Source organism: Salvelinus fontinalis, chromosome 40 (genome assembly GCF_029448725.1).
Source record: "Salvelinus fontinalis isolate EN_2023a chromosome 40, ASM2944872v1, whole genome shotgun sequence".
Taxonomy (NCBI): Eukaryota; Metazoa; Chordata; class Actinopteri; order Salmoniformes; family Salmonidae; genus Salvelinus; species Salvelinus fontinalis.
In genome coordinates, this window is record NC_074704.1 from 24,327,363 (window position 1) to 24,605,897 (window position 278,535).

The 278,535-nt window shown below is 44.0% G+C and overlaps 4 protein-coding genes, 3 long non-coding RNA genes and 2 pseudogenes across 10 annotated transcripts; 5 read left to right on the top strand and 4 right to left on the bottom strand.

The window, feature by feature from the left end:
• The first annotated feature begins 24,160 nt into the window (after positions 1–24,160).
• Positions 24,161–29,883, top strand: LOC129839488 (cytochrome P450 2B4-like). Of its 2 annotated transcripts, none has more exons than XM_055906973.1 (9): positions 24,161–24,455; positions 25,992–26,154; positions 26,391–26,570; positions 26,910–27,070; positions 27,394–27,567; positions 28,337–28,475; positions 28,668–28,855; positions 29,029–29,170; positions 29,317–29,883. In XM_055906973.1, the coding sequence occupies exons 1-9, from the start codon at positions 24,294–24,296 to the stop codon at positions 29,532–29,534; spliced, it is 1,527 nt and encodes a 508-aa protein (XP_055762948.1). In that variant the 5' UTR covers positions 24,161–24,293; the 3' UTR covers positions 29,535–29,883. The 2 variants fall into 2 exon arrangements, with proteins under 2 accessions (XP_055762948.1, XP_055762949.1); XM_055906974.1 differs by having other exon boundaries at positions 24,162–24,455; positions 26,391–26,543.
• Positions 29,884–35,446: 5,563 nt separating this feature from the next.
• LOC129839362 (nidogen-1-like) lies at positions 35,447–106,966 on the top strand. Its single transcript, XM_055906754.1, has 20 exons — positions 35,447–35,758; positions 54,807–55,109; positions 55,535–55,767; positions 56,058–56,581; positions 62,843–62,983; positions 63,216–63,467; positions 64,958–65,158; positions 66,790–67,023; positions 75,179–75,316; positions 79,426–79,554; positions 79,897–80,040; positions 85,081–85,209; positions 87,822–88,058; positions 88,502–88,668; positions 89,632–89,758; positions 93,775–93,946; positions 94,217–94,374; positions 95,193–95,316; positions 98,242–98,354; positions 104,497–106,966. The coding sequence occupies exons 1-20, from the start codon at positions 35,555–35,557 to the stop codon at positions 104,613–104,615; spliced, it is 3,849 nt and encodes a 1,282-aa protein (XP_055762729.1). The 5' UTR covers positions 35,447–35,554; the 3' UTR covers positions 104,616–106,966.
• A 983-nt stretch (positions 106,967–107,949) lies between these two features.
• Positions 107,950–147,873, bottom strand: LOC129839361 (complement C3-like). 2 transcript variants are annotated; one of them, XM_055906752.1, is made up of 41 exons: positions 147,768–147,873; positions 142,671–142,866; positions 140,044–140,209; positions 139,455–139,525; positions 139,183–139,271; positions 139,011–139,093; positions 136,024–136,111; positions 135,755–135,857; positions 135,468–135,588; positions 135,254–135,369; positions 134,918–135,070; positions 134,577–134,786; positions 134,039–134,233; positions 133,641–133,796; positions 131,980–132,109; positions 129,869–129,937; positions 129,364–129,558; positions 129,074–129,182; positions 128,887–128,966; positions 128,666–128,805; positions 128,278–128,490; positions 126,833–126,893; positions 126,077–126,163; positions 125,457–125,660; positions 124,905–124,980; positions 124,158–124,317; positions 123,776–123,874; positions 123,439–123,589; positions 117,812–117,975; positions 117,377–117,535; positions 116,983–117,042; positions 116,561–116,651; positions 116,299–116,347; positions 116,038–116,125; positions 112,274–112,363; positions 112,037–112,142; positions 111,621–111,710; positions 111,038–111,121; positions 110,781–110,864; positions 109,649–109,784; positions 107,950–108,272 (listed from the first exon to the last, which is right to left on the bottom strand). In XM_055906752.1, the coding sequence occupies exons 1-41, from the start codon at positions 147,836–147,838 to the stop codon at positions 108,128–108,130; spliced, it is 4,938 nt and encodes a 1,645-aa protein (XP_055762727.1). In that variant the 5' UTR covers positions 147,839–147,873; the 3' UTR covers positions 107,950–108,127. The 2 variants fall into 2 exon arrangements, with proteins under 2 accessions (XP_055762727.1, XP_055762728.1); XM_055906753.1 differs by having other exon boundaries at positions 135,254–135,365; positions 135,464–135,588.
• A 19,597-nt stretch (positions 147,874–167,470) lies between these two features.
• Positions 167,471–169,871, top strand: LOC129839646 (uncharacterized). 2 transcript variants are annotated; one of them, XR_008757051.1, is made up of 4 exons: positions 167,471–168,560; positions 169,070–169,240; positions 169,355–169,434; positions 169,566–169,871. It is a non-coding gene; the product is annotated as an uncharacterized LOC129839646 (long non-coding RNA). The 2 variants fall into 2 exon arrangements; XR_008757050.1 differs by having other exon boundaries at positions 167,471–169,240.
• Positions 169,872–170,928: 1,057 nt separating this feature from the next.
• On the bottom strand, positions 170,929–183,737 carry LOC129839768 (tubulin-specific chaperone E-like; annotated as a pseudogene).
• LOC129839769 (uncharacterized) lies at positions 174,341–178,899 on the top strand. Its single transcript, XR_008757069.1, has 2 exons — positions 174,341–175,761; positions 176,271–178,899. It is a non-coding gene; the product is annotated as an uncharacterized LOC129839769 (long non-coding RNA).
• A 1,336-nt stretch (positions 183,738–185,073) lies between the features above and the next one.
• On the top strand, positions 185,074–192,312 carry LOC129839766 (RNA-binding protein 34-like; annotated as a pseudogene).
• LOC129839767 (mitochondrial import receptor subunit TOM20 homolog) lies at positions 192,308–197,986 on the bottom strand. The gene is made up of 5 exons (XM_055907407.1): positions 197,741–197,986; positions 196,477–196,523; positions 195,761–195,842; positions 195,320–195,462; positions 192,308–193,196 (listed from the first exon to the last, which is right to left on the bottom strand). The coding sequence occupies exons 1-5, from the start codon at positions 197,862–197,864 to the stop codon at positions 193,149–193,151; spliced, it is 444 nt and encodes a 147-aa protein (XP_055763382.1). The 5' UTR covers positions 197,865–197,986; the 3' UTR covers positions 192,308–193,148.
• Positions 197,987–242,654: 44,668 nt separating this feature from the next.
• Positions 242,655–251,404, bottom strand: LOC129839371 (uncharacterized). Its single transcript, XR_008757010.1, has 3 exons — positions 248,712–251,404; positions 248,216–248,362; positions 242,655–248,092 (listed from the first exon to the last, which is right to left on the bottom strand). It is a non-coding gene; the product is annotated as an uncharacterized LOC129839371 (long non-coding RNA).
• Positions 251,405–278,535: the final 27,131 nt, after the last annotated feature.

Here is a 278,535-nt window from a genome sequence, read left to right on the forward strand (position 1 = left end):
GGACAGCGGCACGCTGCCAGGGGTTCCTGCTGCAGCTGGACCTGTATCTGGGGACCGTCCACCCGGCTCCTTCGGGACGTGAGAGGGTGTCCGCCCTCGTCTCATGCCTCTCGGGGAAAGTGGGCTAACGCCGTGTCAGTAGAAGGAGATGCGGCGCTGGACCACTTCGAGGAGTTCACCCGCCGCTTCCGGGCAGTCTTCGACCACCCGCCCGAGGGTAGAGCGGCGGGTGAACGTCTCTTCAACCTGAGGCAGGGGACGAGGAGCGCCCAGGAGTTCGCCCTGGACTTAAGGACCCTGGGCGCCGGAGCGGGATGAAACGACAGGGCCCTGATCAACCACTATCGCTGCAGCTTGCACGAGGATGTCCGTCGGGAGATGGCCTGCAGGGACAACACCCTCACCTTTGACGAGCTGGTGGACCTGTCCATCCGGCTGGATAACCTGCTGGTCACCTGCGGACGTTCAGACTCTGGCGTCATCCCAGGTGAGCTTGCACCATTCTCACCCAGAGCCCTCAGTTGCCCACCTGTTTTTGTAAGCCAACTTTCCTGAGTTTTCCCCGCATTCCCAGCATAAGGCACTCGTTGATTCAGGCGCGGCTGGGAATTTTATCGACAGAGCATTCGCCCATAGTTTAGGGATCCCCATTGTTCCGGTGGTTAGGCCCTTTCCAGTTCACACGTTGGACAGTCGACCATTAGGGTCCGGCTTTATCAGAGAGGCCACCACTCCTTTGGTCATGGTGACACAGGGGGGTATGGAGACATATGTCTCCGAATCAATGCTTCAGGGGTACATTCGGTCCTCCACTTCACCCGCCTCCTCAAGTTTCTTTTTTGTGAAGAAGAAGGAAGGAGGCCTGTGCCCGTGTATTGACTATCAAGCCCTTAACCAGATCACTGTGAAGTACAGTTACCCGCTACCTCTCATAGCCACAGCGATTGAGTCAATACACGGGGCGCGCTACTTCACTAAACTAGATCTCAGGAGCGCTTACAACCTGGTGCGTATCTGGGAGGGAGACGAGTGGAAGACAGCGTTCAGTACCACCTCAGGGCATTATTGCCAGCAGTGGTATGCAGGGTGGTATGCTGCTGGCAATTCCCTTTCTTCTGAAGCTAAGCAGGGTTGGTCCTGGTCAGTCCCTGGATGGGAGATCAGATGCTGCTGCAAGTGGTGTTGGAGGTCCAGTAGGAGGCACTCTTTCCACTGGTCTAAAAAATATAGTCTTCCAAGCCTTTGTGGACGGGATTTTCAGGGACCTGCACGGGCAGGGTGTAGTGGTGTATATCGAGGACATTCTGATATACTCCGATGCACGCGCCGAGCATGTGTCCTTAGTGTGCAGGCTGCTTGGTCGACTGATGGAGCATGACCTGTATGTCAAGGCTGAGAAATGCCTGTTCTTCCAGCAGTCGTCTCCTTCCTAGGATACCGCATTTCCATCTCAGGGGTGTAGATGGAGAGTGACCCTATTTCAGCCGTGCGTAATTGGCCGACTCCCACCACGGTAAAGGAGGTGCAGCGTTTTTTAGGGTTTGCCAATTACTACCGGAGGTTTATCCGGGGTTTTGGTCAGGTAGCGGCTCCCATTACCTCACTGCTGAAGTGGGACCCAGTGCGTTTGCAGTGGTTGGCTGAGACGGACAGGGCTTTTGGTCGCCTAAGGTTCCCAGAATGTTACGGCAGACGCACTGTTCCGGCTGTATGACCATGGATCCTACCTTCATACTCCCGGCCTCCTGCCTGGTGGCGCCAGTAGTATGGGAGCTGGACGTGGACATTGAGTGGGCGTTACGTGCAGAGCCCGCTCCCCTCCAGTGTCCCGCTGGGCGTCTGTACGTTCCGTCTGCTGTCTGTGACCGGTTGATCTATTGGGCCCACACGTCACCCTCCTCTGATCACCCAGGCATCGGTCGGACGGTGCGCTGTCTGAGTGGGAAGTACTGGTGGCCCACCTTGGCAAAGGACGTGAGGGTTTATGTTTCCTCCTGCTCGGTGTGCGCCCAGTGTAAGGTTCCTAAGCACCTGCCCAGAGGTAAGCTACACCCCTTACCCGTTCCACAACAGCCTTGGTCGCATCTGTCGGTAGATTTCCTCACCGATCTTCCTCCCTCACAGGGGAACACCACGATCCTGGTTGTTGTGGACCGTTTTTCCAAGTCCTGCCGTCTCCTCCCTCTGCCAGGTCTCCCTACGGCCCTACAGACTGCGGAGGCCTTGTTTACACACGTCTTCCGGCACTACGGGTTGCCTGAGGATATAGTGTCTGATCGGGGTCCCCAGTTCACTTTGAGGGTCTGGAGGGCGTTCATGGAACGTCGGGGCTCTCGATCAGCCTTACCTCGGGTTTTCACCCCGAGAGTAATGGGCAGGTGGAGAGAGTGAACCAGGATGTGGGTAGGTTTCTGCGGTCTTATTGTCAGGACCGGCCGGGGGAGTGGGCGGCGTTCGTGCCCTGGGCCGAGATGGCTCAGAACTCAGAACGCCAGCTGGTTCTGGCGCCTTGGCATCAGAGTCAGGCCGAGGCTCCTGCGGTGGACGACTGGTTCAGGCGCGCGGAGGAGACCTGGGCCGCCGCCCATGTTCACCTCCAGAGGGCCGTGCACCGCGTGCACCAAGGACGTTTTGGACCCTTCTATGCTGTGGGAGTTCCACCATCTTTGTCCGGATCGCCCGGAGGCCCGTGTCGGCGTGCTGCGCGTCAGGGGGGGGTACTGTCACGACTTCCACCGAAGTTGGTCCCTCTCCTTGTTCGGGCGACGTTCGGTGGTCGACGTCACCGGTCTTCCAGCCATCGCCGCTCCACCTTTCATTGTTTTACCGCACACCCTCCCTCATCAGACTAAATGTATATTACCATCTGTTTCCCCCATGTCTGTGTGTGGAATTGTTCTTTGTGTAGGGTGTTACGCTACAGGCTGGCTTGCGCTAAACCTAGGTTTGTTTGTTTTGTTTAATCCGGTTCATGTTACCGTGGTTGTGCTTTGTGCTGCCTCGCCTGTTTCTTTGGGCCAGGGTGTATATTAAAGTTCTCCTGAAATCACCCATCTCTGCTCTCCTGCGCCTGACTTCCCGGCAACCAGTCACTCACCCCGTTACAAGGATCCCCATTAGCTGTTGCAACAGCAGCAGCTACTCTTCCTGGGGTCCACACAAAACATGACATAATACAGAACATCAATAGACAAGAAAAGCTCAAGGACAGAACTACATACAATGGACAATGTGAGTTGTTTTTTCTTCTTTTTTGTTAATTTACTGTCGTGCAGTGACTTAAAATGTTAGTCAAAAAGTGGACTGCTTTGGCCTGTAGGCCTATGAAAGCCGTTCAACCTTTTTTTTTAAAGTCTTCCAATTTTTTTTCAAATAAAGATAAGATAAAATCAAATCAAATTTTATTGTCACATGTGCCGAAAACAACAGGTGTAGACCTTACAGTGAAATGCTTACTTACAAGCCCTTAACTAACAATTTTTTAAGAAGTTTAAGAAAGTGTTAAATAAAAATATAGATAATATAAAAAAAATATTAAAAAAGTAACAAATAATTAAACAGCATCAGTGAAACAACAATAGAGAGGCTATATACAGGGGGTACCGGTACAGAGTCAATGTGCGGGGGCACCGGTTAGTCGAGGTAATTGAGGTAATATGTACATGTACAGTTGAAGTCGGAAGTTTACATACACCTTTGCCAAATACATTTAAACTCAGTTTTTCCACAATTCCTGACATTTAATCCTCGTAAAAATGTCCTTGTCTTAGGTCAGTTAGGATCACCACTTTATTTTAAGAATGTGAAATGTCAGAATAATAGGAGAGAGAATGATTTATTTCAGCTTTTATTTCTTTCATCACATTCCCATTGGTTCAGAAGTTTACATACACTCAATTAGTATTTGGTAGAGTTGCCTTTAAATTGTTTAACTTGGGTCAAACGTTTCGGGTAGCCTTCCACAAACTGCCCACAATAAGTTGGGTGAATGTTGTCCTATTCCTTCTGAAGGAGCTGATGTAACTGAGTCAGGTTTGTAGGCATCCTTGCTCGCACACGCTTTTTCAGTTCTACCCACACAATTTCTTTAGGATTGCGGTCAGGGCTTTGTGATGGCCACTCCAATACCTTGACTTTGTTATCCTTAAGCCATTTTGCCACAACTTTGGAAGTATGCCTGGGGTCTTTGTCCAGTTGAAAGACCCATTTGCGACCAAGCTTTTACTTCCTGACTGATATCTTGAGATGTTGCTTCAATATATCCACATAATTTTCCGTCCTCATGATGCCATCTAATTTGTGAAGTGCACCAGTCCCTCCTGCAGCAAAGCACCCCCACCCGTGCTTCACGGTTGGGATGGTGTTCTTCGGCGTGCAAGCCTCCCCCTTTTTCCTTCAAACATAACGATGGTCATTATGGCCAAACAGTTATATTTTTGTTTCATCAGACCAGAGAACATTTCTCCAAAAAGTACAATCTTTGTCCCCATGTGCAGTTGCAAATGGTAGTCTGGCTTTTTTTTGGCAGTTTTGGAGCAGTGGCTTCTTCCTTGCTGAGCGGCCTTTCAGGTTATGTCGATATAGGACTCGGTTTACTGTGGATATAGATACATTTGTACCCGTTTCCTCCAGCATCTTCACAAGGTCCTTTGCTGTTGTTCTGGGATTGATTTGCACTTTTCGCAACAAAGTACGTTCATCTCTAGGATACAGAACGTGTCTCCTTCCTGAGCGGTATGACAGCTGTGTGGTCCCATGGTGTTTATACTTGCATACTATTGTTTGCACAGATGAACGTGGTACATTCAGGCATCTGGAAATTCCTCTGACACCGCCTGGTATAGAGGTCCTGGATGGCAGGAAGCTTGGCCCCAGTGATGTACTCGGCCATATGCACTACCCTCTGTAGTGCCTTGCGGTCGGAGGCTGAGCAGCTGCCATACCAGGCAGTGATGCAACCAGTCAGGATGCTCTCGATGGTACAGCTGTAGAACCTTTTGAGGATCTGAGGACCCATGCCGAATCCTTTCTGTCTCCTGTCGTGCCCTCTTCACGACTGTCTTGGTGTGTTTGGACCATGATAGTTTGTTGGTGATGTAGACACCAAGGAACTTGAAGTACTCAACCTGCTCCACTACAGCCCTGTCGATGAGAATGGGGGTGTGCTCGGTCCTCCTTTTCCTGTAGTCCACAATCATCTCCTTTGTCTTGATCTCGTTGAGGGAGACGTTGTTGTCCAGGCACCACACGGCCAGGTATCTGACCTCCTCCCTATTGGCTGTCTCATCAGTGTCGGTGATCAGGAGTACATTGTTGTGTCATCTGCAAACTTGATGATGGTGTTGGAGTCGTGCCTGGCCATGCAGTCATGAGTGAACAGGGAGTACAGGAGGAGACTGAGCACGCACCCCTGAGGGGCCCCCGTGTTGAGGATCAGTGTGGCGGATGTGTTGTTACCTACCCTTACCACCTGGGTATGGGTATATCTTCATGAATTTAGAAATAGTGTACATTCAACTAGCTTGTAAACTCAATTATATCTCTTCTTCAGGTATCCATTCAAAGACAAATATTTTTTTTATGGATGAGGGTGCAGAGGCAATCATAGATTCGATTTGATTTATTAGGATCCCCATTAGCCGATGCCAATGACAACAGCTAGTCTTACTGGGGTCCGACACATATCGAAAAATACATTACAGACAAAATACTTTACAATTTACATACAAACATGAACAAGTAGTGTGTGTCCATCTATCAGTTACACATACATGTCATTACATACTATTTCAGGGGTTGTATGGTGGATGGTCGGTATGTGCCTGCGAGGTTTCTGTGTTTTCTGGCTGCCAGGACCACGGACAGCAATGGACACGGACAGTATTCCCCAGGGAGAGGACCATGGACAGCTCAGGGGAAACTGCCAGACTACAGCAGAACAGCCACACCTGTCTCCAGTTGTATTTAGAGGCTGAACGGCAGACAGGTGAAACCAATCGGGGCCTCTACTTAACTGCGCCCTGTGTATGTGTAACAGTATAACTTTAAACCGTCCCCTCGCCCCGACACGGGCGCGAACCAGGGACCTTCTGCACACATCAACAACGGTCGCCCACGAAGCATCGTTACCCATTGCGCACCAAAGGCCGCGGCCCTTGCAGAGCAAGGGGCAACACTACATCTAGGTTACAGAGCAAGTGACGTAACTGATTGAAACGCTACTAGCGCGTACCCGCTAACTAGCTAGCCATTTCACATCTGTTACATATGCTTTCTTTTTCTTTCCTTTAATCCCAGCAGGTGAACGAGGAGGAGGCTATTGGAGAGACTGCGCATAAGGAGGTGAAGATTTTAGCAAGGAATGAACCCCAAGGAGTGGAGGACCTTCCACTGATGAAGACGGATTTACTTTGTTTGTTTGAGTTGCCGGTACCCGATTAAAAAAAGAAACCGTATTAACCCTTCCCGTGGACTGACTGGCAGTGTGTGTTTGTGTAAACCCTGCCTTACCAAGATCATGTCGCCGAAACTGCCACAATACATACAACAACTAGGTCACATGGGGGAGAGGCATTGTGCCATGAGATGTTGCTTTATTTGTTTTTTTAAACCAGGTTTGTTGTTCACTTGCACTATATAAGATGTAAGGGAGTTCCATGCACTCATGGTTCTGTATAATACTATATGTTTCCTTGTATTTGCTTTGGACCTGGAGACTGAAAAGACCCCTGCGGGGTGTGTGTGTCAGTGCTGTGTGTAAGTTGACTATGCAAACCATTTGTAATTTCCAACACGTTCATGTTTCTTATAAAAACAAGTGAAGCAGTCAGTCTTTCCTTAACTCTCCGCCAAGAGAGACTGGCATGCATAGTATTAGTATTAGCCCTTTGATTACATTGAAGAGCAAGATGTGCCACTTTTCTTTGCAACACTTGGCCATATGACTGGACAATAATCGAGATAAGCTAAAATTAGTTCCTGCAGGACCTGCTTTGTGTGGTGTCGAAAAATCAGAGCATCTCTTTATGACAGACCTCTCCCCATTTTTGCAACCATTGAATCTATATGTTTTGACCATGACAGTTTACAATCTAAGGTAACACCAACTAATTTAGTCTCCTCAACTTGTTCAACAACCACACCATCCATTACCAGATTCAGCTGAGCTCTAGAACTTGATTTGTACCAAATACAATGCTCTTAGTTTTAGAGATGCTCAGGATCAGTTTACTACTGGCCACCCATTCCAAAACAGACTGGAACTCTTAAGGGTTTTGGTGACTTCATTAGCTGTGGTATCTGATGCGTATATGATTGAATCATCAGAAGACATGGACACACATGCTTTGTCTAATGCCAGTGGCAAATCATTGGTACAAATAGTAAGGAGTAGAGGGCCTAGAGAACTGCACTGCAGTACATAGGATTCAACTCTGAGGAGAACCCCAGTTTTCATAGTGACAGTGGCCTACAGGTCAAGTTTTTGGTCTCCAACAGCCTGACCACAGACCCAATCTCTTGGCTCCAAAGTCAGAGCCGCTGACCGGTGCAGGGCCAAAGTCCTCTGGGAGTGCATCCTGTGTGCCGACCCCAGAAACCCCTCTGCAATCAGGATGATCCTGAAGAAGGTTGGTTGTCCAGGCTCATCTCAGAAGGCTGTGTCAGGCCCCAAGATGACCAAGCAGGCCGTGCGGTGTCCAGACCTGTCCCAGAGGGCTGTGGAGGCCAATGCCAGTCAGGTGTCTGGGTACCTTTGCTGCCCCCTGACATGGGAGCGGATAGTCATTCCGTCAATCAGGAAGTGAGCCAGCTCAAGAGACCTCAACTGTCATCCCCCGAGCTAAATATATGCAGCATGTGGAGGCCGGTGTCTGCGTACCTTTCCTGGAAGTAGCTGAGGGATGTTCTCAATCAGGAACTGAGAAAGCCCAAGAGGCCTAAACTGAAGCAGCAGCTAGAGGCCTGCTGGTATGTCAGCAGGGGCTGCAAAGAGCATATAGCCAGAGTGAAGGAGACCCCAGATCGCAAGAAAGAGGAGGGAGCATAGTCACTGATATTCACTCATTCATATGCACACATCAGGGTTGGGGTCAATTCCATTTCAATTCAGTCAAATCAGAAAGTATGCTGAAATCCCAGTTTCCATTAAAACAAATTCTTAAAATGAGGCATTGAGGAATATTGGAACGTGAAGTAGAAAGTCAGTTTACTTCCTAAATTGAGAGAATTGAAAAGGAATTGACTCCAACCCTGGCACACTCCAACCCAAAAAAAGGTCGAACGGCTTTCATAGGCCTACAGGCCAAAGCAGTCCACTTTTTGACTAACATTTTAAGTCACTGCACGACAGTAAATTAACAAAAAAGAAGAAAAAACAACTCACATTGTCCATTGTATGTAGTTCTGTCCTTGAGCTTTTCTTGTCTATTGATGTTCTGTATTATGTCATGTTTTGTGTGGACCCCAGGAAGAGTAGCTGCTGCTGTTGCAACAGCTAATGGGGATCCTTGTAACGGGGTGAGTGACTGGTTGCCGGGAAGTCAGGCGCAGGAGAGCAGAGATGGGTGATTTCAGGAGAACTTTAATATACACCCTGGCCCAAAGAAACAGGCGAGGCAGCACAAAGCACAACCACGGTAACATGAACCGGATTAAACAAAACAAACAAACCTAGGTTTAGCGCAAGCCAGCCTGTAGCGTAACACCCTACACAAAGAACAATTCCACACACAGACATGGGGGAAACAGATGGTAATATACATTTAGTCTGATGAGGGAGGGTGTGCGGGAAAATAATGAAAGGTGGAGCGGCGATGGCTGGAAGACCGGTGACGTCGACCACCGAACGCCGCCCGAACAAGGAGAAGGACAGACTTCGGTGGAAGTCGTGACAGTACCCCCCCCCCCTGACGCGCGGCTCCAGCAGCACGCCGACACCGGCCTCCGGGCGATCCGGACAAAGATGGTGGAACTCCCACAGCATAGAAGGGTCCAAAACGTCCTCGGTGCACGCGGTGCACGGCCCTCTGGAGGTGAACATGGGCGGCGGCCCAGGTCTCCTCCGCGCGCCTGAACCAGTCGTCCACCGCAGGAGCCTCGGCCTGACTCTGATGCCAAGGCGCCAGAACCGGCTGACGTTCTGAGTTCTGAGCCATCTCGGCCCAGGGCACGAACGCCGCCCACTCCCCCGGCCGGTCCTGACAATAAGACCGCAGAAACCTACCCACATCCTGGTTCACTCTCTCCACCTGCCCATTACTCTCGGGGTGAAAACCCGAGGTAAGGCTGATCGAGAGCCCCGACGTTCCATGAACGCCCTCCAGACCCTCAAAGTGAACTGGGGACACCGATCAGACACTATATCCTCAGGCAACCCGTAGTGCCGGAAGACGTGTGTAAACAAGGCCTCCGCAGTCTGTAGGGCCGTAGGGAGACCTGGCAGAGGGAGGAGACGGCAGGACTTGGAAAAACGGTCCACAACAACCAGGATCGTGGTGTTACCCTGTGAGGGAGGAAGATCGGTGAGGAAATCTACCGACAGATGCGACCAAGGCTGTTGTGGAACGGGTAAGGGGTGTAGCTTACCTCTGGGCAGGTGCTTAGGAACCTTACACTGGGCGCACACCGAGCAGGAGGAAACATAAACCCTCACGTCCTTTGCCAAGGTGGGCCACCAGTACTTCCCACTCAGACAGCGCACCGTCTGACCAATGCCTGGGTGATCAGAGGAGGGTGACGTGTGGGCCCAATAGATCAACCGGTCACAGACAGCAGACGGAACGTACAGACGCCCAGCGGGACACTGGAGGGGAGCGGGCTCTGCACGTAATGCCCACTCAATGTCCACGTCCAGCTCCCATACTACTGGCGCCACCAGGCAGGAGGCCGGGAGTATGAAGGTATGATCCATGGTCATACAGCCGGGACAGTGCGTCTGCCTTAACATTCTGGGAACCTTAGGCGACCAAAAGCCCTGTCCGTCTCAGCCAACCACTGCAAACGCACTGGGTCCCACTTCAGCAGTGAGGTAATGGGAGCCGCTACCTGACCAAAACCCCGAATAAACCGGTAGTAATTGGCAAACCCTAAAAAACGCTGCACCTCCTTTACCGTGGTGGGGGTCGGCCAATTACGCACGGCTGAAATGCGGCCACTCTCCATCTACACCCCTGAGGTGGAAATGCGGTACCCTAGGAAGGAGACGACTGCTGGAAGAACAGGCATTTCTCACACTTGACATACAGGTCATGCTCCAACAGTCGACCAAGCACCCTGCGCACCAAGGACACATGCTCAGCGCGTGCATCGGAGTATATCAGAATGTCATCGATATACACCACTACACCCTGCCCGTGCAGGTCCCTGAAAATCCCGTCCACAAAGGCTTGGAAGACTGACGGAGCATTCATCAACCCGTACGGCATGACGAGGTACTCATAATTTATTTTATTTTATTTATTTATTTGTTATTTTACCAGGTAAGTTGACTGAGAACACATTCTCATTTACAGCAATGACCTGGGGAATAGTTACAGGGGAGAGGAGGGGGGATGAATGAGCCAATTGTAAGCTGGGGATGATTAGGTAGCCATGATGGTTTTTAGGGACAGATTGGGAATTTAACCAGGACACCGGGGTTATCGTTGGATCCAAGATGGCATAGCAGTCGGACGTGTGTTTGTCTTGTCCCGCGTAAATAGTCCTCGTATTTTTCGTATACATTCCGTATATATTTTAATTTCACTTTCCATCTAGGAACTGAATATACATTCCTGCAACCCGCCTCACCCAATGTGGTACGGATCTGCTATTTTTTATACTTTAGAACCGTAACCCCAATCAGAAGCTAGCCAGATAACTAGCTACTAGCTAGTAGTCAGTTAGCCACTGCTGCGGTCTTCACCCTTAACTCGGACACCAGCCAGCTTCAGCTCGGGCCAATACCTGCCAGTCTGCAGGCGCGATATCAACCCAGTGCATATAGGACTGCTTTTTCTCTACCACATCACCGGATTCCTGACGCAAGCTCTGGACAATTACACCGGATCATCGCAGCTAGCTAGCTGCAACCGAGTGGCTACTACTGGCTAACACCTCTGTCCCGAAACAAGCACCAGTTAGCCTTGAGCTAGCCTCGAGCTAGGCCCATCTGCCGGCTAGCCGAAGAGGTCTACCAGCGAATTCTTGGGCTACAATACCTCTTTTGCCAATTGGACTGGACCCTTTATTGCCGACACGGAGCCCCGCCGATCCATCACGACTGGTCTGCCGACGTAATTGTCCGAGGTGGTTTCAACAGGCTTTTCCGTTGCGATGTTTCCGAAGACCCGTCTGCTAATCATTAGCTGTCTTATCGGCTGCTATCTGAATAAGTATATCGGACATTTTTTTTTTCTTGGGTCACTATATCTATTTTGCCAATTGGATCGATCCCCTCTACCACACGGAACCCCACTAATCTACCAACGGAAACGCACGAGGTGACTAAAAATAGACCTCCATCCTATGTTATTGTAACGGATGTGAAATGGCTAGCTAGTTAGCGGGTACGCGCGAGTAGCATTTCAATCAGTTACGTCACTTGCTCTGAGACATTAAGTAGGGTTGCCCCTTGCTCTGCAAGGGCCGTGGCCTTTGTGGAGCGATGGGTAACGACGCTTCGTGGGTGTCAGTTGTTGATGTGTGCAGAGGTTCCCTGGTTCGCGCCCGTGTCGGGGCGAGGGGACGGTTTAAAGTTATACTGTTACATTGATGCTGTTGACCCGGATCACTGGTTGCTGCGGAAAAGGAGGAGGTTGAAAGGGGGGTGAGTGTAACGGATGTGAAATGGCTAGCTAGTTAGCGGGTACGCGCTAGTAGCATTTCAATCAGTTACGTCACTTGCTCTGAGACATTAAGTAGGGTTGCCCCTTGCTTTGCAAGGGCCGCTGCTTCGTGGGTGACTGTTGTTGATGTGTGCAGAGGGTTCCTGGTTCGCGCGAGGGGACGTAAAGTTATACTGTTACATTATCTTGCCCGGCCAGCTGTCTGGATCGCCGTGACCCCAACCAACCTCTACTCACTGGACCCTTATTGATCACTCGATTAAGCATGCCTCTCCTTAATGTAAATATGCCTTGTCCATTGCTGTTCTGGTTAGTGTTTATTGGCTTATTTCACTGTAGAGCCTCTAGCCCTGCTCACTATACCATATCCAACCTTTCAGTTCCACCACCCACATGACATCACCTGGTTTCAATGATGTTTCTAGAGACAATATCTCTCTCATCATCACTCAATACCAAGGTTTACCTCCACTGTATTCACATCCTACCATACCTTTGTCTGTACATTATTCCTTGAAGCTATTTTATCGCCCCCAGAAACTTCCTTTTACTCTCTGTTCTAGACGTTCTAGACGACCAATTATCATAGCTTTTAGCCGTACCCTTATCCGACTCCTCCTCTGTTCCTCTGGTGATGTAGAGGTGAATCCAGGCCCTGCAGTACCTGGCTCCACTCCTATTCCCCAGGCGCTCTCTTTTGATGACTTCTGTAACCGTAATAGCCTTGGTTTCATGCATGTTAACATTAGAAGCCTCCACCCTAAGTTTGTTTTGTTCACTGCTTTTGCACACTCTGCCAACCCAGATGTTTTAGCCGTGTCTGAATCCTGGCTTAGGAAGACCACCAAAAATTCTGACATTTTCATCCCTAACTACAAGATTTTCAGACAAGATTGAACGGCCAAAGGGGGCGGTGTTGCAATCTACTGCAAAGATTGTCTGCAGAGTTCTGTTTTACTTTCCAGGTCTGTTCCCAAACAATTTGAACTTCTACTTTTAAAAATCCACCTCTCTAAAAACAAGTCTCTCACCGTTTCCGCCTGCTATAGACCACCCTCTGCCCCCAGCTGTGCTCTGGACACCATATGTGAACTGATTGCCCCCCATCTATCTTCAGAGCTCGTGCTGCTAGACAACCTAAATTGGAACATGCTTAACACCCCAGCCATCCTACAATCTAAGCTTGATGCCCTCAATCTCACACAAATTATCAATGAACCTACCAGGTACCACCCCAATTCCGTAAACACGGGTACCCTCATAGATATCATCCTAACCAAATTGCCCTCAAAATACACCTCTGCTGTTTTCAACCAAGATCTCAGCGATCACTGCCTCATTGCCTGCATCCGTAATGGGTCAGCGGTCAAACGACCTCCACTCATCACTGTCAAACACTCCCTGAAACACTTCAGCGAGCAGGCCTTTCTAATCGACCTGGCCGAGGTATCCTGGAAGGATATTGATCTCATCCCGTCAGTAGAGGATGCCTGGATATTTTTTTTAAATGCCTTCCTCACCATCTTGAATAAGCATGCCCCATTCAAGAAATTTAGAACCAGGAACAGATATAGCCCTTGGTTCTCTCCTGACCTGACTGCCCTTAACCAACAGAAAAACATCCTATGGCGTTCTGCATTAGCATCGAACAGCCCCCGTGATATGCAACTTTTCAGGGAAGCTAGAAACCAATATACACAGGCAGTTAGAAAAGCCAAGGCTAGCTTTTTCAAGCAGAAATTTGCTTCCTGCAACACAAACTCAAAAAAGTTCTGGGACACTGTAAAGTCCATGGAGAATAAGAACACCTCCACCCAGCTTCCAACTGCACTGAAGATAGGAAACACTGTCACCACCGACAAATCCACTATAATTGAGAATTTCAATAAGCATTTTTCTACGGCTAACCATGCTTTCCACCTGGCTACCCCTACCCCGGTCAACAGCACTGCCCTCCCCTCTGCTACTCGCCCACGCCTTCCCCATTTCTCTTTCTCCCAAATACAGTCAGCTGATGTTCTGAAAGAGCTGCAAAATCTGGACCCTTACAAATCAGCCGGGCTAGATAATCTGGACCCTTTCTTTCTAAAACTATCTGCTGAAATTGTTGCCACCCCTATTACCAGCCTTTTTATCCTCTCTTTCGTGTCGTCTGAGATTCCCAAAGATTAGAAAGCAGCTGCGGTTATCCCCCTCTTCAAAGGGGGGGACACTCTTGACCCAAACAGCTACAGACCTATATCTATCCTACCCTGCCTTTCTAAGGTCTTCGAAAGCCAAGTCAACAAACAGATTACCGACCATTTCGAATCCCACCATACCTTCTCTGCTATACAATCTGGTTTCAGAGCTGGTCATGGGTGCACCTCAGCCACGCTCAAGGTCATAAACGATATCTTAACCGCCATCGATAGGAAACAATACTGTGCAGCCATATTCATTGACCTGGCCAAGGCTTTTGACTCTGTCAATCACCACATCCTCATCGGCAGACTCGACAGCCTTGGTTTCTCTAATGATTGCCTCGTCTGGTTCACCAACTACTTCTCTGATCGAGTTCAGTGTGTCAAATCGGAGGGTCTGTTGTCCGGACCTCTGGCAGTCTCTATTGGGGTGCCACAGGGTTCAATTCTTGGACCGACTCTCTTCTCTGTATACATCTGTTACGTTCCCCAGTTTCTGTGTTCTGTTTTGTATTTGAGTGTGTGTTTCAGGAGATGGCTTCCTGAAGTACTCCCCAACCAGCTGATTGGTCAACCCCAGGCTAATTGGTGATTGGAGCTGACCCCGCCCCCTCGTCAAGAAGCAGCTGACTCTAATCACCATTGCCACCTGAAGATAAAAGCCAGTGTTCTGCCCAAGAGAGAAGAGATTGAGAGAGGAGAGAGGAGAGAGATGAGATTTGGAGTAGAGATTTGGAGATTGAGAGAGAAAAATTAGATTGTGATATAGTGTTGGTTGTGTATCAGAAAGTGTGATATGTACTGTTGTTGTTGGTAGCAGTTTTTCTATGTCCTGTGTTTGTGAGTGTTTGTGAAATCATTAATAATTACTCTGTTCCATTTGTTCCCAGGGGGGAAGGAGAAGGCACTTTGGGAGTGCTTAGGCAAGAGGCCCGCGGGCATACATATACCCGTAGTATATTTACTGTCTAGGCACACTAGGTAAGACCTGGGCGGACCACCCCCTGTATTTTGGTTAGGGCACCAGACGGTGCTAAGTTAGGTAAGTTAAGTGGGTAGGCAGGTTAGATAGGAGAGGGGGAACTTTGATATTTACTTTCTTTGCTTTGGTTCCGTCCAGCCCCTTTTCCCCATATTACCGTGTAAGAAAATAAATCCAAGTAAACGGTAAAATCTGCTTTTGTGTCATCCTTGCTCGCACCTACGGTCCATACCTCTTGCACTTCAGAGAGTTGAGTTGTAGCAGGGAGTTGCGTTCCCTCTTCTCAGAGGCGTGCGTAACATAATGGGGGCTCATCCGGGATTCCATTAAACCCACCGGACCCTGCTGCACTGAGCTCTCTGTGGTTAGTGATTGAGGTGTGATGGTAGGTTGTGAGTTTGGATGACTTGTTTAGTTTGTGTTTTCAGTAGATTGTTGTGTACAAGATGGCTGCCTCAGCCATCTCCGAGTTCATTGATGCGCCCTCTATTGATTGTTTGGTGAGGTTTCGAAAAGTAGACCTTATAGCTATAGCTGACCATTATGGATTTGTTATCCCTGAGAAAGCCCTAAAGGCTGAGCTTTTGGTGCTAGTCAGGGAGGGTTTAGTGAGAGAAAGAATTCTCTCATTGCAAGGAGAGGAGACGGGTAGACCTTCTGATGCCAAGTCGGAGGACAGGGCGGAGGAAGGGGTTGCTCGTACCCCCTTTACATTGCCTCGATTCGATCCTTTATCTTCTGCTTCAGGTCGTTCAGACGGGACCGCTAGGCTAAAGGTGAGGCTGGCTCGGTTAGAAATGGAGCAAAAAGATAGAGAGACAAATGCATTTCGATCTTGAAATTAGGAAAATAGAAGCCGACAAGGAGGTGAGGATCCGACAACTGGAGATAGAAGCTGGCTCCGGTACGACTCCAAAAGCTGCTCATCATCAAGCCCACTTTGATGTAAGTAAAAATATCGCTTTAGTCCCACCATTCCGAGAGTCGGAAGTTGATTCCTATTTCTCTGCGTTTGAGCGTGTGGCCGCTGCGCTGCATTGGCCACTCGAGGTTTGGCCTCTCCTGTTGCAATGTAAATTGTCTGGGAAAGCCCAGGAAGTAGTAGCTGCTCTCTCCCTGGAAGACAGTTTACACTATGATACAGTTAAAACTACCGTGTTGCGGGCTTATGAGTTGGTGCCTGAAGCTTATAGACAGCGCTTCAGGAACCACAAGAAACCCTCTCACCGTACTTTTGTTGAGTTTGCTAGGGACAAAGAGTCTCTGTTTAATCGATGGTGTTCAGCCAGCAAAGCTAAAACCTTTGCTGATATTCGGGAGTTGATGCTGTTGGAGGATTTTAAAAGCAACCTCCCTGATAGAATTGTAGTTCATTTAAATGAACAGAAAGTGGTGACATTGGCCCAGGCAGCAGTGTTGGCAGATGAGTACGCTTTGACACACAAGACTGTCTTTGGTGCACCTCGTTTTGAAGGTAGACTGATTACGTCATCAGTGCCTCATTCAGGTCGCTTTTCCTCTGACAAGCCTTTTCATGAGATCCGTGAATGTTTTTACTGTCACCAAAAGGGTCACGTGATTGCGGACTGCCCAGTTTTGAAAAATAAACCGAAACAGTCCCAGTCACCGTCCCCAAAAAGGAAAAGTTTGGGTTTAGTCAAGTCTTTGGCTCGTCCGTTGGTCCGAGGTATTGATTCAGCATTTGAGAAACCGGATCCTGTTTATGCTCCGTTTATCTCTACCGGTTGTGTTTCCTTAACTGGAGAACAAGCTGATCAAAAGCCAATTAAAATCTTACGAGACACTGGGGCGGCGCAGTCAGTAATCATTACTGATGCTTTACCCTGGTCTCCTGAAACGTATTGTGGCTCACATGTTATATTACAGGGGATAGAGACAAAAACAGTACCTGTACCATTACACTGGGTCCACTTAGTGTCAGACTTGGTATCAGGACGTTTCCGTGTTGGTGTAGTGTCTACACTGCCAGTAAAAGGAGTCACATTGCTATTAGGGAATGTTATTGCTGGTGGTAACGTTACTCCTGTGTTAGAGGTAGTAGACAACCCAGAAATCAAAATTGCAGATGAGAAATTGGTTCAAGCATTTCCACATGTTTTTCCTGCTTGTGTCTTAACGAGGGCACAATCTCGCAAGCTTGGAGATGTGGTGGATTTGGCTAGTTCCATTTTTGAGAATATTGAAGTAGAAGACAATGCACCGAGTATTCCTTCTGCAAGTCCGACAGTTTTTACTCCTGTAAAAACTAAGGCAGGGGACTGCGAAATCGCACCCCAATTACATGACATTGTTTTGTCTGTCACCCCTGAGAAGGTGATTGAATGTCAAAAAGGAGACACCAGTCTTCGTAAGTGTTTTGCTTCGGTAATTTCCATTGAGGAAGCTAAAACTAGAGAGACTGCCTACTTTATGGAAGCAGGAGTTTTGATGCGTAAATGGGCAGCTCATGACACCGTTAATGACTGGAGTGAAGTGTGTCAAGTGGTTGTTCCTACACCGTTCCGACAGCAGGTGCTGTCACTCGCCCATGACCAGGCGTGGTCTGGACATGTGGGGATCACAAAGACTTATAACCGGGTCCTTCGTCATTTTTTCTGGCCAGGTTTGAAGTCTGACGTGGTCCAATTTTGTAAAACATGTCACGTATGTCAACTCACTGGGAAAGCGAATCAAACAGTTCCTAGAGCACCGCTCTACCCGATTCCTGTGGTGGGGGAACCGTTTGAAAGAGTGATAGTTGATTGTGTAGGTCCATTGCCGAAAACCAGTTTAGGTAACCAGTTCCTATTAACAATAATGTGCAGTGCTACTCGATACCCAGAGGCTATTCCTCTCCGTACTATTATGGCTAAGACTGTGGTGAAGGCACTGGTGAAGTTCTTCTCTATGTTTGGACTCCCTAAAGTAATCCAAACAGATCAGGGATCCAACTTTATGTCCAAAATGTTTTCAAATGTGTTAAAGACGCTGTGTATTTCCCATCAGGTCTCAAGTCCGTATCATCCAGAGAGTCAAGGGGCTCTCGAACGCTGGCATCAGACGCTGAAGGCAATGCTACGCAAGTATTGTATGGATACCAGTACCGATTGGGATGAGGGGGTGCCCTTTGTCCTATTTGCTATTAGGGAAACGATACAAGAGTCCTTAGGGTTCAGCCCTGCTGACCTTGTGTTTGGACATACCCCAAGGGGTCTGCTGAAAGTGTTGAAGGAGCATATCTTATCTCCTACACCCAGTAGCGCTCCTAAAAATGTGTTGGATTATGTCAGTAAGATGCGGGAGAGACTGCACGCCGCATGTGCGTTGGCCCAAAAGTCTCTTTCCTCTTCGCAAAAACGCATGAAGGTGCATTATGACAAAAAGGCTGTTGGCCGTTCTTTTGCACCAGGGGATCAAGTTTTAGTTTTGTTGCCAATTCCTGGCTCATCTCTGTCAGCACGTTTTTCTGGACCATATCTGGTGGAAAAGAAACTCAGTGACACAAACTATGTGATAAAGACCCCAGATCGAAGGCGTTCTTCCCGTGTGTGTCATGTTAACATGCTAAAAGAATATTATGTTCGCGACTCTCCAGACAGCTCCTCAAGTAAGCCGGTCCAGCCCGCCGTCTCCAGTGTGGCTGCGGTGGTGCTGAAGCCTGGCTGGGACCTAGAAGATGATAAGGAGGATGGTTTGGAGTTACGCCATACGTTACAGCAGTGTGAACGCCTATGTAATTCAGAGATGCTGAAGAAGTTACCCTCTCAAATGGAACATTTGGATAACGTTCAAACTAAGGACCTTATCCTATTGATAAACAGTTCTCTCAGTGTGTTTCAGGACGTTCCAAGTCGCACGTCCATCTTGGAAGATGACGTGGATGTAGGGAATGCTGCTCCTATACGTCAGCATCCGTACCGGGTTAATGCAAAGAGAAGGGAGGTAGCTTATTTATTACAGAATGACATGGCAAAACCCAGTAACAGCTCCTGGAGTTCCCCATGTATTCTTGTTCCTAAGCCTGACGGTACGTCCCGCTTATGCACGGACTATCGTCGCGTAAATGCAGTTACAAAGTCTGATTCTTTTCCTCTACCTCGATTAGATGACTGCATTGATAGAATTGGCTCTGCTGCTTACGTTAGTAAGTTAGATTTGTTAAAAGGTTATTGGCAGGTGCTTCTGACCTCTCGAGCTTCTGACATATCGGCTTTTGTTACGCCTGATAACTTTGTACAATACACTGTGATGCCCTTTGGCATGTGTAATGCACCTGCTCCTTTTCAGCGTCTAGTTAACATTGTGTTTGCAGATGTGCCAAATTGTACTGCATACCTTGATGATGTGGTGATACATTCGTCTACTTGGTCTGATCATCTCGCCACTTTGAAAAGTGTATTTCAGCGGTTGGAGAATGCTTCTTTAGCGGTTGGAGAATGCTCCAGGTCATCTACAAAACCCTGCTAGGTAAAGTCCCCCCTTATCTCAGCTCGCTGGTCACCATAGCAGCACCTACCTGTAGCACGCGCTCCAGCAGGTATATCTCTCTGGTCACCCCCAAAACCAATTCTTCCTTTGGCCGCCTCTCCTTCCAGTTCTCTGCTGCCAATGACTGGAACGAACTACAAAAATCTCAAACTGGAAACACTTATCTCCCTCACTAGCTTTAAGCACCAGCTGTCAGAGCAGCTCATAGATTACTGCACCTGTACATAGCCCATCTATAATTTAGCCCAAACAACTACCTCTTTACCTACTGTATTTATTTATTTTGCTCCTTTGCACCCCATTATTTCTATCTCTACTTTTTTCTATCTCTACTATCTCTACTTTTTTTTACTTTTTTTTACTTGCTATATTGTATTTACTTCGCCACCATGGCCTTTTTTTATTTATATATATATTTTATTTGCCTTCACCTCCCTTATCTCACCTCACTTGCTCACATTGTATAAAGACTTTTTTTTCACTGTATTATTGACTGTATGTTTGTTTTACTCCATGTGTAACTATGTGTTGTAGTATGTGTCGAACTGCTTTGCTTTATCTTGGCCAGGTCGCAATTGTAAATGAGAACGTGTTCTCAATTTGCCTACCTGGTTAAATAAAGGTGAAATAAAAAATAAATAAATAAATAAAATAAACACCCCTAATCTTACGATAAGTGCCATGGGCTCTTTAATGACCTCAGAGAGTCAGGACACCCGTTTAACGTCCCATCCGAAAGACGGCACCCTACACAGGGCAATGTCCCCAATCTCTGCCCTGGGACATTGGGATATTTTTTAGACCAGAGGAAAGAGTGCCTCCTACTGGCCCTCCAACACCACTTCCAGCAGCATCTGATCTCCCATCCAGGGACTGACCAGGACCAACCCTGCTTAGCTTCAGAAGAAAAGGAATTGCCAGCAGCATACCACCCTGCATACCACTGCTGGCAATAATGCCCTGAGGTTGTACTGAACGCTGTCTTCCACTCGTCTCCCTCCCAGATACACACCAGGTTGTAAGCGCTCCTGAGATCTAGTTTAGTGAAGAAGCGCACCCCGTGTATTGACTCAATCGCTGTGGCTATGAGAGGTAGCGGGTAACTGTACTTCACAGTGATCTGGTTAAGGGCTTGATAGTCAATACACGGGCACAGGCCTCCCTCCTTCTTCACAAAAAAGAAATTTGAGGAGGCGGATGAAGTGGAGGACCGAATGTACCCCTGACACAGAGATTCTGAGACATATGTCTCAATAGCCGCCGTCTCCGCCTGTGACAGGGGATACACATGACTCCTGGGAAGTGCAACGTCTACCTGAAGGTTTATCGCACAATCCCCCCAACGATGGGGTGGTAATTGAGTCAAATCAGAAATATTAGGGGGGAATGCGCACGGTGGAGACCTGGTCTGGACTTTCCACCGTAGTAGCACCAATGGAAACCCCCAAACACCTCCCCGCGCACTCTCGCGACCACCCCGTGAGAGCCCTCCATTGCCATGAAACAGTGGGGTCATGACAGGCTAACCAGAGAAGGCCTAGCACCACGGGAAACGCAGGAGAGTCAATGAGGAAGATACTTATTCTCTCCCTATGACCCCCCTGTGTCACCATGACCAAAGGAGTGGTGGCCTCCCTGATAAAGCCGGACCCTAATGGTCGACTGTCCAATGCGTGAACTGGAAAGGGCCTAACCACTGGAACAATGGGGATCCCTAAACTATGGGCGAATGCTCTGTCGATAAAATTCCCAGCCGCGCCTGAATCAACGAGTGCCTTATGCTGGGAATGCGGGGAAAACTCAGGAAAGTTGGCTTGCAAAAACAGGTGGGCAACAGAGGGCTCTGGGTGAGAATGGTGCAAGCTCACCTGGGATGACGCCAGAGTCTGAACGTCGCGGGTGACCAGCAGGTTATCCAGCCGGATGGACAGGTCCACCAGCTCGTCAAAGGTGAGGGTGTTGTCCCTGCAGGCCATCTCCCGCCGGACATCCTTGTGCAAGCTGCAGCGATAGTGGTTGATCAGGGCCCTGTCGTTCCATCCCGCTCTGGCGTCCAGGGTCCGATAGTCCAGGGCGAACTCCTGGGCGCTCCTCGTCCCCTGCCTCAGGTTGAAGAGACGTTCACCCGCCGCTCTACCCTCGGGCGGGTGGTCGAAGACTGCCCGGAAGCGGCGGGTGAACTCCTCGAAGTTGTCCAGCGCCGCATCTCCTTCTACCCACACGGCGTTAGCCCACTCCAGGGCTTTCCCCGAGAGGCATGAGATGAGGGCGGCCCCCCTTTCACGTCCCGAAGGAGCCGGGTGGACGGTCCCCAGATACAGGTCCAGCTGCAGCAGGAACCCCTGGCAGCGTGCCGCTGTCCCATCAAACTCCCTTGGAAGGACGAGACGAATCCCACTGGGACCGGGTGAAGGGGAGGTGAGTAGTGGAGTCCCCTGTTGTGCTGGTGTGGGCGCTGGAGGGACTCCCTGTCTCTCCCATAGGTCCATAGTCTGGACGACGCGTTCCATGACAGCGCCGAGATGGTGAAGCATTGCCACGTGCTCCTGGACGCGCTCCTCTACCCCCACAACAGGGGTACCCTCTCCTGCTGACTCCATTGATAGGTGTGGAATTCTGTAACAGGGTGAGTGACTGGTTGCCGGGAAGTCAGGCGCAGGAGAGCAGAGATGGGTGATAACAGGAGAACTTTAATATACACCCTGGCCCAAAGGCACAAGCGAGGCAACACAAAGCACAACCACAGTAACATGAACCGGATTAAACAAAACAAACAAACCTAGGTGTGAAACAAACCTAGCGCAAACCAGCCTGTAGCGTAACACCCTACACAAAGAACAATTCCACACACAGACATGGGGGAAACAGAGGGTAATATACATTTAGTCTGATGAGGGAATGTGAACCAGGTGTGCGGGGAAAACAAGACAAAACAAATGGAAAATGAAAGGTGGAGCGGCGATGGCTAGAAGACCAGTGACGTCGACCGCCGAACGCCGCCCGGACAAGGAGAGGGACCGACTTCGGCGGATGTCGTGACAATCCTAATAAATTACCAAATACCAAATACCTTTGTTGAAAGGTTTGGATAAATCTTCTATTTGTGTTTGAATCTTTGCAAAAAAAAGCTATTGTCTTGGTAATTGTTATAATTCTTAATTTTGGCGATTATCAAAATATTCTGGAAAGGAATGTCATAATAAATTAGAGCATGGAATATTGTTGTTGCATCCATTTCCAAAGTATTGCACAAAGAAACGTCACAATGCATTCTGTGAACCGAGGTAAAACCAGTTTCAGGTTGGATATTCAACGGATATTCGCCTGTAGTTTTCCTTATGTCCACCAAAAGCAGTTAGGAACCGTCAACATAGTGACAAATCAAATTTTTCTAATTTCAACAGCTCTTTAACCATTACTTCTAAAACTTTCCAAACTTGTTGTAGCTAACTCGATGGCATAGACACACATTACACATACTTTTTTTGTTGATTTACATCTGGCATTATTTGAAATTATTTATAACATTTTTGAATTTCAATAGCTCTTTGGTCATTTAACCTACTGACTTCAAACAAGGTTTAGAATGTCCACTGACTATCCTTCTATATTGCACACTCTTTAGTTTGTCCATTTATCTCACACATATTTACATTAATTTTTAAAAATGTCAAACTTCAATAGCTCCTTGGTCATGTGACCTAATGACTTCAAACAAGGTTCATAGTGTCCAATTAGTGGGCCTACACATTGCACACCCCTTAGTTTGTCCATTTTCATCTCACAAGCTTCCACATGAATTTTTCAACATTTAAAATTTCAATAGCTCCTTGGTCAATGACTTCAAACAAGGTTTAGAATGTCCACTGACTACCCTTCTATATTGCACACCCCTTAGTTTGTCCATTTTCATCTCACAAGATTTTGTAAAATTTCAATAGCTCCTTGGTCATGACTTCAAACAATTGAAATTTTACATTTTGAAAAATTTGTGTAAAAACATGTGACATGAAAATTGACAAACTAAAGGGTGTGCAATCTGTAGGCCCACTGAGTGGACATTCTGAAACTTGTTTGAAGTCAGTAGGTCACATGACTAAGGAGCTATTGAAATGTTTAAGTTTGAAAAATTCATGTAAAAACGTGTGACATGAAAATGGACAAACTAAAGGGTTGCAATATAGAAGGGTAGTCAGTGTACATTCTGAACCTTGTTTGAGTCAAGTAGGTCACATGACCAAGGAGCTATTGACATTCGAATGTAAAAAAAAGTTTGTACTTTGTTTACGCTCCATAACTAATTCAACTAGGAATACAAAATGCTGCTCACATTTCCACATTTATTAGCTTTGGAAAGAGAATTAATGTACAAATCGTGAAAATAAGACCTGTGCAATGTTGTGTGCAATTTTTCCAATATCATGAAACTTATTTGGAGCCTGTGGCTCAAGTGGTTTGAAAGCTGTTGAGGTTTGAAAGCGCAAATATCCGTTGAATGTCCCATTTGAAACTGTCGTTACCTCGTATTGGGCAGCAAATAAATCCCCAGTTCCAATACCAAATCAAACAAAAAATATTACCAAGTACTGAATCAAGGCTGTAAACCTACTAGTCTCCCATAGGCAGACAGGTTACCTCCCACATTAACTGTTGCCATAGATCTGTGAACTTAGTCAGCAAATATCTCTCTCAAAAACCCTTGTTGACTAGTGTTCAAAACAAAGTCCACCATTTGTGTGGGTGGCAACAGGCGTCTTTAAATCAGCCAGCTTTAAATCGTGAAGTAGCCTACACAATTCCTGAAGCCCAGTCGGGATGCTTGGGTCGGTGGTGTTGTTGTGGCTCTTTATCCTCCTTCTATTCTTCTTCATCAGGGTCCGCCGACCTAAAAACTTCCCACCAGGACCCCGTCCCCTGCCCATCCTCGGCAATCTGCTACAGCTGGATCCTGTCAACCCCCTCAAAGACCTGGAAAGGGTAAAGTGGGCTATACTTTGTAGGCTAGAGTTAGACCAACTCTCGAGACCTGCTACGATAACGCTGCTGGGAGAAAAAAAAATTGTGACGCTAATATTTGCATATAGTTTTCTTCAAGCAACTTGTAATATAGGACAACGAATTCCTATTATTCTGTATAATAAATCCAAGTCACTCCATTTAGTATGTATGATATGTTAAGTTTCGTATAGTGTGTATTATGGATGTCCATCACCCATTTCGTATGATATGTTACGAATTATAATTTGTATTATATGTTATGAATTTGCAAAAATGAACAATATGTTATGAATTTGCTGGGCCCTCCCTGCGCGCCCGCACCACGTCTACATATATCGGCACAGCACTGTTCATGACAAAAAATTGTTCACACCCCTCTTGTTGGTGGAAAGGATTTTGCAGGTTTTAAGCTTATTTCCTGAAATTCTACACATTTGTCATGGGGTGCAAAGAAAATGTTGCCGTTTTAAAGCTACATTTCTTGCAATTCTATACAGTTTCCCATGTCTAATGTGTATTCATGTGATATTTGAGTGACAAAAAAATTACAACAAAATCTATGGGACTGTAACAACCTTCAAGAGTCAATTTAATTCTGGACAGGGTTCTTAAAAATGAAACAAGTTTTGGAACCACTGCCTTAAGTAACCATCTGTCTTATGTAACCATACCAGAGGTAACATATCATACTAATTTGAGAGTCCCGGATCTACATTTACTATGTTACGTCTAGTCTATGACACCAGTCTGACTGAATGGGTATTAAGTGTGGCTAAAGTTTTAGGACAACGGATACAGTAGTTGATTCATGCCACAATTGGACAAAAACATCATAACACAATTTCAACAAAAGACAATGATTAATTCATTTTACAATAAACAGAAATAATAAGTGGCGCAGCAGTCTAAGGCACTGCATCTCAGTGCAAGAGGTGTCACTGCAGTCCCTGATTCGAATCCAGTCTGCATCACATTCATTCTGATTGGGAGTCCCTTAGGGTGGCGCACAATTGGCCCAGTGTCACCCGGGTTTGGCTGGGGTAGGCCGTCATTGTAAATAAGAATTTGTTCTTAACTGACTTACCTAGTAAAATCATTAGTGAAAATTGTGGATAAAAACCATGCTTTCTGTTATTTCTAAACCGTAACATTCTATGGGATTTATAAACAAGGAAAAAATATTGAATTTTTAAAAAAAAGGGGAAAACTTTATTATCCTGGGTAGAAATTGTGTAATTACAGACTAACAACACTGTATAGATATGTTCTGAATAAGGTTGAGCTATTTTGTTATTACACATAAGAAAAGAAACCAGGGACTCAATGTTTAATATCAGAGTGCTACACAACTTGTAAAGGGACAAATAATAGTAGTCAGCCAAGAGTTACTCTAAAACGCAAGACTGAAAGCTTATCCATCAACCCTTGTGTGCTTGAATAACATTTCAAAAGAAAAGTTCCACATTATATTCTCACAATAAATACTCCCCCTGTCCCTCTCCTTCTGTGCTTCAGCTGAAGAGGCGCTATGGTAACGTGTTCAGTCTGTACATCGGCTCACGGCCTGCAGTGGTTCTGAATGGCCTGGAGGTGGTTCGTGAGGCACTGGTGACACGCGCAACGGAATATGCTGGACGACCAACCCACATGATGGGCAGCCACCTCTTCAAAGGCAAAGGTAGAACTTTCTTGACCCCTTTTATAATATGTATTATAATAAGGGCACTATGAATGTGTCACCGGCGGTATCTGAGCCCTGGTCTCACACAGGAAAAACCAACGTCTTAAGAATTAGCCCAATAGGAAATCACCCCTTGGGCTGAGGGTGACACTGATTTTAAAGTAGCAGGCATGAGACCGTGATTCCGACCCACTTACGCTCCGTGTGTGTTTGTATGTGTGTGTGCCGATCAGGGATCGTCATGGCCGATTATGGCTCCAGCTGGAGGGCCCACCGGCGCTTTGCTCTGACCACGCTGAGAAACTTTGGTGTGGGCAAACGCTCCATGGAAGAGCGCATCCTGGAGGAGGTGTCCCACATCTGCACTGAGCTGGAGAGCAGTGCTGGTGCAGTCTCACACACACAACGTCCTAGTAATCACAGTCATCACTGTGCATATTCATGTCATTATCAGAACTTAGTTTCCACCCCAAAGCTCCTCCAAATACTGTATCAAACCATTACACTATTAACCCCTGTTGTTGTAACAAACTTCCATAAACCACACAAACTTCACAGAAATAAGATACTCTCAGTAATACTCCCAGTATGACGATATTTACTATGCTTGTTTTAACATTAGGTATAAAGACTGTGGGGATTGTTACTTTATCTATCCTGTCAGTGTGTTCAATTCAGTAGCTCTGTGATCGTTGTTCTTACCTTGTCCGTGTGTATTGCATCGTGTGGTGATCGTTGCTGTGCCCTGGTAGGCGGGTCGATAGATCCTCAGCACCTGTTCCATCTGGCTGCATCTAACATCATCTGCTCACTGATTTTTGGAGAGAGGTTTGAATATGACGACCCGGTCATCCTCACCCTCATCCAGAGGTTAGAGGCGTTTACCAAGGAAGCTCTCGGACCCTGGGCCATGGTACAGTCTAAGCCCTGTACCACTCCATGCTTACTAAAAAAGGGTTCCAAAATAGTTATTAGACTGTCCCCAGGTATAACCCTTTTGGATTCAGGGTAGAACCTTCTGTGGAAAGGGTTCTACACTGAACCCAAAAGTGTTCTTCAAAGGGGTTCTTCAAAGTGTTCTCCAATGGGGACAGCCAAATACTCCTTTTAGATTCTAGATGGAACCTTTTTTTGTAAGAGTTACATGATCATCACTGACCTCTCTGTGCTAGACATGACACACTGATCCACATTCCCCTTTGTTTTACCTCCATTTCCTCCCATCTACCTTTGTAGCTCTATGAAATCATGCCGGTCTTGAGGCCCCTCCCTTTGCCATTCAGGAACGTTTTCCACAAATTTGATCAAGTGAAAGAACATATCAAGAAGGTTGTGACCAAGCACAAAAGTTCAAGGGTCGCAGGAGACCCCAGAGACCTCCTTGACTGCTACCTGGACCAGATTGACAAGGTAGGAGAACAATAGAAGTATGGTTGTAGAAGTAAAATAAAGATGTAACGATCTTCGTCTTCATCGGATGAGGAGTAGGAAGGATCGGACCAAAATGCAGTGCTGTAAGTGTCCATGATAATTTATTAAATCAGAACACGAAAAATACAAAATAACAAAGTGAATGAAAGAAATGAAAATCGAAACAGTTCTGTATAGTGAAAACACAAACACAGAAAACAACCACCCACAAACAAAAGTGGGAAAACAAGTTACCTAAGTACGGTTCTCAATCAGAGACAACGATTGACAGCTGCCTCTGATTGGGAACCATACCAGGCCTAAACATAGAAATACAACACCCAGACATACAACATAGAATACCCACCCACATCACACCCTGACCAAACAAAAAATAGAAACATACAAAGCAATCTACGGTCAGGGCGTGACAAAAGAAGATAAGATATCAAGTAAGTAGCCTTGTACAAGTAAGCCTGAATGGTCCATAGGGCAGGAGCCTATCTCCTGTTTCTGTAGCATTAAGAAGCTTGATGTAGAAGTACCTGGATAGGACACTAGTCTGTCGCAGGGCTTTACCCTGAATCAATTTGCCAATCAGAGAGGCATCGGGTCCCATTTTAGAGTCTTTGGAATGACTTCTGTGAACGGGGCAAACATTTTCATTGGGCTGGTAGAAGAGGAGGAAGTACTTTACAGGATGGAGCAGGGTGGAATGCAGAATTTAATGTCGATGCCTTTGGTGTCTGTGTGTTTGTGTGCGTTTCAGACAGCTGATGGAGGCTCCACATTTAATGACACTCAAATGGTGTCTCTACTACTTGACCTGTTCCTTGCTGGGACAGACACGACTTCCAACACCCTCCGCTCTGCCATGCTATACCTGATGACCAACCAGCATGTACAGGGTGAGGAAATATACACACAACACACACACGGGCAGACATTTCATTCAATTCGATGGCGCTTGTAGACAATGGTTCCGCATTCACGGTAAACGATGCATATGTCGGCTAAATAGGAAATGAGCTTTAAATATTAAACATTCTACAAAACTTGGTTGGATTGAAACCCGGCCAACGAGTGTGTGTTTGTCCCAGATCGCTGTCACCGAGAGATCGCCGAGGTTCTTGAGGGACGTGCAGACGCTTCGTTTGAGGACAGACATGCCATGCCGTATGTTCAAGCCACGATCCATGAGGCACAGCGCATGAGCGACACCGTTCCTCTTAGCGTGTTCCATACTACCTGCAGCGACACACAAGTACACAGCTACCAGCTGCCCCAGGTGAGCATTACCATGACGACTGATATGCTGCCTGTTGTTGACCTTAGAGCTATAAAGGTCTCCTGGGCTACAGTGAGTGATTTCATGATTGGTGCTGTCTCAGTCTTTAGTGTACCTCTTCACCTCTCCTTCTCCTTCTCACCCTTAATCCCTCTCTCCCTCATCTGTTCCAGGGCACAACGGTGATTCCTAACCTGTCTTCAGTGCTGCATGAAGAGGGCCAGTGGAAATTCCCTCACGAGTTCAACCCTGAGAACTTCCTCAACGAGGTCGGAGAGTTTGTGAAACCAGAAGCCTTTCTTCCATTCTCTGCAGGTGCCATTTTGTAAAAGTGTCAATATCTATGGCTTCTAAATGATACTAAGACAGGAGAATATGTTGACATAAAATGCCAGGCTGCATGCATATGAAGGTATGAGTGAAATGTTGTTCTCATTGATAGCCGTGTGTGTGTTCCCTAGGATCTCGTGTGTGTCTGGGGGAGGGGTTAGCACGTATGGAGCTCTTCCTGGTTCTAGTGACATTGCTTCGGCGTTACCGATTCGTCTGGCCTGAGGATGGAGGTGTCCCAGATTTCAGCCTCATCTTTGGTGGGACACAGTCTCCAAAGCCCTACCGCCTTGGAGTGCGCCTGAGGAGCAGCGAGGAGCTACCCACAGTCTCCACAAGAGAACTCTAGTTCTGTCAGACAGCTATAGATCTTATTCTGTAATAATTCAACTTCATTTTAGTAAGTCATCAGATGAGTCGTTTTTCAACAATGTGTAACCCACCATTCAATGCCTTATCTGTGTCAGCTTCTGTAAGGATCAGATATTGGAATGATCATTCACAAACTAGATCTTTCAGTATGCTTGCATGTATTTTGTAATCCATACCATTGTTAAAACTATTGGTATTGTGTTTATGTTAATTACAACGAATTGTATTTTCTTTTCAAGTTTTCATAAGTAAAATAATCATTACTAAAACCATGTGACTTGGATTAAAAATGTGGACCTCTGATTTTATGTCCTCCCATCCCCTTACCTGCATCTGTAACTCTTGTGTTTCAGGTCGAATCTCCAGAACCCCCCAAAAAATATTGATGAAGTTCTATATGAGCTGCAATGCTTAACCTAGTATTGCAGACGAACGTTTCGTGCAGATAGCAAATTCCGTCTGTAGCAGATGCACCACCCCCGAATTCAATACTCAACTTGTCTGCAGTAGAATACGGCAACAGGCCAGCAGCATGAACCTCCTTTCACAGCCTGCGCAAAAAACGAAGCAGAGCTCATGACTTTCAAGCGACTTTTTTCAAATCATCCTTACATGCTGACCAGACCGGACACGTCGCGTGCGCAAGCGTCACAAAATAAATGTAGAAATCCATGTTATTCAATTATTGCACCCACACTGCTCGCGCTGCCAACGAGTGTCTGCGATGCTAAGGGCTAAAATAGAAGTCGTTCCTATTTCTGACGCAGATCGCGCTGAAAGTCATCTCCTCATTGGTATATAGAAGCAGGTACCCACGTGCCATCTCCTCAATGGTTATAACCACGTGGGTGACTGAAAGACAACTTTGTTGCCGGTTGTCGTGGTAATACAATGAACGTTTAGATGGATCACCATATAAGTTCAAAGATGAAAAAGCCTGGAAGGAGGAGAGATGACTAGAAACAATTCGTTTGGCGTTTTATGTGTGGCATAATTGTCGGAGTAGAGGTCCTTGTGCATTTCAGGTAAAATAACAACTCAATGTTTATATCCCAGGATAAATTAGCTAGCAACAGCAAGCTAGCTAAATAGGACAAATTAACGTAAGCTAGCAAGTGCAAGCTAGCTAGCTAAATTACCATACATGTTTAATGCTTTTCGACCTGTCCCCAAATTAATGTCATTGGCTCAGAGTTTGTTTTAATATTTTAACCTGCGTGTCGTGATCGTGTTTGGTGTGGGGGGGCAAAATAAATGTATCCACGATAGCGGACGATGGCGCACGCACGCAGCAGGTTTGGGTTCCGTATTAGAGTGGCATCATGCAGCGTTACAATGTATTAAACATCAAAACATATAGCCCAACATTTGTAGAGCAACTAAAGTTAAATTAATAACTCTAAATTAAGCATATAGGAGAACCTATTTCTTTGTTAACCGCTCAACATAGAATAGCCGCATGTGCGCACCCTCAATGTTTGGAGAAAATATAATTTTTCATTTTATTCAGCTTTGTTCAATTGTATTCTTCATAATATAAAATAATGCCACGGAATTCTGAACAAATCTTGTCTGCTAAATGAACTAGTGTAGACCACAGCCATATGGCATAGCCAGATCAGGACCTAACATATGGACAACTCAGACAACGCTATTCTGTTCTTCTGAAATAATCTACATTTTCTTCATATTATTTGTCTCTTTAGACCCGTCTAAAATAAATACTGGATTTATTGTAAAGGTGTAGGCTATATTACATGGATTTGTTCAACTTTTTAAAATGTAGATGTTCCAAAGGTCTGCATCAGTGGCTTGTAGTCTGAGTGTGGAAGCCAGAAGATGCTAAATGTTTTTATGTTAATTAACAGTTAACGTTCAATTACCGTGAGACCGACAATTATTTGCTTGACAATCACCGACTGATGAAATTTCATGACCACCACAGCCCGATAAGAGATCAAAACAGTTGAACTGTAGAGCCCTGACAGATGAGCTGCTAATCAACACTAAATAGCTATGTTGTGCAAATATGGGTCAATTAATAAATATTGATCAATCAATGAACTGTTAAAGAAGATTGTAGTCTAATCCACACACACCATTATTCTTACCTGATGACATCGAATCTGAATCTCCCTTTTCAACTCCTTCCCTCGCAGTTCCGCAAAATGATTACCACAGAATTGCTCTCCAAGGACGGTGTTTTTGACGGTGACAACCTGCTGAAGTCCTGCTGCTTCAGAGGACCGAAAAGACTGGAAAGAGAACACTATTTCTTTACCATATACAGTTGAAGTCGGAAGTTTACATACACTTAGGTTGGAGTCATTAAAGGCACAGTCAACTTAGTGCATGTAAACTTCTGACCCACTGGAATTGTGATACAGTGAATTCTAAGTTAAATAATCTGTCTGTAAACAATTGTTGGAAAAAATGACTTGTGTCATGCACAAAGTAGATGTCCTAACCGACTTGCCAAAACTATAGTTTGTTAACAAGAAGTTTGTGGAGTGGTTGAAAAACTAGTCTTAAAACTTCTTATGGCTGCAAGCCCGACGTCGGTACACTTATGACAACAGCCAGCTCAAGTGCAGGGCGCGAAATTCAAAATATATATTTTTTAAATATTTAACTTTCACATATTAACAAGTCCAATACAGCAAATGAAAGGTACACATCTTGTGAATCCAGCCAACATGTCCGATTTTTAAAATGTTTTACAGCGAAAACACCACGTATATTTATGTTAGCTCACCACCAAATACAAAAAAAGGACAGACATTTTTCACAGCACAGGTAGCATGCACAAAGCCAACCTAACTAACCAAGAACCAACCAAACTAACCAAGAAACAACTTCATCAGATGACAGTCTTATAACATGTTATACAATAAATCTATGTTTTGTTCAAAAAATGTGCATATTTCAGGTATAAATCATAGTTTACATTGCAGCTACAATCAGAAATTGCATCGAAAGCAGCCATAATAATTACAGACACCAACGTCAAATACCTAATTACTCATCATAAAACATTTCTGAAAAATACATAGTGTACAGCAAATGAAAGACAGGCATCTTGTGATTCCAGCCAATAATTCCGATTTATTAAGTGTTTTACAGCGAAAACACAATATAGCGTTATGTTAGCTTACCACAATAGCCAGAAAGACAAGCCATTTCCCAGCAGTAAAATGTAGCGATCGTAACAAACCAGTAAAAGATATATAATTTTTGACTAACCTTGATATTCTTTATCAGATGACAGTCCTATAACATCAGGTTATACATACACTTATGTTTTGTTCGAAAATGTGCATATTTAGAGCTGAAATCAGTGGTTATACATGTTGCTATCGTAGCTACTTTTTCCACAACGTCTAAACAGCAACGATATTTTTCTGTCACTTTTTCTGACACACATATTCTGACCAAATAGCTATTCATAAACATAACTAGAAAATACATGTTGTATAGGAAATGATAGATCCATTAGTTCTTACTGAAATCGCAGTGTTAGAATTCTAAAAAATAACTTCATTACGACATCCAGCTTCGGTATAGCTAGAGTACCCCAAAGTTGGGCGCCGGCGACTAGTTCACATGTACGACAGATATATGAAATAGCATCATAAAATGTTTCTTACTTTTGCTGATCTTCCATCAGAATGTTGGACAAGGTGTCCTTTGTCAAGAACAATCGTTGTTTGGATTTAGAACGTCCATTTTCCCTCTTGAATTAGCAAGCACACTAGCCAAGTGGCACGACGCTCTCCATGTCAACAAACGGAAGTGAACGGAACACGGCAAAACTCTCGAAAAATTTTCAATAATCTGATGAAACTATATTGAAAAAACATACTTTACGATGATATGGTCACATGTATCAAATAAAATCAAAGCCGGAGATATTAGTCGCCTATAACGGCAGCTAAACAGAAGGCAAATCCAAGTCCCTCTTCGCGCTCTCCAGAAAACAAGAAATGGGGGACACGTCATACAAAGAGCTTGTATTCCACTTCAGACCAAGATAACCACTACATTTCTTCTCTCACCGCCTCTTGACATCCAGGGGAAGGTCTATGAAGTGCACGTATACTAATACGTATCATGCCCATTTATAGGCAGGAAGTAGAACTGAGCCTCGATTTCAGACTTTCCACTTCCTGGTCAGGAAGTTTGTGCCAAATGAGTTCTGTTTGACTCACAGATATAATTCAAACGGTTTTAGAAACTAGAGAGTGTTTTCTATCCAATAGTAATAACAATATGCATATTGTACGAGCAAGAATTGAGTACGAGGCCGTTTGAAATGGGCACCTTTTATCTGGCTACTCAATACTGTCCCTGCAGCCCAAACAGCTTGGAAAATTCCAGAAAATTATGTCATGGCTTTAGAAGCTTCCGATAGGCTAATTGACAAAATTTTAACATCATTGGAAAATCAAAAGAAATCAGCAAAAAAACATTGTAGACCTCCACAAGTCTGGTTCATCTTTGGGAACACGTTCCAATCGCCTGAAGGTACCACATTCATCTGTACAAACAATAGTACGCAAGTATAAACACCATGTTGCTCTCCATAATCAAACATGTCGCGTTTGCTCAAACTGTTCACTGATAACGCAATGGCAAAAAGAGTTGCCCATCCTAACCAACCTCGTTGATGAAGATCCATGTTTAAATACGTCTATGCCAAGAACTCTTATCTGTTTTGACCTATAGGCTTGCCTACCCAGTTTTGCCAAAGCGGTTCTGATGCGGTGCACACCTCAGGGCGCACAACAGCGGAATGAATCCGTGGTAGTAAAAGCCCATATAAAGGGAGGGTGGAGTTGGAGAAGGCGGAGAAATATGCATGGGACACTTGCGCGGGATTGCCTGCATCACATATCGCTTTCCAGTCTTTGCAATCATGCATCTGCCCGGACGGTTTAACCTTCTCTCTTCTAGATATGCTAGATAAAATAAACATGAAACAGTAGATTTAAGTCCCTTTGCCTTTACTCGCAGTCTTTCACCAAACAAACTGAACCTTGTTTTTTCATGAATTGATAAACACATATTTAAGCAATTTATGAGTGATGATTTTGGGTGCAGAATTACAGATCATTCTATATAAGAAATCATTCTGTAATGTTTGTCCGACAACATACTGGTGGTTAAAAAGTTTTAAATGTGTAATTTACCAAGCTACAGAAACTACAGCGGCAGCAACTACTCGCGTTGGGCCACAATCTGTTACTTAATTTGGAACAAAATGTGGGTTGAAGGTGAACATAGGCAACACGTTGCAGCTGTTAAATATATTGGCATGACGCTCTACTCAACAGTGTTTGTTTACATTTCAATATTCAGCAGACTCTCTTATCCAGAGCGATTTACAGGAGCAATTAGGGTTAAAATGGCTCCGGGATTCGAAGCAGCAATCTTTAGGTTACCTGCCCAACGCGAGTAGTTGCTGCCGCTGTAGTTTCTGTAGCTTGGTAAATTACACATTTAAAACTTTTTAACCACCAGTATGTTGTCGGACAAACATTACAGAATGATTTCTTATATAGAATGATCTGTAATTCTGCACCCAAAATCATCACTCATAAATTGCTTAAATATGTGTTTATCAATTCATGAAAAAACAAGGTTCAGTTTGTTTGGTGAAAGACTGCGAGTAAAGGCAAAGGGACTTAAATCTACTGTTTCATGTTTATTTTATCTAGCATATCTAGAAGAGAGAAGGTTAAACCGTCCGGGCAGATGCACGATTGCAAAGACTGGAAAGCGATATGTGATGCAGGCAATCCCGCGCAAGTGTCCCATGCATATTTCTCCGCCTTCTCCAACTCCACCCTCCCTTTATATGGGCTTTTACTACCACGGATTCATTCCGCTGTTGTGCGCCCTGAGGTGTGCACCGCATCGGAACCGCTTTGGCAAAACTGGGTAGGCAAGCCTATAGGTCAAAACAGATAAGAGTTCCTGGCATAGACGTATTTAAACATGGATCTTCATCAACGAGGTTGGTTAGGATGGGCAACTCTTTTTGCCATTGCGTTATCAGTGAACAGTTTGAGCAAACGCGACATGTTTGATTATGGAGAGCAAGCTGGAGACCAACTGTTGGAGCAGGGGACCGACCGGACTCAAGAATTTATTTTGAACCAGTCAATGTTCTTCTTCGATGGCGCATATGACACTGTTTATGTGAGTATAATTATGTTTTATGCACATGCGCAAATAGTAGCTTAATTATGCACGAGAATAGCTGCAAAATATATCAATGGGAAAAATGCACAGCCATCAATTATGATATTCACATGCACGTTGACTGCTGAGAACCCCTTCCCATGGATTCATTGTGATAGCTATCTTTCATGGATAAAATCGCATAACAAAACAATTACATTCTATGTTCTCAAATAGTTTACCACCTCATGCATTTGCCACATATCACATCATTCCAAATCTGTTCAAACATTAAAGTACTCATTGATGATAATCAAATTAGCATAAATTGCTCAAATGCCATTGAATTGGAGTGATGAAAGGCCATGTGGAATGTTGTTGGGAGGGTTTGGAATGTCAGTCAATTCGTTATGTGACTGATAAGGCTATCAACGCCCACCTTCATAAACACTGGCTTGGCTCTGTGCCTCCTTATACTGTAGAATATCACATACCAACAAATCATGTGATGATGAACGATACATTCATTGATCCACATCTGTATGTAGTTTAGAATGTTTCAGATCATCCCAAGCGCCTGAAAGTTGCCCAAAATGTCACATTGGCAATGGTTACCCCTGTTATCCTCAAATGTCCATCTCTCTCTCTCTCTCTCTCTCCCTCCCTCCCTCTGTCTCTCTCTCTCTCATCTTTGTATGATGTATCTACTGCATTATAAATGAAATCCCCCTTTAGCTATGGATCCCAGGCGGTGTAGTGTAAGGCTTAATTAACCCTAACAATGACTCGTCTGTTCATTAAAAAGCGCTGAGCCCCATTGTTGTAAATTGACAAAACATTAACCCCAGAAGGCCCAGGTAAGCTCATCCCTGTGCCCCATAAGAAAGCTTTGTCTGTGACGTGACCCGCCTTTTGTTGGATCAAAAGACAGACGGCACAGAGAACTGATGAGGTCCCCACACAGCAGGTCTATTGTGTGATTTTTATCTCCAAAGAGGCAGTCAATCTCTTTTGTGTTCACACAGCAGAGACCTTGGCAGGCGGCAGCGACTCAGCCCTGCTAAAATACTCCAAACCAGAAGGTGGCAGTAGCGTTGTTTGGCAATGCATATCCGTGTGTATTGCTTATGGCCTAGATTCGAAGCTACTGTATCTGCGCTAATGTTGCTATTTTGTAGAAAGTCCTTGTTGATACTATGTTCTTGTCTAATACTGTTCTGTACATTGTCATGTATTTATACGTTTTATGTGGACCCCAGGAAGAGTAGCTGCTGCATTTGCAGTAGCTAATGGGGATCCTAATTAACTAAACTAAATACTAGTCAGGTGGGACAGCTAGATAACTACAGTACCTAGCAAGATGACGAAGAAGCTATGTAATTCACTCTCCATAATTCCATACTGCCGGTGCCAGTCCATAGCAAAATGTTTAGGTGGCTAGCTAACGTTAGCATATACGCTAGCTAGTACAACATAGCTAGCTAGCTACGGACACTGCACTCACTTGGCAGCTAACACAGGCAGCTGTTTCATGGAAACGAGCTAATCCATTGTGATTTAATTATAATGTCAATGCTAGCTACAGTGGTTAGCTAGCTTGCAGGAAGTATTTAGTGTTGTGTGCATTGCGTCTATGCGTCTATGCGCTTAGCTAGCAACCATCCCATAGCTTACATTGCATATGAAGTGTGACTGGCTCATCCCTGGATGTACTGAGAAAATGCCCTATTTTTTTTTCTTTTTTTGTTGGCTCGCCCACGTGGGGGTTCGTGCTCTTTGATTGGCTCAAAGTCAAGTTGTTGGCCACTGACGAGCATTGCGATTCCACAAGTATAATCTGTAGGTTCATCGCTACCGGGTCGGCATGCAGCAGCCACCGCTTTTGTTCTAGCAAGGGAAGGAACGACCTCCCACTTTGATAAGTAGACCTACCTATCGGCAGTCTATCGGCAGTGAGATTCTCAGTGTGTTTCATGCTGTATGCGAACTCAACTCCAATTGATAGCCAATCCTGATGCTTATCATATTGACTTGACTTGATTCGAATGAAGATGATTTTTCTTTACCCTAAATCATTTTTGTGTGTGCAGTGTTTGTCATTGTTTAGGGATATTAGCAGGGAATTTGTCTCTGCATTTCAAGTTTTTGGGGTCATTACATAGCTAAGTCAGTGTAACAGTATAACTTTAAACCGTCCCCTCGCCCCGACCCGGGCGCGAACCAGGGACCCTCTGCACACATCGACAACAGTCACCCACGAAGCAGCGTTACCCATCGCTCCACAAAAGCCACGGCCCTTGCAAAGCAAGGGGCAACACTACTTAAGTCTCAGAGCAAGTGACGTAACTGATTGAAATGCTACTAGCGCGCACCCGCTAACTAGCTAGCCATTTCACATCCGTTACACTCACCCCCCTTTCAACCTCCTCCTTTTCCGCAGCAACCAGTGATCCGGGTCACGGCACCAATGTAACAGTATAACTTTAAACCGTCCCCTCGCCCCGACCCGGGCGCGAACCAGGGACCCTCTGCACACATCGACAACAGTCACCCACGAAGCAGCGTTACCCATCGCTCCACAAAAGCCACGGCCCTTGCAAAGCAAGGGGCAACACTACTTAAGTCTCAGAGCAAGTGACGTAACTGATTGAAATGCTACTAGCGCGCACCCGCTAACTAGCTAGCCATTTCACATCCGTTACACTCACCCCCCTTTCAACCTCCTCCTTTTCCGCAGCAACCAGTGATCCGGGTCACGGCACCAATGTAACAGTATAACTTTAAACCGTCCCCTCGCCCCGACCCGGGCGCGAACCAGGGACCCTCTGCACACATCGACAACAGTCACCCACGAAGCAGCGTTACCCATCGCTCCACAAAAGCCACGGCCCTTGCAAAGCAAGGGGCAACACTACTTAAGTCTCAGAGCAAGTGACGTAACTGATTGAAATGCTACTAGCGCGCACCCGCTAACTAGCTAGCCATTTCACATCCGTTACATCAGTTAACATTCTGTCATGCGGGACCATTCAACTGCTCAGATTGTTCTTCTTTAGACATAGAGGTGTGCTATGCAAATATCCTCTTTTCCAAACGAAGAGATTCCAACACGCTTCTGGTTGTTCTCACTTCTCACCACATCTATCGCTTTTCTTTTTGTTGACTTAAACTCCCCTAAAACGACATATTCCATACAAACTACAAGTTTCCTGAAAAAAGGCTGCATTTATGTCCAGAACAGCTTCCTCCCCTCCCAATGAGTGACATCCTGGAATTGAGTAATATTCCCAGTGCTACTTGAAACCCTTCCAACCAGATTAGCCAGATAATATACCACCCACTAATTGCAGAACGACACCAAGGGCTGGATGCAACCAGAGCAACATTGTACTTAAATGGAATTGCGGAAGGGAAAAATCACATTGATCACATTTTTCATTAAGTCTTACTGTTCATTTTACATTTACATTTTGAGTCTTTAAAAAAAATGTATTTATAGATTTTCAAATATGAGAACAAGAACAGTACAACCCCAACCCCTCATTCTCCAGTCAGTCAGTCAGTCAGTCAGTCAGTCAGTCAGTCAGTCAGTCAGACTCACTCACTCACTCACTCACTCACTCACTCACTCACTCACTCACTCACTCACTCACTCACCCACCCACCAAGGCATCATACAAGGATATACTATTAAAGTAAATGAAATAGGACAGAAAAAACAGTAATAGAAATAAAAACAATGGAAAAAGTTAAATAAAAATTCTTATTAGCACAAATGCCCACTAGAACAGACATGACTGCTGACCAAAATATGCAAGTTACACTAGGTAAAAAACAAGCTCTCCACGTATTGTATTAATGGGGACCAGGTTAAGTCAAACTTTTGTCGGGACCCAAGCACAGTGTACCTAACCTTCTTCAGAGGCAGAGATGGCATCACCTCCTTAACCCACTGCATAAAGGAGGGCGCCTTTGCAGACTTCCAGTGAAAGAGGACAAGGCGACGAGCTAGCAGCGAGGCAAATGCTATCACATTCACCTGATGCATGGTAGCATTCTGGTCTAGGGAAAGTACCCCAAAAATGGCAGTGAACTGGTTGGGACTAACAGTTGGATTACTCAAATGTGAGAATGCCTCAAATGGGGTCCCAGAAGCCACTTAAAGATTGGCATGACCTGGACTCTGGTGGCATCTCACCAGAGATGTACTTGGTGTTCACATTTGGGTATATTTTTGCCAATCTGTATTTTTGCCAGGAGTGTTTTTGAAGTTAGGTTTAAACAGAGCCTTAAATGAGCAAGTGACCTTTATCCCCAAATAAGTAAAGACCTGATGCTCCACCCAAAATGGGAAGTTGGCACACCCAATTCCTTCTGCTAACTGATAAATGGGGAGGAGGACACTTTTTGTTAGATTTAACTTATAACCAGAGAATGCCACAAAACCGTGTAGCATGTCCAAGAGATAGGGTATAGACTCCCCATGACCAGAGATGTATAAAATAAGATTGTCTAAATATAAAGACACCTTGTGAGTTATGTTGCCCCTTAGTATTCCCCTAATCCTATCCTCCGCCCGCAGGGCGATAGCAAGAGGCTCAATAGCCATATCAAATAGGAAAGGGGATAAACAGCAACCCTGCCTGGCCCCCCTGTGGAGAAGGAAGTAGCTAGAGGTAACATTGTTGGTGCGAACAGAAGCCACTGGGGACGAGTACAAAATCTTAATCCAGGAAAGGAATGACGGGCCAAAGCCAAATCTCTCTAGTACCGTAAATAGATATTCCCACTCAACCCGGTCAAAAGCCTTTTACAGCATCAAGAGAGATGACAACCTCTGTACTGTTGAGTTGAGTGAGCAGAATAAAGCCTGCGCATATTATAGAAAGATTGCCTACCTGAGATAAATCCGGTTTGGTCAGAGTTAATTAGGCATCACTGTCTCTAAACGGCGCGAGAGGACCTTAGTGAGAATTTTATAATCGCAGCACAAAAGCTTATAGGGTGGTATGAGCCACAGTCTAGGGGATTCTTGTCCTTTTTAAGCAAAACCGAAATAGTTGCCTGGGTAAGTGTCGGTGGCAGTTTCTGACTAGAAAGGATTTCATTGTACATTGAGCTGAGGATAGGGGATAATTTATATATTTATAAAATTCAATAGGGAAGCCATCAGGCCCAGGGGCTTTACGGCTCTGCATGGACCGGATTGCCAGAGTAGCTTCATCATCGCTTATTGAGGCATCCATGTTGGTTTGTTCATCTGAATTAAGACAGGGGATGTCCAGATTGTCTAGAAATGCATGCATACGACATGTGCAGGAAGAGCCTCTGACGAGTAAAGAGCAGAGTAGAATTTTTGATTTGATTGTTGAAGACTCCAGCCACCCTAGTCATAGACGGGACGCGGTACCGGAGCGCCAAGTCTAGGTCCAAGAGGCTTCTAAACAGCTTGAACATCTAGTCAAATAGCTACCCAAGACTATTTGCAGTGCCCCCCCACCCCCTCTTTACACCACTGCTACTCTCTGTTGTAGAATTTTTGATTTGATTGTTGAAGACTCCAGCCACCCTAGTCATAGACGGGACGCGGTACCGGAGCGCCAAGTCTAGGTCCAAGAGGCTTCTAAACAGCTTGAACATCTAGTCAAATAGCTACCCAAGACTATTTGCAGTGCCCCCCCACCCCCCCTTTACACCACTGCTACTCTCTGTTGTCATCTATGCATAGTCACTTTAATAACTCTACCTACATGTACATACTACTTCAACTAACCGGTGCCCCCATACATTGACTCTGTATCGGTACCCCCCTGTATGTGGCCTCGCTATTGTTATTTTACTGCTGCTCTTTAAGGAGTCGGAGAAGAGACATATCTGTTGTCCACATCTAGAATGTGTTGAGATAGCTCCGATAGGCGTTTAGTGCACTGTTTTTTGTCATACGATGTATGAAATAATCTGGCCACTTAGATATGCTTTTAATGACTCCCACACAGTAGAGTGCGACACGTCAGGTGTGCAGTTGATTTTTTATTTCACCTTTATTTAACCAGGTAGGCTAGTTGAGAACATGTTCTCATTTACAACTGCGACCTGGCCAAGATAAAGCAAAGCAGTTCGACACATACAACAACACAGAGTTACACATGGAATAAACAAACATAGTCAATAATGCAGTAGAAAAAGTCTATATACAGTGTGTGCAAATGAGGTAAGGGAGGTAAGGCAACAAATAGGCCATAGTGGGGAAGTAGTTACAATATAGCAATTAAACACTGGAGTGATAGATGTTCAGAAGATGAACGTGCAAGTAGAGATAATGGGGTGCAAAGGAGCAAAATAACGAAATAAATACAGTATGGGGATGAGGTAGTTGGATGGGCTATTTACAGATGGGCTATGTACAGGTGCAGTGATCTGTGAGCTGCTCTGACAGCTGGTGCTTAAAGTTAGTGAGGGAGATATGAGTCTCCAGCTGAGGGTTTTTTGCAGTTCGTTCCAGTCATTGGCAGCAGAGAACTGTAAGGAATTGGCTTTGGGGGTGACCAGTGAAATATACCTGCTGGAGCGCGTGCTACGTTTGGGGGCTGTTATGGTGACCAGTGAGCTGAGATAAGGTGGGGCTTTACCTAGCAAAGACTTGTAGATGACCTGTAACCAGTGGGTTTGGCGATGAGTATGAAGAGAGGTCCAGCCAACGAGAGCATACAGGTTGCAGTGGTGTGTGGTGCTTTAGTGACAAAACAGATGGCACTGTGATAGACTGCATCCAGTTTGCAGAGTAGAGTGTTGGAGGTTATTTTGTAGATGACATCGCCGAAGTCGAGAATCTGTAGGATAGTCAGTTTTACGAGGGTATGTTTGGCGGCGTGAGTGAAGGTGGCTTTGTTGCGAAATACAAAGCCGATTCTAGATTTAATTTTGTATTTCTGTGTTTGGCCTGGTATGGTTCCCAATCAGAGGCAGCTGTCAATTGTTGTCTCTGATTGAGAACCATACTTAGGTAGCCTGTTCCCACCTGTGTTTGTGGGTAGTTGTTTCCTGTTTTGTGTTGTGTCACCTGATAGGACTGTTTCGTTTTTTCACCTTTGTTATTTTGTATTTCAGTGTTCAGTTTAATAAATTTAACATGGACACGTACCACGCTGCATTTTGGTCCGATCTTTCATATTCCTCATCAGACGAGGACGAGAATCGTTACACAGAGTGTCGTTTTCCTGCTGCCCTTCACCGTCGCGTTGTGTTGCGGGTCATCTGTAAGCTTAAGCAACGAGTTCTGAAGCCTGCTTTCCTCCCACCAAACTCTGCTCCCACACCCCTTGTGCATGTGGGATTTCCCCTTCACTCTCAATCACGCTCTGTAGAGCTTCAGCAGATGCCGAGAGCCACCCCTACCTCCATACTTCGCTCCCTGTCTCCCTCTGTTTCTTCCCTCTTCCCCACTCCCCCTCCTCTGATGTGCAGGTCAAGGCTGTGTTTCGCTCTAGTCAGTGCCTTTCCAGCAGTCCCAGCAGCTGTCTTTGAAATTGCCCCCGACACACTCACATACACACACCTCCGGGAGGGAATGTTTAGAGGTTGACTGAAGGGTCGAGGGTGGATGTGTGTGTGTGAGTTGGGGGTCAGGGAGTTTAATTCTTTCAGTGCTCTATAGGAGTGGGAGAAGAATGTGTTTGTCCATTTGTGTGTTTGTTCTGGAAGAAAAATGTATATTTTGGTATTTTGCGACTTATTCTGGGTGTTAAAGTGCATTGAGATGGTCAATGTTGATTCTCTAACTCAGTGAACTTCTGACAAACTATATCATGTTATCTTTAGAAAAAATGTACAGTTCTGTAACATACAGTTTATACTGTACACTGAGTGTACAAAACATTAAGAACACCTTCCTAATATTGAGTTGCAACCCGCCCCTTTTGCCCTCAGAACAGCCTCAATTCATCGGGGCATGGACTCTATAAGGTGTCGTAAGCGTTCCACGGGGATGCTGGCCCATGTTGACGCCAATGATTCCCACTGTGTATATACATGGGAAACTATTGAGCATGAAAAATCCAGCAGCGTTGCAGTTCTTGACACAAACTGGTGCGCCTGGCACCTACTACCATACCAAGTTCAAAGGCATTTACATTTTTTGTGTTGCCGATTCACCCTCTGAATGGCACACATACACAATCCATGTCTCGATTGTCTCAAGGCTTAACCTGTCTCCTCCCCTTCATCTACATTGATTTAAGTGGGTTTACATTTGAAGTCGGAAGTTTACATACATTTAGGTTGGAGACATTAAAACTCGTTTTTCAACCACTCCACAAATTTCAGGTTTGAAAATTCCAGAAAATGATTTTGGCTTTAGAAGCTTCTGATAGGCTAATTGACATAATTTGAGTCAATTGGAGGTGTACCTGTGGATGTATTTCGAGGCCTACCTTCAAACTCAGAGCCTCTTTGCTTGACATCATGGGAAAATCAAAAGAAATCAGCCAAGACCTCCGATAAACTGTAGACCTCCACAAGTCTGGTTCATCCTCGGGAGCAATTTCCAAACGCCGAAAGCACCACGTTCATCTGTACAAACAATAGTACGCAAGTACAAACACCATGGGACCACGCAGCCATCATACTGCTGAGGAAGGAGACGCGTTCTGTCTCCTAGAGATGAATGTACTTTGGTGCGAAAAGTGCAAATCAATCTCAGAACAACAGCAAAGGACCTTGTGAAGATGCTGGAGGAAACTGGTACAAAAGTATCTATATCCACAGTAAAACGAGTCCTATATCAATATAACATGAAAGGCCGCTCAGCAAGGAAGAAGCCACTGCTCCAAACTGCCCTAAAAAAGCCAGACTACTGTTTGCAACTGCACATGGGGACAAAGATCGTAATATTTGGAGAAATGTCCCCTGGGCTGATGAAACAAAAATAGAACTGTTTGGCCATAATGACCATCGTTATGTTTGGAGGAAAAAGTAGGAGGCTTGCAAGCCGAAGAACACCATCCCAACCATGAAGCACAGGGGTGGCAGCATCATGTTTTGTGCTTTGCTGCAGGAGGGACTGGTGCACTTCACAAACTAGATGGCATCATGAGGAAGAAAAATTCAAGGTATTGGAGTGGCCATCACAAAGCCCTGACCTCAATCCTATAGAGAATTTGTGGACAGAACTGTAAAAGTGTGTGCGAGCAAGGAGGCCTACAAACCTGACTCCGTTACACCAGCTCTGTTAGGAGGAATGGGACAAAATTCACCCAACTTATTGTGGGAATCTTGTGGAAGGCTACCCGAAACGTTTGACCCAAATTAAGCAATTTAAAGGCAATGCTACCAAATACTAATTGAGTGTATGTAAACTTCTGACCCACTGGGAATGTGATGAAAGAAATAAAAGCTGAAATAAATCATTCTCTCTACTATTATTCTGACATTTCACAATTTTTTTTATAAAGTGGTGATCCTAACTGACCTAAGACAGGGAATTTTTACCAGGATTAAATGTCAGGAATTGTGAAAAAACAAGTTAAAATGTATTTGGCTCAGGTGTAGGTAAACTTCTGACTTCAACTGTAACAAGTGACATCAATAAGGGATCATAGCATTCACCTGGATTCACCTGCTCAGTCTATGTCATGGAAAGAGGAGGTGTTCTTAATGTTTTTACACTCGGTGTATGTTAAAGTGCGCCTTATTTAATATAACAGGCTTTTAAAATGCAATGTTGGTGCACAATTTCTACTTAAAATATCAAAGGCACTCTTTTTGTGGAATGACCCAGGTAAGCATTTTTCAGTAGGAATCTTAAGGATGTATCCACGAACAATGCCATTATTAGACAAACACATCTGGAAAGTTGGACCGGAGGCAAGACTGCTTGTTTCGTCTTCTCACTTTCTCTCTCTCGCTCCTCTATCTAAAAAACAAGTGCTTGGTTCGTCTTCTCACTTCCTCCTCTTTCTCTCTTTCTCTCTCTCTCTCTCTCTCTCTCTCTGCTTGTCTTTCCCCTCAACTAATCATTTTGATCCCAGGCGTCTGTATGATGTAACCATTATGTTGTTCCTGTTCGTACCTCTCAGGAAAGCGTTCTCAAAGATAACTTTACAACCTTTACAGTATTCTTTGCATAACTTTACAGTCTTGAACTTCACAGGACCGCTTTTCCAGACCCAGAGTAAACCTATATTCCTGGACTAAAAAGCAATTTTTTAAAGCCCACCTATCCAGATTAAGACCGTCAGATTCTCCGTTGAGCAGGCTTTCAAAATCCAGGAGTGGCTTGATTTTGGTTCGTGGAAAGGGTCTCCTAAAATGATATTGGTAATGCCTACGTGTTGCTTTGGCTTTCGAAGGGCGTCTTTTCAACCCCTGGAGGACTTTAAGACAAATTCTGATAGCCCCTGTCTTGTCACATTGCAGCCAAGCGACTCCTGCACTACAGGTGTTTTCTTCTTCAAGTCAAATACCTGCTGCGGCTATTCACCCAGATGCTTTTGTCATTCAAGCCTTCCTTTGGATGAGTTGTCGTTTAGAGACGAGGGCTGAGTGTGAGAGCCTGAACCAGATGTAGTGCTGTAGTCTAGATTCTCCTTTGGTCCAAACCAAAGTCTATTGCCAGCTAATATTAATAAAATAATAACATATAGTATTTAGCCGATGCTTTTGTTCAAAGCGTCATTCAGTCATGTGTGCATACACGTCTCATGTATTTAAATCAACAGTGTTTAGTCTAAAGACAAATATTTTAAACATAATTTGAAATCTTTCTAATAGTTTAGCCAGCTAAATCCCTCCGGCTTTTCAAATTCATTCAACCGGATGGGAGAATGGATTTAACATTGGTTTAGATCTGCTCTTTCTGCTTGTGCCGTAGGTACCTGTTGTCCGCCTTTTTCTTCTGGTAGTTCCACTCAGATAAAAACAAACACTTTTTTCCCCTAGAGAAAGCAAGCTAATTTCACAAGTAATTCCAGCTAGAACTGGGATCAAGTATTCAAAATCTGTCAAGAACTATGTGTGTTTGCTTGCGCCTGCCATGTGCTCTTTTGAGACATCAATTGGTTCCATTGTGCCAGGCAAGCTCAGCCAAGCACAGATAAAGGATTTGAAAGATTTTTAAAGGACTGCTAAACTATTTGAAAGATTTCAAATGCTATTTGAACTATTTGTCTTTAGGCCTAACACAGTTGATTTAAATACATGAGACTTGTCAGATGTGAATTTGGTCGCATTGCTTCTTCCATTGTAACAAACGCACATGAGGCTTATTGCTTTGTTGGCTGGTAGCTAGTCTAAAGTATAGACCATATATTGTGTTTCCTACAGGTTATTGGAAAGAGCAGAAGCTCTGAACTCTCCGTTCAGAACCCAGTCTTACCTACAGGTTATGGGAATTGTGCTCGATTAGTATTTCTCCAGTAGGTTTCCTGAAGGAGAAAGCCTCCACTTCTATGTCAAAGATAATTAAAAAAAAGACTGTGCCCTCAGAAAGTATTCACACCCATTGACTTTTTCCAAATTTTGTTGTGTTACAAGGTGGAATTAAAACGATCTACACAAAATACTCCGTAATGTCAAAGTAGAAGAAAAATTCAAACTTTTGTAAAAAAAATAAATTGAAAAAAAGATATATATTGCTGGGTAAGTCTCTAAGAGCATTGCACACCTGGATTGTACAATATTTGCTGCACATTATTTTTCAAAATTCTTCAAGCTCCGTCAAGTTGGTTGTTGAAAATGGCTGTCTAGCAATGATCAAGTCTTACCATATATTTTCAAACTGATTTTAGTCAAAACTGTAACTAGGCCTCTCAGGAACATTCAATGTCATCTTGGTAAGCAGCTCCAGTGTAGATTTGGCCTTGTGTTTTAGGTTATTGCCCTGCTGAAAGGAGGATTTGTCTCGCAAAGTCTGTTGGAAAGCAGACTGAACCAGGTTTTCCTCTAGGATTTTGCCTTTGCTTTTCTCTATTCTGTTTATTTTTTATCCCAAAACAAATCCCTAGTCAGGCAGATGACAAGCGTACCCGTAACATGATGCAGCCACCACCATTCTTGAAAATATGAAGAATGGTACTCAGTGATGTGTTGTATTGGATTTGCCCCAAACATAATGCTTCGTAATTCAGGATATAAAGATATAAACGTTTTTGCCGTCTTACTGCAAAAGACTTGCCTTATTGGAAACAGGATGCACGTTTTGGAATATTTTGATTGTGTACAGACTTCCTTCTTTTCACTCTGTCATTTAGGTTAGTATTGTGGAACAACTACAGTACAATGGTGTTGGTCCATTCTGTCACGTCCTGACCATAGTTCTTATGTGTTTTGCTTGTTTTAGTCTTGGTCAGGGCGTGAGCTGGGTGGGCATGCTATGTTGTTGTGTCTAGTTTGTCTGTTTCTGTGTTCAGCCTAATATGGTTCTCAATCAGAGGCAACTGTCAATCGTTGTCCCTGATTGAGAATCATATATAGGTGGCTTGTTTTGTGTTGGGGATTGTGGGTGGTTGTTTTCTGTGTCAGTGTTTGTGCCACACGGGACTGTGACGGTTAGTTCTTTTGTTTTTGTATCTTGTCTCGTTTTCGTGTTATTAAATCATGGAAACTTACCTTGCGGCACATTGGTCCTCCGATCCTTCTCGCCTCTCCTCGTCCGATGAGGAGGACGACTTAGACTGCCGTTACAGAACCACCCACCATACCCGGACCAAGCAGCGTGGCTACAGACAGCAGCAGCGGCCAACAACACAGGACTCCTGGACATTGGAGGAAATTTTGGAGGGAAAAGGACACTGGGCCCACATTGGAGAATATCGCCGCTCTCGGGAAGAGATGGAGGCAGCTAAAGCCCAGGAGCGGTGGTATGAGGAGGCCGCACGGAAGCGTGGCTGGAAGCCTGAGAGGCTCCCCCAGAATTTTCTTGGGGGGAGGAGGGGGGGGGTGGCTAAAGGAGAGTGTGGCGCCAACTTCCCGGGCTTACCGTGGAGTGAGAGGGCGTCGTACTGGTCAGGCACCGTGTTATGCGGTGGAGCGCATGGTGTCCCCAGTACGCGTGCTTAGCCCAGTGCGGGCTATTCCACCTCGCCGCACTGGCCGGGCTAGGTTGGGCATCGAGCCGGGTGCCATGAAGCCGGCTCAACGCATCTGGTCTCCAGTGCGTCTCCCCGGGCCGGTGTACATGGCACCAGCCTTACGTATGGTGTCCCCGGTTCGCCAGCATAGCCCATTGCGGGCTATTCCACCTCGCCGCACTGGTAGGGCTACGGGGAACACTCAACCAGGTAAGGTTGGGCAGGCTCGGTGCTCACGAGCTCGTGTACTCCTTCACGGTCCGGTATATCCGGCGCCACCTTCCCGCCCCAGCCCAGTACCATCAGTGCCTACACCACGCACCAGGCTTCCAGCGCGTCTCCAGAGCCCTGTTCCTCCTCCTCGCACTCTCCCTGTGGTGCGTGTCTCCAGCCCAGTACCTCCAGTTCCGGCACCACGCACCAAGCCTCCTGTGCGTCTCCAGAGCCCTGTACGCACTGTTCCTTCTCCCCGCACTCGCCCTGAGGTACGTGCCCTCAGCCCGGTACCACCAGTGCCGGCACCACGCACCAGGCCTATAGTGCGCCTCGAGAGTCCAGTGTGCCCTGTTCCTGCTCCCCGCACTATCTTTGAGATGCGTGTCTCCAGCCCAGTACCACCAGTTCCGGCACCACGCACCAGGCTTACTGTGCGCCTCAGCAGGTCAGAGTCGGCCGTCTGCCCAACGCCGCCTGCACTGCTCGTCTGCCCAGCCCCGTCTGAGCTGCCTGCCTTCCCAGCGCCGTCTGAGCCATCCGTCTGCCCAGCGCCGTCTGAGCCATCCGTCTGCCCAGCGCCGTCTGAGCCGCCCGTCTGTCCCGAGCCGCCAGAGCCGCCCGTCTGTCCCGAGCCGCCAGAGCCGCCCGTCTGTCCCGAGCCGCCCGTCTGTCCCGAGCCGCCCGTCTGTCCCGAGCCGCCCGTCTGTCCCGAGCCGCCAGAGCCGCCCGTCTGTCCCGAGCCGCCAGAGCCGCCCGTCTGTCCCGAGCCGCCAGAGCCGCCCGTCTGTCCCGAGCCGCCAGAGCCGCCCGTCTGTCCCGAGCCGCCAGAGCCGCCCGTCTGTCCCGAGCCGCCCGTCTGTCCCGAGCCGCCCGTCTGTCCCGAGCCGCCCGTCTGTCCCGAGCCGCCAGAGCCGCCCGTCTGTCCAGAGCCGCCCGTCTGTCCAGAGCCGCCCGTCTGTCCCGAGCCGCCAGAGCCGCCCGTCTGTCCCGAGCCGCCAGAGCCGCCCGTCTGTCCCGAGCCGCCAGAGCCGCCCGTCTGTCCCGAGACGCCAGAGCCGCCCGTCTGTCCCGAGCCGCCAGAGCCGCCCGTCTGTCCCGAGCCGCCAGAGCCGCCCGTCTGTCCCGAGCCGCCAGAGCCGCCCGTCTGTCCCGAGCCGCCAGAGCCGCCCGTCTGTCCCGAGCCGCCAGAGCCGCACCTCTGTCCCGAGCCGCCAGAGCCGCACCTCTGTCCCGAGCCGCCAGAGCCGCCCGCCAGTCCCGAGCCGCCAGAGCCGCCAGCCAGTCCCGAGCCGCCAGAGCCGCCAGCCAGTCCCGAGCCGCCAGAGCCGCCAGCCAGTCCCGAGCCGCCAGAGCCGCCAGCCAGTCCCGAGCCGCCAGAGCCGCCAGCCAGTCCCGAGCCGCCAGAGCCGCCAGCCAGTCCCGAGCCGCCAGAGCCGCCAGCCAGCCCCGAGCCGCCAGAGCCGCCAGCCAGTCCCCAGCCGCCAGCTAGTCCCGAGCCGCCAGCCAGTCCCGAGCCGCCAGCCAGTCAGGAGCCGCCAGAGCCGCCAGCCAGTCAGGAGCCGCCTGCCAGTCAGGAGCTGCCCTTCAGTCATGAGCTGCATTTCAGTCCTGAGCTACCTCTCTGTCCTGAGCTACCTCTCTGTCCTGAGCTGTCTCCTCAATGTAGTGGGGACCTTGGTGAGGATTCCTAGGCCAAGGTCGGGGGCAAGGGTCGCCACTCAAAGGACGCCAAGGAGGGGGACAAAGACAATGGTGGAGTGGTGGCCTCGTCCTGCGCCGGAGCCGCCACCGCGGACAGATGCCCACCCAGACCCTCCCCTTGAGTTTTAGGGGTGCGTTTGGAGTCCGCACCTCAGGAGGGGGGTACTGTCACGTCCTGACCATAGTTCTTATGTGTTTTAGTGTTGGTCAGGACGTGAGCTGGGTGGGAATTCTATATTGTGTGTCTAGTTTGTCTGTTTCTGTGTTCAGCATAATATGGTTCTCAGAGGCAGCTGTCAATTGTTGTCCCTGATTGAGAATCATATATAGGTGGCTTGTTTTGTGTTGGGGATTGTGGGTGGTTGTTTTCTGTGTCAGTGTTTGTGCCACACGGGACTGTGACGGTTAGTTCTTTTGTTTTTGTATCTTGTCTCGTTTTCGTGTTATTAAATCATGGAAACTTACCTTGCGGCACATTGGTCCTCCGATCCTTCTCGCCTCTCCTCGTCCGATGAGGAGGACGACTTAGACTGCCGTTACACATTCTCAGTTTTCTCCTATCACAGCCATTAAACTCTAACTGTTTTAAAGTCAACATATGGTGAAATCCCTGAGCAGTTTGCTTCGTCACCGGCAACTGAGTTAAGAAGAACGCCTGTATCTTTGTTATGACTGGGTGTATTGATACACCAGCCAAAGTGTAATTAATAACTTCACCATGCTTCAAGGGATATTCAGTGTTTGCTTTTTTTTTTACCCATCTACCAACAGGTCCCTTCTTTGCAAGGCATAGGAAAACATCCTTGGTCTTTGTGGTTGAATCTGTGTTTGAAATTCACTGCTCGACTGAGGGACCATACAGATAATTGTATGTGTGGGGTACAGAGATAAGGTAGTCTTTCAAAAATCATGTTAAACAGTATTATTTTACACAGTGAGTCAATGCAACTTATTATGTGACTTGTTACGTTCATTTTTACTCCTGAACTTATTTAGGTTTGCTATAACAAAGGGGTTGAATACTTATTGACTCAAGATATTTTAGGTATCATTTTTAATGAATTTGTAAAAATCGATTAAAACAGAATTCCACTTTGACATTATGGAGTATTGTGGGTAGGCCAGTAACACAAAATCTATTTTAAACACAGGTCGTAACACAACTGTAAAAAGTCAAGGGTTGTGAATATTTTCTGAAGGCACTGTATTACAGTAATTTCCGCAAAAACACAACAGTAAATACTACTGTATACTACAGTCCGTAAAAACACTTCAGTAAATACTACAGTATAGTACAGTCCGCAAAAACACAACATTAATTACTATAGTATATAAAAAATATAAATATTAAAGTATACGACAAATACTACACTATTTACTGTAGTGTTTTTGCACTACAAATCAATAGGAAGAAGGTGTTCCTAATGTTTGGTATACTCAGTGTATCACAATACAATATAGGTCAACGACTCATATCCATATTTCACAGTATAGGAGGAAATTCCCAAGCACTGACCTTAGACCAGTTTTTCTTCTCTGTTCTTTGTTATGATTTGACTACACTACAGTGCGTTCAGAACGTATTTAGACCCCTTGAATTTTCCACATTTTGTTTCATTACAGCCTTATTCTAAAATGAATTAAATAGTTTTTACCCCTCATCAATTTATCAACAATACCCCACAATGACAAAACAAAAAGTTTTTATAAAAACATTTTAAAAAATGTATAAAAAAACAACTAAAATATCACATTTACTTAAGTATTCAGACCCTTTACTCAGTACTTTGTTGAAGTACCTTTGGCAGCGATTACAGCCTTGAGTCTTCTTGGGTATGTTGCTACAAGCTTGGCACACCTGAATTTGGGGAGACCTTATATAGACAGGTGTGTGCCTTTCCAAATCACGTTCAATTAATTGAACTTGATTGGAGGTGGACTCCAATCAAGTTGTAGAAACATCTCAAGGTTGATCAATGGAAACAGGATGCACCTGAGCTCAATTTTGAGTCTCATAGCAAAGGGTCTGAATCCTTTTGTAAATAAGGTATTTCTGTTCTACGTTTTTTTTATACGTTCGCAAAAATTTCAAAAAATCTGTTTTCGCTTCATCATTAAGGGGTATTGTTTGTAGATTGATGAGGAAATGTTTTTATTCAATATATTTTAGAATAAGGCTGTAACGTATCAAAACGTGGAAAAAAAGTATGTGGACAACTCTTCAAATTAGAAGATTTGGCTATTTCAGCCACACCCATTGCTGACAGGTGTATAAAATCGAGCACAGAGCAATGCAATCTCCATAGACAAACATCGGCAGTAGAATGTCCTTACTGAAGAGCTCAGTGACTTTCAACGTGGCACAAGTCAGTTCGTAAAATTTCTGCCAGAGCTGACCCGGTCAACTGTAAGTGCTGTTATTGTGAAGTGGAAATGAAGTGATAGGCCACACAAGCTCACAGAGCGGGACTGTCGAGTGATGAAGCGCGTAAAAATCGATTGTCTTCGGTTGCAACACTCCCTACCAACTTCCAAACTGCCTCTGGAAGCAACGTCAGCACAATAACTGTTAGTTGGACACTTCATGAAATGGGTTTCCATGGTCGAGCAGCCTCACACAAGCCTTAGATCACCATGCGCAATGACAAGCTTTGGCTGGAGTGGTGTAAAGCCCGCCGCCATTGGGAGTCTGGACCAGTGGAGATGCGTTTTCTGGAGTAATGAATCATGCTTCACCATCTGGCAGTCCAATGGACGAATCTGAGTTTGGTGGATGCCAGAAGAACGCTACCTGCCCGAGGGCACCAAAATGTAAAGTTTGGTGGAGGAGGAATAATGGTCTGGGGCTGTTTTTCATGGATCGGGCTAGGCCCCGTTCCAGTGAAGGCATACTTTAGAATGTCACAGCATACAATGACATACTAAACGATTCTGTGCTTCCAACTTTGTGGTAACACTTTTCTGTTTCAGCATGACAATGCTCTCGTGCACAAAGCAAGGTCCATACAGAAATGGTTTGTCGAGATCGGTGTGGAAGAACTTGACTGGCCTGCAACGAGACCTGACCTCAACCCCATCGAACACCTTTGAGATGAATTGGAATGCCGACTGTGAGCCAGGCTTAATCGCCCAATATCAGTACCCGACCTCACTAATGCTCTTGTGACTGACTGGAAACTGCAGCAATGTTCCAACATCTAGTAGTAAGCCTTCCCATAAGAGTGGATGCTGTTATAGCAGCAAAGGGGGGACCAACTCCATATTAATGCCTATGATTTTGGAATGAGATATTCAACAATCAGGTGTCCACATACTTTTGGTCATGTAGTGTATAAATAAAGCAGTCAGGCCTTGTCCAGTTTGAACTGTTCCTAGATCAGTAGGGGGAACCTCAGACATTTTTCACAATAGGGGGAGCAAGATACCCCATGTTCCCTGCGGGGAGGGGACGAGGCCTTAACTAATGTGAAGGAGGGGTCATGGCATGTTAAGATTTACAACTATTTTAACGAGGACCCTGACCGTGCTGTAAATCTGGATATTTACTAAACTGAGTTTGCAGCAGAAGAGGGTTCTCTTGAGCATGTTTGCATAGCTACAATCGCTTACCATTGTCAAAATTCTTGAGATTTCAATTCTAGTTGAAGTCCTCATGATAAAAGGAACTTTCTGAACCCCACAGCCGGTCATTCCCAGCAGTTTTGGGGTAAAACATTTACATTTTTACATTTAAGTCATTTAGCAGACGCTCTTATCCAGAGCGACTTACAAGTACATACATTCATTATTTTTTGTACTGGCCCCCCGTGGGAATCGAACCCACAACCCTGGCGTTGCAAGCGCCATGCTCTACCAACTGAGCCACACGGGACTGTAAAAAGTAACAGGATCTCCAATTGTATCATGGACATTGACAATTGTGACCTCAACCACAAAAACATCATTATCCAAAAAACCTATTTGAACTCTAGGCTATATTTAACTTTGGCGTTATGAGAAAAATTTGAAGTTGCAGAAAACTCTGCCGAGAAATTTGCATCCATGTCTTTGCTGATGATAACACATCTGCGATAATCCAATCCCAGATCAACACCAATGGCTTTCTGGCAGTAGAAGAACCTAAGGTGGAGTCTGAGTACCTGGGAAAGATGCCTGCCAGCTTCGGAATGATAGCGGCTTTCCTCGGAGATCTGGACAACAGCGACGGAGTGGGGAAGGTGTACTACCGACAGGACAGCAGGCCCTCCGTGCTTCTCCGGACCACTGACCACATCAGCCAGGCATTCCCTCAGGACGACGAGATCAATCCCACCCATGCCTTAATCATCACATGGGAGAACGTGGCGGCCCACGGAGTGCCTGGTCGAGGAGATGGGCTGGACAGAAAGGTAAGGAGGACCCTCATCGCATGGCCTAGATAGGGTCATATTTATTTTGTGTCTTTTAAAATATGTCATTGGCTATATTGAACAGTTGATAAACTTGTTTTAATGCCACGTTGATATGGATAGCACTTGAAATTATAATTTGACACCATATTTTCTATCCACCTAATATGAAGTTGCCTAAAACCCATACATTGCACAATGTAGTTACAGGTATGGAGGTACAGTATAATTAGAGTGATGTTACTCATGGTTACATAATCCTTCCAACTGTGTTACCTGTTTGCAGTTTTTGTGGTGGGCTACATAGTTTTCTTTGTTACATATTTAGTTCACTCTACCAAGCCAAACTCAAAGTTAGTGCACTAAGAAGTAATAGGGTGCCAGGACTCAGTTTCCCTCTTCTATCGTTTCTTTTTACCATGTAGAGAAACACCTTCCAGCTGGTGGTGGCGTCCATGGCGTCCGCCTCCTACGCCATCTTGTTCTACCCTAGGGAGGGGCTGCAGTACATCTCCACGCCTGTGGCGGGCCAGAGCGAGCCAGTCCACACCGGCTTCAGCCAGGGCCTGGTCCAGGCCTGGTTCAGCTGGAGCAGCAGCCAGGGGCCCTACTACCGCATTGCCACCGACGACGAGGCGTCCGTCAGACAGCTCTCCGAGTAAGTTGATTGGTTGGTGGGTGGGCTGGTTGGTGGGTTCGTTGGGTTGGTTGATTGGTTGGTTGATTGATTGGATTTCTATAATGGGCTTCCAGATGCTCCAAGAACTTAGGCTTAGTAAGTGTTGTTCATAGAAAACTTGGTTAGGTTTCTGTCATTATGTTTTGACCTGGTATTTGCATAGTTACATTGCATTATGGTAATTATGTAATGATTTCAATAACCTGACATATGCACAAAGCTTCTTCATAGAGGTAGGTCTCATGATGATCCATTCTGTCTTCCGCTAGGGAGACCAACTCAGGCAGGCGTGGTGTGTGGGTGTACGAGATCGGCACCTCCCCGATCTTCTCCTCCATCACCCCAGGCCAGGTCACCAACCTGTCCCCAGAGGAGGACGTAGCAAGTGGGCAGATGGAGTCCGTGCCAGAGTTTCCACCCAGAAACACTGGAGAACAACAGGAGATTGAATTCCCTCCCTACGAGCACGAGGAGGAAGAGGAGACACCTGAACCGGAGCTGCCCCCAACTGTCCACCCGGTCCAGTACCAGCCCAGATACCCTGTTGTCCCTGAGCCGACCCAGCCCAGTTACCCTGAGCCGACCCAGCCCAGCTACCCTGAGCCGACCCAGCCCAGCTACCCTGAGCCGACCCAGCCCAGCTACCTTGACCCGATCGAGCCCAGATACCCTGAGCCGGTCCAGCCCAGATACCTTGAGCCTGTCCAGCCGGCCCAGCCGCAGCCACCACGCTACGAGCCTCAAACCCCACAGGTGGTGGTCGTGGACGAAGATGATGACCTTGATGTTGACGGTAAGCCATGAAAGAAACAAAAATTGAATCTGTGTCTGAAAATTGTGACCGGGAAAAGAATCGTAGTCAAGATTGCCATGACAGAAACATTAGTTTAGTTTAGTTTTTTAGGATCCCCATTAGCTACTGCACATGCTGCAGCTACTCTTCCTGGGGTCCACATAAAACATACAAATACATGACAAAGTACGGAACAGTTATAGACAAGAACAACATAAGATTACATTCAATAAAATTTAAAAAATGTATCTTAAAAAAAGAAGAAGTTATATATAGGAAAGACACAAAGAGACAACAAAAATACTATTTACACACTATTCATATTCATACAGTAAAGTTAAATTATATGTTTAGAAAGAGGAGAGGCACTGTGATAAAATATATATATATTTTTTAAAGCTAAACTTGCTTTTTTCCTGAGTAACCTCTGGAGGCAGAGACCGATGCATTAAATCTGTTTTTGGTTTGGGTACCGTGAAGAAACCCATAGTGGCGTGTCTGGTGGGGTATGTACAGTGCATTCGGAAAGTATTCAGACCCCTTGACTTTTTGCATATTTTGCCTTGTTCTAAAATGTATTGAATAATTTTTGTTCCCTCATCAATCACACACAATACCCCATAATGACTAAGCAAAAACAGGTTTATAGAAATTTTTGCACATTTATTTAGAATAAAACACGGAAATATCACGTTTACATGAGTATTCAGAACCTTTCCTCAGTACTTTGTTGAAGCACCTTTGACAGCGATTACAGACTCAACTCTTCTTGGGTATGATGCTACAAACTTGGCACACCTGTATTTGGGGAGTTTCTCCCATTCTTCTCTGCAGATCCTCTCAAGCTCTGTCAGGTTGGATGGGGAGCGTCTCTGCACAGCTATTTTCCGGTCTCTCCAGAGATGTTCATTCAAGGACATTCAGAGACTTGTCAAGAAGCCACTCCTGCATTGTCTTGGCTGTGTGCTTAGGGTCATTGTCCTGTTGGAAGGTGAACCTTCGTCCCAGTCTGAGTTCCTGAACACTCTGGAGCAGGTTTTCATCAAGGATCTTTCTGTACTTTTCTCCGTTCATCTTTCCCTCGATCCTGACTAGTCTCCCAGTCCCTGCCACTAAAAAACATCCCCACAGCATGATGCTGCCACCACCATGCTTCGTAGTAGGGATGGTGCCAGGTTTCCTTCAGACGTGACACTTGGCATTCAGGCCAAAGAGTTCAATCTTGGTTTCATCAGACCAGAGAATCTTGTTTTGCATGGTCTGAAAGTCCTTTAGGTGTCTTTTGGCAAACTCCAAGTGGTCTGTCATGTATCTTTTACTGAGGAGTGGTTGCCTTTTTACTAAAGGCCTGATTGGTGGAGTGCTGCAGAGATGGGAGAACCTTCCAGAATGGCAACCATCTCCACAGAGGAACTCTGGAGCTCTGTCAGAGTGACTATCGGGTTCTTGGTCACCTCCCTTACCAAGGCCTTACAATCAACCCTTATCCCAGTCTGCTGTTCCCACATGCTTCAAGAGGGCCACCATTGTTCCTGTTCCCAAGAAACCTAAGGTAACTGAGCTAAACGACTACCACTCCGTAGCACTCACTTCCGTCATCATGAAGTGCTTTGAGAGACTAGTCAAGGACCATATCACCTCCACCCTACCTGACACCCTAGACCCACTCCAATTTGCTTATAGCTCCAATAGGTCCACAGACGACGCAATCGCAACCACACTGCACACTTCCCTAACCCATCTGGACAAGAGGAATACCTATGTGAGACTGCTGTTCATCGACTACAGCTCAGCATTTAACACCGTAGTACCCTCCAAACTCGTCATCAAGCTCGAGACCCTGGGTCTCGACACCGCCCTGTGCAACTGGGTACTGGACTTCTTGACGGGCCGCCCCCAGGTGGTGAGGGTAGGTAACAACATCTCCACCCCGCTGATCGTCAACACTGGGGCCCCACAAGGGTGCGTTCTGAGCCCTCTCCTGTACTCCCTGTTCACCCACGACTGCGTGGCCATACATGCCTCCAACTCAATCATCAAGTTTGCAGACAACACTACAGTGGTAGGCTTGATTACCAACAACGACGAGACTGCCTACAGGGAGGAGGTGAGGGCCCTCAGAGTGTGATGTCAGGAAAATAACCTCAAACTCAACGTCAACAAAAGGAGATGATCATAGACTTCAGGAAACAGCAGAGGGAGCACCCCCCTATCCACATCGACGGAACAGTAGTGGAGAGAGTAGTACGTTTTAAGTTCCTCGGCGTACACATCACGGACAAACTGAATTGGTCCACCCACACAGGCAGCGTGGTGAAGAAGGCGCAGCAGCGCCTTTTCAACCTCAGGAGGCTGAAGAAATTTGGTTTGTCACCAAAAGCACTCACAAACTTTTACAGATGCACAATCGAGAGCATCCTGTCGGGCTGTATCACCGCCTGGTACGGCAACTGCTCCGCCCACAACCGTAAGGCTCTCCAGAGGGTAGTGAGGTCTGCACAACGCATCACCGGGGGCAAACTACCTGCCCTCCAGGACACCTACACCACCCGATGTCACAGGAAGGCCATAAAGATCATCAAGGACAAGCACCCGAGCCACTGCCTGTTCACCCCACTATCATCCAGAAGGCAAGGTCAGTACAGGTGCATCAAAGCAGGGACCGAGAGACTGAAAAACAGCTTCTATCTCAAGGCCATCAGGGACAACATACTGACTCAACTCCAGCCACTTTAATAATGGAAAAATTGATGTAAAAAATGTATCACTAGCCACTTTAAACAATGCCACTAAATATAATGTTTACATACCCTTCATTACTCATCTCATATGTATATACTGTACTCGATACCATCTACTGCATCTTGCCTATGCTGTTCTGTACCATCTCATTCATATATCTTTATGTACATATTCTTCATCCCTTTACACTTGTGTGTATAAGGTAGTTGTTGTGAAATTGTTAGGTTAGATTACTTTCGCTACACTCGCATTAACATCTGCTAACCATGTGTATGTGACAAATAAAATTTTATTTGATTTCTTGGAGCTCTACGGACAATTCCATCGACCTCGTGGCTTGGTTTTTGCTCTTGACATGCACTGTCAACTGTGGGACCTTATATAGACAGGTGTGTGCCTTTCCAAATCATGTACATTCAATTCAATTTACCACAGGTGGACTCCAACCAAGTTGTAGAAACATATCAAGGATGATCAACAGAAACAGGATGCACCTGAGCTCAATTTCGAGTCTCATAGCAAAGGGTCTGAATACTTGTGTAAATAAGGTATTTCCGTTTGAAGTGTATGTACACAATTAGTTCGGCATTTTCAACACACAGGTTTCTTAAGACTAGAAGAGAAGAAGCCAATTTCTCCTCAACCAAATCAAATAAAACTTTATTTGTCACATGCGCCAAATACAACAAGTGTAGACCTTACCGTGAAATGCTTACTTACAAGCCCTTAACCAACAGTGCAGTTCAAGAAGAGTTAAAATATTTACCAAATAAACTAAAGTAAAAAATAATTAAAAGTAACACAATAACATAACAATAACGATGCTATATACAGGGGGTACCGGTACAGAGTCAGTGTGCTGGGGTACAGGTTAGTTGAGGTAATTTGTACATGTAGGTAGGTAGGGGTGAAGTGACTATGCATAGATAATGAACAGCGAGTAGCAGCAGTGTACAAAACAAATGGAGGGGGGGTCAATGTAAATAGTCCAGTAGCCATTTGATTAATTGTTCAGCAGTCTTTATGGCTTGGGGGTAGAAGCTGTTAAGGAGACTTTTGGTCCTAGACTTGGCACTCCGGTACCGCTTGCCGTGCGGTAGCAGATAAAACAGTATGACTTTGGTAACTGGAGTCTCTGACAATTTTATAGGCTTTCCTCTGACACCACCTATTATATACACTTCCGTTCAAAAGTTTGGGGTCACTTAGAAATGTCCTTGTTTTTGAAAGAGAAGCAATTTTTTTGTACATTCAAATAACATTAAATTGATCAGAAATACAGTGTAGACATTGTTAATGTTGTAAATTACTATTGTAGCTGGAAACGGCAGATTTGTTATGGAATCTCTACATAGGCGTACATTGGCCACTTATAAGCAAACATCACTCTGTGTTTCAATGGCATGTTGTGTTAGCTAATCCAAGTTTATCCTTTTAAAAGGCTAATTGATCATTGATCAGAAAACCCTTTTGCAATTATGTTAGCACAGCTGAAAACAGTTGTTCTGATTTAAAGAAGCATTAAAACTGGCCTTCTTTAGACTAGTTGAGTATCTGGAGCATGTTGACCTGTTTTAAAGGTCTTACTCACATCGGCTGCGGAGAGCGTGATCACAGTCGTCCGGAACAGCTGATGCTCTCATGCATGTTTCAGTGATACTTGCTTCAAAGCGAGCATAGCTGTCTATTTAGCTCGTCTGGTAGGCTCCTGTCACTGGTTAGCTCTCAGCTGTGCTTCCTTTGTAGTCTGTAATAGTTTGCAAGCCCTGCCACATCCGACGAGGGTTGGAGCCGGTGTAGTACGATTCGATCTTAGTCCTGTATTTACTCTTTGCCTGTTTGATGGTTCGTCGGAGGGCATAGCGGGATCTTTTATAAGCTTCCGGGTTAGAGTCCCACTCCTTGAAAGCGGCAGCTCTACCCTTTAGCTCAGTGCTGATGTTGCCTGTAATCCATGGCATCTGGTTGGGGTATGTATGTACAGCCACTGTGGGGATGATGTCATCGATGCACTTATTGATGAAGCCAGTGACTGATGTGGTGCACTCCTCAATGCCATCGGAAGAATCCCGGAACATATTCCAGTCTGTGCTAGCAAAACAGTCCTGTATGCGTAGCATCCACGTCATCTGACCACTTCCGCATTGCGCGAGTCACTGGTACTTCCTGCTTTAGTTATTGCTTGTAAGCAGGAATCAGGAGGATAGAATTATGGTTAGATTTGCCAAATGGAGGGTGGGGGAGAGCTTTGTATGCATCTCTGTGTGTGGAGTAAAGGTGGTCTAGAGTTTTTTTCCCCTCTGGTTGCACATGTGACATGCTGGTAGAAATTTGGTAAAACTGATTTAAGTTTGCCTGCATTAAAGTCCCCGGCCACTAGGAGCGCTGCTTCTGGGTGAGCATTTTCTTCTTTGCTTATGGCCTTATAGAGTTGGTTGAGTGGGGTCTTAGTGCCAGCTTCGGTCTGTGGTGGTAAATAGACAGCTACGAATAATATAGTTGAGAACTCTCTTGATAGATAGTGTGGTCTACAGCTTATCATAAGGTACTCTACCTCATGCCAGCAATACCTTGAGACTTCTTTAATATTAGACATCGCGCACAAGCTGTTATTGACAAAAAGACACACACTCCCACCCCTCGTCTTACCAGACGTAGCTTCTCTGTTCTGCCAGTGATTTGAAAATCCCTCCAGCTCTATATTATTCGTGTTGTCGTTCCGCCACGACTCGGTGAAACAGAAGATGTTACAGTTCTTAATGTCCCGTTGGTCGGACAATCGTAATCGTAGGTCATCAATTTTATTTTCCAATTATTGCATGTTAGCAAGTAGAATTGATGGCAGCGGGAGTTTACTCGCTCACCTACGGATTCTCAAAAGGCAGCCCGATCTGCTTCCTCTTTTCCTCCGTTTTTTTCTACACGCAAATGACGGGGATCTGGGCCTGTTCCCAGGAGAGCAGTATATCTTTCTCGTCTGACTTGTTAAAGGATAAAGCTTCTTCCAGTTCGTGGTGAGTAATCCCAGTTCTGATGTCCAGAAGTTATTTTCGGTCATAAGAGACGGTAGCAACAACATTATGTACAAAATAAGCTAAAAAATAAGTTACAAACATCGCATAAAAACAAACGGAATGTGGTTTTGTCTTCTTTTTGCGTACAAACGTGAAAGACTATCATGCATGTTGTTGATGTTAGTTAATGCGTGTGCAGTTAGGGCAAGGCGTGCTGGTTTGTTTTGAGCTTCTTTGTTTTGAGCCATGCTGCTTTGTTTAACCGGCCAATGAAATTACACTCTTAGAAAAAAAGGGTTCTTTGACTGTCCCCATTGGATAATCGTTATTGATTCTAGATAGAACTCTTTTTGGTTCCCAGTAGAACCCTTTTGGGTTCGATGTAGGGTTCTTCAAAGGTTTCTCTTATGGGGACAGCCGGTTAACCCATTTATGTTCTAGATAGCAGCTTTTTTTTCTAAAATTGTATTTTTTCTAAGAATGTGGTTTGTCTTCTTTTTGGCAGTGTTTGCGTACAATTCGGAGACATGCGCCCGTAACAGGCAGAAGTGCTCGTCCTTCGCTGACTGTAAGGACTACACCAATGGCTACTGCTGCCACTGTAGGCCTGGTTTCTATGGCAATGGCAAGAACTGTGTGGCTGAAGGTAGGAGTAACCCCATACCCAAAGTACATACAGTATTTGTGTAATAAGGGTTAGGGCTAGCCTGCTACCTTCATTATAATGAAATATGTCATATAAAGTATAAGAATGATTCAATATTTTATAACGAAATTGAAAACCTGATCATGCTTGACACACAGTCACACATCAGTTACATTTAAAGTTACTTTAATTAAAATCGAATTAAGTTAGTTTCCTCACATTCCACACGCAGGAAAGCCCCAGAGGATGAACGGCAAAGTGAACGGCCGGGTGTTTGTGGGCAACTCGCCCTCGCCGCTGGATTTTTCCAACAACGACCTGCACTCGTACGTGGTGGCCAACGATGGGCGCGCCTACGTGGCCATCAGTACCATTCCGGCCGGCCTGGGACCCTCCCTGCAGCCCCTGTCTTCCCTGGGAGGGGTCATCGGCTGGGCCTTCGCTCTGGAGCAGCCCGGCTATGAGAACGGCTTCAGCATCATCGGTAAGAGCTGTTTGACGATTATCTTGCACATTGTGTCAATCTTGCACATTGTTGTGTCATTAAGAGTTGTTTTAAGGTAAGAGCTGACATTGGGTGAATCACAAAAGTGATTCATCGCTTCCTTGATTCATAACGAATCGAGGAAAAACAGTTGAGAAAGTGCCATAGTGTCATTAAAAAGGCAGCAGTTGATTTGAATACATTAGGCTTTTCTCATGTGTGTTGGGTAGCATTTGGTTTAGCTTCTCCCTCCATTGTAGCAAAGGTACCTGGGGCTTGGGGCTTTGTTGTGATCTAATGAGATGTCTTTCAAAGACAGGTGTGAATGACCGCTGTGGGATTGCTGCTTAGGTCAACATTTATTCAAGTTCACTTTGATTAGCTTGATTTATTTGCTCTCTTTGAATGACAGATTTTTTTTTATAGTCAGAGGCTATGTCCAAAATCTGTCTCACCTACTACTTACCTAAATGGCATACTGTGTACTGTAAGAATGTACTGTTTAGTAAAAACAAATGCAGTAAACAACAAATATTAGCATACCTGGCTCATTCATACTGAGAATGTGTCATCTAATGCACAATTGCGTTGATTCCCGCCATTCGCTCATTTTGGTACGGCGCGTCTCCTCGGTTGATTATCAGCTGTTGTCAAACACACGTTGGTCTCGATAGACGATTCTATTCCTCAATAGTATGCAGCGAATTCTACTAGATTAAAAGCAGAAATGAGTATGACATCCTGGCATTTAAAGCATACAGCATTTTGGACATTTCACATATGTACTATAAAACAATTTTTGTTGCATACCCAAAATGCCTACTATTTAGAACCCAAGTAAGGGTATTCGGACACTGCCAATCTCTTTGCTCAGGGAAAGTAGATTCTCTACTGGGCTTTTGAGTGGTATACGTGGACGTTTGAGTGAATTGTGCCAAGTGATCAGGACTATCTTCCTCTTTTTGATACTTTCCTCAACAAGTTGAACTCCGCTTTAGTCTTCCACTTGGACATGATTTGTAGGTAGAACGATGATGGGGAAAATGATGGGGAATTTGTTCTGTGTTCCTGTTTTTGGTCAATCTTTCTACTTTTCGGCCTCAAAATTTTGCTCAAGCTCATTGCTTCCAGCTGGCATCACTTCTTTCAAAATATTCCCCTTTGATGTGTAATGTTATTGGCTCCAGGGAGAACTAAAAGTAGGGGGATACATTCAAGGGTATGGGTGGGGATGCAGAATAAAGTTGCCCCTAAATGCTGATCTTAGGTACGGCTAGGTTTTGTTTTTCATCACATAATGGTTGAGGTTAACTTTTGGGCAAGGCAAGATGATCCTAGATTTGTGCTCAGGAGCTGAAGAGAACCTATGAGATTTGGTTGTCTCTCTCTTTCCCTCTCCCACCCCCATCTCTGCTCACACATACACACGCACACAAACACCCTCAACCCCACAACCACCCTCAACCCCCCCCCCCCCCCTCCCCCTCCAGGTGGCGTGTTCTCCAGGCAGGCCGAGGTGACCTTCTTACCGGGCAACGAGAGGCTGACCATCAAGCAGGAGTTCAAGGGCATCGACGAGCACGACCACCTGGTGGTGAGCACCGAGCTGGAGGGCCGTCTCCCTGAGGTCCCACGCGGCTCCACTGTCCAGATCGACCCCTACAAGGAGATCTACCAGTATGGCAGCAACCGTAAGTCACGACCACAACCAATATAACTTGGAATGCAGACTTGGGGTCTATTCCATTTCAATTGAGTCAATTCAGGAAGTAAACTAAAATGATTTTGATCTCCTGAATTTAAATGGAATTGACCCCAATCCTGGAACTCGACACTGTCACAGTTTGTAGTACATCTAATCACATAAGAAAGGTCAGCATTTATCCAAATGTTGTTATTAGTCAAAGTGCTCTTGCGTGCGACCAGATAGTAGTCTTTCCTATTCTTTTCATGAAACACATTGTCTTAGAAACACTTTTGGCAGCAATTACAGCTGTGAGTCTTCTTGGATAACGTCTCTAAGAACTCGGCACACCTGGATTGTGCAATATTTGCCCATTTATTATATATTTTTTTATTCAAGCTCTGTCAAGGTGTTGGGGATCATGGCTAGACAGAAATATTTAAGTCTTGCCATAGATTTGCAAGCAAATTTAAGTCAAAACTGTATCTTGGTAAGCAACTCCAGTGTAGATTTGGCCTTGTGTTTTAGGTTGTTGTCCTGCTGAAAGGTGAATTCCTCTCCCAGTGTTTGTTGGAAAGCAGAATGAACCAGGTTTTCCTCTAGGATTTTGCCTGTGATTAACTCCATCCCGTTTCTATTTATCCTGAAAACTCCCCAGTCTTTGCCTCAAGAATACCCATACCATGATGCAGCCACCACTATGCTTGACAATAAGGAGGCAATTACTCAGTGATGTGTTGTGTTGGATTGGCACCAAACATAAGAATTTCCATTTAGGCCAAAAAAAGTATATTCCTTTGCATGCTTTTATTGCAGTAGTATGTTATTGCCTGGTTGCATACAGGATACATGTTTTGGACTGTTCTGTATTTATTTTGCACATTTGTATTGTTAATTTGTCATTATTGTGGAGTCACTACAATGTTGTTGCTCCATCCTCAGTTTTCTCCAATCACGGCCATTTAAAATCACCAATCACCAATGGCGTAGTTTCCTTCCTGTCCTGCAGCTCAGTTCAGAAGGACGACTGTACCTTTGGTGTGTCTGGGTGGTTCAGTACATCATCCACAGCATGCTTATTACTAGACCATGCTTAAAGAGATATTCAATGTCTGACTTGTTATTGTTACCAATCTACCAACACTGCCCTTCTTTATAAGGCTTTGGAAAAGCTCTCTGGTCTTTGTAGTTCAATCTGTGCTTGAAATTCAGCACTTGACTGAGGGAACTTACAGATATTGTATGTAGAGGAAGGGGTAGTCATAAAATATTAATGTCAACACGTATTATTTCATACAATGTGATTTGTTAAGCCAAATTTGACTCCTGAACTAATTTAGGCTTGGCTAAACAAAAGAGGTAAATTCTTATGCAACAACTATATTCTAGTTCTAGTATTAATTAGAAAAAATGTGTTACATTTTCTTTTCACTTTGACATTATGGACTGTTTTGTCTAGATCAATGACAAAAATTCTAAATGAAATCTATTTAAATCAATTCCAAATCAAATTAAAATCAAATCCCACTTTGTAACGCAACAAAATGTGAAAAAAAACCAAGGGTGGTGAATACTTATGATACCAACTGTAAATGGATGTTCAATGTAGTAACACTCCATCTTCCATATTCTCTTCAGTGATCACCTCCTCCTCCAACCGCGACTACACTGTGAGCCTACCGGATGGCAGTGTCCAGACCAAGACCTACCAGTGGCGTCAGACCATCACCTACCAGAGCTGTCCCAATGACGAGGAGGTCAGGGCCGTGCAGTCTACCCAGCAGCTCAGCGTCGACCAGATCTTCGTCATGTACGACTCGGGCAACCAGCTGATCCGCTACGCTATGAGCAACAAGATCGGCTCCATCCACAGTGAGTAGAACCCCTTGTGTTACAGCTAATCTTTGTTCATGTTCTCCTATAATGTTATGCTAACCTTGTGCTTATGTTCTGCTAGTTGTGTTAACCTTCTGTTGATATTCTGCTAATGTTCTGGTAACCCTCTGCTAACAGGATTGGGCCCATCCTCAGTGAGTGTAGCCTATCATTTAGATACTGATAATCTTCAGCTAAAGTTGTGCTAATGTTCTCCTACCTTTCTACTTTCCCGCTACATAAATCATCAAGGAACTCACCAGGTACAACCCTAAATTTGTAAACATGGGCACCCTCATAGATATTATCCTGACCAACTTGCCCTCCAACTACACCTCTGCTGTTTTGAATCAGGATCTCAGAGATCACTGCCTCATTGCCTGCATCCGCTATGGGTCCGCGGTCATACGACCACCCCTCATCACTGTCGAACGCTCCCTGAAACACTTCTAATCAACCTGGCACGGGTATCCTGGAAGGATATTGACCTCATCCCGTCAGTTGAGGATGCCTGGTCGTTCTTTAAAAGTAATTTCCTCACCATCTTAAATAAGCATGCCCCTTTCAAAAAATGTAGAACAAAGAACAGATATAGCACTTGGTTCACTCCAGACTTGACTGCCCTTGACCAGCACAAAAACATCCTGTGGCGGACTGCAATAGCATCGAATAGTCCTTGCGATATGCAACTGTCCAGGGAAGTCAGGGAAGTCAGGAACCAATACACGCAGTCAGTCAGGAAAGCAAAGGCTAGCTTTTTCAAGCAGAAATTTGCATCCTGTAGCTCTATCTCCAAAACGTTTTGGGACACTGTAAAGTCCATGGAGAACAAGAGCACCTCCTCCCAGCTGCCCATTGCACTGAGGCTAGGTAACACGGTCACCACCGATAAATCCATGATAAAAGAAAATTTCAACAGGCATTTCTCTACGGCTGGCCATGCTTTCCTCCTGGCTACCCCAGCGACGGCCAACAGCTCCACTCAGCCCCCCCCCCCCCCCCCCCCCCCCCCCCCACACCCGTACAAATCAGCTGGGCTAGACAATCTGGACCCTCTCTTTCTAACACTATCCGCCGCCATTGTAGCAACCCCTATTACAAGTCTGTTCAACCTCTCTTTTGTATCGTCCGAGATCCCTAAAGATTGGAAAGCTGCCGCGGTCATCCCCCTATTCAAAGGGGGTGACACTCTAGACCCAAGCTGTTACAGACCTATATCCATCCTGCCCGGCCTCTCTAAAGTCTTCGAAAGCCAAGTTAATAAACAGATCACTGACCATTTCGAATCCCACCGTACCTTCTTCGCTGTGCAATTCGGTTTCCGAGCTGGTCACGGGTGCACCTCAGCCACGCTCAAGGTACTAAATGCTATCATAAACGCCATCGATAAAAGACAGTACTGTGCAGCCGTCTTCATCGACCTGGCCAAGGCTTTCGACTGTGTCAATCACCGTATTCTTATCGGCAGACTCAATAGCCTTGGTTTCTCAAATGACTGCCTCGCCTGGTTCACCAACTACTTCGCAGACAGAGTTCAGTGTGTCAAATCGGAGGGCCTGTTGTCCGGACCTCTGGCAGTCTCTATGGGGGTACCACAGGGTTCAATTCTCGGGCCGACTCTTTTCTCTGTATATATCAATGATGTCGCTCTTGCTCTCTACGCAGACGACACCATTCTGTATACATCTGGCCCTTCTTTGGACACTGTGTTAACTAACCTCCAAACGAGCTTCAATGCCATACAACACTCCTTCCGTGGCCTCCAACTGCTCTTAAACGCTAGTAAAACCAAATGCATGCTTTTCAACTGTTCGCTGGCCGCACCTGCCCGCCCGACTAGCATCACTACCATGGACGGTTCTGACTTAGAATATGTGGACAACTACAAATACCTAGGTGTCTGGCTAGACTGTAAACTCTCCTTCCAGACTCATATTAGACATCTCCAATCCAAAATCAAACCTAGAATTGGCTTTCTATTTCGCAACAAAGCCTCCTTCACTCACGCCGCCAAACTTACCCTAGTAAAACTGACTATCCTACCGATCCATGACTTCGGCGATGTCATCTACAAAATAGCTTCCAGCACTCTACTCAGACTGCATCCAGTTTGCTATCACAGTGCCATCCGTTTTGTTACCAAAGCTCCTTATACCACCCACCACTGCGACCTGTATGCTCTAGTCGGCTGGCCCTCACTACATATTCGTCGCCAGACCCACTGGCTCCAGGTCATCTATAAGTCTATGCTAGGTAAAGCTCCGCCTTATCTCAGCTCACTGGTCACGATAACAACACCCAACCATAGCACGCGCTCCAGCAGGTATATCTCAATGGTCATCCCCAAAGCCAAAACCTACTTTGGCCGCTTTTGCTTCCAGTTCTCTGCTGCCAGTGACCGGAACGAATTGCATAAATCGCTGAAGCTGGAGACTTATATTTCCCTCACTAACTTTAAACATCAGCTATCTGAGCATCTACCGATCGCTGCAGCTGTCCATAGTCCATCTGTAAATAGCCCACCCAATCTACCTACCTCATCCCCATATTGTTTTTATTTACTTTTCTGCTCTTTTGCACCAGTCTCTCTACTTGCACATCATCATCTGCTCATTTATCACTCCAGTGTTAATCTAATAAATTGTAATTACTTCGCTACTATGGCCTATTTATTGCCTTACCACCTCACGCCATTTGCACACACTGTATATAGACTACTCTATATAGACTTTCTTTTTTTCTATTGTGTTATTGACTGTATGTTTGTTTTATTCCATGTGTAACTATGTGTTGTTGTTTGTGTCGCACTGCTTTGCTTTATCTTGGCCAGGTGGCAGTAGTAAATGAGAACTTGTTCTCAACTAGCTTACCTGGTTAAATAAATGTAAAAAAAAAAAATACTGTATGGCTCATCCTCTATGTTTGTCTGGATGTGGCTGTAAGACCGACACCTGATGCTTAAATTTAAATGATGGTGGAAGCCCTGTGTGGATTTGAATCAATGGATTTGTATGATCGATGTTAGTAATGACAGGCAAACAGGAGTACCAAGAAGGACAGTCGAGGCAAAATAAAATTGTCGTGGATAAAATCCCAGTCTCCACACAAGACCTGGACGGAGTCTGAGGAGAAAGTGAGAAGAATAATCGATGACAAGCTGCAGATAGATCAGAAGAAGGTGGAGGTGGAGTGCGCCCACAGGATTGGAAAACCTACCTCTGGCCCAGGTGACAGACCCAGGTCAATAGTGGTAAAGTTCCCGAGGTACAAAGACAAGGTGGTTGTTATGGAGAGGAACCAACATCTTCCTCAACGAGGACCACTCTGAAACTGATCCCAGCTATGAAAGCTGCCAGACAGCGTGGGGACATTGCGTACATCTGTAACCACAGGCTCATTGTCCTCCCACCCAAAAGCCTGGAAGGGGTGAGAGAACCAAGCAGATGGGTTCATAGCCTAACCCCCGCACCCTGATTGACGGCATGCTTTGTTTGTGGTTTCCCATATTATGTCTATCTCTAATAAGCTACCCAGGAAAGGGCAATAAATAGTCCATATTACTACATGCAGTCTAAGAAATATGATTCGTGAAATCAATAACCTGCTAATCTCAGGTAGCATTCATACACTACATGACCGAAAGTATCTGGACACCTGCTCGGCGAACATCCCATTCCAAAATCATGGGCATTAATATGGAGTTGGTCCCACCTTTGCTGTTTTAGCAGCCTCCACTGTTCTGGGAAGGCTTTCCACTAGATGTTGGAACATTGGTGCAGGGACTTGCTTCCATTCAGCCACAAGAGCATTAGTTAGGTCGGGCTCTGATGTTGGCCGATTAGGTCTGGTTCACAGTTGGCGTTCCAATTCATCCCAAATGGGGTTGAGGTCAGGGCTTTGTGCAGGCCAGTCAAGTTATTCCACACCGATCTCGACAAACCATTTCTGTATGGACCTCGCTTTGTCCACAAGAGCATTGTCATGCTGAAACAGGAAAGGGCCTTACCCAAATTGTTGCCACAAAGTTGGAAGCACAGAATCGTCTAGAAGGTCATTGTGTGCTGCAGCGTTAATAGTTCACTTCACTGGAACTAAGGGGCCTAGCCCGAACCATGAAAAAGCCCCAGACCATTATTCCTCCTCCACCAAACTTTAAAGTTGGCACTATGCATTCAGGCAGGTAGCGTTCTCCTTCTCCTGACATCCGCCAAATACAGATTTGTCCGTCGGACTGCCAGATGGTGAAGCATGACTAATCACTCCAGAGAAAGCACTTCCACTGCTCCAGAGTCCAATGGCGTCGGGCTTTACACCACTCCAGCCGACGCTTGGCATTGCGCGATCTCAGGCTTGTGTGCGGCTGTTCGGCCATGGAAACCCATTTCATGAAGCTCCCGACAAACAGTTATTGTGCTGACGTTGCTTTCAGAGGCAGTTTGGAACTTGGTAGTGAGTGTTGCAACCGAGTACAGACAATTTTTATGCGCTGCACACTTCAGCACTTTACTAGTCCCATTCTGTGAGCTTGTGTGGCTTACCACTTCACAACTGAGCCGTTGTTGCTTCTAGACATTTCCACTTCACAATAACAGCACTTACAGTTGACCGGGGCAGCTCTAGCAGGGCAGAAATTTGACGAACAAGGTGGTATCCTTTGACTGTGCCAAGTTGAAAGTCTGGTGTGGCTGAAATACACAAATCCACTAATTTGAAGGAGTGTCCACATACTTTTGTTTACATAGTGTATATTAGCTATCACTTAGACTCACTTAGTTAATTCATTTGTCAACACAGCAGCAGCAATACAGGGATATTAATATCCATAGGACAGACAGGAATAGATATAGGGGAGGTGTCTCTGTATACAGTGTTATCGGAAAGTATTCAGACTCCTACCCTTTTTCCACATTTTGTTATGTTACAGCCTTATTCTAAAAGAGATTTAAATGTTTTCCTCATCAATCTACATACAATACCCAATAATGACAAAGTGAAAACAAGTTTAGAAATGTTTGTAAATGTATTAAAACAAAAAAACAGAAATACTTTATTTACATAAGTATTCAGACCCTTTGCTATGAGACTCAAAATTAAGCTCAGGTGCATTATGTTTCCATTGATCATCCTTGAGATTGGATATGATTTGGAAAGGCACACAACTGTCTATATAAGATCCCACAGTTGACAGTGCATGTCAGGGCAAAAACCAAGCCATGAGGTTGAAGGAATTGTCCGTAGAGCTCCAAGACCGGATTGTGTCAAGGCACAGATCTGGGGAAGGGTAGCAAAACATTTCTGCAGCATTGAAGGTCCCCAAGAACACAGTGGACTACATCATTCTTAAATGGAAGAAGCCTGGAACCACCAAGATTCTTCCTAGAGCTGGCCGCCCGGCCAAACTGAGCAATCGGGAGAAGGGCCTTGTAAGGGAGGTGACCAAGAACCCGAAGGTCACTCTGTCAGAGCTCCAGAGTTCCTCTGTGGAGATGGGAGAACCTTCCAGAATGACAACCATCTCTGCAGCACTCCACCAATCAGGCCTTTATGGTAGATTGGGCAGATGGAAGCCAGTTCTCAGTAAAAGGCACATGACAGCACGCTTGGAGTTTGCCAAAAGGCACCTACTCTCAGACCATGAGAAACAAGATTCTCTGGTCTGATGAAACCAAGATTGAACTCTTTGGCCTGAATGCCAAGCATCACGCCTGGAGGAAACCTGGCACCAACCCTACGGTGAAGCACTGTGGTGGCAGCATCATGCTGTGGGGATGTTTTTCAGCGGTAGGGACTGGGAAACTAGTCAGGATCGAGGGAAAGATGAACGGATCAAAGTACAGAGAGATCCTTGATGAAAACCTGCTCCAAGCACTCAGGACCTCAGACTGGGACAAATGTTCACCTTTCAACAGGACAACGATCCTAAGCACACAGCCAAGACAATGCAGGAGTGGCTTCAGGACAAGTTTCTGAATGTCTTTGAGTGGCCCAGCCAGAGTCCGGACTTGAACCTGATCGAATATCTCTGGAGACCTGAAAATACAATTGCAGAAACTCCCCAAATATAGGTGTGTCAAGCTTGTAGCGCCATACCCAAGAAGACTCGAGGCTGTAATCGCTGCCAAAGGTGCTTCAACAAAGTACTGAGTAAAGGGTCTGAATACTTATGTAAATGTAATATTTCATTTTTTTAAATACATTTGCAAACAAATCTATCAATATGTTTTTGCTTTGTCATTATGTGGTATTGTGTGTCGATTGATGAGGGATTTTTATGAGGGGTAACGTAACAAAATGTGGAAAAAGTCAAGGGGTCTGAATACTTTCCGAATGCACTTTATGTTCAGAGCCAAATTCCAGTGAAGCTCAGAGAGGATGTCTTTCCTAAAGTTGTTCTAGTGTTGTGGTTGCAGTTTCACCCGCCTCATCTAAAGCCTCTTCTTTTGGGGTGCTGCTATTGGCCACCAAGTGCTAACATTATCCGGATAATATGTGTGCAATGCTTGATAGCGTATATGATGAGAAGTCTATTTTCCGGGTGACCTAAAAAATATCGGTTTTCATCAAGTTGTCCACTCAAGAAGAAACTGCTTACTGTAACCAATGCCTGTAATCTGCTTCAGGTTATTAATCAAGCTACCAGGGTGTTTACAAACAGTACAGAAACTACTGTAATACACCCACGTGTATTGATTATATTTTTGTAAAACTGCTGAACTTTGTGCTAAAGGTGCATCCACACCCATTGGATGTAGTGACCACGATAAAATAGCTGTCTCCAGAAAAGCTGAAGTTCCATGGCAGGGCCTAAAATATTGTTGTGACTGGTGGATGCTGCTGTGTGAAGGCATGCAAAACATGCAAAACATGCCTTCAACTGGAAGAATTGTAGCCTTTCCATTGTCGTTTTCAATGCACTTGCATTCAGTAGCATCTAGGAATCACATTATTATTATGACACGTGTTGACGTCAAACGGGAAAACCAAAGACACCGGTGGTTCCTAATGGTTCTTGCTGGTGTTTACAGGACAGCTGGTTCTAAGAGACTAGGATCAGGACCTGCGATTGTAACAGAATACATTTTTCCCAACATATTCTTCTGTCTCTACTCATACGTGTGTCTTCTTTAGACATCTGGGGGTTGTTGTTACCACTCATTTGTTGTCTCAATGGACCCTCGTATTACATACATTTCTTGTCAAGAGCATTTGAATTCCTGACTATACACAGTATGGAATGTCGAGCCAAAAGAATAGTAATTATCTCTTGAGTAACATTATCTGTAGGTAAACCAAAACCTTTGTGTTGTATTTCCTCAGCTGGCCTTTCAAAGACACCCAAATCCTTGACAGGGTAAAGGTTAACGGCTAAGGTAAACAAGGGGCCATGCGTCAGTTCACAAAAGGTTATTTACTGCAGGTAGGAGGTGTAAGAAGAGTGGGGGAGGGGGAGAGGAAGGCACCGGGAGAGGGGTGAAGGTACACTGGGGGTGGCGGTCAGGGGGCCGGGGGTAGGTTATGCAAGCAAACTTGACTCAGCTGGAGTTTATTGGCAAAAGTGTAACATCTGTGCTGAGTTTCCTGTGTGGACGCAATGGGGTCTGGAGGAGCAGGGACTTAAGACATGCCCCCCCCATCCCCAATAAGCAGCTGTCTGATAAGTGGTCTGCATGTCCCTTCTAACAGCCAGGAGAGGTGTCTTACATGCCTGTGTCTTCAAAACTGAGACATTGTGTGTTTGTGTGTGTGTGATGTCACAACATCTTGTCCACATATTCCACAGCGTAAGGCATTTCCAACAATAACTAACGTGAGGGTTACTAGGAATCTATTCATTTCAGGTTCTAGTACTATACTGTGGCTTTTCAGACTGAAGTATCCAAAGACTGAAGTAACTCCAAAGTAGAACTCCCCTGATCCCTTGATTTACAAAATCCATAATATGAAAACAGCCACACAAAAGCCTTACTGAAGGACTACATGTAGCCTATAACTGAATTGCTGTTTGTCCAACCAATTGTTTACTGCAAATATTTTGCTTAAATTCTAGCTATAACATCAGAACTAACCCTGAACTAGGCATTGATGGCATCACCCACTATCACGGATCCCATTGCTGCCCCTCAAGAGAGTGGACGTTTGTTTTGATTGACAGGTGGTCCACCAGAGCAGAACCCATGTTTCACCGGCAGACACGGCTGCGACACCAACGCCGCCTGCAGACCCGAAGAAGGCATCCAGTTCACCTGCGAGTGTTCCACTGGTTTCACTGGGGACGGACGTCAATGCTATGGTAGGGGCCCCGCACACTATACACATCAGCTTAAACCTACACCAGCTGATGCATAAGGGACATGGGGAATAGTCTATTGAAGTTTGGGTTATACTTGATTTGACCTATTTACCTGGAAATTCATTAAAGAATGCGTGGTAATAACTTTATTACTTTATTATTTAATAAACTTATCGGTTTCATGGGGATTCTTTGAAATAAAGAGTACTTCATTTCCTTAAACAATTTCAGTAGCAGAGCATACCAATTGTAGCAATTTTTTGGGAATAAATACTAGCTGTAATAGGACTAAAAGTGAAGTTTCCCTAGACATTGATCTTCGGTCAGTTTAGCAATTTCCCCACTAAGGATTGGGGGAAGGTTAGGATTGGGCGAGCTGATCCTAGATCTGTACATTTGGTGTGAAAACAGCTCATTACCTTTCATGACTGATCTTCATAAAATAGGTAGTATTCGTAAGATGGCATCTTCATAGTAGTGGGGATGATATTACATTTGGCTTATTTTGCACTTTCTAAGAACTCAGAGACGCTTTACATCAGCAAAGGGCAAGACCACCCAAAGAGATAAGCAAGTACTACAGGATCGGTGTAACGGTCCTGACCTGTTTTATGTTGTTTTTTATGTGTTTATGGTCAGGGCATGTGTTTTGGGTGGGCAGTCTATGTTATCTGTTTCTATGTTGGTTTTGGGTTGCCTGGTATGGCTCTTGATTAGAGGCAGGTGGTTTGCATTTTCCTCTAATTAAGAGTCATATTTAGGTAGGGCGTTCTCACTGTTTGTTTGTGGGTGATTGTCTCCTGTGTCGTTGCATGTATTTACCATACAGGACTGTTTGGCTGTTCGTTTTCGTTTCGATGTCGTCTGTTTCCTGTTCGTGAGTTTTCGTTTCAGTTATGTAAGTTTATGTTCAGGTTTCGTTCTACGTCGTTTTCATATTTTGTTAGTTTGTTAAAGTGTTTGTTTTCGTGTTGCCATCATCATCGTTTTTTGAAATAAAAGATGGCTTATTTCCCTCAAGCTGCATTTTGGTCTGAAGATCCTTCTCTCCTCACCTCGTCCGAGGATGAGGAGAGTGACAGCCGTTACAGAATCACCCACCACGCTAAGACCAAGCGGCAAGGGAAAAATAAACGGAGTAAGGGACAGGAGAAGAAGGAGCAATGGACATGGGACGATTTATTGGATGGAAAAGGTGTCTACACATGGGAGGAGATCCTGGCTGGTAGAGATCGCCTCCCATGGGAACAGCTGGAGGCACTGAGGAGAGCAGAGGCTACCGGAGAGAGGAACCGGAGCTATGAGGGAACGCGTCTGGCACGGAAGCCCAAAAAGCCCGTAAGTAATTCCCAAAAATTTCTTGGGGGGGGGGGCTAGGAGGTAGTGGGCCTAGGGCAGGTAGGAGACCTGCGCCCACTTCTCAGGCTTACCGTGGAGAGCGGGAGTACGGGCAGGCGCCGTGTTACGCAGTAGAGCGCACGGTGTCTCCTGTACGAGTGCATAGCCCAGTGCGGGTTATTCCACCTCCCCGCACTGGTAGGGCTAGATTGGGTATTGAGCCAGGTGTCATGAGACCGGCTCAACGCGTCTGGTCTCCAGTGCGTCTCCTCGGGCCGGCATACATGGCACCTGCCTTACGCATGGTTTCCCCGGTTCGCCTACATAGCCCGGTGCGGGTTATTCCACCTCCCCGCACTGGTCGGGCAACCGGGAGCATTCAACCAGGTAAGGTTGGGCAGGCTCAATGCTCAAGAGTGCCAGTAGCCTCCACGGTCCGGTATTTCCGGCGCCACCTCCCCGCCCCAGCCTAGTACCTACAGTGTCTACACTACGCACTAGGCTACCAGTGCGTATCCTGAGCCCTGTTCCTCCTCCACGCACTCTCCCTGTAGTGCGTGTATCTAGCCCGGTGCCTCCAGTTCCGGCCCCACGCACTAAGCTACCAGTGCGTCTTCAGAGCCCTGTACACACTGTATCTTCTCCCCCTACTAATCCTGATGTGCTTGTCCTCAGCCCGGCGTCACCAGTGCCGGTACCATGCATCAGTTATAGAGTGGGCTTTGAGAATACAGTGTGCCCTGTCCCTGCTCCCCGCACTAGTAGGAAGGTGCTTATCCTTAGCCCGGTGCCTCCAGTTCCGGCACCACGCACCAGGTCTACAGTGCGCCGTATCCGGCCAGAGCCATCCGTCTCCCCAGCGCCATCTGAGCCATCCGTCTCCCCAGCGCCATCTGAGCCATCCGTCTCCCCAGCGCCATCTGAGCCATCCGTCTCCCCAGCGCCGTCTGAGCCATCCGTCTGCCAGGAGCCTGCAAAGCCGCCCGTCTGCCATGAGCCTGCAAAGCCGCCCGTCTGCCATGAGCCTACAGAGCCATCCGCCAGACAGGAGCCGCTAGAGCCGCCCGCCAGACAGGATCTGCCAGAGCCGCCCGCCAGACAGGATCTGCCAGAGCCGCCCGCCAGACAGGATCTGCCAGAGCCGCCAACCAGACAGGATCTGCCAGAGCCGCCAACCAGACAGGATCTGCCAGAGCCGCCAACCAGACAGGATCTGCCAGAGCCGCCAACCAGACAGGATCTGCCAGAGCCGTCAGAGAGCCATGAGCCGTCAGAGAGCCATGAGCAGCCAGAGCCGTCAGAGAGCCATGAGCAGCCAGAGCCGTCAGAGAGCCATGAGCAGCCAGAGCCGTCAGAGAGCCATGAGCAGCCAGAGCCGTCAGAGAGCCATGAGCAGCCAGAGCCGTCAGAGCGCCATGAGCGTCGAGAGCCGTCAGCCTGCCATGAGCGTCGAGAGCCGTCAGCCTGCCATGAGCGTCGAGAGCCGTCAGCCTGCCATGAGCGTCGAGAGCCGTCAGCCTGCCATGAGCGTCGAGAGCCGTCAGCCTGCCATGAGCGTCGAGAGCCGTCAGCCTGCCATGAGCGTCGAGAGCCGTCAGCCTGCATAGACCTGCCAGAGTCCCTCAGCCAGGATCTGCCAGAGTTTATCAGCCGGGACCTGCCCCTTGTCCCGGTGCTGCCCCTTGTCCCGGTGCTGCCCCTTGTCCCGGTGCTGCCCCTTGTCCCGGTGCTGCCCCTTGTCCCGGTGCTGCCCTTTGTCCCGGTGCTGCCCCTTCTCCTGGTGCTGGATGTTTATTTAGGGGATGTGAGTTTTAGGGTGGGCATTGGGAGGGGAAAACAAAAACGGGGAGTGACTATGGTGGTGTGGGGACAGCGTCCAGAGCCGGAGCCACCACCGTGGTCAACTGCCCACCCAGACCCTCCCCTGGACTTTGTGCTGGTGCGCCCGGCGTTCGCACCTTGAGGGGGGGGTTCTGTAACGGTCCTGACCTGTTTTATGTTGTTTTTTATGTGTTTATGGTCAGGGCATGTGTTTTGGGTGGGCAGTCTATGTTATCTGTTTCTATGTTGATTTTGGGTTGCCTGGTATGGCTCTTGATTAGAGGCAGGTGGTTTGCATTTTTCTCTAATTAAGAGTCATATTTAGGTAGGGCGTTCTCACTGTTTGTTTGTGGGTGATTGTCTCCTGTGTCGTTGCATGTATTTACCATACAGGACTGTTTGGCTGTTCGTTTTCGTTTCGATGTCGTCTGTTTCCTGTTCGTGAGTTTTCGTTTCAGTTATGTAAGTTTATGTTCAGGTTTCGTTCTACGTCGTTTTCTTATTTTGTAAGTTTGTTAAAGTGTTTGTTTTCGTGTTGCCATCATCATCGTTTTTTGAAATAAAAGATGGCTTATTTCCCTCAAGCTGCATTTTGGTCTGAAGATCCTTCTCTCCTCACCTCGTCCGAGGATGAGGAGAGTGACAGCCGTTACAATCGGTCCTTATCTCTTAGGACAGACTGTAGCATAGGAAAACAAGCAATGTCATCAGAAATGCCCCATCACTAATAATTCATATTATTAATATACTGTAATGTACAGTATATTGTTACATATACTACAAATGACACAAATTATCACGTTAAATAATTTATTACAAATATGCAATGAAATAATGTCATTATTATTATGGCTGTTGATATGCCTTGCAGTAAACATTCATCTGGTGCAACAGAATTGCTCTTATGGATGCAAATAAAGTTGTTTGAATTGAATGTGTTCATTTTGTAGACATTGACGAGTGCAGAGAGATGCCAGAGATCTGTGGTTCTCACGCCATATGCAACAACCAACCGGGAACATTCCGCTGCGAGTGTATGGACGGTTTCCAGTTCGCCAGCGATGGCAAGACCTGTGTCGGTATGTAGTGCTGAAAAAATGTGTTTGCAGCTGTGTTGGTCTTTGGATGACCTCCAATATAACTCTGTTGCTTAACTTAATACACGCTCTAAATACAGTAACCTTTTACAGATTGTTTCATAGCATCTATATATTAATCTTAAACTCAAATTTAAGAGTTTCTATGCTATTTCAGTCTATTCATCTGTTGTTTTCATTAGTCTATCAAACCGTCTACTGAGAACTTTCTCACATTTGCTACTCATTTTTATGGTTTTAGTTTAATCAAACTAAGGATTCAGGGTATTCCCGTCTCCACCAAGTCTAAAATCTGCCTCTCCCTTTCCCCCCTATCCTTTGTAGAAGTGGACCGTCCCATAGACCACTGCCAGAGGGGTACCAATAACTGCGACATCCCAGAGAGGGCACGTTGTAGCTACACGGGGGCGTCTGCCTATATCTGCTCCTGTCTGTCCGGCTTTGTGGGTGATGGTTATACTTGCCAGGGTAGGGTGACACTTTAAATCAAATCAAATGATTTATATAGCCCTTCTTACATCAGCTGATATATCAAAGTGCTGTACAGAAACCCTGACTAAAACCCCAAACAAGAAACAATGCAGGTGTAGAAGCACTCTGTGTGTGTGTGTGTGTGTGTGTGTGTGTGTGTGTGTGTGTGTGTGTGTGTGTGTGTGTGTGTGTGTGTGTGTGTGTGTGTGTGTGTGTGTGTGTGTGTGTGTGTGTGTGTGTGTGTGTGTGTGTGTAACTCTTCCTATGGGAACCAGAAGTCCCAAAAAAATGTTTTTTACCTACTGGGGATTTTGTTGGTCTCCGCAAGGTCAAATGCTATTTCTAGGCGGTTTAGGTCAAATGCTATTTCTAGGCGGTTTAGGGTTAAGGTTAGAATTAGTGTTAGGGTTAGAATTAGGTTTTAGGTTTACATGCTGACCAAACCACTCGCGCGCGTGTTGATTTTGTACCCCCACACCAGACACGATCAGGACACGCAGGTTGAAATATCAAAACAAACTCTGAACTAATTATATTAATTTGGGGACAGGAGCGAAAAGCATTAAACGTTTATGGCAATTTAGCTAGCTTGCTGTTGCTAGCTCATTTGTCCTGGGATATAAACATTGGGTTATTATTTTACCTGAAATGCACAAGGTCCTCAATTCCGACAATTAATCCACAGATAAAACGGTAAACCGAATTAGTTTCTCGTCATCTCTCCTCTTTCCTTCAGGCTTCTTATTATTATTTTGGACTTAATATGGCGGTTGGCAACCAACTTCACAGTATTACTACAACCTTCCGGAGTGTGGACCTAAATTCATCTTTCAATCACCCATGTGGGTATATTCTCCTAAAAACCTATGAGGAGATGGGAGAGGCCAACTTGCAGCGTGATGAGCGTCACAAATAGAACCGATTTCTATTGTAGCGCATGGCCAAACAGACTGACACCCGCGAGCAGTGTGGGTGCAATGGTTGAATAACATGCATGTGTAAGATTTTGAATGGGACTGAATTGTGTGTCCCCACAAGGTTAGCTGTACAAGTGTGTGTGTGCAGTGTGTGCGTGCTGTGTGTGTGTGTGCGTGCGCGCGCATGGTGTTCTCTGAGGTTGAAGCACTTTTTAAAATCTTAACTAAGGAAATGACTTAAATGATCTGAACTCACTCACAGCAGCAATATTTATTTGTCATCAGGTGATATGTCTAGACCTTTTTTACATGTTTTATTTATTTGTTATAATTATTTTAGGGGGTAAATAATATTGCAGATAGATTGTAGCTTCCATCAACGTTATTGTCTGCATCATTTCCAATCCCCCGTATATTTTGTCGGAAGTTTACATACACCTTAGCCAACTACATTTAAACTGAGTTTTTCACAATTCCTGACATTTAATCCTCGTAAAAATTCCCTGTTTTAGGTCAGTTAGGATCACCACTTTATTTTAAGAATGTGAAATGTCAGATTAATAGTTGAGAGAATGATTTATTTCAGCTTTTATTTCTTTCATCACATTCCCAGTGGGTCAGAAGTTTACATACACTCAATTAGTATTTGGTAGCATTGCCTTTAAATTGTTTAACGTGGGTGAAACGTTTCGGGTAGCCTTCCACAAGCTTCCCACAATAAGTTGGGTGAATTTTGGACCATTCCTCCTGACAGAGCTGGTGTAACTGAATCAGGTTTATTAGGCCTCCTTGCTCGTAGACGCTTTTTCAGTTCTGCCCACAAATTTTCAAATGGGACCGAGGTCAGGGCTTTGTGATGGCCACTCCAATACCTTGACTTTGTTGTCCTTAAGCCATTTTGCCACAACTTTTGAAGTATGCTTGGGGTTATTGTCCATTTGAAAACCGATTTGCTACCAAGCTTTAACTTCCTAACTGATGTCTTGAGATGTTGCTTCAATATATCCACATATTTTTCCTCCCTCATGATGTCAGCTATTTTGTGAAGTGCACCAGTCCCTCCTGCAGCAAAGCACCCCCACAACATGATGATGCCACCCCTGTGCTCCCCCTTTTTCCTCCAAACATATCGATGGTCATAATGGCCAACAGTTCTATTTTTGTTTCATCAGACCAGAGGACATTTCTCCAAAAAGTATGATCTTTGTCCCCATGTACAGTTACAAACCGTAGTCTGGCTTTTTTATGACGGTTTTGGAGCAGTGGCTTCTTCCTTGCTGAGCGGCCTTTCAGGTTATGTCGATATAGGACTCGTTTTATTGTGGATATAGATTCTTTTGTACCTGTTTCCTCCAGCATCTTCACAAGGTCCTTTGCTGTTGTTCTGGGATTGATTTGCACTTTACGCACCAAAGTACATTCATCTCTAGGAGACAGAGCGCGTCTCCTTCCTGAGCGGTATGACGGCTGCGTGGTCCCATGGTGTTTATATTTGCGTACTACTGTTTGTACAGATTAACGTGGTACCTTCAGCCGTTTGGAAATTGCTCTCAAGGATGAACCAGACTTGTGGAGGCATTTGATAAAGTACGATTGGAGTTTATATATAAATGCCTGGAATATTTCAATTTTGGAGAAGCTCTTATAAAACAGGGTTAAGGTTATGTATAGTAAACCTAGCTGTAAAAGAGTAAATAATGGCTACGTCTCAGAAAGTTTTAAACTGTCAAGAGGAGTAAAACAAGGTTGTCCACTATCGGCATATCTATTTATTATTGCCATTGAAATGTTAGCTGTTAAAATCAGATCCAACAATAATATCAAGAGCCAGCTGAGGCATCCCCGGTTGCTCCGGTAGCGGCAACCAGACCCGACGTCACCTACACTAACAAAATACAAAAAATACTTCCCTTTGGTGAGGCGCTATTCTCTAACGTGTACGCATGTTTAGGGAGTGAATTTAATAAGAAATAATACATAGAATCAAACAAGAAACACGAGTAGCGTGCAGACATGAAACAATGGAACAGAAACAATGATGCCTAGGGAAAGAACCAAAGGGAGTGACATATATTGGGAAGGTAATCAGGCAGGTGATTGAGTCCAGGTGAGTCTGATGAGGTGCTGATGCACGTAATGATGGTGACAGGTGTGCGTAATAAGGACAGCCTGGTGACCTCAAGTGCCGGAGAGGGAGTATATGTGACAATATATTATATATTTGAGATTCTTCAAAGCAGCCACCCTTTGCCTTGATGACAGCTTTTATTATTTCTCAATTTGCATTATATATTGCTATTAAAATATATATATATAAAAATCCAGCATATTTTAATTTCCATAATTAACAAATAACATGCGTAATAATGTAGGCAGTTCATGCAAAGGATTGTTACCTATAACCAGGATTGTTACCTATAACCAGGATTGTTACCTATAACCAGGATTGTTACCTATAACTAGGTTTGTTACCTAAAACCAGGATAGTTACCTATAACCAGGATTGTTACCTATAACCAGGATTGTTACCTATAACCAGGATTGTTACCTATAACCAGGATTGTTACCTATAACCAGGATTGTTACCTATAACTAGGTGTGTTACCTAAAACCAGGATTGTTACCTATAACTAGGTGTGTTACCTATAACCAGGATTGTTACCTATAACCAGGATTGTTACCTATAACCAGGATTGGTACCTATAACCAGGATTGGTACTTATAACCAGGATAGTTACCTATAACCAGGATTGCCATTACAAAAATGTCATTTTTGGGAAGCAATTATTATTTTAGCAAACCATTATTGTGATTAATCTTATATTGTCCCTTACATCAATACCCCCTAGCAACAGATGGACACACACTCACTCACTCACTCACTCACTCACTCACTCACTCACTCACTCACTCAACCCCTTTCCACCACAAACAACCATAAGCTCAGATGCTCAACAGTTGTTCCGTCCCTGAGCCCAACTCAAGAAAGGACATGATTTACGAACGCATATACAGTTGCAGCTGTTTGAGAAGGCCTGCAAGACTGTGCACAAAAAGGGGAGATTTGATGAACCATTGTCACGTCCTAGGTGATGGAGATCAGATACACCCCCTTCCCTGAAACACACACACACACTGATCCCCCGTTGTGACCATATTCCCAAGCATCTCTGTGCAGTCAAAACTTTGATTATTTTGTGCCACCAGGGCCACAATAATATGTCCCTTCTGTGATTGTCTGAGTAGGACCCCCTCCCCATGGGTTACTTCAGATATGTCTAGACTTGCGTTTGCAGCACTTGTCTAGTTACTAGGCCATATTCGAATAGTGTACTTTACTGTCCAACATGAAAAATAAAGTTGTCTTTTGCTTTTCTCAGAACCCCCCCCCCCCCCAGATACACACAAACCCATCAGCTAAACTCTCCACTGGGGTCTCTCTAGTTTGAACCCTCTGAGTCCTTCTCGTTGTAATGCACCTGGGCAGGAAATGCAAACACAACCCGGCCCTACAGCTGGGGAGCTCGTTGGTCATGCGTTTTATTCATCCATCCATCCCTGTATTTCTTATTTTCCCTCGTCCAACGTGACTTGGCCCGCCACCAAACGAAAGCTGTAGGAATTTCCATATGTCCTTGTAGAATTTGTGGATTTGGAGAACTCCTTTTTTCATTTGTTGGCCTTGGAGATATACTTCAGAGGTTGGGGTAGTGAGCTGGGTGTGTTACATCCAAGTTGTATCCAAAGAATGGTCTCCCTGTCCCTATCAAACGCTAAGCTTCAAAATGTGTACACAGTACTTCAGTTATGCAGCTATTATGTTTCATTGACTGTTATCTAAAGAATGATGTTTCTTTCCCCATGTAACACCATCACATAACACAGGATGTGACATGTCATGAATGTATGTTTCAGATTTAGATACTTTATATAGGCGTAGTGCAATACCAATACATATGAATGTGTATTTTTTTGTATATCTCCATTGCAGGATTTCATATTCACATTCCTATTGACTGTATATTTCAGCTATATATTTAAATATGTTGATACCTTATTTTCAGTTGAACTTAGCACCTGTGTCCCTATTGTTTCTCATTGACTGCTGTTTCACACACAGACGTTGACGAGTGTGAGCAAGGTCGCTGTCACCGGGACGCCGTCTGTTATAACTCTCAGGGCTCCTTCGCCTGTCAGTGCCACCCTGGTTTCCATGGCGACGGCTTCCAGTGTACTCCCGGCTCCCCGGGTAGGTAACCCCTGTGCTTTTTGGTGTAAATAAATCACCTTTTCAAACCCCAAGTTGTGTAAGAGGAGTTCTTCTTCATTTGGAACCAAACAGAAGTTTGATCCCTGGTCAAGTCATACCAACGACTCTAAAAATGGGTGAATCTGCAGTTCAAACAATAACAAAGTTGTCACCCGGCCAGTGTTTTGGTAAATAGCTCAGGGAGGGGACTGGAGAAATGTAACCATTCTCAAATGTATAGACGGAGCTATGGATGCAAGAACTGACCTTCCATGACATCAAAATGATAGTTTTACCCACGTTTTAAAGATATACATTGGTTGTTTACAATTACAATGTTTACAAACATTGGAGTAAAATAAGCTTATATTTTAGGTTCTGATGGGGTACGGCAGTTGAAATAAGTTCATGAGACATTTACAAGTTGTGATGTGTAGATTGGCCCTTTAAGGAAATGGACAGGGTGTGTACGTACATTAAGCTGCCTCATGCTGCAGAAACAGGATATAGGCTCCTACCCTATGGGCCATTTTGTCTCAGACAAGGCTACTGATACTTCTAAGCTAAACAGCAGCCAGAGGCAGTGTAGTCCAAAATGTGCAAAGGGAAGTCAAGAGACATGCATTCAGAAGGAACCTCTGAATGATACGGCTATGTCCGGAAGTATGTAAATACTGTACATTCAATGGGTACAGTTCAAGCTCTCATCAGTCATCTTCTTCCCCTCAAAATGTTAGGATTCGCCCTAGTTATACTTCTTCTGTCTTAGTGCCAACAGCTGGAACACGTGAAGCTCCTAACTGTATAGTTTGGTTTAGAGGGAGGGGGAGGGGGAGATTCCAGGCGGCGGAGCGAGACAGATTTGTCATCAAAGGAAAGCAGAATATACCAGAGACAAACTGTTTATATTGAACGTCAACACAAGCCATAGTGGACTTAACAGTATACACAGTGCATTTTACTAATGGAGGTCTGTTCGCTAAGTTGGTGTTGTGTCATCGCCTGGCACAAATAGAAAGTTATTTAATCATGGAACGCTCCCAGCATGGTAGACCGTGGATTGAGGCGAAGGCCGGAACAGAGTGTACAACCATAAGACTGATATAGGACTCCATGAGACTGCGTGCTAAAATATGGAACTTTTAGGGGGAGGGAGGATGGATGAAGTGCGTGTGCGTGTGCGTATGCTTCGGGGTTCTGAAACTCACTCGGAACTGAGTGTCTGTTGGGTCAAGGCACACTAGAAACCTCTTCCCTCCCCCCTTGAATGACATTTAAAGGTTGACATTTGACACTGTGCAGCCTTTCTGTGCCGGGATGGGTATAACAACACACAGGTGTTACGTAGGGAGGATAAAGGAATGGTGTTGATACATAACGTACAATCCCCATCGAGAAAGACCAACATAGCTGCGCATTCTCCATGCAATTAGGGCCAAAGGCCTGGAACATGTCACATGGATGTGCTTGAATAGAGCCAATGCTTCCACACTCCCGAATACAGACTCCTGGGTTGCGTCCCTAATGGCCTATGTATTGCACTACTTTTGGCCAGGTTCAATAGTGCAATTTCGTTGAACATAAAGGTAAAGATGCCCTGGAGTTACAACCAGGAATTGAAACATTTAATAAACAACAACAACTGCAGTAGTAGAAAAAAGTATAACTTGCCCCTATTGACTTAGCAACCAATACATTTTCTTTTTGATTCAACTCACCACTGTATGTTTGGGAATGTAGTGTATGTATATTCAAGTGTTCCATTATGTTTCTATAAGCTGCAGCTTTCATGTCATGTACTGAAGCCTTGGGTTGTGTGTGAGTTGGCATCTTTCTCAGCTGTTACCTCTTTGTTCAAGTCCAATCCAGGTGTCCACTGCATGTATGTACTCCACCACGCTAATTATAGCTTTTTCTCCTCTGCCTCTACAGTTTTGTCATAATTTGTACAACCCGTCTGAAAAGGGGGCATCATTTGGTCCTCCTTTGTCTGAACTTGTACTTGTAGAATACACTGTAGCGTCTGGACCCGGTGAGAGTTGACCTGGTTGTCTTCCTCGCATCTCGACAGTTGACGACCGTCTGACAAAGACTGCTTTGATCTTTGCCTCCTCAGAGACAACCGCTCCCATCGTTGACTAGTTGTCTTTTTTTGGTGGCTTTTGTTGATTGCTGCGGCCAGACGTTGTGCAAAGCGCAGATTGTATGTTGCGGCTGTTTGGGATTGTTATGACTGGTCTGTGGTTAACCGGACAGATACCCTGGGGGTAAGTCTTTCAGTGAGACACTATATTCCAGATGTCACCGTGTCCCCTATGTCTGATTTACGGGACTGCAAAAATTATTCTACATTTAATCATATGCTCATCGGCTCTCTCCTTATTCCATGTTTTCCATATTAGTAGTGGGCAAGTAACTTTAGTTTTGAACTGCCATGTGCCATGTCATACAGTAAGGAGATTATATTTAAACCAAAGCTATACAGCGCTTTAAAATGAAAGAGCAATTTCTTAGAAACCTTTCTAAAAGACATGTAGGATCATTTTTATCTTCTTAATTTCCTCTATTTCTTTTATTAATTCTCTCATGTCATCTTTCTTTTTTTATTCCAGAGCATGAGAAGACGCAGTGCGAGCGAGACAGAGAAAGCATCCAGGTCTCCTCCAACACAGGCTCGTTTTCCTTCTTCCGCCCACGCCCTGCCGTCAGTCAGTACGTTCCTACCTGCGACCAGCATGGTGCCTACGAGCCTACCCAGTGCCACGGTAGCATTGGGCAGTGCTGGTGTGTGGATGGCAATGGTCAGGAGATCCCGAACACTAGAACTGGCCCCGGCCAAAGACCTTTGTGTGAGTGACTGCCTCAAAAGATGGAGGGGGCGATTGGTCATCCTTTGCTTGTACCTTAATATTCATATTCAACATATTCATGCACTCATAGCACTCATGTCTATTCCATTACACTCAACATTTGCACCCGCATGCTAAATAAAAATACATTAGGAACCCACTGGGCACATACTAGTTGAATTAACATTGTTTCCATGTCATTTCAACCAAAAATATATATGTGATGACATTAAATCAACGTGAAAAACTGATTGGATTTACAAAAAGTAATTAAAGTAAAGTAACTTTTAACCTAAATTCAATGGCATGGTTGAATGTTTTGTTGGTTTCACATTTAATTTAGGTTAGTTGAAAACTCAATCATATGCAAATCAAAACTAGACGTTGATAGGACGTCTGTGCCCAGTGGGAAATGACAATGATCCGTTGTCCTCCCTTGACAGGTATTGACCAGGGGGGTCCTCCGATCGGACCCACCACCAGGCCGGATGTCTCTCCTGTGGCCCCAGGGACCCACCTGCTCTTTGCCCAGAGCGGGAAGATCGAGCAAATCCCCCTGGACGGATACAGCATGAACAAAGGGGAGGCCAAAGCCCTGCTGCACCTGCCTGTGAGGCTCCACATTCCCGCACCTCAACTCACCTCACATTATCTCAGTCAGACAGTCAGTCAAGCACTGCACATCACTTGCTACAAGCACTGTGGGAAGTTACTTATTGACTCACAAACTTTAACTCACTCACTCACTCTCTTCTCAAGTGAGTGGTTCACTCTGTCAGTAACTCACTCCTCTGTAAGCCCTGGCCTACTACGCCTTGTCAAGATGGCCGCTCACCAGATGGCCAGAGCTGTCTTCTAAGACCCCCAGTCTTAGGTTGAATGAAAATAGGGGGATTTGATCATCTCTTCCTCGCATGTCAGATGTTTCCTTTAGCCGGACTGAGAGTGCGTTGATGGGTGTTGTGGGTCCACGTACCCACTCTCTGGAATGTCCCAAATGCCACTTGAACAATCTCCTGATTGTGTCGGCCAACCATACTCGTCCTCAGGCTTTTCTTCTTTCTTCTCACTAGCGTGGAATGGTCTGGCAGAACATGTAACTGGACATACAGAGGGATTCCCCATAAATGCTTCAATTGTTTGGCTAACCGCAATCTGCCGTTTTGAAATGTAATGTAACATTGTGTATTTCTTATGTAATTTGGTTGAACCCCATCTGAAATGAGTGGGGCGAGATATTAACATTAACACTAAAGTAATTCCTGTTCTGCTTGCAACATACGTTTGACAATCTTGATAAAAACCATTTATAACATTACTGCAATGCTCTCTTGGTGTAAACAATACATCCTATATTCTGACGCTCGAATGGTTTCCAATTAACAGTTAAGAAGGGAAAACACAAGGACATTTTTTGTTGTTGTACCAGGCCAGCTACACACAATACTATGGTGCAAAGTGCATTGGATAATTGGTCTATTCAATGTGTCAATGTGTTTGTATCGGTCCCGATCTAAATAAACCATTAATCAATAAATCAATAAAACCCTCTGTCTCTATGTGTTGCTCCCAGGACAGAGTGGCGATCGCTGTGGCCTACGACTGTGTGGAGAAGATGGTGTACTGGTCGGACATCACAGGGCCCTCCATCAGTAAGGCCAGCCTGGAGGGAGGAGACACCATCTCTCTTGTCACAACAGGTGAGCAGTACACAGGTCTCAGGCCAGTCTGGACGGCAGAGACACCATCTCTCTCATCACAACAGGTGAGCAGTACACAGGTCTCAGATCAGTCTGGAGGGATGAGACGGCTTCTCTCTCATCACAACAGGTGAGCAGTACACAGGTCTCAGGTCAGCCTGGAGGGAGGAGACACCATCTCTCTCGTCACAACCGCTTTAGTACACAGGTCTCAGGCCAGTCTGGAGGGAGGAGACACAGTCTCTCTCGTCACAACAGGTGAGCGGTACACTGGTCTGAGATCAGCTCAAACCTAGCTAGCCTGGTCCATGAAACGCATCAAGAACGATAATAGTTAACTTTTCATTTATCATATTTTAATTCTCATGGATTTCTCATAATTTACTTATATACACATGTAAAGCCGTTATAAAGGCTTATTCATGAAAGATAGTACAACGTGTAAACAAAAACAAAAGTTCCATCAATTTCATCTTTTGACGTGTGAAACAACACGGACAAATGACGGATTGTGATCCATTGTCTTGGTAGTCTTTCAATGTACACTATTTATCCAAAAGTATGTGGGCACCAATTCAAATTAGTGGATTTGGCTATTTCAGCCACACCCGTTGCTGACAGGTGTATAAAATCGGGCATACAGCCATGCAATCTCCATAGACAAACATTGCCGGTAGAATGGCATTACTGAAGAGCTAAGTGACTTTCAACGTGGCACCGTCATAGGATGCCACCTTTCTAACAGTGATGGAAAAAGTACCCAACTATCATACTTGGGTAAAAGTAAAGATACCTTAATAGAAAATGACTCAAGTAAAAGTAAAAGTCACCCAGTAAAATTATACTTGAGTAAAAGTCTTAAAGTATTTGGTTTAAAATATACTTAAGTATCAAAACTAAATGTATAAATAATTTCAAATTCCTTATATTGAGCAAACCAGATGGCACCATTTTCTTGTTTTTTAAATTTACGTAAAGTCACAGGCACACTCCAACATTCAGACATAATTTACAAACGAAGCACGTTGGTTTATTGTGTCCGCCAGATCAGAGGCAATAGGGATGACCAGGGACGTTCGGTTGATAAGTGCGTGAATTTGACTATTTCCCTGTCCTGCTAAGCATTCAAAATGTAACGAGTACTTTTGGGTGTCAAGGAAAATGTATGGAGTAAAAAGTACAATATTTTCTTAAGGAATGTACTGAAGTAAAAGTAGTCAAAAATATACAAAGTAAAGTACAGATACCCCCCAAAATGACTTAAGTAGTACTTAAAATTATTTTTCCTTAAGTACTTTACACCACTGCTTTCCAACAAGTAAGTCAAATTTCTGCCCTGCTAGAGCTGCCCCGGTCAGCTCTAGTAATAACAATGGCTAAGCTGCAAAGTGGTAGGCCACACAAGCTCACAGAACGGGAACGCCAAGTGCTGAAGCACATTGCATGTAACACTCACTACCAAGTTCCAAACTGCCTCTGGAAGCAACGTCAGCACAATAACTGTTCGTTAAGGACCTTCAAGAAATGGGTTTCCATGGCCGAGCAGCTGCACACAAGCCTAAGATCACCATGCGCAATGCCAAGCGTCGGCTGGAGTGGTGTAAAGCTCGCCGCCATTGGACTCTGGAGCAGTGAAAATGCTTTCTCTGGAGTGAGGAATCATTCTTCACCATCTGGCAGTCCGACGGAATGTATAGTGTATAGTATAGTGCCAACTGTAAAGTTTGGTGGAGGAGGAATAATGGTCTGGGGCTGTTTTTCATGGTTCAGGTTAGGCCCCTTAGTTCCAGTGAAGCATACAATGGCATGCTAGACGAATCTGTGCTTCCAACTTTGTGGCAACAGTTTGGGGAAGGCCCTTTCCTGTTTCAGCATGACAATGCCCCCATGCACAGAGAATGGTGCTAGTAAAACTAAATGCTAGTAAAACTAAGTGCATGCTCTTCAACTGCCCGCACCCTCCCGCCCGACTAGCATAACGACTCTGGACGGTTCTGACATAGAATATGTGGACAACTACAAATACCTAGGTGTCTGGTTAGACTGTAAACTCTCCTTCCAGACTCACATTAAGCATCTCCAATCCAAAATTAAATCTAAAATCAGATTCCTATTTCACAACAAAGCTGTCACGAATCCCGCCGAAGATGGTGCCTCTTCCTGTTCGGGCGGCGCTCGGCGGTCGTCGTCACCGGCCTACTAGCTGCCATCGATTCCCTTCTTTTTGTTTCTGTTTGTTTGGGCTGATTGGGTGCACCTGTTTTGAGTTTAGTTTGGTGGGTAGGCTATTTAAGGGCAGTAGGCCCGCCGGCTTTTGTGCGGGCTTGTTTTCTGTTATTTGGTGTTGGTGTTTAGGTGGAAGCTATTTTCTGGACACTTTAGTCCTGTGTGTTTGGACTGGGATTTTCATGCGCCCGTTGTGTTTGGGCATGACCGTTGTTACTGTCAACAGGAATAAAAATCCACGTCCTGAACTAACCTGCTCTCTGCGCTTGACTCCTCCACCCAGTACTCCTAGAAGCTCTGACAAAAGCCTCCTTCACTCATGCTGCCAAACATACCCTCGTAAAACTGACTATCCTACCGATCCTTGACTTCGGCGATGTCATTTACAAAATAGCCCCCACACTCTACTCTGCAAACTGGATGTAGTCTATCACAGTGCCATCCGTTTTATCACCAAAGCCCCATATACCACCCACCACTGCGACCTTATATGCTCTCGATGGCTGGCCCTCACTACATATTCGTCACCAAACTCACTGGCTCCAGGTCATCTATAAGTCTCTGCTAGGTAAAGCCCCGCCTTATCTCAGCTCACTGGTCACCATAGCAACACCCACCCGTAGCACGCGCTCCAGCAGGTATATTGCACTGGTCATCCCCAAAGCCAACACTTCCTTTGGCTGCCTTTCCTTACAGTTCTCTGCTGACTGGAACGAATTGCAAAAATCTCTGAAGCTGGAGTCTTATATCTCCCTCTCTAACTTTAAGCATCAGCTGTCTGAGCAGCTTACCGATCACTGTACCTGTACAAAGCCAATCTGTAAATAGCCCACCCGACTACCTCATCCCCATATTATTACTTACCCTCTTGCTCTTTTGCACCACAGTATCTCTACTTGCACAGCATCATCTGCACATCTATCACTCCAGTATTAATGCTAAATTGTAATTATTTTCGCCTCTAGGGCTTATTTATTACCTACCTCCCTACTCTTCTACATTTGCACACACTGTACATAGAATTTTCTACTTTTTTTTCCTTTTGTGTTATTGACTGTATGTTTCTTTATGTGTAACTCTGTGTTGTTGTTTTTGTCGCACTATTTTGCTTTATCTTGGCCAGGTCACAGTTGTAAATGAGAACTTGTTCCCAACTGGCCTACCTGGTTAAATAAAGATGAAAAAAAAGTCCATACATAAATTATTTGTTGAGATCGGTGTGGAAGAACTTGACTGGCCTGCACAGAGCCCTGACCTCAACCCCATCGAACCGCTTTGGGATGAATTGGAACGCCGACTGCGAGCCAGCTCTAATCGCCCAACATCAGTGCCCGACCTCACTAATGCTCTTGTGGCTGAATGGAAGCAAGCAATGTTCCAAAATCTAGTGGAAAGCCTTCCCAGAACAGTGGAGTCTTTTATAGCAGCAAAGGGGGCACCAACGCCAAATGAATGTCCATGATTTTGGAATGAGATGTTTGACGAGGAAGTGTCCACATACTTTTGGTCATGTAGTGTATAACTCCCAGGGCTGGAAATAAAGCTAACCTAAGGATAGTATTTTTCATATCGGGCTTGTAGAAAATGTGCCCAACTAGCTTGCTGGCTAGTGATTTTTTTCTTCTTAAATATCCCACAGATTTTGGACCCGGGCTTGTAGGAATTGCGGTCTATTAGGCTGGCGGGCCAGTGCTCAAAATCCTTAAATTCCATCCCTGATGACCCTCATAGAAAATCTGTAGTTTCTGTCTGAACTAGGCGTAATGATATCCTCCTTTTCTCTTCCTTAGACCTGGAGAGCCCAGAGGGTTTGGCTATCGACCATCTGGCCCGGCTAATGTTCTGGACGGACTCCATGAAGGACAGGATTGAGGTGGCCAAACTGGACGGAAGCCAGCGCCGTGTTCTCTTCGACACCGACCTGGTCAACCCCCGGCCCATCGTCGCTGACCCCTCCTATGGGTACGTGTCTTTGGACAATGTCTGACTTTGATTCCTTTGATGCAAATTTGTGATTAAATAAGCAGTTAGTTCTTTGTGCTGAAGATATATTGTCCTTAACCGCTAAGGCCTGGAATGATTTTGCTAGCGAATCTGTCAGGTTAGTCTTTTCATGGTTTAGATAGCATGTAGGTAGGTTTGACAACACAAATCACTGGTGCTGTGTTCCTTTTAAAGCTGTTGGTTCTAAGCATCGTGACAGGAACATGTTTTCTCTGGCTTGTTGTCCAGACGACTCTACTGGGCAGACTGGAACAGAGACGGGCCCAAGATCGAGATGTCCAACATGGACGGAACCGACAGGACAGTCTTGGTTAAGGACGACCTGGGGCTGCCCAACGGCCTGACATACGACCCTGAGAGCCAGCAACTGTGCTGGGCCGACGCTGGTAAGAGGCTACGCTAAACATGCAGACACTATCTGTAAAAAGCTATGTTAAACATGCTTACACTATTGATGTTGTTAAGAAGGTGTGCTAAACATGCTAACCCTATTGATGCAGGTAAAGATGCTACACTAAACATGCTAACACTATTGATATTGTGAGCTAAACATGCTATGTAGCAATCCATGGGAAAATCCCACTGTACTGAGACAGTTCAGATGACTCAGTTCGTTGGAGCATGGTGCTAGCCAGTGGTGGATAAAGTACTGTATTGTCATACTTGAGTAAAAGTAAGGATACCTTAATAGAAAATGACTCAAGTAAAAGTGAAAGTCACCCAGTAAAATAGTACTTGAGTAAAAAAAGTAAAAGTATAAATAATTTCAAATTCCTTATATTAAGCAAACCAGACTGCCTATATTATTTTTTATTTTATTTATGGATAGCCAACACTCAGACATAATTTACCAATGAAGCATGTGTGTTTAGTGAGTCCGCCAGATCAGAGGCATAAGGGACGACCAGGGATGTTTTCTTGCATATATTGGACCATTTTCCTGTGCTAAGCATTCAAAATGTAACGAGTACTTTCGGGTGGCAGGGAAAATGTATGGAGTAGAAAGTACATTATTTTCTTTAGGAATGTAGTGAAGTAAAAGTAAAAGTTGTCAAAAATGTAAATAGTAAAGTACAGATACCCCAAAAAACGACTTAAGTCGTACTTTTTAAAGTATTTTTTACTTAGGTACTTTACACAACTGGTGCTAACAGCAGGGATGTTGGTTTGACTGCTGTATGTGTTTAAAAAAAAAACTTTACAGGTACTCGTAAGGTACAGTGTATGGACCCCGATGGTAGGAACCGTAGGACTATTGTGGAGGGGATTCAGTATCCTTTCGCCATCGTATCCCATGGGAGGAACCTTTACTACACTGATTGGAGAAGGTATGATCACCTGGGACCGGTTTCCCAAAAGCATCTTAAGGCTAAGTTCATCGTTTGAACCTTGGTAGGAGCATCGTTAAATCTCCAAGCTGTTTCCCAAAACTATTCTTACTAAAGTTGCTCTTGAAAATGGTTGTTATTTACAGACTGCCCTTCTGTAGATTATCCTACTATACACATATAATCTCTGCTATACATAGAATCAAGATTTTTAGGCCTATCTCTCTCTCTGTGACTGACGATAACTGCAGAATGAAGTTGAACAGAAATACAAAGTCGCCAATGTCTTTGCAATTGTTACAAACAAGTGAAGGTGCTTCAAATTAAAACATGATGACTGCATTAAAATAGAAATACAGTAGGTCTAGAACTATAGGCTTCAAATCCCTATATATTTAAATCATATAAAAATAAATTCCATGTCAATAATTTGAGTTCTAATTTGCTAATTGTCGGCTACTGTCTGTAATTTTTGCCTAAAGATATTTAATGATGTGTAATAATAACCTTCCATACCTGCTGTAAGCTGTGTACATGACGAATACAATTTGATTTGTTTAATTCATTCATTCATTCATTCATATACACCTATTTCATGAGCATGCATCCATTTCCCATTACTTAAAATGCTCAGATTTGTATATACCAGGTCAATATATTGCCCATTTTCAAAAGATTCATGAAAATAAATCAAAACCCTTGGCAATGAATGATAGAAAGGATTCTTGTCATGTAGAATGTATTTTTTTCACGGCAGTCAATAGAGTAAGAGCCTTCATTAGAATGGTAGTAGACTTCAAAGTAGTATGAGGTGTATGCTCTCTTTCTTCATAGCCATTTGAAAGAGTACTATTTATTTAAAAACGTGACTATCTCATAAATGTCCACATTTGTTTAATGCAATATGTTTATTTGATGTGACCAGTGTCGTGTCTTTGGCTATGCTAGATTAATTGCTATGCTTCTAAATTGCTTCTAAATTACCGCCCATTTGGAAAAGGAAAATGCAATAAATATTTACTCTGAGCTGCGCTTCAGTAGGTTGGTGGTAGATGGAAGACTGGGTTGCCAAACCGAGTCCTCTGTCCTTTGAAGAATGTCTCTGGTGGTCACTGTCGTAGTAACGTCGGTGTGTAGTAGACGGGATACTCTGACTGTCCTTCCTAACCTGCGTTTGTAGCAGCTGTTGCTAACTCAACGGCTAGGAGGTATCACTTCTGTAGTGAATACGAGTTCAAAGTTCATACCATTCACAACCAAAGTTCATGCTGATGTTGACTTAGTTCTGTAGTTATTATCTGAACCATTCTGACATCGGATCGTCATCCTAATGTACCCGGAACAGAAAGTTATATTTTTGTCAATGGCTTTATATAGTGGAGGGAGAGGGGTGTGTCTGAAAAGTTTGTAACCCATGTCTCTTCACAGGGGCGGGCCCCTGGTTGAGCAGAGGCCCAAACTTATGAAAACCCAAATCTCTCATTTGGAAGCTAAAATTACATTTAATCTCTTCACAAATAATTTAATATTCAAACATTTCAATTAAACAACAATTCCATGTGAATCAGATACCTCTGAGGTTTAGACTTTCCACAGTAGAGTTTATGTCATTCTATCATTGATGAGAATGTGTCAGAGGGCAACCGAACTGACACAATATACCTTAAGTACCACCGCATATGTTCAGTTGGTCGGATTACCAGAATATAGTTCATTTCCCCCCAACTTCTGATGTTCCCAGAATCTCTATGTTAACCAAAGGGGCTTTCTAATGTCACATCAGTAGACTAGGGAGAGGAACGGGGGAGGGGGGAAAGAGGTATTTATGACTGTCATAAACCTACCCCCAGGCCAACGTCATGACACCAGTGGTGAAAAAAGTACACAATTGTCATACTTGAGTAAAAGTAAATATACCTTAAAACTTATTCGGGATCGGTAACGTAGGCTAATGCGATTAGCATGAGGTTGTAAGTAACAAGAAAATTTCCCAGGACATAGACATATCTGATATTGGCAGAAAGCTTAAATTCTTGTTAATCTAAATGCACTGTCCAATTTACAGTAGCTATTACAGTGGAAGAATATCATGATTTTGTTTGAAGAGAGTGCCTAATTTTGAACATTAAAAGTTATTAATAAACAAATTAGGCACATTATTTTTTACCAGATCTATTGTGTTATATTATCCTACATCCCTATCACATTTCCACAAACTTCAAAGGGTTTCCTTTCAAATGGTAGCAAGAATATGCATATCCTTGCTTCAGGGCCTGAGCTACAGGCAGTTAGATTTGGGTATGTAATTTTAGGCAAAAATTGATCCTTAAGAGGATTTATTAATAGAAAATGAGTCAAGTAAAAGTGAGTTGGCCAGTAAAATACTACTTAAGTAAAAATCTAAAAGTATTTGGTTTTAATTATACATAAGTATCAAAAGGAAAAGTAGAAGTATAAATTATTTTAAATTCATTATATTAAGCAAACTAGACAGCACCATTTTCTTTTTTCTTTACAGATTGCCAGGGGAACACTCAAACACTCAGACAGCATTTACAAACTAAGCATTTGTGTTTAGTGAGTCTGCCAGATCAGAGGCAGTAGAGATGACCAGGGATGTTCTCTCGATAAGTGTGTGAATTGGACCACTTTTCTGTCCTGCTAACCATTCAAAAGTAACAAGTATTTTTGGGTGTCAGGGAGGTAAAAAGTAGATCATTTTCTTTAGGAATGTAGTGAAGTAAAAGTTGTCAAAAATATGATTAGTAAAGTATTGTACAGATACCCCCCAAAATGTACAGCTTTAAAGTATTATTACTTAAGTATTTTATAGCACTGGACATGGCTCAAACGTTGGCGTGTGGTCTCGAGGGGGCCCAGCGAATGTGTAGAAAATGTTCTGATAATGTCGTTTGCTGTTGCCAGGGAGGCGGTGGTAGCCGTGGACCGCACAACGGACAGAGAGACGGACGAGTTTCTGCCACAGAAGCGTTCGCGAGTGTACGGCATTGCCACGGCCCCAACTCAATGCCCACAAGGTAAGCCTCCTCACACTTCCTCACTCTCTCAATAGCCTTGGTTTGCATCCCACATGGCACCCTATAGGCTCTGGTCAAAATAAGTACACTATATAAGGAATATGCTGCCATTTGGAGATAGAAAAGGTTGGTGACCACTGACCTAGACTGAGTCAAGATCACTTTCGTAGTCAAAAGCAAGCTGAGATCCACCACTCAGATTTTTTTTAAACATGACTTAAAAAATATAACATTAACCTAATAAAAACAGTTCTATAGGAATGAGGTTTGTGCAGTAGTCCTAATACATTATCCCAGCATATTGGCTATATGCCTGGCCTGTCAATATTGTTATTCTCAGACCATATTATATTTCAAAACTCGAGCTTTGATAATAAAATAGATCAGTTGGTGTAGCGCTTGCAAGGCACAGCTGAGCATAAATGTAAATAATTAGCTTTTTTATTTGACTGTACTGATTGTAGGTACCTGCATCTGATGGTCATAATGCTTTCAAGACTGGTAACTCTGAAAAAACAAGGTCAAATTATGACTTCCGTGAACATCAGGTCGGAAAGTCGGAGATCTAGAAAGAGACCAGAGTTTCCGAGTTGGATGGCGGGTCAAATAAAAAAATGTTCAGTCGGATCTTGTTTTTTTTCCAGATTTGCCATTTGTCTTGAACGCACTGAAGTCGGAAGGCTGAGACTTCCGAGTTCCCAATTGTTTTGAACACGGCATTAGCCTCAGCAGAGGGTCTGCCTCTCATGGTCCTTCCTGTCCTCTGATGAGGCTGACCAGAGAGACGTGACACAGTTTTCCACCTGATGGCGAAACTCGAGTCGCACTGCATCTGCCTCAGGCACAAGTTAATGTTTTTCCAATGACCCGAGAAAGTGAAATATTCCTTGATATTAAAACAGACACGACAAGCTGCTAATAGCAATAACAACGCAGGGCTATCGATACACCTGGCTACTCATTCATTGCAGCTACAGTGCGAGTGGAAGTAGAGAGAAGCACGTTTTATGTTTCGTAATAGTGTCGAAAAAAAACGGTGTTAACGGTGCTGAATAAAACTGAGACGTGAACTCACTCATAAAAACAGCCTCTCTTTGCTGTATTATTTGACAGTCTCGCTGGTCATGGTTTTAAAAGTCATGAAATCTTTCATAGGCTAGGGTCGTGGAAGCTGTAGGTAGGCACAGTGATTTGAGCTATCCAATTGGCCAACGCAGTCGGCTCACTCAATTTCGCCAGAGATCTCCTGGTCCACAGAAATGTTTGGTGATCGACTGGTTAGTGACCACTGGTGTAGGTCTATACAATAAACACATACGTATGTGATCTGAATTTATGTCAATTCTATTCTATGGAATTGATCCTAACTCTAATGATTGTGGTTCTAGACTAGTTATATAGCACTGAAGCAGAATTAGTCAAGTTGGATACATAGCTTTAAATACACAGCTGTACATGGATACAGCTGAGAGTCTCATAACTGTAATGTTACAGCTGGCTATGCAGAGATTCACTTTACTCAGCAACCGCCGATTTCCCCCCCCCCCTTCCTACATATATATCCTCACATGGTCTGGATGCAATTACTCGGGTCTGGCGGAATGTGCACCGTCTGCCATGTTCATACATCTGTGCTCCCGCTGGATTTATCTGGTCTGATCCAATCCACCATGGTGGTCTGTTCTTATTTTCTGGCCTTAATTTGTGTACAGTATGAGTAGTATAGGAAGTACTTATAGTGTAGTTAGTTGGCTATGTGCTGTAGATCGCCTAATGAGTGTCGACGAACGGTGGCCATTCAACATGCAGAATTGTCGTGAAATTACGGCCGGTGTTGTGTGATTAAAGGATTTAGGATGGCGAACCGCCAGCCAACTGCTTTTAAACCATTCATCAAGACAGTCTTTTTTGATTTGGATTCAAGGGGTTTTAGGTTTAAACATACAGCAGTCCCTGCCTTACATTAAAGCTATTGCAGAGGTACAAATGGTTTGATTGGACTGTACTTGGCCCTGTGAAAGCCTCTCTCAGGGCTCTATTTAATCCGTATCGCGGAAGTTCAGATTTATAGCGTGATTGAAATTTAAAGGCAAGCTTTAGCGGAGACTGCATTCACGGTAAACGCTCCATATGTGACTCAATTGGAAATTACCTTTAATTTCAAGCGCGCAATCTGTAACGCTTCAGCTAAATAGTTCATTAATGGAACCCAAACTATTTGCACTGACTATCTTACACTGACCCTACGTACACTTGCTAGACTATATATACACACCATATACACACTCAATCACACACACTACACTGTCACTCCCACACAAATCCCTCACACATTTAAACACTATATACGCACACATACACAACGCAAACATACACATACACACACATTAATCATAATGGCGCCGGAGGGGATGGCTGCGGTTTTACGTGCTCCTAACCAACTTTGCAATTTGTTTGTTTTTTCACAATGTTTGTAACTTATTTTTGACTTATTTTGTACATAATGCTACCGTCTCTTATGACTGAAAATAACTTCTGGACATCAGAACAGCGATTACTCACCTCAAACTAGACAACGATTTTTTTCTTTAGCGAGTCCGACGCAAAGGTTATACTGCTTTCTCGGGAACAGGCCCAAATCCTTATAATTTGCGTGAAGAAAAAACGGAGAAAAGGGGGGCGGAGGTCGGGCTGCCTTCTGAGAATTCGTAGGCGAGTGAGTAAACCCTGTCTACCATCAGTCCTATTAGCCAACGTGCAATCATTGGATAACAAAATGGATGAGCTCCGATCAAGGATATCAAACCAACGGGACATTAACAACTGTAATATCTTATGTTTCACCGAGTCGTGGCTGAATGACGACATGGATAACATACAGCTGTCGGGTTTTCGGTCCAACGGCAAGATAGAATAGCTGACTCCGTTAAGACAAGGGGTTGCGGTCTGTGTCTATATGTAAACAACAGCTGGTGCAAGAAATCTAATAATAAGGAAGTCTCGAGGTTTTGCTTGCCTGAGGTAAAGTATCTTATGATAAGCTGTAGACCACACTATTTACCAAAAGAGTTTATCTATATTTTTCGTAGCTGTCTATTTACCACCACAAACCGATGCTTGCACTTAGACGGCACTCAACGAGCTTTATAGGGCCATAAGCAAACAGGAAAATGCTCATCCAGAGGCGGCGCTCCTAGTGCACGGAGACTTTTATGCAGAGAAACTTCAATCCATTTTACCTAATTTCATACCAGCATGTTCAATATGCAACCAGAGGGAACAGGCAAAGCGTCAATACAGGACTAAGATTGAATCATACTACATCGGCTCCAACTCTCGTCGGATGTGGCAGGGCTTGCAAACTATTACGGACTACGAAGGGAAGCACAGCTGCAAGCTGTATTTACAATACAAGAAAATACAATGTGACTTTTTATTAAATGGATCAGAAAATAATGCCAAAATTATTTGTAAATAAATACCTGAAATATACAGTTGAAGTTGGAAGTTTACATACACCTTAGCCAAATACATTTATATTCAGTTTTTCACAATTCCTGACATTTAATCCTTGTAAAAATTCCCTGTCTTAGGTCACCACTTTATTTTTAAAATGTGAAATGTCAGAATAATAGTAGAGAGAATAATTTATTTCAACTTATTTCTTTCATCACATTCCCAGTTGGTCAGAGGTTTACATACACTCAGTTAGTATTTGGTAGCATTGCCTTTAAATTGTTTAATTTGGGTCAAATGTTTCGGGTAGCCTTCCACAAGCTTCCCACAATAAGTTGGGTGAATTTTGGCCCATTCCTCCTGACAGAGCTGGTGTAACTGAGTCAGGTTTGTAGGCCTCCTTGCTCGCACACGCTTTTTCAGTTCTGCCCACAAATGTTCTATTGGATTGAGGCCAGGGCTTTGCAATGGCCACTCCAATACCTTGACTTTGTTGTCCTTAAGCCATTTTGCCACAACTTTGGAAGTATGCTTGGGTCATTGTCCATTTGGAAGACCCATTTGCGACCAAGCTTTAACTTCCTGACTGATGTCTTGAGATGTGTCAATATATCCACATCATTTTCCATCCTCATGATGCCATCTATTTTGTGAAGTGCACCAGTCCCTCCTGCAGCAAAGCACCCCCACAACATGATGCTGCCACCCCCGTGCTTCACGGTTGGGATGGTGTTCTTCGGCTTGCAAACCTCCCCCTTTTTCCTCCAAACATAATGATGGCCATTATGGCCAAACAGTTTTGTTTCATTAGACCAGAGGACATTTCTCTAAAAAGTTTGGCTTTTTTATGGCGGTTTTGGAGCAGTGGCTTCTTACTTGCTGAGCGGCCTTTCAGGTTATGTTGATAGAGGACTCATTTTACTGTGGAAATTCCTTTGTACATGTTTCCTCCAGCATCTTCACAAGGTCCTCTGCTGTTGTTCAGGGATTGATTTGCACTTTTCACACCAAAGTACGTTCATCTCTAGGAGACACAACACGTCTCCTTCCTGAGTGGTATGACGGCTGCATGGTCCCATGGTGTTTATACTTGCGTACTATTGTTTGTACAGATGAATGTGGCGTTTGTAAATTTCTCCCAAGGATGAATCAGACTTGTGGAGGTCTCCAGTTTTTTTTCTGAGGTCTTGGCTGATTTCTTTTGATTGAAGTACACCTCCAATTGACTCAAATTATGTCAATTAGCCTATCAGAAGTTTCTAAAGCCATGACATCATTTTCTGGAATTTTCCAGGCTGTTTAAAGGCACAGTCAACTTAATGTATGTAAACTTCGGACCCACTGGAATTGTGATACAGTGAAGTGAAATAATCTGTCTGTAAACAATTTTTGGAAAAATGACTTGTCTCATGCACAAAGTAGATGTCCTAACCGACTTGCCAGAACTATAGTTTGATTACAATTTTTTTTGGAATGGAAAAACCTAAGTGTATGTAAACTTCCGACTTCAACTGTGCATATTACCTCAATTACCTAGAATAACCGGTGCCCCCGCACATTGTACCGGAACCCCCTGTGTATAGCCTCGCTACTGTTATTTTATTGTTGCTCCTTTATTATTTGTTATACTTTTATTTTTATTTAATTTCTTTCTTAAAAGGATCGGACCCTTTTTTTTTACATTTTCACCTAAAATGACATACCCAAATCTAACTGCCTGTAGCTCAGGACCTGAAGCATGGATATGGATATTCTTGAAACCATTTCAAGGAAACACTTTGACGTTTGTGGAAATGTTAAATTGTTGTAGGAGAATATATCACATTAGATCTGGTAAAAGATCATTCAAAGAAAAAAATATTTTTTTTTAAATATTTTTTTTTGTACCATTTTTGAAATGCAAGAGAAAGGCCATAATGTATTACTCCAGCCGAGGCTCAATTTATATTTTGGCCACTAGATGGCAGTAGTGTATGTGCAAAGTTTTAGGCTGATCCAAAGAACCATTGCATTTCTGTAAAAAAAGATTGTATAAAGACTGCCTAAATGTGCCTAATTGGTTTATTAATACATTTCAAGTTCATAACTGTGCACTCTCAAACAATAGCATGGTATTATTTCACTGTAATAGCTACTCTTAATTGGTCAGTGCAGTTAGATTAACAAGAATGTAAGCTTTCTGCCAATATCAGATATGTCTATGTCCTGGGAAATGTTCTTGTTACTTACAACCTCATGATAATCACATCAGCCTATGTTAGCTCAATTGTCCCGATGGGGACCCACCGATCCTGCAGAGGTTTTAATAGAGCCCTCAGTCTGGGTTACATTACTGCCTAATCAAGACCGCATGACCAAGAACAGTGTAAATCTGTTGTGACTCTCTTTTTCAAAGTACTCTGGGTGTCTTAAACACTCCCAGAGCATACAGTGAATGTTTTTTTTGTGTGTGTGAAATGTCACATGTTATCAATTGAACACTTTTTAGTGTACGAGTATGTAGCTATGTATGTTGTTATAGCACTGTGAATATGCCTACTGCTGCTTTTGGTGGGGTTTGCTCTTATTCTCATTCAGACCACACTTAGTGGGCATTTGATATCAAAGTACAATTTCAAGTACAATTGTGCCAAATGGCTAGAAACTCCTGTGAATGATGGTAACGTTATCCAAATGTCTCCCGCAGCGTATAACTACTGCTCGAACAACGGAGGCTGCTCACACCTTTGTCTGCCTCGCCGCGGCGGCTTCACCTGCCGGTGCCCAGACGTGGTGGACGGAAGCTGTGCGGAGAGGAACTTGTGAGGACTGACGAGAGATCAGTAGATTCTCCTGCTAACTGCACAAAGGAGTTGTGACACGTGTGCCTTCCAACTTCCTCGTTAGAGGAAGAAAGATGAGCGGCATCCGGCTGCGGGTTACTCTGTGGCCCAAATCCATTCAGATCGCTAGGCCTCTATTGCTCAGTTCCTTGTTGATTTCCCTCTGGCAAATCTGAGAGGATTGGGTAGTTTGTAAGGACATGATAGTGATCTCTACTGTAGTTCTCTGGTTGGTTAGGTGGAGTTGCTATCCTATTGCTTCCACCTATCTAGTCCTTTGACCTTGTTACTGTGTGTATTTGAAACCTCACAAATTATTTTGGCATTATCTTCTGATCCATTTGATAAAAAGTCACATTGTATTTTTTTGTATTGTAAATAAATACCTGAAATATACAGTTGAAGTCGGAAGTTTACATACAGCCAAATACATTTAAACTCCGTTTGTCACAATTCCTGACATTTTTATCCAAGTAAAAATTCCCTGTTTTAGGTCAGTTAGGATCACCACTTTATTTTAGGAATGTGAAATGTCAGAATAATAGCAGAGAGAAGGATTTATTTCATAATTTCTTTCTTTCATCACATTCCCAGTGGGTCAGAAGTTTACATACACTCAGTTAGTATTTGGTAGCATTGCCTTTAAATTGTTTAACTTGGGTCAAACGTTTCAGGTAGCCTTCCACAGGCTTCCCACAATAAGTTGGGTGAATTTTGGCCCATTCCTCCTGACAGAGCTTGTGTAACTGAGTCAGGTTAATTAGGCCTCCTTGCTTGCACACGCTTTTTCCGTTTTGCCCACACATTTTCTATGGGATTGAGGTCAGGACTTTGTGATGGCCACTCCAATACCTTGGCTTTGTTGTCCTTAAGTCATTTTGCCACAACTTTGGAAGTATGCTTGGGGTCAGTGTTCATTTGGAAGACCCATTTGCGACCAAGCTTTAACTTCCTGACTGATGTCTTGAGATGTTGCTTTAATATATCATCATCATTTTCCATCCTCATGAAGCCATCTATTTTGTGCACCAGTTCCTCATGCAGCAAAACACCCCCACAACATGATGCTGCCACCCCGCGCTTCACGGTTGGGATGGTGTTCTTTAGCTTGCAAGCATCCCCATTTTTCCTCCAAACATAACGATGGTCATTATGGCCAAACAGTTCTATTTCTGTTTCATCAGACCAAAGGACATTTCTCCAAAAAGTACAATCTTTGTCCCTATGTGCAGTTGCAAACAGTAGTCTGGCTTTTTTATGGCGGTTTTGGAGCAGTAGCTTCTTCCTTGCTGAGCGGCCTGTGTCGATATAGGACTCGTTTTACTGTGAAAATAGATACTTTGGTACCTGTTTCCTCCAGCATCTTCACAAGGTCCTTTGCTGTTGTTCTGGGATTGATTTGCACTTTTCGCACCAAAGTACGTTCATCTCTAGGAGACAGAACACGTCTCCTTCCTGAGCAGTATGATGGCTGCGTGGTCCCATGGTGTTTATACTTGCGTACTATTGTTTGTACAGATGAACGTGGTACCTTCAGGCATTTGGAAATTGCTCCCAAGGATGAAGCAGACTTGTGGAGGTCTACACTTTTTTTTCTGAGGTCTTGGCTGATTTCTTTTGATTTTCCCATGATGTCAAGCAAAGAGGCACTGAGTTGGAAGGTAGGCCTTGAAATATATCCACAGGTACACCTCCAATTGACTCAGATTATGTCAATTAGCCTATCAGAATCTTCTAAAGCCATGACATCGTTTTCTGGAATTTTCCAAGCTGTTTAAAGGCACAGTCAACTTAGTGTATGTAAACTTCGGACCCACTGGAATTGTAATACAGTGAATTATAAGTTAAATAATCTGTCTGCAAACAATTGTTGGAAAAATGATTTGTGTCTTGCACTAAGTAGATGTCCTAACCGACTTGCCAAGACTATAGTTTGTTAACAAGAAATTTGTGGAGTGGTTGAAAAACGAGTTTTAATGACTCCAACCTAAGTGTATGTAAACTTCCGACTTCAACTGCAGACATAATATCTGAAGTACATCTTTCCAGTGGTACGCTTGATGACCAGTTATAGCTGATTACTACTGTGAAGGTGTACAGATTGTTGGGCATAATGCCAGGTTGTTGGTGTTTGACTGCCACAAGCCTGTCTGGAGAGAAGTTGGCCCAGTGCCTTTTGATGACCTCATTCTCCCCATAAGAGGGTTGACAGCCCACCATAGGAGTGTTACATAAGGTTAACGCATGTACTGTGTGTGCAGCTGTGCGGCGACTGTGGGGGGAAAAAAGGACATTTACATTCTGTGCAGCTGTCCTATTAAACTTTTTTTTTAGTACAAGTTTGGTGTACATTGTGTCTTTTTTCTTGTTAGTACAGTAACATGTTAGTTATCAGGAAGCTTTTTTGTCTTTTTTGAAGGCATACAGTAACTTTAATACCAGTTTGTGGTTTGTGAATTCACACATTGTCATTTGTATATGCATTACATTTCTAAAAGATCTCAAAATGAACTGTGGCGAATGCAAAATCTCTGGCCATGGCCTAAGTAAGTAAGCCTTGTCCGAGCCAGAACAGCCAATAGGGCAGAAACCCATCTCCTGTGTCTGTAGCGTGAGGCAGCTTGATGTACAAGTACACCTATGGACAGAATGCTAGTCAATCAAAGGGCTAGACCAAAGATCCATCTCCTTAATTCTGAGTGCAAAGCAGGGGCATCGGTCCCATTTTGTAAGTCTTTGGTATGACTCGACAGGGGATTGAACCCCTAAACTTACAATCTCAGGGCAGACACTAACAATAGTTGGTCAGTTATACTCTTATATGATATGGCAAAATGTTGATTTCCGCCTAAAGAGGCATACCCAGACATAATTATTTGTCATGGCATGGCCATAAACAATAACTGCTAACGTTGTATAGTTTTTTACATTTCTGGAACTCACCTTTCTGGTAATGTTTAAAATAAATTGATGTGGTGTACTCACTTTTGAGGACACAAGCGCAAGTACATAGTTACAAATGTGATTTAAAAAAAAGAAAAGTGTGATTTTCTCCGAACTGTCCACTGAGCAGTGCAGACTCCATTCAAATGTGTGCAGACTCTTTACGTGATTTAGTCCGTCTGTGGGAGTGGGCCACCTACTGGTAGAGTGAAATGGCTAGCTAGTTAGCGGTGGTGCGCGCTAGCAGCCTTTCAGTCGGTTACGTCACTTGCTCTGAAACCTAGAAGTAGTGGTTCCCCTTGCGGACTAAAGTTAAACTGTTACACATGGATGAACCTGGTTTAACCCCTGGACTGAGACTGGTGTCAACCAAGAAAATTCGAAAAACATCTTTATTCGTGTTTTTGCAAGCATCTTCCAGTACAACAAACAAAAGCATTTTAATTGACAAGTATAGTGCTAATTTAGGCTACATTTGGTACAAAGACATTCTTGTGCAAGGAAAAAAAATGACTGTGTCAAATGAAAACAACAGAATAACACATGTTCACTCTAGTTTACACATCCTTCGCTTTCCATTTCGTGAACAAAGTCATTGATTTCCAAACATCTTTTCCTGACCGGACCCCGCATATTGCACTCAGCACTTGTGGGCCAGTACTCGATCCATGTCCGCTCACCCAATACATACTCGAATCTAGAAACAAAGACATAGCTCTTAGCAGGGTTTGCGATCTAGTAGTGTGACGGAAATATAGTTACAGTTAATAAAATAGCTCATTCATAGCTTTTACTTCAAGGATGAAAGTAGTCTATGGCCCAGGAGAAACTGTAATCCATGGTACAGTTTTCTTTAAACAGCCACTACAAACTTGAGCCACTGCTAGCATAAAAAATCATTGAGTGATGGGGGCATGTGAGAATGTAAAATTTTTTTTTTTCCAAATCACCGAAATCAATTAATAACTCCATATTTTGCTTGATGTTACTTAAAGGGGATTTGGCCATTCAAAAATAACATGCTCACATCCCCCCCATCACTTCCATTGATTGTTAGCTAGCGGTGGCTAAAGTTAGTTTGTAATGGCTGTTTAATGAAAAAACAACCATTGATTAGTTTTTCCTGGCCCATAGACTGCTTTAAGGTTGAGGAACCATCTAACATCAAGTTGTAAATACTGAGCTACTCCTTTAAAGCTGATACTGCATACCATTGTTTGTTTGTTTCATCTGATCTACACTTGAAAAGTTAATCCGGAATCTGAATCGGCAATGTGGTTTCAATACAGCGCCCCCTGTAGGTCATCCAGGGTTTATACACATTGACTAGAACTCACAACCATTCAACAACAGTATGAGCCATCCGTTTTAGCAGACCGCACCAACAATCAGTCAGTGGTTGGGAAAAAATACAACAAGTTGACATGACCACCATTGTCATCTATTTCTTCTTAGGATGTAGCTACAAATATGAATGTATAATCCTCATAGTTTACATGTTTTTTGTCAAATGCATAGATGTGTATGAAACGGTAAGCAAAAACATTGAATTTATGTCCATATGGGGAAATGCGCCTTACTACCTTTTTGAATTTTGTGTAACGTCAGTAGTCTAGTCAAGGTAGCATCATGCTAAATATATTGGCACACTCCACTTACCAAGATAATTTCCAAATAAGGCAGGCTTTCGCCTGTTTTTATAGTAGGACTTGAGGTGGAACCACCCAGCACATCTAGAAGGGAGTGTATTTCATACAGAACCCCTCCCTTGAGATGACGTAGAGGAACCTTCTCAAGGTGCCTTTACATTATGATTTCAATGGTACCGCTAGGGGCGAAAATAGCTAGATTTACTACTAAAATACCAAAACATATCACTTTTGCAACGAACGGTCAAAATGAAGACCAGAATAGACGCGTAATCACTATAACTGAGCCTAAAACGTCTGTTTTTTGATTAAAAAACAAATATGTTCATGAAAGTTGCTTTTTGCAAAAATATGAGTCGTGGGCTAGATTTCTCTTCAAAACTCTTTTGAAACTAGCGTAATGAAATGATGAGACATTTCTTACCCGTGACCACTCTGGATTAGATCTGCAGTGTTTCCAATGAGCAGGTAGCTCTGGCCTTCTTTCAGATCCAGTGTCTCTCTACAGGAGGGGTGGGCCAGGAACAAGCGCTTTTCCCCCTCCAACAGAAAGTCAGTGCCTAAAGAGAAAGTGAACATTAACGTTGATCTCATTTGTAAAGAACTTGGTTTTAAACTTTCTGGAAAAAGAGTGGCTTGTAAAACAAAAACATTTGCATTTGTGTGCAAAACCATATTGTGTTTCTAGGGAATTGGGTCGCTTCACGAATAGATTGCCTTTTATATACTTCAGATATTATGTGTGTAAATGTTGATAAAACACTTGATTTACCAGTTGGATCACATGTCCCACATGTTTGTTCAACTTCTCTGGAAAATTTGAGCCCACATAACCCCAAGATTTTCACAACTTTTCACCATCATTGTAAAGCCCTATTTACTTTGTTGCTTTGGGAAAGTCATTTCTGAAGCTGTTTACTTATTTCATGTGATTAGTGATTCATTAACATTTGTCCCTCAGTTTTTTCTAAAGAAACATTGAACATTTAATAGTCAAATCAAAATGTACAAGCAGGTGAGCTGGCCATTTTCTGGTGTTTAATGGTGGAAAACGGAGCCCATTAAACAGAACAAGTCAACCCTGTTAATCATCGATAGGAAGGCTAGAAATATTTGAACAAGTTAAATATTTGTATTAAGCTTGCATTCAATTGCCCCTCTCTTTTGTACACTACAAGCTTCAATTTCCCCTGTCAGAAGGGAAGACATGGTTGATTCAAGATGAAATCGTCAACACTGTTATGATCAACCCTGTCACTATAGTAATTTCTCTTAATTAAACCTCTTGAGATTGGGAAACATGTTTTTATGAAGTTGATCAGAATGTGAAAATTAGGTGAAAAATTCAAAATATATATTTTTGACAAATTACACTACCCAATAATAGGCATTCTATTTGTGGAATGACACATTTGTGTTGAAGTGAGAGGAGCTGTTAATGTTAAAAAATATATATCGACTGCCACTGTTGACACACATAGTCCTACTCCATATAATCCAACAGTGAATGATTCTCGTTTGGGAACCACGGACTAAACATTAAGGACTCATCCTACCTTCTTTGATAATCATTTTTATTTCCATTTGGTATGTGTCGGTGTAGGACTCCAGTGTTGCATTAACCATGGAGGCTTTGAAAACTGTGTGAAAAAGACAGTCATATGAATAAGTTAACATATCTTTTTGTTCAATTTAATCATACCTGTGTTGTGTCCAGTAGGGAGAAAACACAAATGGTCCATTGCAAAGCACTTTGCATCGCTGTGTCATACTACTGAACACAATTGTCTGCCTCAAAAGACTAGAGACTTACCATAATCCATACCAGCTTCGCAGGCTTTGTCCAACAATTTTACTTCACTCACGTCTCCAAGTTTCTTCTGGTAGCTACAGCTCTCTATGAATGAAAGGTCACGTGTATGAACATTTCAAAGTAACCAGACAATCTATATAGTGAAGACAGTATTACTTTGACATTCAGTATATTAACATTAGGCTGAAATTCAGAACCTGTTTTGTGCGAACATTCCACTCATTGTACTCTGTGTCATTGCCAAACATGGCATTGTACTCTGTGTCATTGCCAAACATGGCATTGTACTCTGTGTCATTGCCAAACATGGCATTGTACTCCGTGTCATTGTTTGGCATGACAAGGAGTGGCAAGGAGTGGAAAGATGACAGAAACAGACTGGTATCCAGGCAACATTAACCTATTATTGTACAGGCAAAATGATCATTCGATGTGAAAATGGAACACGACATTTAGGTTTTTCCTGAACATTGAATGGATGATGGAGGGATTGTTGACAATGGTAAAAGGATCAGAGTAGGGTAAGCTGATCCTATAACTGCAACTACTTTTTGGCAGCAATTTGGCCACCGAGGCATGGTACCTTCAGCACAACGGCACACATCCTCTTGACAAAGCCTGTTCAGGGTTCCATCCTTCTTCATTGGGTGGTAGAACTTCACACAGCGGTTCTCTAAAATGACAAAAGTCCCTATTCAAAACAATTTCTTCTGTGTGTTGGCATTTCTAGTGAATGCATTGTAGTCTGTGAGGTACATGTGAGTATGTGGGCTTATATCAGACCTGGGTTCATATCGTTTTTGTTTTCTTTCAAATACTTTTGAGTGTTTGATTGAGCCTGCCTGGAATGCCAGATGGGCAGGGTTTACACTTTTGGGACTATTCCATTTGTTCCATTCCACCAGACAAGCTGAATCAAGCACAGGTTAAGTACTTCAAAGAAAGGTACATTCTATTTAAACCAGGTCTGGTTCATATCACCTCTCAAATCCAGCGTACCTTGAGCATAGTATTCATAAACGGTGACCCCAACAGGTTGAATCAGACCTACATCTTGTACCTTGTGTATTCTGAACGCCACCTTGTCTGCTAGTTTATTAGAAACCTTAAAGGATACCGGAGATATAGTGAAAGTGGAATAATACAATTAAGTTACGTCATTGTAAACATGTCACTGTCACTGAGCAGAAGAAAGTCATTTCAATACCAGTGTGGCATGCAGTCACAAACAGATACCTGGTCAAGATAGATAATGAGGGAGCCCCTCTCAGACAACGTTTGGTCCATTTCAAACTTCTGAATGTACCTTTCCCTCCCGGTTGACAACTGCAAGCAGAAACACAAGAGTGAACTTTGAACCATTAATGTTTATTGTATTATCCACAAAAAAAAATCTGAAATGAAGAAAAACTGTGTTTGGCTAATGCTGTGCTAAGAAGTGTTGATCCAGGTTGAGTGATTAAGAGTATTGCCATAACTACACCAGAGTTGCATTAAGCATTTGTAATGTGTTGAAAAATTTGGCACTAGAGCTGTAGTTATACCATCAATCCAATAGATGGCGCCGTTACTCTGTAGCGCAGTGGTCATCAACCTTTTCTGAGTCAAGATCACTTTCTGAGTCAAAATGCATCCCGAGATCTTCCGCTCTGATTTTTTTATTAACATGACTTAAAAAATGTAAGCCTACGCAACATTAACAAATTAAAAACAGTACTATAGCAATGAGGTTTGTGCAGTAAGCTATAGGCCCAATACATTATCACCGCATACTGGCTTTGCTGTAATTTACCTGCCAATGCATTGTTGTTCGGGACATTTTTTTAAAATTATATTTCAAAATTTGAGGTAGGCTATATGATCACACCGGTAATAGATCCATTGGTGTATTACTTGTGAGGCACAGCTGAGTGAGCATACATTTAAATAATTTGCTTTTTATTTTACTGGGCTGATGGTGCCTGCATCTGATGGTCAGTCTCAGCGAAGGGAGAGTGCTCAGACTGAGCGTCGTTCTCTCAACATCCCTCCGCTCTCTCTTTCCTCCACTGACACTGACCAAAAAGGGACACCGTCTTCCAGCTGATGGCAAAACTAGAGTCTCACCGCATTAATCCTGCCTCATGCACAAATTCATGTTGTTACTCCTATACACAGAGAAAGTGAAATATTCCTTGATATTAAAAAATACCCAAGCCGCTAATAATAACAACGTAAGCCTCATTAATTACTGCTGCACTGCTTGTTGTAGCGCTGAGTGGAAATAGGAGGAACGCGCATTTTATGGCTTATAAAAGTGTTTAATACAAAGTGTTGACAGTGCTGAGTAAGAGTAAGACATGACCTCACTCATAAAAACAGCAGCTCTTTGCTGTATTCGTTGACAGTCTCTCTCTAGCCATGGTTTTAAACGTTTTGAAATCTCACAGTATCAATTTTGCCATAGATTTCTTTTATGCCTGCTACATTATTGCAGACTCGGTCATCTGAGCAATCTGATTGGCCAACGGGAGCATACCAGTGTTGCCAGGCAGGTTGATTTGTTGCTAATTGTTGCTAAATGACGTTATGATGTCATTGCGTGATAACGTAAAACTGCGTCATTACTTTGAATACACAATAACGTTACTCAAATTGACTGATATGCCATTTGTTCAGGTAGACTCCCACTCTTTTCTGTACAATTTTGATTGAGACATGTTGATTGATGTTGTAAGTTCTGTTCAAGATAAAGATTCGTGACCAACTATATTCATTGAGTTTGGCTCGTCGAAACCGTACGACTGCTACTGCAGTCAGCTAACAATGATTTGCAATTTGCTTTAATTGCTACTGGCCTTCTGCTGCCTGTGCACGAGCTGAGCGCCTGCTGCTGACGTCACTCACAATGCACTTTTGCAGCCAGGCACGTGTGTTGTGAATAAGTGTGACAGAGAAAATCGTTTTTGTGTCGTTTAGAGGGAAAATGCGTGCATTTTAGCGTTTGGGTCACTTTTCAAAAGTTGCTAAAAGTAGCTACATTTGTTGCTAGGTGCTATTTGAAAAAAAAAGTTGCCAGGGTAGTCTGAAAAGTTGCTAAATCTAGCAACAAAATTGCTATATTGGCATCACTGGAGCATAGTGCACTTTATTTCCTCTCCAGTCCCACCGGGAATGCAGAGTTTGTGCCTCCAGACACATGACATGGCAACAGTTTGCCTACCCGAAGTGCAGGGCAGCTGAAATGGCTGCATCAACCATCAACAGCCCGAGACTAATAAAAAAAGGAACACAAGGCTTTATTGTTTTTTTGTTTTTTTTAAGCATGCATTTTCGGTGATCGACTAGAAATGTCTTGGAGATCGACAAGTCCGGTTGGTGACGACTGCTGTAGCGGTAGTAGAGGAAGAGGTTTTGGTCAGACACGAGATTCTTCAGAATAAAGAATGCGACAGAACTGCGAACACAGTCACTTTTGTGTACGGTTATCGACTACTATAGGTATGTAAAAGCATGTATATAAAAATAACATGTTATAATATCCTCAGTAACAATTCTGTCAAAGGTGTAATCACATTTGTAAAGGCCCAGTGCAATCAAAATCCAGTTTTCCTGTGTTTTGTATTCTATAATACAACAGCTGAAACTAACACTGTAAAAGTGTGAAACAAATTGATAATCAGGAGGTTTTGCATGGGTGGAGTTTTGGCTTGCCTGGTGACATCACCAGCCGTATAAGTTAATAGACCAATAGTAAAGAGAGTTCCAAACCACTGCCAATAATAAAAGCTAGTTTTCAGGTTACATAAATCCTATTATGCCCCTCCAGTTAGGCCGCTCACCCAGACCACTCCCAGACAGTCCTAGCAAAATGCAAAAAATAATAGTCTTATTTTTGACCATTTTAATGGAAAACTATAAGAGTAAGCACTTAACTGCTACAAAGGGACTTTAGTGCAGGCGGTATGGTTGTCTGCTACAAAGGGGCTTTAGTGCAGACACTATGGTTGCAGAAGACTATAGACACCATTTAATGGTTTATATAATCAGGTGACGCTGAATGTCATGTTTCACAGTTTTTTGCAGTTTGGCCATATTCTGCCACACTCAGTTGTTTCTATCTGTATCAGAGGATGCTGGTGGGAGGAGCAAAGTCAAACGTGGTATCCATATGTTTGATGTGTTTTACTCAGTTCCATGTATTGCATTCTAGCCATTACAATGAGCCCATAGCTCCTCCCACCAGCCTCCTCTGCTATAGCTCCTCTCGTCTGTATGTATAGCTCATGTTTATATTGTGTGAAATGGAAATACGTAGAACATTCAAAAAAGTTTCAGTTCTAGGTTAAGTTTAAGCATCAGCCAATTAAAATGGTTTATGTAGTTTCACGTGATAGAACGCTACATTGTAGTTGGTCCCATCAGATAACCATGTTTCTCACAGCAGGAAGATAATCCTGTAGCAACAATACATTTGAATTAGCATGTGGATTATAACTACTGAACATTTTTGTAGGGGTTGATAGGTTTTTCGTTAGGGCAAATCAAGTCTGATTTGTGGAAACTTTAGAAGCCTTTTTAAACCTCAAACACAGCACAATTTGCATTTCACTGCGACAGCACAGTGATCAAATTAAGACAGCATATCTGAAAGCTGTTTTGCTAGATATGTATCACCGGAATTTCCCAGCCAAAAGGAACACTGTGATCCCTCTCTAACATACAATGAGTCCAGGCGTTCTGGAGAAACAGCCTCAACTCCAGGCATTCTAGGAGATCTGCAAGAAGCACAGTCAACACTAGAGGTCGACCGATTAATCGGTATCGGCTTTTTTTGGTCCTCCAATAATCGTTATCAGTATCGGAGTTGAAAAATCATAATCGGTCGACCTCTAGTCAATACTACTGACCCAGTACATGCCAATGCGTTTTCTGGATCCAGGCCAGGGCAACAGTACTTCTAGGTCTCAGAAAGGCAGTAGTGATGTAAACCATCTGCTATATCAACATTGATCACTCACCTCTTTCAGATCCTCAAAGTCAACTACAAAGCCAGTCAGCAAGCTGATGTCTAAAATTGTCATGGTGGCATTTCTGTCAGAGTTAAACCTTAGGAGAGAATGGGAGTGTCCATAAGCAAGACTTGATTTGAACTGATTTCATTTTTGCAAGTATTTCCTGTTCCTCACTAGATAAGAATCAGATATAACAATATTGGCCTATGGCAAGGTATGATGGTGATTACAGTATACCCCGAGTAATCAGGTTTTTCTTTTACTTACAACACGTCAATGTAGAGCTTATATGTCTCTGTAGCTTCTTTGAGTGAAACTTAAAAAACAAGAAATGTCATTTTGAAGGTAGATTTAGCAATATGACATCATACACAGTGGGGCAACTTCAGTCTTGCAGATATCAACAACCACAGAACTGCCACTATTAGCTCTTACCCATTTCAATTAAATAAAACAAAACAAACAAACTTCAATTATCACTGTTGAGTGGAAACAAGTTCAAATACAATAGCCATGACAAGTAGCCTACCTGTAACCTGTTTTATTAGTTCCACATTAAGCACAAAGGTTTTGCACTCTTGGTTCTTCTCCTTGGGCATGGCATAGTATAAGGTTGTAACCTTGACACGGATAGGCAAGGAGAGGGTTGGTGTTACTTGGTTAGCCTTAGGTACTCATTTTATTTGAATGTTATCAAATATTGTCTTCACACTAATTAGACTCATTTAAATCCAGTGCATTGTGTGTGCACTATTGTGTGGAAAGAAAACAGGGAACTGTTGACTTGAGCAAAGCCTGGGTACCTGAGGCTAGATTTGGGGTAAGGTAGGATGGGCAGAGGGATAGCCCCCGCCCCCATAAAATGTTGGATCATTGCCCATTTGTTGGCAGACTAAATTCCAGTTTCTCTGCTGGAATTAAGGCATTGTAAGAAAGTGGCATGCTTCTTACCAATAATTCCCCCTGACCAACTCCTTTGGCTGTTACTGTGAAGTTCTCATGGAGCTTGACCTATACAGAATAAAACCTTTAATTTAAGACCTGCCTAACAGACAACATAGCATACATCCCTACCCAAACTGTTGTAGTCCTTCTTCCATCTCGCTGTGATCAACTATTCTCTAATTTTGCTTCCTCTAACACACATTTCTCCTTCCCCCTCTGTGATGCAGGTGGCCTTGCTCCTTTCCTCTGGGAACCATTTTCACACCCGCAACATTTTGACCGAGGGGGGTGATTCAGGTGACCCAATAGTTTGGCTAGATTGTGTTGTTCTGCTCTCATTGACAATAGGTCTGCACTTCTAACGTGTTACAAAGGGGCTTATGTGTGCATACGTCCTTACCTTGTCGGTGCGAGTGAGTAAGGCGTTATGTTTGTTATATGACCACTTGATGACTTGAGATCTCCCTGCGATATCAATGTTCACATTCAGATCAATGTCTTTTACTTTTCCTGCTTTCGTCGTGTATTCTGCCACAGCCTGGAACACCATGATAGTGGCCTATTTTGGAAGAAACAGAAGCAGGTGGTAAGAAAGTGTACAAAGTGTCATATGTGGCTCTTGAGTTTTGAGTGTTGTATTTGCTGTATCCTAAATGCAGCCTTCTCCAACACACAGCATATTTCCAATATTGTGTTATAATGTTGTATGACCTCGAAGCAGACTGTTTCAAATGATACGATATTGACATTAGCCCTACTTAGCCAAGGTTAGTTAGCCAGCTTGTTTGCCCTGGTTGGATGTTTGATGTTACTTGTTACATGGGTCTGGCTGTACCTGAGTGGATGAATATTTTCCACCTTGAAACCCCTGGCTGTTGAGCCATCTGACGATGGGACCAGCCTCCTCAAAGGCACCGGCCTTCACCAGGGCCAACAGGGCATAAGCTGTGGCCTCCAATGTGAGAAGGTGTTTGTCTGAAACAGGCCAGTGGGTCCGGTCTGTGGGGGAAACACACAAACATTCACTGTAAAAAATATTTGTCATTTTAATGGACAATCTTCTGCATTTTCCCAACAGAAATATTCTGTATAACCGCTTACAGGTCATTTACATATTTAACCAAACACGTTTTGCCTGTTGGGTATTAGGCAGCATCACTACAGAGACATCTGCCATGTGCCAACCTTTGTTTTCGGGAAAAGTTTTGCCATGAAAGTTGAACAGCTCTGTGGTAAATCATTTAGGGTATACATTTTATGACAGCTAGTGGACATATCGTTAGTTATATTTTAGCATAACATATCTCCATCGTTGATGGCAGATTAGCTGCCTGATGATGTGGTGTAGCTAGCTAATGTTAGTTCAATACAAAGTTGTGCATTGAAATTAAAATGTAGAACACATCTGGCTAAACTTTTTTTTACGATAGCTGCTGGAAAGTAATTTCGTGGCATACAATTATATTACAGAGCTAGGTTGTATTATTGCCTGGATGGTTAGCTGCTGTGTATGTGGCTAACGTTAGCTAGCTAACTAGCTAGGCTAGCTAACTTTAGTTAATTCAGTTTTGACACGTTCTTGAAATGATCAAAGTTGAGCACCTCCATCATGAACAATTTTCATGACTTAGCTAACACACCAACTTATACAGCTAAGTTAACTACTAATATTACAATAATATTAAGGTTGGGTAACGTTAGCTAGCTGGCTACAGCCAGGGTCGGACGGTAAACGCTGTCACTTGGCACTGAATTAACGTTGGGCTAGCTATTTTAGAAAATTTAGCTCAACTTTCTGGTCTAGGTTTCTCAAAAGCATAAGATCATCTTAATTCCATTCAAACTAAATAGACGAAAGAACAACGTTATGCTTTTGGGAAACCCAGCCCTGGCTATAATGCATCTCAAAGGCCTGCGTAGTAACGAGTGAATTAATAAACTCCCATATGAGAACATTTAGCATTTGCTAGTGAAAGGATGCTGTCCTGCCAGCTAAATTAGGATACTGAAAAAACATAAATGCAACAATTTAAGATTTTTACTGAGTTACAGTTCATTTGAGGAAATCTGTTAATTAGGCCCTAATTAATCTATGGATTTCACATGACTGAGGATACAGATATGCATCTGTTGGTCACAGATACCATAATAATAATGGGCCTCAGGATCTCATCACGGTATTTCTGTGCATTCAAATTGCCATTGATAAAATGCAATTCTGTTCTTTGCCGTAGCTTATACCTGCCCATACTATAACCCCACTGCCACCATGGAGCACTCTGTTCACGCCATACAAATGGTCTGTGGTCATTTCTAAAATGACATTGGAGGCAGTTTATGGTAGAGAAATAAACATTCAATTATCTGGAAACCACTCTGGTGGACATTCCTGCAGTCAGCATGCCAATTGCACGCTCCCTCAAAACTTGAGACATCTGTGACATTGTGTTGTGTGACAAAAGTGCACATTTTAGAGTGGCCTTTTATTGTCCCCAGCACAAGGGGCACCTGTGTAATGATCATGCTGTTTAATCAGCTTCTTGATATGCCACATCTGTGGATGGTTTATCTTGGCAAAGGAGAAATGCTCACTAACAGGGGTATAAAGAAAATTGAGCACAACATTTGAGAGAAATAAGCTTTTTGTGCGTATGGAAGTTTTCAGTTTTCCATGTGGTTATTCAAATTTTGGAAGGTCTTCTTCATTCAATTCCTACACTGTTCACATGTCTAGAGTTTACCATGACAGAAGGGCACAGGGGTACACTCAATGTATACAGTATATAATGTATTTAAAATTATATGTTGTGACCTATATAAACTCAGCAAAAAAGAAACGTCCCTTTTTCAGGACCCTGTCTTTCAAAGATAATTCATAAAAATCCAAATAACTTCACAGATCTTCATTGTAAAGGGTTTAAACACGGTTTCCCATGCTTGTTCAATGAACCATAAACAATTAATGAAGATGCACCTGTGGAACGGTCGTTAAGACACTAACAGCTTACAGACGGTAGGCAATTAAGGTCACAGTTATCAAAACTTAGGACACTAAAGAGGCCTTTCTACTGACTCTGAAAAACACCAAAAGAAAGATGCCCAGGTTCCCTTCTCATCTGTGTGAACGTGCCTTAGGTATGCCGCAAGGAGGCATGAGGACTGCAGATGTGGCCAGGGTAATAAATTGCAATGTCCGTACTGTGAGACGCCTAAGACGGCGCTACAGGGAGACAGGACGGACAGCTGATCATCCTCGCAGTGGTAGACCACGTGTAACAACACCTACACAGGATCAGTACATCCGAACATCACACCTGAGGGACAGGTACAGGTTGGCAACAACAACTGCCAGAGTTACACCAGGAAAGCACAATCCCTCCGTCAGTGCTCAGACTGTCCGCAATAGGCTGAGAGAGGCTGGACTGAGGGCTTGTAGGCCTGTTGTAAGGCAGGTCCTCACCAGACATCCCTGGCAACAACGTAGCCTATGGGCACAAACCCACCGTCGCTGGAACAGACAGGACTGTCAAAAAGTGCTCTTAACTGACGAGTCGCGGTTTTGTCTCACCAGGGGTGATGGTCTGATTCGCGTTTATCGTCGAAGGAATGAGCGTTACACCGAGGCCTGTACTCTGGAGCGGGATCGATTTGGAGGTGGAGGGTCCGGAATGGTCTGGGGCGGTGTGTCACAGCATCATCGGACTGAGCTTGTTGTCATTGCAGGCAGGCAATCTCAACACTGTGCGTTACAGGGAAGACATCCTCCTCCTCCCTCATGTGGTACCCTTCCTGCAGGCTCATCCTGACATGACCCTCCAGCATGACAATGCCACCAGCCATACTGCTCGTTCTGTGGGTGATTTCCTGCAAGACAGGAATGTCAGTGTTCTGTCATGGCCAGCGAAGAGCCCGGATCTCAATCCCATTGAGCACATCTGGGACCTGTTGGATCGGAGGGTGAGGGCTAGGGCCCCCCCCCCCCCCAGAAATATCCGGGAACTTGCAGGTGCCTTGGTGGAAGAGTGGGGTAACATGTGACAGCATGAACTGGCAAATCTGGTGCAGTCCATGAGGAAGAGATCCACTGCAGTACTTAATGCAGCTGGTGGCCACACCAGACACTGACTGTTACTTTTGATTTTGACCCCCCCCATTGTTCAAGGACACATTATTCAATTTCTGTTAGTAACATGTCTGTGGAACTGGTTCAGTTTGTCTGTTGAATCTTATGTTATACACATCATCATCATCTGCACATCTATCACTCCAGTGTTAATGCTAAATTGTAATTATTTTGCAACATTGGCCTATTTGTTGTCTTACCTCCCTAATCTTACTACATTTGCACATACTGTATATAGATTTTTCTATCGCGTTATTGACTGTACGTTTGTTTATCCCATGCGTAACTCTGTGTTGTTTTTGTCGCACTGCTTTGCTTTATCCTGGCCAGGTCGCGGTTGTAAATGAGCACTTGTTCTCAACTGGGTCCCAGTTGCCTATCCAGTGAGGTGTTCACAATTCCTTGGCACAAACTACCCTCTAACCTCACTCTTGCAATGGAAGAAAAAAAAGAGATCAAGCAAATCACTAAGAAGAGAGATGGTTCTCATTGTCACTGATGATCTACTGAGCAAAGAGTCCAGGCCCAGGAAGAGGAAAGGTGCAGCAAGTTGCTGAAGAGATCATAGAGAAATATCCCTGCTCTTTCCAAGACGGAAGTGGAAAGAATGTCATTGGAACGGGATATGATTTATTTCCCCAACTATTTAAAGTAGAATACTGACCATAGTTTACTTTTGACTCCAATTTATTAGTATTCACGCCCCTCACTGGTACAGGATGAGGTCGCCAACTACAGTGGCCTCCGTAATTATTGGGAAGGTGACACATTTTTTCTTGTTTTGGCGCTATACTCCAAAGGTTTGGATTTGAAATTATACAATGACTATGGAGGTCAGCTTTAATGTGAGGGTATTTTCATCCATATCGGGTTAACCTTTTTTTTTCTTTTTTTTTTTTTACATAGTCCCCCCCATTTTAGGGGACCAAAAGTATTGGGATAAATTCACTTGTGTATTAAAGTTCTAAAAAAGTTAAGTATTTGGACCCATATTCATAACATAATGCAAAGTGTATTTAATGTGAAAACCGTGATAATTGTCATTATCATGAACAGTTTCATGAAACTCATCATTATCAAAACCGACCAAAAAGAGCACTAATTGCTCATAACTATGAATTTGAAAAAACCTTCATAACCTTTTCTCTCTTTTGCCAATATAGACAACAACAATTTGTACTTTACACAATGCTATTGTACATTAACTGTTTATAGTATTGCATTTATTTGTTGTATTGAGGAATGTATTGTTTGTTCTTTTGCAAAAAAAACTTCTGAATGATAATTTAAAATTTTCTTTAAAATAATAGTTTCTGTTAATTTATGTACGTTTGCAATTTTTCAACAAACAGTATTTACCATAGATTTACAGAGAGAGATTAAAAATAACTTTGTATATACATGGAGGGGGAGCACTATTTTAACAACATATCCATATAAAAACGGAACATGTATTGGCAAAAAATTATTGATACAATTTCCATTATTTTACAGACAGTTCCTTCAAAGAAATTACAGAAAATACTGTATAAACACTGTCCATTAATAGACAGAGCTGATATTTTGTTAAATATGTTTGTTTTGTTTTTTGGCACACATAATAATTACTCAACGCTTGCTCTTAAACCCTCCTTTTTCTTGATCTCCGGTAGTTTCCACAACTAAGTCAAATGTCTTCCACAGATATGACTTCCCCTTTCCCTCCTGAACAACCAGTAAACATTTGCCCATGTCAAGTTTCTTTTTCACGTCCTCCACATCCATTTTGCTGTCACGTGTTACTGTGTTCAGAGTTTGTTATAACCAATTTATTGATGTGAATATGATAAGCTTCAGGTCAGGCCCTATTGTTTGCATGCAATGCTTACATGTTTCACGTAAAGAGAGCAAGGGTTGAGGAAATAGGGAATGTTTTCCTAAACAAATTAGGGATTTCGATAACATAAGTAAGAAACTAAATGGCTGAAATGATTGTTCCAACTTCAGCACGGACAGCGTAATAAACACTTGCTGTGCTGTGGAGCCTTTTCACTGCAGTAGGGAGGAGAGCGAGACAACGTGCGCCATCAGACAATTTCAGTTGTTTAAACATTTAGACCAATCGATTGGTCGAAAGAACAGGATGACTCTCGGTCGACAAAGATTTGTTTTAGTCAGGGACGGCCCTACATTCTTTATTGATAACAAAAGAAATGTACAAAAACACATCTGCTACAAATTAACGTTTTTGATGTCAAGAGCACCGGGCTATATGAGTCAGCAATTGAGTTTCATGAAACTGTTCATCATATGCTCCATATTTCCGACTATACTGGCGTGAAGGAGGATTTGGCCTGTACCTGTAGATGAGTATTTGAACAGGATATCCTTGTTGAGCTTGCCCTCGTTAGCCAGGGCATATGAGGTCATGGCCACTGAATAGGGGTTGGTCAGGTATTGATTCCGAGATTCCAGGTATTGCCTAGCCTTTTTCATGCTGTCTGGTAGCTCCTGGAGAGAGAGAATGAAAAAGAGAGGCAGTTACTAACTTCTTGAAGTATCAGAGGGATAAGGCAACCAAAAACAACTCAATAGACTTCTTAAAAAAACTGCCATTGTTGTTTGACTATGCATGACCATAGAAAACATGTTTATGAAAGAAGTCATAAGAAATTAGAATGTGTCAATTTCACTTACACTGATACTATAATTTGTGCAACGTGTGTGTGCTTCCTGCAAGGCTATGAGCACAAATGCTGTCAGTGTGTCGTCCACGTTTTCCCCCAGTACATCTCCCTGTAGATAAGCGAATACAAGACATAAATGGTATGCCAGTTTTCTTATCTAATTCTCTGCAAGAATGTACCCCTGAATTTGTGACAAGCCACAATAAGACTCAAAAACAAAATGACAACTGAGGAATATTATTATCATTCTTGTTAGGCTACATGTATTGTAAATATTGTCAAGGACAGGGGTGAGATGTAGGCCTACTGCCATTGATATCATTCGTTTTAGAAAATTAATTTTGCACAAATAATGATGGTTGACTTGATTTTGCCAGCAACCTATACAGTACCATCATGCTGGGGGTCAGGATTGTGCCAGATTCTTCAAAAATGCCATTGGGCCGCTGTCTTTCCATGACAAGCCACTTGACTGCACTGCACAGGACATCTTTCGAAATAACGATGAACGGGTTTGCCATGGCAAAGACCTTAGCAACATAAGCTGTGAGCCTAGATGGAAGGATGAGATTTAGGCCTATGTGTCATATGCCCTGCCATGAACAAAATGTAAATGTCTAAATCGTCTTCCTTTGTTATCCCTCAAAGTGTTACGCGCTTCTTTGTTTCACCGTTACAAGGTCTTTATTGGCGGAAGTCAACAGATACAATTCGGTTAAAGCTGCAGTCTGCGATTCGAAGAAGAAGAAAAAACACGGCTGCCTTGACTTGTTTTGGTAAACAGCTGAGGGATTGGGGCTGAGGAACTGTAACCACTCAAAGAAATTACAGACAGAGCTATAGATGCAAGGACTGACCATTCATGAGATCAAAAACAGTAACATTGTTTACAAACAATGGGGAAAAAATGTGCTTATATTTTGGGTTCTGACAGGGTAAGACAGTTGTTATATTCTTAAAGAATAAATGGCTATGTCAATCATTTATTTACTTGTTAAATGATGAACCAATCGCAGACTGTTGTTTTAACATACTGTAGACCTAGGCCTATATGTTGTACATCTAATGTTGTGTTCCTGGTATTTTGTTGGACATTGGAGGATATAGAGAACATTTGTGTGGGGGAAGGTGTAGCTCACCAGGTACCACTATGCTCATAAAGAAAGGTAGCATATGATCCATCTGCTTTCCGATAGGCCATTTCCTGCGTATAGCCTTGATATAAGAAAAGAAAGCCAGGAACCATGAAGATAATCAAAGCCTTTTATGTGCTGATGATAACAAAGAATTTGTGCTGATGGTGCTGATCACACCCAAAGCCTTTGTAGCTAACATGTTAGGGAGCGTTACTTTTATTCAGCCTAAACAGCGATCAGCGTTTCCGCACAATTTCTTTTTTTACCACTACATCATTGATTGTTGAGAGACAAAGTACCAAATTAGCTACAAAGGCTTTTGGAAACCCAACCCTGGTCTGTTCAAGCATTAAACATTTTTTTTAAATAATTCTAACTTGCTTTTTGTGTGGTTACTAACCAAATCAAATGTAAGAAACAACAACAATTGCTAAAACTACACTGTAATATTATATAAACTTTTAATGCAAATGCTCCAGTCAATGCCATCCTCTCTGGGAGTTGTGCAACTGTAAATTGCAAACCTCAAAAGTGGAATTCTAAAGCTTCTCTCACCCATTTGAATGAAGTTGACTGCTTCCATTCTGCGTTCTAATCCCACCTTATCCCACTGCTTGGTCTCGTCCAGGTAAAGTGTGGCGATGACAGGTAAAGTCATGCTCATCATGTTCTGCTCCCCGCAGCCACCTGGTTGCCGAAGGAGGTCACCCAGGGGCGAACCACTGATGGCAGCCTCTATCGTCCGGGCCAACTGCTCACCTGACAAGTTGCATACAGCACATTCAAAGGTAAACGCAGACAGTAAAACATCATAACTGGAATATGACTCGGTCAATGGTCAGTGACAAAATGACAAAAGACGTTTTTATGGCAGAGATGATAAAGAATTACCGCGGAGCAACAGAGCTACACCACACCAGCATTATTACTGATCCCGGGCCTTATCCCAACACTAAGCTTCCAAAGCATCACACAATGTCTTTTTTTTTCTACTGATGATGTTAATAGCCATGGCGGAGACATTTTGCCACTCCCTCTGTGGTCCTATAGCTATGTGAATCCAGACGAGACGAGTGAGCCTAGGGCAACTCTAGCTCTAATTCAACTAATGTTGTTAACGCGTATCCGCAGTACATCTCTAAATGGTGCATGTATGTCAGATCATTCCGTCTCACCTGTCACACTTATGTGTGTGCTGGCAAGTGTATTTGGAACCTGGTTCGTCAGTGCACCACTCCGAACATGCACAATATCAATCCCCCCTTTTAACCAGAGAGAGACCAAGACAGAGAAAGAAAGAGAGAGCAAACAGGTGTGATGAGTTTTAACCATTCAGTCTCACTTACAGGTAAAGCCATACAATATGGCTTGCATATTAAATGTATATTATCAACCATCATGATACTCATCAGTGCAAAGACTCAATCATGGACACTCTTACCGACAGTTGTGGCTGCTTTGCGCGATGTATTGTTGTCTCTACCTTCTTGCCCTTTGTGCTCTTGTCTGTGCCCAATAATGTTTGTACCATGTTTCGGTACGTGTTTTTGTGCTGCTACCATGTTGTGTTGCTACCATGTTGTTGTCATGTTGTGTTGCTACCATGCTGTGTTGTCATGTGTTCCTGCCTTGCTATGTTGTCTTCGGTTTCTCTTTATGTAGTGTTGTCTCTCTTGTCGTGATGTGTGTTCTGTCCTATATAGATATATACTGTATATATTTTTTTTTCTTTTTTTATTATCCCAACTCTCGTCCCCGCAAGAGGCCTTTTGCCTTTTGGTAGGCCATCATTATAAATAAGAATTTGTTCTTAACTGACTTTCCTAGTTAAATAAAGGTTAAATACAAATGTTTATTTTTTTTAAATGAATGGCAACACTGTCACTGGAACTATAGATTATTTACATCTGTATATGTTGCCATACACTCACCGTGTCTGGCAGGATTCAGTTCCACATTCTTCACCGTAAGCCTTGTCAGCACCCCTTCGGCCTGTCATTGTTAGAATGAAAACATTGTAATTTGCTCTTATGTTTATTTATCAACTCAACATATGTTTTTTGCTTGAGTTACAACAAATCACCTGGTGGCCTAGGTTATCCAAAAATGCGCGATAAAGTATTTACTTGAACAGCAAATAGGCCTACTTTTTATTGGAAAATTCTGGAATCATAGTTAAATAGCAAGGCTTTCCAGTTACCAAAGACTCAAGGTTCAACATCCACCACAAGGGTCAAGAACTGCCACATTACATCATAGTGTGCAGGCACCACTACAGTCTGGGGTTCGATGCCAGGCTGTGTTACAGCCGGTCGGCAGCTCCATAAGGCGGCACATAATTGGCCCAGTGCCGTCCGGGTTTGGCTGGAGGGCTTTCCTTGGATCATTGCACTCTAGCGTTTACTTGTGGTGGGCCAGGCACTAGCAAGCTGACCCCGGTTGTGAGTTAAATGGTGCGGCTGGCTTCCGGGTTAAGCTAGAGTGAATTAAGAAGCAGCACTGCTTGGCAGTTCATGTTTCGGAGGACGCATGACTTGACCTTCGCCTCTCCCAAGCCTGTAGGGGAGTTGCAGCGACGAGACAAGATCGTAACTACCAATTGGATATTACGAAAAGGGGTAAAAGGAGTCATTGGTGGAAGCAGTAAATCACTGATGAGAAAACAGGAGAATTGCTGTATGTCCAACTTCCCCCTCTTCTACACGTAACTGAAGATCCACAAGGGCCTGGACAGGCAGACCCATTGTGTCAGATATTGGGAGCATCAAACCAATGCTTCCTGCTCTTCCATCTTATCATAAAGACCGGTGACTTCAAGGTACCAGAACATCTTGATTTGAGAACTGATACCAGTCCACCTTCCTCTTTTCTAGCAACACTAATTATTTTAAGTTTGACGCCTTCTTCTTACAGTGTAGTTGGACTGATGGGTACACGGATGGCACTAAATATTGTCAACCTGTAGCTTGGATAGGTTGGGAAAGGTCACATTCTTAATAAGTCAAAATCTGGTTTCGATAACTTAGTCATTTGGAAACGGCTACACTGACTACAGAATGTTTCTGTGAAGGGCAAGGGCCCCTTCTCTATGTTGGCCCGGTGACTCCTTGACCCCCCCCCCCCCCCCGCCTTATTGGTTATAATTGGACCATTTTTTTGTGGCACCCCATCTCTAATTGGTTGATCTCCTTCTCCTCTTCTCCAGGTTTGACCTCTTAGCATAACTGTAAGGTGGTAACCCTCATTTGTTGAGGGCTGGAATTTAAGATTCAAACAATCAGATTCACACTGATCGACACATGTTCATATATAAATTCCATATCATCCTCAGGGGAGTTACTAGATAGATCTGTCAAGATGCAATGGTTTGCCTTACCACCACACGTAGCTCCTTCTTAACACCGTCTTGACCACCCCAATCTCGGACGGAGGCCTTCACCTCGATGGTATGGAGGCCCAACTTCATGGGGATGATGACAAAGGGGACACTTCGTGTGGACCTGGGGTCCACCATAACAGTAACAACATACTTCCCCTTCTTGCTGGCAGAGCTGCACACGTCTGATGTCTCCCTCAGTTCTACACGGACCTGCCATTAAGGTGGAGAGGGTGTAGTCACATCACCGTGCATCTGATCAGATAAATACCACACTGAATGGTATAATAATAATAATTATCATAATAATAATCAGGCGTCATACTGATTTTCGAATCAAATATTTGGTCTGGGTTGCGTGCCTGCTTTTAAATGACAATAAGCTTACGGTTATAGTGTCCTCCATGTAGTTGTGAAGAATGGCTTTGATTTCCAGCTGCTCATTGCGTACGGCAGAGTAGGGCAGCTTCAGATCAAGGAAGAAGTTCTTCCAAACAATCAGCGTAAGGGGTTCAGACACACAGATTCCTATTGAGCAAGAGAGTTGCCATAAGATGTAGAAAGAGTAGCCACCAATATAGAAAGAGGGGCACAAATATGTGACAGTACCATGTGTTTTGGACAGGCCAATAGCAGTGATCTGCCAGCTGGTGATGGAATCCGGTAAGTCAATTGTTTTCTGTATAGCACTAAATGGTAAAAAGAGAAAGAAAAGAGGTAGGATTTTTTTACATGGGAAAAGGGGAATGCATTTTACTGTAGTGCATTGAACGATCTCACTCAATTCTGCTCTTACCACTCTTCTTTAGAACACTGTGGCAAACTCTCCACATTCCATAGCCAACTCTCAGGGAAGAAGGAACGGGACCTGATTTCGTCAAAACTTTCGAATCGGTCTTCCTCACCTTACAAAGAGTGACAAGAAGTCAGACAGTTCCCATCACTGTGAATGTATTTCCCTTTTACACAGAAGGGAATACCAGAATACTTTAACATTCCCATTCTGGTTTTGTTTATCCCTCTGGATTTCCATAGTGTGCAATTTTAGAATTGACAATTCCAGTCCACCACAGTTGTTTTACTTACTGCGGGCTAGTATGAGCTGGTCAGTCTTGGCCTCTTCGCGTTTGGTGGCCATTTCCCTACAACATTTCAGGAAGGCTTCCACACACTCTGTTCCATCGCTGATGTATTGGGCACGCCGCTCGCACGTGTAATCTAGAATGTTCTTTCTCATACCGTCCATGCAGCACTGTCTCTCCAGGCCTGTGTACTGGCTCGCTAGGACAGAGAGAAGTGCATTAAAAGCTTTGGGAAACCCAGTAGTGAGAGTCACTTGAAGTTTGTTTAGTGACCAATCAGGACAGCAGTCTTCCTATTTCACAATTCGTTCTCATTCCCAGAGATTGAAAACACCAACAATAAAACACTATTTGACATCCTTACAACAGATGTCTGTTTGGTAAGAAAGTAGTACTAAGTTCTACTAATAAATAAATACATACGTACATGCATACATACAGTACATAGTCAAAACAAAAACATCCAGTTTTATGATCAGGCATCACAAGAAGAGAAACTCTTGTCCTACCCAGTGTGGTTACTACATCATTTATAGTCACTGCTCGTCGTCTCCGTGAGTTGACAGGGCAGCTGGAGACTAAAGCACACAAAGAAGAAGAATGATGGACAAAACTTGCCAAGACAATATTAAGGACAAATCTATTAGGCCTACATCAACCAAACTCCACATTGAGAATGCAGATTCTCTGGTGAAGTAATATATGATACACCAGCTGATAACTGGCTAAAATATGTATTTTAGTGTGTTTTATAAGTTAAGTAATAATACATGGGACTTCTTTGCAGAGTTGCAAATAAAAAGTAATATCTCAGACTGGCCAATAAAAATAAAAGATGAAGATGGGCAAAAGAACACAGTCGCCTCTTCATTGTTGATGTTGAGACTGGTGTTTTGAGGGTACTATTTAATGAAGCTGCCAGTTGAGGACTTGTGAGGTGTCTATTTCTCAAACTAGACACTTTATTGTACTTGTCCTCTTGCTCAGCTGTGCACCGGGGCCTCCCAGTCCTCTTTCTATTCTGGTTAAAGCCAGTTTGCGCTGTTCTGTGAAGGGAGTAGTACACAGCGTTGTACGAGATCTTCAGTTTCATGGCAATTTCTCGCATGGAATAGCCTCCATTTCTCAGAACAAGAATAGACTGACGAGTTTCAGAAGAAAACTCTTTGTTTCTGGCCATTTTTACAGGCCAGCCTGTAATCGAACCCACAAATGCTAACTTCATTTCAGAAGGGTTTTGTAATGATCAATTAGCCTTTTAAAATGATAAACTTGGATTAGGTAACACAACGTGCCATTGGAACACAGGAGTGATGGTTGCTGATAATGGGCCTCTACGCCTATGTAGATATTCCATAAAAAATGTTCAACTACAATAGTCATTTACAACATTAACAATGTCTACACTGTATTTCTGATCAATTTAATGTTATTTTAATGGACAAAAAAATTTGCTTTTTTGTAACCAAACTGAAATTAAAGCCAGACTAATTCAGTGGCACAGATGGAACTACCAAGCAGAAGATACAGCGTTGACAACCAAACCCAATTCAATATCACTAAATATCATTACATTTGAAATCAACCAGAGCTTGAAACAGTAGGCCTACAATATTAATTGTCTATTTAAGAAATAAGGCCAGAGGGGCTGTGGTATATGTCCAATATCGATAGCAACAGTGAATCTATTTAGTTTTTAGGTTGAGATTTTTCAATAATCAGTCTCACCATAGCATATTGGTAATAGGAAGTGACAAATATCGTAGGGAAAGGAAAGGGGGGACAACTGAATGCGTTCAACTGAAATGTGTCTTCCGTATTTAACCAAACCCCTCTGAATCAGAGAGGTGTGGGGGGCTGCCTTAATTGTCATCCATTTCATCGACACCCGGGAAACAGTGGGTTAACTGCCTTGCTCAGGGGCAGAACGAAAAATGTGTACCTTGTCATAGCTAAGCAGGGCTTGGTTAAAACCCTGGATGGGAGACCAAAGGGTAGCTTTTGATAGATCGATTCTCCAGTTGGAGGTGCGGCCCAGCCTGTAGTTTTTTTTTCTGATGGTGGATATAATGTTGAAGATCTGACGTTGTTTTAAAGGTACAAATTCAAAGGTTTGTCTATGTTGACATTTGGTTACCATGATGACATAATCCTGTGGTTGAAATTTCACCCTCAAAAACAACAGTTTACGTTGATGATTCAACGTCACAATACATTGACAAATGATGTTGAAACAATGTTGATTCAACCAGTTTGTGCCCAGTGGGTAATGACGCCTTGCCTCTATCAAACCAATCAAGTATTTTGCATGGGTGCCGTTCCGTTGACATTGAGTCAAAAAATAACAAGCAACAAGCTAGCATGCATAAGATACAAAAGAAATGTTGCATAGGCTACTTAAACAGAGACACGGACAAAACAAGAAAAAAACTAAATACACGAAATGCCTTTACTGAGGCAATCAAATCCAAGCACTGAATGCAATTGACTTCGACCGTTCCCATTCAAACTAGAAATCCAAACGTGAAGTTTGCCTGACTTCCGATAGTCAAGTGAACGAGAGACTAGACAGGCCTGAATGTGTATTGCAGCTTTTATGTAGAGGCCTTATGTCACATACCTGTCCTCTGAGGGGTGCCCTCGGCAGTGTTGAATGCAAACACCAGCCCAGCATCGTAGAAAACCCCCATACTGTCTTTTCCACTCCCTGCAGTGCAGCCTGTGTCATGTTTCTCTATTGTATCCCAGATCTAAGGATGGATGCATGCACATAACGATACCGTGTACACACACACACACACACACACACACACACACACACACACACATTTTACTATCCTTGTGGGGACAAAACAATTGATTCCCATTCAAAATCCTATTTACCCTAACCCCTAACCCAACCCTAAAACTAACCCCTAAACCTAACCTCTAAACCTAAAATAGCCCTTTTCCTTGTGGGGACCGGCAAAAATGTCCCCACTTGTTCCAAACTTTCCTATTTTACTATCCTTGTGGACTTCTGGTCCGCACAAGGACAGTAAAACCAAAAACACACTTACACACAAATCAGCTAAGTCCCAAAACATTCCCAAGTGTTGGTGGGCAAGTAGGGTGCAATCTTCTGTATGGTCAAAGTTTATTTAAGTCTAAGAGTACAAATGAAAATGTTGCATCTATCAAAAACCTATTTATCATATTGTTTTATAAAGATTCTCCAAGTTGAATTCTCTCGCACATTAATTTGATTTATCAAACCAACCAGTTTCCCAAGTACAGTTATGTTAAATACCCACATGGCCTTTTTTTTTTAAATACACTTGAAAAATTACATTTTAAAAAACACATGGCACTTTTTTTTAGACCCACATGAAATACATTCAGTGGGGGTCTTAAATGATTGACACCATTGATAAAGATTAGCAATAATGACTGTATAAAATAAATAAATAAAATATTCTATGCTCCAAAAAATTGGGAAATTATTTTATACTAATACATCTGGGAAATAAATATTTTTTTATATATAAAAAATATATATATATATTCTTCATCTAGATAAGGTAGGGGTCAAAATGATTGACACCCCTAAAGATTCTTACGAATAAAGGAGTTTAGTATTTGGTCCCCTATTGCTAGTACACAATGACTACATCAAGCTTGCTTTTGAAGTTCCAATAACAGGCGAGATTAGCATGTCTTGGGGGGTATAATCTTTGACCCTCTCATCATCATTATTCACGATTCATTCAAGATTATCTGTAATCATGGTAGCGTCCACATTAATGTAGAAGTGTTTAAAAACATATTCTATTCTTTATTTAGTGACTCCAAAATGACACACAACACTATTTACAAAACCAAAACGAACTGCAAATTCATCCAACAAGTTTGTAGAGTTACAAGGTTGATGTACTGTAGTCATTGCGTGCTAGGAATATAGGCCCAAACACGAAACTTTTGACTGCTTTATTCATAAGAATCTTTAGGGGTGTCTATAATTTTGACCCCTACCTTATTTTTGTTACTTGTTAAACAAAATATCTTTCTCTGAGCAATTGTGTTAGTATAAAAAAATGTTTTGGCATGCAATATATCTCAGTATTTATTTTATACAGTCATTATTGCTCATCTGTTTCAAGCGTGTCAATAATTTCGGATACCACTGTAGGTATGGACTAACATCAATAAATAAACAATTAGGCACAACTTAGATGACAAGGCTCAAAGAATATCATTAATTAGCTGGCAGAAGTAGGGAAAGTTCAGTCTGCAGTTATTCACCTTAGTCTGAGTAAGTCGGTTTTTGTCATTCAGGACGTAGACCCCCTTATCCACGGCCACAAGTCCCACCTTGGCCCCTGGATCACCAATGATAGACAGGGTGACCCTTTTCTGAGGTGCGTAACTAGCACTGGGTCTGACAGCATTCACTTTTAGCTACAGTAATGGCACACAAAGACGGAGGTAATGTTTGAGAAGTCCTGAATGCAATACCTCACACTGAAATACTAACACAGTAAGGAAACCGCTTTAAGAGGGGAAGACAGGCACATGGGTATAACAGTAGAAAGGTTGGACACAGGGATTGAACCCCGATCTCTGGTGGAGAGTGGTAGATGTGACTAGACCACAGTGTTCCACTAGACGATGGGCTCTGCACAGTAAGGCAACATTCTTACCAATCCCATGCACGTGTCCTTGACGTCGATCCACACAGAGTCAGACACAACCTCATTCTGGCCCACGTGGTAATACGCCACGACCCGGAAGGAGGGGATCATATCCTTGTTCACCGTCAGAGGCAGTGACATCAGTCCCTGTCCCTTACTCCACTCGATCTTTTGGGAGTTGATGAGCTGTCCCTTGCTCAAGATCTGTGAACACAGAGACCGATAACTGTCAGTAATCATCCCATACGGGGATGACAAACTGGCACTAAGGGAATAAATGACCAGCCAGTGATGGGTGGAGTCAGTGAGTTCATGGTTTAAGTAAGGAACACGACCCAGCGTCGTTGTTCCTTCCTCAAAGCAGCACCTCTGCACTTTTACGTTTTTCAAAAACAACAAAAAATATAGATATATTGGTTTACATAACCACACTTGAATACAATACATACACACCATGTAGCATTTTTACCCTGTAATGTTGGCGACCAATGCACCCCAGCTAGGTAAAATACACAAGTCTATGTGGTTAAAGTTGACCGGTACACACCAGGAAGGTTATCTCATGATTGTCATTTTGGGCCGAGGGACTGCTGCCGAGGCTTAGGTCTATTTTGAGTTGATCTTTGATTTTGACATCTGCAGAATGGATGTGTATGTGAATGTAGTTCCGTGAGTTGTCTTTTGTTTGATAGGGTTTGGCAGTCATCTTCTGTGTGCCCTGCCTGTCATCCCCAAGTCCAACGACTTTGGTTTTCACCTGTGTGGAAATAGAGTAACAAAATGAATGACTACAAGGCGTCAACACTGTTATTGATACAAAACAAAAAGCCAAAACAGACATGCACACAATTGGATTGCGGCTTAGAGACGTTTTGGTTTTGAACTTGCCGTGATTGGCAGCTCAGAATCCCCCGCTATCGTGTTAATGGTTATTTTGGCATGACCATTGTCATTGGTCTTCCCCAGCATTTGTTGGTCTTTTTGTAAAAGCTCCACATCGATATCTTTGGCTGGAGAATCGTCTGGATTGGTCACATACACCTAATGGTACAAATGGAAAGGGGTACAATTAGACCAATAGGTGGGAAAGACGGTGTAAGCCCAATATATCATCCTACCCCTTGACCACAGTTACCAGGTTGGTTCCCTGGTTAAAAGAACTGGGCAACACTTTGGAATAGCATAGTAATTGAGTTCATGTAGAACACAGTGATTGTAATGTACCGAGACGTCATACGGCATTCCTGGTTTGTAGTACGGCGGGGTCTTCCTGAAGTGAATGCTATACGGTGACTTGACTATGAAGATTCCCTTTTTCTCTGCTTTCACCATCTCACTCCCTGAGGGATAAAACCGACACCATCTCTGTTCTGAGACTGATCACAAACGCACACTTCAAAAGATGCAAAACGTACCACAACTTACAACCTCTACTTACCGGTGTCTGTTAACACGTTGACTGACACGTATAGGGAATGATGCAAAAGGTCATTGATGTCTTTAAAAGTTTTGCTAATGTGCTCTTTCTTCAGTACCGCGTTGCCCTCTCCTTCCTTAAGCTGCATTAGAAAGAAACAAAGCCAAGATGTCCATCTGTCAGACTTTTTGGTGTTATTCTAGCTATAGAGCTCATCAAATATAGACTACCCATGGTGAATGTTTGTGAATACCCGTATGTGTACCAAATCATCCAGATATACTCTCTCCCATATTACATGCACAAACCTCCACTCTCTGGAGAGAGGCAGGAAAACTCGTCCTGTCATCTCCTTGGATCACCCCGAACACCACAAAACAAACTCCTGTCACAGGCTCCCCAAACAGGTACCTTCCGACACAAACCATACAGCAATATCACCACAGAGAATTCAGGGGGAGGGAAACGGATCGAGGAGTACTATAAATGAGATGAAATGTTAAGGAGCAATTTTAGCAATGGTTACCATGGAAATGACAACTATAAATATATTTTGACATTCTACACTGGCTCCAACCTGGCATCAACGTCGACCGTTAGCTCATCGTCGTCAACGTAGAAGAAGGACTTGCTCACTGTCAATTTGACTTCAAAGCTGGGTAGAACTAGATAGGAAGTTAGTTATGAATTAATTTACTGAACAAAAATATAAACGCAACATGTAAAGGGTTAGTCTCATGTTTCATGAGCTGAAATAAAAGATCCTAAACATTTTACAAACACACAAAGACCATATTTCTTCGAAAATGTTGTTAAAAAATGTGTTTACATCCATGTTAGTGAGCATTTCTCCATTGTCAAATAATCCATCCGCATATCAAGAAGCCTTTGCTGGGGACAATAAAAGGTCACTAAAATGTGCCGTTTTGTCACACAACACAGATGTCTCAGCTTTTGAGGGAGTGTTGCACTGCAGGAATGTCCACCAGAGCTGTTGCCAGAGAATTTATGAATGTTCATTTCTCTACCATAAGCGGCCTCCAACGTCGTTTCAGATTAGTTGGCAGTACGTCCAACCGGCCTCACAACTGCAGACCACATGTAACCATGCCAACCCCAGGACCTTCACACCTGGCTTCTTAAGTGTTGGATTCTAACTTAAAATATCCTTATTCATCTAGAATTATATTAGAACTGGGTGTATGGAAATCTACTGAGTGAGAAAGGGGAGTGCAGAAAGTTGACATTCTGTCCATACAGCGATTGCCGTGAGAATAGCTATGGCATTGACTCTGTCTCCTGCTCCTGATCTCATATTGCTTACATTCTGTTTTTGTCAAATCTCATGTATCCTATGGAGAGAGGCAAAGAGTAACAGTCTGGTTTCAGTCACTGATAAGGTTGTATAGCCGTGGATTAGGGAGGAGTGAGGAATGTGGGCCACGGTCAGGTCAGATGAAGTGAGAAGTAACAGTCCCCACTTAAATTCCTGCCTAGCGACAGAGATGTATTGGCTGTCTAGAGGTGCAAGGAGGAGACTCCGCCTAGAAGGAGGGTATAAATATGTGTGCCTGTGTAAACATGTATTTTCAGCTGTTTGACCCAGTGGGTGAATAAACTTGGTTTGAGCTTTGACTAGTTGTCCGTTAGTTTTTCACTCTGTCAGAACACCATCCACCCACATAGCTGATGAACCTATGGATTTGCTGAAGAATTTCTGCACAAACTGTCAGAAACCGTCTCACAGAAAATCATCTGCATTCTCATCGTCCTCACCAGGATCCTGCACTGACTGCAGTTTGGCGTTGTGACCGAATTCAGTGGGCAAATGCTCACCTTCGATGGCCACTGGCACGCTGGAGAAGTGTACTCTTCACGGATGAATCCCAGTTTCAACTGTACCTGGCAGATGGCTGACAGCGTGTATGGCTTTGTGTAGGCGAGTGGTTTGCTGATGTCAACGTTGTGAACAAAGTGACTTGTACACAAGGATCTGTACACAATTCCTGGAAGCTGAAATGTCCAAGTTCTTCCATGCTCAATATCACCCATTGGGCATGTTTGGGATGCTCTGGATTGACGTGTACGACAGCGTGTTCCAGTTCCGCCAATATCCAGCAACTTCGCACAGCCTTTGAAGAGGAGTGGGACAACATTCCAATCAACAGCCTGATCAACTCTATGCGAAGGAGATGTGTCGCGCTGCATGAGGCAAATGTTGGTCACACCAGATACGGATGGGTTTTCTGATCCACGCCCCAACCTTTTTTTGAAGGTATCTGTGACCAACTGATGCATACAGTGTATTTGGAAAGTATTCAGACCCCTTGACTTTTTCTACATTTTGTTACGTTACAGCCATAATCTACACACAATACCCCATAATGACAAAGCGAAAACAGGTTTTTAGACATTTTTGTAAATGTATTTAAAATAAAAACAGAAATACCTTATTTACATAAGTATTCAGACCCTTTGCTATTAGACTCGAAATTTAGCTCAGGTGCGTGTTTCCATTGATCATACTTGAGATGTTTTTACAACTTGATTGGAGTCCACCTGTGGTAAATTCAATTGATTGGACATGATTTGGAAAGGCACACACCTGTCTATATCTATTTCTGCAGCATTGAAGTTCCCCAAGAACACAGTGGCCTCCATCATTCTTAAATGGAAGAAGTTTGGAACCACCAAGACTCTTCCTATACCTGGCCGCCCGGCCAAACTGAGCAATCGGGGGAGAAGGGCCTTGGTCAGGGAGGTGACCAAGAACCCTATGTTCACTCTGACAGAGCTCCAGAGTTTCTAAAAACCTGTTTTTCCTTCGTCATTATGGGGTATTGGGTATAGATTGATGAGGGGAAAAAAAGATTTAATTAATTTTAGAATAAGGCTGTAACGTAACAAAATGTGGGAAAAGTCAAGGGGTCTGAATACTTTCCGAATGCACTGTATCAGCATTCCCAGTCATGTGGAATCCATAGATTAGGGCCTAATGAATTTATTTCAATTGACTGATTTCCCTTTATGAATTGTAACTCAGTAAAATCTTTTAATTTGTTGCATGTCGGTTTATATTTTTGTTCAGTTCATGTAGTTTACATAGGCCCTATTTACTCTGTGCAAACACTCCGTCCTAGACAAGCGAGGCCTGTTCTTAAAGGGCAATTCCACCTCTTTTCATCTCATTGAAAACGGTGCATTTCTATCTTTTATAGAAAGAACAAACAAAAAATATTCCCAGTGACATCAGAGATTAAAACATAATTTTTTTTTTAAAGTGATTTTCAATCATTATGAGATTTTCAGTGATGTGGGGAGAAAGAAAATACCCTCCATCTGGCTAGAAACAGGTTTTGAAAATCACTGTTTTTCTTACTTTTAATCCTACCCTATTATGTCATAGAGAAGCATTTTTTAGGAACATTATTGTCTTATCTTTTTAACCACAGATCATAGAAACGTGCCATTTTCACATGTGTAGACTGGAAATGAATATGAGGTTGAAAAGTGGCGTAATTGTCCTTTTAATAAAAGGCCACCCAAAACCAATACCCTTCTTACCATATTCTTTCACCTCGAAATCTGCAGTGAAGTTCTTATGTGGGCTATTCTTGAACTTGGCCACCACTTTCCAGTTTCCAAAGCTATATAAAAAGAGAATGAGAGCAGAAGAGTTCACAGGCAAACGTTTTCCCGATAAGTGTGTTAGGATGATTGAATAGCAAAAACAAACCTGGTGATTTCTGGGACACTGAAGACTTTAGGTGCCATCCCATTATCTGGTTTGAAATCTTCCTGCAGTAAGGTGATTCCATCAGGGTTCTATAAATAAATAATATACATGAAATGTGAAAGACTAACATAAATGGATCACAGATAATGAATCTGTTACTACTCAAGACTGACAGTTGTAAACATGAGTAACGTCAGAAAATACCTATTTTGACAACTGGCCATATGCATCAATGCGTCAATGCAGTTACATTTATTATGAGGACTACTTACCCTAATTTCCACATTGATGCTATCTGTTACAGGCTCTAAACCGGCGTTTAAGGCGAAGACTCTGTATTTAACTGAAACAATGTTACTGAATTAATACACTAAGAATGTAGTTTAAGATGTTAGGTTTTTATAGAGTAACATCTTTTTATCTGTGGATTAAGTAGAGAAACACGATTTTGACTGCGGGTCAAAATTCTACAAAGATCTGGTAAAAAAAAAAGAACCACATGCATTTCAGGTAAAGTAACACCCCAATGTTCATCTCCCAGCTAGCTAGCTAAATGTCCATGAATGTTCATGTTTCGACCTGACCCAAATTAATCAAATTGATTCACAGGGGCAGATTGGGTCGGTCCATTTTTAGCCCAGCGGGCCTGTTTAACTTTTTTTGCGCTAAATGACCATTATCTGGCTAATAATGGGGGCCCCAAGAAAAAAAACATGGACTGCGTGGGGGACTCGAGCAAAAAAAATGGTCCGGTGTGTTAGGAATACCAGGGCCGATTTCTGGTCCCAGTCCGCCCCCGAGCATATGTGGTTGCTGAGTAATGCTAATTCAAAGGCTTTAGGTCAGTGGGCTCAGCCATACCTATACTTTCCGGCGTGTAAATGGTTTTGTCCGTTTGTATAAATATGTAGCCGGTTTGAAAGGAGACCAGGACTACTTTTTCAAGCTTGTGGCTTGGGAACTGAGCGAGCAGGTACACATACTGGTTCCCTGTGTAGCCCTCAAGGAAGCCAAGTCTTTCCGGGATCTGACGAGAAAACACAAGTGATTTTTTTTTTGTGAAAAGTACACAACCATAGGTAAAATTGTGAAATTAATATCTTATATGAAGATACAGTGCCTTCAGAGAGTATTCATACCCCTTGACTTATTCTACATTTTGTGTTACAGCCTGAATTCGAAATTGACTAAATATATATATTTGTCTCACCCATCTACACACAATATCCCATAATGGCAAAGTGAAAACATGTTTTTAGAATGTGATGGAGCTTAGAGGGTGTGTGTGTGAAGGCCGGAATATTCCTGCTCGTTGCCTACATCTGCTGGCCAGGAGAGAGGATGGCCTGGAAGGGTAAGAGCCTTGTAAAGGTAACCTTTATTTAACTAGGCAAGTCAGTTAAGAACAAATTCTTATTTACAATGACGGCCTACACCGGCCAAACCTGGACGCCGCCCAATCACAGCCGGTTGTGATACAGCCTGGATTCAAACCAGGGTGTCTGTAATGACGCCTCTAGCACTGAGACGCAGTGCCTTAGACCGCTGCGCCTCTCGGGAGCCCCAAAATTAGATTGGAAGTTGGGTGGTGGCTGTTTTAACCTAGCTTTGGCCAGATCTGTTTTTGGTCTGGAGCAGCAAGAGCTGACATGCAGGGCCCTCCAATACTGGGAGGGATATCGAGCCCAACTGGACAGGAACCTACCGGACGTTACTTGGCCGTAGACTGACCCCAGTAAGGACAAGCCTGTTGGATTTCAGTTTTCTTTTGTTGGATACGCCGGTAAACAGCATAGCTGTCCGGTAGCAGAGAGGGACCGGAAGACCTGTGTAGAAAGGCTCAATATATACACCCGATATATCAGCACCCTGGATCTTACTAAGGAGTAGGGTCCTGAGACCCCACACTGAGTACTCGGCAGCATATTTGGATGACATGATTGTGTACAGCCCTAACTGGAAATCTCAACTGAGCAGCTCAACACTGTCTTGGAGGCTCTACGCAGAGCAGGTCTAACCGCCAATGCAAAAAAAAATGCAGACTGGGACTTGAGGAAGCAGAATACCTGGGCTTTATCGTCAGGAGGGGCAACGTCAAACCGCAAGAGAAGAAAGTTCAAGCCATCCGACAGTGGCCACGGCCCCAAACCAAGTCTCAGGTAAAAACCTTTGAGGGGCTAACCAGCTATTACCGTAGGTTCATTCCTAACTATGCAATTGTAGCTTGTCAACTCACAGACCTGACCAAAAACGACCCAGCCTAACGTGGTCTGGTGGACTGACAAAGCGGAAGAAGCCTTCCAGAACTTGAAGGAGGCCCTGTGCTCCGGACTGGTTTGGTGATGCCGGACTTTGGGAGAGAGATTGTGGTCCAGACTGATGCCTCCGACACAGGGGTGGGAGCGGTCTTGTCACAAGTGGTACAAGGGGAGGAGCATCCCATCATATATCAGCCGGAAACTGTTGCCCCGAGAAACCAAATAAAAGAGTGCCTAGCGGTGCAGCGTGCATTGAAGAAGTTAAAGTACTACCTCCTAGGACGACACTTCACTCTGGTCATGGACCATGCTCCTCTAATCTGGATGTCCAGGAACAAGGAAACCAACGATAGTGACCAGGTGGTCTCTCTGACTCCAACAGTATTGTTTCTCTGTTTTCCACAGGTCCGGGTCAAAACAAGGAAATGCAGACGCCTTGTCCCACCGAAATCCTCTGTGGACAATGGCCTCGTTGGCTACATCTGCTAGCCAGGAGAGAGGATGGCCCGGAAGGGTATGAGCTTAATTGAACACACCTGAACATAATTAGTTTGGAGGTTGGGTGGTGGCTGGACAGGAACCTAACAGACATTACTTGGCCGTTGACCTGACCCCAGTAAGGACAAGCCTGTTGGATTTCTGTTTACTCTTGTTGTATACACTGGTAAACAGCTTAGCTGTCCAGTAGCAGAGAGGGACCGAAGACCTGTGTAGAAAGGCTCAAAGACGAGCTTGATTTTCCTCTAGGATTTTGCCTGTGCTTAGCTCCATTCCGTTTCCTTTTTATCCTGAAAAAGTCCTTAATGATTACAAGCATACCCATAACATGATGCAGACTTCACTATGCTTGAAAATATGGAGAGTGGTACTCAGTAATGTCTTGTATTGGATTTGCCACAAACATAACACTTTGTATTCAGGACAAAAAGTGAATTGTACAGCTGCAACTTATTATGTTATTATTTTTACTCCTGAACTTTAGGTTTGCTATAAGGAAGGGGTTGAATACTTATTGACTCAAGACATATCAGCTTTTACCTGTTTTATTAATTCATTTGTAAACATTTCAAAAAACATAATTCCACTTTGGGGTAGGCCAGTGACAAAAAAAAATGTACATTTCATCAATTTTAAATTCAGTCTGTATCATAATATGTGGAAAAAGTCGAGGGGTGTGAATTCTTTCTGAAGCCATTTAATTTATGTGAGGAAACATGTATAAAGACTTACTTGAATGTCCTTAATTGCCTGGTATTTGTTCACTGAATTCAGGGACACACTTGTGGTGTAAAGCGATTTATCGTGCGCAGGGAAGTCCATCACCTTGATTTGGACATTGAAGTCATCCCCTGAGTAACCTTGAGCTTCAACAAAGACCCTTTCCATGCTACCCACCCGTATAGGGTTAGGAGCAGACATGACATACCTGCAGTGATGAAGAGAGGGGAAAGGATGATTCAAAATATGGAGGGTGGAATATTGATTTGTGCTTGACTAAGCCCGGGATGTAATTCAGGGCACGTCACAGCACACTATAACACACTTTAAAGGTAATTTACAGTTGAGCTGACATGGGCAGCGATTACCATGAATGTGATCTCCATGAACGTTGGTAAAAATGCCTTTAAAAGGCATATTGTTGGCTGTTCAGTGCACCACACGATAACACACCTTGCACTGAATCACAAGCTAGACCTTTTTGTTATGGAATGACTGACATCTGATCAATGTGTACATGCATCTGTCTGCGTGTGTGTTTTTGGGGAATCTGTCTGCAGAAACATGCTGTGTTTGGAACAGCATAAGAATCCCTTTCTAGTTCCCATTTCTCACGCCATTCATAAAGTATAGCAAAATGTAGTAAACTGCTGAGAAATGTATTACCCCTGAACAAGGTTCCAAACCAGTAGACTTATTCAACCAGTCTGGCATGTCTAGTAGGCTAATGCTTCACTGACCCCTCTATGCAAACTTTGGGTTGAAAAATCCTATTAACAGAATATGTTTTTTGTCAACCAAATATGTAGTTGATTTCAGTTGATTTGGCCATTGATAGGCGCAACTGTCCGTCAATCAAATGTATTTATAAAGCCCTTTTTTACATCAGTCAGCAGATGTCACAAAGTGCTTACACAGAACCCAGCCTAAAACCCCAAAAGAGGAAGTAATGCAGATGTAGAAGCACAGTAGCTAGGGAACACTCCCTAGAAAAGTTGGGAACCTAGGATGAAACCTAGAGGAACCTGGCTCCGAGGGGTGGCCAGTCCTCTTCTGGCTGTGTCAAGTAGAGATTATAAGAGTGCATGGCCATTAAAGCCAGATCGTTCTTCAATATGTTCAAACGTTCATAGAGGACCAGCAGGGTCAAATAATAATCAGTGGTTGTAGAGGGTGCAATAGGTCAGCACCTCAGGAGTAAATGTCAGTTGGCTTTTCATAGCCGAGCATTCAGAGGTCAAGACTAGAGGTCGACCGATTACACAGAAGTATATATTTTTAAACCTGCATATTTTGCTAAAAGAAATCCAGGTTAGCAGGCAATATTAACCAGGTGAAATTGTGTCACTTCTCTTGCATTCATTGCACACAGAGTCAGTGTATATGCAACAGTTTGCGCCGCCTAATTTGCCAGAATTTTACGTAATTATGACATAACATTGAAGGTTGTGCAATGTAACAGGAATATTTTGACTTATGGATGCCACCCGTTAGATAAAATACAGAACGGTTCCATATTTCACTGAAAGAATAAACGTCTTGTTTTTGAGATGATAGTTTCCGGATTCTACCATATTAATGACCTACGGCTCGTATTTCTGTGTGTTATTATGTTATAACTAAGTCTATGATTTGATAGAGCAGTCTGACTGAGTGATGGTAGGCACCAGCAGGCTCGTAAGCATTCATTCAAACAGCAATTTTGTGTGTTTTGCCAGCAGCTGGTCGCTGTGCTTCAAGCATTGAGCTGTTTATGACTTCAAGCCTATCAACTCCCGAGATTAGGCTGGTGTAACCGATGTGAAATGGCTAGCTAGTTAGCGGGGTGTGTGCTAAAAGTGTTTCAATCGGTGACATCACTCGCTCTGAGACTTTGAAGTAGTTGTTGCTCTGCAAGGGCCGCGGCTTTTGTGGAGTGATGGGTAACGATGCTTCGAGGGTGGCTGTTGTCGATGTGTTCCTGGTTCGAGCCCAGGTAGGGCCGAGGAGGTGACGGAAGCTATACTGTTACACTGGCAATACTAAAGTGCCTATAAGAACATCCAATAGTCAAAGGTATATGAAATACAAATCGTATAGAGAGAAATTGTGCTATAATTCCTATAATAATTACAACCTAAAACTTCTTACCTGGGAATATTGAAGACTCCTGTTAAAAGGAACCACCAGCTTTCATATGTTCTCATGTTCTGAGCAAGGAACTTAAATGTTAGCTTTTTTACATGGCACATATTGCACTTTTACTTTCTTCTCCAACACTTTGTTTTTGCATTATTTAAACCAAATTGAACATGTTTCATTATGTTTGAGGCTAAATTGATTTTATTTATGTATTATATTAAGTTAAAATAAGTGTTCATTCAGTATTGTTGTAATTGTCATTATTACAAATACATATTAAAAAAATTGGCCGATTTAGTATCGGCTTTTTTTGGTCCTCCAATAATCGTATCGGCGTTGAAAAATCATAATCGGTCGACCTCTAGTCAAGACGGTGGTTAAACAAAGACGATGTTTATAGAGGTTGTTTAAAGACAACTAAACCATAGATTACAGTTTCTTCAGGCCCATAGACTACTTTTAGGGTGAGGATCCTCTTAAGTTGTAAAATCCTGAACTTCCCCTTTGATTTAAAAAGTGAACAATCCCTTTAAGAATTTCCCCCCTCCTTTTTTATAAAATATTGTACTTTTTTGTGTAATTGCAGTAAATAAAAATGTAATTGGTGCGTCATAACATTATGGTACCTGCAGTGACCATGCAAACAAAACATGAATACATTCACAACGCATGCACAGTAACTGGTGAACAAGTTGTATGGCACTAATCACGTTCCAACCACAGATCTTATGCAAGTAAAGTCAAATCATATGAAATAAAAAATCACAACAGCTGTGACGGAAACGGGAAGTTTCGATATAATTTTATAAAATGCAAACAGATCATTTGTTTGTTTGACATGGTGTGGTCTTTTTGTGTCAGTAAAATATTGTAGCGACCCGCACAGTCAGCTGTGTGTTATGTGTTAGGCTAGTAGGTGGTTGTGTTCGCGGGGTCCGACATGTCAATCAACCTGCTATCTGTCAATCACGGGAATGCCTGGAATGTTCTGATGCCGGGCATCCTGGCGGTTGGCGGAGTGGCGTGGAGGGGGGTTGGGCAGGGGGATGGAGCATTGGAAGTTAAGACCGGGTTTTGCCTTTGTTCTCTCTCTTACGTCTGGGTTTCACAAGAGAAGGTCACGATTGGCTTGTGGGTTATCTTTCATTTATTTGGCGTGTGCTACGGCCCAAACAGTAGCCTGTGTAAAGTTGGTTTAATAAACCGTCAATTCGTAAACTCAATCCTCTGTATGGACAGTCGTTCTTTTATGATCTAGTCAGGTCATTACAATATATTATATATAATAACCATCATATCGTACTTAACTTGGAGTCACGTGAAGATATGGTGTGAGGTCCTCCCACTATGACTCGGGAAACCATACTGTTTATTAGGCTACTGATGATGATGAACTTCACAGGGTGGTGAAAGTGCACAGTGATCTTGATGATCCATTACAATAAATATTGAGGGTCTTATTCTGGCGATATGATGACAAATAAAAATATTATTGCTCTTATCCATAATAATCTCATCATCTAGACTAGCCTACCCGCACTGTATCTGCGAGCTGTTGGCTAGAGCAGTGATTCTCAACTGGGGGTCACGACCCCCACGTGCAGCACTTCCGCAGTGATGAAATGGCTAGCTACATTTTCACGCTGCACATACTCCATGACCAAAACAATTACGATTCTCACCCCACACATACCACTTCAAGCGGAGATTGCTGCGTTTTTTTCGGAGAACAAGTTACATCTGGCTGAACATTTCGATTGAGAGGAGTAGCTCACAAAGTTTGCCGACCTGGCGGATATTTTTTTGAATCTGAATTCGCTCAAAGTGTCAACGCAAGGGACCGGGGCACAATCGACTTGAACAGAGGGACAAAGTGGATGCCTTCAAGATTACCCTTTGGGCAAATCATATTTCTAACGGGACGATTGACATGTTTCCCAAGTCAATGCTGATTTCGAGATTCAGAATCTGATCAACAAAGCACACAGCGACACACTGAAAAAAACTGTTAAACAGCATCTTGTCAAGCACAGATAAACAGGTAAATTAGTTATTGTTCAGTATGTTAATTATTACTGACTACTTTTATTTATTTTTATTTTTAACTTTTATTACTTTTATTGAACTGGTTAAAAATTGACACCTTCAAGGTTGTGATGCTATTCATATGGTAATTGATGATTACGAAATCCTAATGATTGTTGTTTTTTCTATTTTAAACACGAGTATGCGTTACTGTTCATTAACATAATTGGACTGGTTTCGGTGTCATAATCAGAATCTGATCATTTATTACACCCACTCCTGAACTGGTCGCCTAATTAAATGGCTTATTCTCTTGAATTGATAATAAATGTTTTCTCAGTTAATATGGCTGTGTAATGACTTTCTTTTATACCATAATAGTAGCCCGTTGAGACAGTCTATTTTGCAAGTGAAGCCTGCCCAAGAAGGCAGCTGATATACAACATTACAAAATATAGCTGCAATACAACAGTCCATAAAATTGGGTCGCGACTCAATTGTCATTGTCAATTTTGGGTCCCCAGTCAAAACCAGTTGAGAACCACTGTGCCAAAACAAGATTAGGCACATTTGCTATTTAACGCAACAGTTTTTGTGACAAAACTATTGGTACTGTTGAAAATGCAATGGAAAAATATTGAAATTTAGATTTTGTACATCAAAACTTAAGCAAAAAAGTCAATTTTGTGTGTGCTACATCATTACACCCTGATTTGTATCCACAAAAAGTCAATTTTATCCGCAACAAGTCCTTTAAGCGGATTTTAGAATTTCGCATGTAAATCTGTCTCCAATTGGATGGAAATCTATCTCTTAATACTACAATTTTTTAGAAGTAATATTTATTATTCATCAATGTTTCTATGACACGTTTTACCATGACAATTCTAGGAATGATGGCTGATGTATTGCCTTCAGAATTGTGGGACCAATTGAAAACGATCTTATTTATGATGTACTCACAGCACTTCCCCATTGGAGAGGATAGGGAGAGACAGAGCCACAGCGGCCAGCAACACCAGCTCCACCAGCATAACGTGGGTCTGATTCAAGTCCAAATTAATTAGCCCCACCCAGGCTCAAGCTTTTATCTTTGCATTTTCCCTCAGTTCCGCTCTTGACCCTCCCCTTTTGGGCGAGCGCCAGACAACATGCTCCCCCTCCCACCCTGTATTTGTTCTTATCAGAATTGGGAATTCCGGGAACAGAGAGATACAGTACGAGACACCCTTAAACCCTACTTCTGCCACCTAATTAATGAGACTTTGAGTCTTTTCATCTTAACTGTGTGTAATTGTTTATTTATTGCTGTTAAGTCTATACCTACTGTAAGTGTGTCTGCTTAAAATGCCATGTGGGTATATTAAAAAACTTGGGACTTGGGAAACCGGTTGGCTAGATAAATGAAATGAATGTGTGAAGGAGTTCAAATGAAAGACTCTTTCAAAGAAAAACAATAGGCTAAGTAGGTTTTTGTACTTAACTTTGACCAAATAGATGATTGAGCCCTACTTGCCCACCAGTACTTGGTAATGTTTTATAACTTAGCTGATGTGTGTGTGTGTGTGTGTGTGTGTGTGTGTGTGTGTGTGTGTGTGTGTGTGTGTGTGTGTGTGTTTACTGATTGATCGTTTCAACAACAGCAGCTCTTATCTCTCTCTGAAAGCAGTGTTTGTTATGTGAAAGGCTAGTGGGAAAGCCCCATTTTTTATTTATTTTTTTAGATTATCCGACTCGAGGTAGAACAACATAAAAAACATGTTTTTCACATCCCTAATGTCTCCCATTTATGAAATGGATGGTTGTGTAGAAATGTTTTACTGCGAAAGGGGTTAAATTGATAGATACTGTGACAACCCCCCCGCCCCTAAACTCAAAAAGTGCAGAATAATTACAGGGTTGAGGGGTGATGGGACACACAAACGAATGTAAACCAATACCGCATGCTCTGATATTGCTCAAATTTGGAATAAAAGTTGTCAGTCATATGCACTACATACACAAATAGCACTAAGATATCTTATTTTATCTTGGAAATATAGACCTGGAAACACAGAGATAAAATAGGTAAAAATATCTAGCATGAATATTTATGATGAATGTAAGCTTTACTTTTTGGTACTTGCTTACTAGACAACTTTACAAGGCAAATTTGCTCTCATTCACTGGTCCTCCTGTCTTTGATGTTGTGGCTATTGTAATCTAATCGGCTCGAAGGAAAACAAGTGGGCTCAGACACTGGAAACTCATTTTTTTTCAGTCAATGGTTCATCTGTGGATTTGATTTGTTCTGCCCACACTCTTGCAATTACGAATTAAACATTTATTACATGTATATTTTGTTTCACTGATCTACACATAATAACCCATAATGTCAAAGTGGAGTTGTGTTTTTAGACATTTTTACAAATTATACATGAACAAAAATATAAATGCAACATTTAAGTGTTGGTCCCATGTTTTATGAGCTGAAATCAAAGATCGTCAAATTTTTTCCATACGCACAAAAAGCGTACTTCTCAAATTTTGTACTCAAATTTGTTTACATCCCTGTTAGTGAGCATTTCTCTTTTGCCAAGATAATCCATCCACCTGACAGGTGTGGAAATCAAGAAGCTTATTAAACAGCATGGTCATTACACAGGTGCACCTTGTGCTGGGGACAATAAAAGGCCACTCTAAAATGTGCAGTTTTGTCACATCACAATGCCACAGATGTCTGAAGGTTAGAGGGAGCGTGCAATTGGCATGCTGGCTGCAGGAATCTCCACCAGAGCTGTTGCCAGAGAATTCAATGTTCATTTCTCTACCATGTCATTTTAGAGAATTTGGCAGTATGTCCAACTGGCCTCACAACCGCAGACAAAGTGTAACCACACCAGCCCAGGACCTTGACATCCGGGTTCTTCACCTGCGAGACGAGCCACCCGGACATCTAATGAAACTATGGGTTTGCACAACCAAAGAATTTCTGCACAAACTGTCATAAACCTTATCAGGGAAGCTCATCTGCGTGCTCGTCGTCCTCACCAGGGTTTTGACCTAACTGCAGTTCGGTGTCGTAACCGACTTCAGTGGACAAATGCTTACCTTCGATGGGCACTGGCATGCTGGAAAGGTGTGCTCTTCACGGCTGAATTCCGGTTTCAACTGTGCTGGGCAGATGGCATTGTGTGGACCATGCGGTTGGTTGATATAAACGTTGTGAACAGAGTGCCCCATAGTGTTGGTGGGGTTATGGTATGGGCAGGCATAAGCTACAGACAACGAAGACAATTGCATTTTATCGAAGGCAATTTGAATGAAAGATACCATGACGAGATCCTGAGACCCATTGTCGTGCCATTCATCCACCGCCATCCCCTCATGTTTCATCATGATAATGCACAGCCCCATCTCACATCTGTACACAATTCCTGGAAGCTGAAAATGTCCCAGTTCGTCTATGGCCTGCATACTCACCAGACATGTCACCCATTAAGCCAGTTTGGGATGCTCTGGATCGACGTGTACGTCATCGTGTTCCAGTTCCCGCCAATATCCATCGACTTTGCACAGCTATTGAAGAGGAGTGGGTCAACATTCCACAGGCCACAATCAAAAGCCTGATCAACTATATGCGAAGGAGATGTGCTGTATCACGCTGCATGAGGTAAATAGTGGTCACACCAAATACTGACTGGTTTTCTGATCCACGGCGCTAACTTTTTTGAAAAGGTATCATTGACCAACAGATGCATATCTGTATTCCCAGTCATGAAATCCGTATATTAGAAATGGAATAGAGCCAAGCACAGGACAAATCCTCAAGGAAAACCTGGTCCAGTCTGCTCTCCAACAGACACTGTGTCACACCTACTCCCGCTCAATAAAGATTACTGCCTAAAAATGCGGAAGCAGGGACACCTACTCCGTCAACGCCACGATCAGCTGGTGCAACTGGGTGTGGCTATGGATGAGGTCCTCTGCGTCCTCCACCGCCTCCACACCACCCGAGAAGATTCACCTCCAACTAGCAGAGGGCCTCCTACCACGAGTTGTCCCAGCGAGCCAATCTCCCATCCTATCCAGCAGTCCGTCTAGGTCAACGATGCCCGAATGTCACTCCCGGACAAGTATGACAGGACTCCATCCTACTCCAGTGCTCCCTCTGTTTCGCCCATCAGACGGGAGTCCCCACCCCTGAGAGGTCCAAGGCTGCCACGGTCATTTCCCAGCTGACCGGGTGGGTGTTGTAGTGGGCTACGGCCGTCTGGGAAAGAGGAAGAGCTAGGTTCATACGAGAGGTTCATGGTTCTGTTAAGGGTAGTCTTCGAGCATCCACTGGAGGGCAGATAGGGAGGTAAACGATTACTCCCACTCCGGCAGGGTGCCAAGACCTCACCTTCCGGACCGTGGCAGCCTCCAGCGGATGGAATGAGCCGGCACTCCACTCCCTATTCCGAAGTGGACTGGGTGAGGAGGTCCAGACAGGGTTGGCGTGCCGAGCCGATAACCTTTCCTTGGATACGCTTATCGCGATGGCCATCCGTCTGGACAACCTTCTTCAGGAGCGTCAGCGCCCCACTTCGCCTCTCTCCCTCCTCCTTTGGCCATCCTGAGGCAGAGCCTGAACCCATGGAGGTAGGGGCCACACACCTCCCCAAGGCAGAGCGGCGTCGCTGGAAACAGCTGGGGCTCTGTTCCTATTGTGAACAGGAGGGTTATCAGCTTCAGCAGTGTCCGCTGAGTCCTAACCCGAGGTCCACGGGGGCAGAGGGGCGGGCCCCGTGATCACCCATTTTCCAGGGTAGGCGTGAGTATTCCATCATCATCGCTTTCCGCCAAACCATTCCTGATTTCCATTTCACTGGCTGGCCGTCCCTCATGTGTTGTCTCGACAGTCCTAGTGGACTCCCGGGCTGCGGGGAATTTCATCGACCAGGCACTCGCCTCCTCCCTGAACATCACCTCATACTCACTCTCCTCTCCTCTTCCGGTCCAAGCCCTGGATAATCAACCAGTGAGATCTGGCACAATCACGCACATCACAGCACCACTCGCACTCACCGTGAGCCCCATCTACAAAGAAAGCCTTCGCTTCCTCCTCATCATTGCATCTGTACACAAAATCATCCTAAAAATCAGCCTCCCATGACTCTCAACTCTCGGTTGAGAGTCATGTGGTTGCCCTCCAGCCCATGAGGTTTTCTCTAAGACCCACGCCACCTGTCTCCACCTGTCCACCTGTCTCCATCATCGCCCCTGGGACTGTTCCATCGACCTGCTTGCAGGCTGCGCAGCCATGTCTACCCTCTGCCAGTGGCTGAAAACGAGGCCATGGAGGAGTACATCGAGGATGCTCTCCAACTGGGTTTCATCCGCCCATCCACCTCCCCTGCATAGGAAGGCTTCTTTGTGGCCAAGAAGTACGCAGGTCTATGTCCATGCATCAATTAAAGAGGCCTCAAGTACCCTCTCCCATTGTTGCCGGCCACTGTCGAACTACTTTGCAGGGCCCGTTTTTTTTCTAAACTGGAACTGCGGGGTGCCAACAATCTGATCCTCCTTCTCCTGTTTTGTTCTGCCTTATTCTTATCATTACACTCACCTTCTGCACCTGCTTCCTGACTCTCAGTGTATACGTTACACACTAGGAGACAAATTCCCCTTTCACAGGACAATAACCTAAAAGACTAGGCGAAATATACACTGGAGTTGCTTACCAAGACGACATTGAATGTTCCTGAGTGGCTCATTTATAGTTTTGACTTAAATCGGCTTGAAAATCTATGGCAAGACTTCAAATGACTGTCTAGCAATGATCAATAACCAATTTGACAGAGCTTGAAGAATTTAAAAAATAATATTGTGCAAATATTGTACAAACCTGGTTTGCAAAGCTCTTAGCGACTTACCCGGAAAGAGATATTTATAAATTTGATATTTATTTATTTAATTTTCAATATATTTGATAAAATTTTATTAAAACCAAAACAGTCTTTATGGGCATGAGTTGTACAAAATTGATATTTACACGTGATTTAACTTTAATGAAATGGTATTATGGCAGCGATATTGGATTTGAGGCAATATCCATGGTGGCCCCAAAGAAAATACAAAATCCTTCAAGGAACCTTGGACCCAAAAACATCTCATTCTTATGTCTGAGCCCATTTGTTTTCCTTAGAGCAGATTACAATAGCCACAACATCAAAAGACAGATGTAGGCCTCCTGAGTGGCGCAGTGCCCGCAATCCAGAAAATCACATTGTATGATTTTTAAGTAATTCATTTGCATTTTATTGCATGACATAAGTATTTGATCACCTACCAACCAGTAAGAATTCCGGCTCTCACAGACCTGTTAGTTTTTCTTTAAGAAGCCCTCCTGTTCTCCACTCATTACCTGTATTAACTGCACCTGTTTGAACTCGTTACCTGTATAAAAGACACCTGTCCACACACTCAATCAAACAGACTCCAACCTCTCCACAATGGCCAAGACCAGAGAGCTGTGTAAGGACATCAGGGATAAAATTGTAGACCAGCACAAGGCTGGGATGGGCTACAGGACAATAGGCAAGCAGCTTGGTGAGAAGGCAACAACTGTTGGCGCAATTATTACAAAAAGGAAGAAGTTCAAGATGACGGTCAATCACCCTCGGTCTGGGGCTCCATGCAAGATCTCACCTCGTGGGGCATCAATGATCATGAGGAAGGTGAGGGATCAGCCCAGAACTACACGGCAGGACCTGGTCAATGACCTGAAGAGAGCTGGGACCACAGTCTCAAAGAAAAGTAACACACGACGCCGTCATGGATTAAAATCCTGCAGCGCACGCTAGGTCCCCCTGCTCAAGCCAGCACATGTCCAGGCCCGTCTGAAGTTTGCCAATGACCATCTGGATGATCCAGAGGAGGAATGGGAGAAGGTCATGTGGTATGATGAGACAAAAATAGAGCTTTTTGGTCTAAACTCCACTCGCCGTGTTTGGAGGAAGAAGGATGAGTACAACCCCAAGAACACCATCCCAACTGTGAAGCATGGAGGTGGAAACATCATTCTTTGGGGATGCTTTTTTTTTTCGTGCAAGGGGGACAGGACGACTGCACTGTATTGAGGGGAGGATGGATGGGGCTATGTATCGCGAGCTTCTATCTAAAGGCCATCAGACTGTTAAACAGCCACCACTAACATTGAGTGGCTGCTGCCAACATACTGACTCAACTCCAGCCACTTTAATAATGGAAAAATTGATGTAATGCAGTTTGTTTGTGTATGTAGGGCAGACAACTGACTACTTGTATTCCACATTTTATCAATTTCAGAGCTTGCAATATTGGGTTAAAAAAGCTTACGAAGCACTTTTTTTTAGTTTAGGGGGTGTTTTAGTTCATAAATGTGAGAAATAAGAGACATGGTTGTGTTTTGTTCTACCTCAGGTATCTCAGAAACTAAAGCCCTTTTTGGATTGGCCACTAGCCTAGTAAGTGTAAGGCCGGGATTCTATCCAAGCCACACTATAGCACAGCTGCGCTAGGCATTCGATAACGCGTGTACTGTATTAAAGGACATTTACGCATAAGCCAACATCCACAGCGATTACCATGAATGCAAATTCAGTGAACGCCGGGGAAATTACCTTTAAAAGGCAAATTGTTGGCTTTCTAGAACAGCAATCCTGTTTCTAATAAGCGTGTCTCAGATTAAATCCAGTAGTTAAGACTCCTGGTTTCAGAAAGTAGGGGGTGCAGGCAGGGTGCTGCAGTGGTTTGTCAGGTTATTCCAAACTTGATCACCACTACGAATTTGTATTATTAAATACACAAAGTTGAAGAGTATATTAATACGCACACCACACTACAAAGCTAAAATGATGTTGCCAATTTCCCACATAAATTCCCAAACGTTGAAAGAACGTTGAAAGAAAAGAACAATCCAAACAAAAACGTTGACAGCAATTCTGTACCTTTTTATTTAGTACATATTCAATACAAAGGAGCTATCCTGCTACTGTAGAATACTTACTATGTACCACACTTGGGGTTTAAATGTGTATTTTCCTCTCAAAACGTTGAAGTGCTCTTGGGTTAGCAGACAAGTGAATCAAGGGAATTTCCACAAGTGCAAAATTCGCCCAGCCAGCACACTGGACATTTAACTATGATAATCTTTAAGAGAAAAACAATAGGATTCATACAGTGCACACGGAAAGTATTCAGACCCCTTGACTTTTTTCCACATTTTGTTACGTTACAGCCTTCTTCTAAAATGGATTCAATAGTTTTTTTCTCCTCATCAATCTACACACAATACCGCATAATGACAAAGCAAAAACAGGTCTTTTTTGACAGGCTGCCATGTGCCTTTTACTGAGGAGTGGCTTCTGTCTGGCTACACTCTACCATTAAGGCCTGATTGGTGGAATGCAGCAGAAATGGATGTCCTTTTGGAAGGTTCTCCCATCTCCACAGAGATTGCTCAGTTTAGCCGGGCGGCCAGCTCTAGGAAGAGTCTTCGTTGTTCCAATCTTCTTCCATTTAAGAATGATGGAGCCAACTGTGTTCTTGGAGACCTTCAATGCTGCAGAAATTGTTTGGTACCCTTCCCCAGATCCGTGCCTCGACACAATCCTGTTTCTATATCTCAACTCATACACCCTGTGCCATGGAATCGGTACATCAAACATCTCTTCCCAGTTATTTTGCAATCTGTATGCCACAGCTGTCAAAATCCTGGTCCTCAAATGAAACTGTTATACTTTCCTATTTGGCTATTTTTGTTCCTCCGTCAATTTTGATCTTTTATATTGGGCAGACAGACCAGTACCCTACCTCCTCCCGCTGCCACCTGCTTCCTCCATTTGAGGTAATGCTGTAGTTAATTGGTTGTAATCTTGGATTGGTTGTAATCTTGGACCTAACAGAAGATTGAGCCATCCTACCCACAAATAACTGGGGAAGGGTTTGCGATTTAGCTGATTTGTAAGCATGTGTGTTGTGTTATTACTGATCGATCATTTGAACCAAAATTCCCGGCAGCTCTTATCTCTCTGCAAACATCAGTGTTTGTTTAGGTAATGTTACTTACCCAGCACACTGGACTCACACTGGACTCACACTGGACTCAAAATCAAACACACCTTGGGTATTCAACAGAAAATAAATATGTATTTGACCAAGGTCTGCAGTAAACATTTTATGCAGAATATTGATGTACTGCCCGGAAGGAAGGGGCTGTGTTGGAGAAGCTTCCATTTTGGAGTGTTTAACCAGGGGACCAAACCAATCGACTGGTTTCATCAATATACATTTTTAACAGAGTCGTGTGAAAGCCAAAGAACATTGCCAAAATGTTAGCATCGTTAAACCAGCCTGATTTCACAAGAACTGTTACGAAACGTGAGTGCAGCGGTCAGTCTGGTTTCACAAGGCTACCAAAATCAGGGCTGCCAAATTTTGTAGAAAGCTTGGAGTGAGGTATGCTATGTGAATTTCATTGCCCCCTTGCACAACCCCTAGACGGGGGGACTAGGAACATTTACTGTTGTCCCAGGAACATTTACTGTTTTAAAGCTAATTTCCTGCAATTTTACATATTAGGCCTATAACCAGGGTCGACAATGTATTTAAAAAAATAAATAAAAAACTGGTCAAGTGTATTCAGGATACTTTGAACATTAAATGAACACTCCAAAATTTACAACTTTCTTACTTTGAGTTTTTTGTGGGATGAAATTTTAAGTATGCTAATAATTTTTTTCAACATATTTTTAAGGTGGTTTTACACTTTATTCAGACAGTAATGAAACGAGACAGGGAGACGGGCAAATGGGAGAAACAGTGGGAAGGTTGGAAGCAGAGATTGATCCCTGTTCTCAGGTGGAAAGTTGTATGTGACACATGCCAGATACAACATGGCTCTGCACAGGAAATACTAATACTATTGGTTGATCGCAGTTGAGTGACCACATTTAAAATACCCAAATGCGGGACAACAGGAGGATTTTGCGGGACTCACACACACATACACTACAATCCCCCTCCCATTCATGGTGTAGTGCAAATTTTTTAGGTGCTGGAGAACAATACAAATGTAAATTACATCATAATTTCTCAACGTCTGTACCAACAGATGTAGCCAATTGAATATCACTATGGAATATCCACCTGACAGGTGTGGCATATCAAGAAGCTGATTAAACTGCATGATCCTTACACAGGTGCACCTTGTGCTGGGGACAATAAAAGGCTACTCTAAAATTTGCAGTTTTGTCACATCACAATGCCACAGATGTCTCAAGTTTTGTGGGAGCGTGCGATTGTTATGCTGACTGCAGGAATTTCCACCAGAGCTTTTGCCAGAGAATTGAATGTTAATTTCTCTACTATAAGCCGCAGGATTGTCTGAGACCAGCCACCTGGACAGCTGATGAAATTGTGGGTTTGCACAACCGAAGAATTTCTGCACAAACTGTCAGAAACCGTCCCAGGGAAGTTAATCTGCGTGCTCGTCGTCCTCGCCTGGGTCTTGACCTGATTGCAGTTTGGTGCCGTAACCAACTTTAGTGGGCAAATGCTCACCTTCGATGGCCACTGGCATGCTAAAGAAGTGTGCTCTTCACGGATTAATCCCGGTTTCAACTGTACCGGGTAGATGGCAGACCGCGTGCATGGCGCTGTGTGTGCGAGCAGTTTGCTGATGTCAACGTTGTGAACAGAGTGCCCCATGGTGGTTGTAGGGTTATGGTATGGGCCGGCATAAGCTACGGACAACGAACACAATTGCATTTTATCCAAGGCAATTTGAATGCACAGAGATACCTTGACAAGATCCTGAGGCCCATTGTCGTGCCACACATATCGCCTCACGCCTCATGTTTCAGCATGATAATGCACGGCCCCATGTCTCAAGGATTTGTACACAACTCCTGGAAGCTGAAAATGTCCCAGTACTTTCAGGGCCAGCATACTCACCTGACAGGTCAACAATTGAGCATGTTTGGGATGTTCTGGATCGACGTTTACGACAGCGTGTTTCCGATTCTCGCCAATATCCATGCAACTTCACACATCCATTGAAGAGGAGTGGGACATTCCACAGGCCACAATCAACAGTCGGATCAACTCCATGCGAAGGAGATGTGTCGCGCTGCATGACATGATGCCAATGACAGTCACACCAGATAAATTAGAAAGTGGGCAAAGACTTTTTCACAGCGCCGTATCACGAAGCCTTTATTACTGTCCAAATAGGCTCTCTTCTTTATTGAGAACTCTAACAGGCCAATTTGGGTTGACATGAAAGAAGAACTTAATGCCCCATTTGGAGCATCATAGTATCCAACCCAACCAAAACAACCATTGACTGACCAGGTCTCTCCAGATCTCCCAACAATGCTATTTCCAGGGTCAATTTTAGATTAACGTTGCGCTTTTTCAGCCATTCCTGAAGCTGAGACCAGAGACAGGCTACCTGAGGGCAATACCAGAACAAATGGTCTATTGATTCTGTATCCTCACAACAAAATCTGCAGAGCTGCGATGATTTTATGCCCCAAATAGTCTTGAATCTTATGTAGTTTTATATATCAACTCATACATACACCCTGTGCCATAGAATCGGTACATAAAAAATCTCTTCCAGGCTATTTTGCAATCTGTATGACACAGCTGTCAACATCCTGGTCCTCAAATGAAACTGTTATACTTTCATATTTATGCTATTTATGCTATTTTTGTTCCTCTGCCAGTTTTGATCCTTTATATTGGGCAGACAGACCAGTTCCCTACCTCCTCCCGCTGCCACCTGCCTCCTCCATTTTTGGGGTAATGCTGTAATCAATTGGTTGTAATCTTGAATTGAGCAGACCTTTCCATACAAATCCGATAGCGCCATGAAAGATATAACTCTACCATTCCAATTTAACATATAATTTAAAAACAAAATACCCTTTCCAAACATATTTTCTATAAATACAGGTATTTTATCAACCAGCACATTTGAGTTCAACCATAATATTTGTTGTAATATAGTTGTATATTTTCTGGGGGCTGTAATTGAAAAACAGATCGTTCTTGAATAAATTCCTCGAGTTCTTTTAGTTTTTCCTCTAACTTCTTTCGTATCTCTGTAGTACCGTTTTCTATTTCTTTTGCTCTCTACCTGTACTGTTAGTTCCAGTATTTCCCTTGTTAGTCTTGTCTCTTTGGACAGAAACGGCTTTTTCTTTACTGATGAATATTGAATTGAATGACCTCTGAAACTACATTTAAAGGTATCCCAAACAATAAGGGGATTTGCTGAACATACAGTACCAGTCAAAAGTTTGGACACACCTACTCATTCAAGGGTTTTTCTTTATTTTTACTATTTTCTACATTGTAGAATTATAGTGAAGACATCAAAACTATGAAATAACACATAAGGAATCATGTAGTAACCTAAAAAGTTTAAAAAAAATCTAAATATATTGTAGATTTTAGATTCTTCAAAGTAGCCACCCTTTGCCTTGATGACATCTGTGCACACTCTTGGCATTCGCTCAACCAGCTTCACCTGTAATGCTTTTCCAACTGTCTTGAAAGAGTTACATTTACATTTACATTTAAGTCATTTAGCAGACGCTCTTATCCAGAGCGACTTACAAATTGGTGCATTCACCTTATGACATCCAGTGGAACAGCCACTTTACAATAGTGCATCTAGATCTTTTAAGGGGGGGGGGGGGGGGGGGGGCAGAAGGATTGCTTTATCCTAGGTATTCCTTGAAGAGGTGGGGTTTCAGGTGTCTCCGGAAGGTGGTGATTGACTCCGCTGTCCTGGCATCGTGAGGGAGTTTGTTCCACCATTGGGGTGCCAGAGCAGCGAACAGTTTTGACTGGGCTGAGCGGGAACTGTACTTCCTCAGTGGTAGGGAGGCGAGCAGGCCAGAGGTGGATGAACGCAGTGCCCTTGTTTGGGTGTAGGGCCTGATCAGAGCCTGAAGGTACTGAGGTGCCGTTCCCCTCACAGCTCCGTAGGCAAGCACCATGGTCTTGTAGCGGATGCGAGCTTCAACTGGAAGCCAGTGGAGAGAGCGGAGGAGCGGGGTGACGTGAGAGAACTTGGGAAGGTTGAACACCAGCCGGGCTGCGGCGTTCTGGATGAGTTGTAGGGGTTTAATGGCACAGGCAGGGAGCCCAGCCAACAGCGAGTTGCAGTAATCCAGACGGGAGATGACAAGTGCCTGGATTAGGACCTGCGCCGCTTCCTGTGTGAGGCAGGGTCGTACTCTGCGGATGTTGTAGAGCATGAACCTACAGGAACGGGCCACCGCCTTGATGTTGGTGGAGAACGACAGGGTGTTGTCCAGGATCACGCCAAGGTTCTTAGCGCTCTGGGAGGAGGACACAATGGAGTTGTCAACCGTGATGGCGAGATCATGGAACGGACAGTCCTTCCCCGGGAGGAAGAGCAGCTCCGTCTTGCCGAGGTTCAGCTTGAGGTGGTGATCCGTCATCCACACTGATATGTCTGCCAGACATGCAGAGATGCGATTCGCCACCTGGTCATCAGAAGGGGGAAAGGAGAAGATTAATTGTGTGTCGTCTGCATAGCAATGATAGGAGAGACCATGTGAGGTTATGACAGAGCCAAGTGACTTGGTGTATAGCGAGAATAGGAGAGGGCCTAGAACAGAGCCCTGGGGGACACCAGTGGTGAGAGCGCGTGGTGAGGAGACAGATTCTCGCCACGCCACCTGGTAGGAGCGACCTGTCAGGTAGGACGCAATCCAAGCGTGGGCCGCGCCGGAGATGCCCAACTCGGAGAGGGTGGAGAGGAGGATCTGATGGTTCACAGTATCGAAGGCAGCCGATAGGTCTAGAAGGATGAGAGCAGAGGAGAGAGAGTTAGCTTTAGCAGTGCGGAGCGCCTCCGTGATACAGAGAAGAGCAGTCTCAGTTGAGTGACTAGTCTTGAAACCTGACTGATTTGGATCAAGAAGGTCATTCTGAGAGAGATAGCAGGAGAGCTGGCCAAGGACGGCACGTTCAAGAGTTTTGGAGAGAAAAGAAAGAAGGGATACTGGTCTGTAGTTGTTGACATCGGAGGGATCGAGTGTAGGTTTTTTCAGAAGGGGTGCAACTCTCGCTCTCTTGAAGACGGAAGGGACGTAGCCAGCGGTCAAGGATGAGTTGATGAGCGAGGTGAGGTAAGGTAGAAGGTCTCCGGAAATGGTCTGGAGGAGAGAGGAGGGGATAGGGTCAAGCGGGCAGGTTGTTGGGCGGCCGGCCGTCACAAGACGCGAGATTTCATCTGGAGAGAGAGGGGAGAAAGAGGTCAAAGCACAGGGTTGGGCAGTGTGAGCAGAACCAGCGGTGTCGTTTGACTTAGCAAACGAGGATCGGATGTCGTCGACCTTCTTTTCAAAATGGTTGACGAAGTCGTCTGCAGAGAGGGAGGAGGGGGGGGGGGGGGGGAGGAGGATTCAGGAGGGAGGAGAAGGTGGCAAAGAGCTTCCTAGGGTTAGAGGCAGATGCTTGGAATTTAGAGTGGTAGAAAGTGGCTTTAGCAGCAGAGACAGAAGAGGAAAATGTAGAGAGGAGGGAGTGAAAGGATGCCAGGTCCGCAGGGAGGCGAGTTTTCCTCCATTTCCGCTCGGCTGCCCGGAGCCCTGTTCTGTGAGCTCGCAATGAGTCGTCGAGCCACGGAGCGGGAGGGGAGGACCGAGCCGGCCTGGAGGATAGGGGACATAGAGAGTCAAAGGATGCAGAAAGGGAGGAGAGGAGGGTTGAGGAGGCAGAATCAGGAGATAGGTTGGAGAAGGTTTGGGCAGAGGGAAGAGATGATAGGATGGAAGAGGAGAGAGTAGCGGGGGAGAGAGAGCGGAGGTTGGGACGGCGCGATACCATCCGAGTAGGGGCAGTGTGGGAAGTGTTGGATGAGAGCGAGAGGGAAAAGGACACAAGGTAGTGGTCGGAGACTTGGAGGGGAGTTGCAATGAGGTTAGTGGAAGAACAGCATCTAGTAAAGATGAGGTCAAGCGTATTGCCAGCCTTGTGAGTAGGGGGGGAAGGTGAGAGGGTGAGGTCAAAAGAGGAGAGGAGTGGGAAGAAGGAGGCAGAGAGGAATGAGTCAAAGGTAGACATGGGGAGGTTAAAGTCACCCAGAACTGTGAGAGGTGAGCCGTCCTCAGGAAAGGAGCTTATCAAGGCATCAAGCTCATTGATGAACTCTCCAAGGGAACCTGGAGGGCGATAAATGATAAGGATGTTAAGCTTGAAAGGGCTGGTAACTGTGACAGCATGGAATTCAAAGGAGGCGATAGACAGATGGGTAAGGGGAGAAAGAGAGAATGACCACTTGGGAGAGATGAGGATCCCGGTGCCACCACCCCGCTGACCAGAAGGTCTCGGGGTGTGCGAGAACACGTGGGCAGACGAAGAGAGAGCAGTAGGAGTAGCAGTGTTATCTGTGGTGAGCCATGTTTCCGTCAGTGCCAGGAAGTCGAGGGACTGGAGGGACGCATAGGCTGAGATGAGCTCTGCCTTGTTGGCCGCAGATCGGCAGTTCCAGAGGCCACCGGAGACCTGGAACTCCACGTGGGTCGTGCGGGCTGGGACCACCAGGTTAGGGTGGGCGCGGCCACGCGGTGTGAAGCGTTTGTATGGTCTGTGCAGAGAGGAGAGAACAGGGATAGACAGACACATGGTTGATAGGCTACAGAAGAGGCTACGCTAATGCAATGGAGATTAGAATGACAAGTGGGCTACACGTCTCGAATGTTCAGAAAGTTAAGCTTACGTTGCAAAAAAAAATAAAAATAAAATACAAGATCTTATTGACTAAAATGATATAGTACTGCTGGCTGGTGAAGTAGCCTGGCTAGCAGTGGCTACGTTGTTGAAAGTGAAGCTGGCTAGGTAACCTCGACAATTTCACTAAATTTCTCTAAACTACACAATTATCATGGATACAAGGACAGCAAAGACAACTAGCTAACACTACGCTAATCAAGTCGTCCCGTTGTAATGTAAGTTTCTACAGTGCTGCTATTCGGTAGAAGTTGGCTAGCTAGCAGTGTTGGCTAGGTAGGAGGACGGCAGCGCGGCAGGCGAAAAATAGCTGGCTAGCTAACCGATAATTACTCAAAGCTACACAATTATCTTAGATAAAAAGATAGCAAAGAAAACTATGTAGCTAGCTAACACTACACAAGTCAAGTCGTTCCGTTGTAATGTAATCGTTTCTACCGTGCTGCTAATCGGTGGCTAGCTGGCTAGTTAGCAGGGTTGACTACGTTACGTTACGTTAGGGCGAGAATACCTGGCTAGCGAACCTCAGCGAACCTTGATAACTACACAATTATCACCGATACAAAGACGGCTATGGAGCCAGCTAAGTAGCTAGCTAAGATCGAACAAATACAAATCAAAGATAGCAAAGACAACTGTGTAGTCAGCCAACACTACACTGATCAAGTCGTTCCGTTGTAATGCACTCGTTTCTACAATGCTGCTATTCGGTGGCAAGCTGGCTAGCTAGCAGTGTTGGCTACGTTGCGTTACGTTAGGGCGAAAAAAGCTGGCTGGCGAACCTCAATAACTACACAATTATGTTTGATGCAAAGACGGCTATGTAGCTAGCTAAGATCAAACAAATCAAACCGTTGTACTGTAGTGAAAATGAAAATCAGACCGTTGTACTATAATGAAATGTAATGAAAAGTTTATACTACTATTCGGTAGACGGTGGACGTTTGCTAGCTGCTGGGCAGATAAGTGTGGACTACTAGTTCCCATATATGCTGAGCATATGTTGCTTTTTCTTCACTCTGCGGTCCAACTCATCCCAAACCATCTCAATTGGGTTGAGGTCTGGTGATTGTGGAGGCCAGGTTATCTGATGCAGCACTCCATCACTCCCCCCATTGGTCAAATAGCCCTTACACAGCCTGGAGGTGTGTTGGGTCACTGTCCTGTTGACAGAGGATAGTGCCACTACGCACAAACCAGATGGGATGGCGTATCGCTGCAGAATACTGTGTTAGCCATGCTGGTTAAGTGTGCCTTGAATTCTAAATAAATCACCGACCAGCAAAGCACCCCCACACCATCACACCTCCTTCTCCATGCTTCACGGTGGGAACCACATATATTCGGAGATCATCCGTTCACCTACTCTGCGTATCACAAAGACACGGCGGTTGGAACCGGTCGAATGTCCATTGCTCGGGTTTCTTGGCCCAAGCAGGTATCTTCTTCTTATTGGTGTCCTTTAGTAGGGGTTTCTTTGCAGCAATTCGAAGGCCCGATTTACACAGTCTCCTCTGAACAGTTGATTTTGAGATGTGTCTGTTACTTGAACTTTGTGAAGCATTTCTTTGGGCTGCAATTTCTGAAGCCGGTAACTCTAAATGAACTTATCCTCTGCAGCAGAGGTAACTCTGGAGCTTCCTTTCCTGTGGCGGTCCTCATGAAAGCCAGTTTCATCATAGCGCTTGATGATTTTTGCGACTGCACTGGGAGAAACTTTGAAAGTTCTTGAAATATTCCATATTGACTGAACTGATTTGATGATGCCCCAATGAAGGTCATGATGACGTCTGGTGTAATTGGAGATTGAAAATGATTCAGCTGAGAGAGCAACAGGCTTTTTTGATGCCATACATCAATGCATTGTCTGGATTTTCTTCCACAGCCTGATGGTACTTGTAGTTGTCTAGGTCACCCGCAGTGCTCAGTGCTGCAACAACTGGTTCAAGAGGGGCAAATTTCTCTTGCTCAGGTCAACTATGAGATTGAGAACTTGTTTTATGCCAAACGAGATGTCCTAAGGAAGAATGGGCATCTTTCCGGAAGTGCATCAGAAATATGTACACTTTCAGTTTTCCCCCCAAATGTTTTAGTCTAATACAAAATGGCAGTGCTTGGGATATCTATTTTCTGCTTCGAGCAATATCCGACATCATCTTGGCCCCAGTCTTAAAAAGATCCTGGATCCAATACAAGGCAGAAAAAAAATCCCTGAATTTCCAGGAGCTGTTTCCAGGGAAGACAATGCTGGGAGCAAACCAACAACAACTGCCTTGGCAACACAACAACACACTGTGAGGACAGAAGAGACGTCCCACTGCATGCACTTCTAAACTTTCCCGTGCACTATTAAGTGCCAGATTCAGAGAAGCCATCAGAGCAAAATATATCACCAAGACAAAGTCCATTGCAGTGAACAACGTGCAATACAATGTAAGAGACTATCTGGTCATCAACACAGTTCATTCAGAAGAGATCCCTGTGTTCAAGGAAGTGTGTGGAATATACAGTTTCCTTGGTACTTGTGTGGTAAAGTACTACTACCAGACAGTTTCAACAGCCATCCCCACGCATACATGGTTCAACACAGTCAACAATGGATTGCTATAAGGCCCGGCGAGGAGATAGATTTCCATTGGCTTAGACGGATACAGGGACACAGAGGGAAGAGTGTCCATTCCACTCTGCCACTGGATTGCAGTTAGTTAAAATTCATTGGCTGACTTATTAAAGCACAACGCGCTTTCGTTTTCACATTTTCATACGCTTCTCCTATTGTGATATGCCCTGACCAGAACACTGACATATTCTTTTGTATATTTCCCCCCCCCCCCCCACAGAACACCAAATTGATGAAGAGAGATTGTCATTGGACCAAAGAATGGTGGAGCAACTCGTCTCAATAATCAAAGTTCAAATCAAATTCACAAAATGAATGGAGAATCAAAAAAAGGATCAAATAGGTTAGTTGACTGTTATCTAAATCCTCTGTCAGATGGTTTAGACCCTTTCTTCTTTAATGTTGCTGCCCCTATCATCACCAAGCCTATCTCCAACCTTTTTAACCTGTCTCTCCCCTCTGGGGAGGTTCCCATTGCTTGGAAGGCTGCCACGGTTCGTCCTTTATTTCAAGGGGGAGATCAAGCTGATCCTAACTGTTGTAGGCCTATTTACGTTTTGATCTGTTTATCAAAAGTGTTGGAAAAACTTGTCAATAATCAACCGACTGGCTTTCTTGATGTCTATAGTAGTCTCTCGGTTAGGCAATCTGGTTTCCGCTCAGGATGTGTCACTGCAACCATAAAGGTCCTCAATGATGTCACCTTTGCCCTTGATTCTAAGCAATACGGTGCTGCTATTTTTATTGACTTGGCCAAAGCGTTTGATACGGTAGACCATTCCATTCCTGTGGGCCGGCTAAGGAGTATTGGTGTCTCTGAGGGGCCTTTGGGCTGGTTTGCTAACTACCTCTCTCAAAGAGTGCAGTGTATAAAGTCAGAAAATCTGCTGTCCCAGCCACTGCCTGTCACCAAGGGAGTACCCCAAGGCTCGATCCTAGGCCCCACGCTCTTCTCAATTTACATCAACAACATAGCTCAGGCAGTAGGAAGCTCTGTCATCCAATTATATGCAGATGACACTCAGCTGGCACCTCCCCGGATGTTGTGTTAAATGCTCTACAACAAAGCTATTTTTGTGTCCAACAAGCTTTCGGGGGTGGCAGGTGGTTCGAGCGTTGGGCCAGTAACCGAAAGGTTGCTAGATCTGTCATTCTGCCCCTGAACAAGGCAGTTAACCCACTGTTCCTAGGCCGTCATTGTAAATAAGAATTTGTTCTTAACTGAATAAATAAATAAAAACTCTACCCTTAACCTTGTTCTGAACACCTCCAAAACAAAGGTCATGTGGTTTGGTAAGAAGAATGCCCCTCCTCTTTACTACCTGTGAGGGTTTCGAGCTTGAGGAAGTTACCTCATACAAGTACTTGGGAGTATGGCTAGATGGTGCACTGTCCTTCTCTCAGCACATATCAAAGCTGTATGCTAAAGTTACATCTAGACTTGAGAATACTCTATTGTAATCGCTTCCCTTTCACCCCAGCTGCCAAACTAACCCTGATTCAGATGACCATCCTACCCATGCTAGATTACGGAGACCTAATTTATAGATCGGCAGGTAAGGGTGCTCTCGAGAGACTAGATGATCTTTACCATTCGGCCATCAGATTTGCCACCAATGCTCCTTATAGGACACATCACTGCACTCTATACTCCCTTGTAAACTGGTCATCTCTGTATACCTGTCGCAAGACCCACTGGTTGATGCTTATTTATAAAACCCTCTTAGGCCTCACTCCCCCCCCATCTGAGATATCTACTGCAGCCCTCATCCTCCACATACAACACTCGTTCTGCCAGTCACAATCTGTTAAAGGTCCCCAAACCACACACATCCCTGGGTCCCTCCTTTTTTCAGTTCGCTGCAGCTAGTGACTGGAACGAGCTGCAACAAACACTCAAACTGGACAGTTTTATCTCAATCTCTTCATTTAAAGACTCAATCATGGACACTCTTACTGACAGTTGTCGCTGCTTGGTGCGATGTACTGTTGTCTCTACCTTCTTGCCCTTTGTGCTGTTGTCTGTACCCAATAATGTTTGTACCATGTTATGTGCTTCTACCATGTTGTGTTGCTACCATGTTGTTATGTTGTGTTGCTACCATGCTGTGTTGTCATGTATTGCTACCTTGCTATGTTGTTGTCTTAGGTCTTTCTTTATGTAGTGTTGTCTCTTGTTGTGATGTGTGTTTTGTTCTATATTTATATTGTATTTTTATTTTTATTCCCAGGCCCCCGTCTCCGCAGGAGGCCTTTTGCCTTTTGGTAGGCCGTCATTGTAAATAAGAATTTTACTTGCCTAGTTAAATAAAGGGTTAAATAAATAAGGAAATAAAAAAATCATTGATTTTATCACATTGATCCTATTCCAATTCTCTGCACCTTTTTTTTTCCCCCCGAGCCTGTTCTTAGTTCACAGCTGCAGCAAACAGCCCAGCAAAATGAGCCAGCATCAGTCCAGCAAAATGAGCCAGCAACTGGCCAACAACAGGACAGCAACAGGACATATAAATCAGCCAAAGAGTCTGAACATTTGTGTTTAGACTTCGAATTTCCAGACGTATTAAAATAAAAACTTTTCCAAAAATGTGACGATCTCGCCCTACTGTGCGCTCAAAGTGGAGGCCTCAGATTGTGCAGGTGTTGTTCGACTTCATATGTACTTACACTTGGTGAGTATAGTTATGTAGTTACCTGATCTTAGCTTAATGTTAATGACATACGTTCCTCAGTTATGAGTCATAATGCTTGTGTGTTTATCATCCTGAGCCTTGTCTCCGTCCACCATACTGTCTCGTCATAATCACTGCAGCTGATCGCTTAGCACACTCAACTTTTACATGATGCTAATCAACGCCTTCCATCAATGTCATTTGTATTACAAACAGAATTGTTAGTCTCAATGTAATCTTGTATGTTTCTCTTTTGCTTTAGGTACTCCACTACCCGGCAATACATGGATGTGTGCACAGCGCTCATTCAAAAGTACCCCTCGTTAAAATACCACACAGGGAAGGGATATGTAAGAATTCTTCAAATGTCCTACTCACGTTAATTCACACACTAATAACCTTTTTACATCCTTGTGCCAACCCAGACCATAATGTGCTGGCTTGGATAGACCATCTCAAATCTGCTCTTCTGACCTCCGTCGAAATAATCCGTCATGACATTTCTCCTCTCCACATTACATTTTTTTAAGGAGTCATGGCCTGATAAAGAATAAATGCAAAAAAGAAAGGCAGCCACTTGCTCACGTTGCACAAGTACAGGAAATGCAGAAGAGGTTTGGGAGGCAAGGGGAGAAAAAAAGTCCAGATGACACCGAAAATGAAGCCCCGACCAAAATAGCCAAGGTATCTGTATACAAATAATGGCCCATATTCAGTCGAACCGCTGATCCCAGATCATTTTTTAAGATCATAAATAATATTGTAAAGGTGGGGGGACCTGATCCTAGATCAGAACTCAGATGCTTTGTGAATACGTTTAGCCTTTATCTATAAACTTTGCGTTTCACATCGCATGTATCAATATTCTATATTTACATGAGATTTTTTTTCATTTCGAGACTGGTGAGGATTCCTTCAGTCAGAAGTTACACGTTGAAAAGATGCAGGAGTGCCAAAAAAAGAGCAAACATATGTTCTCTACAATACAAAATGAAAAGGACTGAAAAAGGAAACTTTATATAAAACAAAGGCACCAAGGACATCTTAAAACAGTAGCCAGCACTCCATTTGTCAGCCATTGTAAAGTCTAATAGAAATAAATGGTAAAAAGCACAACTAATGTAGCATAGCCAAGTACTGTAATCTGAATCCAAGATACATTGATGATGCATTATAAACAAACTGACTTTCAGGTTCTCAGAGATAAGAAGCAAATTCAGTATGGATGTGGACAGGAACATTCTGTCCAGATTCGGGCAAAATGGCCCACAAAATCATTGCAGAAACGGAGAGGGGTGTGGCCGTGGAGTTGCTGAATCTCTACAAGATGGCACTTCTCTCACACACGGAGGAGGCTCACAAAGGTTTGTTTTTTCTCTCCACTCTTACTGCATGTGAAGCGTACCCTTAACAGTATGCAGCCGTTCTAATTCTATTGATTCTAATCCAGATGTTTATTACCCACCCTCCAATTGAAGGTCTGAAGGTCACTGCAGCCGTTTTGCTCCTCCCCTACCTCTTCAAAGAAAATCCGAGTGGGCTGTACATCTCAGACCAGGTATGTATTACCCAGCAGACAAATAAAGAAATGCCAAGTTAGGTGTACTGTGTGAGGTATGCTGTGCTCAGTTAACTTATTGTTTGAAATATGACTTCAGTAACTTCAATTTTTTTCAATACTTCTTACAGTGTGTAAAGTTCCCATCATCTACCATAAGAATAGAGGGAAAAACTCTTTGCGGATGAGAGCCACATCCAACTCTTCCTGGATGGAGAGGAGCTACTTACTGAAGAGCCGGTGGACATCTCCATGGGGATGCATTTCCCTTCTAATATTGAGTATGCAGCATCAGTGAAAAGAACAATGCTGTTCATTCCGACATCTTCTGGGAATTGATGAGGGGATAAATGATCAACAAATATTGAATGTATGAATGGCAAACTTTTTGCTGTAGTGCGAGATAGGGGAGACCAGAGATTCCTGTGATGTCTGCAAGTGATATTTCTGTGACTTTTAAAGTAAATAAAATTTGTGACTTTACAAGGTTGCCACTTAATGTTATTTGTATTATTATTAATAGAATAAATGGGAAATAAAAGGTTACTACAGGAACCTTAACACCCTAAAAAGGTTATTTGAGGAACCTGTTTAAAAAGGTTCCTCAGGGAAAGATTCCTGGAAGCAGCTTTAGGGGTTCCACCGGTGGGGCAATCTGAGGAACCCCTAAAGGTGCCTTTCTATTTTAGTGGGTGTACTTCTATATGCGTAATCAGGTGCGCGTCCTTAACATTGACAGGAGCACTCCAAACAAAAGACAATAAAATTGACAAAACTCATATATGGAATGAAATAAACCAAAACGTGTTTCTTACAAGTGTAGTATAGGTTGAGGTCTGCAAACAATGTGTCCACTCTGACAGAGAACGGTAAACGACAAAAAAAAATCCTATATTGAATGCATTAACAGAAATGACAGTAACTAAAGACACATTGTAGATCAGAAATAATGGGAATTAACAGTAAATGTAGGCTACTACTGGTGACATGTAATGGGGAATTGATGGACACTAACATCAAAAGGGCAAACAATTCACACAATGAAGTTATGAAACAATGAACGCGCACAAAATAGTTGGACAGAGAGCGCATTCCAGACAGAGATGTGCCTTGTGCATCTCAGCCACACTCCCTTTCTTCTTGGACCGTGGCCTCCTCAATGGATTCGTCCACTGAGACAGGCATGAAAAAATTATTTATTTGCGACAAAAAACAAACAAACATCTTGGTCGACCAACAGCCTATCGACCAAACAATCGACTAAATGGAGTCAGCCCTAGTGTAGGATCATAGCCACATATTCAGAGCTATATTTGCTGGAAAGTTGTAGGTTAATTTGACACCACCTGATAATACCTTAACTGCTGCTACCTCACTGAAGGCCAAGCTATGAAAGGTATCATAGCTCAGGGATGGGAAACTCCACCCCTCGTGGGCCTAAATGTCTCCTAGTTATCATTTGCCCGGTACCTCATTGGGTGAGAGTAATAAGAGTAATTTTGTAATATTTTATTGCATTATTAATTGTTGTATTTATGATGTAAGCTCTTCATACGATCCTAATAAATACAAATACACAAATTGTTCACATAGTGCACACTTGGGTTGTGTTCTAAAGGGCACATGACACTAGGGTCCCTTATTGGACAAGTTCAGATGTTCCTTTCCCGTTTCACTTCGTTTTGGACAGTTCTCTTCCGTTTCGTGCCAAATGAACACAACCCAAGTGTTTCCTTCTCCTACATCGATTGGTCTCCTCTGGCTGAATAGATATTGCGCTGTGTTTTCGTCCCAGTTTTAGTGCTGTACATTTATCTCATGGATTTCGGAATATCGCTTAAACTTCCAATCCGGTTGCCTGGCTACCCAAACTCCTTGCCAAACGTTATGCCACGGAAGCGGAAAAATTCAGTTTGAGTCATCAGGCAACCAATCCGGACCTTTGCTGATCACAACCAGCGGACAAGGACCTCGTCTCCGTCTTCGATGGAGTAGAACTGCAGCGGTTTCAGGTCGTTGTCGATCTCAATCTCTTTGCCCTCCATCTGAGGAAAGACAAATGGCGTTTTAGGGAGTCCCTTCCACTGCTATGAAAGTGATACTGTACCATTGGTCTATTAAACAGATTCACATATGAGTGCCGAGTATGGTTACACCAAATAAAACTAGACCCCTTTACCTTTGAGGTAGTATAGGGCAGTTGCTGTTGTCAGCAAACCTCTTTACCTTTGAGCTAGTGTAGGAGAGTTTCAACTCAGCACCCGGTATCTTTAGCAGCCTGTAGAGCAGCCCCTTCCCTTTCTGAACGATCATGGAATCTAAAACACATCAAAAAGAGTGTTCCGTTAAAATACAATAGGTTACCGTCACTTCAATTGCTCTTACACAGAAGGTCGCACACAGATGGTAGCATTTCATTAGGATCTTACATGCATGATCTCCCATTTTGGCACAAAGAGATTGAAGAGTATAAAAACAGTAGATCAGTGCAACTACACTGCTCAACTTAAACAACACAATGTAACTCCAAGTCAATCACATTTCTGTGAAATCAAACTGTCCACTTAGGAAGCAACACTGATTGACAATAAATTTCACATGCTGTTGTGCAAATGGAATGCACATTTGTGGCCTGCTGGAGGTCATTTTGCAGGGCTCTGGCAGTGCACCTCATTGCACAAAGGCGGAGGTAGCGGTCCTGCTGCTGGGTTGTTGCCCTCCTACGGCCTCCTCCACGTCTCCTGATGTACTGGCCTGTCTCCTGGTAGCGCCTCCATGCTCTGGACACTACGCTGACAGACACAGCAAACCTTTTTGCCACAGCTCGCATTGATGTGCCATCCTGGATGAGCTGCACTACCTGAGCCACTTGTGTGGGTTGTAGACTCCGTCTCATGCTACCACTAGAGTGAAAGCACCGCCAGCATTCAAAAGTGACCAAAACGTCAGCCAGGAAGCATAGGAACTGAGAAGTGGTGTGTGGTCACCACCTGCAGAACCATTCCTTTTTTGGGGGTGTCTTACTAATTGCCTATAATTTCCACCTTTTGTCTATTCCATTTGCACAACAGCATGTGAAATGTATTGTCAATCAGTGTTGCTTCCTAAGTGGACAGTTTGATTTCACAGAAATGTGATTGACTTGGAGTTACATTGTGTTGTTTAAGTGTTTCCTTTATTTTTTTGAGCAGTGTATTTATCCAAACAGCACTTCATAATTTGACGTGCCATTTTCACGTGGGTCTACAGTCAACAGCAGGCAACTTTATGCAGTGTGCATGCTGCCCAAAACATTGCCTAACAAGTGCAAACAATCCAAAGTCTGCGGTTGTTGGATGTAGAGCCCGAAACACACTGTTCAAAAACGTCCAACACGTTTCCTATTGCCTGGTTAAGTATCTCTTACTAAACATCCTCCATACCTGTGTGGAATTAAACTAGATTTTTCTTTCATTTTCAGCCCCTCAATGAAAAAAAAGACCTTTGGCACAGGTATATCCTTTTCCCACTATCGTGCTGAACGGAACCAGAGATCGGGGTCCCGGCCTCCTTACATATTTTGTGTTGTTATTTCAAAGCAGTCAGAAATGACAGAGGGAGAAACAATAAGAGGGATACAAATTTGCCAGGGGGTATATGTGGTCTGGAGTCCGGCACATCCATGCACACCTCAATTCATTTGCTTAGCTATCGCACATAATATAATAATAATCATTATAATAATATCAAATGCCATCTAACTAGCTGATGAAGTCAGGTGGGAGTCTTTACCTGGAAGTTTCTTCACTATAGATTTTCGGTCCGTCTCATCCGGACAAACAAATGTTGTTGTTATGCCTGGTGGGGGTCGTATGAAATTTTATATTATTTATACGAACTAATGCAATTTTGATACTCTGACTCGTCTCCTGACTAAATATTTATATGTGTTTATTGGGTCACAGCACATTACAGGTTATTACCAAATCATTAAAAAAATTATCTAATTCATTCCATAACCGCTTCATAATCCTGGTCTTGGGGGACACATTTTAGTGTTTGCCCTAGACAGCCGATTACACTTATTAAATGTTTGATAATACGTTTATTAGTGGAATCAGGTGTGTAGTGCTAGGACAAAAAACCCAGGACCAAGATTAAGAAACACTGCTTTTCGCAAATGTGTGCAGCCCCGGAATTTGTAACTTGATGCAACTATATAGGATTGTCCTTTTGCATAGCTAATTGCATTCTTGCGTTGCAATCTGTACATTTACGTCATTTAGCAGACGCTCTTATCCAGAGCGACTTACAGTAGTACTGAGTGCATACATTTTTATACTAGTCCCCTGTGGGAATCGAACCCACAACCGTGGCACTGCAAGTGCCATGCTCTACCAACTGAGCTACACGGGACTGTAGAAATTAGGCTTAGGAGAAGTGAGGAGGACTCACTTAAGAGCTGATTTTTCAACGCAAATGGCTCCTGCTTCTTCAGTTCGCTGTCTTCTGGAGCTCCGTATTCTGAAAAACAAACGATATCGAGCCTCTGTAAATTCCTTGAACTCATGATACAGGGCGGGAATTAGGATCGCCATTGTCTCTTTTGTAAGAGTGACGGCATGGTGACATGGGTTGCGTTGTATCACTTCTTTCTCGCGATATGGGTAGCAGTATGGCAGATAACAAGACATTAAATGTTTTTTTCTTCAGAAATGCCTATAGTGGAGTAGATATAGGATGGGCTGTACCACTTCTCAGTCTGAAATAGGGTGTTGCAGCACAGGGCCGGGAAACCTCAGGAGGAATGTACCACTCTTGACTCACTCTGTATGAGACTGATAGCGGGGGTGCTGTGCGGTGAATTCAGCACTGGGGCGGTTCTGCTGGGGGTCTCGGTGTCCCCCGGATGCCAGCCACTCTAGCCCGAACATCTTGCAGTAGTCCAGCTCCGCCCCCCTCCTGTCCTCAGGCAGGACCTACAGGTAACCACGGTAACAGGGAAAGAGAATGGAGGATTTCAGCAAGCGCATCCGCAAACACTGATAGATTCATAGGGGGATATACGAGAAGGAAACATATATAGCTTTAAATAGGAACATTTCACAATGTCTAGATGAAACCACGTCCCATGACATGCGTAGATCCAGCTATTACATGCCTCAAATCTCGAATGAAGATACAGTAAGCACCGTCTAATTTCCTGGTTTTCTTCGGTGCATATCTTTTCCATTCATTTGGGATGAAGACATATAGCTGGATCTATCACAGCTATCACTTTACGCTTGCGCGCAGTGGCTGAACATTAATCGCACCAGTATATATTGCATGACAGCCATGTGTGGATCAACTGTAAGGAGCTGGGTCTGTCTTTCAGAACCGTGTGTATTAAAAATGGAGCTTAATGAACACACCCAGGTTTGGCGGTAGCGTTAAATGGAGGACGGGGCCTCACCGTCCACCTGTTGAGGGCCTCCAGCCGGCCCACCCTGGCGATGAGCAGCTGCATGGCTGTGCCGGGGGTTCTGCCGACAAGACAACCGGACCAGGCTCTGCAGCTTCTCTAGCTCGTTTATTACCGACCACTGTGTGTGTGTGTGTGTCAGTGAGTGAATGAGATTGTAAGAGTGTGTGTCAGTGACTGTGTGTTTGAATGTGTGATTTTTATTGTTGTATGTATTGCAGTGTCAGTGTGTAAGCACAAGAGGGTGTGTGTGTAGAGTTTGGAAAGAGAGAGAAAGGGGAGATAAAGGGTTGAGTTACATGTGAAAACTTTCTTTCCCCCCCCCACTACCTATCTTTACAGAACAAGTATTAACTTTTTGCAGACTAACGTTAGTGACATTCATCAAATTAGTTTTAGTAATTCATCATTCATATATCCAGATACATTTCATTAAAATAAAATCTCTCTTAGAAGAGAGACCTTACTAACAGATAGGGATGAAACGGTTACCGGTTTCACGATAAACCACGGTAAAATTCCCGACGGTTAGTATGACCATTTGAAATGTTAATTATCATTAAAACCGTGTTTGATTACAGAGGTTTGAAAAACTCACGGTAAATACTGTCCAGCATCAACCAAAGTTAGCAAGTCTGGCGCAGGCGCAGCATGCAACGTGGGTTTAGTTTTGTGTGAAAACATGGCGGAAGGCAGTGACAGAGCTGTGAAGTGTGGTCGTATTTTTGGGTTTTACAAGAGTGCTGAGGGAAACTTAATCGAAGATGGTGACCCTGTCTGCAGAACAAGCAAAAAGAGAGAGAAAATCTCTGCGAAAGGGGGCAACACTTTTAATCTCGAGTCATCTTCATGACCACCACCCACTACTTTAGAGCGAATGCAAGGTAAATTAACTTTTAGCTCAATGCATGATGTGGGGACTTCGGAATGGAGGAAAATATCATGGTTTGTCTAACTTGCTAATAGCGTGTAAATAATGTAAACTGAAGCTTTCAGTGTTACCTACTCTTGTAAAAACACTACCCGTTGTTCTGCTGCTGTATGAGTCGTGTGTCTGCAGACTCGATACGCCCAATGCACCGTGTTATGTAGTTTAGTCACCCAAACAACATTTTGTTCATTTAAAATCCGGCAGTCGTCGACTTGGTTGTAAAAGTGTTCCAACGGGAGAAACACTATAGACTCCTATACAAGACTCCTGTATTTATGTCAATTGTTGGGCTCATTGCAACTTTCTTCTTAAGACTCATTTGTATTTATGTAAATTGTGCATGGGGTCATTGCATATACTCAAATGCAACACAGAAGACAGACTATGTGTGAGAGAGAGAGGTTGAATAATAATAATAATGTAATAATAATAATAAAACATTTTCTATTCCCTTGTTTACAGAGTGGGCGTGCAGCAGGCAAACCCAGTGATGCTACTGGTCCCTCATCTACAGTTGTGACACAGACACTGAAGCAAGCATTTAAAAAGGCAGGCTGCTTATGCATCCACATCAATAAATGCTCAAGACCTCACTGCAGGCCTTTCATATTACATTGCAAAGGACATGATGCCATTTCAAATTGTTGAGAGGCCTGGCTTTCTGAGGCTGATGAAGGTTGCCGTGCCATCACGAATATTATTTTCCAAGACTGAAATCCCAAAACCTGTACAACCAGGTTAAAGCTGATGTTGGAAAAAGTTTGGCTCAAGGCATACGGTTTGCTGCAGCTACTGACCTCTGGACCAGCGAAAGCGAGGGTGGTCAACCCTACATCAGCTTCACTATCCATTACCTCACCCCAGACTGGCGACTGGGATCAAACTGCCTGGAAACACAGTTCTTCCGAGAAGATCACTCGACTCACAACATCAGAGTTTTTTGAGAATATGCTGAAAGAGTGGGTGGGATCAACAAGAAAGACCTTGTCTGCATAACCACAGACAACGCAACAAACATGATCAAGGCTTTTGAAGAGTTCCCAGATCTGTGGCTTTGGTGCTTTGGCAATAATTTGAACATGGCCATCTCAAAGGCTCTGACAATTCAGAGAGTTGACACAGCAGTCAAGGAGTGCCGTCATCTCATCCAAGGCTTCTCACGAAGCTGGAAGAGAAGGAGAGAACTGAGAGAAAAGCAAGCTGCCCTCAACATGCCACAGAAGGCTCTGATCCATGTGGTGACCTGATGGGGATCTACACACAAGATCCTTGAGCGTTTCGTCAGCCAACAGCAGCCAGTCTGTGCGACACTGGCTGGTGAAAGAGGAACATGGCATCTGATGTCCAAGGATACCGGCATGTGTCATGGTGCAACTGTGCCAGCTCCTCAGTCTGTGCATCTGTAAACTTGCTCAGAGACACTGTCAGCCATCAAGCCTGTCCTGGACCACATCACCGTGATGTTCTGGTGGAAAAGGATACGGAGCCGTCCCCGACAAAGGAGATGAAAAGGGTAATGAGAGAAGACCTTACCCCTTTTTTTTCAATTTTCGCCTAAAATTACATACCCAAGTCTAACTGCCTGTAGCTAAGGCCCTGAAGCAAGGAGATGCATATTCTTGGTACCATTTGAAAGGAAACACTTTGAAGTTTATGGAAATGTGAAAAGAATGGAGAACACCACAATTGATCTGGTAAAAGATAATACGAAGAACTAAAGAAAAAAAACATGATTTTGTATTTTTTTTGTACCATCTTTAAAATGCAAGAGAAAGGCCATAATGTATTATTCCAGCCCAGGTGCAATTTCGACGTTGGCCACTAAATGGCAGCAGTGTATGTGCAAAATTTTAGACTGATCCAATGAACCATTGTATTTCTGTTCAAAATGTTGTATCAAGACAGCCTAATTTGTTTATTAATATCTTCATGTTCAAAATTAGACACTCTCCTCAAACAATAGCATGATATTCGTTCACTGTAATAGCGACTGTAAATTGGACAGTGTAGTTAGATTAACAAGAATGTAAGCTTTCTGCCAATATCAGATATGTCTATGTCCTGGGAAATGTTCTTGTTACTTACAACCTCATGCTAATCGCATTAGCCTAGGTTAGCTCAACCGTCCCGTGGAAGGGACACCGATCCCGAAGAAGTTTAACAGATACACAGAGAAGGCAAAGAAAGAGTCATGCACATGGCTTGTTTCGTTGACCCACGCTTCAAAAGGAGCTTTTTAGATGAGCCTGAGGCTGCAAAAGTTGACACTGACAGCTGTGTCCAGGAGGCCTTGAAGCTGGCAGCTGCACAAGTCAGGGAAGAACCACAAAGCACCAGCAGCACCTCCACCCCCACAGCGGCATCAGAGGGGAAAGGCCTGGCTGGGTTGCTGAGAAAGATCACCTCTCTGCTGCCTTGTTGAGGTAAAGAGGGTCAGATTCCGACCTCCCCAGAAGACAGAGTGAAAGAAGAGATCAAGGTCTACCTGTCTCTGCCACCCATTCCAGCAGAAGAGGATCCACTGGTGTGGTGGAGGGACCATGCATCAGAGCTGTCTCACCTTGACAGGGTTGCCAGGCAGCTTTTGTGCATCCCAGCAAACAGCGTGCCATCAGAGGGTATTCAGTGCCAGCGGGCACATTGTCTCCCCTCGCAGATCACTACTTAAACCGGACCAAGTAAATATGCTGACATTTTTACATTTCATTCTCAAGTGAACAAAGATGCATCCGTACAGGACGTTAGGCCAGCAGCACCTTATTTCTGTATGAAGGAGAGAACGGACATACAATCAGTGCTGTTCATTTGATTGGTTTACATATGGTTGTATTGCTCTTACGTGCACATTGGATGTGTTTACATATGGTTGTATTGCTCTTACGTGCACATTGCTTTACTTGTGTTGCTTTTATATGCACATTTGATTTGCTTCCTTAAAGGTTGTGTTCATTTAAACCTCCACGAGGGAAACTTTTACCTCTCATGGCCACATGGTGCCATCTTTAATGTTATTATTTTAATGTCTATGCACAAAGTGCATAGTGCTGCTAATTGTATTTGTTGGTTTTCAATATAAAACTTGGTGAAATTATTTCCCTGTGTATGTATCAGTACTTTTTGAACATTTCCAGCACATTTTGACAATACCGCGATAATACTGATAACCGTGACAATGTGTCACGATCGTGATATGAAATGTTCATAACGTTTCATCTCCACTCACAGACGATACTCACCTCTGAAATGTTGTCGCTATTAACTGTGAGAATTTTCAGGGCAGGAAACATTGCTGTTATGCAACCTTCAGAAGACATGGGGAAAAAAATACTAGCATACTCAATGTTGATCTTTCGCTCTTACAGTTGTACACGTTGTGAAATTACCTGTCATCAAAACACAGATCCATATGCATGTTCGGAAACCTTGTTCAAATATCTCTCCTGATATGTTCATTCAACTTGACTTCCAATAACAAACACACAAAAAATATAACGTTTTCGAAAAAAGTGTGGATGTAAACTTTACCAGGTAGTGCATCATCAAACCTCAAGGCTGACAAACCAGTCTTCGACATATTTAGATTCTCCAGTCTGAAATTCATGGATGTAAAAAGGTTACACTTTATGGTAAATGCCACAAGTTATTATGAATGTTACAAATGCTTATTCATTGAAATGCTAATGTTAAGCAAATAGCGAAATACACATTTATTAGGATATTAGTATGTATACAAAAAAATATGTTTTGTTGATTATTGCTCACGAAAGTAAAGTACTCTCAACAACTGTCAATGCCCAAGTCCAAGCTACCGACAGGGCTATGTCATTTGTCATAAGACGTAGAGAACCGTTATGACAAGTGGCTGTGCTGGTAGGGTTATGCTCGCTCTTACCTCGGCAGTTAGGCAATACTCAGTACGGTTCCATCAACCAAAGGGTTTGTTGAGAGATCCAAAACTGCCAAGGACTGTAAGACATTGTTTGGCCTGCGCGAAAGAGGCGGAAATACACATCAGTTCTATATGTTGTTTCAGAAATTTAAAAAAACTAAATCGTAAGGGAGACTCAAAACGGCTAAAACCTTACCTCTGCAGTTCAGTGATGTCATTCTCAGAGACGTAGAGATCTTCCAGCAGTGGCCACATGGGGGCGCACTCAAGCAGCTAACAGACCAACACCAAAGGGAGAGAGGATAAATGTAAAGAGACAGCATATAGAGAAGTTTTTCTCATTTCATTAGGCCTTCACAGGTTTGCACCAGCTCGTTAATTAACATATCGTGCACTGCAACTTAATGATCTATTAACGTATTAACTGGTACAAAAACACCTTATAAAAATAAAATCAGCCTGCAAAATTGTATTTTCTTCAGATGGGATCGATCTGAATGAATCCATCATCAATTCCTCACATCCTATCTCCTTCTCAACCATATAGGTGGATAAAGTCCAAGGTTCTTTCCCTCCAGTCTTCTTCTCCAATGGGTTTTGAGGATGTAAGCATAGAGGATGCAAGGAATCGAGGAAAGATGCATTGAGAAAGAGACCCATAATGCCTAAGGGAAGGGTACAGGGTGGTGGCTGTCACCACGTGAGGGCACAGTTGGTGAGGGAGAGGACCCTGAGGCAGGGGAAGGTCCGAGGTCGCACCGTAGGGTTGGAGGGCACACGCAGTCTGTTGTGGCTGAGGGGACAGAGGACGAGAGAGAGACACGTCAGTGAGGGGATCAGAGGTTGAGAAAGGTCAGGCACAAAAACACACACCATTATTCAGTGTGATCTACCTTAGCTGAAGCTCTTTGAGTTCCTTCCATCTGCTCCGTGACGGCCATCATGTCGTCCCAGCAGCACAGGAGGTTCCCACACAGGCCCAACATCAGCACGTCTGACAGGGACCATTAAGGATGCAGTAGTAGCGTACCATCAGCTAAATGTCCAATCAATGCTTCCCCCAAGCTAATTCAATTGGGTGGGTGGACCGTACATTTACTAACAGGACCAGGGGGGGGCTGCGTCCCAAATAAACACACACTGCTTTTGATCAGAGCCCTAGTCAAAAGTAGTGCACTATATAGGGAAAAGGGGTGCCATTTGGGACTCAAACATGGTGTAATGTCGCTACATATCACAGTAATTCCAGGTCAGAGAAGTGCACTCAAGTATTATTAACATGAACAATTTTGTGGCCTCCCGAGTGGCGCAGCGGTCTAAGGCGCTGCATCGCAGTTTCTAGCAGTGCCACTAGAGATCCTGGCTTTGTCACAGCAGGCCGCGACCGGGAGACCCATGGGGCGGCGCACAATTGGCCCAAATGGGTGAATAAATGGGTTTAAAAATAAATAATTAAAATGAACAAAAATGATAGTTGTATTTTTTTTTGACATGGGCACTTATTTAACTAATTAAAAGCTACTAAATGAAAGGATACGGGGAGTGGTGTTTTGGATTTCGTTTGCAGGGGCCGGAAACCTCGCGCAACATCGGTGAGGTTTTCCACCCTGCGGAGAAGCACAGATGACAACGATGCTTTTCACTGAATAAGTACAGATGACTGCGCATCAGAAGTGCAAACTCTGTTGGAGAGTGGTGCAGTTCAACAGTCCCAATTAAAGTGCATTAGCCTCCTTTTTTATAACATTCTTAACTTTATATTTATTTATTTAACCAGGGAATACCATTTAGGTCAGAAACCGCTTTTTGGGGACCTGATACTGGCATCCTCTGGTATAGGTGGCATGCTTTAACAATATTCCTTAACTATTGCAAACAGTACATACGGAGTTGACTGTTCAAATAAGCCCACGTTGGGACAGATTCCCTAAATCAGATTAAGCCTAATCCTGGACTAAAATGCCCTCTCACTCTCGGGCTCCGAAGCCTTGTTGTCCCCTTACTTCTGTTTCTCTGAGATGGCCTCGAAGCCCACCATCTCCACCGTCCTCGTGGAGATCTGGATCTCCTCTCCTCCATCTCGTAACGCCACCTGATGGCCGTCAGGTAGTCCACCCCGAAGCTGGCCTTCTTGGGCCGGACGAAAGAGCCTCCCTTCGGGTGCCTTTGGTGGGGTGGAGGGGGAGAGAACCTTGGTCTGAGAGCAGCAAAAACACATCACGGCCACATTCCAAACCTAAACAAATATCTGTTTCCTTTTTTGAGGGCGGAGACTTCATTTTTGCTAGAATTTCAATTTCTAACAGGTATGAACACAGAAATTAATCACACAGCTGACCAAATTACAGAAGATTTTACGTATGGGTTAACAGTAATTAGGATGACACCTATGTCATGCGACCATCATGGAGATACTAGATATGGTTTACTTCACCTGCACGTGAAGTAGTGGCCACCTTCATGGCTTCCATTGTGTTTGCCTCGATCAGGGTTGTCCCACTCCACACCAAGCCACAACCCTAAGCACAGAGGAATTGGTAAGCACAGGCATTGAATAAGTAACGTTACTTGGTTATAGTGCATGACCAATAATACTTGTGCATTTCTCTCAAACAGTGCTGCCACACACACTGTGGATAACTCTTATGTCATTTTGCCTATTATATCGATATCCCAAGCCGTCTGTAGCTAGTTAGCTTACCCGCAGTTGGTGGTACAGTGCCAACAAACCGCACCGTGCCACGCTCCCCGCCACACGTCTGCCCACTGCGTCTGATGGAAGGCACTCGTCCATGGTGGTGGCTTGTGTCTGGCAAGGGACTCTCATTGAACTCACTGAATCTATAACGTTGGGTATAAGTCGACCTATATATGTGCAATGAAAAAGAATGAGCAGGTAAAGCCTTCTGTACTTACTTGCTGTACTTTGACAGTGCTATTTAAGAAAGCATTAGGTAATAACGTTAGCTAGCTAAAATACTTGCTGTCATGTCAACTCCCAAGAAACTGCAATGTTGTTTGGCTTTATTTGATTGGCTACTACAAACATCTTCACTGCCAATGAAACACGAGGACCACGTGTCCACAGAATGGATATACTGTAATGTTATTTCCAAATATGTGTTTGAAAGTTACCTTAAATCAGAGAGTTTTGGTCATATTTCGCAGCAGCATAAATAATCACAGCTCACAAACGCCGATAGGAAGTAACTGAATATGATGAGGCACACGTTTGCCGTACAAGTTTGATAGATTATTAATGATTAAGTTACCGGCAATAAACGTTATTTTAGTGTCATTGTTTAAATAGCCATCATCGTTATAGTCGGGTAACAATCAATGCATCTATATTTAGATCACTGGATGAAAGCCCACCCATATGTAACAGCTAGGGAACATTTACAATTGCGTTGTGCATGGTAGGACATAATTAGGTGAAGGACAGCTCTTCATGGAGTAAAACGTGAGTAAATAGCTACATTTCTTTTTGGCATCAACACATATTTCTAATGCGATGTGTTCATTATAACTTCCCGTGCAAATTATTTGATTAATTATTTCCATGATAAAAATCACGTTTTTATAAGATTGTCTCATCATTCAAACCAGCTGGAATCAACCATCGAGAACATTGAAGTGAACTGACCATGAAAAATACACTTTCCGGAGAGAGGTTAGTCGCCATTCCACGAGTATCCTCATGTATCTAACGTTAATAATTATGTTCAATTTGTACATTGTTGGTAATACAAGGTAGTTCGGGAAACGCACACTTTTAAATGTAACTTTTTTTTACGCAACATGTAAATTGTTGGTCCAATGTTTCATGAGCTGAAATAAAAGATCCTAGAAATGTTCCATATGCACAAATGTATTTCTCTCAAATATTGTGCACAAATTTGTTTATATCCCTGTTAGTGAGCATTTCTCCTTTGCCAAAATAATCCATCCACCTGACAAGGGTGGCGTATCAAGATGATCATTACACAAAAGTATGTGGCAGGGTCAACAGACAATCATTGACTACAAAAGGAAGACCAGCCACTTCGCAGACGTCTTGCTTCCCGGCAATATAAACACCTTCCCCCGCTTTGAGGATAACACAGTGCCACCGACGCAGACCACACCAAGGACTGTGGGCTCTCCTCTGTGGCCAACGTGAGTAAGACATTTAAGCGTGTTAACCCCCGCAAGGCTGCCAGCCCAGATGCTGATCCTAGACACAGGGGACCCACAAGGTGCATGCCCAGCCCCCTCCTGTACTCCCTGTTCACCCATGATTACGCACACCTCCAACTCAATCATCAAGTTAGCAGACAACGCAACATTTGTAGGCCTGATTACCAACAATGATGAGACAGCCTACAGGGAGGAAGTGAGGGCCTTGGGAGAGGTGCAGCAAAATAACCTCTCATTCAACGTCAACAAAACAAAGGAGATGATCGCTGACTTCAGGAAACAGCAGAGGGAGCATGCCCCTATCAACATTAACGGAAAGCTTCAAGTTCCTTGACGTACACATTACTGACGATCTGAAATGGTCCACACAGACAGTGTGGTGAAGAAGGCGCAACAGCTCCTCATCAACCTCGAGGCTGAAGAAATTTTGCTTGGCCCCTAAAACCCTCAAACGTTTACAGATGCACAATTGAGAGCATCCTGTCGGGCTATATCACCACCTTATACGGCAACTGCACCGCCCGCAACTGCAGGTCTCGCCAGAGGGTACTGTAGTCTGCCCAACGCATCACCGGGTGCAAACTACCTGCCCTCCAGGACACCTACAGCTTACTATAATGAAAACTGACATTTTAATGTCAAAAGATGTCCTGTTGTAGATGATTCTATAGTCTCATGGGCCAAACAGTACGTTAAGCAGTTTCTATAATAATCCATATTTATTTATTTGAGTGACATAACAATATTTACCATTTGGTGCTTCCCTTTGAGTCAATGTTTTGTGTTCCTTTACTCAACTGGTAGTAAGCACAGTGGAGGCTAAAGAATGTTTTGTACATTTATTTGTACATTTTCGGCGTGAACAGGCCGCTATCATCCAGAAGGCGAGGTCAGTACAGGTGCATCAAAGCTGGGACCGAGAGACTGAAAACATCTATCTCAAGGCCATCGGACTGTTAAATAGTCATTACTAGCCGTCTTCCACCCGGTTACGCAACCCTGCTCCTTAGAGGCTGCTGCCCTATATAAACAGACTTGGAATCACTGGCCACTTTAATAATGTTTACATACTGCTTTAATCATCTCATATGTATATCACTGGATGAAGAACATGAGCCACTGACATTGCTCAATCTATTTTTTTTTCTTCTTAATTCCATTTGTTTTTAGATGTGTATATTGACGTGAATTGTTATACTACTGCACTGTTGGAGCTAGGAACACAAGCATTTCGCTACACCCGCAATAACATCCTGCTAAATATGTGTATGTGACCAATAATATTTGATTTGACACAGGTGCACCTTGTGCTGGGGACAAAAGGCCACTAAAATGTGCAGATATGCCACAGATGTCTCAAGTTGAGGGAGCTTGCAATTGGCATGCTGACTGCAGAAATATCCAGAGCTGTTGCCAGAGAATTGAATGTTAATTTCTCTACCATAAGCCGCCTTCGTCGTTTTACAGAATTTGGCAGCACGTCCAACCGGCCTCACAACTGCAGACCACGTGTATGGCATTGTTTGGGAGAGCAGTTTGCTGATGTCAACATTGTGAACAGAGAGTGCCCCAAGGTGGCGGTGGGGTTATGGAATGGCCAAGCATAAATTACAGACAACGAACACAATTGAATTTTATCAATGGCAATTTGAATGCACAGCGATACCATGACGAGAGGCCAGTTGCCGTGACATTCATCCGCCGCCAACACAATGTTTCAGCATGATAATGCACAGCACCATGTCGCAAGGCTCTGTACACAATTCCTGGAAGCTGAAAATGTCTCTGTTCTTCCATGGCCTGCATACTCACCAGACATGTCACCCATTGAGCACGTTTGGGATGCTCTGGATCTACATGTACGACAGCGTGTTCCAGGTCTCACCATATTTAGCAACTTTGCACAGCCATTTTAAGAGGAGTGGGACAACATTCCACAGACCACAATTAACAGCCTAATCAACTCTATTCGAAGGAGATGTGTTGTGTTACATCAAGCAGACTGGTATTCTGATCAACTCCCCTATCTGTGACCAACAGATGCAAATCTGTATTCAATTGTGAAGTCCGTAGAGTAGGGCCTAATTAATTTAATTCAATTGACTGATATCATTACATGAACTAACGCAGTAAAATCGTTAATCGTTTCATGTTGCGTTTATATATTATTGTTCAGTAAATTGAGTGAGCAAAATGTGACATGCAAAAGAATATCCTGCAAAAGATGTAGATTGATAGATAAAAGCTTTCTCTGTCGCTTTCAGAGAAAGTGCATTACAAAATGCTGACGAAGCTGAACAGGTCACAAAGATGCCCAAGAAGACTAAAAGGAAAGATGTTGAGATGGGAGAAGGGGGTGCGACAGAGGAGGAGAGGCAGACAAAAAAACAGAGGACTGGAGCCCAAATTGCGGAGGAGGGGGTAAAGCAAAACCGAACAGTGTTTGTCGGCAACCTTCCTGCCAGCTGCACAAAGAAGGTAACAGCAGCCCCAGTTGTGTTATAAGCGGTGAACATAATCTCATTTAGGTATGTTGAAAGCAGACCTGGGATCAAATAGCATTTGAAATCAAAGCAAATAAATGGTGATCAAGTGAAAATACAAATATGCCGTATGCTGTTTCTGTGTTTGGTTTTTCAGACACTACAGCTCGTCTTCAAGGATCAGGGAGACATTGAAAGCATTCGATCAGTGGTAAGTACTCCATTCACTGTATTAGATTCATCTCACACCCATCATCAGACAATGTGAGTGCTCATTTTGAGTGAGTTAGATGATGTAAGTAAGACTTTCAGGTCAACGGCCACAGGGCCAGACGGATTACCAGGATGTGTACTCCGAGCATGCGCTGACCAACTGGCAAGTGTCTTCACTAACATTTTCAACCTCTCCCTGTCTAAGTCTGTAATACCAACATGTTTCAAGCAGACCACCATAGCCCCTGTGCCCAAGAGCATTAAGGTAATCTGCCTAAATGACTACCGACCCGTAGCACTCACATCCGTAGCCATGAAATGCTTTGAAAGGCTGGTCATGGCTCACAACACCATTATCCCAGAAACCCTAGACCCACTCCAATTTGCATACCACACCAACAGATTCACAGATGATGCAATCTCTATTGCACGCCACACTGCCCTCTCACACCTGGACAAAAGGAACATCTATGTGAAAATGCTGTTTATGGACTACATCTCAGCTTTCAACGCCATAGTGCCCTCAAAGCTCATCACTAAGCTAAGGACTCTGGGACTAACCACCTTCCTCTGCAACTGGATCCTGGACTTCCCTATGGGCTGACCCCAGGTGGTAAGGGTAGATAACAACACGTCTGCAACGCTGATCCTGAACACGGGGGCCCCTCGGGGGTTCGTGCTTAGGCCCCTCCTGTACTCCCTGTTCACTCATGACTGCACGGCCAGGCAAGACTCCAACACCATTAAGTTTGCTGATGACAACAGTGGTAGGCCTGATAGCCTATAGTGAGGAGGTCCTGAGACCTGACCGTGTGGTGCAAGCACAACCTCTCCCTCAACGTGATCAAGACAAAGGAGATGATTGTGGACTACAGAAAAAGGAGGACCGAGCACACCCCCATTCTCATCAACGGGGCTGTAGTGGAGCAGGTTGAGAGCTTCCAAGTTCCTTGGTGTCCACATCACCAACAAACATGGTCCAGCTGCACCATCGAGAGCATCCTGACGGGTTGCATCACTGCCTGGTATGGCAACTGCTCGGCCTCCGACCGCATACCACTGCTGGCTTGCTTCTGAAGCTAAGCAGGGTTGGTCCTGGTCAGTCCCTGGATGGGAGACCAGATGCTGCTGGAAGTGGTGTTGGAGGGCCAGTAGGAGGCACTCTTTCCTCTGGTCTAAAAAAATATCCCAATGCCCCAGGGCAGTGATTGGGGACACTGTCCTGTATAGGGTGCCGTCTTTCGGATGGGACGTTAAACGGGTGTCCTGACTGAGGTCATTAAAGATCCCATGGCACTTATCGTAAGAGTAGGGGTGTTAACCCCGGTGTCCTGGCTAAATTCCCAATCTGGCCCTCAAACCATCATGGTCACCTAATAATCCCCAGTTTACAATTGGCTCATTCATCCCCCTCCTCTCCCCTGTAACTATTCCCCAGGTCGTTGCTGCAAATGAGAACGTGTTCTCAGTCAACTTACCTGGTAAAATAACGGTAAAATAAAAAAAAAAGGCACTACAGAGGGTAGCGGGTACGGCCCAGTACATCTCCGGGGCTAAGCTTCCTGCCATCCAGGACCTCTATACCAGGCGGTGTCAGAGGAAGGCGCTAAAAAAAAATATTGTAAGACTCCAGCCACCCTAGTCATAGAGTCTCTCTGCTACCGCACGGCACCAGAGTGCCAAGTCTAGGTCCAAGAGGCGCCTAAATAGCTTCTACCCCAAAGCCATAAGACTCCTGAACAGCTAATCAAATGGCTACCCAGACTATTTGCATTGCCCCCCCCCCCCCCCCCTCCCTCTGAAACAGTGCTGCTACTCTTATCTGGGCATAGTCACTTTAATAACTCGACAACGGTGCCCCCGCACATTGACATTATACAGGGGGTACCGGTACATAGCCCCGCTATTGTTATTTACAGCTGCTCTTTAATTTTATTTTTATCTCTTACCTTTTTTTTTAGGTATTTTCTTAACTGCATTGTTTAAGGGCTTGTAAGTAAGCATTCCGCTGTAAGGTCTACTACATCTGTATTTGGTGCATGTGACAAATACAATTTGATTTGATTTCCACTAGGGTAGAACTTCCTGAATGCTTCATAGTAATGGATAAAAGTTGAATAATACAACGCTTTCTGAAGACTCAACCCTGATCGGTGAAGCTAAAACATATCAATTTCCTTGCAGGTAAGAGGATCCATCCATGTCACACAAAGTAGCAGCTATTCAGTAAGTTTCCCTGTTTTTTTACCATGAGAAATGCTAACACTGATTGAATGGGAGTATCCGTGGTAACATGACGCATGCATTTGTACTTTTTGTTGTTGCTTTCCCTCTAGACACAAGGTTCACCCCAAGAAGCAGAGCATCAATGCCTACGTGGTGTTCGAAGCTGAGGAAGGAGCCGAGAAGGCATTGGAAAGGTACAGTAACTGGCAAGCATTCAACTTGAATTTTATCATGTCTGTTTTAAGTTATCATAATCTCGTAAACCCAGAACTAAAGTCTTGCTTAATTGCGTCAGATGCTCTATTACACTTCCCTTCAGAAATTCGAAGATGTGAGCACCTGCGAAATCGTGATTTCTCCAAATGATCAGTGTCAAAACTCTGCGTACCAGAACAAAGTTCCTCATTAGGCGTCAAATCCCAGTCATATGTTACTTGCGTCTGTCCGAGAGATTATCAAGTGTTATGTTTATGCCCTTGTGGGTTAATAAGTATTACTTTAATTCTTGCAGGAACGGCATGGAGATTGAGAAAAACTTTCACATCTGGGTCGACAGGGTCTCAAAGTTCATCGGTAAGTGTCCCATGACATTTTAAAAAGCACAGAACCTGCCTAGCGTTAACATCGGTATACTTGGTGGCAATAGAATGCACTTGCTGACAGTTTGATCCAGTTAAGGTGATAAATTGACATTAGCTTAATCTTTTGATTTTTATATAAACTTGTTTGAGCAAGGATGCTGCTACATTGAATAAAATAGTTTTGTCTTTCAGCACGATCACAAGAGGTCAATATTCATTGTCAGTCTACCAGTCTGGGAGTAGCTATTTAAGAGGGTTTTACTTTCCTGTGAACGTCTCAGTCAAAAGGAAAGCGATAAAATTCAGGTTATACTGTATTAACTTGCAGATATAAACAAATTGCCACTGCGACAGCACTTTGAGGACAGTGGCAAGGTGGAGGGGGTGCGGCTGGTGCGGGACAAGAACTCTGGAATGGGCAAGGGCTTCGGCTACATCTTATTCCAGGTGAGAAAAAGAACGCACATTTCATACACACCCAACCTGCTCAGAGATGTGTGTGAAGCAGTTATGTATGCATTACAGCAGTCTTCCCACTACTGAGCTGGCCAAGTCCCATACGGCAGCAGCACACAGTTTGGGTTTAGACTAACTACTAATCTGTATTACGAAACATCTTTTCTAACTACACCCCCTGCATCATCTCTAATGGCTAAAGCTTTTGTTGTAGAGCGTCGATGCGGTCCAGCTGGCCTTGAAACTAGATGGCTCAAAACTCCTGGGGAGGTCAGTCCGGGTGAAGTCAGTGAAGAAGGAGAAAGTGGTGCATAGAGGTCCCAGAGGGAAAGAAAGAGAGACTAAGGGTGCAGGGAAGGAGCCTACCAAAGGGGGATTTAAGGAGAGCCCGGGCCAGGACGGTCCCCAAAACAAGTCTTCCGGGAGGCCGCAGGGGAAGGGGCCTCAAATTGATGGGGAAGCCATTCAAGAAAAGTCCAGGCAGGGCAACGAAAGCCACCACCGGCCCCTCTTCCTTCAAAGGTGAGATGGCTGACCCAAACAGAAAAAAAGCTGTGAAGAAGAAACTCAAACCGAGGAAAAGGAAGCAGGTCGTACACATTTGATGGTCTGTGCTTTGTGCCTTTGGACTGTTGTGATGTAAATGATTTGATATTGTTAAAGCAGATAAAATGTGTTGTACAATTAACATGTCAGTGGAGCTATATCATGAGATGGTGTGTAAGCGTTCCTGACGTAACATCCATGCCTACCCACATTTCCAGTTGAAACAGTTGTTTTTTTGGGGTTGGGGCTATCCCACCCAATGTAATATATTAACATGTACAGTTGAAGTCGGAAGTTTACATACACTTAGGTTGGAGTCATTAAAACTCGTTTTTCAACCGCTCCACAAATTTCTTGTTAACAAACTATAGTTTTGGCAAGTCGGTTAGGACATCCACTTTGTGCATGACAAAAGTCATTTTTCCAACAATTGTTTAGACAGATTATTTCACTGTATCACAATTCCAGTGGGTCTGAAGTTTACATACACTAAGTTGACTGTGCCTTTAAACAGCTTGGAAAATTCCAGAAAATGATGTCATGGCTTTAGAAGCTTCTGATAAATGATGTCAAGTAGCCTGAGTCAATTGGAGGTGTACCTGTGGATGTATTTCAAGGCTTACCTTCAAACTCAGTGCCTCTTTGCTTGACATGGGAAAATCAGCCAAGACCTCAAAAAGAATTGTGGACCTCCACAAGTCTGGTTCATCCTTGGGAGCAATTTCCATAAGCCTGAAGGTACCACGTTCATCTGTACAAACAATAGTACGCAAGTATAAACACCATGGGACCACGCAGCCGTCATACCGCTCAGGAAGGAGACGTGTTCTGTCTCCTAGAGATGAACGTACTTGTGTGAAAAGTGCAAATCAATCCCGGAACAACAGCAAAGGACCTTGTGAAGATGCTGAAGGAAGCAGGTACAAAGGTATCTATATCCACAGTAAAACAAGTCCTATATCAACATAACCTGAAAGGCCCCTCAGCAAGGAAGAAGCCACTGCTCCAAAACCGCCAATTAAAAAAGCCAGACTATGGTTTGCAACTGCACATGGGGACAAAGATTGTACTTTTTGGAGAAATGTCCTCTGGTCTAATAGAACTGTTTGGCCAGAATGACCATCGTTATGTTTGGAGCAAAGTGGGGGAGGCTTGCAAGCCGAAAAACACCATCCCAACCGTGAAGCACGGGGTGGCAGTATCATGTTGTGGGGGTGCTTTGCTGCAGGAGGGACTGGTGCACTTCACAAAAGATGGCTTCATGAGGGAGGAAAATGTGGATATATTGAAGCAACATCTTAAGACATCAGTAAGGAAGTTAAAGCTTGGTCGCAAATGGGTCTTCCAAATGGACAATGACCCCAAGCATACTTCCAAAATTGTGTCAAAATGGCTTAACGACAACAAAGTCAAGGTATTGGAGTGGTCATCACAAAGCCCTGACCTCAATCCTATAGAACATGTGGGCAGAACTGAAAAAGCATGTGCAAGCAAGGAGGCCTACAAACCTGACTCAGTTACACCAGCTCTGTCAGGAGCAATGGGCCAAAATTCACAAAACTTATTGTGGGAAGCTTGTGAAAGGCTACCTGAAACATTTGACCCAAGTTAAACAATTTAAAGACAATGCTACACTCAATTAGTATTTGGTATATAAGCTTCTGACCCACTGGGAATGTGATGAAAGAAATCAAAGCTGAAATTTCACATTCTTAAAATAAAGTGATCCTAAATAAGACAGGGAATTTTTACTAGGATTAAATGTCAGGAATTGTGAAAAACTGAGTTTAAATGTATTTGGCTAAGGTGTATGTAAACTTCTGACTTCAACTATACGTCTATGGTCCCACCTAATGGTAGGGAAAACATGAATGAACTATTCTGGACATTAATACCCGAGAGACTAAATAAACTTTTAGAAGCAAGTGTCATTTACCTTTTTATTTCGATTTCTTACAAAGAGGAACAACCTCTTAATGACTGAACAGAACATTCAATCACTTTCTAAAGTATCTCCATGTCGGACTGAAATCAAAGCAATAACTTAAATACAATGAAGCAACAACATTGAGACACTCTTTCAATTTCCTTGTTCCTTACATGTGATCTAAGAAGTTTGTAGAAAGAGGTTTTAATACAGGGGCTATATGTATCAAGTAGGAATGCTTTTTTAGGATCCATTTTAGATCACAATGAATAAGAATGCATGGGCAGGGGGGGACCTGATCCTAGATCAGCACTCCTACTCCAGACGCTTAATACATATGGTCCCAGAGCTGTGTAAACGTGGGAGTGGTTGCAGGGATGATATTGTAAAATGCTTTGCTACACCTTCCAGAGACCGACCACTAAGAGAAGCAAAACAATGTATTTTTCTAACTGCATATGAATCCAATAAAAATGCTGTCCGATAGGCATTTTTGATTGGTTGCTGCAAATCACGATATGGTAATTTGATGCGACCAATAGTAACACACGTGTGGGGGACAGGTTCATGTTTCTTTCATTTGGACAGAAGCGAAAGAATGTTCAATACCCTCCAAGAAGCGAGTAAAAAAAAGTTAACCTCTTCTCCTGACTTGTCTAGAAAATTGGTTATAGGAGCACCGGGATTAACTTTCCCCTAGGTACCGATCTAGGATCAGCTTCCCCTCCCCCAATCCCAACCTTAACCATTAGTGGGGGAAATACAGAACTGACCCAAGATCAGCATCTAGGGGCACTCCGTTATAGGAGGGTTCCGAGGGGAAATCTCCAGCGACGATCCTCATTCTAAGTCCTCTTCATTCAAGCTACCTTGTGAGCTGACAATACGCTGCAGGAAAGAGGGAAATAACGTCAAATTCTAAAGCCAGAAACATGCAAAAAGTGTCCAGTTTCCTCTTCGTTGTTGATCTCGGACCATAACCATAAAAAGAGTCTCCGAGTAGAAGTGCTGATCTAGGATCAGGGCCCATATTCAAAAAGCATCTTCTTCTACTCAGATGTATTATGAATACGGGCTCTGTCCATGTTCTTACTCAAGGTAAAAACTGACCCTAAAAATCAGCACTCCTACTCTATGGTTGAGACATGCAGCCCCTGAAAGGACTGAAGATGGTTAAACAGTGTGGTGGGGTGCCTTTCATTATGTTAGAAAGACCATCATAGTTTTTTGACAAGGTTTGATAGGTAAAAGCAGTATGCTGGATCTGTACTTGGAGGCACATACAGCTCCACCAAAGTCATGAGCTGTGTTTCAGTCTCAGTCATGTTTGTTACCTAAGCTCGTTCTTGAAAAAAAATGGTGCCGATAAGAGGGCAGCCGTGCATCTATTCCCCTAGGCAACATGGCAGTATTTTTTTTATATAAGCATTTCGCTACACCCACAATAACATCTGTTAAACACGTGACCAAAACAAATTGATTTGAATCAGATTGTACTTCTGTCTAGCATATAATACAACTGGTTTTAGGGCTGGGCGAGATCTAATTCATCAACATTTGTTTTTGCTAAAATGTTCAGATGCCTGTATCGCAGGAATCTACATTTTTATTATTTTTATGAGCTTGTATCTTTTTGGTCTCATCTCCTTTGCTCCTTGTGCACCTTCCCACTAGCACACAGACACCAAGCCCCTCACAACAACAAAGATGAAAGAAACTGCTTGTTGTCACAGAGGACGTTAAACTTCGCTATTTGCAGCATTTGAGGTTTGGTCCAACAGAACCAGTCATAGGAACACCGAAATGCATAGACACTGTTACTGAAATAGACGAGAACTTAACCTTTCTAATGATACCCGTTTTGTGTGTCAACTCTCAAAATGTAGTACAGAGCAGACCCTACTAAAACGAGTATCAATGAATATGATGGTGGGAAAATCATGCTCAGTCTGTCACGCGCTGTACCGCTAGCAGCATTTTAGCCACAGACTTATGTGCCAGCTGTCTAGTCTGTGTTTTTATAAATGTGCAATGGGGCATAAAAATAAATTTACATTAGGAATTGGCAATTTATCCTCATTCTGAGAAATAAGCATCGGTTTATCCAGGTAGGCCACTTGATTTCGATATCTAAATAAGTTCCAACTGTTCTACCTTGTTAGCTAGCAAATAGATTCAAGTTGGTTAGACTTGAAATAAACATTAGCTGGCTACTCACTAGCGCGTGGGTTTGTGCTTGAGTGATTTTACGAGACCTGTGTAAAATGTTCTATTATGCCTGCTACAAGAAGTTGGTGCACGGTTCTGGTTAAATTTGTAAAAAATAAATGCAATTTCATAGACAGATCAATGATTTTTTTCTTTTAAAAGCAGGTTAAACTATTAATCAAATAATTCAATTATTAGTCAGTCTTATGGTTGTGGAAGGATCGTATTTAGCTTAGTTATAATTTTACAAGCCCTGAATTCAGTTAGATTATTGCTGACTGTTTGAAATGAGGTGTATTGACCTTTTACTGTGCAACAAAGCTTAGGGAAAATGTTTAAAAATAAAATCAAGGTATATTGTGACTCACCAATGTTAAGAAATAAAGATAGAATTTTTAGGCCATATTGGCCAGCCCTACTTGGTTTCCTCGCTTTCTTGCTTGAATACACTTACTGTAAATTGCTCTGAATCGTACCTGCTGCAGACGCGGGCACTAAAAAGTTAGTTAGTCAAAAACTATCTGTAGCAGACTGTGTTGCACACACATTGTGGCAATGGTTATAGCACAGCGCAACATCACTTTTCAGTACCTGCAACTGCAAATGACCCTGAAATGTATGAGAGGCACTATACCTGGCTGGTGGTTAGAGTTGGGGTTGTTACACAAGCTCAATTTTGAATAGGATTGCAGTTCTGACTAGATATTAGATACATTAGCTTCCTTGCTTGTATGCATTTACTGTAAGCAGCCCAGGGTAGGAGTGTCTGCTAAATGACCTTGAAGTGGAGAAAAGAACTGTACCTGGCTGATGGTGGGCAGTTTGGTGAGTAGCATCTGGAAGACTGGTGGCGGGAGAGTCTGCTGCAGCACCTGGAGAAGCTGCTGGGGCTGGCCGCACACGGCGATGGCGTTGGTCAGGTGCTCGATGCCGTTCTCGTAGTCTCCTATACCGGAAGACCGAGCGCAAAGAGGTTTAGATTGACAAAACGAGCAGTACATTATATGGAGAACAGTGTCGTTACTCTGGTCAAAAGTACATTAGGTCGTGCATTATGGGGCACAAGGTGTCATTGCACTGGTCGAAAGTAGTGGGGGAGGATGTCAATCGCTTTGGTCCAAAGTAGTACACTATATGGGGAATAGGGGGTCATCGCTTGGTAAAAAGTGCACTAGCAGGCCTATATGGGGAATAGAGTGTCACACACAGCCTAAGTGATGTCAATTTAAGCAAAACTTGTTTACCTTGAGCCAACAGCTCCTCTCCCAGCTGAATCTCCTCCAGGAAGAACTTCTGGACCGCCTCAGCATCCTTCAGGTCTGGGAGCTGCAAGAATTCCACAACACACACTTTTCTTTTCATTGGTCAAGAAATAACTGAAACATAGACGGGTGGAAAAGCTGTTGTCGATGGCCGATGCTCCAGGAAGAATAAAATGCCTGTTCACACGAGTCGGGGCAATCCGCCGAGGTTTGCCAGTTCGTCAGGTGTAAGGTAAGAGTTCAATTGAAGTGAACTCTTAGCGCACCGCCTAGCTCAGCAGTTCTTGCTGGGTTTGCACTTCCTCCATTGGAAAACAATGGCTTGTTTGCCACAGAACCGTTCTTGTACGAGTCAAGAATATGGGCCTTAAGTAACACATTTTTGGAGGGAAGAGTGTCGTCGAGTAGGTCTGCTTCCATTGGGGAGCTATACAGTTGTTGTGTTGACTGAAATTCGGTACCACGGTACAGACAAAAGGTTTAGGAAATGCACTAATTCCAGTCTCAAATCAGTCATACCCAGCCATCACCTTGCCGTGTCCCAATACATGCCAGTGAAGATATCCTGTTTATTCCACCTGAGGTCATTGGAGATTATTATCCACAAGGTATCATCTGAAGTGTACTAGACATGACTTCTTTAGACGTGTGTTCATTGAGAAAGACTTGAAATAGTACCTTGAGGGGATTTTACTCACCTTAGACAGTCCTGTCCCCTGTTTTACAGATGCCTGATTTCTCCTCCCTTGGGCAGAGGTAAACACAATCACTGTTAATATACATAGCTTTGGGGATTGCTCCTGTTTGTACATAGACAACTTGGTTTCTCAGGCAATCCTACAATGCCAGACTATGATTAGGAACAGTAAGGAAGTCCCATTAAACATCCTAAATTGACACCCTGAAGTACAACTTCGGCTTTGAACAAAGCTCCAAAATAATCCACAACCCTTCTGATATCCCTTGATAAAGTGGCTTACCCGGGTCAGAATCAGGAAATATTTAAGTGTAGCTGCTAAGTAGCAAATGACAACTAGTGATTAATGACAAAAAGGCTAACAGAGGAAAATGTCTCATTCAATTGCAGTAAAGCCGGTGTATAAAGCATTGTGGCCAGCTGACAGCCAAAATCCATCTTTCATACTGTAGTCCAGCTACAATTGTAGTCTAGTTAATGTGGGACTGGAATGTGATCTGTATAGGATTTTTATTGTGACATGCATCAATATGTGTATTCTAATTGGCTCCTGTATTAGAGTGAGGGATTCTGGGTTGAAGACGAGGCAGAACTGCCATTATGTAGTGTGTGGAGGTGTATTTATTTTATAACCCCTTATGAGTTATGCAGTCTCATCATTAAAGTTTGCAGTCTAATACTCTGAAGGCGCATTATCAGCTTCTTCATACCGACAACCCACGGCCTTACATGAGTAGTAGGCCTGGATAGAGTAACACCAGGATTATCCAGGTTGCTTTTAATCCTGCTTGGCAAGCTCTATGTCTGATATGGCTAGTAGCCTAGAATGGTTGGTTTAGGTTACATAGCAGTTCAAAACACATCATCAATGAATGAATCAGGGTATGTGCAGCTCTCCATGTCTGAATTCAACTAACAGAACGCTTGTTGTGAGTGAGTAGGAAGTACATTAATACATGATAAAGGAGGTAGTTAGGTGAGAAACGCTCAACTCTATATAAGAGAACAGAGTTGAGCGGTCCTCTGCTAGGAGCTAGCTAGGTTAGCACTGGCTAGTTAAGTGTAGGACTTTTGGGGTTAGCAGTACGCTGACAATTAATGAATCAGATATAATGCACAAACCATGAACGTTACCATTAAAGCTTCTATACTTCGCAAATTGGGAATAGTATAACGAGTTCGGCCTGGCTCGGGCATTTTGTTGCATCTCAGGTCTCCCAAAACAGAGATCGGAGCGGGTTGCAAAGGACGCGGACAACACTCACGTTCTCGCAGCCTGTTCTTGAAGTTGGGGTCACTCCGTCTTTTCCTGTCGAAGTAGATGCAGTAGCCGACGAACATTGCCCCGCAAACACCGGCGGCTATCGTGCTCGATTTACCGCCCATCATCACGTCCGAAATGGTTGATATGTCTATGCTAACAAAGATAATACTTCAATTTTGGCTTATATCAAAGATGGTACATGACCTCACACAGGCGCAAGTTCGCAGCAAAAAGGACCAGTAGGACCACTGACTAATTTGACAGCTAGGGTGTCCGCATTGAACGCCTGATAGAAAATAAGACACCTTTAATTCCCAATCACATGATATCTCCGATAGCGTATGCATTTGATTGAATATATAAGTGTTGGATGTTGTTGAACCCAGATGGGGGGGGGGGGATGTGTTAGGATTTCTTCAAATCAATATAAGTAGTAGTCTGTCGCATTGAAATGTAAGTGCCACAAGGGTGCAGTAGCAATTCATCAAAAAAAAAGAAGCAGCAGGCTAGTGATCACATTTGATACAATTAAACAGTATTTTCTCCAGAGTAACAAAAATAGAAACAATTTAACTACAACTCTAGGTATTTTAACTAATCTGGGGTAGACTACACAGCAGCAAACCGATGGCCAAGTGAAATATTGAACATGGTGTGGCACAATCATTTAGACTAGTAAGAAAACATGTACAATTTTGCTTTCGCTATGACCAATTCATTTACGAAAAATGATGCCAGTTGCTCTGAGCCTTGCTCCTATGCCTCTCTGGCCTTAGTTGGCACTTTTCATCTCCCAGATGATAGCTAATCCCTAGAAGTGCCAAGGCCAGGCTGCTGCAAAAATATACCACTTTGACTATTAGGCTTCTGAGGGCACATGCTCAGACCTGCAGTAATACAAACCATCAGGCATGTACATCCTTACATGGCATTATATTATCACCAGACTGTGTCTGGTATTACGTGCACCTTTGCCTTTAAATGGCAACCGAGTCGTTCTGCACCCTTGCACCATTTCTGTGGCTGGTTGTTGTTGTTACAGTTTATTAAAGGGATAACTGAACCTTAGAGATTGGCGTCATTGACCATACGTCGCCGGTTGACAGGATTTTGGAAGGGTGTGTGTGCTTTTGGGGGGGTTCCAGTTAAGCTGTGGGTGTGTGCTTGTGTGCGTGCATGTGTTTGTACAAGTGTGTGTTTGAACAAGTGTGTGTACACCTTCATACCTTTATTTGTGTCTCTATGTGTGTGTGTATGTATTGCATGTGTACTTCTTCATAATTACGTGTGTGTGTGTGTGTGTGTGTGTGTGTGTGTGTGTGTGTGTGTGTGTGTGTGTGTGTGTGTGTGTGTGTGTGTGTGTGTGTGTGTGTGTGTGTGCGTGTGCATGTATCAGTGGAGGCTGCTGAGGGGAGGATGATTCATAATAATGGCCGGAATGGAGTGAGCCGTCCTTCCCTCAGCAGCCTCCGCTGGCATGTATGTGTATGTGCGTGCATGTGTACACTTGTCTGTGGACAATTTACATGGCAGGAGGATTATCCGTCTCTCTCGCCATCGGCTTAGCAGCTCGCACCTGGCATGCAGCTGGCTGAGGGTTGGCGAAGAGTTCGCCCCTCAGGGACATCTAGCTCCGCCGGTGCCCGGGCATGACGCGAGGCGGCTTAGCCAGAGGGTTATTATTACCATTACTCAATCGTTCCTGGAAGCTGCTTTGGAGGCCCTACTGTATGTGATCCCAGTGCGTGTGTGTTCGGAGCTCTCCTAATCCATGCTGTCATCCCGGGCCACGTTATACATGTCTGTAGCAATTCCCTAGGAAACAAGTACTCTTGTCATTTGCTGGGACTCAGACAGATCTCATGTCCTTATGTCGATGTGGGTTGGAGGTTTGGATAGAAAGACCACGACACACGCACCAGAGACTGTTTAGGGATGTTGTACAAATAATGGTTGTTGCAAAACTATCTTTCAATCAGATAGTAGAATTATGTAAGACTTTAGGGTTTATAAAGAGAACCAACCAATGGGGAGGCTTTACCGACTGATTCCTACATCTCTCTTAAAACCATTTATGTGGGTATAACTTGTACTGTTCTCCTGGGTGTGCTAAGGTTGGCAATAAGACAGGAGACACCCTGCAGTTGCTTATTGTGCAGTATACGAGCCACACTGTGTACCTTTATTGACTGTGCACATAGCACTATTAAATTAATTAAGCATGCTCCATAAAGGCTAGGTAATTAGCATGCTTGGGCTCATAATCCAATCAGTGTGCATGATGCTGCACGGTGAGCTCATCGCTATATGACATTCACACCCATGCTGACTCTGCACATTTACTGTAAAACCTGGCACGGCGACTTGCGTCTGTGAGTGCAAAAGCAATTATCTTCTTCTGCCCTGTCATCTTCCTTGGAATGGTGCTCGTACTCCTCTGTTGCCATGGTTACCAGAGAGGTAACTATGGCAACACTTTTGGTATTCCCCAAAGCGGTGGAGAGAGATAAGTTAGGGGTGGGGGGGGGGGGGGGATTGGGGGGGTGTTGAAAGGGGGATAGAAAGAGGTAGAGAAAGAGAAAGCTGTTCAAACATGACAGGATTTTAAAAAATATTTTTATTTCAGAGCAGCTGAAACACACCACCACAAGTCTTTCCCACTGATGCTTCACATGCACACTCACACGCGCACACACACACACACACCAAGCAAGTGTTTTTGAGGGGAGATTTGCACAAGGGCTCCAGTGAAGGAAAGCTTGCAGGGACAAACAGAGAAGTAATTATTTTTACCCTGGCTGCAGCTGCTTTTCTGTGTGTCTTAGCAGCCCTGGCTCCAGCAGCAGAGAGACAGGCCAGGAGACAGGAACTGAAAAAAATCCCCTCTCTTAATATTGGAATAAAATATAGAACGTTTTGAATCCCGGCCCAGGAACGTCCCATAAAACTGGAAATGGCAGGCCTACCCTGTATTTTCCATGAACCCTCTCCCCATTCCAAAGGCTATGTCATTAGATGTGTTTTCAAGGGAGAAACACGTAGTGGAACCAGGAATGGAGGGAGGAGGGAGGATGGCAGGCTTGCCAAGTCTCTGAGCCAAGTGGAGAAGAGAGAGACTTTTCTGTTTAGGTTGTCTGAATGGGGGAGAGAGTGCTGACTGAAAAGGAATGGAAAGTGAGAGAGGGAGGGAAGGGAGAGAGAGAGGTAAAGAGGACCGCTTGTGTTAGCATGGCGTTGCGCCGGACCCCATTAGCTAGCTCTCTCTTCAGCTCTTGGCATCGGCATAGGCGTTGGAGGTTTTATCGGCGGCTGTAAGTGAACCATGTCTCCCTCCCTGCAGTGCTCCAACTAGTCCTCCATGTTGAAATCACCACTCCCTCCCTCTGGGGTCACTAAGGGGAAAGTAAGCGCTGGCGGAGGCGGCTGGCTACAGCTCCAGCCAGTTTCCTTCCCTCTCCCTCCACCCTTCTGGGTGAGTGGAATCTCTGGACGGATATGAGTGCAACAGAGTTCTGGCCAGTGAGAGTTGGCTACCATTTGATCTCCAAATGTTAGTCGAGTTAGCTCCAGGACCAAGAGTTAGCTTTCAGGCTATTTAGCATTTTAGAATGACCTCTATATTCTGAGTTAGCTCCTGGATTATCATTTGGTTGTAGAACTTGAGATATAGTTTAGGGTTTGAGCTGTTAGGGAGCCAAGGAGGAATAGAGGGATTTGATAAAAGAGTGGAAGATAGAGGGAGCTATTTGGCATGGTGAGAGAGAGCAGAGGCTGCTGAGCCGAGGCAGACAGCCCACCACCCTTCAGCTGTCAATAGGGGTAGCTGCTGCTCCAGCACAACATTCACAGCACCACATACACACAGAAAAACACACTCACTCACTCAAACACTAACACACACCCACACTCAGAGAAACACACACACTTCCAAAACAAGATAATTTTCAGCTGAAGTAATGGGTGAATGACACTAAAAAAGTAGTATTCTACGAATAACTTATATCAACACACACAACCCACTGGGCACAGACGTTGGTTGAGTTGTCAACTAACATGAAATCAACAAAAGTTGGGTGGGGTAAAAAATGAAATTCCCTTAAATTGATGACTTTTTTTCAAATCCAATCAGTTTTCCATCTTGATTCAACGTCATCACAATGACTTTTTTTTATTGAAATGACGTGAAAACAACGTTGATTCAACCCGTTTTTGCCCAGTGGGAAGTTTAAGAGTGGACAAAATAAGGCTTTGGAAGTAACTCTACAGGATTGTATTAATTGTATACAGCAGATGCTTTTCTGTCGTTGCTGCAGTTTAGTACAAAATACAGATTCTTACACTTGGGGAATTGCCATCAAGCACAACTCAACCTATAAAGCTACTTTCAGTGTTAATCTGTGTACGTTTGTTTGTTTTCTTGGCTCTCTATTCCATAACAGCATACTGCAGCTGCAGGAGCTATAGGGAGAGAGTTCTCCTTAGCACTGATCTACGCTTGAGAGAACCATCTCCTATGGTCAGATCAAAGATTGAGTCCTGGTAAGTTGTTCCTAGATCTGCTCTTGGGTGGCAACATACATCTACCCCCAGCCCTATTCTGCGGCACCTGGTTAGTAGTGCTAGCTAGCTATAGCGTCCCTGTCTGCTGTAGCCTGGTTAGCAAGCTAGCTAGCTTTATCGTCTCTCTGCCATCCCTGCTGCCTGGCCAAGCACGCCCGTAGGAAGGCCTTGGCAGCGTCCGCTGTCTGTCCAGATGGCTGGGGATGGCAGCTCAGTGTGACGCCTCCGCCTTAGATGCCTCTGATGATTAGACCCTCTTTGAAAGAGATAGACATCCATTTACATGGAGGCTCTTCTCTCAGCATACCAATTGGCCTTGGAGGTCCCGCTCTTCTTTGAAGTATAGCTATCGTGTTGTTGCTATATAATGTAGCTAAGGTGTTATTTTTGTCTTAGCGGTTGAACATATTATTTTTGTTGTTGTTTCGTTCATCAGCCAGATTTGCTTTGCTTTGCGGTGAGAATACTAGGTATAGGTCGACGTCCACAAATGTTTTGTCCACAAATGTTCTCCTTCTCTATGTGTCGAGAAGGCATCAAACAAAGGAAATAATTTGGGCACAAGAGGAGGAAGTGTGTCGGGAAGCTTGGCAGGTAGCAGTCTGGTTGAAAAGGTGGCTTGTCCCAGCCTGCCTGGAGGTGGGTAAACCAAACAAACAAGCAGACGGATCAGTAGATTAATATTTAAAACCAGAGTGGGCCTTAGCGTCGTCATGGGATACCCACCGTGCAGTGACATGCAGCGAATCTCTGCACTCCTCTGGGATAAACATTTGGGGAGATTAATGAGGTTGTCTGTGAGCTTTTAGCAGAGTTTCCCGTCGTCAATGATGTAGCCAGACACGCTGCCTTTAGTTTAGCACACTGTACCAAGAGAAAGGAGGGGGAGGAGTGCTAGAGGGGTGTTAAAAGAGGGGCTCTATTCAGGAAATGATGACGGACCTCTGGGCTTTCTCGATACACAGGCCAAGCTGTTGTTTGGATTCCCCAGCAACTGTTTTTCGCAATTTTTTTTCTGTGGGAATCAGTGGCAGGGGAAAAATGTAAACATGGTTGTGGCTGTGTAGTGACGGAGGCGGCCATATTGCTTGGGTTCATATAATGTTGTTTACCTTACCATTTCCTGGTGACAGGAATGCAAAGCTTTTACATGGTTTGTAGCAGTGGCGGTTCTAGCTTGTATGGCTTCCTGGGTGAACCCCCCCTTCAGCGCCCCCCCCCCCACCACCAAAAAAATACCACCATTCTGCACGAACTGTAATTTCTATTCAGATATTTGGAACAATACAAATAATTTATCATAACATTTAAAACTATATAAATATAAAAATACATACAAGAATTAGATAAATATCAAAAAGAAGTAACAAAGGCAAATAGAAACAAATTTGTGTTGATTTGGCACTCGAGCATCAATACATTACCCATCCCCCAACACTGTCAAGACTAAATCAATTAACCTTGGTGGTGTGCAGATTGGTTTTATATTATTCTTAACGATTTCGCACAAACCAGGAAAAAATGTCTGTGAAACTATATTTTCACAGTATTTCGTAGTGTGACTGATTTTACTAATTGCATTGGTACTGTATAAAGTTAGAGGTGCGCTATTTGATAGATTCCCCCGCTCCCCCTACCTCGGGCTTCCAGTGGGGAGATCTGAGGTCAACCTACCCTCGCCCCCCTCCCCATCTCGTACTTCTGAGTGGGAGACCTTCCCAGGCAGTAGCCTGCCTAGGTCACAATCTAGAATCAGGGCGCCCACTCCGACAAGGTTAATTGACCCACAGTCCCACACGGTGACATGATATCATTGACGTGACGTGCAAATGAGCAAATAAAAACCGATTGCGCAAATGTCACCATTTCGATTGCTTTTGTGCGGGTGACCCGTGCTGACCATGTCACCTGCCCACCTAAATCCGCCACTGGTTTGTAGTATAAGGTTGCAAAAGGATATTTCGGAGCCATGCCGTGTCAATGCACCCCCCCCCCCCCCCCCCTTCAGCATGCAATGTCATTTTTACCGTACCCATAAGTATGATTCAGAATAGTGGAGACATGATCCGATTCAGAGTGATATGTGAGCAATAGCACCTATCCACCTATGGCCGATAGAAATGGGTCATCAAGCTACCTATGTGGCCAATAGAAATGAATGTATGTGTCTAACATGTGTAATAGCTTGGGATATGTAGCAATGAAGTGGTGGGGGGAGGGGGGTAGAATAGAGGGGTTAACCAGGGGCTCAGGAATGTCGGCGTCTGACCCTCTAACCTCCCTCCCGGATTTATCGGGATCATTGGGGAAGAAAAGAAAAGAGGCTTTATGGGAGCGTGATGGCAGTCCTGTGAAAAAGTGGGAGAAGAAAAGAAGAGAGAGCTTAAGAGGTGTAGAGTACATACCGAGGAGGTAGACCTACTTTAAAAGGTTGGGACAGTGACCTTTTCTGAAAGGGGCACCACCAGCCAGTGAGTGCGCAAAAGACAGAAAGAAAACAATTGGACTGGTCCGCCTCTCTTTTGATCTTGACACCTTTCATTTGACTGTCACAATATTGGTTGACTTCTACATTGGTTGACATCTACATCCCAGAAAAGCCCCCCCCCCCCCCCCCCCCCCGCCCCCCACTCAACCGCATTCCCCTTCCACTTTACATCCCCTCCTCCACAAAACAGAAAATACCTTGTTCTCAGACAGTCACCCCTATCACTCCCTCCCTCCACCATCTCTCTATCCTTTCCTCATGGCCGCCTCAAGTGCGTTCACATTTTCCGTGCCCTCCGACCTCCCGTTAGCACATGGCAATGATTTCCCACCGCATTAAAGGAGGGCTCTGGTGGTTACCCCAGACTTAAAGGGGAGCTTCGGTGGATTCCAGATGACCGGGCCACCGCTTCCCACATCACATGTGTGCCGTCCGGGGAGGAGAAACAAAAGAAGGGGCATTTCAGATGGAATGTGTGTTGGAAAAATGTAAACCCATTCAATCTATCCCGGGATTGGTTTGAGTAAAATACCCTGTGTCTTTTTTACTTTGCGGGGGTTTCAATCGACATTCAAATGACTAAAACCAATTCGAAACTGGGTAGAAAAGATAATGGACTAACATTTTATAGACTCTTCACTCTGTCTAGTTTGCTAACAGTCATCAAAATGAAAGCTAGACAGTCAGGGAGCATCAAAAATTCAAAAAGCGATGAATAGACAATTATTTTTGACGGTAAGGAAATATAATTCATTTTAAATGCGGCCCTCCTGACCTCAGTGAAAACCGAATGTGGGCCCCCAGGGCAACATTTGTTTCATACACCTGCTCTAGCCCATGCCTCCATCAATCCAATGCTTTTAGATTTCTGGGAAATAGTTGGATTTAATAATTACAAGTATATCATATCAAAAATCGAATCAAATTGTATATGTCACATGAATACGACAGGTATAAACCTTACAATGAAATGCTTACTTACAAGCCCTTAACCAACAACGCTTTAAGAAGTAAAATGTAAAATAAAAAATGTAAGTATCAAATAATTAAACAGCAGCAGTAAAATAACAATGGCGAGGCTATATACAGGGGGTACCAGTACAGAGTCAATGTGAGGGGGCACCGGTTAGTCGAGGTAATTGAGGTAATATGTACATGTAGGTAGAGTTAAAGTGACTATCCATAGATAACAACCAGAGAGTAGCAGCAGCGTAAAAGAGGGGTCTGGGTAGCCCTTTGATTAGCTGTTCAGGACTGTTATGGCTTGGGGGTAGAAGCTGTTAAGAAGACTTTTGGACCTAGACTTGGGGCGCCGGTATCGCTTGCCGTGCGGTAGCAGAGAGAACAGTCTATGACTAGGGTGGCTGGAGTCTTTGACAATTTTTGACAACTTCCTAAGACACCGCCTGGTATAGAGGTCCTGGATGGCAGGAAGCTTGGCCCCAGTGATGTACTGGGCCGTACGCACTACCCTCTGTAGTATCTTGCGGTCAGAGGCCGAGCACTTGCCATACCAGGCAGTGATGCAACCCGTCAGGATGCTCTCGATGGTGCAGCTTTAAAACCTTTTGAGGATCTGAGAACCCATGCCAAATCTTTTCAGTCTCCTGAGGGGGAATAGGTTTTGTCGTGCCCTCTTCACGACTGTCTTAGTGTGTTTGGACCATGATAGTTTGTTGGTGATATGAACAACAAGGAACTTGAAGCTCTCAACCTGCTCCTCTACAGCCCCGTCGATGAGAATGGGGGCGTGCTCGGTCCTCCTTTTTCTGCAGTCCACAATCATCTCCTTTGTCTTGATCACATTGAGGGAGAGGTTGTTGTCCTTGCACCACACGGCCAGGACTCTGACCTCCTCCCTATAGGCTGTCTCATTGTTGTCGGTGATCAGGCCTACCACTGTTGTGTCATTGGCAAACTTAATGATGGTGTTGGAGTCGTGCCTGGCCCATGCAGTCATGAGTGAACAGGAAGTACAGGAGGGGACTGAGCACGCACCCCTGAGAGGCCCCCTTGTTGAGGAGTAGCGTGACGGATGTGTTGTTACCTACCCTTACCACCTGGGGGATGGCCCGTCAGGATGTCCAGGATCCAGTTGCAGAGGGATATGTTTAATCCCAGGAACCTTAGCTTAGTGAGCGTTGAGGGCACTATGTTCTTGAATGCTGAGCTGTTGTCAATGAATAGCTTTCTCACATATGTGTTCCTTTTGTCCAGGTGGGAAAGGGCAGTGTTGAATGCAATAGAGATTGCATCATCTGTGGACCTGTTGGAGCGGTATGCAAATTGGAATGGGTCTAGGGTTTCTGGGATAATGGTGTTTATGTGAGCCATGATCAGCCTTTCAAAGCATTTTCTGTATGCAGACGTGAGTGCTACGGGTCGGTAGTCATTTAGACAGGTTACCTTAGTGTTTTTGGGCACAGGGACTATGATGGTTTGCTTGAAACATTACAGACTCAGTCAGGGACAGGTTGAAAATGTCAGTGAAGACACTTGCCAGTTGGTCAGCGCATGCTTGGAGTACATCCGTCTGGCTCTGCGGCCTTGTGAATGTTGACCTGTTTGAAAGTCTTGCTCACATCGGCTACGGAGAGCGTGATCACACAGTCATCCAAAACAGCTGATGCTCTCATGTATGTTTCAGTGTTACTTGCCTCGAAGCGAACATAGAAGTAATTTAGCTCGTCTGGTAGGCTCGTGTCACTGGGCAGCTCACCACTGTTCTTCCCGTTGTAGTCTGTAATAGCCGGTGTAGTACGATTCGATCTTAGTCCTGTATTGACGCTTTGCCTGTTTGATGGTTCGTCGGAGGTAATAGCGGGATTTCTTTTATGCTTTCGGGTTAGAGTCCCAGCTCTACCCTTTAGATCAGTGTGGATGTTGCCTGTAATCCATGGCTTCTGGTTGGGGTATGTACATACGGTCACTGTGGGTACGACGTCATCGATGCACTTATTGATAAAGACAGTGACTGATGTGGTGTACTCCTCAATGCCATCGGAAGAATCCCGGAACATATTCCAGTCTGTGCTAGCAAAACAGTCCTGTAGCTTAGCATCTGCTTCATCTGACCACTTTCTTATGGACCGAGTCACTGGTGCTTTTTGCTTTAATTTTTGCTTGTAAGCAGGAATCAGGAGGATAGAATTATAGTCAGATTTACCAAATGGAGGGTGAGGGAGAGCTTTATATGCATCTCTGTGTGTGGAGTACAGCTGGTCTAGAGGTTTTTTCCCTCTGGTTGCACATTTAACATGCTGGTAGAAATGAGGAAAAACGGATTTAAGTTTCCCTGCATTCATTTTTTAAAATATTTTAAAATGTAACCTTTACTTAACTGGGCAAGTCAGTATTAAGAACAAATTCTTATTTACAATGACAGCCTACCGGGGAACAGTGGGTTAACTGCTTTGTTCAGGGGCAGAACAAAATATCTTTACCTTGTCAGCTCGGGGATTCGATCCAGCAACCTTTCAGTTACTGGCCCAACGCTCTAACCACTAAGCTACCTACCCCTAGTCCCCAGAAACTAGAAGTGCCGCCTCTGGATGAGCGTTTTCCTGTTTGCTTATGGCCGTATGCAGCTCATAGAGTGCGGTCTTAGTGCCAGCATTGGTTTGTGGTGGTAAATAGACAGCTACGAAGAATATAGATGAAAACTCTCTTGGTAAATAGTGTGGTCTACAGTTTATCATGAGATACTCTACCTCAGGCGAGCAGAACCTTGAGATATCATGCACCAGCTGTTGATATCGTGCACCAGCTGTTGTTTACAAATATACATAGACCACCACCCCTTGTCGTACCAGAGGCCGCTGTTCTATCCTGTCGAAAAGCTTAAAACCCGCCAGCTGTATGTTATTCATGTCGTCGCTCAGCCACGACTCGGTGAAACATAAGACATTACAGTTTTTAATGTCCCGTTGGTAGGATATACGTGATCATAGTTCGTCTATTTCATTTTCCATTGATTGTACATTGGCAAATAGGACTGATGGTGAAGGGAGATTACCTGCTCGCCGTCAGATCCTTACAAAGCACCCAGACCTTCATCCCGATATCTCTGTCTCTTTCTCCTGCGAATGACGGGGATGAGGGCCTTGTCGGGCGTCTGAAGGAAATCCTTCCCGTCCGACTCGTTAAAGGAAAAGTATTCCTCCAGTACGGGGTGAGTAATCGCTGTCCTGATACCTAGAAGCTCTTCTCGGTCATAAGACACGGTGGCAGAAACATTATCTACAAAATAAGTTACAAATAACGCGATCGTAAAACGGCAGCCATCTCCTCCGGCGCCAAATCATATATTATATGACCTTAAATCATTTGGATGAGAGAAGAGACAAAAAATGTCAAGCTTTTCATCAAGATTATGTAAAGTGAATGATCATGTATTGATATGGGGTTTCATGTTAGGGTTTCATGTTGTTTGTGAGGGTCAGCGAGTTCTATCCCTGGAGCCTGACCTGCCCTCTGTACAGGTCCCGAAATAAACCCTTCAGTCAGTGTACCGATCGTACACTGCCCTTTTACTTTTATTTTGACTTGGGATGGGGATGTACCACTGTGTGTATGTGTGTGTGTGCATGTGCATGTGCATGTGTGTGAGTAATCAGATCAGGTGCTTTGATCTGGAAACAGACAGCTATGTCTCCGGTTGGAGGGGGTGTATGGTTTCTCTTTACCTCATGATGTCAGCTCTCCCATGCGGTCGCCGGCTAGAATTTCTCCATTAGCTCAATTATTTACAGTGTTTAATTGAATCATCCCGAGTTCACAATGCTTCCCATGATCCTCCAGGCCTGGCACGCCCCACGGCCAAGTGATAGTCCTGCTGTACACACAGATGCATGCATTGATATGCACACACATGCGCACACAAACATATACACATGCACAAACACACACACAAGATGGATGGATACACAAACACACACTAGTGTTGCACGGAATACCAAAACGTCTGTACTTTCTTGATACTAGAACATGATAAACAGTTTGGTAAATGTGTCTTACGTGTACTGATTAAGAGAGGATCAAGTCTGTCTCTCAGCGCAGCCGATGTCCTTGTACCGCGAGAGCTCCGCGGCTTCTCCACTTACTCAATGTTAGCTCTAGCCTGCCATGAGGAACCACTGAACTCTGGGCTGCATCACCACTTATGCTGCTCAGAAGTTAACACACTTGAATAATGCAACACGGCATGTAGAAATGTTGAAACTGCTAATTACTGTTCGCAAAACAATGTCCAGCACAAGCTAGAACACCACAATGCAAGATGATACTGGTAGCTTCCAGCTTTGTAGGCTAACTTTCCTTGCTAGCTACAGCTCAAGCCAACCTCCATTCACTACTCTAGTACCTTGTTTGTGATAATATGAAAACCATAACGCAAAATATTGCTGATTACATGGCTGATTGTCAGCCAAAACGTCATTCACTTCATCTCCCACGCCACATCTCTCTCAGTCAAGACATCTTTGCTCGATAGGTGGTGGGCCTTTGCTGAAAATAATGAAGCTGATCGGTCCCCTTTGAGGAAGGAGCAGATTTTTTGTATATGACAGTAAAATATTATTATGATGACTCTAAAATTAGTTGGCACCTTCAAATTTTGCACATTTTCTCATAAAAAGTATATCTCCTCAGGCAAATTTAAAAACTGCTAAACTTGGAACCAATCAAAACTCCCGTACATACCTGTCACGTCCTGATCTTAGTTATCTTTGTTTTCTTTATTATTTTGGTTAGGTCAGGGTGTGACATGGGGGATGTATGTGTTTGGCTTGTCTAGGGGTTTTGTATGTTTATGGGGTGTTTACTAGTCTAGGTGTTTGTATGTCTATGGTTGCCTAGATTGGTTTTCAATTAGAGGCAGCTGTTTATCGTTGTCTCTGATTGGGAACCATATTTAGGCAGCCATATTCCGTTGGGTATTTCGTGGGTTATTGTCTATATGTAAGTTGCCTGTGTCTGCACTAATATATAGCTTCACGTTCGTTTGTTGTTTTGCATAGTTTGTTTAAGTGTTCTTCCATTCGTTTAAATAAATAGAAGAATGTATTCTGATCACGCTGCGCCTTGGTCCTCCTCTCTTCATCCAAACGACGAACGTGACAATACCCCTTGTAATGAGGGCAGCCAATGGCCTGCTTCTATCTACGATGTAAACACAGCCTCTTGTGAAAACCCGAGCTGCTGTCCGATGAAAGTGTACAGATATACCTAGCTCCCAAAGACTGAAATAAAATACAGTTGAAGTCGGAAGTTTACATACACTTAGGTTGGAGTCATTAAAACTCGTTTTACAACCACTCCACAAATGTCTTGTTAACAAACTATAGTTTTGGCAAGTCGGATAGGACATCTACTTTGTGCATGACACAAGTCATTTTTCCAACAATTGTTTACAGACAGATTATTTCACTTATAATTCACTATATCACAATTCCAGTGGGTCAGAAGTTTACATACACTAAGTTGACTGTGCCTTTAAACAGTTTGGAAAATTCACCAAAATAATGTCATGGCTTTAGAAGCTTCTGATAGGCTAATTGACATAATTTTAGTAAATTGGAGGTGTACCTGTGTATGTATTTCAAGGCCTACCTTCAAACTCAGTGCCTCTTTGCTTGACATCATGGGAAAATCAAAAACAATCAGCCAAGACCTCAGAAAAGAAATTGCAGACCTCCACAAGTCTGATTCATCCTTGGGAGCAATTTCCAAATGCCTGAAGGTACCACGTTCATCTGTACAAACAATAGTACGCAAGTAGAAACACCATGGGACCACGCAGCCGTCATACTACTCAGGAAGGAGACGCATTCTGTCTCCTAGAGATGAACGTACTTTGGTGCGAAAAGTGCAAATCAATCCCAGGATAACAGCAAAGGACCTTGTGAAGATGCTGGAGTAAACAGGTACAAAAGTATCTATATCCACAGTAAAACGAGTCCTATATCAACATAACCTGAAACGCTGCTCGGCAATGAAGCAACTGCTCCAAAACCGCCATAAAAAGCCAGACTACGGTTTGCAACTGCACAAGGGGACAAAGATCGTACTTTTTGGAGAAATGTTCTCTGGTCTGATGAAACAAAAATAGAACTGTTTGGCCATAATGACCATTATTATGTTTGGAGGAAAAAGGGGCGAAGAACACCATACCAACCGTGAAGCACGGGGGTGGCAGCATCATGTTGTGGGGGTGCTTTGCTGCAGGAGGGACTGGTGTGCTTCACAAAATAGATGTCACCATGAGGGAGGAAAATTATGTGGATACATTGAAGCAACAACCCAAGACATCAGTCAGGAAGTTAAAGCTTGGTCACAAATGGGTCTTCCAAATGGACAATGACGCCAAGCATACTTCCAAAGTCGTGGAAAAATGACTTAAGGACAACGAAGTCAAGGTATTGGAGTGGCCATCACAAAGCCCTGACCTCAATCCTATAGAAAATGTGTGGGCACAACTGAAAAAGCGTGTGCGAGAAGGAGGCCTACAAACCTGACTCAGTTACACCAGCTCTGTCAGGAGCAATGGGCCAAAATTCCCCCAACTTATTGTGGGAAGCTTGTGGAAGGCTACCCAAAACGTTTGACCCAAGTTAAACAATTTCAAGGCAATGCTACCAAATTCTAATTTAGTATGTGTAAATTTCTGACCCACTGGAATTTTGATGAAAGAAATAAAACCTGAAATAAATCATTCTCTCAACTATTATTCTGACTTTTCACATTCTTAAAATAAAGTGTCGATCCTAACTGACCTAAGACAGTGAATTTTTACTTGGATTAAATGTCATGAATTGTGAAAAACTGAGTTTAAATGTATTTGGCTAAGGTGTATGTAAACTTCCAACTTCAACTGTACATACTGTATCTGTTTTCGATTGCACTTGAAATATGCAGCATGCAATACGAATTGTTTTGATCATATGAAGAGAGACCATTTAGCCAACTTGTTGGAAGCTATCCAATGTTACAGTTTGACTAGCCTAGCCAGCTACTGTAAATAAAAATTAGTGTTTCAATAGCTATCTCTCTGTCAGTGAATTACATTTTTGTTAGCATGGTGTAACGATCTTCGTCTGGAGAAAGAGAGGAGGACCAAAGCGCAGCATGGTAAATGTTCCTGATGAATATTTAATGGAACAAACTGAACACTGAAATACAAAACAATAAAGTGAACGAACGAAAACCGAAACAGTTCCGTGTGGAACACACAGACACGGAAGACAACCACCCACAAAACACAACAGAAAACAGGCTCCCTAAACATGGTTCCCAATCAGAGACAACGACTAACACATGCCTCTGATTGAGAACCATATCAGGCCAAACGAAAAACCCAACATAGAAACACAAACATAGATAACCCACCCAACTCACGCCCTGACCATACTAAAACAAAGAAATAACAAAAGAGCATAGGTCAGAACGTGACACATGGCATGGTTATATGTCTCATTTCAAGTAACTAGCTGCAGGCTTAAAAACAACTTAAATCATATACTTTGCATGGAAACCCAAATAAAAGCATGTGATAGAAAGATGTGTGTGTCATGTACGCAAGAATGGAGGTTTAAAAATGACAGCTGCATAAGCATATTAACGAATACATATGGCACAGACTGCATATATACAGTGCATTCGTAAAATATTCAGACCCCTTGACAATCATCTTTGCAGCCCTCCACCAATCAGGTCTTATGGTAAAATGGCCAGACGGAAGCCACTCTTCAGTAAAAGGAACATGACAGCCCTCTTGGAGCCAAAAAGCACCAAAAGGACTCAGACCATGAGAAACAAGATTCTCTGGTCTGATGAAACCAAGAGTGAACTCTTTGGCCTGAATGCCAAGCATCACATCTGGAAGAAACTTGGCACCATCCCTACGGTGAAGCATGGTGGTGGCAGCATCATGCTGGTGGAGCGGCAGGGACTGGGAGACTAGTCAGGATCGAGGAAAAGATGAACGGAGCAAAGTACAGAGAGAGCCTTGATGAAAATCTGCTTCAGAGCGCTCAGGACCAACAGGACAATGACCCTAAGCACACAGGAAAGACAATGCAGGAGTAGCATCGGAACAAATCTCTGAATGTCCTTGAGTGGCCCAGCCAGAGCCCATTCGAACATCTCTGAAGAGACCTGAAAATAGCTGTGCAGCGACGCACCCCATCCAACCTGACAGAGCTTGAGAGGATCTGCAGAGAAGAATGGGAAAAACTGCCCAAATAAAGGTGTGCCAAGCTTGTAGTGTCATACCCAAGAAGAATCGAGGCTGTAATCGCTGCCAAAGGTTCTTCAATTAATTACTGAGTAAAGGGCCTGAATACTTACGTAAGTGTGATATTTCAGTTTATTTTATTTATTTGTGCTTTGGCATTATGGGTTATTGTGTATAGATTGATGGGTAAATAAAAACAATTATATACATTTTAGAATAAGTCTGTAATGCAACAAAATGTGGAAAATTCAAGGGGTCTGAATACTTTCTGAATACACTGTATACTGAACAAAAAAATTAACGCCACATGTAAAGTGTTGGTCCCATGTTTCATAAGCTGAACTAAAATATCCTTGAAATGTGCCATAAGTACAAAAATATTATTTCTCTAAAATGTTGGTGCGCATATCTCCTTTGCCAAGATAATCCGTCCACCTGACAGGTGTGGCATATCAAGAAGATGATTAATATGAGCATTACACATGTGCACCTTGTGCTGGGGACAATAAAAGCCTCTAAAAACTCTAAAATGTGCAGTTTTGTCACATAACCCAATGCCACAGATGTCTTAAGTTTTGAGGGAGTGTGCAATTGGCATGCTGACAGCAGGAATGTCCAACAGAGCTGTTGCCAGAGAATGCAATGTTCATTTCTCTACCATAAGCCACCTCCAACATCGTTTTATAGAATTTGGCAGTACAACTGGCCTTACAACCACAGACCGCGTCACCACTCCAGCCCAGGATCTCCACATCTGGCTTCTTCACCTGCGGGACTGTCTGAGGAGGAGGAAATGAAATCCATAGATAAGGGCCTAATGGATTTATTTAAATTGACTGATTTCCTTTATGAACTGTAACTCAGTAAAATCTTTGAAATTGTTGCATGTTGCATTTATATTTTTGTTAATTGTAGAATTTATTGCAATACAATGTTCTCTAAAAATAGATGGACAACGTGCTCTGCAATAAGATAAGCAGAGTTTGATTTCTAAACCAGAGGAATTCTCAAACTGCAGCTGCCCAATATCATGGTGGGCATTGTTGCGTTTATGCACTGAAGGTAGGTGAGGAGTCAGGTGAGGAGTCAGTACTCCCGTAAGGCGCAAAAACACAACGCACCTTACTATAATAACCACACGCGAAATACACTGAGGAAAGCCTCCACAAGCAACAAGAAAATAATCCCGCACAAACCTAGGCGGGGAAACAGGGGTAAATATACACACAGAAATGAAAGCAAATGAAAACCAGGTGTGAATGAACCAAAGACTAAACAAACGGAAAAGGAAACATGGATCGGTGATGGCTAGTAGGCCCGCAACGCCAACCGCCGAGCACTGCCCGAACAGGGAGAGGAACCACCTTCGGTGGAAGTCATGACAGGCACGCGTAACGTTGGATGCATTGGAAAATAAGGTATGGAGAATGATAAAGAGTCTGTACGATTATCGAAAAAGCAGTTGGTAAATGAATGTTTGAGTTCGAAATACTAAATGTTCAGTGGATGTGATTATAGGTGGTTTAAATGATTAACTTTCCTACTACCTTTCTAAAAGTTGACGGTGCCAACATTTTGCCAATCATTCATTATTCTGCTAACTATGACGGAGTTTGAGACATGTTTTCTATAATGTACGTTTCATGCATATACATTTGAACAAAGAACACCATCACAATTTGTGTTTTCACCATTTGTTGACTACGTAGACAAATAGCAAAGGTGTCTCAGGCAGTATTTGAAGTATCTAAATATAGTGTAACCTACCAATCAATGTACTGTATATCAAGTGCCTTGGAGGGCACAATCTTACAATGTTGCAGCCCAGAAATTAGTGCTTTACCATCTATGCCAAAAGCCTGGGCTTCTGATTGAGACTATAGAACTATCTCCAACGCATGTTTCAGTATTCCCGTTTCTGTTTAGAAGCATTTTTATTCCCAGGCCCCATAGGTGTATTGAAGCTGCAATGTAGCTGACCGGTGTAGAGCAGGACAAGTGCCTTAGCAGAATGCAATCTAAAGCTTGTGTGGTCCTCCTGACGGGGACCGTAGAATTCTCCCCCACTGCATGTTACAATACTAAAATAATATTTAGATCCTACATTGAATTTAGTCTTTGAGATGCTCAAACAATATCAGTAGTTGGTGTTCCTCGACTCCAAAGTGCACTGGACTGTGTAAGACAAAACCCACAAAGAAAACGACAACAGTCAGAAGCATATGCACTGTCGTCTCAATGTCTAAATGGTGACAGCAGGGTTAGTTCAAACCGCAGGGCTTGGTGAATAGATCATAGGAGACAAAATTGAGTGACAAAAAATGAATCAAGATACTCAAACAAGCACATGTATCTGTAGTGGGTGTTCTTCAACTCTGAAATGATAAATAGATCATGTGAGTAATGCCTATCCAACACTTCCTTATCTCCCAGCCCTTCTATTGCGACTGCTCCTCCCTCTTTCCCCCCTGCCCCACTACACAGCTTCTCCCTGCAGGCGGTCACTGAGTCTGAGGTGCTAAAGGAGCTCCTTAAACTTGACCCCCCCCCCCCCCCCCCCCCCCCCCCCAAAAAAAATCTGTGTCAGATAGTCTCGATTCTTTCTTCTTTAAGGTTGCAGCTCTTCTCTCTCGCCCTTTTAACCTGTCTTTCCTCTCTGGGGAGGTTCCCAGTGCTTGGAAGGCAGCCACAGTGATCCTAGCTGTTATACACCAATTTCTATCTTGCCCTGTTTATCATGTGTTGGAAAAACTTTCTTGATGTCTATAGTATTCTGTCTGTTATACAATCTGGTTTCCGTTAAGGTTATGAATTTGTCACTGCAACCTCAAAGATCGTAAATAATGTCACCACTGCCCTTGATTCTAAGCAATGTTGTGCTACTATTTTTTTGTTGACATGACCAAAGCTTTTGATACGGTAGACCATTCCATTCTCGTGGGTCGGCTAAGGAGTATTGGTGTCTCTCAGGGGTCTTTGGGCTGGTCTGTTAACTACCTCTCTCAAAGAGGGCAATGTTTAAAGTCCGAACATCTGCTGTGTCAGCCACTGCCTGTCACCAAGGGAGTACCCCAAGGCTCGATCCTAGGTCCCACACTCTTCTCAATTTACAACAACAACAAAGCTCAGGCAGTAGGAAGCTCTCGCATCCATTTATATGCAGATGATACAGTGTTATACTCAGCTGGCCCCTCCCCGATTTTGTGTTAAACACTTTACAACAAAGATTTCTGTGTCCTTATTAACCTTGTTCTAAACACCTCCAAAACAAAGGTCATGTGGTAAGGTAGTAAGAATCACCCCCCCCCCCCCCCCCCCACCACCAGTGTAATTACTACTTCTGAGGGTTTAGAGCTTGAGATAGTCAGTACACTGTCCTTCTCTCAGCACATATCCAAGCTACAGGCTAAGGTTAAATCTAGACTATCGTAATCGCTTCACTTTTACCCCAGCTGCCAAAGAACTAAAGGGAGTGACATATATAGGGAAGGTAATCAGGCAGGTGACCATCCTTATTCAGATGACCATCCTACCCTTGCTAGATTACAGAGACGTCGTTTATAGATCGGCAGGTAAGGATGCTCTTGAGCGACTCGGTTTGCTCTTAATTGACTTGCCTAGTTAAATAAAGGTTAAATAAAAATGAATAAAAGACAAACGTGATAGACAAGAATTAATAAAATAAATCATCACAGCAAAAGGAATGTAGTATGTGAGCTAGAAAATGAACATTCTGACACTGTGACAGGGTGATCTGCAATCATCCTTCTCCAACTATTGTCAGGGACAATGTGGCATTTCTTATTTGTCAGTATGAATTAAATTAGTGGGTCTTGCCTTGATGACTGTATTAGATTTACACTACTAGTTCTACAGATTTTCGTAGTCTTAAATTATTACTTGGAATAAGCTGATCTAAGCTAAAACATCCTTGTCCCAGAATGACATGCTAGCTAGTGAAAGAGCTATCTGTTCCTGCTAGCTAGCAACTGTTCTACTTGTGGTAACTAGCTAACTAGCATGCTAGCTACATTACTATGGTTGCTGTGTTCTAAGCTGAGAGACATTTTACAACTTGCATTGATGGTATCACGTTTATATAATGAAATAAAAATAATTGACCTGATAGCAGTTTGTCGGACAGAGATCTCTCTGGAAATGTCATTAGCGGTCTACTACTTTGGATACGGATAATGTGATTGGCAGATATAGTACCATGGATAATGCTCAAGTTTGGATTTGTTTACAGTTTAGTATGCAGCGGCGTTTGCCTGGCCAGTTAGCGAACATAAAAGTACGTTTTTTTCCTTCAAATTCTTAAGAATTGACATTGCTAACAAACGTATGTATTCAGAATAAATAAATATACACAATATGTAAAAACCAGCTCCTCCCTCGACAGAGGTCGATCATCTAAAAAACGAAAGCATATAGGTGTCACGTATACTCTCCGGCACTCGAGGTCACCAGGCTGCTCCCTTTAGTTCTTTCCCTACGTGTTATTGTTTCTGTTCCATTGTTTCATGTCTGTACGCTGCTTGTGTTTCTTGTTTTGCTTATTTGCTTGTTTATTAAAAATACACTCCCTGAACTTGCTTCCTGACTCCCAGCGTACACGTTACAGAATAACTGCTCACCAAAGCGAAGCATCAGAGAGCGTTTTTTTTGGTTTTGTTTGTGTAGGTGATGTCGGGTCCAGGTGTCGCTACCAGAGCAAACGGGGATGCCTCAGCTGGCTCGTCAGGCTTCCATGCCTCAGCCGGCACGTCAAGTTTCCATGCCTCAGCTGGCTCGTCAGGCTTCCATGTCTCAGCCGTGCACGTCAGGTTTACAAGACCCGGTTTACAAGATCCTGCACCTCAGCAGAAGTGACCGGCCCGCTCCTGGTCCCCGGGACCATCCCCCTGGTTGGCGTCCTGCAGCTGGAGCCGCGCGTCAGGGAGGGGGTACTGTCACGTATACTCCCTCTCCGGCGCTCGAGGTCACCAGGCTGCTCATTATTACGCACACCTGTATCCATCGTTACGCGCACCAGCGCCTCATCAGACTCACCTGGACTCCATCACCTGCCTGATTACCTTTGGTCCTTTGGTTCTTTCATTAAGCGTCATTGTTTCTGTTCCGTTGTTTCATGTCTGTACGCTACTCGTGTTTCTTAATTTGTTCTATGTTAATTTATCAATTAAATACACTCCCTGAACTTGCTTCCCAACTCCCAGCATACACGTTACAATAGGTTGCTGTGGCCCACCACCTACGAGCGGTCATGGCTAGAAGGGATACAGCTTTTTTGTAAAAGTAGTAACAAATGTATCCCGAAAAGAAGGTAAACAGGTTAACAGTTTTTCATCAGTAGCCTCATTAATTTAGCCAAAACAAGATCAATAACTCTTGCATGCACACACTCCTACTGAATATGCATTTCCCTGTATTGTGAATAGGCCCAGGCTACATCTTGATTTACCCAGTTTATCAATAGAGATTTACCATTCAAATAAATGATTACCCTTTATGTTGTTATGTAGTTAGATGGCCCAAAAAATTAAAAAGTCAAATTTATTGTATAGTTCTATAATTGATTCATTAATGCATACATTCAAAAATCTAAAATGCTAAATGTAACGGTATTGAACTTAAACGATCTGTCAAGTACCATTCTGTGACTTTGGCTAATAAGCCTTCTTTTTTTGCCGTGGTATCGTTTTGGTATCAATTTATTGTGATGGTATCGAGTATCGTGATACTAAACCTGGTAAGTCAAAACTCTAACACACACATACGCACAAACAAAAGTAGAGCCGCTAGTCCTGCCAGCCCATAGCAATGCAGGCTGTACCCTTCCCCTGGCCGGAGCACACATTAGTGATGCAAAATACCCATCATTTTCTAATCAGACATGCATTTACATTTACATTTAAGTCATTTAGCAGACGCTCTTATCCAGAGCGACTTACAAATTGGTGCATTCACCTTATGACATCCAGTGGAACAGCCACTTTACAATAGTGCATCTAAATCTTTTAAGGGGGGGGGGGGGGGGGTCAGAAGGATTACTTTATCCTATCCTAGGTATTCCTTAAAGAGGTGGGGTTTCAGGTGTCTCCGGAAGGTGGTGATTGACTCTGCTGTCCTGGCGTCGTGAGGGAGTTTGTTCCACCATTGGGGTGCCAGAGCAGCGAACAGTTTTGACTGGGCTGAGCGGGAACTGTACTTCCTCAGTGGTAGGGAGGCGAGCAGGCCAGAGGTGGATGAACGCAGTGCCCTTGTTTGGGTGTAGGGCCTGATCAGAGCCTGAAGGTACTGAGGTCCCGTTCCCCTCACAGCTCCGTAGGCAAGCACCATGGTCTTGTAGCGGATGCGAGCTTCAACTGGAAGCCAGTGGAGAGAGCGGAGGAGCGGGGTGACGTGAGAGAACTTGGGAAGGTTGAACACCAGACGGGCTGCGGCGTTCTGGATGAGTTGTAGGGGTGTAATGGCACAGGCAGGGAGCCCAGCGAGTTGCAGTAATCCAGACGGGAGATGACAAGTGCCTGGATTAGGACCTGCGCCGCTTCCTGTGTGAGGCAGGGTCGTACTCTACGGATGTTGTAGAGCATGAACCTACAGGAACGGGCCACCGCCTTGATGTTAGTTGAGAACGACAGGGTGTTGTCCAGGATCACGCCAAGGTTCTTAGCGCTCTGGGCGGAGGACACAATGGAGTTGTCAACCGTGATGGCGAGATCATGGAACGGGCAGTCCTTCCCCGGGAGGAAGAGCAGCTCCGTCTTGCCGAGGTTCAGCTTGAGGTGGTGATCCGTCATCCACACTGATATGTCTGCCAGACATGCAGAGATGCGATTTGCCACCTGGTTATCAGAAGGGGGAAAGGAGAAGATTAATTGTGTGTCGTCTGCATAGCAATGATAGGAGAGACCATGTCAGGTTATGACAGAGCCAAGTGACTTGGTGTATAGCGAGAATAGGAGAGGGCCTAGAACAGAGCCCTGGGGGACACCAGTGGTGAGAGCACGTGGTGAGGAGACAGATTCTCGCCACGCCACCTGGTAGGAGCGAACTGTCAGGTAGGACGCAATCCAAGCGTGGGCCGCGCCGGAGATGCCCAACTTGGAGAGGGTGGAGAGGAGGATCTGATGGTTCACAGTATCAAAGGCAGCCGATAGGTCTAGAAGGATGAGAGCAGAGGAGAGAGAGTTAGCTTTAGCAGTGCGGAGCGCCTCCGTGACACAGAGAAGAGCAGTCTCAGTTGAATGACTAGTCTTGAAACCTGACTGATTTGGATCAAGAAGGTCATTCTGAGAGAGAGACATGCATGGCGGATGCCTGAAAAGAAACATCTCTAAGGCATTCTCTGTGGAATCCCAATCTGTGGATTGGGATTTCACCAAGGGCTTGGCAAAGAGAGTATGTCAACGGAAAGCTAAGCAATATTCGCTCACACAACAAAAGGGGTCCACACACAAACCCACACACATTTACATTTTAGTCATTTATCAGACACTCTTATCCAGAGCGACTGACCATTTTCATACTTTTTTCACACACACACACACACACACACACACACACACACACACACACACACACACACACACACACACACACACACACACACACACACACACACGCTCACAAAAGAAAGCTGCACATAGGCACCCTGTGGTATTTGTCTATCATATCACGACACAAAATGGTACCGCGTATTCATAGTGTCGGCGGTGTGTCATTGGTGTGAGAGAGGCTTTGTTTCTGGTTGCGTCCCAAATGGCACAATATTCCCTATGAGTTACTTTTAACCAGGACCCATAGGCCCTATATAGGGAAAGCCCTGGTCAAAGTAATCCACTATATACGGAATAGGGTGCTATTTGGCACGCATCCCCTGAAAAAACGACATGGTTGTAAATGCTATTCCAGGATTTTTTCTAAATACCTTATATAGGTCACGGTTCGTGTTTCCCTCTCACCCAATCAAGGCCCCACGAGTCAGGAGGTTTGTTGCCAAAGTCAGTTGACGGTCTTAAAGATTGGGGTACCAGCATTAGTTTGTATACCATGTGTGTGTGTTTTATTTAACTGTCCTTGCGGGTAGCAGAAGTCCGGTCCCTACGAGGAAAAATGCTATTTTAGGCTTAGGGTTAAGGTCAGATTTAGCGTTAGGGTTTAGGGACAATAGGATTTTGGATGGGAATAAATGATTTGATCCCCACAAGAATAGCAGTACAAAACTGTGTGTGTGTGTTTACCATACAGTGTGTGTGTGTGTGTGTGTGTACCGTGTGTGTATGTACCGTGTGTAGCTTGTGTACGTTGTGTGTGCTGTGTTTATACACACTGTACTCTCATAATTTCCCATAGTCAGCAATGGGGGGGGCCACATTCATTCACTCACCGTAAAGCATAACACAAGCTCTTATCAGATACACACAGTTCAGAGAGAGAGGACGAGGAGAGAGAGAAAGAGAGAGGGAGAAAGAGAGAGGGATAGAAAGAGATATTGAGAGAAAAAGAGAGAGAGCGAGTGAGAGAGAGCGAGTGAGAGAGAGCGAGTGAGAGAGAGCGAGTGAGAGAGAGCGAGAGAGAGAGAGAGAGAGGGAGGGAAAAACATTTCTCCAGCAGCAGCGAGCTAGTGCTAATTCATCACATGAGCCTCTAGCTCGCACAAAGGATGTCCTTGTTTGGGGCCTACTTCTCAATGGGCCTCCCTTACTCCTCCACCCCTCTTTCCCTCCTTCCCCCTACCTCTCTTCTCCCTCCTTCCCCAACATACACACATTCTCCACATCCGTCCATCCCTGAGGGCATTGGGTTTCTGGTGCTGAGAGGGAGTTTCTTGGAGGCAGGATAGCATTAATTGAGGCCCTGCTTCAATCGACAAGCCTCATGGTATGCTTTGTATTTGTCTGGAGTGGGGTTAGATGGGTTTAGTGTGTGTTTGTGTGTGTTTGGGGGGGGGGGGGGGGTAGTGTGTGTGTGGCTGTGTCTGCATATCTGCCCCTTTTCAGCTGCACTGATAAAACTGCTTTTTCAACAACACACACATGCACACACACACAGTCTGCGGCTAAGGCTTTTGGGGATTTTGAGAATGTGTGTTTCCAGGAAATTGTACATTTACCTTTCTCCCTGCTGATCTGTGTTGGTATTTCATTTGGACTTTGTCTGGGGGCCACATACATGGGCACTGTATACACACACACATGCACTCTCTAGCTCTCAACGCACGCACACGCACGCACACACACACACACACACACACACAGTCTTGTACAACTAACCTTGTGGGGACACAAAATTCAGTCCCATTCAAAATCCTATTTTCCCTAACCCGTACTCTTACCCTAACCTTAATCCAAAAACCTAACCTTAACCTTAAGCCTAACCCTACCTCCTAACCCTAACCCTAAAACTAACCCTAGCTCCTGACCCTAACTCTTAATGTAATTCTAACCCTAACACTAATCATAATCTTAACCCTAAACCCCCTAGAAATAGCATTTGACCTTGTGGGGACTAACAAAATATCCCCAGTTGGTCAAATTTTTGTTTGTTTACTATTCTTGTGTTTTTTTTTTACTAGGCAAGTCAGTTAAAAACAAATTCTTATTTACAATGACGGCCTACCGCAGCCAAACCCCGACGACGTTGGGCCAATTGTGTGCCGCCCTATGGGACTCCCAATCACGTCCGGTTGTGATACAGCCTGGAATCAAACCAGGGTCTGTAGTGACGCCTCCAGCACTGAGATGCAGTGCCTTAGACCTCTGCACCACTCGGGAGCCCACAAGAATAGTTAAACACACACACACACGCACTAGCTCCCCCCTCCCACCACCAGCACGCACACGTAATGCCATAACTGCTAGCACAACAGAACATGTGCCCCCCATTCAAGGCCCCAGTTAGTCAGCGGGTCGGTAAGACTGAGCTGAGCAAGGTGTCGGAGAGGTTGTTTTCCAGCCGCCTCACCCCCTCCAAACAGATCCCAGATTAGAGGAGATTTGGTGTTAAGTGGGCCCCCCGTCATTCCACACACACACACACACACACACACACACACACACACACACACACACACACACACACACACACACACACACACACACACACACACACACTGAGTACATGAGGTAGGAGAAGAAGAGGGAACACTCAGGAGAGAGAGAGGGAGAGAGAGCGAGATCAAGAGAGAGAGGCCTCCCACACAAACAGCCCAGCCAGGAGTCTGCTCTACTTTCCATTAATGTTAACTAGAGCTAATCCATGGTGCATAGAGAGTCACACGAAGAAACAAGCCACAACATCGGCCCATGTAATGTTTCTCACGCGCGCTAGATTTTCTTCAGGGCTTTCGCTGACCGCAAACCCAGAGCAGCGATTAAGTCTAAAGGTACATTCCAAATGGCACACTATTCCCAACATAGTGCACCCTATGGGCCCTGGTTAAAAGTAGTGCACTATGTCGGGAATAGGGTGCCATTTGGGACGTAGCCTAAACACTATTGCTTTTACTTCGCCTCTCCGGGCCCCTTGCTGTCAATATCATCTGGGACGTGAACAAATTCTGCATTTTAATTTTCATGTAGATGGACTTACCTGGGAGAAGTGTTGTTTTCTTTTGTGCAAGCAAGCAGAGGTCAGCAGAGATTTGAACCGATTTTTGCTCATGATGTTTGACAGGCACTTTTTGCAGATTGTAAAAAACAAAGATGATTTTGAATCAGTTTCTGTATCTGTCCCTCTGTGTGGTGTAGTTTCCTTCTAAAAAAAAAGGTAAATGATTCAATTCGCTACATTAAGTGGCTGCACACTCTCTTTTAAAGTGATTTAAACTCAGGTTAATTCATTCCCATCGTTTTTTGGTCATCAATGCTAATGCTAGCTCGATGCTAATGTTCACATGTTAGCACGTAGCGACTGTGTTATGTTACAAACCCAAAGAGTGTGAATAATAATCTCCCCAGGTCCATATACAACTCTTACAGCTAAAGAAAACATTTTGGTCATTTTGTAATTATAGGGGAACCGGCCCTTGAACCCTTCACAGTCATGGGAATTGGCCTATATGGACAGGGCTACAATTAAATGTTTATATAGAAGAAATATGAAAGCATATGCATAACAATGGTAGCAATTGAAAGGGAACAGTTTGGAGATAACAGTTCACCTGTTCCCACGGTTGACTTCATTTGCATTTTACATTTACTTACATCTACTTTTCGCTGCAGTTATTGAAAACGAAATCTGAAAATACATTGTGGATACATTGAATAACTTGATAAGACAATTCCTGGAAAATGTGAGGTAGGTGCAACATAAGGCAAAATAAATACAAGGGTTTGAGTGAGAGGACTAACTGGTGTCTCCAAGTGGCCACACACCTCTCTAAAGTGTGCACTGTTCCTAAGCAATTTCAATGCACTTTTATGACTCAAAGAAGAGTCTTCAACTCTCAGGTACTTTTTTTTAGCTCTCCTAGCTGTGCCCTTGAGGAACTGGAGCGAGCACACTTGTAGTTGTTTCGATTGGAACCCAACCCTGCAACCCCACCATCACACAATTATTGTTGTTGTTTACGCAATCCAAAAACGCTCCATTTTAAATGCCAATCTGGGTCAGGTGGGCATGATTTGAAAGCGTGTTCTATTGCCAACATAAAATATGATCTTACAGTGTTAGGCCTTCACACGGCAATTCAGAGAAACAGGTCGTAATTTTGGTGCACATAGAAATGAGTCATGAGTGCATTCAGGTGCGTGTGCGCGGTGGCGAATTCTCTTCACAATAAAGAAACATTTGGTACGACAACGTCAAATGTCATCTTGTGACTGCACATCAAACATAGTGATCATAAATGTTGACACGGTGTACAACATGAGGTTTATGATTTGGAGAGGTGAAGTGCACAGTACGACTCACGGGTGTTTGGCGTGCTTGTACGACATCAAAGCGACAATTGTTATGATCCTCATGTGTCATCTTTCCAAATACATTGAGTCCTCTTAATTTACAGAATTTCCCTCACTCAGAAAACAAAACATTTGCTCAAGTTCCCCAATTACCTGGAGGGTTGGGGGCACCTTCTTGTTGTGCGCAGTGCTCAAGTTCAGAACGGCTGTCAGTCAAAACCAATGCAGCACTGTGAAGTGCAGAGCCAGAGCTCTGACATCATGTACAGCCACTACGTTCTAATTTAGGCACTTATTAGTGCCCAAATCTGCCATTTTCAACCCGCAGACGGATACAAGCGTAAGTGGCGACCGTAAGCATCTTTACACCTACAGTATGTTTACCAGACTGCCGTCAAGGGACTGTCCTCGTTAAGGGGTCAAAGGTCAGGATAGGTAGGCTAAGCTCTTAATAAGAGAGAGAGCGAGAAAGAGAGAGAGAACAGGATGGTTCAAACCTTCTCCTCCTCTTCCTGCCATCGCAAACGATCAACAACATGAATGGCCACACGCGTGTCTAAGTAGGCCATAGACCACTAGGTAATCTTGTGTTATAGTAATACCTTGTGGCAAACAGTGAATCGATAAACCCCCGTAGCCTGTTGCAAATGGACCAGCCAGCCACCACTGACTGCACTAGGAAGATTACTGGGAAACGGCTCTGCTCCGCCGTCTCCCAGTAATCCTCCTGATGGTGTTTCCTAGGGGATAGGAGTGAAGGCTCTGCTCCGCCGTCTCCCAGTAATCCTCCTGATGGTGTTTCCTAGGGGATAGGAGTGAAGGCTCTGCTCCGCCGTCTCCCAGTAATCCTCCTGATGGTGTTTCCTAGGGGATAGGAGTGAAGGCTCTGCTCCGCCGTCTCCCAGTAATCCTCCTGATGGTGTTTCCTAGGGGATAGGAGTGAAGGCTCTGCTCCGCCGTCTCCCAGTAATCCTCCTGATGGTGTTTCCTAGGGGATAGGAGTGAAGGCTCTGCTCCGCCGTCTCCCAGTAATCCTCCTGATGGTGTTTCCTAGGGGATAGGAGTGAAGGCTCTGTTCTGCTGCCAGGCGATCACAGTAGGGGTGAGCACGGACCCGAATAGATGAAAGAGTGTTGGGTTCGCTTATCGCACACTTCCTTTCGTTTGGGGGTTAGAGAAACACAATAAGGCTAAGACAGCGAATCCAGTTTTTGCTGAGGATGGTTGAACTTTCACCTCATGTTGGCCGAAGAAAGGTGGGGCCTCCAGGGAAGAGTCCACTTCCTCTTACTTGTCTTTTGTTCAGTTTTCTGTCCCAAATGACCTTACAATGCGTCATGAATGAAATCATATTTTTGTTTTCGCTACAGAGACTTCTTGACGGTGGGAACGTCACAGATATAGAATCACTGGTATGTATTTCATGCACTATAGGGGAGTAAACCTGGCTAGCATATTTGGTTCCTTGGAAGTTGTGAGAATGTACATTTTTGGTTTCCCATTGGTTCTGGGAACGAAGCTATACATTTCCTGACTGATAAAACTGAACGTCTTTTAGACGTTCTGAGAACGGAAGTGAAAATGTTGCATGTTCTGGGAACATTCATTTTAAGGTTGCAGGAGGTTCTGAAAACGTTTTCCTTGGCGGTTTTATTAACGTTCTGAGAACAAAAATAACAGTTGATTTAAAGGTAATTAGAAAACATTCTGAGAAAATGTTTCAACAAGACTTTTAATAACAGTCCGAGCTTAGTTTGGGTTAAACCGTTTTGAACTTCAAGCACAGATAGAACACATGGAAATTCATTTGTTTTGGCCTTAATCACTCAATCACATTTATTTGATATTGTGGCACAGCTCTTCTGTTCTCTATCCATGGAATTCGTCCCCTGCGCCACCAGGATGGATCTAGCAAGGCCCGTTTTATTTATTTATTATGCAAACCTGTTAATTCTAGTCTAGTCAAACAGATCTAATTTCAAAGGAAACAAGCACTCATTAAGATCAGGTGTGGCCAAACAGTTGGCGTGGCCAACACACCCGAACACACTAAACAAGATAGAGGATAGAGAACGTTTTGTTAATGCTGAGAATGTGATGTTTATGTTTTTATATAACATTCTTAGAACGTTCTTTGAAAGATAATAAAGTTTTCAAGTGTTTTTTTTTATGGAAAGTTTCCTTAACATTCTTCGAATAATTTGAGAACATTGCTTTGAATAGAACCATGAGGAAACCTGTAGGAAACGTTATGCTAAAGTGCTGAAATTCCCACAGAAGAACGTTGTTCCTTAACGTTTTCCAAACTATTTGATCAAATTCCCAACGTCAAACCAGTTGGAGAACGTTCTTAGAATATTACCAAAATTGAAATGAAATGTAATCGTGTTTGAACTTTCAGGAAACATTCTGTTAAAGTAATGAAATCTATTTTTTTTTGTCAAGTGTCTTAAATGTGCTGAGAATGTTCCAAAGCCAACCAACTATCCTGCACCATTCCTAGAAAGTTGTTGTAAGGTTGTATGCAAAATAAACATAGGACAACTACGCTCTCACCAAGCTCTAAGAAACATATGGTTCTAAGAACGTTATGTGCTAGCTGGGAAGACTAACATGCCAACCCATTAACAGTCCTTTCATTGGAATCCATGTTGCTCCCCATAGAAATATAATTGGAATCTATGACGTTCCCCATATAAATAGTAAATCTAGCCATTCTATTTCTATGGGGTACGTAATTGATTCCAAGGGCCATGTGCGCCGGGTTTGCCTGTTAAAGTCTTGGCTCTACTCTAGATTGCATGTCTGGCGGATTCCAGCCTCGCAGTCCTCATTTACAACCCACGCGCACCACGGCTACATCACAATCCATTTACCAGCCTGTGTCACAAGCTTCACCTTACCTTATCACATGGTGACCATTACCTTTGGTGACCTTTCCCAAAATATCAAACCAACGGTACCTGGAGCCCAGGCTAATCATCTTTAGTCGTCAGTTAACCACGGCCGATAAGAAGAGTATTGATCTGAAACTCCAATTCCATCCCACTGTCAGTCAGTCAAAGGCCTGTGTACGTGTCAAGAGGCTGTTGTGGCCAAGTCAAGATAAATCAAGACAAATCAGGGTTGTGTTCAGCATGGTGAAAATGTTTAGAAATGGTGTGAAACAAGGAGGCTTACTATTTGAACTTGGGAAAGGTTTGAAAACGCTTTGTGTCTGTAGTGAGAAAATGTATTGAAACGGGAGTGAAGCGTTTTGAACTCGGAAAATGTGCCTGAACACGACCCTGGTGTAAAATGGCCAACGTTGGATAATACTGATTACTGTTTAACTTTATCTGGTATACCGGTTTGAGTTCATTTCACTTTTGCAGAACTGAAAATTGACACAGAAATTCCCCCTCTTATAGGCTTTCGCCCACATATCCCCCTTGCAGGCTTTTTCAACATTTCGGAAGAAGCGACACCACTACACCCCGACAAACAAAACTCACTGCACCGCCGATTCAACTTAGCCCACTAGACAAATGGCTAAAGGCTACAAGGAGATAAAATACCAACTATCCCCCCTTCCACTAAACCTTGCACTCTAGTCTTTTTTTTGGCAAGCGACCTCTGTCAGGGAGATGGGTCCTACCCGATGAAGCCCGACGGGCCATCTGATACGTTGTGAACGGAAGTGCTCTCACCGGCTCCCTTTATGCTGATGCCGAGCATTTTTTCTAAAGGGAACGGACTCCAGACTCCGGAGGACAAGGGCTCCGGGAAGCAGGCCAAAGATGTCTAAGAAGGAACATTTGTTTCTGATTTGGCCCGGGAGCTTTAATGACCAGAGCGGATACTCACATTTCTCTGGTTACAGAGTCTGTCCCGTTTTGTTATGTTCCAAATGATGGAGAACTGGAGGCCACACAAAAACAAAACCCAGAGAGAAGGGGGAAAAGAGGTCGGATTTGGACTGAGGGAGCTATGTTGGCGTATGAGAATGTTTATGGTTTATGGTTGAGGCCGCTCCAGTCAATGTGGGATGTGCCAAGTTCCAGTCTTGTACAAAAATCCCCCTTTGAGGAATAACACCATTCGAGAAAAACGCTCCTGAAATTACTTCTCTACCATCCTACTATCAGACTCAAGCGCCTTCGTGAACTGGTAGAAAGGACAATAGCAAGCTTCTTACAGCAGTATAATCTATATACTGTAGATGTTACAAAGATACGTGAAATCCAGCGCTCGCTGATGAGGCAGTTCAAAAATAGAATGGGGTTAGCTATTTCCTTGCCAGCTCTCATCATCCACTCTTCAACAAGTCTCCATTCTATAATCCTGACCATCAACTCACCTTTTTCTGTTACTTTGCAAAATGATAACATAAATAAATATGGACGCGAGGCGAACCCAAATCACTTAGAAATATTCCTCTTGTTTCCGAGCAATTTTGTTATTAACAATACCATTGGAGGACAGAGAATAATTGATTATTGATATTCGGTGCAGGGTTGGAATCAAGTGAAAGCTCAGGAAACTAGTTAAAATCTAGTAGGTTAATGATATAAATCTTTATTTTAGGGGCTATTTTGAATTAGGTTTGAGCTGAAACTGTATTTTTACAGACACTGACTAACAGTGGTGGCTCAAACCTTTGACACAAACTATGAAATCTATCCACGTCTTCTTTGCATAAAATGTGTCATCTTCCTGAACTTCTTCGGGATCGGTGTCCCTTCCACGGGACAGTTACAGGCAGTTAGATTTGGGTATGTTATTTTAGACGAAAATTGAAAAAAAAGGGGCGGATCCTTAAGAGGTTTTAATCAAGGCCAGTATGTAGCCTACAAGCTAGCATACTGAATACCGGCACTTTAGGTAGCAGCTTTCTAAGAACATTCTGTATCCCAATGTCGATTCATACAGTACGTTGACACATACATTCTGTATCAACTTCGGTTGAAGGGGTTGGGGTAACTTGATTGTGTATTTGGTCTCCGCAAAGGTCTTCAAACCACATCTGGTTTCAACGTGAGGTAGTGGTTCTAAGCTTTGTGGTGTTTTCGTAAGGTAGCCAACGGTGAGCTTTTATTAATGGCTACCAGGACAAACCACCGTCCAAAAAAACTTCTGTGGCGGACTGGTGGTTTACAAGACTCAAATAACCCGCCACAACAACCTAGCCATAACTAAGGATTTCTGCCTTTTTATGTCTCCCTGTCATCCCTTATCTTTATCCCTGCCTCCCTCGCTCCCTTTCTCTCTCCTCCCCTCCGTCTATTTTTATCCTCCTCTCCCTTTGATCCATTATGTATTCTCGAGCTGTCGTGCCCCCTTTACTTTCGTCTCCTTCCTCTCTCCATCCTCCCCCTCTCCCGATGAAATTATACCGCTCCACTACCGGTAATTGTATAAAAGTCTCCGCTGGATGACCCCTGAGGACACCGCAAGACGGGAGAGAGAGGAGAGAGAGGGATGAGGAGGGAGAGAGAGAAAGACAGGACAGAGGCCGGAGGGGAGATGTGAAATGGAGACCGAAAGACGGGAGAGAGAAATGAGAGTCGAGGCATAGAGAGAGAGAGAGAGAGAGCGAGAGAGAGAGAGAAATGAGAGTCGAGGCATAGAGAGAGAGAGAGAGCGAGAGAGAGAGAGAGGAAAATATACAGAAAAAGTGAGAGGTGAGGAGAAAGAAAGACTGAGGAAGAGATGAAACTGGGACTGTTATGCAACGGCGGCTCCCTCCACGGCGCTAGCTCTGTTTGGTCTGGCTGGGGAGGGGGGGGGGGGGGGGGGGGGGAGAAAAAAAAATGCTCTGCAATCACAGAGCGAGCCCCCCAGGCGACGGCTCTCCGCCAATTACCACGTAGGGTCTCTGCCATGACGACAAGTTACTGAGCAGAATTTCCTCACCAGAGTGCATCGATCGGTAGCTTACTACCTGCAACACGTCCACAGAGGCCTAGTATCCACGGAAACAAAGCCTACTATCTCTCCTTTCTGAAAGGAGGGAGTGAACAGAAAAAAAAGAAAGGAGAGGAGAGGAAGAGACATCAAACACAGCCCAAATCCTCACAACACTGTTTACGTAAGCCTGGTATGATCTATTCCAAGGGCTTCTGTCTACCGTTCCTAGACTGAGTGAGCTAAATGTACCCCATCTACACCGCAGCTCTCCATTGCTCACAGTTGCAGACACACAAGTCCACTGCACTTTAACAATACGGGGTTTATCCCTCGAAAATACCAACTTCCGCGAACGCAGACAGCCTCTGATGTTCGTCGTTAAAACACCCCATGTGTGTCTGTTTTTTGTTGTTTTTCCTGGCACCTTGCCCCCTTAAACTCGAGAAGACCACCCAAAGCACCCCCCCTCCCCAAATACTTCTGAAAGCCCCCTCTGGAATAAAGGGGGAGAAGTAAGAGGGGTCTCAGAAAATCCAGGTATGGGTTCTCCGACAAAGGACTCTGTGTTGTAGGGGGGAAACCAAAGCACCAGCCTCTCTCTCTCTGATGACTGGGAGGGATTTTAAAGCGAGCGGAAATGACCCCCCCGTCACCCACTTATAGGACCCCAATAAGCGAGGACACGTAGTGGTGCCATTTCGGGGGGTTGTACTGTATGCCTTCACTGGGTTGGGCCATTAGCGTCAAGGGGGGACCCCAGCCCCCTTCGCAAACCCAGCCCCCTTCTTAAAAATAGAACACTTAATATCGGTGTGGCTGAGTGCATTGATGTTAATGGTCTTGACACACACAAAATATCTTTCTCTTTATTTATTTATTTCTCTATCTATCCTTTCCCCGATTGTTGCAAATGAACAGGGGGCCACACACCCTCTCGGTCCCATTCATACACAGAGAGAGAGAAGGAGAGAGAGAGAACAGGGGTCAGTGGAAGAATGGCATAGAGTGGCATCAGCAGTTTGGACTTGGGTCCCAAAATGTCTGAAGGGAATATTCAATGCTGTTGTATTGGCTTTCAACGACTCACGTGAAATGCATTGGAAAAGCCCTCGGTCGTGTTCTTTAAATACCGAACAGAAGTAAACGTATTAAAACAACGAGGACCTACCTGGACTTGTCTAATTAGAAACACTTCAACACTTTTCAGCTGAAAAAGTTACAATGAATATCATCATTGACTATGTCACCACCATCTTTGTTTTGGTTTATGTTGCAATCCATCCACCCTTCCCATTATATCTATCTAATACCTATAACTAAACCAAAGTTGTAAAAGGGGCAATTCAAATATCCTTCATTTTGAACAAGAGAGTGAGAAAGTAGTGAACAGGACTTTTTCACAACAAATGTCTCTTTCTAATACAATATTGTAACTTTCTATGCGAAAATGCCGAGTAATAAGCGACCAAAGGACAATAAATCCACATCGGAGGCCTACTCCACACCAAACAACGAGACAGACATGGCGGAAGGCACAGGTAACAACGTGACACTTACATAACTTACCCGGGCTCTGGGAGAACTACGTGTTGCTATAGCTGAGGATTTTAAGGCTACTAGTGCTGAACTGGACACCAAAATCGAGAGCACCATTCGAACGGTCGCTTCGCAGGGCCAGAGTATTTTGGACCTTGAGAAAGCTTCTGAACTCAAACGCTGGTAGGATCGCCGAGTTAGAGAAGCTATGCACGTCCTTGCAGGATAGTGTGCACTTTCTGTGAAAGTGGTCGACCGAGAGGGCCGATCCAGACGTCATAACCTTCGCGTTGTTGGTCTGGCAGATGGGGTGGATTCTGGCTCTCGCCCCACCGACTTCTTCGCCAAGCTATTGAGGGATGCAATGGGATCGGATGTTTTGGCTTCGGATCCCCAGCTGGACCGTGCACATCGCACCCTTGTCCCAGTGCCTGGACCGGGCCAACGTCCTCGCCCAGTAATCATCTGTTGTCACAGTTACAAGACCAAGGATCTTATCCTGCGCGAGGCTCGAATGAGGGGTAACCTGTTACATAAAGGACAACTCTTCCGTGTCTATGAGGATTATGCACCCGATGTGGCAAAGCATCACGCTACAGAGATGTCATGACCAAGCTCTACAAACTCCATCTTCGCCCAGCCTTGCTCTTCCCTGCAAGACTCAGAATTACCCCGCCTTCCGGTGAGAAGATTTGTCTCTCCTCGGTTTTGTACGCAGAGAAGTTTATCCGGGAATATACACCAATCCCCAGTACGGGTTAGAGCGCCTAGTCATTGTGTGTTAGGGTCTGCTCATGGACTCGAATCCATACTATACCATGACGGCTGAAACCTTATTAAACTGTCTCAGCAAGGGCTACCGAACATGTAAGTCGCTGAGCCGACCAATGGAGGGCGGTCAGAGCTCTCATTTAAAGTTAATTTCACTTTCATTCCGGCTAGACGACTGACCTGTCGTTGGAGTTCAGAGCGATGCCTGTTTGGTTTGCCTTCCAGGTTTAATCATTGACACTTTCGGATGGATATACTTATATACCCCCATTTTTGTTTTGTTTCGTTATTTATTTTTCAATTCTTACATTATTCTTATTACCATACCATTTATTTATTGCTTGCAGAGGACTGGGGGTGATGGTTGGGGAGGGGCAGACGCAGAGACCTGGATAGCAAGTTGGTGTTTTGTGCCCTTCTTCTTCTGTTATAGCAGTGGGCCGCTCTCCCAATTAGATTCCCACCAGCCTTCTGTGGTGCTTGCGTCTGTGGGTAGGTATGCGTACATAGAATTATTATTTGTACTTTATTATTATTATTATTTTATTTTTTCTCTTGGCATTTTATTATGATGTATGTGTATATTTTAAGTTAGTGTAGATTATTATTTTGGGGTATGAATGTTTGTGTATATGTATGTATGTATGTATGTATGTATGTATGTATGTATGTATGTATGTATATACGTATGTATGTATGTATGTATGTATGTACAGTGGGGCAAAAAAGTATTTAGTCAGCCACCAATTGTGCAAGTTCTCCCACTTAAAAAGATGAGAGAGGCCTGTAATTTTCATCATAGGTACACTTCAACCTGTAACGGCTTGTGCTCTCCTCATCCTCGGAAGAGGTGAGGAGAGAAGGATCCTCAGACCAAAACGCAGCTTCAGGGAAATAAGCCATCTTTTATTTAACAACGATGATGGCAACACGAAAACAAATACACTTACGAAATAACAAAACAAGAAAACGACGTCGAACGAAACCTGAACATAGACTTACATAACTAAACATAAACTCACGTACAGGAAACAGACGACATCGAAACGAAACGAAACAAACAAACGCTACAGTCCAGTGTGGTACGAACAAACATACTGACACGGAAGACAATCACCCACAAACAAACAGTGAGAATGCCCTACCTAAATATGACTCTTAATTAGAGGCAAACGCAAACCACCTGCCTCTAATCAAGAGCCATACCAGGCAAACCAAAACCAACATAGAAACAGATAACATAGAATGCCCACCCAACCTCACGTCCTGACCAACTAACACACAAAACTAACATAAATAGGTCAGGAACGTGACAGTACCCCCCCCACAAGGTGCGAACTCCGGACGCACCAGCACAAAGTCTAGGGGAGGGTCTGGGTGGGCATCTAACCACGGTGGTGGCTCAGGCTCCGGGCGCGGTTCCCACCCCACCATAATCCATCCTAGCCTCCTCCCTCCAAGAATGTCCACCCTCTTTCTTCCCCCACAAAATCCTCTTAATAACATATCTAATAATGACAACACCGGGACAGAGAGATAAACCAAGACAGAGGGATAGATAAGAATATAGAGGTAGATAAAGATAGAGAGGGAGATCAGGATAGAGGGGCAACTCCGGACTGAAAGGCAGCTCCGGACAGAGAGACAGCTCTGGACTGATGGGCAGTTCTGGGTATCTAGCCTTTTTAGGCTGAAGGGCAGCTCATGGCTGACTGACGACTCTCGACGCTCATGGCTGGCTGACGGCTCTCGACGCTCATGGCAGGCTGACGGCTCTCGACGCTCATGGCAGGCTGACGGCTCTCGACGCTCATGGCAGGCTGACGGCTCTCGACGCTCATGGCAGGCTGACGGCTCTCGGCGCTCACGGCAGGCTGACGGCTCTCGACGCTCATGGCGCTCTGACGGCTCTGGCTGCTCATGGCTCTCTGACGGCTCTGGCTGCTCATGGCTCTCTGACGGCTCTGGCTGCTCATGGCTCTCTGACGGCTCTGGCAGATCCTGTCTGGTTGGCGGCTCTGGCAGATCCTGTCTGGTTGGCGGCTCTGGCAGATCCTGTCTGGTTGGCGGCTCTGGCAGATCCTGTCTGGTTGGCGGCTCTGGCAGATCCTGTCTGGTTGGCGGCTCTGGCAGATCCTGTCTGGTTGGCGGCTCTGGCAGATCCTGTCTGGTTGGCGGCTCTGGCAGATCCTGTCTGGTTGGCGGCTCTGGCAGATCCTGTCTGGTTGGCGGCTCTGGCAGATCCTGTCTGGCTGACGGCTCTAGCGGCTCCTGTCTGGCTGACGGCTCTAGCGGCTCCTGTCTGGCGGATGGCTCTGTAGGCTCATGGCAGACGGGCGGCTTTGCAGGCTCATGGCAGACGGGCGGCTTTGCAGGCTCATGGCAGACGGATGGCTCAGACGGCGCTGGGGAGACGGATGGCTCAGATGGCGCTGGGGAGACGGATGGCTCAGATGGCGCTGGGGAGACGGATGGCTCAGATGGCGCTGGGGAGACGGATGGCTCAGATGGCGCTGGGGAGACGGATGGCTCTGGCCGGATACGGTGCACTGTAGACCTGGTGCGTGGTGCCGGAACTGGAGGCACCGTGCTAATGACAAGCACCTTCCTACTAGTGCGGGGAGCAGGGACAGGGCACACTGTACTCTCAAAGCCTACTCTATCCCTGATGCGAGGTACCGGCACTGGTGACGCCGGGCTGAGGACAAGCACATCAGGATTAGTAGGGGGAGAAGATACAGTTTGTACAGGGCTCTGGAGACGCACTGGTAGCTTAGTGCGTGGGGCCGGAACTGGAGGCACCGTGCTAATGACAAGCACCTTCCTACTAGTGCGGGGAGCAGGGACAGGGCACACTGTATTCTCAAAGCCTACTCTATCCCTGATGCGTGGTACCGGCACTGGTGACGCCGGGCTGAGGACAAGCACATCAGGATTAGTAGGGGGAGAAGATACAGTTTGTACAGGGCTCTGGAGACGCACTGGTAGCTTAGTGCGTGGTGCCGGAACTGGAGGCACCGGGCTAGATACACGCACTACAGGGAGAGTGCGTGGAGGAGGAACAGGGCTCAGGATACGCACTGGTAGCCTAGTGCGTAGTGTATACACTGTAGGTACTAGGCTGGGGCGGGGAGGTGGTGCCGGAAATACCGGACCGTGGAGGCGTACTGGCACTCTTGAGCATTGAGCTTGCCCAACCTTACCTGGTTGAATACTCCCGGTTGCCCGACCAGTACGGGGAGGTGGAATAACCCGCACCGGCCTATGTAGGCGAACCGGGGAAACCATGCGTAAGGCAGGTGCCATGTATACCGGCCCGAGGAGACGCACTGGAGACCAGACGCGTTGAGCCGGCCTCATGACACCTGGCTCAATACTCAATCTAGCCCTACCAGTGCGGGGAGGTGGAATAACCCGCACTGGGCTATGCACTCGTACAGGAGACACCGTGCGCTCTACTGCGTAACACGGCGCCTGCCCGTACTCCCGCTCTCCACGGTAAGCCTGGGAAGTGGGCGCAGGTCTCCTACCTGCCCTTGGCCCACTACCTCCTAGCCCCCCCCCAAGAAATTTTTGGGAATTACTTACGGGCTTTTCGGGCTTCCGTGCCAGACGCGTTCCCTCATAGCTCCGGTTCCTCTCTCCGGTAGCCTCCGCTCTCCTCAGTGCCTCCAGCTGTTCCCATGGGAGGCGATCTCTACCAGCTAGGATCTCCTCCCATGTGTAGACACCTTTTCCATCCAATAAATCCTCCCATGTCCATTGCTCCTTCTTCTGTCCCTTACTCCGTTTATTTTTCCCTGGCCGCTTGGTCTTAGCGTGGTGGGTGATTCTGTAACGGCTTGTGCTCTCCTCATCCTCGGAAGAGGTGAGGAGAGAAGGATCCTCAGACCAAAACGCAGCTTCAGGGAAATAAGCCATCTTTTATTTAACAACGATGATGGCAACACGAAAACAAATACACTTACGAAATAACAAAACAAGAAAACGACGTCGAACGAAACCTGAACATAGACTTACATAACTAAACATAAACTCACGTACAGGAAACAGACGACATCGAAACGAAACGAAACAAACAAACGCTACAGTCCAGTGTGGTACGAACAAACATACTGACACGGAAGACAATCACCCACAAACAAACAGTGAGAATGCCCTACCTAAATATGACTCTTAATTAGAGGCAAACGCAAACCACCTGCCTCTAATCAAGAGCCATACCAGGCAAACCAAAACCAACATAGAAACAGATAACATAGAATGCCCACCCAACCTCACGTCCTGACCAACTAACACACAAAACTAACATAAATAGGTCAGGAACGTGACACAACCATGACAGACAAAATGAGAAAAAAAATCCAGAAAATCACATTGTAGGATTTTTAATACATTTATTTGCAAATTATGGTGGAAAATAAGTATTTGGTCAATAACAAAAGTTTATCTCAATACTTTGTCATATACCCTTTGTTGGCAATGACAGAGGTCAAACGTTTTCTGTAAGTCTTCACAAGGTTTTCACACACTGTTGCTGGTATTTTGGCCCATTCCTCCATGCAGATCTCCTCTAGAGCAGTGATGTTTTGGGGCTGTTGCTGGGCAACACGGGCTTTCAACTCCCTCCAAAGATTTTCTATGGGGTTGAGATCTGGAGACTGGCTAGGCCACTCCAGGACCTTGAAATGCTTCTTACGAAGCCACTCCTTCGTTGCCCGGGCGGTGTGTTTGGGATCATTGTCAATGAGGATGGAGCTCTCCCACCTACTTTGGATGAGGCGTTCATTACAGTTATACATAAGAATGGTAAAGATCCGGAAGAGGTAGAGTCATACAGACCAATATCCCTCCTTAATACAGACCAAAAGATTTTAGCAAAAACTCTGGCTAACAGGCTAAGCACTTTAATTGGCAAATTGGTCCATTCGGACCAGAACTGCTTTATCCCTAACAGAAACTCATTCTTCAATCTTAGGCGCCTCTTCAACATTATGTATTCACAGAGTTTACCGAAGGTGGACCTTGCCGTTATATCTCTTGACGCCGAAAAGGCCTTTGAACAAATGTTGAATGGTCCTATCTACTCAAGGTCCTACAGAAATGTAATATTGGAGATGGGTTCTTAAATTGGATCCAGCTTTTACATAGGAACCGAGAATACTCACTAACCAATCATTGTTGCCCCGATTGAACCTTTACAGAGGGATAAGGTAGGGTAACGCGCTATCGCCTATGCTCTTCGCCCTAATTATTGAACCTCTCGCTCAGGCGATTAGATCTCATGCAGCAATACACAGCTATATTACTAAAGATTCTCTAAATAAGATTTCCCTATACGGAGATTACATTCTCCTCTATGTAACAGAACCCCAAGCTAGTATCCCAGCTATTCTTGATGTGATTAATTTGTTTGGTACCTTCTCGGGATACAGAATAAATTGGAACAAGAGTGAATTAATGCCCATACAGTTGCAACACACCTCCTGGCTAGAACATCTTCCAGTTAAGTTATCTTTAGAAAACTTTACCTACCTAGGAATTGTAGTTGCCAAACAATACTCCTCACTATTTAAAGAGAATTTCCCCTCTCTGATGCAAAAACTCAAGGCAAACATACAATTTTGGAGAACTCTCCCAATTTCTCTGCTCAGAAGAATTAATGCCATTAAAATGGTCTTCCTCCCACAACTGCTCTACCTATACCAGAACATCCCAGTATTCATACCTAAATGCTTTCATAAACAACTGGACTCAGTTATCAATCCTTTCATCTGGGATTATAAAACACACAGGATAGGTAAAAAACACCTCTGCAAATCCAAGATGGAAGGTGGATTGTCTCTCCCAAATGTAATATTTTACTACTGGGCCGCTAACCTCCGCGCTGTGACGCACTTCCGTCACCCAGCTGGCTTAGTATGGAGCGGGAGGAGTGTCACCCCTTCTCTATTGGCGCTGTGATTTTGTCGCCTGTCAATCTGGAGAGGTCACTTTATCGTAACAATCCAATTATACATAGCACAGTCCGAATCTGGAAGCAAATTAAAGTCCACTTTGATCTTAGACCAATATCATTCATGCTCCCTGTTGCCAGGAATCCCTCCTTTGCCCCCTCTAACCTTGATAACACCGTTGAGCGATGGGGAGAGTTGGGGATAAGTACCATGGGGGATCTATATATAGAAGGGACCTTTGCTTCCTTTAGGTTGCTGAGGGAAACTTATAATCTTTCCAGAAGTAACTTTTTCAGATACCTACAAATCAGAGACTATGTTAGAAAACACCTCCCGACATTTGGGAATGCTAAACCTTCCATGTTTGACGGATGCATAGAAATATGCCCCACCTCAGACAAACTGATATCTCGTTTATATGACGCTTTTCAATCTGTTAGCACACCTTCTACAGATGCCATTAAGGCAAAATGCGAGGAAGAACTAGGGACTGACATTACTGTGGCAGACTGGGAAGATAGCTTGGAGTATATCCACACCTGCTCCATTAACTCCAGACATCATCTCATACAATTCAAGGTATTACACACATTCCAAAACTAAACTGCATAGGATATTTCCTGATACATCCCCTACGTGTGATAAATGTCAGGCTGCACAGGGTACACTACTCCACTGCTTTGCCCTATGCTCTAGCTTGTATGGTTACTGGTGTGGAATTTTTAGGATCCTCTCTGAAGTTCTGGAGACTTCAATTGACCCAGACCCGCTTCTGATAATCCTGGGAGTGTCTGATTCCCTAAACGGATTAACCAACCCTCAAAAACAACTAATCTCTTACAGTCTCATTTCGGGCAACAAAATAAATATCTTGTTGTTTTGGAAAAGGAGGGAAGCGCCCTCTACCAAATTATGGCTCAGCCGAATTGGCAAACACTGTACACTTAGAAAGAATTAGATATATTCTGAACAATAAATTATCAACATTTGATCAAATCTGGCAGCCTTTCCTCTCTTACTTGGACCAGTCAACGCTGTGAATTTGTACATATTAACGCACTCTCAGTTGTAATATTTGAGTCTACCTTTGGGCAGCATGTGCTTGCCCCGCCACCCGAGCAGTCGGGAGGGGAATAGGGGGGAATAAGGGGGGGGCGGGGGGGATAAAGGGGGGGAATAAGGGGGCGGGGTGACATCTACCCTCTGTCTTTCTACCTGTCCTTGTTCTGTATGTCTTGTTTTGTAATATTTGTTGGGTCTTGTTGTTTCTGTCTGCTCTTTTATGTTTAGATAAGAATTGCATACTTGTCTTTTATACCTATACACCATTCTTGTGTGTGTTCAATAAATAATACTTGAACGAGAAACTCAGGAGGGAGGAAGAGGAAAGGAAAGTATTATGCTCCTCCACGGCCTCCCGTTCTCCTCTCAGCATTCCACTGTACTCAGCAGCGGTGTGTGTGTGTGTGTGTGTGTGTGTGTGTGTGTGTGTGTGTGTGTGTGTGTGTGTGTGTGTGTGTGTGTGTGTGTGTGTGTGTGTGTGTGTGTGTGTGTGTGTGTGTGTGTGTGTGTGTGTGTGTGTGTGTGTGTGTGTGTGTGTAGGGTTCCTGTTTGTTCAGAAGAATGCAGTCATCTTTTGTAAAAGGGTGGAACTGTGCGGCTGCCAGCTCCAGCTGGGCAGGCCTTTCTCATTTCAGAGCTGGCCGCTGAATGACCCTCCCCCCTTGCTGCTGGGGCAGCATATGCATGGAGGCCCACACATACACGCACATGTTCATATGCACATACAGACAGACAAATAGACACATACACACACAATATGTTTTATGGATGAGGGGCCTACACAGGTGAGCAGGGGTGAGGCTAACATTGAGTGGAAGGACAACATGGCACAGTCATTCCTCCCTAACCCTTGTCTTTGTTGGGTGTAAACTTCTGCAATATCCTAATGTGTGAAAGGGAAAACCCCAATGATGTCGGCATGCATCCCCGGGGTCAAACTATAAACAAACTAGAGCCTCTCTTTGGTCTAGATTCAATCCGGACCACGAAAGATCGGTGTTATTGCAAGATTTAGATTTAAAGATAATTCCCGGTTGAGCAGACCTCCGCAGTGTTTACCCTGAATGTGGTTTCCGCGAACATGCATAGCGGACTGCATAGCGAACATGCATAGCGGACTGCATAGCGAACATGCATAGCGGACTGCATAGCGGACTGCATAGCGGACTGCATAGCGGACTGCATAGCGAACATGCATAGCGGACTGCATAGCGGACTGCATAGCGGACTGCATAGCGGACTGCATAGCGAACATGCATAGCGGACTGCATAGCGGACTGCATAGTGAACATGCATAGCGGACACGATGCGATTGGATTGAATTTGGCCCCTAATTTCTCTCTCTCCAGCTCTCTGTCTCTTTTTACTATCATGTTATCTCATTCTATACCGTTGCTATTGAGAAAGTACAGTATGGCTGTAACTTAACAGGATTTGATCAGTTACTGTGACTAACCTCTAGATTTATGCCTTACTCTGGATTCCTTTAATTATTGTAACACAAACTACTGTAACTGAGGATTTTTTTTATTAAAGAGGAGGGGGAAAAAGTACGGAAAAAGTGAAAACCGTAACACGAAGGTCATCCGTACTGACCTATGGGCCCTGGCCAAAAGTACACAGCAAAATAAATGGTGTACATTTAACTCTGAAAGTGTAATATGTACACTATTTTCAGTGAACATATGAGTCCCAGTGTACTGATGTTAAAATAACACTTTTAAAGTGTTCAAGATTTAACTCTGTTGCAGTGTTCCCCTTTTAACTCTTGAGGAACTTGATTGTGGTGTTCATATAGCTCTAATGTAGAGTAATACACTAATCCTACAGTGTAAAACACTTTGTTTAGAGTACACTGGACTCACTCTGCTTAGTGCTGACGCTGTTACACTTTCTCAGTGTAAGAAATGAACACCTGTAGTAGAACAGTAAATCATTTTTGGGTGTTGTTTTAACACTGTATGGTATAAAGCCTAATTTGCTTATTTCCCAGGGTGCCTTTACTTTTTGAGTAAATTGTACAGTTAACACCCATGAATGTATTGGTTCGTGACAGAGACAAGTGAGTTCCTAAGTGAATGCTATCAATGGTAATTCAACTCTATGACAATACATTACATATATCATAATGCTTTACATATTGGCCTAGTTGCTGGCCTAGTTTTACCCTAACACGGTGGTGTTAGGAAACCCCTGGTTTACAGGCCACATCAGGCCTTCAAGTCACATTCTGCTGGCTTGCAAAGTGATGTGTAATTCCTGCATTCAGAATGACCATCAGGATTAGGAAACTTGATTTAAAAAAAACACTACCTAAACCCTTTCAACCGAGAAAAAGAACATTATAAAAACATTATTAAAACATACATTACTGATTGGATGAGTTTAAAAAAAAAAGTCAGTTATTTATCTTTGTGTAGCATAAGTGTACATGCAAAAACACAGATCAAAAACAATCCGAAAAAAAATCTACCTGCAGTAGAGCATGCTGGGAAATATGATAATGATGGGTGTCGTTTTAATGGGACTGTTACTCTCCACAGTGTAAAACAATAACTCTGGTTATTAAAACCAACACTGGGGGTTATTTTACACCACAGCATTAATTTCACTCTTACAGAGTAATTTCACTAGAAATTTTACACTGAAAAATCAACCCTGGCCAATTTGCTGTGTATTTCACATAAGGACATACAGTACGTACAGAATATACGGAATAGGGTGCCATTTGGGACACAGCCCAGATCTCCAATCTACTTCTTACTTCCGAGCCACACCCCTCTGCTGCTTGCAACCCAATAGGGACAATTTACTGCAGGATCCAAATCTACGTTTACTCTGTGGTCATCACTAGATAACGGTGTGTGTGTGTGTGTGTGTGTGTGTGTGTGTGTGGGGGGGGGGGGGGGGGTCACATTCCGTTGCATTATCGTAATGATAACTGCTGTTGAAACATTCCGTATAACCTCCAGTGTACTTGTGCCAAGCCAGCGTTCAGTAATTACCAGGGTGGAGGCACCACTTTGCTCCTGTTACCGGAAATCTTGGAATATTTCGCCCGCTTAAGCGTCTTTTCAGGACAAAACAACAACAACAACAACATCAGCAAACAGGAAACCAGGAAACAACATGAGCCCCGAGGCTTAGTTGAGTGAATGTTATTACTCTCTTACACACACACACACACACACACACACACACACACACACACACACACACACACACACACACACACACACGCACACACACACACACACACACACACACACACACACACACACACTTGTGCACAACATGCACGCACATTTCAGCAAAGCCATCACTTAAGGTAAGAGTCATAGACCACCGAATTGCACTAATATATGATTTGAACGTTTGAAAGTTGAAGATCACCTGGCAGTTTATAGCTCTGCAAAAGTTAAACAATTAGTGATATAGATGAAAGCATTTTCTCAAAACAAGCAACATAAGTAGTGCACATGCATTTGTCGTTGCAATGTAAAAGCACAGAACATGTCAGACAGTCAGACAGTCCCCATGTTTTGACTCACCCCCTCTATGAATCATGGTTAGCACCTCTGTCAGTCTGCGGGGGCGTGTTGGCCAAGCGGCCCTCTGATTCGCCGGAATCCTGTAAAATCTCAACTGGCTTTGACCTCTGGTGTTGCTAGGCAATGCTGAGGGGAGAACAGGGCCCTCTTTGAAAAACAGGTTGGTGTGTGTTCTCACTGGCTGACCAGAGCAGACCCCGCTCTGCCCCTCAGGCAGGACATTAACTACACATGAGGGAGCCTCTGGACAGACTCAAACTGGATTTTACAAACACAAACAGACCGGCCGACAACGGGACGTCTCAGTCCAAAATATGTTATATTTGCACACGGAGGGCTGATTAAACCTAGTCCTGGAAAAATAAGCATATTTCACGTTCCTTAAAAAGATGGTTACTGGATGTTCCTAATTTAAAGTGCTTTTAAGTCCAGGACCATAGGCTCAACCTTTGTCCAGGAAACTGGCCCAGAGTCCAGAGCAAAAAAGTGTTCGACAGATGACAAAATAATTGTGGCCCTCAAGGCAACTGAGGTCATGTGTCGTATCACATTATATTCCTTCAACCCATTGATAAAATAGTCACTTTGAGTCAATGTGAGTCATTGATCGGAGGGACAATGGTGTCATGCAGCTCATTGTGTCCACCACTCATTGTGTCCACCACTCATTGTGTCCACCACTCATTGTGTCCACAATAACAAAAAGAGAGGCGGATAGGTAAAAGGAAGGGAGGGACAGGAACTCTCTCTCCCTCTCCCTCTCCCTCTCCCTCTCTCTCTCTCTCTCTCTCTCTCTCTCTCTCTCTCTCTCTCTCTCTCTCTGTGTGTGTTTTGGAGGGTCTGACTGTGTGGTCTGCTGAAGGAGGGGAATTCCATACTCCAGATCAACTATACCCCCACCCCCTCCAAAGTGCAACCTAGCGCAGCATAGACACCCGGACATACTAACTCGAGTTGGGATGGGGGGGTTGTAGTGGGGGGGGGGGTTAAAAGTAAATCACATCCACCAATGTGTGGAGACGTGACAATGGGGCTTGTTTTGTAAAGTCATGGTCAAAACAATTGTTATTTATGAAAAAGGAAATGACATCAGAGTGTTGACTGTAAAGAGACGACATGGGACACTTTTATCCTATGACTTTGTTTAGAGTGGTGTACCACAAGGGTCGGGACCCTTCTTGTTTTGGAGAGTTTTTAAACCTACCCGAACACTACATAGACACGTCAACAATATAGGTCTCAAACAAGCGCCATTGGATGCTCTTAAGTTGCTGGTCTCCACAACTCCACAGCACAGGAATAGCAGAATACAACATGCACCAACCTTAACAATATGTTGCCGTTTCTTGGCTTCAAATTGAGATATTGTGTTATTATTTACATCCTCTTGTGTAAACAACCAATATTTCTGACTGTAGTTGAATGAAAACGATGTTGAATATAATAAACGACATTCATCAATCTAACTCCATTATTATGTGAATAAATACTATAGGTCCATAGGTGTATTCATTGGGTCTAGTTTGAGTCGCAAGCCTTGCATCACCAGTCGGAATACTAGAAGTGACACGTGTCCAAGACTAAGAGCTCATATCTTGCGATCTATGCCTTAGCATTCAACTATTGAGTTAACCTTATAGCTCAGAGATGCACAGTTAGAGGACAAGCATCTATGCTATGTGTATTGGGAATTATATTTACCAGTAGACCTGCTAAATTCTGAACGTATAGTCAAAGCATTACTCTGTAAAACAAGGAAGTCATTCACTCACTAATAGGACTTAGTGGTCATTAAATCATTTACACTCAAACTATGACAGTGTACATGAAATACATGACACGTTACAGAATAACACAGAGTAAATGATTCTCACTAAATAAGACTTAAAGTAGTTACATGTGTCTTCAGTTGATAATCTCTGAGAGAAAAAAATGATGTGTCTCAGGAGCTTGCTAACAAGTCCTCAAAGTATGAGCGAATTCACTGCCCTTTTAACCAAATTCAAGCGGGAACTCCCCCTAACCTGAATGAACATTTCTTTGCACTTTGCCGACCCAGTTAGCAATGAGCAATCGGGAGGCCGGGCATCCCTCCAGAGTGGTCGCATGCCGCGCGACAGCTTTTTCGCCAATCGCCTCATTCATGGGGCGCCCGCGATATGCCACTTTGTCAAGCGGCAGCCGTGCTCCTGCTGTTCAAGTGCTGTTTTCCTCACACAGCCCACCCTTCCTCCACCTGTCCTTCTTCCGACTGGCGACACTACAGCTGACAGTCGGAGGCAAGGTGTTTTGTCAGCGTCAAGACAGCGGCGTGCCTACTACCCTTTCACCACTTATTCATTTATCGACTTTTATCATTTAAGATACGTTGGATGCCATGTCCATTTGAAAAAAACGATTTGTGATTTCCAATAGGTATTTAACAAGTACTGTAAATGATTATGTGTGTGCAAAATATATCAGATAACGAGGGCTAGTCCTGGTTCCCTGGATCAACAAATCGATCCAGTAAAATCAACAATAACAACAGAAAATGATTGACAGGCTTCTCACACAGTAATTCATGTGACATCGTAAAGGAATCAAAGAAGGGGCATTGTAAAACGTACAATGTCACTTATTTGATTCCTTTCCTATGTGACGTACTAACAGTAAAACAATAAAAACGTGTACAAAAGAAGCATGCAGATAAAAAAGAAGAAGATATAAATAAGAATAAGATAAAACAAAAATAGCCGTAAGATAAAACCAAAATAACCTATATTCATATAGTATGGAAATATTCTGCCCTTAGAGTGGAATGACTACAGTGCAGTAGCAGCATAGAATTATAATGATAGTATATCTACAAAGTGCAGTTGCCATAACTACTTCATCGGTCCGGTAGACTAAAGTGATTTATGTGTACAGAATATGACTACATGGTAAGTGTGTGGTAAGGTGCAGGAGTCCGCCCAGGGTTCAGCTGTTGGATCGGTCTTGTGGCTTGCGAGTAGAGGCTGGCTTTGAGATAAGTGGTCCGAGACTTGATGCTGACTCTCACTGCAGCGGATCCCTCTCCCCTGTGCACCGCCTTCTCCCGCCTTCACAATCGGATGCCTCTCCCCTGTGCACCGCCTTCTCCCGCCTTCACAATCGGATGCCTCTCCCCTATGCACCGCCTTCTCCCGCCTTCACAATCGGATGCCTCTCCCCTATGCACCGCCTTCTCCCGCCTTCACAATCGGATGCCTCTCCCCTGTGCACCGCCTTCTCCCGCCTTCACAATCGGATCCCTCTCCCCTGTGCACCGCCTTCTCCCGCCTTCACAATCGGAGGCCTCTTTCAGCTTAAAGTTGACCTGAATCTGGACCCTTTTATCCATGGCATTCTGGGTTGCAGGTCCTTCCAAATGGCTTCTACACACAAAGAAATAACCATGGAGTGAGACTTGAATAGCACAAGGTCTTACACATGAGTTGAAGAAGGTACTTAAAAGTAGAGAAAGCAAATGTAACACATGTATTAATATCCAAACTTACTGTGGCAAATGGTCTTCAGAAACAAGTCCCTGAAACAGGCCTCATGCTCTGCCACGGGTCCAGGCTGTGGCGATGGCGGTTTGACAGAATGCAATGTAGCATCCGCCACACTGTCAACTTCAGGTCCATAGCAATACATACAGAAACCTAAGAAACACTAGGTTAACAGATTTCCCACCCCCTATATTTTAAATACATGTATTGTGACAGTCTAAAAGACAAATTGCTGATATATAATTTTGTGACAGTTATGTTCTTACAGTTAAAACAAACAAAAGGCAGGAACAACACACCCAGATTCTTATCTTATCAACTCAATTTGAATGTTATGACCAGACAACAGGAATGGGCCTGATAACCAGTCAAAATACACCAATCATAAAACATGCAAATCAATAAAACACTGGCCTTCATCATGGTTTACATTTGTTCACTCTCTATATTTCAACTTGACAACTGACACCACACCTTAAACACTTTAAACACGCGGTCTCACCAGTTCTCTGGACGTAAGCAAGGGCAGTCGAGTTCACCCAAACCGGACTCCTATTTTAGACTCTAAATGGGCCCCGGCGACCTCACCACTCGACCATATACCAGATGCTTTGTGCCGTTCCCCCTGGCAGCTCTGCATTATCAATCACAACCAACTCTCCCGTGACATGTCTATGTGAATAACAACCATGCATTGAAATAACGCCTCTCAGGTGTGTCTGCTCCAGAGTCCAGAGTCTCGCTCTCTTTCAGGATGTGTCACCATGTTAACTGCTGGGTGAATATTTACAGATAGTTCAGCTACGGAGTTGTCAGGCTGCGTTTTTCAAACAAAACCTTTTGGTCGTAATTCAAACGTGAGAGACGAAGTGTGTCATTTTCACTGCCTTTTCTGGTTGCAAACAACCACACAAATCAATCGCCACAGTCGAGTAAGTTACGTCATCAATTTAGCAAATAGTGCAAAGAAAAGTGGATGAATTGGAATCAAACTCAGACAGCAGTCCAATTCATTAGTCAGGCAATTCCTGGCAAGAAAAAGAGAATTATGGAGCATGGCTAAATGTGGACAGACAACTGTTGGACTGTGTTTGTGCCAAAACAACGCCCCACGAATCAGTGATGTGGTCTCCCAGCCAGGTAGTATCTGTGTCTGTCCCCCGGCAGATCAAATAACCTCCGCAATGCTGAGTGGGGAGGACTGAATAGAAAATGCCGACCTTGAGGGCCTCAATGTGAAAGATATAACTAACTCCAGTTGGCCCCCTATCAGTACATACTAGATAGTCCTATATTTGTTTATTTAGATTTTGAATCCAAGCACCCATCCCTGCAAAAGGCCTTTTGCCTTTTGGTAGGCCGTCATTGTAAATAAGAATTTGTTCTTAACTGACTTGCCTAGTTCAATAAAGGGTCAATCAAATAAAAGTATAAAAACAGACAGAGGAAGTTTAATTGAAGACCCTTGAGGTCTTGTGAATGGTTGCGCTCCTCAATAAATCCTGTAGATACCAATCAATTTGGAGTATGATGAAAAATGACAGGGTTCTTCTGTGGGCTGAGCCATCCTGTGTTAATGTGGTGCCATATCTACTTAAAAATGGAAGAATAGCAAATGTGAGTACTTTACATTAAGATGCCCTTTGTAAAGGGGACCTTATTGTAAAGTGCTACCATATAACTTTATCACAACTTTTGTAGAAGGCCGGATATAAGAACCCCTGACAAAGCTGCCCTGTTGTTCAGTTACAGATCCTAAAGATTAGAGAAGCACGACCTCAATGCACCAGTGCTTCTAGCAATAACAGAACAACATGGGTGGCTGTGAAAACAACGTTTCCCATTTGTAAATGGTGCACTAATCAAATCATATGAGCAACAAAATGTTCAAGGGGCCACTGTGAATTTGTGGACATTTTGGGAAACATGCCATGGCAAATGATCAAAATACCGAAGCATTTTTCATCAACTGTAAGCAAATGACATGAGAAAACAAAATGGTTCCATATGCCGCTGGGCATGAGTCAATCAACATGTCGTACAATCTGCGTACAGAAGCAGATAAATAGTGAAGGCTCCGTGACTGTTGCACGATAAGGCTTTACTTACAATGTGCTAGCTATGGCCCGTGTGATTCTCTCCAGTAGGCCTTTGCACAAAAACAGCCACGAAAGAGAAAGTATACTTTACGCCTCTTTGGCTACTTCCTAATAGGTTACACGGAACTCTGTACTTGTCCGTTGTCCTATAAGACTGAACGTGAAACAATGGGTGCATTTCAATAGTCAATGGACTAGGCCTACCTCTCCTCGTCTCTCGTTTACCCGGACAGACGTGAAAGAACTGGAGAGGTGAAAAGAAATTCACAGTACAGACATCCACGATATTGCTTTGACCTGTTCTGGGTTTTCAGATCGATAGAGATGAAGGCGGGGAGATGAGGTGAGACGGCCTCTTCAGGCCATTTAGATGCAAAACATGTGAGACCTATAGGCTGTTTACCTGTCACTGGTGATGAATAAAATAGGAAGAAGAACCTCAGGTCTCACTCGCCTTTATGGCAAATATACTTTAAGTGTCAGTGGAGGCTGCTGAGGGGAGAACGGTTCATAATAATGTCCGGACCGGAGCGAATGGAATGGCATCAAACACCTGGAAACCATGTGTTTGATGTATTTGATACCATTCCACTGATTCCGCTCCGGTCATTACCACGAGTACGTTCTCCCCAATGAAGGTGCCACCGACTTCCTGTGGTAAGTGTACAGCACGTCTGTGTGACGGCAAGCTGATAGCTTTGGGAAGCTCAAATCAAATGTGAGAAGTGTGCCTCTCGTGCTCAATGGGAGTGTAGTCAAGTTACACATAGCTGATTCAGAGGGGTTGGGTTAAATGCGGAAGACACGTTTCAGTTGAATGCATTCAGTTGTACAACTGACTAGGTATCCCCCTTTTCCCTTCCCATAGTTGTCCCGAACAATGTGGACATCAATTCCCAAGGCCTCCCAGGCACAAAGAAGCTCTGAGCGAAACCCAAATCTTCCCCGGCAACACAATGGGTCCCGAACACACATTTATAGACCTTACCACGCCCTTTGATATACAAGCCTCTTTTTCCCACACTTAATAATTAACCAATGATAGGATAGACGGATTGGGCGGAAACCTGGGTGTTGTCGTGTGAACACTAACTTTTCCTACCTTCCTGCCGGGACGGCAAGCAAGGTCACCTGATCCCTCCACCGGACAGCGATGACAGCGATGACATATTCCACATCCCCTCGCTTCAGCTGGGCAGCCAGTCGTGTGAGGAGAGGTTATTACAGTTGGCTCTTCTTTTTCTCCTATGGGTCTGACATAATCAGTCCACGCCGGTGGCGCGTAACGTGGCGCATGAATAAGACATCATCTCTGTGGTCTCCTTTTTCCCACTCTAAATGTTTAATAAGCGACGAGACAGAAGAGATGATCTGTGACACATTTAGAGCAGTTGTTAGTGAGAGTCTGTTGGCTCGGCTGTTTTGGACGAGAGACGATTGCCTTTCAGAGTGATCATACGATTTGAGCGTACTTTGTTGTTCAGAGAAAGGGGTGGAGGTGTGTGCGTGTATGTTGTGCGTAAGTGTGTGCATGCGTGTCTGTGTGTGTGGCCTACCAATGGGATAGGAAGCATCTTCTACATGTCAGTAATGTCTGAAATTCTCTTGGGGATTAGAGTAGCTGTAGCTCCATTTCAAAAAACCTTCATTCTTCTCTTTAGTTGAAGTAAGACAAAGACGAACCAAAACAATGAGTATCAGACTCAAACACAACAAGTGTCTATTTTTAGATTCCATTGAACCAACTATGCCACGTAGGAGAGTGCCCATTATTGTTTCAAACGCTTTGTTTAGTATGCAGCAATGCTACAGTAGCTTGGGAGAGAGAGAGCTGAGGTGGTGGTCGGAGGGTTTCAAGTGGTGAGACTTACAGTTGAAGTAGGAAGTTTACATACACCAAATACATTTAAACTCAGTTTTTCACAATTCCTGACATTTAATCCCAGTAAAAATTCCCTGTCTTAGGTCAGTTAGGATCACCACTTTATTTTAAGAATGTAAAATGTCAGAATAATATTTATTTCAGCTTGTATTTCTTTCATCACATTCCCAGTGGGTCAGAAGTTTACATACACTCAATTAGTATTTGTTAGCGTTGCCTTTAAATTGTTTAACTTGGGTCAAATGTTTCGGGTAGCCTTCCACAAGCTTCCCACAATAAATTGGGTGAAGTTTGGCTCATTCCTCCTGACAGAGCTGGTGTAACTGAGTCAAGTTTGTAGTCCTCCTTGCTCAGACACGCTTTTTCAGTTCTGCCCACACATTTTCTATGGGATTGAGGTCAGGGCTTTGTGATGGCCACTCCAATACCTTGACTTTGTTGTCCTTAAGCCATTTGGCCACAACTTTGGAAGTTTGCTTGGGGTCACTGTCCATTTGGAAGACCCATTTGCAACTAAGCTTTAACTTCCTGACTGATGTCTTGAGATGTTGCTTCAATATATCCACATAATTTTCCTGCCTCATGATGCCATCTATTTTGTGAAGTGCACCAGTCCATCCTGCAGCAAAGCACCCCCACAACATGATGATGCCACCCCCGTGCGTCACGGTTGGGATGGTGTTCTTCGGCTTCCTTGCTCCCAATGATGAACCAGGCTTGTGGAGGTCTATCATTTTTTTTCTGAGGTCTTGGCTGATTTCTTTTGATTTTCCCACAATGTCAAGCAAAAAGGCTCTGAGTTTGAAGGTAGGCCTTGAAATAGGTACACCTCAATTTGACTCAAATTATGTCAATTAGCCTATCAGAAACTTCTAAATCCATGACATCATTTTCTGGAATTTTCCAAGCTGTTTAAAGGCACAGTCAACTATGTCAACTTCTGGGCCTCCCGGGTGGCGCAGTGGTCTAGGGCACTGCATCGCAGTGCTAACTGCGCCACCAGAGTCTCTGGGTTCGCCCCCAGGCTCTGTCGCAGCCGGCCGCGACCGGGAGGTCCGTGGGGCGACGCACAATTGGGCTAGCGTCGTCCGGGTTAGGGAGGGTTTGGCCGGTAGGGATTTCCTTGTCTCATCGCGCTCCAGCGACTCCCGTGGCGGGCTGGGCGCAGTGCGCGCTAACCAAGGGGGCCAGGTGCACAGTGTTTCCTCCGACACATTGGTGCGGCTGGCTTCCGGGTTGGAGGCGCGCTGTGTTAAAGAAGCAGTGCGGCTTGGTTGGGTTGTGCCTCGGAGGACGCATGGCTTTCGACCTTCGTCTCTCCCGAGCCCGTACGGGAGTTGTAGCGATGAGACAAGATAGTAAGTACTAGCGATTGGATACTACAAAAATTGGGGCGAAAAGGGGATAAAATTCAAAAAAAAAAAAAACGATGTCAACTTCTGACCCACTGGAATTGTGATACAGTGAATTATAAGTGAAATAATCTGTCTGTAAACAATTGTTGGAAAAGTGACTTATGTCATGCACAAAGTAGATGTCCTAACCGACTTGCCAAAACTATAGTTTGTTAACAAGAACTTTGTGGAGTGGTTGAAAAACGAGTTTTAATGACTCCAACCTAAGTGTATGTAAACGTTCGACTTCCATTGTATACGTAACGCCCACAAAGACCGGCGTGAAATTCTAGCATGGACACTCACTGGAGGTACCCACATGGTTCACACAGGGCAGTGTCATAATGAGATAGCATCAGGTATGTTGTTGTTATACAGATTACAGGTCACCTGCAATTATTATATCATCAAAATAATAGCCGTGATCTCATGTTTGGCTTCATGTAAACGTCCCAACGCCAGTTGGCTCTAACAAACTGATATCTCATTCAAGTTCTTTAGCATTTTATGCTAACCTCAGAGTTAAAGATGCACCATGGAGAAATCGCTCCGCCATTTTCTGGTTACTAAAATTCAAATAGTTTGCCTAATTCCAGTTAATGTGACAAAACAAGCGAGTATAGTGTAGAAAATTATTGTACCATCTGAACCTCTGTGAAATACACCCAAAAATATTGTAATTTTCAGCTGTTTGAAGCTGGTGTATAATACCAAAAGTAAAAGAAGCAAAAATGAAACTTAAGAACAGAAAGCATAGAAATAGCTCACATAAAGCAGATGTTGCATTTTGCAGCTTTAACTTTGTCATCAAATCAAAATACAATTACATTTGGTGGTAGCTTTTTCTATTTTCTCTCATTTGAAAAACGACGTAAAAATAAGCACCAGAACCAACCATAAAAACAGACGAGATGAATGTCCCTCTAGGCCCTGACATTGATCAACCAAACAGACAGCCATTTTGAGAGCTCAACCACCAGTTGGCATGATGTGCTGACAGACAGGCACTGTTTCTCTCTGCCTGTGGACCAGAGTCGTTTCCATGGCAACAGTAATGTTCTAGCTGTCCTTGGCACAGGTCGATCTCAACCAAGGCCACAGCGAAAGACAACCCACGTCTTCCGATAGCTGAGCATTTGTGATAAACCAACCGTGAAACACAACGAGGGAATAGATTTATTGCATTTGAATCATTGGCTGTCCTACAGCTGTACTCAATATTTCATTTTTGGCAAGTGTTTGATGAGACACTATCAAAATCTCCATGACACCAATATGAAATGAGGGATTTAAGCAAGGCTTACCATAGCACCAGTCTCCCTTTGACTTCAAAGCTGTCTGTTACGGCATCGATATTAGGAAGTTGTCAGATTTCAGGCAATACATTCAGGAGATCAGCAATACCCCCTCCCCAAACTGACTTCATCTCACTATGGGCCAGTTTGCACTTCAGATGTTGCTTTTATGGGAGCCCTGCTACACTGACGTCTGTGGAGATATTGCTTGACTTGGACATGCTTTATCACATTAGAAGGGGCTTAGGGCTTTGGCACCATGAATCGTCACTGTCAAAAGTGTCCTGGCCACCCTTTAATCAGATGGAGATTTCTGCCAATGGAAATGTGATGATTCAGACGAGACACTTCATACATTCTGTAAGGCTCCTGCTTCCCGGAGATATACAACTGTCTGTTTGAGATAATGTACAGTAATATACTGTATCTCATGCATTTCTAATATATCTACTGAGATACAGTATCATATGTCTGTAATATATCTACTGACAGTAATGTAACAGAATCAGTCATACTCTCCTCTTTATGAATGTAAACAGATTACTCAAATGAGGACACAGCAATTACAATTTTGCAACATTTAATGGTGAGCATTCTCATTTTGGTGCAAAAAGCTAGCGCAATATCTGTACACATTTCTTCCTTTGATCGAAATAAGCAGATATTATATTATATTATATATTATATTATTTTGGTATAACTATGGACAAAAGTGTTGTGCTTTTGATTGCCCTTGCATCGTTGTTAGAACTCATACCCTCAGGAGCATTGGCTGGATTGCCAGACGTATTTGAACGGTCCAAGTCAAACAGAGCACAGTGCTTTAGTTTTGTCGCTTTGAGAAGTCCTGATAATAGCATTCACTCTTTTCTCTGTTCTCTCACTTGCCTGCCAAAATGACATGGGCCCCTCAAAATAAACCACCTCTCCTCCACCGACTGCTTCACTAGTAGATGTTATGAAAAATACACTGAGATAAATTCCTAAGCTTTTATCTCATTCGGGCCCATCCTAACACGTTTATGGACACAGCTGGAAATCCACCACCTCTCCTCTCCCACCCCCCTTTTTCGTCTCTTCTTCTCGTCCTCCCCCACCCCCTTTCCCTCTCCCTTCCCCCCTACCCCTCTTCCCACTGTCCTTCAGGAGTCCTGACTTCGAGTGAGCCACTCACCAGGTGCTCCTCACCAGCAGTCCCCGTCGTCATGGTTACTGACCAGAATCACACCCAATCGTGTGGTGGTTGACACCCTGGAGATGGGTCTCTGAGCCTGAGGGACGAATCCAATCGTACACATAGGACATTTACGCCCTCTATCACTATCTTAGAGGGCAGAAGAAGGGTTGATTGGGTTAATATCTAATGCAGTTTTTATCATTTGAAAAGGTTAAAGGGTAAAGGTTAAAAGACAAGATGGTGCTCGATTTACCAGCGGAATGGTACATGTGCCATCAGAACACAGAACATTTAACCTGGTTATTACCGCTGATTTAAAGATTGCCTGATTGAAAATGCCTTGGTCAGATGTCAGGTGAGATATAGGAAATTAGCCTATTTGCTATATCTCTCTCAGCATATCTATAAGGCAGGATAATTATGGATATCCATCTGGCCTACATGGGGTCCTGTGGTCCAGTGTAATGAAACTGTATAGGTGGCACTTAATGACCATTGGGAGATTGGTGAATTAGTCAGCACTTTGAGTACATGACACATGTTGAATTAGCCAAATCTAAGTTTAATAATACCTATTATGTTTTGATCAGTTTCTTGCTCGAAGAGGAGATGTTTTGACACCAATGTCAACATGTACAGTGGCAACAAAAAGTATGTGAACCCTTTGGAATTACCTGGATTTCTGCATAAATTGGTCGTCAAATTTGATTGAACCTTTATTTAACCAGGTAGGCCAGTTGATAACAAGTTCTCATTTACAACTTCGACCTGGCCAAGATAGAGCAAAGCAGTGCGACACAAACAACACAGAGTTACACATGGGATAAACAAACGTACAGTCAATAGCACAATAGAATAGCCTATATACAATGTGTGCAAATAGTAGTAAGATTAGGGAGGTAAGGCAATAAATAGGTCATTGTGGCGAAATAATTACAATTGAGCAATTAAACACTGGAGTGATAGATGTGCAGAAGATGAATGTGCAAGTAGAGATACTGGGGTACAAAGGAGCAACAAAAAAAAATAACAGTATGGGGATGAGGTAGGTGGGTGGGCTATTTACAGATGAGCTATGTACAGGTGCAATGATCGGTAAGCTGCTCTGATAGCTGATGCTTAAAGTTAGCGAGGGAGATATGAGTCTGCAGCTTCAGGGATTTTTGCAATTCGTTCCAGTCATTGGCAGCAGAGAACTGGAAGGAAAGGCGGCCAAAGGAGGAGTTGGCTTTGGGGGTGACCAGTGAAATTTACCTGCTGGAGTGCGTGCTACAGGTGGGTGCTGCTATGGTGACCAGTGAGCTGAGATAAGGCGGGGCTTTACCTAGCAAAGACTTATAGATGACCTGGAGCCAGTGGGTTTGGCGACGAATGTGAAGCGAGGGCCAGCCAACGAGAGCATACAGGTCGCAGTGGTGGGTAGTATATGGGGCTTTGGAGACAAAACGGATGGCACTGTGATAGACTACACCCAATTGTCTGAGTAGGGTGTTGGAGGCTATTTTGTAAATTACATCGCCAAAGTCAAGGATCGGTAGGATAGTCAATTTTACGAGGGTATGCTTGGCAGCATGAGTGAAGGATGCTTTGTTGTGAAATAGGAAGCCAATTCTAGATTTAATTTTGGATTGGAGATGCTTAATGTGAGTCTGGAAGGAGAGTTTACAGTTCAACCAGACACCTAAGTACTTGTAGTGGTCCACATATTCTAGGTCAGAACCGTCCAGAGTAGTGATGCTAGACGGGCGGGCGTGTGTGGGCAGCGATCAGTTGAAGAGCATGCATTTAGTTTTACTTGCATTTAAGAGCAGTTGGAGGCCACGGAGGGAGTGTTGTATACCATTGAAGCTCGTCTGGTGGTTTGTTAACACAGTATCCAAAGGACCAGAAGTATACAGAATGGTGTCGTCTGCATAGAGGTGGATCAGAGAATCTCCAGCAGCAAGAGCGACATCATTAATGTATACAGAGAAAAGAGTCGGCCCGATAATTGAACCCTGTGGCACCACCATAGAGACTTCCAGAGGTCCGGACAACAGGCCCTCTGACTTGACACACTGAACTCTGTCTGAGAAGTAATTGATGAACCAGGCGAAGCAGTCATTTGAGAAACCAAGGCTGTTGAGTCTGCCGATAAGAATGCGGTGATTGACAGAGTCGAAAGCCTTGGCCAGGTCGATGAAGACGGTTGCATAGTATTGTCTTTTATCGATGGCGGTTATGATATCGTTTAGGACCTTGAGCGTGGATGAGGTGCACCTATGACCAGCTCGGAAACCAGATTGCATAGCGGAGAAGGTACGGTGGAATTCGAAATGGTCAGTGATCTGTTTGTTAACTTGGCTTTTGAAGACTTTCGAAAGGCAGGGTAGGATAGATATAGGTCTGTAACAGTTTTGGTCTAGTGTGTCGCCCCCTTTGAAGACGGGGATAACTGCGGCAGCTTTCCAATCTTTAGGGATCTCAGACGATACAAAAGAGAGGCTAGTAATAGGGGTTGCAACAATTGCGGCGTATAATTCTGGAAAGAGAGGGTCCAGATTGTCTAGCCCAGCTGATTTGTAGGGATCCAGATTTTGCAGCTCTTTCAGAACATCAGCTATCTGGATTTGGGTGAAGGAGAAATGAGGGAGGCTTGGGCAAGTTGCTGTGGGGAGTGCAGAGCTGTTGGCCGGGGTTGGGGTAGCCAGGAGGAAAGCATGCCCAGCCGTAGAGAAATGCTTATTGAAACTCTCGATTATCGTAGATTTTTCGTTGGTGACAGTGTTTCCTATCCTCAGTGCAGTGGGCAGCTGGGAGGATGTGCTCTTATTCTCCATGGACTTTACAGTGTCCCAAAACATTTTGAAGTTAGTGTCCCAGAACTTTTTGGAGTTTGTGCAACAGGAATGTTTTGCCAGTAGCGCTGTGGAACATCCAGGTGAAATTTGATCTGATCTTCATCTAAGTCACAACAATAGACAAGCCTAGTGTGCTTAAACTAATAATACACAAATTATTTGTATTGTTCTTGTCTATATTGAAAACATAATTTAAACATTCACAGTGTAGGTTGGAAAAAGTATGTGAACGCCTGGGCTAATGACTTCTCCAAAAGCTAATTGAAGTCAGCAGACAGCTAACCTAGAGTGCAATCAATGAGACGAGATTGGAGCTGCCTTGCCCTATAAAAAACACTCCACTGTAAGACAAATTGTCTATAAATGGAGTAAATTCAGCACTGTTGCTCCTCTCCCTAGGAGTGGCCGTCCTGCAAAGATGACTGCAAGAGCACAGCACAGAATGTTCAATGAGGTTAAGAAGAATCCGAGAGTGTCAGCTAAAGTTTTACAGAAATCTCTGGAACATGCTAACATCTCTGTTGACTTGTCTACGATACGTAAAACACTAAACGAGAATGGTGTTCATGGGAGGACACCACGGAAGAAGCCACTGCTGTCCAAAAAAAAACATGAATCTGAAGTTTGCAAAAGCGTACCTGGATGTTCAACAGCTCTACTGGCAAAATATTCTGTGGACAGATGAAACTACAGTTGAGTTGTTTGGAAGGAACACAACACTATGTGTGGAAAAAAAGGCACAGCACAGCAACATCAAAACCTCATCACAACTGTAAAGTATGGTGGAGGGAGCATCATGGTTGGGGGATGCTTTGCTGCCTCAGGGCCTGGACAGCTTGCTATCATCGACAAAAAAATGAATTCCCAAGTTTATCAAGACATTTTGCAGGAGAATGTTAGGCTATCGATCTGGCAATTGAAGCTCAATAGAAGTTGGGTGATGCAACAGGACAACGACCCAAAACACGGAAGTAAATCAACAACAGAATGGCTTCAACAGAAGAAAATATGCCTTCTGGAGTGGCCAAGTCAGAGTCCTGACCTCAACCCGATTTGAGATGCTGCCCGATTGAGATGCTGTAGCATGACCTCAAGAGAGCAGTGCACACCAGACATCCCAAGAATATTGCTGAACTGAAACAGTTTTGTAAAGAGGAATGATCCAAAATTCCTCCGCAAGTACAGAAAACGTTTGGTTGAGGTTATTGCTGCCAAAGGAGGGTCAACACAGTGTATTCAATAAAGACATGAAAACATATAATTGTTTGTGTGTTACTAGTTTAATCAGACTGTGTTTGTCTATTGTTGTGACCTAGATGAAGATCAGATCACATTTTATGACCAATTTATGCAGAAATCCAGGTATTTCCAAAGGGTTGACATACTTTTGACAACAGTGACAACAATCCGTACTGATTAATGCAAAACCCTATTCAAAATATACATGGAATTGATTACTTCCTATCACTATGTAAGGTCAAAATGGATAGAAAAGGTGGACATGGCATTGCGAGCGGCTCACAGTATTGTTTCATTTGTCTCTGTCAGTGAACAGATGATTATCTAGGTGGTGTGAAGCCCTGTCACCTGAACGAGACCAATTTATTGTCCATTATGGCAAAGTCAATGCCATCTCTATGACAACCTGTTGTAAATGGGTTTCTGCGCGTCCACGGGCAATCTGGCTGATGTTGTATTGACTCTGAGCCAATGACTTTATTTAACTAGGCAAGTCAGTTTTAAGAACAAATTCTTGTATGAATGGACAAAGCGTTCGATCACGTGACACCATTCATTCCTTCGTGCAGACTCAATAGCGCATTGAAGCCAAATGAAGTCGGTTAAGACGGCGTAACACGCGCAGTTTGAGCTATTCCAGGAAGTGAAGTTGCAGGCTAGCTCAGTGCTGCCTCCTCTCATTGAGTAACTCAAGTTAAAGGCTGACCGGGGTACTACAGGCTGCCATTAGCAACCAACTTTATATTTTTCACGTTTTAAATAAATCGGTTCGAGGACATACATGTATTAAAAGCATTATTGGTACCATGATTGTCTTTAAAAAAATACTATTTACAATAAAAAAATTCCACGAAAATTGTCATTTTCCCATTCACTATAATGGGGGATTCTGTTTTCTGCAAACAGTGCCTGCGGTACAGCAGTCGGCCTTGAACTTCCATGGCGTCAATGAGAGGGGGTATTCATTCTCCCCTGCTCTGAGCCCAGCCTGAAGTGATACGTCTCGGGAATCCATCTCAGGTGGATTGTGTTCATGAGGAGTTACAATGTTGAATGGTTGTCCTTGATAGAACAAGTATGTGTTGGGCAAATCACAAAGCTCCAAGGTACATTTTGAGTAAAAAAAAACATTCTGGAAATATTTACTACGATACATGTACTGTAGACAAGGGCAGGGACATGTGTGACAGAGAAAGTTTTAGACTGTTTATATAATCTGCTTTTGACAAATATCCCCAATCTCTGTGCCTTTAACTATTTTTAGATCTCTGAGAAAGGCAGAAAATGATAGGGTTCTTTGAAATGTGTCCAACCTTTGGATACACCCTACAGATACATTCTGCAAGAATGTCAGGTTTAAGAAATATGACACAGCTGTCCTTTTGTTTTTGTTGCGGGTAGAAATTGAAGAGGTTCCAGCAAACAGTGGGGTCAAAGGTTCCCCCCAGTAAAGATAACAGAGCTTTTTATTGAAACCACAAACACGAGACAGATGGAAATGGAGATACATTTTTCAAGAGCTAAGGTTCCTCCTTATTCATCATAAAAAAACAGAAATATAGTTGTTATTTCAAGTCTTTTTCAGGGAACATGCTATTATTTCTGGCTGTGTATGCATAATAAATTGGGCGTTTTCCATCACTGAAACCGTAAATCACTTTTAAATAGAGCTAATGGGGATTGTGGAAACTGGACTTTCTTGAGTTTGAAAAATCTGCAAAAAGATTGGATAACAACCAAATGATACTTTTGCCAAAAGCTACCGACTGTAACCACATTGAGCGGTAAATAACATTGCCTGGATAGTTTTGTGTCGTTCACTGAATGTGTTCGATATCTGGCCAAACTTACACAGCTTCCAATGAAAGTATAAAGGTAAAACCAACATACATGCCCGACCAATGGAAATAGAGAACAAATCAATCATATTGATTTGTGTGGAACTTTTCAATCCCATACGGAGACGCAAGACTTCTAACAGAAGGTACCCGCTGCACAACCCATAAATATGTCGAGGCAAGTTGAGTGCTCCGAAAAACCTAGATGGATTAAGTTTCCTGGGCTAACTCAGTATATACGCCCCGTATTTAAAGCCAGCCGTTTTGGCCCTCGCTTCTTTGCCACTTCCTGCCGAGCGGCTTGTCATTGAGATTTATCGGCTCATTTCATGTGATGAACAGCCAGACGGGTAGAGGACATTGAAGAACCATCATGCTCTTAAAGACTGCAACCGCATCAGGCAAGGAGCCCGCGACCGCTCCTTATCACCCAGAATAGTTTCCAACACAGGTGTCGCCACCATTTTCATCAGATTAGCCATGACAGATTACGATAAAACACTTCAGCCGACATGACACTCCGTAATACGTAATAACCATGTTGTTATGTTGACAAATCACACTTCAGCTCAACGGACAGTAGTATAACTGTAGCAACTGTGTCAGGCCTGACTATTACTTATTAATAACCTCATTATTACATTAAGAACTGAGATTTAATCTCAATGGCTTCCTAAGAGTGACACGTTGGACGTCATATGGTGCACTTTAAGTCGTCGTGACCTCTCATAAATGGGTCACTTTTCAAGTGAAACATGACCCCCATATCTCCCTGTTACAAAGCCGGTGTCCCAAATGGCACCCTATTCCCTACTTTGTGCACTACTTTTGCCATTAAAGGTTGTGCACTATGTAGGGAAGAGGGTGTAATTTGGGATGCACCCGTCGGCTTTTTGGACTAGTCAGATGCTGTGGAAGCGGAGGGCAAGAATCACAAGTCCCCGTCAAGAGTTCAACGTGGTGTCCGGCTTTTCAAGTCCCCCTCACACCGACCATCTGAACAAACAGACTCTGACCCCTCTCCTGGGCTCGGGGTGAAACGGAGGAGTGGGAGAGGAGGCAAAAGAAGAAGACAACCCGGTGGAAGAAAAGAGAGCGGTTATGTTACAAATGGTACCCTATTTCCTATATAGTGCCCTTCTTTTGACAAGGGCCTTTAGGGCTCTGGTCAAAAGTAGTGCACTATGTAGGGAATAGGGTGTCATTTGGGACAAAGCCAGAGAGCGAAAGAGAGGGGAGAAAGAGCGAAATGTTGCCATGTGACTCAGCAGCCACAGTATGGGTTGATGACCCGACCAGCACGGACGCTCGACAGGTTACTCAATGCAAACCTTATTAAAAAAACGCTAGCAGCCAGACACAACAACAAACATTTCTGGGAAGCGGAGCGCCTGCTGAGGCAATGTGGGTATACATGGAACTCATTTAGGTTTTGTGGACATTTCTTCATCAGTAACTCAGTGCTTAGCCTGGCATGATGGCACTCTCTCTCCATTTCCACTCTCTCTGGTTCTTTTATGTCTTACTCTGTGTAATCCTTTGATTTCTCTGGTTTGGTTGGTTATGGCTGTGGTGGGGTAAGTACCGTACATCCCTACCAGAATGAGCATCTAAAATGTTAGTGAGAATCAAAGCAATAAACGAACAAAAGTGGCACATTCATTAATCCACTACATCTGGGGCCATCGTGATTCAATTAAAAAAGATATACAAATAACGACATTGACATTACTGATGGTACAGCCGTTCACTGAATGCGCTGGCTCACGGCACATCTACAGTACATCTGGAACACAGCCAAACAGAGCATATAATAAATCCCAGAGTCATCCTTTAATTTGAACGCGAATCATGCCCGTATTTGGACACGTAAACAATCACCTGATCCCTAAGACTCCCCCCCAGCGCCTCCACCCCTGCAGCCATCTCCTTTCTCTGAGACATGAGTTGCTTGTTGTTCCTCCCAGAGAAAAAAGCAAACATTGTGTACCGTGTCAAGGACAATCACGATTTCCCCTGAAGAGCTCTTCCAGGAAAAACTGGCTTAACAACAACAAGCTGTGTCAGGGCCATCGACAGAGTGGTTGTGCAGGGGGTGTGAACCCTCTGCTCTCAATTTCGCTTTATGTTTTCCCCATGCACTGACTGTTTAGACAAGCAGGTTTCTGAGGAGCACATGGCACCTCTGTGCAGTTTGACCTTATAAAGCAACCATATAGAATGAATAAAGCATGCATACGGAACGAATAGAGCATGCATAAGGAGGCATGAATGAAGAATGCATAAGGTGTGAATAGAGCGTGCATAAGGCGTGAATAGAGCATGCATAAGGCGTGAATAGAACGTGCATAAGGCTTGAAAGAAGAATGCATAGGATGAATAGAGCATGCATCAGACTTAAACCTTTATTTAACTAGGCAAGTCAGTTAAGAACAAATTCTTATTTTACAATGACGGCCTACCTCAGCCAAACCCTCCCCTAACCCGGACGACGCTGGGCCAATTGTGCGCCGCCCTATGGGACATGAATAGAGAGACATGAATAGAGCATGCATAAAATAGAGCATGCATAAGGCATACATGGGTGGGTTGCAGAAGATTGCATAGCTATGGCATAGCTCTGCCACACTCTTGCAGTTATTGTTTTCAACATGGGTGTGGTGGACAGTGGCCTTGTGGGTAACCGAGTGAGGTCATGATCGCTCTGTGCATTAGCTTCCTGCCCTAACTCAATTTGTGATGGTGCCGGCAAACTCACCTCTATACTAGTCTGATATGTTTTTAATGCAGTCTTCTCATTTGCCCCCACTCACAAGGATGATGTTATCCATATCCACGAGGAAGCCTCTATCGTACGTGACCCCATTCCAAAACAGGAAACAAGCAAAGCCTTTTAAAGTGAGACTGGAAAGGTTTGAAAATTATGCGGCAAGTCATATTCTGGCTGAGAACAGGACGGACCAGATGGCTTCCTCTGTCTGACGGACTATATTAAGCATGGCTAATGAGCAGGCTGACAGCACGATGATGACCTCATCCATCCCTATAGCCTACTCTACATTTCTTTTAGCGCTGTCATGCACACTTAACTGGACTCCGGAACGGAGGGGGGAAACGGGGGAAGTGGCCATTTATCTTTTGACAAGGGCAAGATTAGGATATGATACAACGGCAATGTGGTTCTCTGTTCTGCTCTGTTATTGATCAGGAAGACAGAAATCAACCGATAACAAGTGTTAGCTTACTTGTTGTTTTTAGCATTAGCATCCTGAAGTGTTTCTCATAGTTTTGAGTGTTAGCTTCCTGAAGTGTTTCTCATTGTTTTTGGTGTTAAGTCTCTTAAGAGAACCCTGCAGAGAGATGAATACTGTATTTATCTGTGCCTCTGGCGCACAGGAGTCATTTTCTATCTGACTGTGAAAAAGGCTTTGCAATGTCAAAACGCATAATGTTGTAGAGATGCGCACAATATGGCGCTACATGCAATATGCCTATTGTGCCACTCCAGCAATCCTGACGTCCTTGGCGTAACCTTCTGTAGACTCCTAGTTGATTCAATCCCAAAATATAAGTGAGTGACTAAAACAGACCCTTGCGGTGTGCCAGGTAAACCAATTGTAGCCACACGCACAATGTCCTACTTCAAACGATAACGTTTCAAACGTATGCTAATGGTTCACATTCTGTCTTACTACTATTGCGCTCTGAGCATTTGGAGCGAAATCGAAAGCAGAACGTAGCTGGGGCTGATTAGCTGGTTTGGAAAAAAGAGACTTTGAAAATGAGGCAATCAGGGGAAAGGAATTGGCCTCAAGTGACAGCGTCAAGAGGGGGGGGGGGGGGGGCATTTTGTTCTCGGAACCTTGTTGTTGTGATATTGGCGTGGGAAGTCAGAGTGGTGGAATTGCAGACTTGTGAGTCACTCATGTGCCTAGGGCTTTGTTTGGGGATGGGGTGTGTGTGTGTGTGTGTGTGTGTGTGTGTGTGTGTGTGTGTGTGTGTGTGTGTGTGTGTGTGTGTGTGTGTGTGTGTGTGTGTGTGTGTGTGTGTGTGTGTGTGTGTGTGTGTGTGTGTGTGTGTGTGTGTGTGTGTGTGTGTGTGTAGAGAGAGAGAGAGGGAGGTTAGATAGGGGGCAGGCAGGGAGCTGTTATACTGCTTAGGGTGCTCATTTAGCATGGGATACGCCGCAGCATGACAGCACAGAATGGAATAGCTGTCTTTGAACACAAGAGAGAAGAAGGGTGGACAACTTTCCCAGTTTCTATCCCACACCCCTCCCTCCTATATACCTACACTGATTAATCAGGGAAATAATGCGAGTTGATGGAATATGTTAAAGTGTGTTGACTCAACAATCTCTGGTCGAAGTCAGCTGAATTTGAACACGCTGGTTGAGTGAAACTGCAAACTCCTGTTTGCTCAACACAACTCAAAACTACACCCATCATTATCATATCTCCCAGCATGCTCTCTTGCAGTTTGATTCTCAGAATAGTTTGTTTTAATACCTGTGTTTTTGCATGTACTTGTATGTGATTGCTTGATTAATCTTATGCTACACAAACATAAATAACTCACATTTTTATAAACTGGTTAAAAGTTCCAATTGCTGGATGTCCTCCCTCTCGCTGGATTACAATAGGAATTTGCAAGCATGCATAATGTGAATTGCAGGCTTGATGTACCCAGAGTTTCAGACCACTGTGTTAGGGTGTAACTAGTCCACAAAATAAAGGCTTTATGCCATACGTAATGTCATAAAGAGTTTAATTTTAAAGATAGCATTCACTTAGCGAAGGTTCTAGAATGAAAAACAATTGAATACAATGACCATGTCTCTGTCACTAACAAATACAGTCATGGGTGGTAACTACAATTCACTCGAAAGGCAAGGCACTCTGGGAAATATGTCAATAAAGTAGAATAGATTGAAAACACACAAGTTGAATTGTATGTTCACTCAACCTAAAAGATTACAGAAAATTCAACTTGAGAAGGTATGTTAGTTCAGCTATAGGTCCAAATATTGAGAGAACTCACAATCCTATTGTTGCTGGTTGCCTTACAATTGTACGTTGAATCTTTTTTTAATTAGAATGTATAGGTCATGTAAGAAGAGCCTTTTGCTGTTGGCTAACATTTCTAAACAAGTACATTTGATTTAATAGTATTCTTATGAATGGTCACTGAAGCCCTACCTGATAAGCGGATATAATGTGACTGTGCATATATACTTACTCTATTGTTTGAGAGCAGTGATCCATGCAGTAGAACATGAAGGGAGTTTCAACTGACGTGAGTCACAAAACAAACCTCACAAGCACATATGTGTGTCATAAATCTGGGTCAACTATTTTGTTCAATTCAAATGGATGCTGTGTCCCGATTTACTGTCTGACGAATGAAAATAGGAAATGTCACAAAGAAATTACATCTTGAAACGATACAATATGCACTTTCATTTCAGTCTGTGGTTGTTAACAAACCTTTTTGCTGGAAGCATTCTTCCTGTCTTGTGAATACAAAAGTACTACATCTGGCATGATCAGAATAGGAAAATACGCAGATGAGTTTTGGCGCTGTAGCCTAAGAGTATTCAGAAAATTAAAAGAAGATATTCTCACATACAATATGTGCATTGAAATTTGTTGCTATAGTAGTACGGAGCCCCTGGAGCAAATTAGGATCAAGTGGTTTGCTCAAAGGCACATCAACAGATTTTTCACGGCTCGGATTTTCAAACCAGCAACCGTTACAGTATTGCTTTTGTTCATTTCATGACAGCAGTTTCGATACTTACTGTGGGTTTTTTTTCTTCTTTTTTAAAAAATCAGCCCACTCAGCTATTTATCTATACATCTTACCAGAAAAATCACCATCCTCCATCTTCCTTTCTCCTCTTCCCATTGTCAGGGATGACTGGAATCGAGGGAGCCTGGGGTCGGGTTTTCTGCTGGGCCAGTGAAATCCACTCCCAGAAACTAGGCTAGGATTACCCCAGTAAGCTGGCACTGAACCCCCCCCCCCCCCCCCTCCCCCTCCAGTTTCCCAGCCCCCCAGGAGCACTAACGCCCAAGCCAGAAACGCTTTTGAAAGCCACATGCAGCAGATAGAGTTGCCAGGGACTCTGTCCATTTCCCCAAAGGCCAAGGCTTCTCCTGTATCCACCTTGGGTTATAGCCTATTTTGGCGACAACGATCGCTTTGGCATCCGAGCCCCTTGACACAGAAAGACCAAGGGCAAACAGGGCAAAATGTCCTGTCAATATCGAGTTCTGAAAGGGAAATCGGCAACAATTTACTTGAACCCTCCATACATAAGGTTGTCATAAGGCTGTCATTTGGAGTCATACCATCTGTCATTTGGCATGCATAGGTTGCTATGACAGCTTATGTCAGTTGTTAAATGTTGCTATATGTGCTGAAGCAAAAACATACACATTTGAAGAGGAGGATTCAAAATGATTTCTCAATCTCATTTAGCCTACTCAAGTTGTCAAATGTAAAAATGCATCTTATTTGCCTCAAATGCATATCAAAAGTTACATTTGATATGCTGGACCATACTAATCACCACCCAGTTAAAAGCACAAACACAAACATCTGAATTTCCATGGAGGATGGAGTGGTTAATGAAACGCTGATTACGGATCATTTTGTCCAGCAGAGCGTTCATTAGCATCATTTTGAAGACACCACTCGTGTGGGTGAATGCTAATGTTGTCTCATCCACCCATCCCTCCCTCGGCTATTTTGTAAGCTATACTGACATTGTTTTTTTTTATACCTTGATTAAAAAAAAGATTGAGGAAAGAAAGTCTATCAAAAGAGGAAATAATGTTTGTATTTTTTTAGAGGCACTTTCTGGAGGGGATTAGCGTATAACAGTGGAGGCTCCTCAGAAGAAAAGGATAGGACCATCCTCAGTGAATTTCATAAAATGTTTAATTGTAAAACATTAAAAAATACATCCTTTTTATACTAAATATGATCACGTCACCAAACACACTATTTTGCAAAAAGCGTCTACAGTAGCCTCAACAGCACTCTGTAGGGTAGCACCATGGTGCAGCCGGGGGACAGCTAGCTTCCGTCCTCCTCTGGGTACATCGACTTCAATACAAAACCTAGGAGGCTCACGGTTCTTACCCTCTTCCATAGACTTACACAGTAATTACGACAACTTGCGGAGGACGTCCTCCAACCTATCAGAGCTCTTGCAGCATGAACTGACATGTTGTCCACCCAATCAAAGGATCAGATTATTAATCTAGTACTGAAAGCATAAACTACATCTACTGCAGAGTATAAAATGTGGTGAGTAGTTGACTCAAAGAGAGAGAAAGACAATAGTTGAACAGTTTTGAACAAATTAATTTCTTCCAAAATGAAGGAAGTTTCACTTAGCTAGCAAATGCATCTAGCTAGTTTAGCCTAATGAAACACCCTGCTCAAACAGAGGGATGCTATGTTAGCTAGCAGGTTATGACTATCCAACACAACACTGGAACTCTTTCAAGTCAAGGTAAGCTTTTAGTATTACTAATTTATTGCCACCGGGGCCTGCTGGTGTAAATGCTTAATGACTGTACACTAACATTACTGCATGATTGTAGCGCATTTACTAACGCGTTAGTTCTATTACCTATGCTGACTATGACGTTACGTTAGCTAATATGGTGACAGCGATGTAGGTTGTGTTTAGCGGTTTGGCATTGCAAGGTTTTTTCATCTGGTCACATACAGCTGATGTGTTGTGCATTGACGTCCACAAGCGAAGGGAGAAGGTAAGAGTAGTAGAGCGCAGAGAAGTAATACAACGTGGCTGCTATGAAAGTGAACTGTGTTTACGCGTAACCAGGGGTGTATTCATTCCTCCAATTCTGTTGAAAAACATTTCTCAAACGGAAGCAACCGGAACAAAACGGGGATAAACATACCTGAATTTGTCCAGTAGAAACTCTCGGTTGCAACTGTTGGACTAATGATTACACCCTATATCAGCTAGATGCAGGCAAGAGTGTGCAGGGCTGTATTGATTGTGTCACTGTGTGTCCATGTGCCGGTCGCCTCAAATTTGTCTCTCGACCTACGTTGTAAACTTACATTCATAGGCTAAGTTGTAGCAACCTCACGATGGGTATAGGGAAAATTCAAGTATCATGTAGTAGCCTAAATCTATCGCTTTTACATTGAACTGGGTGAATGGAATATTAATGAGAGTCATTCAATATGCTGTAATATAAATAAGGCCATGTTCATGAAAACAAAAATAAACGTCACTGACCGCCACTGGCATATAACTAGAACAGATGATAAGCAAACAAGTAGTGAAAGTGAACTTTAAAAGTACTTTAGTACTACTACTACTTTACTGCTGTTCTCGAATAAATGGCTTGTTAAACACCATAACAACATGAGTAACACATTTCAACCACATGGTTTGTGTCAGGCAATGTTGCTGTTTCCTTCTGCATTTGGAAGAAGCCGCATTTCTGACACCCACAAACCCTCAGAGCGTACTGTAGAAATGGTTGCCATGTGACTTCATAAGTGGCAGGGGAAAAAACGTCTCAAACTGCCTAACGGCATCAAAATTCCCCCCTAAGAACACTTTCACTTCTTAAGCATGACTCTCACTTCCCCTTCCTCTACTGTCTTTGTGCAGTAACTGTGAGAGGAGAGAATTTAAACACCTGTCTGTAATGACAATGTCACACAGTGAAAAGGATGTGCTGTGTGGGTAGTTGTATTGGTATGAGTCTCAGGTCTGGAAGGGGGATGATGTGTGACCTACAACTGAGTGAGATCTGGGGTGTATTCACTAGGAAGCAAACAGACAGACACGGAGAGGGACTACCTGAACTTGTCCAAAAGGAAAATCTCGTTTTCGTTGCGAAACGTTTTTCTCACGGTGTGCACTAATGAATACAACCCTGAAGACGTGCTGCACTGTAAGTGAGAATGATAACACATTGCTGAAATACTACCGTTTCTCACACTTAAAATACTTTCTGCTCTGTGAGAATTTAAACATAAAACATAAAACAATAAAATGCTACATTCAAACTTAATGTACTAATAGGTACAATACAAGAACACCTCAACAAAATCTGAAGACGTAGGACTAGGTATGTGACTTCTCTTGAGTCAAAACCATGTGAAAACAATACAAAATCCAAATGACAACCAAGAAACACAAAGAAATCAATCATTTTTTTTGCACTTAACTCTATTTGAAAGGCTACATCAAAAACAATATGGAACAGTGTTATGCCACGGAAAAACTTGTTCAAAACACATGCAGATGAATATTGCATTCATGCAAAAGTAAAAGCCAGTTCTGCTAAATTAATTTGGAGGAAATAATTTCATGGCTCATTAGAAATTGTCGTAGTCAAATGTTGGGAAATACAATATTTACTGCTATTTGTCTTTGAACTTGTCACGATCGTGTGGGGAATTGACGGACCAAAACGCAGCATTTGGAAAATAAGCCATCTTCTTTTATTTTAAAGACGACGAAGAATAAACACGAAACACTTAATACAAACTAACAAAACAACAAACGATCGTGACAGAACTACTCACCAATACAGGACCAAGCGGCATGGAAAGCGGCAACAGGACCCACCTACACAGGATTCGTGGACATGGGAGGAGATACTGGATGGTAAGGGGCCGTGGGCACAACCGGGAGAATATCGCCTTCCTCGTGAAGAGCTGGAGGCAGCTAAAGCCGAGAGGAGGCGATATGAGGAGGCAGCACGGAGACAAGGCTGGAAGCCCGTGAGTACAACCCAAAAATTTCTTGGGGGGGGGCCTTAAAGGGAGTGTGGCGAAGTCAGGTAGGAAACCTGCGCCTACTCCCTGTACTTACCGTGGAGAGCGAGAGTACGGGCAGACACCGTGTTACGCAGTAGAGCGCACGGTGTCTCCTGTACGCGTGCATAGCCCGGTTCGGTACATTTCAGCTCCACGTATCGGCCGGGCTAGACTGAGCGTTGAGCCGTATGTCATGAAGCCGGCCCAAAGCATCTGGTCACCAGTGCGTCTCCTCGGGCCGGCGTACATGGCACCAGCCTTACGCATGGTGTCCCCGGTTCGCCTACATAGGCCGGTGCGGGTTTTTCCACCTCCCCGCACTGGTCAGGCGACGGGGAGCATACAACCAGGTAGGGTTGGGCAGGCTCGGCGCTCAAGGGAGCCAGTACGCCTGCACGGTCCGGTATTTCCGGCGCCACCTCCCCGCCCCAACCCAGTACCACCAGTGCCTCCTCCACGCACTAGCTATATGGTGCGTGTCTCCAGCCCTTTACCACCAGTGCCTAAACCACGCACCAAGCCTCCTGTGTTTCCCCAGAGTCCTGTGCGTCCTGTTGCTGCTCCCCGCACTAGCCCTGAGATGCGTGTCCCCAGCCCGGTGCCACCAGTCCCGGCACCACGCACCAGGCCTACAGTGCGCCTCAGCCGGCAGGAGTCTGCCGTCTGCACAGCGATGCCTGAACTGCCCGTCTGCCAAGCGCCATCTGAGCCATCCGTCTCCCCAGCGCCATCTGAGCCATCCGTCTCCCCAGCGCCATCTGAGCCATCCGTCTGCAATGAGCCTGCAAAGCCGCCCGTCTGCCATGAGCCTGCAAAGCCGCCCGTCTGCCATGAGCCTACTGAGCCGTCCGCCAGACAGGAGCCGCTAGAGCCGCCAGCCAGACAGGAGCCGCTAGAGCCGTCCGTCAGACAGGATCTGCCAGAGCCGCCAACCAGACAGGATCTGCCAGAGCCGCCAACCAGACAGGATCTGCCAGAGCCGCCAACCAGACAGGATCTGCCAGAGCCGCCAACCAGACAGGATCTGCCAGAGCCGCCAACCAGACAGGATCTGCCAGATCCGTCAGCTAGCCATGAGCAGCCAGATCCGTCAGCTAGCCATGAGCAGCCAGATCCGTCAGCTAGCCATGAGCAGCCAGATCCGTCAGCTAGCCATGAGCAGCCAGATCCGTCAGCTAGCCTTGAGCAGCCAGATCCGTCAGCCAGCCATGAGCAGCCAGATCCGTCAGCCAGCCATGAGCAGCCAGATCCGTCAGCCAGCCATGAGCAGCCAGATCCGTCAGCCAGCCATGAGCAGCCAGATCCGTCAGCTAGCCATGAGCAGCCAGATCCGTCAGCTAGCCATGAGCAGCCAGATCCGTCAGCTAGCCATGAGCAGCCAGATCCGTCAGCTAGCCATGAGCAGCCAGATCCGTCAGCCAGCCATGAGCAGCCAGATCCGTCAGCCAGCCATGAGCAGCCAGATCCGTCAGCCAGCCATGAGCAGCCAGATCCGTCAGCCAGCCATGAGCAGCCAGATCCGTCAGCCAGCCATGAGCAGCCAGATCCGTCAGCCAGCCATGAGCAGCCAGATCTGTCAGCCAGCCATGGGCCGTCCCTCAGTCCGGAGCTGCAGTCCCTCAGTCCGGAGCTGCAGTCCCTCAGTCCGGAGCTGCCATTCCTCAGTCCGGAGCTGCCATTCCTCAGTCCGGAGCTGCCCCTTATCCTGGTGCTGCCCCTTACCCTGGTGCTGCCCCTTACCCTGGTGCTGCCCCTTACCCTGGTACTGCCCCTTACCCTGGTACTGCCCCTGACCCTGGTACTGCCCCTTACCCTGGTACTGCCACTTACCCTGGTACTGCCCCTTAGTCCGGAGCTGCCCCTTAGTCCGGAACTGCCCCTTAATGCAATGGGGTTAATGTGGAGGGGGGTCATTTGGAGGAAGCTAAGGAGGCGGTTAGGGACTGTGGTGACGTGGGGACCACAACCAGAGCCGGAGCCGCCACCGTGGATGGAAGCCCACCCAGACCCTCCCCTAGACTGTGTAATGGTGCGCCCGGAGTTCGCACCTTAAGGGGGGGGTTATGTCACGCCCTGGCCTTAGTATTCTTTGTTTTCTTTATTATTTTAGTTAGGTCAGGGTGTGACATGGGGAATGTTTGTGTTTTGTTGGTTTTGGGTGTTTCTATGGTAAAGGGGTTGTTGGTGTAGTATATGGGTTTGTGTTTAGTACATGTGTCTAGCGTTATCTATGTATGTTTAGTTGTCTAGGAGAGTCTATGGTTACCTGAATGAGTTCCCAATTAGAGACAGCTGATTTCGGTTGTCTCTGATTGGGAGCCTTATTTAGGGTAGCCATAGGCTTTCATTTGTTGTGAGTAGTTGTCTATGTGATACGTTTGTAGCCAGTGTGTGCACATCGTTGTTTTAGCTTCACGATCGTTTTCTTGTTTTGTTTAGTGTTTAAGTGTTTTTGTTTCGTTTGCCTTCTTCGTTAATAAAAAGGAGATGGCTTATTTTCCTAAAGCTGCGTTTTGGTCCGTCAATCCTCCACACGATCGTGACAGAACTTAAAAATAACCGTTCATTACTTGTGCTATGATGTTTATCAGTTACAGCTGAATAAAGAATCTGATATAAACACGGAGATGGAATCGAATATAGAAACAGTGAGGCTGGACAATGTTTTCTGCAATATTAGGCTAAACGATTGAAATAGAAATTCAGTTCTGCCACATTTCAGTTCATGTAACCTTGTCTTGTCTTGTCTTGTTTCGAATGTTACACCAGATTGGCAACATTATTACATCATCTTCAATGGTACACCAACCATTTAAGCACATGGTCAATATAAGCTAAAAAAATGAATCATACACATAAATGTCCAGTGTACCTCCAAAACCACCACACATCAAATCCATAGTTAAGATGGCCACTTTATTTTCCTAGTTGGCCAACTACCACAAACAATCTCTAGTGCCATTTTCCCCTGTGATTAAAATGTAAACCTCACATGAATATCCGAAACGAGCTCCAGGCGGGAGAGAATCCTTTTCATGTTGATGGAACAAACAAGGGAAGGAGGGATCCATTTGAAACCCGAAGCTCTCGTGACGATCTATGGAGAACTCGGATAAACTCCTTTCAAAGCTTATAACTCCCCATGTCTTTTGGTGAGTCACCCCGAGGCCTCCTTCTTCCATGTCCCCATTTGCTCCCCCGTCAGACTAATTACCATTCTAAATGAAGAAGATTGATTTTACAGTGTGTGATGAAAAATTGTATGAAAGTGTACTTGTCCCGAACTTGACGTGGCCAGTTGTGGCATATTTCGCAGATCTTATGACTAGTGGCTCCAACTCCATCGCTCGACTCCAACTCCATCATTAAGTTTGCCGACGACACGACGGTGGTAGGCCTGATCACCGACAATGAGATAGCCTACAGGGAGGAGGTCAGAGACCTGGCAGTGTTGTGCCAGGACAACACCCTCTCCCTCAATGTCAGCAACGCAAAGGAGCTGATCGTGGACTACAGGAAACGGAGAACTGAGCACGCCCCCATCCACAACGACGGGGCTGTAGTGGAGCAGGTCGAGAGCTCCAAGTTCCCCTGTGACCACATCATTAAGGAATTATCATGCTCCACACACACCAACACAGTCGTGAAGAGGATACTACAACCCCTCTTCCCCCTCAGGAGGCTGAAAAGATTCTGGATGGGCCCTCAGATCCTCAAAACGTTATACAGCTGCACCATTAAGAGTGTCTTGACTGGCTGCATCACTGCCTGGTATGGCAACTGCTTGGCATTTGACCACTAGGCGCTACAGAGTGTAGAACGTACGGCCCAGTACATCACTGGGGCCGAGCTCTCTGCCATCTCTACCATCCAGGACCTCAGAGGAAGGTCCTAAAAATTGTCAGACTCCAGCCACCCAAGTCATAGACTGTTCTCTCTGCAACCGCATTGACAAGTCTGGAACAAACAGAACTCTGAACAGCTTCTACCCCAAGCCATAAGACCGCTAAATAATGAGTTAAATAGTTAACCAATAGCTACCCAGACTATATGCATTGACCCTTTTTGCAGTAACTCTCGACTCATGACATACGCTGCTGTTACTGATTATTATATATCCCGTTGCGTAGTCAATTTATGTATGTACATATCTACCTCAATTACCTTGTACCGCTGCACATCGACTCGGTATAAAGACAAGTTATCGTTACTCATTGTGTATTTGTTCCTCATGTTATAATTGTTCTATAATTTCAAGTTTTTCTCTCTGCATTGTTGGGAAGGGCCCGTAGGGAAGCATTTCACAGTTAGTTTGCACCTGTTGTTTTTAAAGCATGTGACAAATAACATTTGGTTTGATTTGATTTGAACCCTGACACTTTCCTGGTCAGTTCACGTGGTCAGGAAAAACTGTTCCTAATTATGACAGACCATGTTTATTGAAGTGTTACCATAGTAGTATGGAGCCATATTCTAAGCAGAATTTACTACCTCCAATTATTTCCATGGATGCAACAACAAAGTAGTATCCGATGCGCTTTGATCGTTTCAGTTGTCATGGAGACCAGTGGTTATATACAGTATATGTTGTTTGGGATCATTTGATCTCAACCCATCGCTGTGCATTTTGGGGCCGTTCTTCGAACGTTAAAGTCTGTTCCCCACTGAGGTAACAACATGTTTAACCTTAATCCTACCTCGGCAACCCGTAACCACTATAAACGCTGTCCTAGGTGCATGAGCAGCTGTCCACCGGCATCGCCATGGTAACGGCTGAAGTCTTGTTTTTTTCCCATGATCCACCTGGAACATGTGCCGCCCACACCACCGTGGCTGGGTCAGCAAACAGAAGCAAACACATTTTCTGATCGTGTTTTTCAGAAGTGTGTGCGTGCTATGGCCATCTTTCTGTTTGTGTTCACCTTCATCAGGGGAGACAAAACCCCCTGTCTGCACCAAAGAACTAACACGCATCATTAGCCACTCCAACAGATGCTCTGCAGCCATGTCTGGAGAAATAGAAACCGTGTGTGTGTGTGTGTGTGTGTGTGTGTGTGTGTGTGTGTGTGTGTGTGTGTGTGTGTGTGTGTGTGTGTGTGTGTGTGTGTGTGTGTGTGTGTGTGTGTGTGTGTGTGTGTGTGTGTGTGTGTGTGTGTGCATATTGCATGGTTGAGAGACAGAGAGCGAGAGAGAGGGGTCAACAAAGTGATCAATCAAAGATCAAAAGCGTGCGTCACTGTTTGCGCAACTGTCTGCACGTTAACACTAAACAGTCACGTCGTTTCGTTAACCCCGTGCTCCCTGGGTGGACACTAGTGATGTGGACCACATCCATGCCCTTTATCACAATCACATTGTGATAGCTACAGTTAGGCCTGCGTCCTAAATGGCACCCTATTCCCTACATTGTAAACTACTTTTGACCAGAGCTCTATGGGCCCACTATATAAGAAATAGGGTGCAATTTGGGACAGAGCCCTAGAGTACACATACAGTACATACATGCTAACGCTAGGACCTCAAATCAACCAATCAATCAACCGACCAACCAAATGACGCACTGACCAGTAAATCAACCAATCAGCCAATTACTATAAACAACATTTATGCGGTGGATGAAAACGGTAAGACTACTGAAAAGGGAAGAGATTTACAGCGACATATTGTCGTCACCATGGTTTTTGCATTACAATTGTTCGCTGTGATATTCCGTCACAATTTACATCGTATTGTTTTTGCAACTAAAGTCGTTTCAGAATAACCGCACAGGTTTGGACGGAACTTCATGTAAACACCCAGTATATCAGTGTCAAGCAAGGTGGCAAGCAGCACCATCATCATGCTGTGTCATACTATACTACACATATACACCTGCCTCTTTGCATACTGTTTTTCAAATCTTTCTTCGGGCCACATGACGGTTATACATGTGCTCTTACTGCAGGAAGTGAGAAAAGATTCCGTTTTCAAACCGCCAGCATGACAAAAGCTGAGCTCACCTCAAACAAACACACACCCCTCCCGCACACACACACACACACACACACATTTTGTCTGAGGAGGAAATGGCGGTTGTTTTTTTTGCCGTGTGTGATGTTGCACAACCTCCCAGCTTTGTTTCTACTTTTCTTCTGACGTTCGTTTGAAATTGACTCTGGCTGAAGGTCACGGGGGTATAGAGAACAAGAGCACAACACTGCAGCTGGCATTTGGTTCCTGTTTGTAAGAGCACGAGAAGACACACAAACAGGATGTTTCCCTGACAATAGGCCCTGTTTGGAAAATGGCCTCTGTGAAAAGAGAATGTTAGTACCGGTAGTTAGGAATGTACTTGAAAGTTAGTCAAAGAAATACACTATCAGGACAAGATTTTGAGGTGACACACATGGTCTTTAAAATGGTAACGGCCGACTATTTATTTCTACAGGTGGTGGTTGAGGAAAGTCTGTATTCATCTTGCCATCTCCCATACTGTAGGCTATAACACTGGCTACATCCCAAATGGCACCCTATTCCCTATATAGTGTACTTCTTTTGACCAGGGTCCAAGCATTGCACTATATAGGGAATAGTGTGCCATTTGGAAGTGACTTACTGTCTTGGATGCCCTTTTGGGTCTAGCCTTTCTTTCCTACATGTTTAACCCACAGCGGGCAACTCTAGACAGTGACGTCATCCTTTTCCCTTTGTGTCTTAACCTCAACCTCTTATCTCCGGGTAGAAGTTGCCCTTAGGCA

What these genes read in the sequence shown, in the direction of transcription:
- LOC129839488 (XM_055906973.1), top strand. Translation starts at nt 24,294, where the DNA reads ATGCTTGGGTCGGTGGTGTTGTTGTGGCTCTTTATCCTCCTTCTATTC. An exon ending in CCACCTCTTCAAAGGCAAAG is followed by an intron (nt 26,155 to 26,390) that starts GTAGAACTTTCT and finishes TGTGCCGATCAG; the next exon opens with GGATCGTCATGGCCGATTAT. An exon ending in GACCAACCAGCATGTACAGG is followed by an intron (nt 28,476 to 28,667) that starts GTGAGGAAATAT and finishes TGTTTGTCCCAG; the next exon opens with ATCGCTGTCACCGAGAGATC.
- LOC129839362 (XM_055906754.1), top strand. Translation starts at nt 35,555, where the DNA reads ATGGATCTTCATCAACGAGGTTGGTTAGGATGGGCAACTCTTTTTGCC. An exon ending in TGATGGTTATACTTGCCAGG is followed by an intron (nt 80,041 to 85,080) that starts GTAGGGTGACAC and finishes TTTCACACACAG; the next exon opens with ACGTTGACGAGTGTGAGCAA. An exon ending in GTCGCTGACCCCTCCTATGG is followed by an intron (nt 93,947 to 94,216) that starts GTACGTGTCTTT and finishes CTTGTTGTCCAG; the next exon opens with ACGACTCTACTGGGCAGACT.
- LOC129839361 (XM_055906752.1), bottom strand. Translation starts at nt 147,838, where the DNA reads ATGCTGGTGGAGCTGGTGTTGCTGGCCGCTGTGGCTCTGTCTCTCCCT. An exon ending in TTTCGAGGTGAAAGAATATG is followed by an intron (nt 136,112 to 139,010) that starts GTAAGAAGGGTA and finishes CTTCCTATCTAG; the next exon opens with TTCTACCCAGCTTTGAAGTC. An exon ending in TCATTATCTATCTTGACCAG is followed by an intron (nt 112,143 to 112,273) that starts GTATCTGTTTGT and finishes GTATCCTTTAAG; the next exon opens with GTTTCTAATAAACTAGCAGA.
- LOC129839767 (XM_055907407.1), bottom strand. Translation starts at nt 197,864, where the DNA reads ATGATGGGCGGTAAATCGAGCACGATAGCCGCCGGTGTTTGCGGGGCA. An exon ending in CAAGAACAGGCTGCGAGAAC is followed by an intron (nt 196,524 to 197,740) that starts GTGAGTGTTGTC and finishes CCTCTGCCCAAG; the next exon opens with GGAGGAGAAATCAGGCATCT. An exon ending in AACTGCCCACCATCAGCCAG is followed by an intron (nt 193,197 to 195,319) that starts GTACAGTTCTTT and finishes TCTTTCCTGCAG; the next exon opens with CGTATTGTCAGCTCACAAGG.